This window comes from Rhinopithecus roxellana, chromosome 5, assembly GCF_007565055.1.
Source record: "Rhinopithecus roxellana isolate Shanxi Qingling chromosome 5, ASM756505v1, whole genome shotgun sequence".
Taxonomy (NCBI): domain Eukaryota; kingdom Metazoa; phylum Chordata; class Mammalia; order Primates; family Cercopithecidae; genus Rhinopithecus; species Rhinopithecus roxellana.
Window position 1 is genome coordinate 28,210,654 of NC_044553.1, and position 288,358 is coordinate 28,499,011.

General features: G+C 41.4%; 1 protein-coding gene and 1 pseudogene across 3 annotated transcripts; one reads left to right on the plus strand and one right to left on the minus strand.

Annotated features, from left to right (window-relative positions):
• Positions 1-52,319: 52,319 nt before the first annotated feature.
• Positions 52,320-237,429, minus strand: SV2B (synaptic vesicle glycoprotein 2B). Of its 2 annotated transcripts, XM_030931463.1 has the most exons (13): positions 237,169-237,429; positions 123,802-124,634; positions 98,501-98,681; positions 97,979-98,130; positions 92,041-92,174; positions 90,203-90,292; positions 81,171-81,281; positions 80,216-80,304; positions 79,483-79,647; positions 66,062-66,195; positions 63,673-63,873; positions 58,097-58,256; positions 52,459-55,379 (listed from the first exon to the last, which is right to left on the minus strand). In XM_030931463.1, the coding sequence occupies exons 2-13, from the start codon at positions 124,250-124,252 to the stop codon at positions 55,196-55,198; spliced, it is 2,052 nt and encodes a 683-aa protein (XP_030787323.1). In that variant the 5' UTR covers positions 124,253-124,634; positions 237,169-237,429; the 3' UTR covers positions 52,459-55,195. The 2 variants fall into 2 exon arrangements, with proteins under 2 accessions (XP_030787324.1, XP_030787323.1); XM_030931464.1 differs by lacking the exon at positions 237,169-237,429 and having other exon boundaries at positions 52,320-55,379; positions 123,802-124,417.
• Positions 81,491-82,841, plus strand: LOC104653773 (annotated as a pseudogene). Its single transcript, XR_746727.2, has one exon. The product of XR_746727.2 is annotated as a phosphatidylinositol transfer protein beta isoform pseudogene (transcript).
• Positions 237,430-288,358: the final 50,929 nt, after the last annotated feature.

Below are 288,358 nucleotides of genomic sequence, written 5' to 3' on the forward strand. Positions count from 1 at the left end.
GGAAACAACAGATGCTGGAGATGATGTGGAGAAATAGGAACACTTTTACACTGTTGGTGGGACTGTAAACTAGTTCAACCATTGTGGAAGACAGTGTGGTCATTCCTCAAGGATCTAGAACTAGAAATACCATTTGACCCAGCGATCCCATTACTGGGTATATACCCAAAGGATTATAAATCATGCTGCTATAAAGACACATGCACACGTATGTTTATTGCGGCACTATTCACAATAGCAAAGACTTGGAGCCAACCCAAATGTCCATCAATGACAGACTGGATTAAGAAAATGTGGCACATATATACCATGGAGTCATAAAAAAGGATGAGTTCATGTCCTTTGTAGGGACATGGATGAAGCTGGAAACCATCATTCTGAACAAACTATTGCAAGGACAGAAAAACAAACACTGCATGTTCTCACTCGTAGGTGGGAATTGAACAATGAGAACATTTGGACACAGGGTGGGGAACATCACACACCAGGGCCTGTTGCAGGGTGGGGGGAGTGGGAAGAGACAGCATTAGGAGATATACCTAATGTAAATGATGAGTTAATGGGTGCAGCACACCAACATGGCACATGTATACATATTTAACAAACCTGCATGTTGTGCACATGTATCCTAGAACTTAAAGTATAATAAAAAATAAAAATAAAAAAATAAATGTGCCCAGGGAACTTAGGGAAAGCAACTAACTTTTCTGATGCTGTATCCTCTTCTATAAAATGGGGCAAATGCTACTTACTTTATAGGACTCATAACCTTCAGTGATTATTATTAGTGTTAATATGTTAACGTGATCTCCCCAGCAAGAGCAGCAGAGCTGGTAAGTGGCAGAGTAAGGGTACAATTCAGGACTAACTCTCCCCCTCTTCATCCATCCCTATTTACTTCTCAAAAGCAGCCAGATATGCTTGGAACAGGGATAAGCAATCCCTTCATAGAGTCATATCTCCAGTTATCTACCAGCCCAGTGACCTCCTGTGTGACATTCCAACCCTGACATCTCAAAGTCTCCACAAAGCAATTCCAGCAGAGACGTGATTGATTCACTGCATCCTCCATCACATTATCTCATACTGAGGACTGTCAGGGTCGCCCAGAAAACTTCTGTCAGCAAAGACAGATTCGATCAAAAATGAAAACTGAGGCTTAATTCAGCCTGAGGATGAAAATAGACAAACAAAATAATACTTGTGAGATTTACTTTACCGTGCTGTGCAAATATTAGGTGTTGTCCTGAGAGGGAAATAACTCGTTATTCTTTCCCCCAGAGAAATTCCCAGCCTCAAGCAGGGTTTAGTTTTTAGTTCTTCTTCAAAAAAATTGCAATTAATACATGAATCATCAGAGCATTTGCTTTCTGCAGGGTCATTTTTTCTGTTTCTCCTCTTTCCACTGGCAATGAGGCCTTTTGAAGACTGGCAGTTTCCTGATCAGTTGGTTCACTCCTTCATGCCTAATCAGAAATTCTTTAGAAAGCAGTGAAATGTGTCTTCTTTCATTACCTTGAGAAAGGAAAGCTGACATGAGATAATTCAAAATCACAGGCAACTCGCTTAACACTTTTATGTCTGCCTTTTGATCATAGGCTCACCCTCAAAAATCTCAGAAGCAAACAAAACACATACTTCTGCACACATGCACACAAGATATGCACCCTCAGTGTGATGAGAAATTCCTGCCCTACCCCTTGCTTCCTGTTAAAGCAAGGTCTGTCACTAACAGCTGGAGAACAAATGTTACAACCAGAAGGCAAGGGGTTGGAGGGGACATTTACCTATGGTCACAGAACCAAAGCATCACCGACAAAGCAAAAGCAGGGTTAAGAATGGTCTGAAGTGCTATCAATGTAAGAGAAGGACTTTTTAAACACTGTGACTCCCCTCACCCTTCCATTGCTAACATGATCTTACCTCTGGGAGTATTGATCTCCACATTCTCAGGAAAAGGCTATAAAAGCCATTTGTAGGTAAGTTTTCAGAGAAGATGGGAATGTTCACTTCCAGGGTGAATTCTCTGGAACTTTTCCAACATTTGTCTTGTTCCCACAGAAGAAAACCAAGTAAGGCAAACATGAAACTTGCTTCTACACATGGCTTCTATTTTCTCCTAAGTTGGTAATGAATTTCTCCCTCTTGTTTTATTTCTACTTCCACTCCTTCTTTTTTCTTTATATTTTATTTTACTTTTATTTTTGTGAGTACATAGCAGGTGTACATATTTATGGGGTACATGAGATGTTTTGATACAGGCTTACTATGTGACATACTCTCCTTATTCTTGACTCTTTTCTTTCCATTCTTTACAATTCTTATTTTTTAGAGGAGAAAAATGGTGAAATAATTTAAGAAAGTAAAAACAAAGAATAATTTAAGAAAAGGAAGTCTACTATTTTGAAAAACACTAGAGGCACAGCGTTTTGAATCCAAAATCCTTATCCCAGGAGCTTCTTTGAAGAGTATATCCAACTTCTCATTTTCATCTTCTGCCATTAACTTTGATTTGAAGTTATTTTTAATCTATCATCCATTTCCTTGCCAAGGAATTGCAAGGGTGTATAGAATATATTAATATTAATCCTATATATTATAGTAGTTTCCTGTCATGGGGGCAACAGCCTCTAACTCCAGGACTTCCCATAGCAGAATGTTCAAAAGGAAATATGCAACTTGATGAGTCTCAAATTTTATGATTGTTCTGGAAAGTTCTCAGTTGCCCAGGCTATGTGGTTTACTCTCATGTTGAAAAACAAGGATCAGCCCCAGAGTTTAGAATATGTGAAGACAAGCAGGCATTCCTGAGAGAAAAGGGAAGTGAAGACTTAACTGAGATTTAGTAGATAAAAGATTAATTCTTCCTTCCAAATTATTGCAAGTAGAGATTTTCTCCTCCCCTTCAAGCTCCTCCCCTGATCTTACTCCTTAATGAGCCTGGGGTTTTCAGAGGGAGAAGGATGGCTCTTTTATTATCTCCAAAATTAGTGTTTTCTACATGGAATTGTGAATGCTGGTTAATGACAAGAAAGGTCCTAGGTTGTAAGGGCACACGAAGGGAGAACGCAAAGCACAGGGAAACAGAATGGATTTGCCAGTTTTGAGGTTATTCGTCCAGCATAACTTTTAAATTTTAAACCTAATAATACCTATCATGTTTTGCATGTGGCCAAGTGGTTAGCACCTTACATACTGCCTTATTTTGGATTTCCCCATAAACAGAGCCTGAGTGAGGAATTTGGGAGGTCGTGACTGTGCAGGAGTGAAGGAGCAGAGTGAGACAGGAAAGAGGAAAGGCCAGTAGAGGGCACATTTTCAAAGTTGCTGCAGAAAGCAAGGAGACTGGGCTCTGCAGACTGCCTGTGGACCTACAGAATACTCCCACAACTGAGCCCTAGGGCATTTGTCCACTGCCTCCTCTCTCCCCTCACAGGGCTGCCCTGAGGGATATCGCCAACCCCACTTAGCTGACCCCAACCCCACTTTGAGGATGCTACTGTATACAAGCTGAGCCAGCTCCAACATCCTCAAAAGAAGCTCTGCAGCAGAAACTCCGTCTCTCAGTGCATGAGAAATAGGAGGCAGCATCCACCACTCCAAGTGTTGGATAGTTGTGCTATACAGCACAGCTGCAGCTGAGGCCAGAGAAGGATCTCGAGGATGGGAAGAAGAGCAACAAAAGGGTCTGCTACACACAGGGGGTCCCCACCCCCTTTTCCTCCTTCCGCCTCATGACTTTAGTGCAACCTCCACAGAGAGTGATTTAGCACTACCTTTCAAAATTAAAAATGCCCTTGATCAAGACCTTTTAACTGTAAAGATTTGCCTAATGAATATTCTTGCACATGTGTGAAATTCTATATGTACAATGATATTTATTGATGTGTTACCCATAAGGGCACGTAACTGGGAAAATACTGTTAATGAATATAGAACAGATCAAATAAATAATGATATATTCATGGAACAATGGAATTTGGGTAACAATTAACTATACTTAACAACCTGCATGAAAGTGTCACAAACAAATCAGAGTGCACACAACTGATAAGAACAGAAGTCTGTTGTAGAACATCCATCATGCCTGTAACAGCATCTGTCAGTCATGAGTGGCAAACCACGTGGCAGTTATAAACAGTGAGACCTCTCCGTAGGCATACTGATGATCCTACTTCCTAAAGGTTTATTATAGATCATTGTTCCATCAAGAAGTTCAAGCTGAAAGTTCAAGCACCATGCCCTTAATTCCCTGGGCTAATATCCTCTGCCCCAAGAATAAGGCAGTCTTCCTGTAGCATAGAATGTCATGCTGATTTGAAGGATGTGTGGAAGGATATATTGAATATATTAGGCTTATTATGCAGTTATTAGTAGAGTTGGAGTTTTTCTCCTGTTCCAAACTCCATCTTATTCTAGATATTTAAGCAGTTGATTGAATTATAAAGCCAGAGTCCTGCATATGAATGGCCAGACCTCACAGAGTTAAACTAATTCCACAGCAGGATCACTTCATCAAGCAAACTGACAAATCACACTCAGCAGAGTTTGTCTTCCTCCTGATAGCTTTCCTTCAGCTTTAATATGCAATAGAAAAAAATTGTACCAGCCAGAAGAAAAAGCATCCAGAACCTGAAATCCTCCCCCATTAGAACCACGAGCCTGGAGATCTGTGTCCAGATCCATCTGAAACAAACTTCCTCATCTGGCCTTCTATATTCTCTGCCTGTGAAGACAGAAAACTCACCTGTCCAAACAAGACACACTATACTCACCCAGAATTCCATGCCTGAAACCATGGCTTCCATGCAAGGTTAAAAAACACTTCTGGACATGGATTGGACTCTACTCTCCTGGGGAGTTGATTAACCCTGCAAGTCTCTCCTGCACCCACTCATGCAACCTGCTCTCTTTTGGCCTCAACATGTGCTCAGTTGGGCAGGATGTCAACACAGTGGGATGCATCCAAATCAATCATCATAATTTAGACTGTCAAGGAAACAAAAAACAAGATCCTACCCAGCATCCTGTCTAGAATTCTGTATTTTCCCCAGTGGAGAGAAGTCCCTGCAGATAAAAGGAAAACCTCCCATATCAGGGTTCATTCCAGGAATGAGGAGGATTCATCACAGTGGAGGAGTGAGTCTCCGTTCATTAAAAACATCCTTCTTCATGGCCAAACACAGTGGCTCATGCCTGTAATCCCAGCACTTTGGGAGGCTGAGGTGGGTGGATTGCCTGAGATCAGGAGTTCGAGACTAATCTGGCCAACATGGCAAAACCCCATCTCTACTAAAAATACAAAAATTAGCCAGATGTGGTGGCAGGCACCTGTAATCCCAGCTGCACAGGAGGCTGAGGCAGGAGAATTGCTTGAAACTGGGAGGTGGATGTTGCAGTGAGCCGAGATTGTGCCACTACACTCCAGCCTGGATGACAGAGCAAGACTCTGTCTGAAAAAAAAAAAAAAAAATCCCTTTTCAACTGAATCTTTTATGGACTGTGAACAACCCCATAGAGTAAATATATTTGCCCCTGTCTTTTTCTGTCTGCGGAGACTAGCGTTTGGATCCGTTGTAGCTTAAAACAAAGCACATGATGAGAAGGTTCATTCGTCACAGCATCAAGGACTAAAAGGAAGTTTCAAAGAATTCTGTACCATTCAGCTTTGTTGACAGCGGGTGAATATCATGAGAACAACTTGTTGTTATCCTAGCCTTCACTAGTGATTGTAGAGATCACAGAGTCACGAGTAGTCCTGGGGCTGCCGAGGGAGGCGAAGGCGGAAATGAGAATCGAGTGACTGGAGCAGACAGGAGAGGTGTGTGTGCTGGCAGCTGTTTGGAGCATCAGTCTTCAGACCAGCTTGTCCTGTTTCCTTGGTTTGCCATTGAACTTTGCTCATGACTGAACAGGCACAGAGATACCGAGAAAAGTCCAAGGTAAAGAAACACCAGGTTTGACATTTCTTGCCTAGCTAATGGAAGAAAAAATATAAGAAAAGTTACTTTTTAAATGGTAATTTTATGTTATAAATAAAATGCTATCTAAATTGGAAGAGTCATATTTCTCTCACATTAGGACCCTTATTTTCCATTTCTCATTAAGAAATATTTCAGATAGGTAAAACGCTTCTGTCCTAACCCCATTATATTCCCTTCCCTTTCTACATTCTCTAAGACAAAGAGTCCATGTTGGTTTTACCCACCAATGTTTCTCCTTATCCTTTAGTTACATAGATAGATAGATATCATTAATATAAATACATATATATATGCTAAACAATACCTAGTATTATTTTACATCCTCTTTGTAAAAATGTACATATTTCTTTCTGTATTTGATACTTAACCATATGGATGTAACGGTCCTAATTTAATTCAGCTGCCATTTAATAATCCGTGTTATGAATCTGCCACAATTATGGATCAATTCTCCTGTTGGCAGATATTTAAGTTGTCTCCAGTTTTGCACAATTGTAATACGGGTGCAGTAAACATCCATGAACATCCTTGGACTTGTGTCCTTGTGTACACATGAAAATGTTGTGACATGCTTTTAATAAAACAGTACATCTTAGAGATTTTTTATGCTGGTACATGTTATAGCTCATCCTTTTAACATTTGAACAGTATTCTGGCTTGAAAAAGAACCAAAATTTATTGAACCGAGTTTCTTGCTGGACATTTAGATTGCCCCTCCCTTGATTGTGTGTTGCTAACAACAGGCTCACAGGTGTCCTTGGATGCATGTGAGTTTCTCCAGAGAATGTATCTAAAATCATGACTGCTCAATGAAATGGTGGGTGTGCCTCCAACTTTCCACACACTGCCTAACTGCTCTCCAGTTGTGCTGATTTGCACAACCACCAGCAGTGCAGGGGGAACTGCATTGCTCTACTGCCTCTGATCTCTCAATATGGTCAGTCTTATATAAGATTTTGCAAACTGATGGATCTCAAATGATATCTCCCAATATTTATTTTCACTAGCATCGTTCCTTATAAAATTGAGCATCTTTTCATATATTTATTGACCATTTGGCTTTTATCTTCCATCAGCTGTGTGTCCATAGCCTTTGTTTCCTTTTCTTCTGGGTGACCATTAGGAGGCTCTGTTTCTAATTATTTCCATATTCTTTTTTTTTTTTTTTTTTTTTTGAGACAGAGTCTCACTTTGTTGCCCAGGCTGGAGTGCGGTGGTGCAATCTCGGCTCACTGCAACCTCTGCCTCCTATGTTCATGTGATTCTCCTGCCTCAGCCTCCCGAGTAGCTGGGATTACAAGCATGCCCCATCATGCCTGGCTAATTTTTGTATTTTAATAGAGACAGGGTTTCACCACATTGGCCAGGCTGGCCTCGAACTCCTGACCTCAGGTGATTCACCCACATCGGCCTCCCAAAGTGCTGCGATTATAGGCATGAGCCACCATACCCAACCTCATATTTTACTTATTTTAGAAGAGGACAGTCCATTGAACATTTAACTAACAAAAGTCTAATATGTCAATAATAAATTGTCTAGCAGGTAAAATAACTTTTAAAACCCAGTAAATAAATAAAATGAATTTATGCCCCTTCTCAAAGCTTTGGAGACTCCACCATGATGACTATACTATAGGTGAGAGTTATCCCAAAGGATGTGCACTCAGCTTGCAAGGGGAATCCCGCACTGCTTCATGACCCCTTAGCTAAGGGAAGAAGGAAGGAACTGACATTAGTAAATATTTACCTTTCAACTGGAATTTAACAGATATCACCTCATTTAATCCTTGCAACGAAACAGTAAAACACGTATTATTTCCCTTTCCCTCTTTGAGGATGAGATTAAATGTCTAGCCTGAGGTCAAAGAGCTTCAAATTAACAGAGCCAGAATTTGGAGGTTTGCCTGTCACCAAAACACAGGCACTTTCTACCACACAAGAGAATCACAATTCTTATGGATAAAGTAGTTTGAAGAGAAGATTCCTATTTGGGGAAGTTTATAAACCTTAACAGGAATAGGCCAGAGGCAGTGGCTCTTGCCTGTAATCCCAGCACTTTGGGAGGCAGAAGCAGGCAGATCACCTGAGGCCAGGAGTTGAAGACCAGTCTGGCCAAAATGGCAAAACCCTATCTCTACTAAAAATACCAAAAAAAAAAAAAAAAAAAAAAATTGCTGGGTGTGGTGGCACATGCTTGTAATCCCAGCTATCAGGAGGCTGAGGCAGGAGCATCACTTGAACCCGGGAGGCAGAGGTTGCAGTGAACCAAGATCTCACCATTGCACACCAGCCTGGGCAACAGAGCGAGAGTCCATCTAAAAAAAATAAATGCTAACCGTTCTTTTGGAAATAACTATTTGTGGAACTGAGGATTTTGTTCAATCTCTTCTGACACCTAAGCAGGAGGGATCTTAGAGGCACACTTCCTTCCCTCCACATCTCCAGGAGGAAACTGTGGCCGTCAAATATTGTGCATGCTTCACATAATTTATATGCATTCTATCCCTCCTTTTCCCTTAGACTACTTGCTCTCCTGCTAAGAAGAGAGCGGTTATTTTTACAGGAAGCCATATCACTTGCTTCCTCAGGGGGCTGATAATTTGATAAGGCATGGTAAGAGGCAGAGACAAATCAGGCTTTGAGAGAATATGAAACACGTTTTAGTTTCAAAGTCCTAACATTTATTCTGAAAGATTTTAAATGAAACACATTCAATGAATATATTACACATTTATTTTACTGATGCTTTATTTCCCAATTATAATTGTTAGGTAATTACAGAAGGAAACCACACTGAGCCCTGACAATATGCAGTGGTGGGAACCTGCAGGAATTTCTAAGATGGTTTTCATAGCTCTTAAGATGTCTTGAATCCAAGAAGTCTGCCCATGAGTTTTAGGGGCAAGGCACTTTATTTTTTTTAACTTAATGGGGAGATGGCCAAGGCCCTCAGCATTGTACATGGTCAGCTTGAAGTGATTTCAGCCAAAGCTCCGCTGGACAGTTCCCACGGCATCCTCTTTCCTTTCACACATATTCCCCCCACTTTCTGCCCTAAATTGTTTCTGAAGCCAAGGCAGCTTGTTCAGCCTCTGTGCAGAGCCAGGAATGTAAGAGGGTTAATACCGCTGCAAGTAACTCTCCTCCAATAGAAGAGTCAGTCAATAGATAAATGCCCCTGTCTCTGGAGCTTCAGAGGGAAAATTTAAAGGGTGCTCTACTTTCCATTTGACAACAAAAGTACCCAGATCAACAATGCACTTTTTCCTGGCTTTTCTTCCTTTCCTCCCTACTCTCCTCACTCTCTTAATTCTGCCTCCTGGGAGCACCTCCTAAATAGATTACTTATACCCAAATCCTTTTCTCAAGTTCTGTTTTTGGAAAAACTTAAAGCAATACCCCCCAAGTTCTCATAGATACCCATGTAGAGTTTTAAATATTAGCTTTTCCTCCAGGAAGCCTTCTCTGACCTCTTCTAAGTATAAAAAAAGTAAGTAAACGTCTCTTTTATTACACTATATTTTTACTGGCTGTTTATCCATATCCATCACTAGACTGTGAGCTTCTTAAAGATAGGGTCTATACGCCATTGTATGCCTGGTTCTAGCACAATATCTGGTCATGGCAAGCACTCAGTAAATATCTCAGGAACAAGTAGAAACAATATGTGTACTTATTGGGCTAGGTACTTGTCAGTCACATACCAAGATGAACAATACTCACAATATTCCCTCTGGTCAAGAGAATTCTGGGTACTGAAAAATGACAGACAGGAAAACAGACAAATTGCAAAGCAACATGTTTTGAGCTCCAATGAAGACATGCAGTCGGCATTGCCTAAGCTCTGTCTTTACCACCAGGAAAAGGCTCTCTGAAAAGATATCTGAGCAAAAACCTGAAAAATCCTGGTATATCACAATTAAAAAAAAAAAAAATGGCCAGGCACAGTGGCTCATGCCTTTAATCTCAGCACTTTGGGGGCCAAGGAGGGTGGATCACCTGAGGTCAGGAGGTTGAGACCAGCCTGGCCAAAATGGCGAAACCCTGTCTCTACTAAAAATACAGAAAAAAAAAAAAAAAAAAAAGCCAGGCATGATGGCACATGCCTGTAGTCCCAGCTACTTGGGAGGCTGAGGGAGGAGAAATCGCTTGAACCTGGGAGGTAGAGGTTGCAGTGAGCCAAGGTTATGCCACTGCACTCCAGCCTGGGTGACAGAGCAAGACTCTGTCTCAAAAAAGAAAAAAATAATAAAGTAAAATAAAACAAATTAAATAAAGCTTTAAAAATTTTAAAGAATTTATAAAAATTATTAAAATAAAATAGACAACTCACATTTACTAAGCCCTTCTTTAGTGTCTAGTACTTGTACAAAGGAATTTGGGGGCATCATTTTATTTGCTCTCTATATGTAGATACTGAGCAGCCTCATTTCCCAGATGCAGAGACTGAGGCTTATAAGGTTAAGAACTCGCCTGGATTTGCACAGTTAGCAAGAGGTAAAACCAGGATTCCAGTTTCTCCAATGCCTGGACTCTTAACTCAGCATTTACCATAATAAAGTTTCCTACTCTAATGAAAAAAGAGTCAAGTCATGGCTTATTCCCCATGTGCCATGAATTATCATGTGAAACCAACAACAGCAAGAACAAAGAAAACCTCAAGAAAAAGGGATACAGTGTTATCACTTGAGGAGTGGCAAATACTTCCACATCTTTCCACTCCAGCCACATGCTTGCTCCACCCCAAAGCTCACATTCATTCTTCTGCAGCCGGTGGGGGGGTTATAGGGTCTGTCTCTCTCTCTCTAATTAGAATTGTGCTCCAGCCTCCTTCCTCACACTCTCAATTCTTTCGAACGTTCTTTAAAAAGAAAAATAAAGGCCGGGCGCGGTGGCTCAAGCCTGTAATCCCAGCACTTTGGGAGGCCGAGACGGGCGGATCACGAGGTCAGGAGATCAAGACCATCCTGGCTAACCCGGTGAAACCCCGTCTCTACTAAAAAATACAAAAAAACTAGCCGGGCGAGGTGGCGGGCGCCTGTAGTCCCAGCTACTCGGGAGGCTGAGGCAGGAGAATGGCGTAAACCCGGGAGGCGGAGCTTGCAGTGAGCTGAGATCCGGCCACTGCACTCAGCCGGGGAGACAGAGCGAGACTCCGTCTCAAAAAAAAAAAAAAAAAAAAAAAAAAAAAAGAAAAATAAATTACGGTTCTCCTTAAAGTCAGCTCTTGGTTCTTCAAGTGCTTCTCAGTCATTTTAAATCAGTCCTCAGAACCTCTCAGGAGTGCATGTGTGCACAACACACACGCACAGGGAAGCACCAAAGAAAGAACTCCCAGCATCGCCTGAGTTATACATGTAAAAGGTGATTTGGAAACACTATTCAGTAACTAGGTTATTTTAAGGCTCTACTTTCTTGTCAAGTTTCCTCTCAACATCTGATAAACTCTGCAGCAGAAACGGATTTTTAAAGTTGTTTTATTCTCGGTAGAATGAATGTTGCTTTGGCAATTTCCCCAAAATTAGTGAAGTTTGTCAGAGAGTGCCTTACCATGATCTATTATTTAAGTCATTTTATAAAGGCAAGAGAAAGAAAGAATGAAGGAAAGAAGGAGAGAAAGAGGAAAGAAAAAGAAGGAAAGGAAGAGAGGAAGGAAGGAAAAAAGGTAGGTAAGAGAAAAGGAAGGAGCAAAGAAAGAGAAGGAAGAGAGGAGTAGAGGGAAGAGAAGCAAGGAAAAAAGAGATGCTTCTCTTCTAACAGGAATAAATTAGTTGCTGAATAAATAAACATAAGCGGTAATGAAATAAAATTCATTTTCCGGGTTTCTTTTCCATGAAAGAAAAAGAGGCAGCTTCTTGCATTACCCCTGCTCTGCAGGATACCAAATAGAAGGGAAAATATCAGAAGAGAAAAAATATATTCGCTCATATTTGAAATGCAGCATGGACAGATTTTTTAAATTGAGATCTTCTAATGGCCTAGAAACAGCATAATTGATTAAGTAAAGAGATTGGGATGAAATCAGTAACTTTATTGTATATTCTTTAAAGGAACTGGCCCAGGCTCTAATAGTAGAGTATCGCTGGCATATCAAAGGTCTGTTAATAGGATCGTTGAATGAGAATTGGGCTTTGAGTTGGTTTAGCTGAAGACTATTAGAACGTTTTCCAGTAAGACTCTAATTCCCACAGGGTGGAAAAAAAACAGTGACTACCCTGCATAAAACATGACCCACAATTTATGGCAGAGCTGTGATTCCACATTAATTGATACAAAGGGTGCTGTTTTCCAGATGACCTCACACCTAATTGAACAAGGCAGACGCACATACCACATGTAATCATGTTTATTGTATGCATTATTATCATTTAGCATTGATCAACCTTTACCAGCAGCATGGATGGTTAAGAGGACTGACTTCGAAATCTGACAGACCCAAACCCTGTCAATAAATAGCTCTATGCATTTTATGCTCTTTGAAATGGTGACAAAGAATAGTGCCTACCTCAAAAAGTTGAAGGAAACCAATGCATGAAAAAGATAATATCTGGCATACAGTAAACATTCATAAATATTATGATTATTTGCATTTCCTGAAAGCATTATGGGTGGGTTTATTAACTATGCTTTGCTCCTTGGGCAAATTCAGCTAATATTCTTCAAGTGCTTATTTTGTGCACAATGCTCAATTTTTTAATGTATTTTTTTAAATTCCCACAGCATTTCAGTGAAGTAGGTATTATCATTTCTCTTTAAAAGCTAAGGCAACCAAAGCTAGGGTAAAATAAGATAATTTGCTCTTTATTGCTTGGTGAGAACATTGTGAAGTTTTTGATTTGAGCTCAGGTCTTCTGACTCCACAACATGGATGCTTGGAATACATCAATTTTATGTCCTTTAACCTAAATAAATTTTTATAGCCTGTGGATATTCTATTCATTGGTGTTCTGATAAACCAACTCTCCAAAAAACAAGTCCTGATTTGTCACATTTGCCAGTTTCTGTGGTGTAAATACCCCAACCAGGGCCAATTTCAAACTGCTGGTAAACAACTTATAAAATTGTTCTGTACTTAACAATAAGTTCTCTTCTCACTAGGTATTATATTTGAAATATGGTCACCTGCATTTCAAAGTGCCACAACTGAGGAAGTCAAGGCTTGGGCCTATGACCCTTTCTGCTTACTCTTGGCTATGTTCTTTTGCTCTCAGGCTTCTTGACCTTTTCATGACTTGTTATGGATGCAACCTTGGAGCCTACCATGAGAGACAGAAGCAAGTTGGAGGAGCCAGGCCCATACCTAGGAAGAGCTAGGCCTGCAAATGAGAACTAGGCAAACAGCAGAAAACAAGACAGGGTGACAAAAGCAATGACTGAGAAACATGACCAGCAACCACAGGCAAGGGGTAGTCTGATTCCAGACTCAAAGAGCAGGCCTAAGCAACTGAAGAGACACAAGCAGCTAAGTAAGGGATAATCAAATGGAATTGCCAAGACCCAGGCTGGGAAGCAGGCAGATTGGAGCTCAACCATCTGCCCAGCCACTTACTCACTATGCACCTGTGGGAAGTATATTTAAGTTATCTTTGCCTCAGTTTCCTCTCCTATAAATGGGAGCAATGGTATCTTCATGTAAAAGGTTAAAGGATATAAAAGACTCTATCATACAATAGTATTCAATAATATTAGGTTTTAAAAATTGATCTTATACTGGTAAGGAAACCAACTCTGCCTCAGCCAAAAGAAATTATTTTTATTTTACTTTATCCTGTTTTTAGAACTCAGGTACACAGATTTGAATTGGTCACCTTGCTCAGTACATGGTATACTCTTATCATCTGTCCATCCATGGCCCTCTTTTTAAATTATTTTCCACTTTATTTCTCACTCCAATCCCATTCTCTCCCTCTCATAAGCACCTTCATCCCCATGTTTACATGCTTCTTATATACACATATGTTTATTCAAGTACCTTTGTATCAATGGAAAATACATAGTATGGCTTGTGGTGGCACGATACCAGCTCACTGCAACCTCCACCTCCGGGGTTCAAGCAATTCTCCTGCCTCAGCCCCCCAAGTAGACGGGATTACAGGCACATGCCACCATGCCCAGCTAATTTTCGTATTTTTTTTAGTAGAGATGGGGTTTCACCATGTTGGTCAGACTGGTCTCGAACTCCTGACCTTGTAATCCACCTGCTTCGGTCTCCCAAAGTGCTGGGATTACAAGTGTGAGCCACGACGCCCAGCCTGAACTTTTTAAATTTACATAAATAGTATTACATTAGTTTGGTGGAGCTGCCATAACAAAATCCCACTTATTGAACGGCTTAAACAACAGAAATATATTTTGCCACAGTTCTGGAGGCTGGGAGTCCAAGATCAAGGTGTTGTCATGGTTGAGGTCTCCTGAGACCCCTCTCCTTGGTTCAGAAACAGCTGCCTTCTCACTCCGTCCTCACATAGTCTTTTTTCTACCCATGCACACCCCTGGTGTTTCTCTGTGTATTCAAATTTCCTTTCTCATAAGGACACCAGTGGTGCTAGATAAAAATTCAATGTTTAGTCCACCTTAAAGTCGTCATTTTAACTTAATTACTTTTTAAAAGACTTTGTCTCCAAATGTGGTTACATCCTAAGGTACTAAGGGTTAGGAATTTAACATGAGCTTGCAGGGAAGGGACAAAATGCAACTCATAAAAAGTATCATGCTATTCTAATAGATTGTTGCAACCAACGAACCACACACCACATTAGATGCTCACACACCTTTTGTTTCTGGCTCCAGGCTTGGCACAGAACTTGCTCTGGACAAAGGGACATTAGCAAACATAGTCCAAGAAAACACTTAATAATATCTTGTACATTGGAGCTTTCTCTCTTTCACTGCTGACAGCTTTTCCGCCACTGTGTGAGAAAGCCCAAGCTAGTCTGTTAGTTGCTGCAGGTATGAAGCCCTCCCAGACATGAATAACCAGGAGCAATAGCTAGTTGGGTGGGTGAGCCATATTAGAATGCCCAGGGACCATTGTTTTAAGTGCCAACCAAACGCAGGGGCACAAGTGATCCCAGGAGAGACCAGCAGAAGTGCTTTGCTTTGCCCAGCCCAAACTATTGTGCTAATAAACAATTACTCTGAACCAATATTTTTGGGATGGCTTGTTAGGAGCAACCAATGATGATAAAGCTATAGTTATGGATATTATTCTGTTTCTTACTTTTTGTCACTTAATATGATGTATTGAGATGTTGCTATTTGTAGATCTGTTTCACTCCTCCTGGCTGCTATAAGGCTTTCTGGTATACCCACATGTCATATTTTATTTATCCATTCTTCTAGGGATGAATAGTTGGGCTTCCTCCAGGTTTTGGCTCTACAAACATTCTCATATACATATATTTCTCTGCTGGTGTGAGAGTGTCTCTGGAAGCACTATTCAAAAGTAAAATTGCTGGGTTGCAGGGCATATGCACACTTAATTGCGCTAAATATTGTCAAATTGATCTTCAGAATAGCTGTAGCAGTTTACACTTCTTTTAGAAGTGAAGGAGGACTGGCCAGGGGAGTTCTATATGTTTCTCATTAGAGCAGGAATCATTCCCTGATGAGTGCTAGCTTTAGTCTTGCAAGAAAAAATAAGCAGAAGTTCCTAGCTAGAATACAAAGGGCAGTGCAGAAATCAGAACCCAGGTACTGACCCAGGCAGACCTTAACATCCTTTCTCTCTATTTCTCTTCTTCACTAGTCTTACCTGAAATTGACATACTATTGCAGGTTTTTTTGTTGTCGTTACTTGCCTATAATAGTTATGACATTTCATTTTCTAGTCTTCATTCCTAACTTGAAATTTTGTGATTTTTAATATTTTAATTTGTCTATCATATAAGAGCTAAAAAGATAATCAGGATTTACTGATAGTAGATAATTGTGTTGAAAACAATTTGTTCAAGTTATTATTGTGATTGAAAGCATGTGAAGATAAAAAAATAGTTTTGATAACACTGGAAAACAATAATCTAGTAATAACAGGAATATATCAGGATACAGAATATATGCAAAGCAATTATGTTATAGTGTTAACAGAAAAATATCAGAATACAAATATTATACAATGCATTCTCACAGCTGTGATGACTGCAGCATTTTCCCTGAGCCTATTCGCCAATACCAACTATTTGGACTCTGGGCCCAAGGCTTCACAGAGCAAGAAGAGTGCAGAAGGTCAGGCCCAAAACCTGCCCAAAGTGGGGATAATCACAGGAGTCCTTTCTCATTAAACATGACCCCTAAAAATAGGGGCAAACCACACTAAAACCCATCTCCTGTACCCCTGCATCACAGGCATGTATAGGCTGGAGTAGACCAGGAAGCCTCAAGCTTCTGAGGCACTCTGGAGGGAAGCCAGAAGGTACAATCATCCTTGACCTCAGGGAATCTGAACAAACTAACTTTCAAGGGCAATGACAAGCAAGTTGTCAAGCACACAAAGAAGCAAGACAACATCAAAGAAAACAAGCAGAAGAAATAGACAGGTGAATTACCCATTAATTGTAAAACAACCATAATTATTATGTCTACAGAGATAAAAGGCAAGCTTGAAAATATTCAATGATAGTAGGAAACAATAAAGAGTGATATGGTAGATTTGAAAAAAAAACAAACAGAAAGTTTGGATATAAAATATATAATAAAAGGATTTAAGGTTACATTGGACAGCAGATTTAACATAACTGAAGACAGATTAAAAAAGAAGATGACATTTTCCAGATACAATACAAAGACAGATAAGAGAGATACAAAGCCAAAAGTGATTAGAATCCCAGAAGGAGAAGAAAGAAAAAACTGGAATAAATAGCATCTGAGATTTTTTTCAGAACTGATCAATGAAATCGATACATATAAGCAGGCTCTGAAAATTCAGGTAGGATAAATAATAATAAATCCACATCTATATGCATATCAAATATGTGACCAGAAAATAACCAAAACCAAGAAATTTATAAAAAGAAATGAAGATAGAGTACTCTGAAAGTACAGCAGTGAATAGATAACTGACTTCGACAACAACAATGAAAGCCAGAAGACAGTAGAAAGCTATTTTCGATTAGTACAAACCTAAGATTCCATACTCAGTAAAATTATTTTTCAAAAATGACAGTGCAATAAAAATTCTTCAAACAAGCTAAAATTGAAATTCATGACCAAAAGACGGTCACTGAAGGAAATTCTAAAAGATAACATTCAAGCAAAAAGAAATGATCCATGATTGACAGCTGAGACTTGGAATGGAGAGAAAGGAAAGTTATACATATATAGGTAAATATAAACTTAATGCCTAGTGAAACACACACACACATGCATATACATGCATACACACAAACATGCATGCATGAAGAGTTATAGCACCATATAACAGTAATATGGGGAAGGGATAACTGATGTTGAAATATTCTAAGGTATATCACAGAGTAAAAAAAGTATTAAATTTTGATTTTTTTATAGGTTAGGTATGCATGTTGTCATTTCTATGTTCACTACCAACACAGTCAGGAAAAAACTCTAAAAGAAAAATCTATTTTCTAAGTTAACAATTCTGGTACTGCTATATACGTAAACAGAAATTGAACAATTAAGTAAACAGATGGCAGGTGGTAGGAGCCAGGCTCCTCATTGTTGGAGTGGGAATTTACAAATAGGCAAGGGTGGAGGCTAGAATGATTGATGTGGTGATGAATTAAGGTTGGGAATATTAATAAGAATTCATATTAAGCTTAACATAGATACCTGTGGTTACATAGTAATGATATTTATAGATATGTGTATACCAGTTAACATATACACATGTATTTCTTTGCTCTGTCAGCTAAGAGGGCCTAAATGAAACAATAAGCATACCTAGATCCAAAATCTTGATTTATAATACCATTCTCAAAAAAAAAGGAACCAGCACTCCTTGAGGTAATGGCTGATTCTAGGATTGAGACAGGAAATATGCAAGATGAGCTTGGAGTATTTTGCAGTGCCAGAAAGTAAGGAAGTGCCTTAAAAAAAAATCAGACAGAGGAAGTGGAGCAAGATGGCCAAATAGAAGCCTCCAGCAACTGTCCCTGCTGAAGGAACACCAAACTGAAAAATTATCCACACACAAAATAATTCTTCATAAGAACCAAAAATCAGGTGAGTAATGCCCGTACCTGGTTTCAACTTCATATTAAGGAAAATAATACCTGGTTTTAACATCATATCAACTTGATGTTAAAAAAATCATATTAACATCATATGAAGAGGGTAGGAAAAACAGCCACCTACACACCCCTCCCACAACCCCCCAGCAATGATCATATGGCATGGAGAGAGAATCTGTGTACTTTGGAGAGGGAAAGCACAGTGGCTGTGAGACTTTGTATTGGAACTCAGTGCTGTGCGGTAACAACAGAACTTCAGTCAGAACTCAGCCATTATCCACAGAGGGAGCATGCAGACCAGCCCCAGCCAGAGGCAAATCATCCATCCCAGCAGTTGAAACCCGAGTTCTGGCAACCCCTCCATCACAGGTTAAAGTGCTCTGGTGTCCTAAATGAATTTGAATAGCATTAGGTCACAAGGTCTGTAATTCCTGAACAAGTCCTGATGCTGTGCTGGGCTCAGAGCCAGTGAACTTGGAGGGTACCTGACCTAGTGAGACACCAGCTGGGGAAGCTGGAGAAGTGCTTGTGTCACCCCTCCCGCAATCCTAGGCAGCACAGCTCACTGCTCCAGGATAGACTCCTGCTTGAGGAGACCACAGGGGAGAATAAAGAGGAATTTGTCTTACAACTTGGATACCAACTCAGCCACAGTAGGACAGGGTACAACACAGAGTCCTGAGGCCCATATTCTAGGCCTTAGCTCCCAGACAACATTTTTAGACAAACCCTGGTCCAGAATGGAACCTGCTGCCTTGAAGGGAAGAAACCAGTCCCGGCAGGAATCATCACCTGCTGACTAAAGAGCCCTTGGGCCCTGGATAATCAGCTGTGATACCCAAGTAGTACTTGTTCTGGGCCTTGGGTGAGACTCAGAGCTGTGCTGGCCTCAGATATGACTCAGAACATTCCCAGTTTGGTGGTTATGGGGAGAGACCCCTTCTGCTAGAGGAAAGGAGTGGAAAGGATAAAGGGGACTGTGTCTTGCAGCTTGGGCACCAGCTTGACCACAGTGGGATAGAGCACCAAGTGGACTCCTGGGGTCCCCAGTTCCAGGCCTTGGTTCCTGGATGGCATCTCTGGACCTTCCCTTGGCCAGAGGGGATCCCACTGCCCTGAAGGGAGAGACTCAGCACTCGCAACATTACCTCAAGCTGACTGAAGTACCCTTGGCCTTGAGTCAACATCAGTGGTACCCAGGCAGTACTTGCCGTGGGCCTGGACAGTGGTGGCCATGAAGAGAGACTCTTCTGCTTGAGGAAAGGGGAGGGAAGAGTGGGAAAGAATCTTGTGGCTTTGGTGCCAAACTGAGCCACAATAGGATAAAACACCAGGTAGATTCCTAAGGTTCTTGACTCCAGGACCTGGCTCTCAGATGGCATCTCTGGACACAGTTGAGACTGAGGGAAACTTGTGGCCATGAAGGGAAGGACACAAGCCCAGCTGGATTTGCCACATAATGACTGTAGAACCCTTGGGCCTTGAGTGAGCATAAGCAGTAGCCAGGCACTGGTCACTGCAGGTCTTGGGTGTAACCCAGTGTTGTGTTGGCTTTGGGTCTGACCCAGCACAGTGGTGGTGGCCATAGGGGTGCATGCGTCACTCCTCCTCCACTTTCTGGCAGCTCATCACAAAGAAAGAGACCATTTGTTTCAAGGAAAGTAAGGGGAAAGAACAAGAGACTCTGTCTGGTAATCTGGGAAATTCTTTTGGGTCTTACCCAAGACCACCAAGGCAGTACATCTATGAGTCAGCAAAAGCCACAGTATTGCTGGGTAGCTTAGTGTGCCCCCTAAAATAAATACAGCTGTGGTAACCAAAGACTTAGACCACAACACTTAAGTACCTTCAAATACCTAGAAAGTCTTCCTGAGAAGGATGAGTACAAACAAGTCCAGACTGCAAAATCTATGATAAATACCCACCTCTTCAATGCCCAGACACCCGCAATCATCCGTAAGCACCAAGACAATCCAGGAGAACATGACTTCATCAAACAAAGAATCCCAAAAAGACAGAGAATTGTGACCTTTCAGACAGATAATTCAAAATAGCTGTTTAGAAAAGCTCAATGAAATCCAATTTTTTTGAAAAAACCCCTGAAATTCTATCAAATACCTTCTCTGACTGCAAGAAAACAAAATTAGAAATCAATAACCAGAGAAATTTGGAAACTATACTAACACATGGAAATTAAACAGTGTGCACTTGAATGAACAGTGATCAATGAATAAATTAAAAATAAAATTAACATATTTCTTGAAACAAATGATAATGGGAACACAACATACCAAAATTTATGGGATACAGTGAAAGCAGTACTGAGAGACAAGTTTATAGCAATAAGTGCCTACATCAAAAAAAATAGAAAAATTTTAAATAAACAACCTAATAATGCATCTTAAGAGACTAGAAAAGCAAGAGCAAACTTAGTAAAATGCAAAATATTGAAGATCAGAGCAAAACAAATGAAATTGGAACAAACAAAAGAAAACAATACAAAAGAACAATGAAATTAAAAGCTGTTTCTTATAAAAAAAAAAAAAAATGACAAGCCTTTAGCCAAACTAAGAGGAGAGACAACCCACATAGATAAAATCAGAGATGAAAAAGGAGACATTACAATCGATACTATGCAAATTCAAAGTATCATCAGAGGCTACTATGAGCAACTATTTGCCAATAAATTGGAAAACTTTGAAGAAATTAATAAATTTCTAGACACATACAACCTACTAGGATTGAACCATGGAGAAATTTAAAACCTGACAGACCAATAACAAGTTATGAGATCAACACTATATTGAAAAGTCTCCCAGCAAAGAAAAGCTTGGAAACCGATGGTTTCACTGCTGAATTTTACCGAACATTTAAAGAAGGACTAATACCAACCCTACTTAAACTATTTTGAAAAACAGAGGATGAGTGAATACTTTCAAACTAATCTTACTATTACTGTTACTCTGATACCAAGACCAGACAAAGACTCATAAAACAAAATTACACACTAATAACCCTGTTCAATAGTGAGGCAAAAATTCCTCAACAAAATACTAGCAAACTGAATTTGACAACACATTAAAAAGATCACTCATCATGATCAAGTGGGATTTATCCCAGGGATGCAAGGATGGTTCAACATATGCAAATTAATCAATGTGCTACATCATATCAACAGAATGAAGGACAAAAACTATATAATCATTTATATTGATGCTGAAAAGTATTTGATAAAATTCAATATCCCTTCATGATTTAAAAAACTTAAAATCTAGCTATAGAAGAAACATGTATCAGCATAATAAATGCCATAAATGACAGACATACAACTAGTGTCATACTGAATGGACAAAAATTGAATGCCTTTCTTCTAAGATCTGGAACAAGACAAAGATGCTCACTTTCACCACTGTCATTCAACATACTACTGGAAGTTCTAGCTAGAGCAATCAGACAAGAGAAACAAAGGGCATTCAAATTGGAAACGAAGAAGTGAAGTTATCCTTGTTTGAGAACTAAAGACAAAAAACACATGATCATCTCAATAGATGCAAAAGAGGCTTTCAATAAAATTCAGCATTCCTTTCTGTTTTAAAACTCTTAAGAAACTAGGCGGTGAAGGAACATACCTCAAAATAATAAGAGCCATCTATGACAAACCCAAACATTATACTGAATGGGCAAAAGCTGGAAGCATTTCCCTTGAAAACCAGCACAAGACAAGGATGCCCTCTCTCATCATTCCTATTCGACATAGTATTGGAAGTCCTGGCCAGAGCAATCAGGCAAGAGAAAGAAACAAAGGGCACCCAAATAAAAAGACAGGAAGTCAAACTAAACCAAACAGCACATGTTCTCATTTATAAGTGTGAACTAAATGATGAGAACACATGGACACAAAGAGGGGAACACCAGACACTAAGGCCTACCTGAGGGTGAAGGGTGACAGGAGGGACAGAAGCAGAAAGAATAACTATTGAGTACTAGGCTTAGTACTTGGGTCATAAAATAAACTTTACAACGAACCCCCATAACACAAGTTTACCTATATAACAAGCCTGCACATGTACCCCTGTACCTAAAATAAACGTTTAAAAGGACAGAGAGATTAACTCCTTGAGAGAGATTTTTCTGAGCTCCAAAGCAGAGTGCAAGTAATCCTAAGAAAAGGTAACACCTTTTTTAAAAAGAATAAAAAAGAGAATTTTTTTTAAAAGCCAAATATCCTTGTTTGCAGATGGTATAATCTTACATTTGGAAAAACCTAAGGACACCACCAAAAACCTATTAGAACTGACAAATTCAGTAATGTTGCAAGATATGAAATCAACACAAAAACATGTTGCATTACTCTATGCCAACAGCAAACATTCTGAAAAATAAATCAAGAAAGTGATCTAATTTACAAAAGCTACAAACAGCAACAAAAAAAAATTATGCATAAATTTAGCCAAAGAAGTAAGATCTCTACAATGAAAACTGTAAAACATTTATGAAAGAAATTGAAGAGGACACAAAAGAATGGAAAAATGTTCCATGTTCATGGATTAGAAGAATCAATATGGTTAAAATGTTCATGCTACCCAAAACAATCTACAGATTCAACTCAGTCCCTATCAAAATACCAATGACATTCTTCACAGAAACAGAATAACAATCCTATAATTTATATGGAACCACAAAAGACCCAGAAGAGCCAAAGCTATCCCAATCAAGAAGTACAACACTGGAAAAATCACATTACCTAACTTCAAATTACACTACAGTGCTATAGCAACCAAAACAGCTTGATACTGGCATTAAAAAACCAGACACATAGACCAATGGAATAGAAGAGAGAACCCAGAAACAAATCCATGCATCTACAGTGAACCCATTTTCAACAAAGGTGCCAAGAACATATATTACAGAAAAAAACAGTCTCTTCAAAAGTTGTGCTGTGAAAACTGGGTATTCATATGCAGAATAATGAAACTGGACTCTATGTTTTATCCCAGGGATGCAAGTCAAATGAATTAAAATCAAAATCAAAATGAATTAAAGACTTAAATCTAAGACCTCAAACCATGAAACTACCAGAAGAAAACACTGGGGAAACTCTCCCGGACATTAAACTGAACAAAGATTTCTTGAGTAATATCCCACAAGCATAGGCAACCAAAGCAAAAATAGACTGATGTGATCACATCAAAGTTAAAAAGCTTCTGCACAACAAACAAAAGAATCAACAAAGTCAAAAAACAACCCATGGAATGGGAGAATATATTTGCAAACTATCCATCGGCAAAGGATTAATAACCAGGATATATAAGAAGCTCAAACAACTTAATAGGAAAAAAAATTGAATAATCCAATTCCAAAATGGGCAAAAGATCTGAATAGACATTTCTCAAAAGAAGACATTCAATTGGCAAATTTGTATATGAAAAGGTGCACGACACCATTGATCATCAGAGAAATGCAAATCAAAACTGGGGTGAAAATATCATTTTATTGGCTTTTATCCAAAAGACAGGAAATAATAAATGCTGGTGAAGATGGAGAGAAAAGGGAGCCCTTGTACATTGTTGGTGGGAATGTAAACTAGTACAACCACTGTAGAGAACAGTTTAGAGGTTCCCAAAAAACTGAAACTAGAACTATCAAATGATCCAGCAATTCTAGTTCTAGGTATATACCCCAAAGAAAGGAAATTAGTGTATCAAAGGCTTATCTGCACTCACATGTTTATTGCAGCAACTATTCACAATAGCCAAGATCTGGAAGCAACCTGAGTGTCCACTGACAGATGAAAGGATAAAGAAAATGTAGTACATATACACAACGGAGTACTATTCAGCCATAAAAAATCAGATCCTGTCGTTTGCAACAGTATGGATGGAACTGGAGGTCGTTGTTAAGTGAAAGAAGGCAGGCATCGAAAGACAAACTTTGCATCTTCTCACTGATTTGTGGGAGCTAAAAATTAGAACAATTGAACTCATGGAGATAGAGAGTAAGATAGTTACCAGAGGCTGGGAAGAGTAGTAGTTGTGTAGGGGAATTGGGGATGGTTAATAGGTACAAAACTATAGTCAGATGAAATGAGTAAGACCTAGTATTTGCTAGCACAACAGGGTGACTACAGTCAACATTAATTTAGTGTACATTTTAAAATAACTAAAATAATACAATTGGATTGTTGTAACACAAAGAAAGGATAAATGCTTGAGGTGATGGATACCCCATTTACCCTGATGTGATGATTATACATTGTATGCCTTATTAAAATATCTCATGCACCTTGTAAATATATACTCCTACTATGTACCAGCAAAAAAATAAATGAAAATGCAAATAAATTTATTAAATCCCACCACATATACATTGAAATGAGTATATCAAAGGGGCACAGGAGGTAACTGAAAGAGCTCCCAGTGGCCAAATGGAACAATTTGAGCAATAAAATTAAGTAGTATTATATTAAAACCCAAAATAAACACACATAATATTCATGAGTCCATAAATACATAATTGATGTATCTATAAATACATAATTGAATAAATTAATTAAATGGGGAAGTAAAGGCAAATCTTCCATGCAGAAGAATTCTAAATAATTTATGTAGACAATCTTTCCTCAAGGAGGGGGAACATAATTCCTCATGTTTTAAGTGTGGTCTGTTTATAGTGCCTTTCTTCCAAAGAGTACAGCATGGAGGGAGGAAAACAGCAACTTTACAGCAGAAAAATCTGGCCAACACTACCTCAGCCTAGTGATCAAGGTCAGCGTCAACATCATAAATCATGCTGATGATGCATACCCTTTAGATGATCAAGTGAAAATGGCACTTTGCCTCTGTGATCTTCCTCCGAAAAAAACCTGTAAGGCCTGTTTAATCCTGAGGGAAACCATCGAATAAATTTCAATAAAAAGGCATCCTATGAATCATCTGACCAGTACTCCTCAAAACTGTCAAGGCCACCAAAAACAAAGAGAGTCTGAAAAACAATCATAGCCAAGAGGAGTCTAGAAAGACAATAATGGCTAAATGTAATGTAGAATCCTGAATGGGATCCTGGTGAGAAAAAGGACTTAGGTAAAAATTGCAATACATTTGAATAAACTGTAGATTTTTGTTAATAATAATGTACCAACATTAGTTTATTAATTGTAACAGATGTACCATACTAATATAAGATGCTACTAATAGGAGAAACTAGTGTGTGTGTGTGCGTGTGTGTGTGTGTGTGGTTTAAAGATACATGTAACAGTAGTAACACTATACAAAGAAACTAAAAAAATTAAAACTAAAAAATAATAATAATAATGATTACCTAAGGGGAAGGAAGGAGGGTGTGATCACTTAGGTGTTTTCTGAGGTGCCTATAATGTTGTATTTCCTGACCTGAATGAGTAAGAAATTGGTGTTAACACGGGCATTTGGTTTAGTAATATCCATTAAGTATTATTACCATATGTTAAGCCTACATATCTGTTTTATATATTTTTATCACCATAAAAATGTAAAAACTAAAAAGAGTAGAATGAAATGCATTGACATAATAAAGAAGATTGTCTTTGAGGTGAGATTATATATTTTTATTCTTTTTCCTACTTTTAAAACATTTTTTAAATTTTTCTACAATAAATATAAATTTTATTTATAATCTGATAAGAATAAGTTCTGCTTATTAAAGAAGGGAAGAAAAACAGACTCTCAATGACTATTTGCCCAGGAATAACCTTGTTCTTTGCATTTACAGCTTTATGTTGTGCTAAAAGCTGACAAGAAATGTACTAGTTACGGACATTTAATTGCATACCAAATGGAAATGTAAGGTAGAGCATAATCCCTGAAAAAATCTAGAAACCCTATATTATAGTTTTCCGTAAGTCATTCTAGTGCTTTAAAAATCATTTTCATAATTCCCAGTTTGGAAATAAGCTAACAAACAACAAAAATACAATGACTTTGGAGAAGACACAATGACCCACAGAAAAGATGGCAAAAACTTGCTTATCATTTAATAGCCTCCATTTAGAAGCAATTAAGCATCTGGCCTTGTGCTTTCATTTGTGATGTCAAATACCAGAGGAGACATTATATGTGAAATAGACAAAAGCCTCAGCCTGATTTTGTGCACACATTTCAAAGGAGCCACTCCATGAGATGTTTACCCTTAAAGAAGTCTGATATTGGAGAACTTTCTTCTTTTTTTGATTGTGTGTGACTTCTTATAAGTCACATAGCCCTCCCTGGGCCTCAGTGTGTTCATCTGTAAAATTAGCCTTTGGAATAAATGACCTCTAAGGACCCTCCTAGCATTAAAATCCTATGTCAGAAGACTATTCCAACATATGGGAGGGTAGAGCTTATGATAAAATCAATGGTGAAGATAATAGCATTGAACATTCCATAGCATTTTTTATCTATAAAAATGCTTTTTAATTTATATGCGTTTTATCCTCAACAGCTTCTATTTTCATTAGAAATAGAAATATATTTATACCTATCATGGAAATGAGAAAACTGAGATGACTTGAATATTGACATGAAGCAATACAAAATGCAAAATTTTAATGTATTCTGAAAACACAGGGCCTAGCATTATGTAGCTGCAGCATTCTGGCTCATAAGCATTCTGTTTCTCCAGGCTTTGTCTTTACTTTTTCTATCTATAAATTTAACAGGAAATATTCATTCCCTTATAGTGACTTCCAAGCAGGCTACCATAAAAAAGTTATCTGGTAAAATGTAAACTATTTTCTCTGGGATTGTAGCATAGTAGTGATCAACTGTGTTAAGAATACTAATTTTGTCAAAAAAAAATAAAGTAACTAACCGTGAAGTAATGAGACTAGTTCATGTGGCTCCTAAACATCTCCAAATTCTAGGACAGATTAAAATACAGCCATTGTACCACATTCTGCACTGTATTATTCTATTAGCTGTTCATTTGAATACACCTCCAATCCCCAGTTTCATTTTATAGATACAAATCCAAGCTCCACCACTAATTACCTCTTGTCCATGGGAAAATTTTCAAATTCCCTATGCCTCATTTTTCTCAGTTTTGAGGACCAAAATGAGTATACACACACATACATACACACATACACACATACACACACATATACACACAACATAGAACAGTGCCTACTATACACAGTAAGCCCTTTCCATGTTTGCTATTATTATAACGTGCTTAAGGGAAAGAACAATGTAAATAGATGTTTCTAAATCAATGCTTGATCAATAAAGGAATTGATTTCTTTAAGTAACTAAATCCAATTAATGATAGAGGTTAATAACTCATAGACTAAAAATCTACAACTAATCACTTCCTGGGAAAATGAATTGACTTAATTAGCAAAACTAATGAATTTGCTTAGTGAATGGTTTATGAATATATGGACAAGTTTCTTCTTTCCTTGCCTAATTTTCATCTTCTGAACACCCCTATCTGAGACCCACCTCCATCTATATTGACGCCATGTGAGCCCTGTGAGTCAGGCACTTGTCCCAAGGTAGGCCAACCAGAGTGCTGGCAGAGTAATCTTGGAACGAGAACAAAGAAAAAAAGTCACTCTTGAGTAGTTTACTGTAGGATGGGGAAACTCAGACTTCATTTTTGTCTTCTGTGATGTTGACTAGAGAGATGGAGGAAACCTTTATACTCAAAGAAGAGGAAGAAAGATGTTGCTATGCAGACAGAATCAGAGATAAAAGAAATAGAAAGTCAATTCTGAGAACTTCTGAGTTCCTGTTCCCAAGAGTCCTGAGAACTGATCATATTTGTGTTCTTAGGTTCTGTGAGACACCCTAGTATCTGTAAAATAAATCTCCCTTGTGCTTAACTTAACTAGCGTTATTTTCTTCCACTTGAACCTAAATAATTCTAAATAACAGTATGTCTACCCAAGGCAACTACTGCAAAGGTCATCATTCATTAAGGTATAATTGAGGCTACACTCACAACTCTCTAATGGACTTAGGTTTTAAAATGACAAGTAAAAAGTACGGACATAAAAGTATTCATCTTAGATATAATAACCAAGAATGTTAAGTTCTAAAAAAAAAAAAAAAAAACAAAGATTTGCGAAACTGTAGGAGATCAAAGTCTGAATCTTACATAGGATTCATATTAGTCGGAAGAGAAATTAATGAAAAAGATTTAGCCCAGGTATATAACAGGGCTCGTTCCCTAGTTCAGTGCTGAGATTCTGGCTTCAGGAGTTAAAAATAAAAAAATAAAATAAAAAAATAAAAATCTCAGTGTTCAAAGAGTTCTTCAAATTCAAGTCCTGCCCTATCACCAGAGGGCGTGCAGACTGTAATAAACAACCTTGATCTAAGAGAGAGTGAGGGCAGGGGGGCCTAAGACAAGGAAGAAAAAAGATGAATAAAAAAGACAAAGCTTCTTTTTAGATCTTCTTAAGAATTCTTAAGCCACATTTCCACTATCTTGATAAAGCAATCGGAAGGCAAGCCTCCAGGGTTAGACAGTGAAAGATGAGGAAGATCCATTGGGCCAATCTTGGAGCTGCTCTCAGGAATGGCAGTGTGTCATCCATTTACGTGCCCAAGGTTGGGCTATTTTCTTCATTGTCTAGAGCAGTATTAGACGTCCTAGAACTGGCAAACCATGATCTGAGTTTAACGGTTTCCTCCTTATCTCCAAGGAAAATTTACCAGAAATAATCAGGAAGTCTAGCCAGGCAGGTCACGGTTATAATTAATATTAAGCCTGGCACTAATATAGCTTCAGATTCCAACTTTCAAAGGGAAAACAGGGCAGGCCATCTGCTCTGGCTGATATGTGCTATCTCTCTGCCCTGACTGATTGAAGACCTGAACCTGAAGCCAGCCTGCAGAGGTAAACTCTCGAGAAAATGCGAGAGTGCTGAAGCTGTAGCCTCATCAAGGCCTCCTAAATCAGGAGCTGGCTGTCAGTCCCCTGGCCTGTAAATGAGTGTTTAGGCAATATTCGCCTTCCAGCTTCCATTATGATAAACATCCTTTGCTCATTTATTCCTCCTTGTTGGATCACTGCGTTCACCAGTCTGACTTTAATTGATTTATTTTAATTGGCCTCTTGGGTGTGAAAGTGCAAAATTTCCCACAGAATCATTACAGGGAGTGAGACTGTCCAAAGAAAGTATCCACATAGAGATGGGGAGAAGGAGCGGGAGAGGGTGAGATGTTTGTAGTGGGAGCATTCCTATCATTTAAAGATCCCCCGGAAAACATACTTGCTTATCTCAGTAAGTTAGAAAAAAGCATCTTATCACCAACTGACCTTCTTGACCTAACTAGGGAAGTGGGTAGAATAGAGTGTGGTTTGAAAACTAAGATGCATATAAACAGGAGATTATAGATGCTTTTTGCATTCATTCTATAAGAGTTTTCTTGTTAAGCTGATCAATCCTGGCTTAAAAGGTATGTTCCTTCAGGGAAGAGACTGGGAAATGAGTTTATGAGCATTTAAGTTTTATGACTATAATCCTGGGTTGGCATTCTTGGATCCCTGGTTCCTAAAATCAAGTCTGAAGGCCCAGATCTACCACTGACCACTTGTATGATCTTGGACAGGTCACTGAATCTAAGCTTTACTATTCTCATTTAAAAACAAAAACAAGAGAGGACTAATGCCTACCTGACCTAGCTGAAAGATGCTACTTTGTGCTCACCCATTCAATCTTCCAACATGCAATCGTTACTCAATGTGCAACAAATCAGTTTGAATAAAATTCCGCAGTGTAAAGAAGGAACAATTTATTCTGTCTAGAGGAGCTAGGATGAGCTGCTCAGGGAAGGAAAACTGGAACTTGGAAGACTCGTCAAGTTAACTATGAGAAGGGGTGAATGTGAGAAAAGGCAAGAAATCCTAAGAGTCAAGTGAGTTCAGAGGAGTAGACCATGCTCCTTGGAAAGAGCCTCCCACTAAGGGAACTGTGGAAGCAGAGACTGGAGGGAGGTGGGGCCCAGAGTGCACACTTTTGGAATCAAATGAGAAACTGCATTGGGAAGCACTTTCTAAATTGCAACGTGAATGTGAACGTCTGCTATTCTTATCACTGCTTTTCCCCTTCATTCCCTAATTTTCTTAAGTGCTGCTGAGAATGCCAAATTACCCCATCATGGTTTCACAAAGGGATGCTTTGAAGCCTCCAGACCTGAGCTTGAACCTGGTTCCAAATACTTGCCGTGTGACATATTACAGAACCTCGATTCCTCACCTTGAAGCTAGGAATAATAATACCTACTCTGCTAAAATGTTATGGATGTTAGAGATAAATTATACAAAATGCCTGGCACATTCCAGGTTGGTCAAAAAATGGTAGCCATTAACGTATTTTTATTAGAGATAATGCATTTGAAGCACCAAGATCAATGTCTGGCACAGGGGAGATATTAATAAATTCCCATTACTTCCCTTGGAGGTGAGAAGGGCAGTTTCTTGATTAGCATTATTTGAGAAGGGTTCAGAACTCTACGTCCTCCAATGATTCTCCTCATCTGAAATTCCCACTCCCATTCCACAGGTCATGGAAAAACTTTTCCAAAATGGGTTTTGAGGGAAAATATTTCAAAGATCTGGATATGTGTTAGAAACACACACATGCACATACGTACACACACACACACGCATATGCAAACAACCAAGCAACATTTTCCAAATTTATGTGACCATAAGACACTTTCCTCTATAGAGCCAAACTCAATTGGGAAAAGGCAAATTCAGGTTTTCTTTGCAATAAGTCCCTGTTAACGTTCAGACATCTTATCCAAGAAGAGATAAAACTTGAATATCTTATTATTGACTTTTTTGTTTTGTTTTTTGAGAGGAATTTCACTCTTGTTGCCCAGGCTGGAGTGCAATGGCATGATCTCCGCTCACTACAACCTCCACCTCCCAGGTTCAAGAGATTCTCCTGTGTCAGCCTGCCAAGTAGCTGGGATTACAGGCCTGCACCAACATGCCTGGCTAGTTTTGTAATTTTTTAGTAGAGATGAGGTTTCTCCATGTTGGTCAGGCTGTTCTCGAACTCCCGACCTCAGGCGATCCACCCGCCTCGGCCTTTCAGAGTGCTGTGATTACAGGTATGAGCCACCGTGCCTGGCCTATTAACATTATTAGTGGTGATAATGTTTACAATTCAGCGTCCTCTCTATGACAGAATGTCTCAAGCATCATCTCATTTAATTGATGTTCATTAAGATCTCAAGATAATAGTAGCCATCTTACATAACACCACTTGCCAGGAATTCCTCCAACCACTTTACATAATCCATTAATTATTGAAACAATACTATGAGGTAGGTGCCATTATTATCCCCATATTAAAGGTGAGGAAATGAATCACAAAGAGGTTAAACAACTTACCAAGGTGACAACATCTGAGTGGGTAAAGGTGTCAAGCCCAGGCAATCTGGCTCCTGAGTCCATGCTCTTCACTACTGCACCACCCATCCATCCCTGCAGGGACCCCTTGCTGGGTGTGCAGAGTGAGGCACAGAGATAGAAGAGAGAGACATTTCAAAGGAAAATAGAAAGATGTTCATGAAAAATGTGATGACTCCTCAGGCCATTCTCTGAGACTCTTCTGAACAAAAAATTTCTGGGCAAACCCAAAACATGATATAATCACTTCCAGAGGGTTGGATATTATGTGGCAGAGAATTTAAAGTGCACAGTGAGCCAGTCTCAAGGGCAGAGGGCCCTGGGAAACCCACGAGCAAATGTTTTATTAAACAATCCTAAGCAAAAGAAGTTTTGTGTTTTTTTCCTGGCTGAACTGAACTCCTAGTTTGACATGATGGATCCTTTTGAGTCTAGCCATGGAACTAGTCTCAGCAACAGTGGGTTGCCATCTGGGTCCCAAAGAGATCAACAGCTTGCTGACAAAGCTTTCCTTAATTGGACTAACCCTGCCCAGAAGCCCACCTGCTGCTCATTGCCCTTGTGAGCCACATCTTCATTAAAACAATTCTACGTCCGTTTCATTTGCTTTTTAAAAATTTAACAAATGAGCTTAGGTAGCTCCTTCAACAAATATACAAAGCCACAGATGCAGTCCTATATCTGGCCAAAATGTTTTAGACCACCAAATCAACTCATTGGGGTTGGAGCCTGGTGTCATGTATTATTGACACTGACAGCACCTGCAGATGGCTTTGTTTTTCCTCCCACGGGCAGCAGTCACACTAATAAAACATGGAGGACTTTACTGCTTTTCCAGTATGCTAGCTTTTCTTCTCAGGGAAAAGAGGATTTATGGAGCTCGAGAGCCCTGCACCCTAAGATCCTTGCCACAATCACTCAGCAGGTGCCAATGCTCTAAAACCAACAGGACACCAGCTCAGGTAATGGATGCCCAGCCCAGAGGCCTTGAAACCTCTCCATGAAATAGTTTGCCTCATTATGGTCCAACAAATGACAAACTATCATACAACCACAAGAAGGGATTCACAGAAAAGCAGTGTAGAAGCTTCAGATAATGTTTAGATGTAAGAAAATTTAAAATAGCAGTATTCAGAATAGCCATACACTCTGGATTCAACTATGCAAAAATATTTTTGCAAGTGGAACCTGGTAGGAACATAATAGGTGGAAATCCATTATTTTACCAGTGTGTTACAAAAATAATTTATTAATTATTTCATACTTTTAAATGTTATCAGTTTGGCCAACATCATATAAGATTTTGAACATAAAAGAATTATAATATCCATTATAGCTTTTGTATAGGAAGGAAATTCATAGCCACTGATTATGTATGACATGTCAAGGGAGGTACATAAAATATTGCAATTAACCCTCACAGCAAAATTATACGGTTAGATAGTATCATCTCCTTCTTTCAGATAACACAAAATAACTTGCTAATAGTTATCTACAGTAGACTGTGATATGGTTCCAAATCTTTACTTCCCCCCCAGTAATAGGATCATCTGTCTATACTCTTTGCTATGTAAACTTGCAGTGCCCCTTTGACTATGGGTTTAGCTATGTGTCTTGTTTTGGCTGATGGGATATTAGCAGATGGGATGCAAACAGAGGCTTAGAATGTGCTTTTACAGTTGGACCTGCTCTCTTGCCCCTCTGCCATCATCAGTCTAGCCTTCTGGTCCCAAAAAGACACATAAAACAGAGCCACCCCCACTGAGACATGCCTAGATCAATCTCTCCCACACCCAACAAACCCCCAGGTTGCCCCACCAACACATGAGCTAAACTAGTCCTTACTGTTGTATGCCACTGAAATTTTGTGATTGGTTACTACCTAGCACTAGGTTCTGGCCAAGGTAAACTGAAAAGTGACTAAGTTAGAAGTCAAACCCAGACCTCAAAATCCATAGTCTATTTTTCTGAGTAATACAATCAAAGTCTAAAGTGTGATTTTTCAAAATCACACTTGATACATGGGCAATCAGGCTGAACCAAATGACATACTGAACAAGTTAGTCTTTTTCATGCTTCTTGCTTTCCCACTATAACCTCCCACACCTAAATATTCAAATTAGGCTGGTCCATGCCCTACAAATGATGGTAAAGTCTATTAAACCTGTTCCAATACAAGTCTTGCTGTGGTCTTCACGTTTAAATGTTATCAATTTGGCCAACATCATATAAGATTTTGAACATAAAAGAATTATAACATATTTTCAAGTTTGTTAATTTTTTTTTACTACTTTAAATCCACTGTTGAGCCACTCTGGTAAATGTTTTATTTCAGTTATGTAATTTTCAACCCCAGAATTTGCATTTGGTTCTGTTTTATAATTTCTGTTTATTAACATTCTCTATTTGATGTCACATTGTCATCCTACCTTCCTTTACTTCTTTAATGACAGTTTCCTTTAGTTCTGTGAACGTATTTGTATAATGGCTATCTTAAAGTATTTTGTTACTAAATATGATGTCTGGTTATTCTCACAGGCAGTTTCTATTGCCTTCTTTGCTCCAGTGTTCCTCCAGTGTGTGGCTTGCAATATTTTTTTGAGACTGAACATTTTAGATAATATATTGTAGCAGTGCTGGGTACTGGAATTCCCCTCTAAGACTTGTGTTTGTTATTTCCTTGTTTATTTTTCAGTGATTAGATTTTAGTGAAGTCTATTTGTCCCACCCCCTACTCCCCACCCCTACTCCATAGTGTTAAACCTCTGATGTTGCTCCTTAGGGAGATACAGATTTGGGTATGACCACAGTCACCCTGAGATGACGGTAGGATGAATCATATTGGTTCAGTTCTCTTTCTTTCCCTGTTGACTCTCCTAGCTGTTTAACTCTGCTAATTGCCTGCTGATCATTCTGTTGTTTTCAGCAATTCCCTGGGGCATAAATTTCTTTATAAAGTAATCCAATCAAATTATGACTCCTTTGGAGACACAGTTCCCGAGGTTCATGTTTGAGATTTGTTCTGACCCCAACAGGATTTCTCCCAGCTGTTTTATTCTCCAGTTCTCTCCTGCAGACAAGCTGGCCTACCACGTAGACAGTATTGTCTTAAGACCTAGACCCATGAATCAATTGCCTCTCACCAGAGAGGGCCCTTAGGTTTGAACTTCTCCACTCTCTGTTGCAAATGAAGTCAGTTCCTTTGGGAAGAGATTAGGAGCTACTTGTTGTATGGCCTGCTTCTCCCCCAGGCAAAGTCTCTGAGACAGCTCTCAAGCTGGAGGTGAGGATGATGACAAGCTTCTTTCTGCTCTAGCTGAGTGCTCAGTGGAGTTGGGGGATCAAGGGTGTGACATCAGACTGGGGTCTTCTTGGTTTACCTCTTCTGAGATGGAACCATCAGCCCACAAGCTGCGGTGGCACAAGAGTGATCAGGGCCCTAGTATTTACAGCCTCCTCTGTTGCATAGCACAGGCTGAGCGGAAGAAGGGAGCCCTCACTTATCACCAGGACTTGCCTGGAACTAAGCCTCGGCAACAGGCAGCTGAGGGCAAGATGAGAAATGCTGATATCCTGCTCCTCCCAGGAAGAAAGCAGTGGGAGCTGGGGAAAGAGAGAACCCTGTGTTCTTGGCCGCAGCCATCTGGAGTGGAGTCTCTACACTCAGCTGAGCAGGAGGGATGAGGAAAAGAGCCTCACTGAGCTAGGAGGGGAGAGAAAGGAAGAGGTCTTGGGGCAGATACCAGAGACTCACTCCTTTCCTGCTGAATATTCATAGACTTGCTTGAAGATATTTTTCTTTTCATTTGCCATTAGGACCATTTGTAGAGGCTTTAGTTTGTTTGGCTTTTTTTTTTTTTTTTTAATGATTTTCACCCACTTCACTGGTGAGCAGGTCACTGGAGTTCGTTATGTTGTCATGCCAGAAGTGGAACTCCAATTACTAGTTTTATATATATAACTTTTGTAATTAATGAAAATGTAAAATGAGAAGCAAACAATCTGGAATTTTTTTTATACCAAACCTGCTAATTTATACATGTAGAAACTGAGGTCTAAATTCAGTGGCTCAAGCTGATTAGTAGCAGGGCTTAGACCTACATCTATTTCTATGTATACTCATGTTATTTTTCTTATATCAACCTTGACCTTCTTCTGCCTCAGCCAACTTCTTCTGGTATCTTTACCCTCTCCCCTGGCCCCAGGGCCCTTTCTAGTACTAGCCATACCTCTCTTGCTCTAGGATAGCATGCCCCAGGGGTTTCTGTTACTTCAGCTACTTCTTTTTTATTTTATTTTATTTTATTTTTTTCGAGATGGAGTCTCACTCTGTCACCCAGACTGGAGTGCAGTGACATGATCTTGGCTCACTGCAAGCTCCACCTCCCAGGTTCAAGCCACCTCCCAGGTTCTCCTGCCTCAGCCTCCCAAGTAGCTGGGACTACAGGCACCCGCCACCACGCCTGGCTAATTTTTTGTATTTTTAGTAGAGACAGGGTTTCACCATGTTAGCCAGGATGGTCTCGATCTGACCTCGTGATCCGCCTGCCTCAGCCTCCCAAAGTGTTGGGATCACAGGCGTGAACCACCGTGCCCAGCCTCTTCAGCTGCTTCTTACTACAGGGAGTTGCTGCAATTTAATAAGCCAACAATATTACCAGTCCACTATAAATCCATACCAGTCTTACCTGTACCCAGTAGGTAGAAAGGTATTAAAATTAATAAATATCTTGGGGGAATGAAGGGGAAAAAAGAATTTAAATGTATTTATTACCATGGAACTATATACTTATAATGACAATTATGGTAAATTATATTTATAGTTTTCCTAAATAAAAAAATAAAATTAATAAATATTTGTCCCTACAAATAACTCAAACAAATTTACAAGAAAAAAACAAACAACCCCATCAAAAAGTGGACAAAGGATATGAACAGACATTTCTCAAAAGAAGACATTCATACAGCCAACAGACACATGAAAAAATGCTCATCATCACTGGCCATCAGAGAAATACAAATCAAAACCACAATGAGATACCATCTCACACCAGTTAGAATGGCAATCATTAAAAAGTCAGGAAACAACAGGTGCTGGAGAGGATGTGGAGAAATAGGAACACTTTTACACTGTTGGTGGGATTGTAAACTAGTTCAACCATTATGGAAAACAGTATGGCGATTCCTCAAGGATCTAGAACTAGATGTACCATGTGACCCAGCCATCCCATTACTGGGTATATACCCAAAGGATCATAAATCATGCTGCTATAAAGACACATGCACACATATGTTTATTGCGGCACTATTCACAATAGCAAAGACTTGGAATCAACCCAAATGTCCATCAGTGACAGACTGGATTAAGAAAATGTGGCACATATACACCATGGAATATTATGCACCCATAAAAAAGGATGACTTCGTGTCCTTTGTAGGGACATGGATGCAGCTGGAAACCATCATTCTTAGCAAACTATCACAAGAACAGAAAACTAAACACTGCATGTTCTCACTCATAGGTGGGAACTGAACAATGAGATCACTTGGACTCGGGAAGGAGGACATCACACACCAGGGCCTATCATGGGGAGGGGGGAGGGGGGAGGGATTGCATTGGGAGTTATACCTGATGTAAATGACAAGTTGATGGGTGCTGACGAGTTGATGGGTGCAGCACACCAACATGGCACAAGTATACATATGTAACAAACCTGCACGTTATGCACATGTACCCTAGAACTTAAAGTATAATAATAATAATAAATAAAAATAGAAAAAATAAATAAATAAATAAATAAATAGATATTTGTCCCAATGGTGCACAAGAAAATGTATGCCTGTCTTGGATGAAGGGGGATGTGATCATTATAAAGAGTGTCTGCAGACCAAGGAGGATTTTCAGGACAGTGAAAATGCTCTGCATGCTATTATAATAATGGATACATGTCATTACACATCTGTCCAAACCCATAGAATGTACAACACCAAGAGAGAACGCTGATGTAAGCCATGGACTTTGGGTCATACTGATGTGTCGATGTGCCACTCTGTTGGGGGATGTTGATAATGGGGGGAGGCTATGCAGATGTAGGAGCAGGGGTTATATGGGAAATCTCTATACTTCCTGTCAATTTTGCTGTGGGCCTAAAGCTGCTCTTAAAAAATATTTAGTCTCAAAAAAGGAATATCTGCCCAATGGCTCAAGAGAGGTGCCTAAAAAGTATATAGGCTGCAATGCAAGTGCAAATTAAAACCACATTGAAGGCGGGGCACCGTGGCTCAAGCCTGTAATCCCAGCACGTTGAGAGGCCAAGGCAGGTGGATGGCTTGAGGTCAAGAGTTTGAGACCAGCCTGGCCAACATAGCTAAACCCCATCTCTACTAAAAATACAAAAATTAGGTGGGCATGATGGCATGCATGTGTAATCCCAACTACTAGGAAGGCTGAATCAGGAGAATCACTTGAATCTGGGAGGTGGTGGTTGCAGGGAGCCATGATCGCACCATTGCACTCGAGCCTGGGTGACGAGAGAGGCTCAATCTCAAAAAAAAAAAAAAAAAAAAAAAATCGCATTGATTGAAATATCATGACACCCCTGTTATACTAGCTAACATGTAAAAGAGAACTAAATGTTGGTGAGGATGTGAAACAACCAAGACTCCTGACAAGAAGGTAAATTGGTGCAACAACTTTACGTTACTTTGTTTGGCACTATCTATTAAAGCTAAGTGAGTGCTAATTCTAAAACCTAGCAGTTCCACTCTGAGATACATACCCCACTGAAATGCACACACATCTTCACCAGAACACCTGTAACAGAATGTTCATAGCAGCACCACTTCGTGAAAGAAAAAATTACAAATGATCCAAAGGCCACTGCCACCCAGAAAGCAATGCTCACATACAAGACATTAGTTAAAGAATCGTCACCCATGGCGGGAGAGGAGGGAGTAGAATTGGGCAGAGAGAAGCTGGGTGGGCTGCAATGCAGGTCTTCATGGCCTCAGCTGACCCCACGGGAGAGCTCTGAATCTGGGATAGCGCTTCCTAGTTGTCCCAAGTTAGGGTGATGGGGCTAGGCCTTCATACCCCACATGTCAATCAGCACTGGATATAGATTACCCAGCAAAGGAGTGTGACCTGGGCAAAGCAGCTCTCCTCCACTGAGACAGCAGGGGAATTTGTCCTGTACTCCTAAAGAGAGAAACTAGGCACCACGAAACAATAGAATGGATAAGTAAAGTGAAGTATATTCACCCAGTAAACAAATTAGAGTAAATTTGCCCAAGGAAATACAATACAGTAACGAAAATAAGCAAAACACAATCATACATACATATTGATGAAGATGTGAAGAGAATAAGCAAACCGTAACCATACAAACATACTGATGAAGATATGAAGCCAGATTCAAAGGAGAACATAAGGTTGGAGCCCATGTGATGAAAGCTCAAAAACACACACACGATCCATGATTAGGATAGTGGCTTCTCTGGTAGCTGGGCTAGAAGTGAGAGGGGCCACAGGAGGAGCTGCTAAGATTTCATCTTGATCTGAGCTCAGGGGACCCCGGGTGTGACCACCTGTTGAAAGTCATTGAGCTGCACACATATGACCTGCATATTTTTCTGCACGTATTTTATACTACAATTAAAAGTTTTAATTGGTTGGCAGGGGCAGAGGAGGGGGGAAGTGGGGAGTGATGGCTAAGAGGGTACCAGGCTTCCTTTTGAGGTGGTAAAAATGTTTTGGAATGAAATAGCGATGATTATTGTGAAACACAGAGAATATACTAAACGCAACTGAAAGCTATACAGGGTGAGCATCCCTAATAAATTCAAAATCTGAAATGCTCCGAAATCTGCAGCTTTTTGAGTGCTACCTTGACACCAGAGGTGGAAAATTCTGCACATAAAGTACTTACCACAAACTTTATTTTCTGTATAAAATTGTTAAAAATATTATAAAAATTACATTTAGGCTATGCATATAGGGTGTATATGAAATATAAATTAATCCCATGTTTAGACTTGGGTCCCATCCCCAAGATATCTCATTGTATACATACAAATGTTCTAAAATCCAAAAACATCCAAAATCTGAAACACTTCTGGTCTCAAGTATTTCAAATAAGGGAATATTCATCCTGTCCTTTCACATGGTTCATTTTATGTTATGTGAATTTTACCTCCACAAAACTTTTAAAAATTAAGATTTTAAAAAACAGAGACAAAAATAGAAGTCTCTGTTGAGTTGAGAAAAGGATGGAGCAATAGACAAAGAGGGGTAAGCAGTGAATTAACCACAAACTGTATGTCACACAAGCAAGAGATTATCTGGCTGTTGTGGCCTGAAGGAAGGAGGAAGTTTCACTTGCTTTCATCCTCTCCTCCATCCGATTACCCATGAGCTAGGCCTGTGTGGAAGGAGAGAGGAGAGTGGAAAACAGAATTAGAGTCATCAAGGTTACCCTTCATCCTCACATCCTTCCTTTTGTTATCTCCCCACAGAGTTTGGTGGGTTTCGGGGCCAAGGCAGACCTAGAAGAGATGTGGCAGGTGCAGCGTTGGAGGCAGATTAAAGGAGAATAATAAAGATAATCTTCCCACTGACCCACTCATCCATCCTAGTTCAACAAGGTAGCTCCCATTACAGGGGTTATTTTATTTATGTAGCACCGAGACCCAACAATGCCAGCTAAATCAGGCATCACTCTATGGCTGATCCCAAGGTTTCTTTAGAATTGTTACGCTCAGCCATTGCTCCCTTAATTTTATATTACTAAAGATAACTCTGCTTTGTTTGACAAAAATGCATCTGGAGTACAGAATCTTAAAAGAGAATGTGCCCAGATGGTAGAGGTATTTAAGGAAATACAGTCTTCTAGTTTGGAAATTTGTAACCCCCTTTGATTTCATTTGTATGCTTTTCCAACTCCCCCTGTTTGTTGCCCTTACACCCTGTTCAAGTTGCCAGGGGAGTTGTGTGGTGTAGCCATAGTAATCATGAAGCCTCCCTATGCTACCCCCCACCACACACACACACACACACATACACACACACACACTTCACATGCTTCACCCACCAACCATAACTCACTCAAACTCCAATAATCATTTATATCCTGAAAAGGAACTTAAAATAACAAATACCAAAGTTGTATGAACCTCCACACGTTGTGTTTTTGTCACTACATCTAATTGCTATTCACACCAAAGGTAAAAAATATAAATGGGATTCAGTGGCAGATTGCTTGCAGTTGAAGACTTCCTTTTTAATAGAGAGGATTTGCACCTTTCCCCCTCCACTAGAAGGTGAGTTGAAATTGAAAGTGGCTTTAAAGATGTGTTCCTTCCTGATTGTCTTCCTTTTCCTTGCAGTAAGAATTATTCTTGGCTAATAATGTTGGCTTTTAAGGTAGGTAATTAGTGCTTCCAACACAGTCATTGAATTTCCTGAAAGCAAAGACCTGCATTCTACAATCTGGGTCCCCATTAACTGACCAAGGACTGAATCTCAAACTACCAGAGGCAAGAATTCCCCTGTATTTGCATCAATCAGGCCACACCTGGGTTGGGGGGCAGCCAGTTCTCAGGAGACTGATTTCAGGGGAATAATAAAGAATAGATCCACATTCAGAGGCAGGAGACCAAGTCAGTGGGCAAATGTGCACTCTGGATCTTAAAATGAAGCCATGGAGAATTAGGGAGTCATTGGTCTAGAAAAGAGAGTAGGACTTTAAGTCCCAAAGTCCGAGTTTTATGTGAAATGATCTCTGAAAAGCAGAAAAATGTCTCCTATAAAAGGAGTATCATTAGCCAGAGAGGTACCTGCCCCAGGTATTCACCACCCTCCAAAGCAAAGGATGGGGAAAGTCTCACCATTTGTTCTGAGAAGCCCCTGCTCCCTGCAGCGACTTGCTGAATTCAAGAAGCCTCCAGGGAAGACATCCCCATCTCCTTCTCACTCTCTTGGTCTGTTGTTTTTCTAGCCTGGGTTATCCAGAGTAGAGCCTGAGATAAAGGCCTATGTGACAGTAGTTTCTTTGAAAGGGTGATTCTAGGCAGCAGGGCTGAGGACAGAGAGAGCAGGAAGGAAAGCAAGCCGATACCAGGATGCATTCTCATTCTCCAAGGGGCCCCCACTCTGGGGCCACTTACATCTCATGGAATCACCTGAGAAGTCACAACAAAGTCTCTGGAGTAAGAAAGGGAAGGAAGACATTTATTGATCACATCCTGCCCCACAATGGTCCAGGGGTCCCCCAAGAGACATAAGCTCCCCTCCATTTCACAGCTGAGCATTTGTGAGTATTGAGCAATTCTTTGGGCATGCCACGCTGTGTGACAAAAATCCCTGAGGCCCAGGCTGCAGGAAGCTTGTCAAAGCCTGCATAGATTGACTGCCACAGCAGCAGCCATTTAAGTAAGAGGCAAAGCCAAGAGCACGTGGGTTGGTGCACAGGAAGTATCTCACACCCTGCAAGAGAGTAAGTAATGGGTAGGGCAGAGGTAGGAAGATGCCGTTCTGGAATTCACAGTCATTTCTTGAGGGTATAGTAGTAAAGACCTGACTGCCCATTTCTGACCCAGGGATGCAATTTCCTATTGCCTTCTCTAGAATCTTCTTCAACTACTATCAACTGGGCTTGATTTACATCACCTGAAACTCTGCCTGGATCCTCAGACACACACCCTGTCTCCCTCTGACCTGATGGAATCCATGAGGCTGACCCAAGCCCATTATTTAAGATTCTGGACTTTTTCTGTTTCCCCCTGTTGGAGGAATCGGAATCTTTAAACACACCCTCCTTTTGCAGTCCTAGAATTTCTCATGATGACCTTCCTCTTGCTTCTATGTGTACCACCAGCTGTCCCCTTCTGACCTGGCCTTGATCCATGACCTGGCCTCCTCCCCTTCTGTGTTCTTCTGTCCTCCTCATCCAAGTCATTCTCTTCCTCTTCTCTTCAACTTCTTTCCTTTGTGCTAAGCTTCCCTGGGGGATACCCTATATGCAGTGTAAATTAGATCTGAGAAGTCGATGCAAATGCAATGTTGATTTTTTATGCAAGATAAGTGGATAGTCTATGTTTTCACTTGCTGAAGTTCCTTTAACAAAATGAAGCTGAAGTTCTTTAATATGAGGCAACCCCAAAAAGTAAACACACAAAGATGAAATCATAAAGACACGTAATTCTAAACCAGCCTATTGGTGTCTCACGTATTAACTCAGACTCAATGAGACCTGAAAAACAGAATTTTGAAAGAGGCATAATTTCTCCTAACTTCATTCAGTCTCCCTACATCTCTATTTCATGGAATAAATCCCAGTTTCCTTCATTCTTTACATAGCATGTGGTCACCTGTAAACCGGGTCTCATTTACAGTAATCACCTGTGATTCTTAGTGCTTTTCCCTGGCTATTAATAAAGGTTTTCTAATTCCATTAGGGGTTTCACCTGGTTATTTCTGAAAGTTCACAAGGAGTGACAAACATTTGCCTGTAAGTGTTTTTTCCATGTTCTTCTACCTGCTCTGGTTCACCACATTGATATTACTACCCCCTACAAAGCCACGTGGAGGTGATCCTTCCACATCGTCACCATTGCTATTTGGTGTCTGTTCCACTCCAGCGAAAAATAATTCTTTCATGCAAACTAATGCCAGGAAGGTCCATTTCAGGAAACATGCCAGGACTCACATGAAGATAATTTCCAGGTCCCTCATCCATCTGTCTTTTCTGGTCTCCTTCTCTGTGTGCTCATCTTTAGCTGTGGAACATTCTGGAAATGGTGAGGTCCCTTCAAGCCAGACTTAGAGTACCCTCATTCTTTCACTACACTTTCTGGTGCCTTTTCTACTTATTCAGCACCAGGGGGAAAAGCTTCTGTTGAATGCATGAAACATGAAACACTTTTTTTTCCTTAGAACTATAGATTCGAGGAAAAAGAAGGAGAGGAGAGGCAACGCACGTTTATGAACAACAGGTGAGAAAAAGGAGGCTCAGGGAGCTCCCTCACCTGCCCACGCTTACCCATGTGGAGCCAAGATTTAAACCCAGGACTTTCCAATCACAAATCAATTCCTCTCCCTCTCCCTCTCCCTCTCCCTCTCCCTCGCCCTCTCCCTCTCCCTCTCCCTCTTCCTCTCCCTCTCTGCCACCTCCCCTCCCCCCTTCCCACTCCCCCCTCCTTCTTTTCCCTCCGTCTTTTTCTCTCTCCCTCCCTCCCTCCTTCTCCCTGTTTTCTCTCTCTCCCTTTTTCTCTTTCTCTGTCTCTTTCTCTCCCTCTCCCTTCCTCTCCCTCTCTCTCTCCTTCTTTCTCTCTCTCACTTTTTCTCTCTCTCCATATCTCTCTCTCTCCTTTCCTTTCTCTCCCTCTCTCTCTCCTTTCTCTGTCTCTTTTTTCTCTGTATCTCTCTTTTTTCTCTCCCTCCCTCTCTCTCTCTCCTTCTCTCTCTCTTCCTCTCTCTCTCTCTCTCTCTCTCTCTCTCTTCCTCTCTCTTCTCTCTCTCCCTCCCTCTCTCTCTCCTGCTGCAGTAGGTTGCTTCCTGGTGTCTCTGATTATCTTCTTTTAGCCTCCACTGATATAGCTAAATGCAGTTTTCTGTCATTACTTTGTTGGCATCTCAGGTAAGATTTGAATATAAAACTAACTCCATTTTCCCTGTGGATACCTCCTTTCCTTTTTCCTTTAAGCTAGCCCTGAACCTAGATTGCCTTTCATATTACACTGGCAGATCACCTGCTCCTCGCTCCCTCTGTGGAAACCACTGGTGAGGAGTAATCAAAGCACAGTGCACCCTGTCAAGTGTCTCCAAACAAAACAGAGCTCACATGGCATGCACTTCCTTTCTTGTGACCTACCAAGACTCACATACAGGAAATTATATTTCTGCATCTTGCTTTATATGCATGTCCAAGTGATATTGTTCTTACTGTAGAAATCAAAACTTGGAGAGACCCTACAGCCATTGTGTCTGCCTCTTCTGTTTTAAAGATAAGGAAAATGAGGTTAAGCAACCAGTACAGGCTCTCACAGCCTTTCCTCAGATCACAGAAATTAAGGCTGGAGCCAAGAACTTCAGGGCTTCCAAGCTGAGCTTCTGCTAGTATATTTTACTGCCTTTGTATGGGTCCGTTGTGCTGAAAACATCTGCTCCCCTGAGCTCAGCTAGGACAGTGACTAGTTAATATAGTTAACGCCAGGAACTTTCACCCAATGTATGGAAGAGTTCAATCTTTGAGTAGACACCTTATGAATATACAAACCACCACTCCCTTCTGAATTCTCATTCATAGCACATTGTCCTTACAGAATCCCAGGGGACATCAAGAAATTTTTTACCTATATAAAATTAACTAACAACAGTAAATGGTGAAGTCCCAATTAAATAAGCATGGGTTAAAAGCTAGTCATCCGCTAAGATGGTGCAGGGTGTTCCCATCCCCATGTTTAATAAATGATTGCTGAATCTACAATTCCTCTAAAGTTGATGGGGAAGTTTCCATCTTTCAGACAAGATCATATTATCAGTGGTTAAAGGACATCCCAGGCCCTCCAGCAAATGCCTTCTGGAATCATCTCCACATTCAGACCCACTGTAAACAACAGAGGGGCAATACTCAGGCTTTACAAAAGCCTTTCGTTCCCCTTGGCAGAGGCGGAGAGAGAGGGCTGGCCAACCTTGGTGAAACCTTGTTTACATCCTCAAGGTATCTACTGCCCTCTAGTGTTGGTATGGGAATAAAGCAAAAAAGTATACCTGGTTGAAACAAAACCCAACTTCACAAAATTTTTTAATTAGTAATGTGTCTCAGCAGCCTCGGTAGGAGCTTGGAAACATCATCAAGTGAGGATATTGCACTGGGACTGACTTGTTGTGGCTCCCAAGGTTTCTTTTCTTTTACTTTCTTTTTTTTTTTTTTTTTTTTTTTTTTTTTTTTTTTTTTTTTTTTGAGACGGAATCTCACTGTGTCACCCAGGCAGAAGTGCATTCTCTTTCTTGGGTCCAACCAAGACTCACATACCATCTCAGCTCACTGCAACCTCCACCTCCCAGGTTCAAGAGATTCTCCTGCCTTAGCCTCCTTAGCTGGGATCACAGGCATGTGCCACCACGCCCAGCTAATTTTTGTATTTTTAGAAGAGATGGGGTTTCACGATGTTGGCCAGACTGGTCTCGAACTCCTGACCTCAAGTGATCCACCTGCCTTGGCCTCCCAAAATGCTGGGATTACAGGTGTGAGCCACTGCACCTGGCCTCCAAGGTTTCTATTTGGAAAATTCATATTGTTACTTCCATACTTGTTAAAATACTGAAATGCTTCCATACCAGTTAGCAAAAGGCCACCACCCTCAGCCCTCTGACAACCAGCATCCCACTCCAGAACCAGTTTTCTCCTCTGGACCCCCCCAGATCTCGCCATCATCCAGTTACTAAAGTTTTAAAGCTCAGCAAAGCAGGAGCCACCAAGAGCCGGACCCAGAGTTACAGCTGCAGTGTTAGGTCCGCATTTGAATCAATCTGGGAATTAACTCTTTTAAATATGACACTTCACTTGCTCCTCACCATTCAACTCATGTGCTCATTCATCTGTCTATTCATCATCGACTGAGACCTACAATGTATCACATACTGTGTTAGTCACAATGCATAGGGAAAATGAGGGTTTTATTAGGTCACAGTCTTGTGGGATCCTCTAGTTAAAATGGCATCTATAATAATTTGGTTAATATTGGCCTAGTGGCCCAGAAGCATCTGCAGCAGATGACCCAGGCTTCTTTTGGAAGAAGTTTGGTGGGATGATTATACCACACTATATGCCAGGTGGTGAGCATTCAGACCTTGGCTCTGACTCTGAAAACAGGTTGAGCATTCCAAATCCAAATCCAAAAGTCAAAAATCCGAAATGCTCCCGCATTCAAAACTTTTTGAGCGCCAACATGTACTCCAAGGAAATGTTCATTGGAGCATTTTAGATATCAAATATTCAGACTTGGGATGCTCGACTGGTAGGTATAACGCCAATATTCCAAAATCTTTAAAAACTGGAAATCCAAAACACTTGTTTTGGAATCCCAAGCATTTGGGATAAGGTATACTCGGTCTGTAGCTACTGGTCTTTGGCAAGTAACTTTTTTGTGCTCCAGTTTCCCCATTTCTAAAAGGGAGAAAATAACACTTACTCATTAGGTTATTATGAAGGTAAAAGGGGATAGGCTTTAAAAGTCTTTATCGCAGTGCTGGTCATTTAGTAAATTTCATGTGTGTTTGCTAAGTATCTGGATCACAAGGTATTAAAGATTAAATCGTATTCACCAGTCACCAGATCAACTGTTACTACTATTTTAATATACCAAAGAACAAAAAAGACATCGGTAATCAGAGCAATTCCACTATCCAGTGACAGTCAGATGGAAAAATATCTGAAGGAGAGAGAAATGAGAGGGTGAAAAATATGAAGAGAGACCAAAAGTGGGTTTTGTCAGTTCACATTTATAGCCTCAGTTTAATAATTCAGTAGCTGCATTCACTATGCATAGAATTATTTACAGACTAATATGAGCAACTCTACATGGACATATGGTCAAGCTGTATCTGGTCAGTTAACAAGTCATTATAAACTGGCTAATGGATTCCTTTGCCTATAACCTGCACCCCCTTTTCATGACTCACAGCCTGTGAATGTGTCCTCCACTTAGCCATAGGACCACAGAACTGATCAATATGACTTGGGACTGGGAAATATAATGACTCTTAATCATCTCAGGTTGAAGGTGCATTACAGAAAGATGGCAGGCTTCCAAAGAAACATCTTCCTCCACTGGCTACATGTCAGCACATTTGAACCAACAGTATTACAAATGCCTTCTATACCTATGAAGTCTTGTTTACAGTTCTTAGAGTGCTTCATGGGACCACACACCTGGAGACAGCTAGATACCTGGAGAAATTGTATTAATTGACTTTGCTCTTAGGAACCACCATTCCGGGAGTGTATTGTTGTAGCAGACATTACTACTCAACAGCTCACCTCTGAAAAGCTAGAAGAAGTATCCCATCTAGTCAAAGCATTAAGATAGTCACTTCTGTAGCAGTTGCTGTGGTAATGATTCAAGACCACTAGACTGACATTCAGGGAAGAACAGGAACAGTCACCCACATCTGGGTACTCTTACCTCTCCCCAAAACGGACACCTGTCTAGGCCACCTCCCACTAGAGAGAATGAAACCTGTTAATCCTTCAGAACTGCTCTTTGGAGCCCAAAGATTAATTTGAACTTTCCAAGTTTTGGCTACCTTGAAATAGAAGAGGAAGAAGATTCACAAGCATGAATCACTACGGAAAGTTGAACCATTAAACTTTTAAGAGCCCTTCCCTGCCCCTTAATCTCTTTCATCTACTTAACTCATTACATCAAGAACAGAGAAGTAACAACAAAAAATAGAGACACCCTTTTGGTCTGGTAGAGTTGGGGACCTCCAGGATTCAGATGGACCAAAAAACTGAGACCAAATCTCACACACAAAAAATAGCCTTAGATGTGCCTCCTTCCTTGAAACCTGAAATTCATGGATAAGTTATTTTAATGTTTGGCCCATTTGAAATGTGGCAAAACTGCCAAATCTCCCTCTGACTACTTAGCACATATTTCAAACTTTAAAACATCTTTTTATATTTTATCCCTTATGTAACCTGAATCAAAACTGACTAATGCATGGCAAGTATATTAAACCGAAAGTTGTGTGTATATATGCACACACTATGGAAGGGTTTTAAAATTATTTTTATATGTCAAAAATATCTCCATGAACTTCCCCAAAATTTAATTTTAAAAAGTTGGGACCGGGCACAGTGGCTCACATCTATAATCTCAGCACTTTGGGAGACTGAGGTGGGCAGATCACTTGAGGTCAGGAGTTCGAGACCAGCCTGGCCAACATGGCAAAACCCTGTCTCTACTAAAAATGCAAAAATTAGCCAGGTATGGTGGTGCATGCCTGTAATCCCAGCTACTCGGGAGACTGAGGTGGGAGAATTGCTTGAACCCAGGAAGGGGAAGTTGCAGCAAGCCAAGATCGCGTCACTGCACTCCAGCCTGGATGACAGAGTGAGACTCTGTCTCAAAAAAAAAAATAAAAATAAAAAAATGAAATAAAAAGTTGGGCTACGTTTCAGAAATCATCTATTAAACCTACTGGTAAGCATCTATATATTTAAGGATACCTACCAAATATCCTTGTCCTGTGACACTTGTCATAACTTAGCAATGCACTACCAACATTCTGATTGCAAATCTTTAGCTCATGATAAGGTTGATATTTCCATTGTAAAATATGTAGCACTTAGGTTTTGGAAAATTACCCTACTTAAAACCATTCGAATATCAATCAATATATCATAAAATACATTTTAAAGAAGTATTGTTTTGTCACTTTCAGTATTTTGGGTGTCTATGGAATTTGCTTTCCCTTTCTTTTGGAGGAATGCTTTAATAAAAACAGTCATTTGTAATTTGCTCATCAACTGCTTATAGTTATGTTTGTAAGTATTTTCATGTAATTCCTTTGTAATAGAGTCCAATATCTAATTTTTCTGGAAAGCCACTTTATTTGTAGTTTTAATTGACTAGTAAAATTTCTATATATTTATGGTGTACAACATAATGTGTATATATACATACGTCTGTATATATACACACCCACATTGTAGGGTGACTAAATCAAGCCATTTAACACATGCATTACCTCACATACTTACCATTTTTTGCATTTTTGGTGGCGAGCTGGAAAGCTATTTTTATAGGCCTTTTGTTCATGCCCTATTGAAATGATCACTAACGCTGATTTAGAGAAATCTGAATTACTGAGATTATATGTGGTAGGTAAGAAGCAGAGGACAGGGCCATCATTTTTGAATGGCTCATCCTCCTGAGTGACAGTAGCTGTGATTAAATAAACCTCCCTACCTAGCAAAATCATCAAATGTGGTGACCACATTAACTTTGGTAGAGGACAGCTTCTGAAAGACCTTTGCTTTCTAAAGGAATACATATTAATGGTTTCTGAAATTTTAAAGTATTTTAAGCCAGTAGGACTAAAGGTAAATGGACAGCTAAATGTGTGTTTTCAGGTGAAATGACAGTAAATCCTTGTGCTCCAGCTCAGAAACTGAACCTTCCAGGGGGCAGAGTATGATCCTGCTAAATAAATCTCTTGCTCATTCTGTAATTAGCAATGACTATAACAACTTTTATTTCTCCATTTAACATTTGTGAGATAGCTTCAGTCTGTTTCATTTCATCATTCATCTTTTCGGAAATCTCACTGCTGCCACAACAGCCATGCATATAAATTCCTCACCATGCCTCTGCAAATCAAACAAAATGTACTTTAAGCTTGCCTCACAATCAAAGGCTGTATGTGATTTATTTTCAAACTGTTCTTAGGGCTGGGCCTAAATGTGACACAACTACGCACAAAAGCACAATGCTTTGGACAGGGTCAAAGTCCACGTAGAGAGAGAGACCTAGCATAGCACAAGACACACAGTAGCCATTCTGCATTCTGTAAATTTGTTTTCAAATGAGATCTATGTAGAGAAATTGACCCTACTCTGTCTTCCTTGTCTAAAGGAGGAGGCTTTTCATCCTTTTCAAGAGACATTTCTAAGCAAGTTCAGGCGGACTGTCAGCAAGTCAGGTTCACATCCAGTCACGTCTTGATCACCCCCGTGGATCCCTAGCTAGGGGGAAGCTTATAGAATCAGAGGCCCATCTTAAGGCACAATGAATTACAAGATGCCACAAGCATATTTGTCTATGAAAATCTACACCAGGTGGAAATAGCCAAAACAAAGATCACCAACCCCCAGGGGAAAGGGCTCACCCTTTGCTAAGCTTCCGAAATACTTCAAGCCCTGCAACCAGACGCAGACCCATAAGGACAGGACCTGAGTGAAACTAAGCAGTCTCTGCTGAAGGAAATATTTTCATTGACATTTTTGGGTTACTGTTGCACTACCACTAGTTGTCTCAGAGCTCTAGGGAAATGGTGATCATTTTTCATGGGTTGCTAGTTTTTGTGAGCTTCTGGTTGGGTTGGTTTTAAGTTATCAGAGCAATAGAACTTCCCTGACAAATGAAAGTACTACCTATTGGAAGAGTGTCAGTGCTACTCAAAATATGGCTTGAGAATTGACACCATCTATGTCACCTGGGAGTTTGTTAAAAAATGCAGATTCTTCAGACCCCACCCCAGATTTACTGAATCCAAATCTCTGGGGGTGGGGCCCTGTAGAGTGAGTTTTAACATCTTTCTGGGTGATTCTGATGCATGCAAAAGTTTAAGAAGCACTGATCCACCTATCCTTTCCGGCTTTCATCCTTGGAGCCAAGACCCTCAATTTGGAGGAGGGGCGGCAATGTTCCCAGTAAGTACCACATTCCCCTGCCTCCTCTGCAGCAACGGGAGGCTGGCTCGGCTGCAAGGCACAGCCCCTTTGCCCATTGCCCTTCCTTCTGCTTCCTGCCTGAAATGTGGATGCGAGGATCAGTGCTTCAACAGCCATCTTAGCCCATGAGGCAGCCTCAGTGATGGAAACTGTACACTAAAGATCAAGAAGTCTGAAGGCAGGAGTGTGCTCCCAGGGATCAAAAGGCAGCCACACCAGCCCTGGCTTTCCTTCCTCCAGATTCCCTTCATATGAGAGTAAAATAATTTCCATGATAATTAGGTGATACTGGGCTCTTTCTTTTCTTTATTGCAGGGGGATGAGGGGTGAAAGGGAATTCTTTTTCCTAAATTGTAAACTTCTTACAAATTGGTTTCTTTGAACTTTCAGTCGTATGCCATTCAACACAATCCCAGGTCATTTAGCACAGATGCCTCCTAGAAAAGCCAGATGTGGAAGTGGAGACACCTTTCCCAGGGCTACTGGGATTCTTACCCCACTCACCAATGTCCCTCTTGCATTCCTAGCCCCTATCTCTTCCTCAATGTAACAGTTTCTGTAAAACTGATTAGATAAAAATCAATTAGGTCTGTAGAAAACGGGCAAGTGCATTTCCCTTACCTAATTTATAGAGATAAAAAAATGGTACACTCCTCAAAGAAAAAAAAAAAAAAAAAAGAGGAGGGAGCCACCACATTTGGAAATCCACAGCTGACAAGTAAAGTAGTAGCAATCTTTTTACAAACGAAAGGTGCATTTTGCGGATTGTAAGGTCATTGTCCTCAGTGTTTATGGCCAATTTAATATCCATCTTGCCTACTCCCTGTAAGTGGAATTAGGTAGGAGGCAGAAACTGTGACCAGTTGTTTCATCAGTGTGTCCCCAGGACTTGGCACAGGGACTGGCCCACAGTCAGGGCTCAATAAGGATTTGCTGAATGAATGAATGAATGAATGCTAATCTTTTTATGTTTAAACTGATGCTTCCTCTCATTCTAGTAAAGCCACCAAGGGAATAGTCAATGAATGGTCTCAGGGAACAGAGAATATGTGTCACGTTGTCCCATTCCTCAAACTGCAGGCTTCCCCAGAATTGTCACGAGAGCATCACCTTAGGCCTTTTCACCCTCTCCTCACATTACATGTAACCTTGGCCACATCATTTAACCTCTTGAGGTCCCCATGTTGCAAAACAAAAAGTTGAAGGAACCGATTCTCGATGTTTCTCCCTGCTGATTCAATCAATTTAGGAATACAGAAGAGACCCTAGTGCCTGAAAATAATCTCTAACCCCAGTTCTTAAGGTTTTCTTACAGTTATTTTTATTATTTAGTTTTAATGAACACAAGGTAGCAGGGAACGCTGGGGTTGGGGGTTATTTGTTACATAACTTCAGGATAATGTACTACAAACTTCACAGATAGGCACACCTCTTTCACTAATTATTTTTAATAAAACAAAAGATCAAAAATCAGTATCAGGAGATGACACAATACAGTTGGGACTACGGAAAGCAACTATCTCCAAGCTTGGCATCATAAAATACATCATCATGAACTGTGAACGGATTTGCTAAACAAAGGAGAGCCTCATCCTTTTAACCCTCCACAGCCGACATTGGGAGTCTCTTGGGGTAGAACATGAAATGAAAAAGAAGTGGATGGCCAGATGCTGTACATTGTCCCCCCAGTGACCTGCCGCAGAGACTATTTTTAAAGACGCATTTATCTCAGCAGGAGTGACAGCATTTAAGTAGCCAGGTACTCGTGCTAGACAATCCTTCATGAGAAAAGTCTGCAGAGCTTGGCTGCACTCTTTACAAAGGCCTGAGTGATAGATCAGATGGGAATTGCCCTTGATTGGTTAGGTGGCTGGTTTAAAGACCCGTAAAGATAATGCAGAAGTGACAGCTTGGAAACCAAATGGAGTTAGCCCCCAAATTATTGCAGCCACCCCAGCACTCAAAAGTTAATCTGATTTTAAATTTACAAGATCCATCTTAACTAGAAATGCAGGCTCTAACTGTCCTGCAAATTCTTTAAGTGGTAGCTGTTCAATGAACAGTATTATCCCATTAAAGAATAATGTTTTAGATGTGGTAATCCCAGACTCACACAATTCTCTTTTATGAACCTAACCACTGCATTCATATGGAAGGTAAATTACAGCTATATTACATCAAGCCTTTCATTGTTGACACAGCATTATGTTAGGTACCCCTATAAAACACTGACAGAAAGATTAATACACAGTGGTATATATATTTGGAGGAATCAGGGTGTCCAGTCAGAGTCGATATGTCTTCTCTCCCTGTACAGAAAAAAAGGGAGGGGTGTAAATAAAAAGGTGAGGGTTGACAGAAGGAGAGTAAACATTTTAACCACTAAAACTGATCACAAATCGACAGTGGAAAGGTGTCATAAGATTTACCTCTACCAACCCATTAATTGAGGAAAATTACAGAAAGATGTCCCGAAGCTATCATAGGACCTAAGCATTTCTCCAAAACTGAGAAAACACTCGATGCGCCATTATTATTCTGTTTGAAATTTTTGGAGATCTCTGACAGGGAAAATGTGGCACTTTGTAGCCATTGAGAGCATTGCAAATCAATTCAAAGAACTAGTTCTTGCAGGCTGATGTTCATTCGGCCTGGGCAGGTTCAAGTTCACCTCCACTGGCGGTTGTGCATAGCTCACTGTCCCCTCCATTGTCAGACACTTCTGATGTTGTTCCTCTTTCATGCAGTCAAGACTTCAGTCTATTGCTGAACTTCATCAGACAGGTTTGTCCTAGGCTCCTCCCCCAACTCACACCCCTGTTTATGTTCAAAGCTGGATTTCAGGAAAGAGTTATCTTAAGCACTGAAGAAAGACATATTTGGCATCCACTACACTCCCTAACTCCCACTCCAATGGACTCTGTTTCAAAAGCCCTGGACACATAGCATAGATTTCTCATGAGACCCGACCGTTCTAACAAATATGGATTGCATTTGCATTTTACCGCTAGAACAAACAAAAAGTATTTACACTTGGAAGAACTGTGGCTACACTTCCCCATCCCTCCCTCAGTCCCCATGTTGTTTGATTCTTGCCAGAAAGAGTACCAGAGGCCACTGAACACATCTCATGTTGTTTTGGGGTGAGTGGCAAAGTAAAATGCCAGCACTGAAGATGGTAAGCTTGAGTTTCACAAGTCATCTGTGTAAGAGAGAGAAGTAACTACTCACTCCAACTGCACAAAGAAAGTGCCTGGATTAAGTGGACTGGACAACATGAGTTTGTTAAGTACATCCTCCCAGCAGAAAGTTAAATGGCTGTAAGAAATTGTGCTTGCATTTCATTTGATCAGACCTCATTTCCTGGGACCTCAAACACCAAGTTCTCCCAAAATATGGCTAAAATGCTGGCAATATTTGCAGATACCAGTTGTGGAAATTAAACCCAAATAAAGTTATATACAAACTTAGTTTACAGAATACCTAACCCATTCAATTTCTTTGAATAGAGCAAAACAGAAATAAATATCCTTCTTAAATGTATCACCTAATTATCATGGAAAGCCTAGGAGACTTAGGAGAAAAGTAGATCGCTATAGATGTTGCTCAAATATTTGGCTTTCCAGATCAGAGTATTCTCAATGCTACCATGCCAGTATTCGAGTGGAAAATATGATAGGTGATACTTTTAAATGCAAAAATATATGTATCCTGTACTTCAAGCCCAATCTTCATATAATGACTCTAACTTCCAGCCAAGTTGATTTGTTAAGTTGTTGGGCTCCAAGGAGCTTTATGGAGGAGCTTGGGTATTTCTTACCCTCTAATTCCTTTTGAAATGCAAATAAGTCCTTGCACTTGACTTAGAGAAATGCTTATTCCTCGCATAGTGTGTGCACTCACTGGAGAATCCTCTCCCTGCCTTGGACTGGGAAGACCTGAAGTTAAACACGCAGCTCTGTGATTCTAAGGGTGGCTCAGGGCACCCCCAAAACAGTCACCTGAGTTACAAACATATTGACAGCTGAAGTGGGTCCTAAACTAGGGGTCACAAAGTCAACTTCTCCTCGCGTGTTATCCGAGGTGCCCTCTGGACCGTGATAGGCAGGAAGTGTGGATGCATTTTAGTGTCCTGGACAAGATTCTCTTGACCTTTCCTTTTCCCATACGTGGTTCACATCAGGACCTGTTCTCGAGTCTCTGGCAGTCGAAGGGCAATCAGGCCACCCCCAACCAGAGAAGCAGCAGCCAGAAGGATGGGGACCACTTTGGTTATCCCAACAAAAGAAGCAAATATGGTGTTTCCCAGGATGGCGCCAAATTTGCATAACCCATTGAGAATGCCGAAGGCTGTTGCTCTGTAAAAGAAGAGGAATGGAAATAATTCTGACATTTTGAACCTCATCAGATGAACAGGACTGTAATCTTTCTTTTCCTTATTGCAGGGGGAAGAGGGGTACAAGGGAATTTTTTTCCCTAAATATAAAAATAACACATTCTCATTGTAGTCAAATTTGGAAATATAGAATAATATAAATATGCATGGATATCTAACCTCTTCACTGAGAGACAATCACCTCTGTTAACATTTTGAAGCATTTTCTTCAAGTGTTTTTCTTTTTTGGTTTTTTTTTTTTTTCAGATATCTATTTAAAAAATTTTTACAGGTACTACATGCTTACTATGGAAATCCTGAAAGGATAAAGAAGTATGCAAAGCAGAAAATGTAAGTGTTCCCTCTTTTAACATTCTCAACCCTCCTGAAGCAGAGACTGCCAGTTGCCCCCAAATAGCATTTCCCCAAATGTAGGACTACATTTCCCAGACTCATTTGCTGCTGAGAATGGCCATGTGACTCAGTTTTGGCCAATGGGATGTAAGTGAAAGTGGCAGCAGTTTCCAAGAAGCTTCCTTAAGGGACGTTGTGGGTGGGCCTTTTGCTCTGTTCCCCTTCATTCTTTTCCTTCTACCCTGCTTCATGATGGAACACAGATGGTTTCATTTTGGACCATGGTGAGTCCATGCAATGAAAAACAATGAGATGGAAAGAGCCTGCATCACCCACTCTAGACTTTTTCAGGAAAGAAAAAATGCAATGCTTAACCTTCTCAAGACCACAGCAATGTATTTGAGGTTTCTGTCAGCCACAGCAAAACCTAATCCTAATTATGATCTTTCAATCCCACTTTCCAGTGAGAACTATTGCTAATCATTTATTCTTTCATGACCCCATCTGTATGCAGAGGCAATATCCCCAATACTACCTCTCCCCAAGTGAAATAAAACGTTTCTTTCTCATAACACAAGTTTATTAAGAAAGTGGGTATATTTTTGTACTTAAAACTCTTTCATTTTTGTCTATAACTGTACCACACTGTAGCTTTATAATCACCAACCCAGTCTTTTTCGTTTGTTTGTCTTAGTATTTTTGTTTTTGTATTTTCTTGGATCTTCTAACACACGTACTGTTTTAAAATAAACTTTTTTCAAGTTCCCGGGGGGGAAGAAAAACTTGCTGAATTTTGAATGAACTCTTTTATATTAGAAAAAAACTAAATACAATTTGACATTTTTGTAAGATTGAATCTTCTTATCCAAAATTAGGTATATCTTGTCTCTTAAATATATATACATTTATTTATCTATAATAAAAATATACTAATTATGTGCTATTAATTATATATATCATAATCGTATATAAATATATAATCCATAAATATATACATTTTCTGAGACAGGGTCTGTCTCTGTCACCCAGGCTGGTGTGCAGTGTTGTGATCCTAGCTCACTAGAACCTTGAACCCCCGGGGCTCTAGCAGCTCTCCCCCTCAGCCTCCTGAGTAGTTAGGACTACAGGCACATGCCACTATGCCTGGCTAATTTTCCAATATATTTTGTAGAGATGGGATCTCACTATATTGCCCAGGCTGATCTCAAACTCCTGCCTTCAAGCAATCCTTTTGCCTCGGCCTCCCAAGTCACTGAGCTGGCATATATTTATCTTCTCTTATGTGTCTTTTTAAAATATCTCTTAGTAAAGCTTTATGGTTTTCTTCATTTAAGTGTTTCACTTGTCAAGTTGATCCCTAATTATTTTATGATGTCTGCTGTTATTAAATGGATTTGAATTGCATCTTTAACTTTTTCAATATATTTTAAAACCTACACATAATTTAGTTTTATTACTGACCACCTGACCAAATTGTCTTTTTCTCTCTAGTAGTCTCATTAGTTAATTCTCTTAGGTTTCCTAGATGTAAAATCACATCATATTCAAATAATAATCATTTGTCCTCCTGTTATTTTGTGTAAAACTTAGCAGTTCTTTGACTCAAATGAGAGGGGCTCCAAATGTGACACATTGTGCTCTTCCTTAGTTATCTATATCCCAGTATATCCTTAGTTATCTCTGTCGCCAATTTTGGAAATATCACTAAGATTTTTGCAGAATTTCATTTACCCACCTTCCTTACCATTTCACATTCCTTTTTGAACACGGGGCCTCTTATCTTCTCTCCTTAAAATTCACAATTTCCCCTCCACGAAGAAAAACAATTACTAAGTAATGACTTTCACCCTATGCCTTTACACCAGGCCTCTTCCCATATATGACCTGTGCAAAATAAAAGTAACCCCTGAGCCTCCCTGCCACATTCTCTGCAGATTCCCTGGACTACATGCTGCCTCCTGAGTTTTATTTATCTCCCTGCCCCTGTGCTATTCCAGTTCTTCACTTTTTTGCCTTATCTCCCATTGGCAGGTCTGTTCTCTCTTGTGAATTACATGACACGTATGGTTTTGCCAACTTTTCACTCTAATATTTCCTTCTCCTGGACATAGTCTGCTCCCATCCTTTGCTTCTTGCTATCCTTCCAACCTTATCAAGCCCTAGCCTGCCAACTTTCAGGTCTATGCCATCCCCCATGCAGGAGAAGCTCAATGTAAGAGACGTTTGTTTCATGGAACAGCAGAAAGACCATGATGGCCATGCGCAGCATGAGATTCAGGGAGCAGGTAGACTTCTGACCAAAGAAACCCAAACAAGTCCCTGAGGAAAGCCCATGGAAGAACTGACCTCTGGTTGGTGGGATACAGCTCCACTGTGATCACATCCAGAGCATTCCAGGCTGCAATGCTTGTCCCACAGAACAGGCACTGCCAGCCGATCATCGCAGACTCGCTGTTGCCAAAAAACAGGAAGAAGCAGCAGACTGCAGAGATTAACATGGAGCCACCTGCAGAGGGAGTTCAAGGTCAAAAAGAAACACGAGGCCTGTGTCTTGCACACGGCTATCACTCACAGTTCTCGTCCCATCTCCCACCCTCACTGGTACACCTGAAGCCAAGGCTGCCTGAAGTATTAGGTTCATCCTCCACACAGAGAGAGCACAGCTGGAACCCTCCCATGGCACCCCAGCCATAGCATTAGAGCCCTCTGCGTGGGTCGGATCACCAGACTTAGGAAGGCTTCTGAAGTCACCACACTAAGGTGCTGCCCAGCTCAGAATGACGGGACAGGGCAGATGGGGCATTTATTGAGAATCTATTATGTACCAGACATTGTTCTAGGTGCTTGAGCTACATCAGTATCAGCCAAAAAGCAAAAACAAAACCTCAGTCTTGATTTGAAACCAGGATGTCAAAGAGATCTATGCCTCTTGTTCAATGCAGCAATATTCACAATAGTCAAAATATGGAGTCAACCTAAGTGGCCATCAACAGGTGAGTGGATAAAGAAAATGTGGTTTACGTACACAATGGGATACTATTCAGACATTAAAAAGAAAGGAATTCTGGCAGTCACAGTGGCTCACGCCTGTAATCCCAGTACTTCAGGAGGCCAAGGTGGGTGGATCACTTGAGGTCAGGAGTTCAAGACCAGCCTGACCAACATGGTAAAACCCTGTCTCTACGAAAAATACAAAAAGTAGCCAGACTCAGTGGTGCACACCTGTAATCCCAGCTACTTGGGAGGCTGAGGCACGAGAATTATTTGAAGCAGGGAGGCAGAGGTTGCAGTGAGCCGAGATGGCACCACTGCACTCCAACCTGGTGACAGAGCAAGATGCTGTCAAAAAAAGAGGAGAAAAAGAAGGAAAGAAGGAGGGAGGGAAAGAAGGAAGGAAAGAAGGAAGGAAGGAATGAAGGAAGGGAGAGAGAGGAAGGTAGGAAAAGAAAAGAAAAAGAAAAGAAAAGAGAAAGGAATTCTGCCATTTATGACAACATGGATGAACCTGGAAGGCAGGATGCCTGATACAGTCCATGGGGTAAGCCAGGCACAGAAACATCTGCATCATCTCACTTTTCAAGATCTACTACATAGCATGGTGACTACAGTTACTAACAATGTATTGTATATTTCAAAATTGCTGAGAGTAAATATCAAATAGTCTCACCACAAAACATATATATGTGTGGTGATGGATATGTTAATTAGCTTGACTTAATCATTCCACATCATATATATGCATCAAAATATCACATCGTACTCCATAAAAATACACAATTGTAATTTATAAATTGAAAATAAAAACATAATTTAAAAAAATCCATTCTCATGGAGCTTATAACCTGGTGAGAACACACCTATACATGGGCTACTGAAGGGAAACCTGAAGAAAGGCGGTGCCATTCTGCATTTACCCGAATTCCCACCCCAGAGATCTGACCTGCCCTTTTCAGCCCTACTCTATACTCTGTACTCTATACATGTGCTCTGTGAACAATACCCTCTACCCACTAACCCCATGGACTTTCTTATCAGTTGGGAGGGGAAAGTGGCTGGAGTACCTCTTCCCAACTCCTCCCCTGGGGTAGAAGGCCTTTTCTGGCAATGGCCGCATCCCTCCAAGACCCCAGTTCCTCCCAGGTAGCTCTTGTTCCATGGTTCCAGCCCCCACGGAGCTCTGTGAGTGCAAATGCCCCCATCCCTCCAAGACCCCAGTTCCTCCCAGGTAGCTCTTGTTCCATGGTTCCAGCCCCCACGGAGCTCTGTGAGTGCAACTGCCCCCGCTTGTCCTCATAGCCATAGAGGTGGTAACTGCTTCTCACTTTTGCTAGTGTCTGGGGGCCTCACCTGCCTTATTTGTTTCCACAACCCTGCCCACACCTCTAAAAGCACTATGAGTAAGGTTTCCTTACTAGAACTATCTGGGGTGAATCCCTTTTCCTCTCCAGGAATCTAAGTATGCAGTCCATGAAGTTAGCCTCGCAGGGCTCCCAGCAGGGTGGAGAAGTGCAGCTCAGATCTCTGGGGTGGGGATGGGAGTGAACAGAAAATGAGCGGCACAGCCCTTATAGAGCTAATAGGAGATCCCATCCAAAGAAGACTGTCAAATGCTGCCCAAATCCAGTAAGTTCAGCCCGGAGGAACTTGGTATGCAAGCTCCAAGTCCAAGGTGGATGCAGAGCATGGCAAAACAGGTTGCAGCCCAGGAAAGTGACTGGCGACGAGGTGGAAATAGGGTGAACAGAAAGGTGGGAAGGAAGCAGGTCTCAAACAACCAATCGGGACACAGGGCACGAGTGCCCCACCAGGCACCAGCACCCTGTGGGAAGAAGGTATTCCAGTTGGCAAGAAGCCAGAGACCGACCTGGCCTCAATAAGAAACGCCTCCCCAGGGATGGGCCTCAGCCTGGAGTGTCACCCTCAGACTGGGGCTGCAAGACTAGTGCCAATCTTTGCTGATGAACTAGGAAATGATAACTGCCCAACTGGATCCTGCCCAGTCTGGGAAGCGGTAGGGCTGTGAGCAGGTGCCTGGTAACCTTTTTCCAAAAGCTAGGAGAGAACTAGAACAAGGGAAACTGGCATACCTAGGACCCCAAGTGCTCTGTGGACAATACCCTCTACATCCATACATCCCTCAGAGGGGCCAGCCACGGGGCTTGGCTTACAGTAAATGCTGGCAAACACTTGATAACCACAAAACATGATCATCTGACAAATCAGCTAATACTCAGGGAGGCCTTCCCCGATCCTTCAACTCTGTTAGGTGTTCCTGCTATAAGTTCCCAGGGCCCAGTGTACTTCCATTTCTATAATTCTTATTCCTCTTGTAATTGGGAGGCCCGGGTGCAAATGTCGGCTTACGTACTACCTGTGTGACCATGAGTGAGTTGCTTCACCTTTCTGTGAGCTGTTTCACTGTCCCCATCTCTAAAATGTTGATTAAATTAGTGCCTACCTCATAGGGTTATCGTGAGAGTTCAATGCATTAATATTGAACACATGTTCAACATTAATAATATTCAATAATAATAAGCATGTCATAGTGTTGAAGTAAATGAAATTTCTAGTTGAAGTCTGCCTCTCCCAACAGATCATTTGCACCATAAGCATGGGGATATTGTCTGTTTCAATTACTGTTGCATTCCCATTGCCTCCCACCCAGCCTTGAGAGAATAAGTACTGTATAAATAAATGTTACTGAATGAATAAATGAGTGGGTAACAGCCTAGTCAGGAAAACTTCTACTCCACTGATAACAAGAAATGACTTGCACACTACAAAGAGCCCAGCAGATTGAGCAGAACAAAAATGTGCTTGCAGATTTTCTAGCGGGGTTGGTCTGAGAGCTCGGGATAGGACTATTTCAAAGTGGTTCCCCCACATCCCATATCCTAGTGAAATAGGTATTAATTGAGCACCTCATCTTTACCATGCACTGCCAATATCACAGTCGACCCACTGCACGTCAGGCCTTTTACTAAAGACTGAAGGGTAGAGAGACAAAGAAGGCCCTGTCTGAGCTCTTAACAAGCTTGCCTCTAGCTCAGAAACAAAACAGAGACATTCACAAGAGAGTAGGCTATAAGGAATGATTAAATGTTAGTTCTAGATCTCTCATTGGAGAGCATGCCTTTATTTAGCATTATAGGAATTGTTTTGACCTGTGATGTATTCACTATAAGAAGGGCTTCAGCGGTGAGGGAAAGGATGTCTGCTGTCTCACCATTCCGCCTGCCCCTGTGCCCAGCCACACCACCCCCCCTCCACTTCCACGAGGGAGCATGTGGCAGGTCGTTAGGTGGTGGGATGTTCTTGTCGACTTGGGCACCCACCCCATCCTTATAACCCTGCCTCCCGCAAAACTTCCTCAGCTGCTTCATGAACAGACCAGAGACTCCACTGGTAAACTCTGGGACTCATAAGGCTGGTGACAAATGGCAGAAGTGTCACATGTCTGCTCTCATACCCCTATCTCATTGAGGCAAACAGAGGTATTATTTTAACAATGGAAACGGAAGCTCAAAGAAGTTGACTTGGGTCAACACATAAAGCTAATCTTGGCAGAGATGGAGCCACCTGACTCCCAGCCAAAATTTTTTTTAAGATGACAACCTGTAGTGTCTTCTGCTGAAAGCTTGATGTTTGGAGCTAACCTAGGAAAGAGGCCATCTTCATCTGTTCTGGTCAGTTCAGCGGCATTGCTGAGTGTCAGCTCTACTGCAGGCACTGCGCTGGACACAGGGGTCACGGAAATGAGTAAGCCATTGTCCCTTCCTCCATAGGGCCTCAGGACTAACCAGGCACTCACTCCCTCTAAGAGAGGAGAGCATGAAGTCTGCCGTACCTAAGAGATGACTCCACCCTCACCACGAGATTAAAAAGCTGAAGTCACAGGCACTTCTCATGCTCACCACGCTGAATATGCATGCTACTATTTATAATAGTGATATTCACGTACGAGCCAAATGCCAGGAAAAGAGTTCCTTTCCATGAAGACTTGATCAATTTCCTCTTTTCCAATAAAATGACTTTATGATTTATTTTGTTTCCTTTTGCACGTTGCTGCTAGGAATCTTCGTATTAACTTTCCTAATCAACGACCTCCCTAAGGCAGGTCCCTAATGGCATGTTTATTAATAACATATTGTCCACTTCCCCACCCCTGGCCTTGACTCATATTCTAATGTACATTTTCTCTGGTCCTCAATGTGTACATTTTGCTTCTTGTTTACCATTCATAGCATGTGTTTCTGTAATGAATTGCTGCAAGTCCCGATGGAATGAGGCAAGGCATACATGAATATAGCTACCATTTTTGAGAACCTACAATGTGCCAAGTATTACAGGTACCTTATGTTCAATTCTCACAAAACCCTACCAGCTAGATGTGGAAATCATTCTCTTATAAATAAAGAAACTAAGGTCCAGAGAAGCAAAGGAACACATTCAAGGTCAAACAGCCTTTCGGTGATGTCTTCAACATGGCTCTGTCCAACTCCAAAGCCTAAAGTGGTATTGCTATTAAATAATAAAAGTAATACAGTTTACCTTCAACCATCAAACCATCATCCAGGACCATTTTATGTATTTTTCTGACAATAATCTGATGAAGAGGCAGGGTGGATATTATTACTACCCTTATTGAAGTGCTAAAGATTAAATGACTGTCACAGAATTTCTCTGTCAGGAAATGAACAAAAATCCCTCGCCTAGACCAAAGATTCTTGACTATTTCCAAGGAGCTCTGGAGTTTTCTATAGGCACGCATCCTTGGCTCTATAGCTCCATGTGTGATCTTACTTGTTGGGTTTATTGTGCAATAATTACTTAATAAAAGGGAAAATTTCCCTGTTTTAATACACTTGAAAGTCACTACCCCAGCATGTTGAAGCCCAAAAGTGACCCTGCTGACAACTCACCAATCATCTTGAGCCTTCCGATTCTATCCATGAGCAGGGCAGAAATGATGTTTCCGGGTAAGACAGACAGGCTGCCCAGGAAGCTGACGAGGTAAATCAGGAAGTCATTATCTTGCTCCAAGTCCATGTGGCAGCCCTCCTTCTGCTCCAGAAAGGTGGAGTTGATAAATCGACAGTTGATGAACTTATGCTCGTAGAGGTCTAGAGAGAGAAGGAAACCTTCGGTTCATGTAAGTGCAAGGGAGCTGGAGAGAGAAAGGCAGAGGCAGGGATGAAGTCTGCCCCCTCCTGTAGGCAGGCTGTGGTAGCCTTTGCCAGTCAGACAGCCTCAAAGTCAAGGTAATATGTGGTCATGTCATCAAGGTATGGATGAATAGAGAAACTTTAAAAAATGTAATGACCTGTTCAAGTTTCTAAAAGCAAGGGGGAATTAAACTAACACTGAGATACTTAAAAATGCATCCTCTCAACCAGGTGTAGTGGTTCACATCTGTAATACAAGCACTTTAGGAGGCAGAGGTAGGAGGATCACTTGAGCTCAGGAGTTCAGGACCAGCCTGGGCAACATAGTGAGATCTTATCTCTACAAATAAATAAATAAATAAATAAATAAATAAATAAATTTTTCTTTTAAATTAGCTAGGTGAGGTGGTATGTGCCTGTAGTCCCAGATACTCTGGCACCTGAGGCAGGAGGATCACTTGAGCCCAGGAGGTCAAGTCTACATTGAGCCATGGTCATGCCACTGCACTCCAGCCTGGGCAAAAGAGGGAGACCTTGTCTTTAAAAAAAACAAAAAAACAAAAAAACAAAAAAAAACCTCTCCAGCTGGATAGCAGTCCTGTTTGTACTAATCAGGTGACACTGAGACGCTGAGGACCATGATAGCTAGGCCTCTCCTTGGAGGCTGCCTGGCATAGGGAAGCAGAACACAAGAGAGTTGGTTCCAGATGGAGCCAATCACTCCAGAGCCCCTGCTGTAGTCTGTGCCAAAACCTGAACATTCTTAAAAAATAAAGCCATTTGCATTGGAACCAGTTTGCAAGTCTTCTGACACCTTCTAAGATCAGCTGTTCTGACAGAAGAAGTCCTAAACAGGCTCCCCAGAAACCTGCGTTTGGGGAACTGGCCCTGCTGTTGACCCTCTTTAACCTCCCTGAGGCTCTACCTAAAATATCTACAGAATTGGAAGAGTACACCTGATCATCTCCACTGCTTCTCCCAGCTCTGACATTTCCTGACTACATGTGTTTGCAAGAATCTCCATGATCAGAGTATTCAAATGAGGAGGCATCATTCAAACTTGAAATCATAAAACGATATGCCAGTTTTTAATGACACTTAGTAAACTTCTGGAACTCATCATTGTTTCAAGATCAGTCTAAAACGAAATTCAGGAAGGTAAGTGCCAGAATGAATTATTAAGAGAGTCCAGAATATTTAGAGACCAGATATTGAAGCTCTTGAGGCTGATATCATAGAGGAAAAAGATGTTCTTATATAAACTATCCCTTGCTGCTGATGCCAAAAATAAAGCATAGATCTGGACATAATGCAAGTAGTTCTGTGGAAAGATAGCAGGTTTTAGAGCCAAACCATTGAGGAATGAATCCAAACTCCCTCCACTTGCTAACCATGGCCTTGAGCAAGTCGCTTAAGTCTTGATTTCCTTAACTTGGTTTCCTTAGCTATAAAAGAAGGATAAAAAATAGTACATTTCTCCATTGAGACAATGTAGGTAAAGCCCCCTAATGAAGCTCAGTTGGTTTCCTTATACCCCAACTTCACTTGGTATGTTATTAATTTACGATGAGGGTAGTAAAAGTAACAAGTGGTGAAGTGGTAGAATTTTGTGACTTTTTAAATCACAGAAATCTAGAATAGTATGATTTTAAAACAGTCTTCGTATTTCACTTTATGCACAAAGTGTGAACAGATGTAATTTTCCCTTTCCATTTACTATTGTGAGAACATGAGTCTTGCATTTTGCAAGTTTCAAATTATGCAAGGTCTTCAAGAATGCATGCATTCCCTGCATAAAATGCAGCCCTCCTGGAATGCTAGTTGTTATTTGTGTCATCCTTCGTTCGTACCAAAGACCCTCGTGTATAGCATCAGCCTCACTGAGATGAGGATATTTGGCTAGAACTTTTGTTTCCATTTCATTTGTGATAAAACTGAGACACAGATACATTAAATGCCTTAGCAAAGGCTGTGCACCTAATTTGTGCCATGCCTGGGGCTAAAATCCATTTCCCCACCAAGGCTTGGCTTTTCTATCTATGAATACTTTCCTACTCCTGCAGTTGATGCCTCAGCATTTTGATTCTTGGACAACACTAGTTGTCTCTTGTTACAGTCTGTTCAGTCTGTTAATCTTCTTACCTACCTGTGTTATAAAAGATGGTTGATTCAATGGTACAATTTTTGAAGTAGGTATCTGTTGACGTTACATCTTCAAAATAGCACTCGTCAAAGAATGTGTCCTCAAAGAGTACATGTTTAAAGTACATTCTTGTGAACCTGTGGGAAGAGGTTGACCTCTGAGTGATTCATCTGAGAAGAAAAGAGACTTAAGACCAAAATGGAAAACACAGCAAGGCAGAAAAAGGAGATCTGCAAGCAAAAGGTGCCAGAGCATTATTTTCAACCCGGACTACTTCCCCACTTCTTAGCTGTTTGTTTATTAGTGGGGAAGGGCTTCAGGACCTGGAAGCCAGTGTCTAGTGTAGGTGCATACAGAGTGCTATGCACCAACCTGGTGGTTTTCAAAGGCAGGTCCACGGACCTTCTGAGTCAGAATCACAGAAATGTGAAATAGTGTGAAATTTAAATATTGATAACATCTCACTTTCTGAGATACTTTTAAAACAAGCAGGTCCCTGGACTGGTCCTAGAAGTTTTGGAAGCCATAGAATTGTGACGGTCTGAGAATCTTTATTTTTTTTAAATTGTCCCAACAGAAATGTGGGGAAATAGGTACTTTCATTCATACTATTGGTAGAATATGATCCATGCAGCCTCTTTGGGGAGCAATTTTGCAAAATTTGAAATGCACATTCTCTTTGACCTAGGAATACCACCTCTAGGAATTCATCCTACACATACTTGTCCATGTATTCAAAGAGATACATTCACTGATCTTCATTGCAACACTGCTTGTAACAACAATGGATTACTACCTACATACATATGTAACAGATGCCATATAACGGAATACCATGTAGCCATCGTAGTAAATGAGGTAGATCTATATGTGTTAATATGGAATAATCTTTAAGATATATTGTTAAGTTAAAAAATCAAGATGCAACATAGAGTTTGTAACACAGGCTCATTCAGGTAAGAAAGGGTATGGATACACATGCTTTCAAATATATCTGGAGAGCTACACAAGAAACTGATAGAAATGGTTGTTTCCAGGGAGGTACAATGGAAGTGAGGAATAATACACTTAATTTTCACTTTATGCCAAGTGTATGTATTATTTGTTCACTTCTTTTTAAACTCAGTTAATAAGACAGTAAGGCACCTAGACGATTATGAGGTGCAGCCACATGTGGGAGTCACTGCGCCTCTCCAACTCCTGCATATTTAATAGGAAAGAACAATGCAACATTTAAAAATATATTTCACATACATTACCATCTTCCTCTGTTGGCTATATTTAACAAGCTTGGTCAAACTTTTAGGCTGGAAACCTTTAAATATGTCTTCATGTGTAAGTAATTACAACACATTCTTTCATTTTTCTATTCATTCACTTACATACTTAGTCTTCTGCAAACACTGAGCATGGTCCTAGGTGCTATGAGTATAGAGAGGAAAGACAAGTCCCTGCTCTCCAGCCTAATTGGAAAAAAAGTGCAAGCAAATAGGCAACTACAATACAGTGGAAATCGCCATGACAGAGACAGCACAGGGTGCTGGTGGCCACTGTTCCTTTTCAAAAGGGCCACCAAATAATTCACTCCATGACTACCTACAATGGCCAGTGACCCTTATCCTTCATGCTCTATCGTGTCCTGCTCAGAACCCTAACCTAGAGCTGCCCATCATTAGCTTCTGCTAAAAGACTGCACACAACAAGACGTCCTGGGCAAGTGTTCACCAAAAGCAGGACCCCAGACCACTTGCATCAGAATAAACTTGAGGTTATTATTAAAGATGTCATTTCCTAAATTCCAGCCTATGCCTCTTGCACCAGAGTCACCAATGGTTGAGACCAGATTATTATACTTAAAGAAATTTGAGAATCATTGGTCTAGAAAACCAAACTATTTTGAGAAATTTTTCTTAGGGCCAAATTTGCTACAGACTTAAATAGGGGCCTCCAAAAGCTATCACTAAATTATTCAGGTTGCCATAGGAAAACTAACTGGTAAGTCTTTGTTACAAGAAGATGCCTCTGATGTCAAAATGTATAAGCTAGACGTGTTTACTTAAGAGAGCTATTCCTGGAGACTGTTGTAGGCCTTTGCATTTCTTAATATATCCTTCTCTTTAATATAGTAATAGACTGCTGATGTAGCCTTGGGTGATATTTTAATATTCTTCCCAGGGTGGCTGAGAAGGCAGAGCCATAAATCATAAATGGGTCTGACGCAGGCAGCCCTTAAAATGTCTCTCCAAGTGAGTTAGAAAAAGCCAGAGCTATAAGGGAAGAGATAAAAGGAGAAAGGGCCAACACATATTTTATGACTCTTTACATAAATCATCTCCCCCAATCTCCAGTCTATACACTGAACTAGCCCACCCAAGATTCTTCGTTCAGAAGAGTTCAAAAGATGAAAGAAATGCTAGCAACAGTACTTTGTAAGCTTTTCCTTTAAGGCAACAGAAGCCATTGGCAATCCTAAGGTCTATGACAAAAGTGTCATTACATATGCTTTGTTTCAGTTGCTTCAGGCCCAGTGATTAGTCCAGCAAGTGATTTAAGCTACACCAAAGTCACATTCAACATGTGTTAGGCTTGAGGGCATCACCCTAAAGAAATTCAGTCTAATTAAAGAGATAAACAAGATAAACAAGAAAACCAGCCCTGAAAATTTAGTGTGATGATTATCAAGATAGAGGTATGCTATAAAACCACTTCTAAGGGGACACTTGTGATCCAGTTGGGTAAAGTATGAGGTGACTTACCCTGAAGGAAGAGTGAAAGCTCTCTAAGCAAAGATAAGGACATGTATTCCAGACACAGGGAAAAGCACGTGCAGACACAGATGCATGTCATATATACCCTTCAATTGCCTTTTTTGAAAGCAGAGAATTCTCTGTCACATAAATTACATCATCATTTAAGGAGAAAATAAATAAAGGCTATGGCTCCCCAAAGTTCACGCACATAAATATTTTAATAAGCTCTCTAGCCACCATGAAATGAAATAGAGTTCTTAAGAATAGGAATCCCAGGTCTCTCACATATTATCTTAGATCAGGTCCTAATCTGAGGTAAATCAAAAGACAAATAAGATGATCACTTCAGAAAATATGTACTTGGGCCTAATTTGCTTAAAGAGAAGAGGAAACAAATTCTTTCCTGAATACTCTGTGTAACTTCTCACATTCTCCAGGTGTAGAGGTCAGGCCTTCACCTAACCTGTGATGCCACTCTCCAAAACAATGAAGAGTCTAATTTTCAGAACTTAACCACCAGGAGCCCTCAAACAATTTTCTTCTCCTCTCTAAGCCTGCATTTAAAAAAAAAAAAAATCTATAAAATAGGGATGTTGAGAAGATGGCTCTTTTTGCAGCTCTAGCATGGTTCCCTAAATGAGTACTTTTATGTGTGTAGCACCAAGAAAGAAATAAAAGAGTGAACTTAGGAGATGGCCATCTTACTTCCTCAAATATTGAAATATTATTGCATGAAGAATCAGAAAATGTTCATGATGGAAAATCCTGGTGCCAATGTCAATCAAATAGTGTAAGGACATACATTCTTGTGCCTCAGTGAGTCTGGCAGTAAAATCCAACTTCCTCTCTCTTTTTTTCATACACTCAAAGATACCTGAGTGGTGAAATCACTGTACCTCATTCTGTCTCCTTTACAAAGATCCTAGCACATTTACTGCCTCTAGGAACAATAACTGAAGCATAAAACATAGAACAAAAAGGGAAATAATAAAGATAAAAACATTAAATTAGCAAGAGAAAAACAGTAGAACAAATTCATATATAAATATAGTTAGAAACATCCTAAGTCAAACAGTAATTTAACCATGCCAAAATCGGGAAACAATTCAAAGATCCCTTCAACTGATAAATGGATAAACAAAATACAGTAATACTTTCAAATCATGGAATACTACTCCACAATAAAAATAAACTACTAAAAATGCAATAACATGGATAAATCCCAAATGCATTATGCTAAGTAAAAGAAGCAAATTCAAAAGGCTTCCTATTGTATAATTCCATGTAAGGAACATAAGGAAGATCATTGGCTGCCAAGGACTGGGGATGGTGAAAGGGCTGACCACAAAATGGCATGGGGAAATCCAGGAGGTAATGGAATTGTCCTGTATCTTGCTTGTGGTGGTGGTTACATGACTGCACGCATTTGTCAAAACTCACAGGGCTATATATATAATAAAAGGGGTAAATTTACTGTACATAAATTATTCCTCAATAAAAAAGGAAGTTTCAAAAAGTTTCTAAGGTAACCATAACTAAAACAAAATCCAAACCAAGCTCAACTACTGCCTAGATTTTCTTAACCTCCCCACATACTGTTATGGCCTAGCAAAAGAGGTGTACACAATTTTTAGTCCCTACTGTCATACAAAACATCTGAATTGCAACCCAACATTACAGGACACACAAAGAAGCGAGAATAAAACAACATCATATCAAGACATAATCATTTAAAAAATAATACTCAGTTGGGAGGCCAAGGCGGGTGGATCACCTGAGGTCGGGAGTTCGAGACTAGTCTGATCAACATGGAGAAATCCCATCTCTACTAAAAATACAAAAAATTAGGTGGGCATGGTAGCACATGCCTTGTAATCCCAGTTACTCAGGAGGCTGAGGCAGGAGAATTGCTTCAACCTGGGAGGTAGAGGTTGCGGTGAGCTGAGATCGTGCCATGGCACTCCAGCCTGGACAACAAGAGCAAAATGCCACCTCAACAAATCATAATAATAATAATACTCAGATATAATATAAATACTGGAACTATCAGGCAGGGAATTTAATATAATGAACATATTAAAGCCTTAAAGGAAAAAATAGATAGCATGCAAGAGCAGTTGAGGAATTCCAGCAAAAAGATGCAAGCTATAAGATTCAGACAGAAATGCTAGAATTGTTTTATATAACGTAACACATATTAAGAAGGTCTTTAGTGAACTCATTATTAGGCTCATCGTGGCAAAAACAAAGGATTACTGGAATTATAGATAACTCAAAAAATATTACCAAAATTGAAACATAAACAGAAAAATAAGGGAAGAAACAGAGAAAATCATCTAAGAGCTATGGGAAAATATTAAACAATCTAACATAGGTGCAATTGGAATTCAAGAAAGATAAGAGAAAGAAGAAGTATTTGAAAAGACAAAGGCAAAGGATTTTCCTAAAGTAGTGAAACGAATCAAATCATAAGTTCATAAAACCTATAGAACCTCAGTAGAGTAAATCCCAAGAAGAAGGAGGAGAAGAAAGATGAGGAGGTGGTGGTACACCTAAGCACATGATGTTCAAATAGCTGAATATCAAATATAAAGGGAAAATCTTGAAGCAAAAGAAAAAAAAAAATCATGTTACATACAAAAAATAAATAAATAAAGGTAAGAATACAGCAGACTTTTCATCAGAAAGTATTCAAGCCAAAAGACAACAGGGTGAAAGCTTTAAATTTCTGAATGGAAAAAAAAAAACAAAAACAAAAAAACTGTCGACCCAGATTTTATACCCCGCAAAAATATTTTCAAAATTGCAGAAGAAGCAGATCTTTCAGACAAACAAATACTGAGAAAATGTATTGCCATCATAATTTCACTACAAGGAATAATAAAGGGAAGTTTCTCAGGCGTAAGAAATACAATACCTATCTACATTTGAAACTTGGATGTTCACAAAAAATGAAGATCTCTAGAACTGGTTAAATACATTTTTCTTTCTTTTTTTTTTTTTTTTTTTTTTTTTTTTTTTGGACACGGAGTCTCACTCTGTCACCCAGGCTGGAGTAAAGTGGTGGTATCTCAGCTCACTGCACCTTCACCTCCCAGGTTCAAGCAATTCTCCTGCCTCAGCCTCCCACACAGCTGGGACCACAAGTGTGCAACAGCATACCTGGCTAATTTTTTGTATTTTTAGTAGAGACAAGGTTTTACCATGTTGCCTCGGCTGGTCTCAAACTCCTGAGTTCAGGCATTCCACCCACCTTAGCCTCCCAAAGTGCTAGGATTACAGGTGTGAGTCACTGTGTCCAGCCTATTTTTCTCTTATTCTTAATCATTCTAAAAGAAAGTTCACTGGGTAAAGCAAAAACAGTAGCAACATATCATGTGTTTATAGCATATGTAAAAGAAGTGCGTATGACAACAATCACATAAAACAGGAGAGAAGAAATGAGTGTTCTGTTGTAAGGCTGTTCCACTAAAAGTGAAGTAATAGAATAATACTTGAAGGCACATTATGATTAATTAAAGATGTGTATTCTAAGTTCTAAGGCACCACTAAATTTTTACAAAGAGGAATAAGTAATAAACCAATAGTGAAGGTAAAATGGAATTGCGAAAATTATCTAAAAGAGGGTAGGAAAAAAGAAAAAAAAAACATGCAAAACAAATAGAAAATAGGCAGCAAGCACTATTTACAACAGAAAAGACTTGGAACCAACCCAAATGTCCATCAATGACAGACTGGATCAAGAAAATGTGGCACATATATACCATGGAATACTATGCAGCCATAAAAAGGATGAGTTCATGTCCTTTGTAGGGACATGGATGCAGCTGGAAACCATCATTCTCAGCAAATTATCACAAGAACAGAAAACCAAACACCACATGTTCTAACTCATAGGTGGGAATTGAGTAATGAGAACACTTGGACACAGGAAGGGGAACATCACACACCGGGGCCTGTTGTGGGGCGGGAGGAGCGGGGAGAGATAGCATTAGGAGATATACCTAATGTAAATGACGAGTAAATGGGTGCAGCACACCAACATGGCACATGTATACATATGTAACAAATCTGCACGTTCTGCACATGTACCCTAGAACATAAAGTATAACACACACACACACATATATATATATATGGCTTAATTAAAAAAAAAGTAGCCAGCAAGATAGCAAGATGATAGGCTGTAATTCAACCATATAAGTAATTACAATAAGTATAAATGTTCTATACACATGAATTTAAAATAAAGAGAGTCCGTTTAGGTGGAGAAAGGAAGACCTAACTGTATATTAATTATAAGAAATTCACTTAATTACAAAAATATACATAGATTGAAAGCAAAAAATTGGAAAAAGTTACACAAACACTGATCAGAAAGATGCTGGAGATTTAGATAATATCAGATAGTAAATTTACAACAAAGATTACTATCAGGGATTAAGGGTACATTACATAATGGCAAAGGTTTCAATTCACCAGTAACATATAATGGTTATAAATATATATACACCTAACAACAACAAAAACAAAATCCTAACACATTTTGATTTCTAAGAATAAATATCATACAGACTGCATCATCTGGTAATAGCACAAGTATATATAAATTATCAATATTTAACAGTGTTTTGACACTTAAAATGCACTTCTAAATAACAGGTGAGCTGAAGAGTGAATATTAATGGAAATTGTATTCATACAAAAAAGGAGGACTTATAATTACAGATCCAACAGATTTTAAATATCTTAAGAAAATACAGTGAATACTTTTATGCTGATAAATTGTAAAACTTTTAAAATATAATTTTTCAAAAGAAGAACTACCACACCTGAATATACAAATACCATTACAAAATGAATTGGTCATCTAAATGTATTGTCTCCATAGATGGCAGGCTCACTTGGTTATAGAGGCTGGTTTACCAAACCTTCAAAAAATTAACAATCCCTATCTTATATAATTTCCTTTAAGGAAAAGAAAAAGAGGACACAACAATGATACCAAAGTTGAACAAGAACAGTATAAGCTAAATATACACCGTATACTACTGGTGAGAGTTCAAATTAATGTAATCCCTTTGGAGAACAATGTTTCTAGCCTTTCACCCAGCAATTCCTCTTCTAGGTACATAGCCTGGAAAATTCTTTCCTGACAACACTTTTTGCAACTTTATTTGTAATAGCAAGAAAAGTTTATTAACTACTTAAATATCCTTCAAAAGGAGAACAGATAAATACATTATGAAATATGCATAGAAAAATTTGAATTAAATGAAATTGAGTTATGTAGCTATCTCCCCCAACACAGAGTATTCTCAAAATTGCAATTCTACACAAAAAAGCAAGTTGCATAATTTATAATTATATATCTACACATGTAATATAGTATGGTTTTGTCCAAATTTTGAAACATTCAAAAGACTGCTGTACAATGCTTATGATACATAAGTATATGCAAAAAGTATAAAAACATGCATGAATGTAAAGCATCAAACTTATGACAATGGTGATCATGACCTCTGGGGAGGGAGAAGAATATTATCAAAAAGAGTAATACAGTGAGTAATGCTTAATCAATTTTGACATCTGAAGTAAACGTAGTTTATGATTTTATAAAGCTAGGTGCTCTGAATGGGGCTGCTTATATTCTCTATTCTTTGCATATTTGAAATGTTTTATAACGAAAAAAAGAGAAAAAAGGAGTCAAAGAACTAGTCATTTGCAGATGATAGGATTATATAACAAGAGAAAAACAGAACTATCAGGGAGGTCAAAGACAAAATAAACATCCAAAACTCAATAGGAGTCTTATTTATTTGCTACAACACGTGCACATGTTTGACAGGGGAAAAGCAATCCAATTTTCAGCAGCCAAAGTACAAACTACCCAGGAAGATGCCCCATAAAATTATGCAGGACCTGGTGTAAGCTACAAAACTTGGCTGATAAATTTTATTAACTCTGAAATATGATATACATTCTACATCAATATTATCACATTCTGATGTGGAATCCTAGGCTTAGACAGATCACAGATTTGCCTAGGATGGCTCAGCTTGTTACTAAACAATCAAAGCCAGAACCCAGCCTTGGCAACTTTCTGGGATCAAGAAACCAGAAGCTGCATTGACCTGGCCCACCACTGGCATCTTCAAGGAGCTTTACTGTACTGAAATTTAGTCCCACTGCAGTTGAAGAATATTCTTATTTAGAGCCAGGCATGGTGGCTCATGACTGTAATTCCAACACTTTGGGAGGCCAAGGGGGGCAGCTCATTTGAGGTCAGGAGTTTGAGACCAGCCTGGCAAACATGGCGAAACCCCATCTCTACTAAAAGTACAAGTATCAGTCAGGTGTGGTGGCAGGCGCCTGTAATCCCAGCTACTTGGAAGGCTGAGGCAGCAGAATCGCTTGAACCTGGGAGGCGGAGGTTGTAGTGAGCTTAGATCATGCCAGTGCACTCCAGACTGGGAGACACAGTGAGACTTCATCAAAAAAAAAAAAAAAAAAAAAAAAAAAAAAAGATGAATATGCTTATTTATTCCCCCTCCCCAAAGGAGACTTGGCGTATAACATTTCAGTGTGATGCGTGACAGCAACCTCTGTTCTGATGTGTGTGTGTATGTGCTTTCTTCCTCTCTCTGCTCTTCCTGCCCCCTGCTATCCTACTGGCCTCATTTTAGAGCTAAATCTTGTGAACTTCATTTTCATTCTGAGCTATTCACCTCTGACCTTTACTAAGAACTCAAGAGAGCTTTTCTCTCATCCTTCATTGGCAAATCATCTGAGTGAGCAGTTACACATTCCTACATGAGTAAGAACACAGCATCAGCTTTGAGGAACCGCCAGGAGAAAGACATTCCTTCCTGGATCACGACCTATCACAGACAGAAATCAGGCACCTCTCCCTGATGTGCAGAAAAGTTTAAATAAAATAATGCCCTCCCGCTCCTAACCCTCACACAAGAAAGCCCTACCAAGCAGAAATGTCTCCCCAGGAAGAGAAGGTAAGTTAGTTAGTTAATTAATTAGTTAGTTAACACATATTCTGGGTAGAAAATCTATCCTGTTTTTAGCTAACAATAAAGGAAGCCTGGCCTGACATTTCAGCTCAGGGTTTAAAACATGAACTTATTCTTCTGCCTTTCTTGCACTTTCCAAAAACTCACGGGTTTTGAAGTCAAAGCTTCATGGGTACTCAGAGCCCCCAGATCCCAAAAAAAGGCACTAGAAGGCTGCAGATGATGCTTCGGGAGCAGACCAAAACTAACCTTGGCACTTTTGTTTCTTCCTGGGAGCAAAGGGATTGGTTTTACTGCAGGATGAAACTGAAGTTTCAATAGAATTTCCTTTGTCAACAATGTCCGCGGGTGACGTCTTTTTAAAGCCCTTAACACAAAATAATTTTCCACCATGTGTGATACTCAATAAAATAATTTCCATCAAAATCTTAAATCAGCCAAGTATGAATAAAGTCAAAGGAGGAGTACTGGTAAGGATGGGAGAAATGCCCCCAAGGAAGCTAAAGAACACGTGTGTATCCCTGGAGGCCTCAGAAGAGGGTTGGGGTTTTCAAAAATGAGGTGTTTTCCAGTTTACGACCAGCAGATGGCAGAATAACTCAAGAAAAGAAGCCAGGCTCCTTTCGTTCCTTAGATCACTTTCAAAGGTTCCCAATCAGTCAAGGGGAAAAATACCCTTTTCATTCAAACAAGTTGCTGGGGCAGGAGTAGGGAAATTATGGGCTTCAAATAATAGTGGGTACAGGTTTAGTGTCGGTTAGTTAAAAAACATACCATATGACGAAAGTTACAATGAACTCATTACAACTTTTGAAGAAATTTATATTTTCATAATCATGCAAAAGCATCTGTGTACATTTGAAGCATAGAAACATCGTAGAAAATGTGTGAAGACAATCCACTCCGAGACAATCCTTGGCACACCTATACATTTCCAGACCTTGGCAATAACATTGGCTGCTACAGTTACCATTATTAGCATTATCATTGTCACTACTATCAACATTATTACTCATATCACAATGATGTATCTGCTAAACATTGGGAACTTCAGAAATGAGGTCTCCTTAAAATAATTCATCTCTGCAGGGAATGGTGTCACCCCGTTGGGTTGGGGGGGCATCTAGTCATCCATAATGTCCCTCGGGGGTCCTGAATCCACAAGATTCATTACCCATCATCCACAGGATTCACCATCCACACATCATCCGCAGGATTCACCGGCCACCCATCATCCGCAAGATTCACCATCCACACATCATTCGCAAGATTCCCCGCCCACCCATCACCCGCAAGACTCACCATCCACACATCATCCACAGGATTCACCGTCCACCCATCATCCACAGGATTCACCGTTCACCTGTCATCCACAGGATTCACTGTCCATCCGTCATCCACAGGATTCACCGTCCACCCATCATCCATGGGATTCAACACTGCTTTCTTCAGCCCCTGTTTCCTCCTCACTCCCACCCAGCAGTTTGCTGAAAGCCTGGAGAAGCTGAGCAAAGTTAAAAGGACAGAGTGGATCAAAAGTCTCCACTTTCTGCCTAGCTAAGTGTCAGAACTGCAAAACTTGCTTGTTACAAATCACAAGGACTCCGCGTTGTGTTGACTTTCATGCAGAAAGTATCATGTAAAACAGCGCCTCTGTAGGAATGAAGAGTTTCCTAATGAGAAAATATTTGTAGTTGTCAAGAGTACAAGATCTGGAGTCCCAATATGTGGGTTGGGAGAGAGATATTTCTGTGAATATCAGCTGTGTGATTTTGAGCAAGATACTTAACCTCTCTAAGCTTCTGTTCCCCACTCGCAAAAGGGAAAGCATATTTCTTGTTCCCTGGAGTTTTGTGAGATAATCTACATAAAGCACTTAAGGCAGCACCTGGTACACAGCAATGCTCATTAACGCTGGCTGCTATAGTGACTATCGCTGGCATTATTACATTATTATCACTGTCACTGCTACCATTAGTATGACCTGTATCAAAATAATGTATCACTAAACATTGGGAACTTCAGAAATGAGGTCTCCTTTAGGGAATTCATCTCTGCAGGGAATGGTGTGACTCCATGGGTGACATCTAGTCATCCATAATGTTCCTTGGTTTTCAATATTTCCAAAGTATCCTAATAAAGCAAGGGTGACATTTCTTCCTTGGCAATGTCAACACAAGACCTTCTGACATACTAAAGAGCTCAGACAATGAAACATCTTGGGGGAACTGCCTTCCACCACCACGAGCATTGGAGCCGCCATCCCTGAAGTGGTCACTCTGGGCAGAGGATAATGACTCTGAACTGTCTCTGCAGAGAACGTATGGATATATGAGTATGGAGATGTCTGTGACTGGGCTTCAACATTTTAAAAAATCTGAAAATCTGAACCCACGTCAATGATACTCGGTCCTAAAACTTCCTTCCCAAAGGTCTGATATTGGTAGAAATAACATTCTCCTTTTTATTGCACACTTTCTCACCTTAAATAACAGGGAGGCCTTTGCTACAGTCTAGCCTGTGAGAACAATACAGAATAAACTTAAAGAGGTATCCTTCCTGGGCTTCACCCAGCCATTCCTTTCCTAAAGTGGCCAGGAGTCACTACAGGTAGAGACTGTACTGAGACACTAGATGCATATGTGGGTGCAGACGGGGGAGACAGAACATTCACCAGAGGTGAGAATTCGTGGCGCTAATTAATTTTGTATTGAAGTGGTAAATATGGGGCAGTCAATGTGACTGACATTGAACTATATCTGTGCCATGGTATTTCAGGTGCCACTGCAGAGCCCATGGCCACCCACTTACTTACCATTCACAACCTGATGAGCTTGCTAAGTACAATTCAAGAAGGGAAACAGCAGAGGGGTAAATGCTCAGTTTAGTGAATAATGTGGCCTTGGGTAAGCATGGTTAAAGTCCTGCCCTGATTCGTCTTGAAGGCTGCAGAGGAAAGTTTCAAAGAGGCATTCCTAAAGCACAACAGGGTGGATTGCCCATCTCATTTGTCCCAGGACCGGGAGGAGGAGGAGTAACATGAATTGAGGAAGTAGCCCCACAAAGATGTGAATAGGAATTTTCTAATCCTCCACTGATTTTTTTTCCTCTAAAAAACACTCCTGGCTGACCATGGACCATACTGATCGACCCTCCAAAGTAATATTAGGTGAAAGAATTACAACAGGGCTCTATTAGTTCTGGCATGGAAAAGCTTCTAGGGTCAAATTAAAAGCTCAACACCCGGGCTTTGAACTAGTTCAGGAATCTTAACACTAAGAGCCTTAGGCCCTTTCTCTGCGCAGCCACTCTTAATGAGTTAGCCACTCTTAACTTTCTGCTAATTTCCATTAAAGGTTCAAGTTCTTAGAAAAATGGCCCAACTGACCGTCCTCAGTCAAATGTCTCCATCCTTGCATGAAACAGCTCTGGCCAGGAGATCAGGGTATCGAGGAGCCAGCACAATACAGACACAGCCACCAGGGGAGCTATGGAGTCTCTGGCAGCCATGACAAGTTGTGATGCTGACACCAGCCTTGGCACTCATTCCCGGCCATATATCATTCTTATCTTCCCTCTGGCTGCCTCCCAAAAACAGTCCCCACAACTGTCACCCTGATGTGAGGGAAGCCTGTGCTCACTCACTTACTTATCATTCACAAGTTTCCCATGTTGGTGGATCTGATTTTCCATCGTGAAGTTGATTGTGGCGCCATACACATGCTCACCAAAGAATACCTTCATTTTAGACTTGTATTCTTCATCTTGAAAATAGCGGATCATATCAGGAAACCAAACTATCAGTCCATAGTAACTGGAGTGGAGAAGGGAGAAGGTTGGAGCAACAACAAGATTAATTCTTTCATGATCAGGGTCTACATTCTTGACTTGATGTAGATCAAATTCATTGAAAATACATTAATTTGGTTCATTATTAGGAAATCTGATGATATAAATCCTCATATTAATAGATACAAGGGGAAAAAATATGACCACCTCCATAAATGCTGAAAAGGCATTTGATTTAAAAGAAAATTTTTCCTGATAAAAACACTAATAGATTAGGGATTGATGGACACCTCCTTAACACATAAAATATACATGTCTCAGACAGAATCTTAGTGAATAGGGAAACACTAAAGACATCCCCACTGGCCGATGCGGTGGCTCATGCCTGTAATCCCAGCACTTTGGGATGGTGAGGAAGGCAGTTCACTTGAGGTCAGGAGTTCGAGACCATCCTGGCCAACATGGCAAGACCGCATCTCTACTAAAAATACAAAAATTATCCAGGTGTGGTGGTGCATGCCTGTAGTCCCAAATGTGTAAAGGAGGCCACTGAGACACACGGAATTACGAAATTTAAGCAAGACAGAACTTACCTTAATGCCATGGCAAACCAAACCACGGCCAGAATCAGTGTATTCATTCTGTAGGGCCCCATGACACAGTACAAGGCATTATCCCAGACCTACAACCCATATCAGAGAAGGATTGTTAAAGAAAGCAATGTGTGACTTTGTTTCTCCCACAATCAAAGAGCTCATTACTCAGATTTTCTAATAAGTTGCCTAGGAATCCGTGAAGAAAATGGGCACCCCACTGTCTCCTAAAAGCAGCAAATCTCTCCAAATAACAAGGAAAGCTTCTTCTCTTCTTACTGGCTGGCCTCATACTCTAACAGTCCAATAGGATTTTCCCTGGGAACACAATATTCTGTGAATATGATTGAAAGCACACTGAGTTAGGACTTCAAGGCACAGAGTAACCTTGACTACTGAGTTCTATGCCCTGCCTGTGGGCAAGGGGGATATTGCAAACATTTATTGACCATACACTGCGAAGACCATTCAGTCCCAATAGACTCTGGCTGGCTGGCTGCCTCAGTGCTCAATAGCTGACTGAATCCCTACTTGGAGGAGCCAGTGCTCCAGAGAAATGGCATTGCCCATTTAGAAAAGTATTTCTTGGAAATCAAGAACAAGCCTCAAGGGGTCGTTTATTTCACTCACTTCTTCCTCCCTGTGGATTATTTTAAAATTTGCTAGAGAGAAGATGTTTACTCAGACTAGACATTTTACCTACATTCAAAATCCCTGCCTTGGGAAGGAAGAACAAAGAAAAGAAACTAAGATTTAGAGAGTTTTCAGCTCCAGGGCACACAGCAAGCTAGAGGCAGACGTGCGCTGGAGCCCAAACGCCCCCTTCCAGGGTTGATTCCTCTCCAACACGCTGCCCCAGGTTGGTGGGGATGTTCAGGATCTGCATTTTTCATCCACTAAGATTAGAGACTCCCATAGAGCCACCTTCTCACCCAAAGTAAGTTCCCAATCACACCTGCTTGAAAATGGTCTTGAATCTGACCAGCCAGCGCTGGTACCAGGTTCCTGTTGAACTTTGGATCTCAATGAATTCATCCATTTGCTTAGGAGTTTTGATGTTGGAAACCTGAAAAGTAAAAATAGGATATAGAGAATCTGTACCCCACTTTGTGTCAGAGTTTTCAATGTGTAGTTTAATGTAACTATTTAAACTGATTTAGGAATAGAGGAGTCTTTGATTTCTCAAAGGGAGCACTCGAAAAAAATTCAAAAACAGTTTCCATCACCTCCTCCAATAAACTTTTCATCTAGGGATAAAGACAAGTTATAGGTATCGGCGGCAGCTGTGAGGGGGTTCCGGGAAGATGGTGCTGATCAAGGAATTCCGTGTGGTTTTGCTATGTTCTGTTCGGGAGTATCGGGTTGGGCAGCTTTACTCTGTTGCAGAAGCTAGTAAGAATGAGACTGGTGGTGGAAAAGGAATTGAAGTCTTAAAGAATGAACCTTATGAGAAGGATGGAGAAAAGGGACAATATACACACAAAATTTATCACCTAAAGAGCAAAGTTCCTGCATTCGTGAGGATGATTGCTCCTGAAGGCTCCTTGGTGTTTCATGAGAAAGCCTGGAATGCGTACCCCTACTGCAGAACAATTGCAACGAATGAATATATGAAAGATGATTTCTTCATTAAAATCGAAACATGGCACAAACCAGACTTGGGAACATTAGAAAATGTACATGGTTTAGATCCAAACACATGGAAAACTGTTGAAATTGTCCATATAGATATTGCAGATAGAAGTCAAGTTGAACCAGCAGACTACAAAGCTGATGAAGACCCAGCATTATTCCAGTCAGTCAAGACCAAGAGAGGCCCTTTGGGACCCAACTGGAAGAAGGAGCTGGCAAACAGCCCTGACTGTCCCCAGATGTGTGCCTATAAGCTGGTGACCATCAAATTCAAGTGGTGGGGACTGCAAAGCAAAGTAGAAAACTTCATTCAGAAGCTTTTTTGTTGGATTGACAAGTGGATCGATCTCACAATGGAAGACATTAGGAGAATGGAAGACGAGACTCAGAAAGAACTAGAAACAATGCGTAAGAGGGGTTCTGTTCGAGGCACGTCGGCTGCTGATGTCTAGATGAGTCCCCTGTAGGGTCAGAGACAATATCAAACTGTTTACGTAATCAAGGTCAAGTGAGGGGAACAAGCGCAGCCAGTGATGAGTGAAGAAGAATCTGACCAGTATCTTGCAGTGTTGATGTTTCCCAGATGTGTGCTTGTGACGATACACACACAAGCACAGGTTCTCCACCACGTGTGTATATATGTATGTGTGCATATGTCTGTAGCTGTATATAAAGCGCATGTAGAGCTACAGATCCAAATACACACATTTGTGTATATATGTACATACAGACATACTGAAGGGATTAGTACAATTTCTCCAAAGTACTGTACCTATCTTCAGCAAGAATGCAAAAGAAAATATTTTCAATATATATACCTGGAACAGATTTTAATAATTATCAGAGTAATACCGTTAATGGACAAATTGACTGCAATGTAATACTAGCTGGTATGTTTCATAAATGTCAAGTTGTGGACCAACATATATAGCCTTTTATTATTTTTCTCTTCTTTTAAGTCAGTTTCTTATAAATTTTTATTTTAGTCCCATAAGCAGTAGACTCCCACAGAAAATTTCTTCAAAATTTTTTGGTATTCCAGGGAATCTGGGGTGTAAACTCTGAATATATTTATAACTATTTATTTCTGGATGGTCATTATCTTGTAGCCAAATTTGACAGTATAAGGTAAGGAGCAAATTTACATGCCAGTTTTTACTTGTTTGCCCTGAGGGAAAAATCCTTAGAAAAAAATTCTGGTTTTTATTGGATTTTTATATTTTAAATTTCAAATATTTTTCTACATCAAACCTAGCAAAAATGGAGATGACGGTTTCTGATTTATAATAAACACTAGACAATTTTCAGGCTCCTGTTAGGCAAACATATTGATGGAGAAATTAGTCTTAATAGGATTGTAGGCTGTGTAGAAAAGCTGAAAGTATAGCACTTCGCGGAGTCTTGTTTTGAAGATGACAGTCTGTAACTACAGCTTGGAAACTGCAAATGGTCTAGATTCCTCAGCTCACATGATAGGATATAGTTAGTGATGACATTTTGCTCTTCTTGTGGAAACACACACTTCAAGGGGGAGATGGTGACTTTGAGATAGGAACAATTTAAGGTGCGGTGTGAGTCTGGCCTGTGCGCAGTGAGAAGGCCCCGCCAAGAGGCTGGTGGACCTCCGACTGTGGGATGTGCTCTCAAGTAGGACGTCATCAGAACAGATCCTGAATAGGCATCATGAGAATGCTGGTCAGAACGGGCTGCCACTTTTTTTTTTTTTTTTTTAAAGGAAGGAACAATAGCTAGGTAAGATTTTTATCAGCTTTCTCTGTCTGAATCCAGTTTTTCCCCTGTCGGTCCTGGAAGCTTGAATAGAATTATATTGTTGAAGCCTTCAGGTCACAAACTGTCTTTTTTAACCTCCTGTCCCTCCTAAAACACGCCAACCCCTGCAGTCAAATCACATTAGTAATCTGATTTGCTGACAGTCCTGTCCTGCCTGCTCCTTGTTTTCCCACATGTCCTGCATCCCTCCCCCACTGGAGTGATTTCAGTGAATCAGACAAGGAAGGATGTTTAGGATCACTACTGCGTTGCAATACCCTGTTATCCTCAGCAACAAAACCCACATTTCATACATCCTTTGTGTACTCAGGATAAAGACCGATGTTTATTCTCTGGGCACTGTTGTAAGATAGGTTTTGTCAGAGCGTAATCATTGTCTGCAAAGTGTTTGGTGCGAGGAAGATTATTGCTAATTTTGTGAAATAAAGAGTCTAGCCCTCTCCTTTTAATGAACTTAACTCTCGCTGGCATCTGTAGTATCATTGGGAGCTTAGGCACACATGGAAATGAGAGCCCGGCGCATGGATTTTAATGTTTTTCTAACAACTGTGGAGATTTGAGGGGATGTGTGGTGAATGTAAAATACCTAGTTTACTTGGCAGTCTCTTGTGTAAATTACAGTAAAACAGAGTAAATGAAATTTAAACGAAAAATAAATTTGATCACAAAATGCAAAAAAAAAAAAAAAAAAAGACAAGTTATAGAATGTCTCCATCTCTTTCTTCAGCCGAAGGACTGAGGATATGAGGAGATAACAGAAGAAAAATACAGATGGGACTGGACAATCCGTGGGGAGAAAGCAGTCCCTGGAAAGTGGACAACCGACTCATCATTTCCAGAGCACTAGGTCTAAGACAGCTTGGCTATTCTTTTTTAAACCGAAAAAACAGTGTTTTGTTTTGTTTTTTGAGACAGAGTCTCACTCTGTCACCAGGCTGGAGTGCAGTGGCACCATCTTGGCTCACTGCAACCTCCACCTCCTGGGTTCAAACAATTCTCCTGCCTCAGCCTCCCGAGTAGCCGGGACTACAGGCACGCACCACCACACCCAGGTACTTTTTTTGTATTTTTTATTAGAGACAGGATTTCACCATGTTGGCCAGGATGGTCTCGATCTCCTGGCCTCGTGATCTGCCCGCCTTGGCCTCCCACAGTGCTGGGAGTACAGACATGAGCCACTGCACCCAGTCAAAACAGTGGTTCTTAAGCTTTTGGGAGGGCTAGACGCCCATTTGAGAATCTGCTAAAGGCATAGGCTCTCTTCCCAGAAATGTCAAGGACATGACCACACTGTGAACCTCCTGGACTCATCTTGCCACTCCCAGCTATGCAGACTTTGCAAATGATCTTCCGCCTGAGGTCAGACAGGGGAGCTTCAGAACTAACACAGCAGACTCTGCAGCAGAACTCTTGGCTGGAGCTGAGTTTCAAGCTATTCAATATCTTCATGGATGTTATGAACCCCAGCGACAGTCAAAGGAGGCTAGAGGGGAAGTTAACACCAACTCAGGAAGCACCTCAAAAACCACACCCCAAAGCCTTAAGTTATCCTCTCAAATGTCGATTTTTCCTTTCTTTGCTCCTTGGGGAAAATATCACTGTCTTCCTTTGGGATTAGGGAGTAGGTGTGTTGACAACTTGAAGCACAGTTACTCACTCTAATTTACGATTCATTAGAACAATTGTCTATGATTCAGTCTAAATTAGAATATGGCCTGTGTTACCCCAGACCTGCAGATCGTGGGTTCTCAACTGAATGCTTCAACTCCTTCTCCTTCCAAAGGTTTCACTGCGAGTTTGTGAGGCAGCCAACAGGGCTGATAAAATCTAGAGCTCACAGCATGGGCACCAACTAAGAGTCTGACTGCGCTAAGCTCTCCCTCCAGGCCACTGAATACATCTATGAGCATGTCTGCTGATGGGGCACACACAGGAGTAAAACAGGCAAGGCCATCAAGCTGGGCTGAGGACCCGCCCCTGATCGCCAACCACAGGCCAGCTCTCTGAGGTCAGTTACCACTTTCTGGTTATCTCTCTTTTTTCATTTCTTTTTCTGGCCCATCTAGTCATTTACTTCCACAGCATTAATATAATCATCAGGTCAGTATAAAATACTGAGCCCATAACCTTTTTTAAGTCCCTCTTCCTGTTGGGTTAAAACTAAAAGCAGAAGTTATGCCTCAGAACCTAGTAACTGGCATGCATGCTGGGATAAGACCAACTCCAAAATTTCATAACTCTCCACACATTGATTTCTGCCTGAACTTCCTTCCTCCAGGTGCACTCCCACCCCAAAAATGAGGAACTCTGATCCTGTTGTAAGAGGCATTTGTGTCTGTAAATTGGCATTTTTATCGATTTCCTAGCTAAGATCTCATTCTTCAGCATTCGGCGGCTACATTTGTTAAAATAACTAAATGGGAGGCCACTCAACGGAGGTGGCTCTAATGCCCTGGGTCGCCACATTATCAAGCAGAAACCTAACTCAGAATTTTAAAGAAAATGAAACAAGCTCAGCCAATCCCAGTTGGCTGAGTGGGCACTGGCTATATTATCTTGAACTTCCCACTGGAATAATCCAAATGAGGCAATGGCTCAAATTCTAGCCCAGCAAATACTTTCTCTTCTCTGCCTCCATGTTCGACTTATAAAAGCCTCTCCCTCTGCTCCTTCGATAAAGCCCTGACCCACTTCCAGTGTGAGCTACCTGACTGATGAATCACTGTCTCCGTAAATAAACTCTCTAAAATTTTAATGTGCCAAAGTTTCTCTTTAACACAGTAGAATGCATTGTCAGGAGAGAATGTGGGATCACTTCTCCAAAAAAGGGGCTCCCAGTGGGGCAAGCCCGTTTGGTTGGTATAGAAGGGGTCCTTCCAGAAGCAACAGTTAGGAAATGCCTGGCTGAGCACCACTGCGTGGAACCTTCTGTACAAGACACCCTAGGGCAAGATGCGAGTGGGGAAGAGCTGATAGTGTGCGTGGGCAGGCAAAGGCAGACAGGCAGAACAGGGTGGGGTGGACTCCTCCTGGGACAGTCTGTGCGTTTGAAATAAATCTGTTAATAACTGCTGGAGGCATGGGGAAATCCCAGAAAGACACTCTCAGATTTAAAACACTAGTAACCTACTATGCATAAGCAAGGAGAAACTGTTTTATTCCAACGGGAGAAGAATAGAGAGAAGGCAGAGGAAAAGAGGTGGAGAGACTGAAAGGGAGGAGGGGCAGGGAGAAAGGAAGGAGAAGGCTGCATTCTGCGATGTATTTCCTCTGTTCACAAATGTTCAGGAAGCCCATTCAACCCCGAACGCTTGGTATGAGTGATGTCTGTGTCTGTGTGTCTGTCTTAATGTGTCTGTGTGTGTGTGTGTCTGTGTGTGTGTCTTAATGTGTGTGTGTTTCTGTGTTTGTGTTCCTGTGTCTGTGTATCTCTGTGTCTGTCTTAATGTGTGTCTGTGTGTCTCTGCATCTGCATGTCTGTTTTAATGTGTTTGTGTGTGTGTCCCTGTGTGTCCGTGTGTACCCGTGTCTGTATCTGTGTGTTTCTATGTTTGTGTTCCTGTGTCTGTGTGCTGTGTCTGTGTGTCTGTCTTAATGTGTCTGTGTCTGTGTGTCTCTGTGTCTGTCTGTCTTCTTGTGTGTCCCTGTATGTCCATGTGTTCCTGTGTCTGTGTCTGTGTGTCTTAATGTGTGTCTGTATCTGTGTGTTTCTGTGTTTGTGTTCCCGTGTCTGTGTGTCTGTGTCTGTGTGTCTGTCTTAATGTGTCTGTGTCTGTGTGTCTCTGTGTCTGTCTTCTTGTGTGTCTGTGTGTGTCTCTGTGTGTCCGCGTGTTCCTGTGTCTACGTGTCTCTGTATGGGTGCCTATGTCTGTGTGTGTCTCCATGTCTTTGTGTATGTGCTTGTGTGTGCCTGTGTTTCAGGCCAGGTTGATGTAGTGCAAAAACCAATCCAACCAATGTGGAGTCAGAGACTGGAGGCACAGACAGAAGACCATGGAAACATCTTCCAGAAATAAGCAGGAGCTCGGAGAGAAACTTGGACTTCCTCTGGCCACGGAACGATGCAGGAGGGGCAGAGTGGCAGGACTGAGCCAAGTACACCCAGAAGCCTCACCAATGTGTGGCTTCCACACCTGCAGCACAGCGGGAGCACTACAGGTCATCAGAGAGACGGCGGGGATGGAAGATCGGGAGAATCATTGTGACCCTTAACATCTTCCATTTGGAGCATTTCTGTTCATTATGCTTCTTAATAAATGTTTGCAGTACATCTACTCACTTATAAGTGGGAGCTAAATGATAAGAACTTATGAACACAAAGAAGGGGACAACCAACACTGGGGTCTATCTACTTGGTGGTGGAGGGTGGGAGGAGGGAGAGGGGCAGAAAAGATAACTATTGGGTGCTGGGCTTAGTACCTGGATGACAAAATAATCTGTACAACAAACCCCCGTGACACAAGTTCACCTATATAACAAACCTTCACATGTACTCCTGAACCTAAAATAGAAGTTTTTTTAAAAAAAGGAAAAACATTGGTCGCATATTTCAGATATTTTAGAAGCAGTAGAATTGAGAAAATAACCCACTGATGAATTTTCCATAAAATTTGTAACTTGAGTTAATTTATGAAAAAATGTCATAATTTAAATAATGATTAACATCTGTCTAGCACTTACTCCAAGCCAGGCACTGGTTTTTGCTGTTGTTGTTGTTTTTGGTGTTTTATTTAATCCTTACAATAGCCACATTTATAGATATGATTATCCCTCTTTTCTCCATGAGAAAAATGAGGCACGGAGAGTACCTTGTCTAAGGCCACACAGCTAGAAAGTGTCAAAACTGGGATTTGATATTTTGGGTGCAGATGCTTGGCCACCGTGTGATCCTGCCTGAAAAGCAGAGGTTTTAAGTAACAGGTTAACAAGGGTAAATGGTTTACTCGAAACTGAAATTATGGAAGCTAAAAAATCAAAAGCAGTGAATCAAAATTAGGTAGGAGTTACTCCAGGAAGGTTTCCTTGAGAAAATGGATTTGAAGTGGGGGAAGTTACAGAAACAGGTGCACAAAGATGCCTATAGCCTCCTGGTTTGTCAGAGCACGGCAGGCAAGAAGACAGCATCTCTGTAACTATCAGGCCATCTTCATAGAAATTACCATTTACCATTCTGTTTTGTTTATTTTTGTTTTGTTTTGTTTGCTTTTAAAACTGGCAAGAAACAAAATTCAGACTAATAGCCAATGATGGTAAGGGTGTAAGGAAATGGGTCCCCTATTGCCTGTGGCATTGTAGATTGGTACAACCCAGTTGAAATGTATTATGATTTGGCAATATATCTCAAGAGCTATAAAAATATCCAAGCTCTCTAAGCCAGCACTTTTGTTTCTAGGAGTCTACTCCTGGAAATAAAACACTCCTAGAACATGAAGGGGAAGGAACTATGTGCACAAGAAGGTTCATTGCACTGACATTTACAGGAACAAGGTAGTACAACTGGATAAATAAGCTTCTAACATTAGAGACATGTTAGGAAAACTGTGTTAATGTTCGTAACATTACTGTTTATTAAAATGATGATTATGAATACTAGGAGACAACATATAAAATGATAATGAGTGCTACAGTGTTAAATAATACATACACATAAATATACATACATATGCTGATCCCCAGAGAAATCTATTTATTTCTGTTACCATTTTTTTTCTCAGACACAGTCATGCTCTGTTGTCTAGGCTGGAGTGCAGAGGCACCATCTCAGCTCACTGCAACCTCCACATCCTGGGTTTAAGCAATTCTCATGCCTCAGCCTCCTGAGTAGCTGGGATTATAGGCACATGCCACCATGCCCAGCTAATTTTTTTGTATTTTTAGTAGAGACGGGGTTTTGCCATGTTGGCCAGGCTGGTCTTGAACGCCTGACTTCAAGTGATCTACCAGCCTTAGCCTCTGATGTGGTTTGGCTCTGCGTTCCCACACAAATCTCATCTTGAATTGTACTCCCATAATTCCCACATGTTGTGGGAGGGACATGATGGGAGATAATTTTAATCATGGGGACGGTTTCCCCCATACTCTTCTCATGGTAGTGAATAAGTCTCATGAGACCTGATAGGTTTATCAGAGGTTTCTGCTTTGGCAAATTCCTCATTTTCTCTTGCCACCACCATGTAAGAAGTGCCTTTCGCCACCTGCCATGATTCTGAGGCCTCCCCAGCCACGTGGAACTGTAAGTCCAATTAAACCTCTTTTTCCTCCCAGTCTCGGGTATGTCTTTATCAGCAGCATGAAAATGGACTAATACAGCCTTCCAAAGTGCTGGGATTACAGGCATGAGCCACCGCGCCTGGCACCATTTTTAAAAACAACTAGCAACCTAAGGAAAAACCTCGAAGGATATCCATCAAAATGCGAAGAATAATTATTATAAACTAACAGCAATATCAGAGTCTGTATTCTCCTTTTGACAAATTTTCTGTCATATGCTTAAATTACTTTTTAGCAAACCAAAGCAGTGAAGAGGAGAACCCCCTTCTTATTGGCAGGCAACCCCACACTCACCGTGAACACTTTCTCTGGGGTCCCCTTAGCTCTCATGTTGGTGTCATGGACCTGCTTGAGAATCATCCAGGCTTCATCATGTTTTCCCATCTGGTGAAACCAAGGAAAGACACAGGAAAAATTCATTGCTGACTATGCCTTCTGTTCATTAGGGGTGGAAAATCCGACGAACTCAATGGGAATGTTGATACGAGCATTCGTACCAGGTCTGAGGCAATTGCATGTGGACTCATTACCATCTAGGACCTGTGAGAGACCAGGACAAGCTTCCATTCCCAGCCAATCTTACAAGGATAATAAGGTCATGCTTTCAAGGTGTAAATGCTAGGTAGTATTATCATTATACACTCTGAGTAACTAATCGCAGTTATTAGGTTCCTCACTGATGAGATAAGGCAAAGAAATGATGTGTTACAGGTTGAACTGTGTCTCCCCAAAAAAGATACGGTGAAGTCCTAATCCCCAGTACCACAGAGAGTGACTTTATTTGGAAATAGGGTTGTGGCAAGTGCAATTAGCTAAATTAAGATGAGGACATTCTGGAGTGGGTGGAGCCCTGATTCAACAGAACAGCTGCCCTTATAGGAAGACACCCATATGGAGACACAGAGGCATGCAGGGAGGACGCCATGTGATGATGAAGGCCACGACTGGAGTGATGCAGCTGCGAGCCACGGAACGGTCAAAATTCCCGCAAACCACCAGAATCGGGAAGAGGCAAGGAAGGAGTCTCCCCTACAGTTTTCTGAAGGAGCATGACCTTGCTGCTGCTTTGATTTGGGACTTCAAGCCTCTGAAACTATGAGACAAATCTGTCTTTTAAAGTCACTCAGTTTGTGGCATTTTGCTACAGCAGCCCTAGGACACTCATATCCGACCAAGGGTGCAAAACTCCCTGTTGCCTCCCTGTCTGCCTCCTGATCAAAGGGGTGAACAGGGACATTCAACATGGAGGATCACTCTGCAGATGGCTTAGGAAGGAGGCAGATAAGTGGACTCTGCAAATTGGGGATGGAAGAGCCTCAAGGTCCTGTTGCCCCTCTGCCTGCTCCGGTACTGTCTGACTTCTGCAAGCAGGAGGCTCCCCCACTGTTGGAAGGCTCATGGGACTCATCTCTCAGGACACAGATGCAGCTGTCTGGTGGCTGGGGACCCTGTGTAGCTAAGAGACCTGAAGGGCTTGGGAGCAGCAACAAGCTGTACCATAGCTCTCACTGCCAAACACAGAAAAACAGCAGCTCTAAAGAGCTTCCTTCCTTCCTTCCTTTCTTCCTTATTTATTTATTCATTCATTCATTCATTTATTTATTGAGACAGGGTCTCTCTTTATTACCCAGAGTGGAGTGCAGTGACACAACCATAGCTCTCTGCAGGCTTGATCTCTGGGGCCCAAGCAGTCCTCCCGCCTCCAAGTAGCTGGGACCACCGGCATGCATGCACCAAATCGCTCAGCTAATTTTTTTTATTTTTGAAGAGATGAGGTTGCCCTATGTAGCCCAGGCTAAAAAACTTCCTAATCAGGACCTCGGGGGACAGTGGGTGCCATGAGACAGCTCAGGAGCTGCCTTCCACCACTGCACAGTCTTGGGTAGGAGCTCCTGCTCTGGGCTCCACAAGCTCTTGAACCTTCCAGCATTTACAGTCCATGAATCCATGACCTGCCACCATCACAGCAGGCAGGGTGCCAGATTTAATGATGAGTGAGGTCAGCCAACCAGGGGGAGTTTGCAATGCGTAAGCAGCAGAGGATGTGGGACTAGGGGCTGAGAGAAGGAAGTGAGGCTGGATTCTGGTGGCTGTTTTGTCGCTCTCTCCCTGGTGGAAAAGCACTGACTCACCTCTAGCAGAAACCGTGGGCTCTCTGGCATGAACTTCAGGGCCACCATGGACACAGTGCAGGGCAGAGCACAGACGATGACAAACACTCTCCAGCTGTGAAAGTGGTAATTGGTCCCCATGCTGAAGCCCCAGCCTGCAAAGGAGCAGTCAGTCAAAGGATTTCTGGGACATGATCTTTTCCTCTACAGAAGAGTGACTCTGAAGCCCTGGCTCATAAACTTCAGGGCACAAGATAATCACCTAGGGAGGTGGTTAAAATGCAGACTCCTCAGCTGTGCCTCCAAAGCTTCTGAGTGGTAAGTCTGGGATAGGAGCTGCATCTTGACAAATCTGCAAAATGATATTTCTCACATTGCAAATTTGTCAAAATCTGCATTCTGACAAATCCCTAGGTCCAGGCCTGGCCTGACATTTACAGAGCCTTGGATAAGAGTACAAACAGAAGCAATAGGCCATATCTCTATAGAATCATTGTATTTTTAAGATGGCAAATTGTTAAATGAAATATATTCTATCTGCCTGCCTTGACAAGCAAAAAGCTAGAAGTCTAGGCCCAGAATTTATACCCACACGTGCCACATCCCCTTTTCAATCCCCCAACCCCTCCGTCCAAGTAAGGGATCTCATGCAGACATGCGTGGACACACCATGCATGTCTGCATGAGAATGGGCACTCCTGCCTTGATTTCTTGAGTCTACGGGAATTCCTGGGTCCTGAGCACCCACAGCATAATCTGGATGGAGATGGGGATGGGGGTCATGGCCTCAGAGATCCTTTGCCTCACGGGAAGGGGTGCAGCCAGCGGAAGGCCAGAGCAGTGCCTCATACAGCCCAGGGCTTCTACTGGAGATCCCTCTTTCCAACGTCAAAGGGCAGTGCCAGCTCCAGGTGATTCCAGTGCAAAGGGTTCAGGACCCCATTTTGAAAAACACTGCAAGTTGTTATAGTCTACACAATTTTTTTAAATGAGAGACTAAACTTCTACATTCAAAGGCATCCTATCATCATTGAAATGGGAAGATAACTAGCTCCTATTCAATCATTATTGAAAGCATTGCTAAAACTCAGCTTCAGAAATTACATTGAAGCATTGTTTTGAATATCCTCATGGGTAGCAAACTTCCTCCATAGATTTCTCATGTGTGAACACACCTAGCAACCCATCATACTTCACCTGCTTTGAGAGTACATTTGAATTTTTTAGAAATAGCTCCATGACATTTAGTGCCAAGGATGTTGAATAAAATAGATAAATATCAGCAAAGATCAGCAGAAGAATTAAAAAAAAAATAGAGCCAGGATTATAAAATAGATTGGTTTTCTCATGCCATGAAGTATTTTTGAAGACAATTCAAATGGTATTTGTGAAAGACAAGACTTATGTAAATAAATATATCAATTTATAAAGTTTAGAGGGCAATAGTTATTTTGATATAAAACTTCTATTTCATTTACTTAGAAATATAACATATGGCCAACTCCAGTGGCAAACAGCTTGCCTTGAATTTTTATTACTCCGTTGTGGTTCAACTTGTTCTACTCGCAGCAGACTCCTAACCAATTATCTGCTGTTCCTGCAGACATTTTCTACTCTATTTGTACAATTAAAAGACTAGGTAGAGGGAATCCCAGTTTGGAAATGTGGGACTGTGGTCCCTCGGACACCTTTGGCCACAGCAACTGAACACACACCTCATCCAATACACTCAATCAGAATCAAATCTCTTTTTGCACAGCTTGGTCTCTTATCATCTCACTGAGGCTTGCTCACTCATTTTAATTTTAATTTAAAAACCTTTTCTTTCTCCTGGGAGTAACACTAGAAAGAGGGAGATAAAACCATAGCAATATTTACACATTCTCAGCTCATGTGCAAAAACTATTCTGGCATCATTAGAAGTAAAGGTGATCAAAACCACACAGCAGTCAAACTCAGATGGATAACCAAGGAAGAGGGGCAGAAGCAGTTATGTTTATAAAGTATTCTGCTTCAAAAAGATCTTTTTCTTTATTAGAATATGCACAAATTATACAAAATCCATTATTCCCTCACGCCTTTATGACTTTTATGGTGATTTCAGTAATCTGCATTTATCACATTCATTAGGCACATCTTCGGGGCCCTAAATTAAATAAAATTAAATGGCAAACTGCTTCCAAATATTTGGAACAATATTAATTTGGAGGAAGGGATTGTTCTGTTTGCTGATCTTCTAGCTTGCCCTACTTTTCTCTGTCAGGATTTCACAAACAGCTGGTAATGCTGACTACAATGGGAATTAATCTTCCATAATATATCCATTTTTTTCTGAGCTTTGTTACCCATGAGTTCACAGGAAAACATTCTGAGCTTTGTAATTTTCTTTCTCAATGAGCCAGTCACTCAAATTCCTGGTGCCAAGACTTTCCCTTACTTCAGTTTTGCAAAATCAATTAAACTGATTACACAAGCTGTACACACAAACATCAGTCTCTTCTCTAAAGTTACACTTGCATTTGTTAGAGGATTAATGCATTAGGCACATTGGAAAATACCATCAAATGTCTGGTTCACTGTGGACAAAACATCCGAGGCTTAAGGTAAATAATGACTCTTGTTACGCTGTGATTCTAGCCTACCATATTTCTAGGATGGATTTCCCCCAAGTGAACGCCTGTTTCAATTAAGCCTGATCATCCAGGAGGCTTCTATTTTAAAATGGAGCATAAAAGTAACAGATATCATACAGGCATACACACAGGGAAATGTCCCGTCCATTTGGGGTAAAATAATTTTTTAAATTTTTTCTTTCCACAGGTTATTTTGGGGAAGAGGTGGTGTTTGGTTACATGAGTAAGTTCTTTAGTGGTGATTTGTGAGATTTTGGTGCACCCATCACCCAAGCAGTATACGCTGCACACAATTTGTAGTCTTTTATACCTTACCCCCTTCCCACCCTTTCCCCAAGTCCCCAAAGTCCATTGTGTCATTCTTATGCCTTTGCATCCTCATAGCTTAGCTCCTACGTATAAGTGAGAACTTACGATGTTTGGTTTTCCGTTCCTGAGTTACTTCACTTAGAATAATAATCTCATTGGGGTAAAGTATTTAACCACAAGCACTGCTGTCAGCCTGCAGTGGTCAGTTACCACGGGGCCCCTCTGCCGTGGACATCCCATCTATGTTGGTCAACATGTCCCGAACCTGAATTCTTTTATTGCTTTCCTAGAAATCAGACACTTACACAGTAGTGTGTGCGTTTGCGTAAGTGTGTGTGTTTGTGAAGTGAAAAAAAGATGCAGTTTGTAGTGACTATTGTGGGTTGCTAGCTTCCCTTACAACATCCTCCTACCTTTTCTTTACCACTGTGTTGCACACCTGTGGTTTTGGTGGAACTGACCCTATCCCTAGCTCCAGGGATGGGGAAGGAAGTGGATCTAAACCCTTCTGGACCTGCATCCCCTGGTGTATAGTGCTTGGCTGAGGTGGACACATGACCAAGGCTGATCCAATCAGAGGGAAATCAAAGACCCTTTCTCATTGGTCGAGTGTGAGGGTGGGCTTTCCCCATGAAACAAGTACTCTGCAAATAGCCTCGTATTGCTAATGCTTCCAGGAGGGAAGTTAGCCTGAGTACTAGAATTATCTTGGAATTTTTCTCAACATTCATTCCTCTGTGCACCCCAAGAATTGCCAAAGGTTTGGGCTGGCAGGTATATCTAGAGCTGCTTCTTTCTGTGTCCTTTCTCCCCTCCATTTTACAGGTGAGGGAACCCAGGCTGAAAAGATGGATTGACTGGTCCCATATCACACAGCACCACTACTTGGATTCAGCTTTTATTCAGATTTCAGTTGCTTCCCTCCATAAAAGGGTTTTCAATCACTTCATTTAAATGTGAAAATAGGCCAGGCACTGTGGGTCACATCTGTAATCCCAGCACTTTGGGAGGCTGAGGCGGGTGGATCACTTGAGGTCGGGCGTTGGAGACCAGCCTGGCCAACATGGTGAAACCCCGACTCTACTAAAAATACAAAAATTAGCTGGGTGTGGTGGCTCACACCTGTAATCCCAGCTACTTGCGTGACTGAGACATGAGTATTGCTTGAACCTGGGAGGCAGAGGTTGCAGTGAACTGAGATCATGCCACTGCACTCCAGGCTGGGTGATAGAGCGACACTCCGTCTCAGGAAAAAAAAAAAAAAGTGACAATAATCCCTTAGTATTCAAACATTTGGATCAGCTAACAGGGAAAATGATATTATATCAAGAATTGTGAGGAAAAAAAGGAAAAAAAAGCAATGCCTCAAAACCATATAATCAACAGCATAGTACATGGGCAATTGAAGTGTGCATTTGAGTGAGGGATAAATTGCGGAACCTGATAGCAGCAGTAATACAATTTTGTATCTAAAATTATGGAGAACTAGAGTGACAGAATTGACTGGACCTGCATCCCCTGGTGTATAGTGGTTTATTTTACTATTCCTTTATTTTACTATTCTTTATTTCACTATTCCTGTTCATATTTATCCTGTTTCTGACATAAAATCCAGTGGATTTTCAAGTGCTAGATATGGCAAAGAAAACATGGTCTTCCCAAAACCACTTCCTCTACTTTGTGGGCACACAGCTAGATTGTTACCCAGTGTCCCTTGCAGGAGGGTGTGGGCATGTTACAGATCAGGGGCCACTGGAATGTGAGCAGAGATGGTGAGTGTGCTCCACTTCCTGGCCTTTAGCCAATCTACAACTGCCCAGTCTCTTTCCCCAAACCAGAGACCTTGTAAACTGTGTGTTGAAGATGACAGAATGACACAATGGAAGGAGTCTAAACTCCAGAATTATTGATGGAGTGGAGCTACCTGCAGATCAGAAATGCCAGCCGGACCTCGCATAAGGGAGAAGCTTTCACTATGTTAAAACACTGAGATTTCAGGGTTTATCAGTTTGTCAGGGTAATGTACCCAGTAACACCTTAACTGATATAGTAGGTACTGTCTAAACGAAAGCTTGTTCTTAAAAAGGTATACATGGAGCCTCCAAGAGCCTCCATTAGCTCAGAAAGCACAGCAGAGAGGGTCATATTTAAAACAAGGCAATAAATAGGTGGTAAAGTGTCGGTCAGCTTCAGGGGCAACTGTCTGCTACCCCCTCGGGGTCTGAGGATTCTAAATCACTGCTAAACCTATACTCATAATCAGTGATTTACCAAAAATGATTTTGAATGATGATGAGAGTATTACTCAGTATACTCCAAAAGCAGAATCAAAGTCAAAATTGCTGCCTTCTCCCTACTTTGCTCTTGACGAAACCAGTAGTAAAAGTTGATGTTGCCAGGTCTCTGTCCAGAGAATACAGTGTTTACAATTATCCAGGAAAATAAAATTGTCCCGGCTGAAACCACGACCTTGTCTATAAGGGCTGCTGCACTTCCACAGTCAAACAAGAGTGACAGCAGGCACTAGGGTAGACAGAGTACAAGCCTACCGCACCTGAGGGGACATCAGGACTCCAGCCCCCACTCCACCACATGTCAGGGACATGGTCTTGAGTGAGTCACCAACTTCTCTTGGCTTTTGTCACGTATCTGTCATCTATAAAATGAGGTTACCAAAGCCTAACTTGCTCAGGGGGAAAAGGACTGGAGGAGATGAAAGTTGAAATTATTTCAAATAAAAGTAAGGAAACAAAAAAAGGAGAGAGAGAAGGAGACAGGGAAGAATGAAGGAAGGGAAGGAAGGAGGAAGAGAGGAAGGACAGGATATATTTTTCAAAAAAGACATGTGAATTGAAATTAACAATGTGTCTGCAGTGTTAGAAGTTGTTAAGAAAGATGAAGGTCACATATGGGAACTGTGCGTGAGTACATGAAATAAGGCTGAGGACAGGAACTATTGTTTGGGTGCAGGAGCCATAGAAACAGGGACCCCTAGGCTGTTTTGAGCCATGGCTCACCATAGTGTGGAATGATGCTCCAGGCCATGGCAGATGCGTAGAGGCCCCCAGTCATCCAGAAGATGCCCAGCCAACTGAGGTGTTCTCCTCGCTTCTCCCGAGACAAGAATTCAGAAAAATAGGCAAAAACAATTGGCAGAGCACCCCCAATACTGCAGAGGGAAAAGTCCAGAGAGAAAGAATCAAGTCATACACTAAAAATGGTCACAGCAGAAACCAAGTTGCCTATATCCCACCTTAGACTCTGTCGTTGAAATGACCCAGTTAATTTGAGGGACCAGCCAGGTAGTTCCTCTCTACATGTGGGAAGCAGTCTTGCATTATTTTGACATTGCATGCTGACTTCAGAGGCTAATCCTAACCCTAACTCTTTCTAAGGTTCAACTTTAATATAGTATCCTGAAAGTCAAACAAAAACTCAATCAGTCCAAGGGTTTCTAGAGTTATCTCTCAGAGCTAGAGTACCAGAATGGATGAGCCATTGGTCTGGCAGGGTCCAGCTCCAGCTCCCTAAGAACATACCCGATGCCTGAGATGAGTCGGCAAAAGAGGAAGGCTCCATATCCCTGCACGAAGGAAGAGAGGGAGGCGAAGGAGGCATTGACAGCCAGAGACATGCTGAGGACTCGCTTCCTTCCCAGCTTATCAGCCAGGCCTCCCAGGATGAAGGCCCCCGCCATCATTCCCAAGTAGACTATGATCCCTGCAATGAGGGGAAGGAGGGGTGAGAACAGAGAGAAAAGACAAAAGATTAGATTCTATATAATGTTTATAAAATACAGTGTTCATTTTTACTTATCCTAGAATTTCTGTGTCATAGACACAAAATGGTGGAATGTGATATTTGTGGCAAATTGGAAGTACTATACAAATACGACTTTTTACAAACGTTATCTTAAAAATGGCCTTACCAGGTTTATACACATGTACACAGACTAACGCAGATCAATCAAAACTGAGATAGCTGTAAGACCACCCATTTAGGTGCATCATCTGCAGACAAGGGAAATGCTATAATTTTTTAAGCAAGGAAAATGTTTGTGTTGCAAAAGCCCTCAACTGGTGGATTATGTTTAAGGAGAGAATTTCCAGGGTAAAGTGTGGCAAAGTGGATATGGGAAATGTTAGGAAGGAAGAACATGACAGAAGTGAAAAACAGCAATTGAAAGCAAGGCCAGCTATGTTATTACCACCCAAGAAGGACCTTTCTTCAAGCTACAACCAATGTCTAGGCTTAAGGAAATGTAGCATATTTATATATGGTGTGAGATAAGGGTCCAGTTTCACTCTTCTGCATGTAAAATCCAGTTTTCCCAAAGCAACTTATTGAAGAGACTGCTTTTCCCCTATTGTGTGTTCTTGTTACTTTTGTTGTAAATCAATTGACCATAAATGTGTGAATTTATTTCTAAGCTCTCTATGCTGTTCCATTGGTCTATATGTCTGTGTTTATGCCAGTACCATTTTTTAAAAAATTACTATAATTTTATAGTATTTTTGAAAGCAAGTAGTGTGATGCCATCAACTTTGCTCCTTTAGCTAAAGACTGCTTTCCCTATCCAAATCTTTTGTGGTTCTATATGAATTTTAGGATTTTTTTTTTCTATTTCTATGAAAAATGCCATTGGAAGTTTGATAGGGACTGCATTGAATCCATAGATTACTTTGGGCAGTGTAGATACTTTAACAATATTAATTCTTTCTATTCATAAACATGGGGTATCTTTCCATCTATTTGTGTCTTCTTCTACTTCTTCGTCCATGTCTTACAGTTTTCAGTATAAAGACCTTTCATTTCTTTGGTTAAATTCATTCCTAAGTACTTTTTAATGTTATTGTAAATGAGATTGTTTCTTAGATTTTGTTTTCAGATACTTCATTGTTAGTATATAGAAACACTACTATTTTTTATGTTGGTTTCTTATTTTGCAACTTTACTGAATTTGTTTATTAGTTCTAACAATTTTTTGGTGGCATCTTTAGGGTTTTCTATGTATAAGATGCCATCTGCAGAAACCATTTTACTTCTTCATTTCTGATTTGGATGCCTTTTATTTCTTTTTCTTGCCTAATTGCTCTGTGTTGAATAGAAGTGGCAAGAGTGAGCATTCTTGTCTTGTTGCTGATATTAGGGGTAAAGCTTTCAGCTTTTCATTATTGATTATGATTGTCAGTTGTGAGCCTGTCATACACGGCCTTCTATACCTAATTTGTTGAGAATTTTTATCATGAAAAGATGCTGAATTTTTGTCAAATGCTTTTTCTGCATCTATTAAGATGATCATATGATTTTTATCCATTATTATGTTAATATGGTATATCACTTTTATTGATTTGCATATATTTAAACATCTGTTCACGCCAGGCACAAATCTCACTTGATCGTGGTGTATGATCCTTTTAATGTGCTGCTGAATTTAATTTGCTAGTATTTTGTAGAAGATTATTGCATCTGGGTCCATCAGGAATATTGACCTGTAATTTTCTTTCCTTGTAGTGTTCTTCTCTGGCTTTGGTATCAGAGTCATGCTGGACTTGTAAAATGAGTTTGTAATATTCCTTCCCCTTCAATGTTCTGGAAGAGTTTGAGAAAGGTTGGCATTAATTATTCTTTAAATGTTTGGTAGAATTCAACAGTAAAGCCAGCAGGTCCTAGGCTTTTCTTTGTTGAGAGGTTTTTGGTTACTAATTCAATCTCTTTAGTCATTACTGGTTTGTTAAGATTTTCTATTTCTTCACAATTGAGTCTTGGTGGGTTGCATGTTTCTAGGTATGTATGCATTTCTTCCAGATTACACAACTTGTTGTGTGTAACTTTTCATAATAGTATCCTGTGTTCCTTCATATTTCTGTGGTATCAGTTGTAATGTCTTCTCTTTCATTTCTAATTTTATTTGAGCCTTCTTTTTCCTTAGTCTAGCTAAAAGTTTGTCAGTTTTGCTTATCTTTTCAAAAAACCAACTCGATGCTTTAACTATTACACTTTGCTGCTCTTTATAGATAGCGTTGGTTAGATTCCTTCGCTCTGTTAGTTCATTCTTTCTTCATCTGCTCACCCCCAGCATTGCTTGCCAAGTGAGGAATGGTTCCATCCTTTCAAGGAGATAAACAATAAAATGTAAGATTATCTCTGAGTGAGAAAAAAGGTGCTCAATAAAGATATCTGTCAGGTATTATTAAAACCCAGAAGAAGAGCAAACCTTGGATATAATTCACTCAATGTGGGAAGGCTTCCAAGAGAAAGACGTTGAGCTGTTCTTGAAAGACAAACAGAATTTAGTCTGATTTCCATTTGGTGACTGAGGCAAAAAGAAAGTCTGATATGTTTGGGCAACTTCTTGTAAGTGGCCTAGCATGAGTACAGCATAGTTCATGTAGGGGAACCTGATGAGAGTTCAGGCTAGAAGGTAGGACAGAAGCCAGATTATAAACGTGTGTGTGTGTGTGTGTGTGTGTGTGTGTGTGTGTGTGTGTGTGTGTGTGTGAAAATGTAGATGTATGGATGCATGCATGTGTGACTGTGTGTGTGCACATGGGTGTTTGCATGTATGTGTATGGGCCCAAAATTGCAAGCAGGGAGAGCGAAAAGAAACTTAGAGCAGTGGTCCAGAGATTTGCTGAGAGCTGGTCTCTATACCCCATACCCTGATTCCACCCTGGAGAAAAACACTAGTATCCAATAAAAGTCTGTTTTTCCTTTTACTTCAATAAAGCTATCTTCAGCACTTCTCAAACTTTACTGTGCACATAAATCACCTGGGGATCTTGTCAAAATCATATTCTGATACAGCAGGCCCGAGAATGGGCCCTGAGATTCTGCATCTCTAACAAGCTGCCAGCTGAGGCCAGTGCTGCTGGTCTGGGGACCACATTATGTGTAGCAAGAGGCTAGACCACATCTGTCCTCCTATAAACAGTAAACAGTGATGAGAATCCAGGCTTTAGAACCCAAAGATCTCATTCACTAGTTGTACAATTCGGGAGCAAAACCTCTCACTTTCTGAGGGTATTAATCACCTCATTTATAAACTGATTACTGAACTAGAGATGATCTCCAAGTTGCCTTCCCATTCATTAATTTTACATTAATTTTTTAAAAATGTGAATAATGAAAGATGAAGTACTGTGGATTTCCCAGGAAGAAGAGATTCAGATTAAAAACATAAACTCAGACACAAATGCTTGATTAGACTACTTAAGGCCATACAAGGCATCTTTATGACATTGTACACATGGATCAAAATATCACAGGTGCTCCAAAATATGTACAACTATGATAAATCAATTTAAAAAGAATCAAATAACAATAATAAAGATCTCATGGCCGGGCGCGGTGGCTCAAGCCTGTAATCCCAGCACTTTGGGAGGCCGAGACGGGCGGATCACGAGGTCAGGAGATCGAGACCATCCTGGCTAACATGGTGAAACCCCGTCTCTACTAAAAATACAAAAAACTAGCCGGGCGACGTGGCGGGCGCCTGTAGTCCCAGCTACTTGGGAGGCTGAGGCAGGAGAATGGCGTGAACCCGGGAGGCGGAGCTTGCAGTGAGCTGAGATCCGGCCACTGCACTCCAGCCTGGGCGGCAGAGCGAGACTCCGTCTCCAAAAAAAAAAAAAAAAAAAAAAAAAAAAAAAAGATCTCATTAACAAAAAAGTGGCTTCTAGCCTACCAGTTTGCAATCTTAGCAATGAACACTGTGCAGCTATGAAGTTATTGTCTCTTAGCTCCAAAGCCACCCTTCTAGACCTTACTTGGTCCGCAAATCCCAGCCACTCTCTGCTAGGCTCTGCCAATAGAGGGCGCCAGAGGGACGCTTCAAGGCTGGGGAAGGAAGAAAGCACCTGTCCTTTCTGTTCCTGTAGTTTCACCCTGACTGCCGCAATTCCTTTCCAGACAGCAGCTGCATCCAATTAGCAGAAGCCACATTGCACTTCATTCTCCTCTCCAAGACCAGCAACTGCCAGCCAGGGCCTCTCTTCAGAGAGCTGAGTTGCAGCTTCATGGAACCCCTTTTCAAGATTCTAAGTTATAATCATTCCAATCCCTTTCCTTTATTCTCCAAGCCCTAGGGGAGGCAGCTTCTCCCTGCATGTACTACCTCAGTGATACTTTTCAAAAGCATTTCAACCCACCCTGTTAATAATTTTTACATTAAAATCTCTCTTTTCAAATAACTGGTATGATTTCTGTCTCCTGACTATCCCATGACTGATCTAGACACCTAGAGAAATGGAAAAACTTTAGAACTCGGATGTTGAATTCAACCCTTTAGTTTTACCGGACGAGGAGGCTGAGCCCCAGAAAGGGTCAATAACTTGCCCAGAAGCTCAATGCTGGCCGAAGACCTGCTGGCACTGCATTTCTGGTCTCCTGGTTCCAGGCCTGGTGCTTTCACTACTAAACCTCACTGTCCAAGGCCATGGAGGTACCAGAGAGAATAAGAAGAGCTTTTCAAATGCTGTCTTTGAAGTCTAGGAAAAGGAATAATGAAGGATAAATGAGCCTATCACCATAGGGAAGGGAAATACCAAATTAACAGTGTCTCTGGAATGGTTATGTTATTAGATTCATTCAAAATCTGTCTTTAGCAAAAGAAATTTTAAAAATACATTTGGGAAATTAGAGTGCAGTGGAGTTATCAAAAATTACTTTAGTGTGAAGCAGATAAGGAACTAGTTAGAAAGCTAGAAATTCAATCATCCTTCAATTTCACTCAACAAGCTCAGTGGCGTATTAGGGAAATGACCCTAATATACTGAGATTTTTGAGGAAATTGAAAACCAGGATTGCTACTTGCAGAGTAGAGGAGGAGGAGGAGATTGAAAGGAGGAGGGATATGGTAGAGTGGAAGACTTTTAGTTGGTGGTAACACAACAAAGGAAACAGAATACCCCTCCTTTGAAGAGGGAGGAGCCTGCAGTGACAGGCACCAGGCAAGAAAGATCCCAATTCTGAGACTGAGACACCTGGGCGGTGGTCCTGGCTCCATGATTACCACAGCATGACTGTGGGCTGCCCATTCAGCCTCTCTGACCATTATCACATCTTTGTAAAATGTAGTGCTCATCTTCACAGTTGTTAGGATTATATAGGTGAGTGGATTTAAAGTATCTAGCAAAATGCCTGGCACCAAAGTAAATGCACAATTAATAAAAGCTGCTATTGATGTTATTAGCAGTACAACTTAAAATCGGGACTCTGGAAGGCCACAGGATTAGAAAAATAAAAATAAGATGGTGATATTTTAAAAACAAGTCAATCATATACTAAAGGAATATGAGGAAAGAGGATACAGAATACCAGAGGAAACTTATTTTTAGTAGTATGCCCTTTAAATGTACCTCCCTCTCTCCTTACCTGGAGAAGGAGCCAGGTTCCAATAAAAAGCTTTTTTGAAAAATATTTTTGAAGTTTCCTCTAACAAGACTTTGAAGGATTTTTTTTTTTTTTTTTTTTTTTTTTTTTTTTTTTTTTTTTTTTTTTGCTAACTCATCTTTCTTCAGTTCCCACATTAAATGTTATCTCCTTAGAAAGGCATCCCTGATGTTCCAAACTAAGGCTCCACCAACTTTTTCTATAAAGGGATAGAGCATAGATGCTTTACTTGTAAAATGTACTTTGCCAATCTTCTATGGTCTCTGTCACATCATATTATTATTCCTAAGTTTACAACCCTTTAAGAATGTAAAAAAAATAAAAATAAAAATAAAATAGGTCACAGGTTTGTAGGCCATAGTTTGTTGGTTCCTGTTCCAAATTTCAGTTGCCCCTCATAGTCTTTTGGCAGTGTACCATTGCTTTTCCTTTGTATCGCATGTCTCTATTTGATATTGTATATTTATTTGTTTGATATTTGCCAAACTCCTGTGACTGTAAACTCCTGGAGAAAGGGACCATGTTGATTTTGCTCGAGCAGCGTTCGCCACTGTTTCTCTAGCACAGAGGTGTACACGTAGTAGGTACTCCATTAATATTTGTTCGACAAATAAAATAATATAAAACTAATTCCTATTCACTGTAAGAAAATCTGAAGAATATCCCCCAAAATGTATAAAAGGTAAAGCAAAAATCTATTCATCATACCACCACTCAGAGACAGCTGTTGTTAGCAGCCTTTATTTTTGTATTTGTATTTGTATGTGTATAACTACATACTGTATTTACATGATAGAAACCTTTTTCTATTGAAAGCTTCATAGTCTAGCTTTTCACTTAATAAACAACTCAGCAAAGAATGTTTTTTGCATATGTCTTTGTTGGTGTTTCTAGTTATTTGTTCAGAATAGATTCCAAGAAATTGAATCATGAGATCGAAGGAGATCAACAAGTTTGTGGCTCTTGAGACACAACGCCAAATATCCTTCCAGAGAGCTGGCAGATATCAGAAACCTCTTTCCAGCTTTAGAGATGCTTTTCACACCGACAGAATATTTCCTCTCCACACCAGAGGCAGCAGGATAAGATATACTATCAGACCGCACTGGCTTACCATGGTGACATGAAAGCAGAGGTCCTGCGTGGGTGAGCTTCTTTATTTAGCAATTAACCAAAGAAAAAGAAGCCACTTCTAACCTTTTTCTTGCTTGAATATGTAGAAATTAAATGCATTCATTATCCTGAGAGGATTATGAGCTTCTTTTTCCTGCAGCGACTCAAATATTTATTTGACTGTATGCATATGCTTCACAGGGATAAAAATCAGCATCTTCCAACTAAACCATCTCCATTCCATCTATAATAACATCTCTAAAAAGTAATTCATGTCATTTCCATTCCATTTATTTATTACTCAACCAAATATACCCCCCTTGGAGGGTAATATTCTCTTGGACTAGCGCGTGGGATTCACAGTCCCTCAAAGTGGTAAATGTGATAAATGTTTTAACATATATGGGAATCCCACAAAGAACTCTCACTTTGGTATTAAATCATGGAGGAACATCAGAGTATCCATTTGCACACCCTATAAAATAAGATGCATTGCGTAAGTCAGTCAGGTGCTTTGTTTTTGTGGCATCTGGATGCTTGGAAACTTCTGGATGAGTAAACACTTTATTTTGGGTCAAAAAGGTTTGGCTTGAACACGTCATCTAGTGGAAACCAATCTAGAATCACCATGTTCAACTTTTCTAGTCTTTTATGGGTCCAGTAAACTCAAGTGAATGAGTCTTCAGAAGTGGGTTAACTTGTCCATTCTCTTGGTAGTTGGAACTGTTTCCTAAACGTCACATAAGATATTTGGATACAAATGTGTAGAGGAGAAATGAAGGGACAAAAGAATTAGCATTTGTTGATCTCCTGCCATATGTAAGACAGTATGATAGGTCACATGTATAATAATTTCAATTTGTCATTCCAACCTTGTGAGGGAGGTATTAATGGCTTCATTTAACAGATGAAGAAACTGAGGTTAAGAGATTTCCTCTCTGACCACAATTATTAAAGTGTAAGTAAACTTTCCCAATATCTGATGAAAGAACCTAGGATTATAGGTGAGTGAGTCACCAATGCCCCAAATTATGACATAGCCCATGAGGAAAGATACACCAATGCTCTTCAAGGACAGCAGGGTTGGGGTGAGGCATTTGTCACTCTGTCTGAGGATGCAACGTTCTCACTCGCCCTGGCCCCTCAGCTCAGGGCAAGCCACAGCACAGCAGAAGAGCAAAACCACCCCTCCTGGAAGTTCTAGATTCTGAATGTGTCTAATAGGCCCAGAGGTGAGAGTCTATAGGCAGATCGGAGAGTCTGAGAGGCAGAAGCCTTGCTTCAGCAACACTGTGTAAGGACAGAGCCTTAAATCAGGAAGAGGTTCTCTCTCCAACTATATATAGGAGAAACTGAAGACTTTGCCTGGCAGCCTAGAGACTTTATCATCACAGGAGATGGATAGCCAAGATGAAACCATGAGACAACATTCTGGGCCAAGCAGTGAGCAATGAGGAGACCCAGACCTCAGGGTCCTGGCTGTGTCTTTGGTGAATAGAGACGTATCCACAGCCACAGTGGAAGCAGCTGCAACAGAAAGGATTTAAGACATCAGGGAGGTTTCTGACTGGGGCTCACCCTAGCCTTGGGGCAAAGGAGTATCTGTCACTTTCCTTAATCTTCTCTCAAGCTAAAAAGAAGAGGCATTAAGAAAGATTCCCTGAGGATACTGCAAGAACACTGATATTGCCTTGTTTGCATACCACTATACTAGAGATGTTTCAGAAAAGCTGCTTCCCTTTTGGTACCTCCTATCCAGAATGACTCCAGGTAAGAAGGGTGAGAGGAGGTATCATCTGGGCCAGTGGAGGTATGACACCTCTGATAGCTCTCCTGGGCACTGTGGGCATCTCAAATAGGATCGTAACCCAATGAGGCTCAGTGATGCCTCTGCCTTTTCACTTAAGACCAAGTTGTGGTCATTTCTAGAGGGTGGAATATTCTGTCTGATGAGATATAGGAGTAGTCCAGGGATCTCATAAGAGGGCAAAAGCAGAAGCCAACAGGGCCCAGGCAGGTTATACAAATGGGTGATACTTCCAGGCATCCCTAATAGGGAGCGTGGTGACTGAGGAATACATGTCCATCTAAAGGGAGCAGCCACTACCTAACTTCAGCCAACTGCTATGTTACAGAAGATAGACCCTATTCCTATGGTTTCAAAAAGAACCAGAAATCTAGATTGCTAAATAAAATCTCTGAGTTTTAAAACACTACTAGCCAAACAGTAGTCTCACCTACTATTTGAGAACCCTGTGTGACAGAGATTTGTGCAGGCTTGAATAGTATGTTTAGAAAATGAGTATTCATATTAAAAAAAAAAAAAAAAAAAAAAAAAAAAAAAAAACAGGCAACTCCGGGGTCAAATCTCTTAATCCTATGACAGTTACTGTTAATCGGCTATTGGCCCTTTTATCAAGTATTGAGCAACCCCTGGATACTAATGTCCTATGCTCTCTCCCACTTCAGAGTCTTCACACTGCTCTTTCCTCTATCTAGAATGTTCTTTGTTCACATCTTTGCATGGCTGGCTCCTTCTCATATTTCAGGCAAAATCTTAAAGAGGCCTTCACTGACCATCCATCCTCAACAACCTCTCCCTCCAACAGGTGGAATCGTAAAGACTAGTTAGCAGGCCACCACATGTGTTTCAAGTGAATGACACTGATGACTTGGACCAGGTGGGTAGGTAGAGGAAAGTGGTAAGAAGTGGCTGGATTCTGGGTGCATTTTAAAGGTAGTGTCCAGAGGAAGGGTGGTAATGAAAGCAGACAATGAACATGATCCCTGAAGAAGTGAGTGGCAATACACAAGAAATTCAAGGACTGAGCACTGAGACATTCCAACATTTAAAGGCCAGGAAGATGAAGAGAGACCAGTGACGGAGAACAAGAAGGAGCAGCCAATGGGCAGCTGAAAAACGATGAGACAGAGGTAGCTTAAATGTCCAATAAAGAAAGTGCATCAAGAAGGAGAGAGTGGTCAATAGTTGCAGTTGCTGTGAATAGGTGAATAAGCTGAGGATGAGAGCTGACTGCTGAACTGAGCAAGTGAGGCTAGGAGTGATCCAGACAAGAACAGGTTTCTGAAGAGGGGAGGATTAACTCCTGCTTAAAGATGCAACGTCCTCACTCATTCATTCTACTGAAAGAGGGTTCAAGTGAGAAGGGGAAGTGAGGAACTGGGTTCAGTGAATTTTACCAGAAAGGGAATAGAAAAGACATATGTGGGATCAAGAGTGAAGAAATGTGTGGTGTGCTGGTGGGAATGATTCCATAGAGAGAAAAATATTAATGAAGAGGAGTTGCAAAATGATGAGGAAAAGGACTGCAAAAGTGATGTTCTGGGGAGTGAGAGGGGATGGGATACAGGGAGACCAGTGAGCCTTACAGCTCCTCCACGGTTCCAAGAATACGGGGTCAGCACAGTGGCAGCGAGGAAGGTAGGTGTGATAGCAGGAGCTGTGGAAGTTCTTCTCTGGTTGCTTCTGTTGTTCTAAGTTCAGGAGGAACTGAGTTTATTAATCTGAGAGTGAAGATGAGGAAGAGATGTTGGAAATTGGAAAATAGTAGATAAGACACAAAATAACTATCGATGAGAGAGTGAAGGGATGAGGGAAATGAAGGATGATGACTGGCAGCACAGAGGATCCTCTGGAGGCTCTGGATCATGAATTTAGTGAGGCCAGTGGGCAACATTGTATGTTCTGTGTTCCTGACCACCCATATGCAGCAACAGGGTTTAGGGACAGACGGAAGAAAAGTTGGATGCAACCGGGGTGGGGAACACAGCAGAGTAAGAGAGGTGCAAGGAAGCTGGTGATGTGCACAGGAAGTGACTGTGATTATGGACATGGACATTAAGCTCAGTGAGGAATGTGGTGAGAACAAGGGGATAATAAGAGATTAAAAGGCTAAAGATTGGAGAGGACTTTAAGGAAATGATAGACCAGGATAATGGAAATCACTTATTAAAATTTCCAAGGACAATAGTAGAAATATGGTTGGAATGTGACAGTGATGAACCTGGAACTAAAATTCTCCAGGAATGAGAACACATGGCCCAGGGGTCAGTGGATGACTGCAACCAGAATGTGTAGTAAGTGATAGTCTCTGATGATAAGAGATTCGAATATGAGATCTTTTAGTGAGGAGAGAGGGAGAATGGCCTGGAAATGTCCAGGGGGAGCAAGAAAGAGCAATGGTACAAGAGTGGAGGCTGTAATGGGGCAAAGAGCACCCATCTAAGGCTGCAGGGCTAATTAACATCCTCAGAGGAGAAGGGGGAAACATAGGGGAATGGAGGCATGTACAGTGTCATAGGGGAATGCAAATGTGGGTGGTAAGGGGTGTCCTGGCAGACATGAACCTCTCACGGTGATTGACATACAGGGATAAAGAGCATAATGAAATTAGTCCTGATCTTGGTGGCAAGGCTGGTAGTACTGGGGAGAAAAAATGCTGGGAAGCCTGCCAAGAATACATTGAATTCTAGAATCTTCTTACTCCTGGCTGTGCAAAAATGGAGGTCAGAGAGAGCCATCTAGTTTTTTGTTTTGTTTTGTTTTGTTTTTTGGCTTTTTCTTTACTAAAATGTTGGCTCCATGATGGGACAGGAGGGACTTACACCTCTTGTTCATCAGTAAACAAGCCCGTGAGTAAGTTGACTCTTTAAGGAGCTACTGAATACAGTGAAAAATTAAAAATATACAAATACAAGCTCATATTTACTGGATCCTTACTGTGTGCCAGGACTGTGATGAGTCCTTTATGTGCTTTATCTTATTTAATCCTCACAATGCTTCTGAAGGCAGGTACTAATATATTTTAATCTCAGATTAAGAAACCAAGGTTAAGGAGGTTAAGTGACTTGTGTAAGATGATAGGGTTAGTGATGTAGCCAAGATATGAAGTCAAACAGCCTACCTTTAAAAACTTTATGCCTGTGATAGACTCTGTTGGTCACATTCCCAATAGCCTTTTTCCCTCTTCTTCCTTGCTAAGGGAACCCTGGCTTTTGTTCACGTATTAAATGTGTTCAGAGAGATCGCCTCCCAAGACACACTCAACCCTAGGGGATCAATGATAGTTAATTTAAGATGGTCATCTTCATCCACTTCTTCTTGCCAGTGATTAATCCAGGCAATCCAATAAGACTTGGTGGACACCTGTCAGATGATTGGAAAGTCATTATTGGGGGACATAGAGCTTAGAGCTATGGTGGCCATCTTGTGACCTCAAGGGAACGTAAAGAGAATCGCAGACATGCCAACCTCATGCCCTGACATCAGTGAGTCATCGAACCAACTCTGGTACCACCTACTTTGAAAATTCTTGGTCAATAAATAATGAGTATCTTCATGATTCAAAACTATTGTTACCAGAAGCCAAATGCACCCTATATACATGCTGCCTCCTAAAAAAGAAACCATACTAATGAAAGATTATCTGATTGGTTTAAATAATCATCACTTACGAGCAAACAGCAAGACAACTTGGCAGAGGGGAAAGAATTCTGTGCCAATAGTCAGGAGTCCCAGATTCTGATCTGAGAGTATGTGACCTTGACCAAGACACTGTCTCCTTGGGGCTCAGTTTCTTCAAGTCAGAAACGGAGGGCATGCTAGGAGGTCTCCTTCCTCTCTTTCACTTCTAATATTAAATGGTACTATGATTTTGTAACTCATGCCTTATACCTTATAATCTGTTATCATGTCTCCTTTCAAGGACAAGACTCCCCTTTCTAGGACCCACAGAGAGAACAAGGCAAGAACAAAACTTCTTTGGACTATTTTCTGCACATCCCCAGCAGAGATTGATGAATGCCTCTGAGTCAGCAAAATCTCCAGTGGTGAAATAGAAAGTGTACACTCCGCACATTCAGGCAGCCCAGGCCAGCCCACACGGAGAAGAGGATGTTCACATCCAGCCTGTTCAGTGGACCCCATGGGGCATGTCAAACAAAGACTACTACATTTCCAGGACCTTCTATCACACCCCCTTTCTTCCATCCCTGCTAAAATTTGTGACTTTCCAGCTTTCTTCTCTGAAATTAAAACAAATCCTTTGCAAAGTGAAATCAGTTCATCTGAGCAAGTGCTGGTTAAGATTTACAAAATAAAGAGGAAGTTTACACCCACCAGCCTCAAAGAGTCATTTTAGCCGGCAGTCACTAGCTCCACCGAGGACTCTAGTGTTCTCTGTCTGATAGTGTTGCTGGTGGAAGGGATGCGGGAAATTCTTTGTGCTCTGTTGCTCTGCTCCATACTTCATGACGGATCATCTCTTGGGCCCCTGACACAAAGGATGGCAATGTCACCACTCAGCTCTCTGGCAGCCTATTCTAGGCTGACAGTCTAGCCTCAGGGATCACTGCAGACCCCTGCAGTTTCCCCTTCCAATGAAATCAGCACCCAGCCTTTTATACCTGCTAGCTAGGACACTAACAACATCCCTCTCTCACCTACGGAGATGGGCTGGTACTGACTCCAGCACCCTGATAGAGGCCAATGCCTACTTCACACTTGCATCTTATTGAAGTCATGCATTTTGCATAAAAGTTGTTTAAGGTTTTATGTGTAATGCACACCTGGAAAAGTCTTCCAGGGATGGGACAGCAAGGTAAAGGAGAAGCAACAGACTTTGAAGTCAGATATAACTGGACTTTTCAAATCCTAGATCTGTCACTAACTAGTTTCTACAAGTTACTTTACCCTCTTAGAGCCTAGGTTTTCTCATCTGTTAAACAGTGAAAATGATGTTTGCCTTGCAGGTCATTATAAAGGTTAGAAATGGTATAAGATAAGATACCTAGTACAAAATGGATGCAAAGAAAGAACTTATCAAATTGTAACTCTTGGTAGTGGTGGTAGTGGTATAATTATTATAATTTGCTTTTAAATTAGAGAAAAAGTAACACGTTATACAAGACAGTGGGAAATAATTGATTTATTCATATCAGTTTATTTTGCTTTCTATGAAGAAGTCTGTATGGGAGACAATAAGCCTTTCAACTTCATTAATATAAAGGAACCCATAGTGACAATGAGTGGCAACACGGGATAGGAAAATCACATTAGGAACTGGAGTCCAGCACTCATCCCTTAAGGTCTCTGAGCAACACTTCCTTCATTGCATAAATAGGGACCATCACTCTGCTCATCTCACAGAGTCATTTAAAGACCAAATAAGAGTGATTAGGAAAACCACTGAAAATCTATAAAGCACTGTACAAGATTTTTAACGCAGTTCCATTTTTCCATGCTACCCAAGATATGTGCAAATATTCCAAACATCATCACAAATACATGAAGGAAGCCACGTGGGGATAGTTCCTACTTTTTATATAGCACAATAAGCAAAAACCCTGACATCTCAGCAGCTCCTACTGATACATAGTCTTTGCATAAACTACCTGGTTCCCTACTCTGGCTGAACAATAGTATCACGAGGGAGCTATTAAAAAATGTATATGCCCATGACTCATCCATAAACATTCTGGCTTAATTATTCTAGAGCAAAGCCTGTGGATTTTGTCAGCAGCTCCTCAGGTGATTCTATTGGGCAGTCAGGATTAAGGATATTAATCTAGTGCAGTGGTTGTCATCTGGAAGTGATTTTGCCCCCCAGGGGACATTTAGCAATATCTGGAGTCATTTTTGGTTGTCACAACTAGGAGCAGGGTGCTACAGGCATCTAGTGAGTAGAGGCCAGGGATGCTGCTAAGCATCCTACAACGCAAAGGATAGCCCCTCAGAACATGGAATTGACCGGCCCAACATGTCAATAGAGCATGACTTTGAGAGGGGCCACACAGAGGACTCATTCTAAAGAAAATCAGTAACTGACCATACTGCGCAAAAACAGCTCAGCAAAATTTCTGGTCTCACATGCTCTCCAGAACCCTGTCATTTCCTCCATTAGAAGATGGAGTCTATTTCTTCTCTTCTTGAAATTGAATTGGTCTTTATTACTATCTCAACAAATAGAATTCAAGGAAATAACATGCTTGACTTCTGAGGCAAAGTCATGAAAGGCTTCTGCTTGTCTTTCTCTCTCAAGATCTCTTTCCAAGATCTGCCCCTTTGGAAGCCCTAAGCCAACAGGTTAAAAAAAAATCCAGCTACCCTGGAGCTGCCATGTTGGAAAGATCACATTTAGAGATCATATGGAGATGGAGAGAGATGTTCAAAAGAAGCCCCAGCCATCTGTGTCTTCCAGTCTGGGTACCAGATATTTGTGTGGGTGAGCCCTCCAATGATTCTAGCTCCCACCTTCCAGCTGCCCCAGGCAGTGTCAAGTTGGACAGGGGCCAGGTATCTGCCCAGACTGCAGATTTATAAGCAAAGTAAATGGCATGGTGGTTTTGGTTCTATGGGGAGTATATGTTTGTTTGCTTGTTTGATATGCAATAATAGATAACCAGAATAAAGTACCTCATGATTCTATAAAAGATCCATCTCTAAACCCTCTTCATTGGACCACCAAGGTCAAAAGCTTACATATACTTGTACAGGGAATGAGCTTTATATATTTCCAGCCCACACCCAACTCTGCAACTTCCACCTCCATTCTCCGTAAATATGCCAGTTTGCTTAAGAATTCCTCCCATTCATTTCTGTTGTGCTTTCTGTGGTCTGGAAGATCATATTTTCCAACATGTGGGTCAAGGGTCTTATGAGTCTTTTTTATTCTTGGTGAAGTTTTCCATTGTGGGAGCAAATATAAGTATAAATATAGGTGAATCAATATAAATAAATAAATAACATTTTTATTCTGATAATTAGCAAATTGGTAGTTACTAAACATCTTTCATTTACCAGGTCTTCCAGAAGGGTGCACTTAACTGTGGAGGAAAAACAACTCATTAAAGTCTTTGAAGGTGACATTGCCAAGGGAGATATTCTGCAGGCAAAGTGAACAGAATGTCCTGAGACATCCTTGCTCCAATCAATATTGAAACAACTGAGAAGCTAAAACATCAGGTTTTGCCATTGGATCAGGGGAGCAAGATGAGTACTGACTAAGTATCTACTGTGTGCAGATCCTGAGCAGAGTAGTTAGGGCAGAGACCAGGGGTAATTTCATTTAATTTTCCCAGCATCCTTGGGAGCTAAGAACCATCCTCTACTGCCCTGTCTTTTCTCTCTCTTTCTGTCTCTCTCTCCCCCTCTCTTTCTCTGCTTCTCCCTCTCTTTCCAGACATTGCTCTTTATTCCCAATAAAACTAAAATCTACACAAGCTCCACATATGTTTGATTCAATCTTGATCAAAATCCAAGCAATAACTCAGAAACCATAAGTTTTAACAAGGAGTTAATAATTTAAAGTTGTTGACACAGGTGCTTTCGTAATGGGTGGTAGGCTCTCTCCTTTGATGTTGGAATAAGCTGAAAGGCACAAAAAAAATAGCAGTAGACAAGTGGGGAAAGCGTCACCTTCAAAGCTAAATCCACACTGAATCTGTATCTCACATGATAAAATGAGTACTTTGTGTGCAAGATGTTCTCTTCGAGAAATTTTTTTTTAACTCCAGTGGTTTAATTGTGAAATTGCTCTTAATCTTGAGAGTACGGAGCTTGCTTTTCAGTTGGCTGGCTAGTTGGTTGGTTGGTTGATTGTAGAAAAATTTATTTCTATTCATTGTGTGTTAGTTACAGAAAAGTGAATTTACTCATAAGCTTTGTAATAGTCAACCCTTAGACTATGAATTCACTGACTGTATTATAATAAACACAACCCGCTGTGTAAAAATGTAAATCTCTTGACGTTAAGAAGGGTTTTCTTCCTTGCATAAATTGTACAAGAAAATAATGGTGCTTATAGCAGAAATGTTTTTAAGGCCTACATAAAAACCTCAATTTTTCAAAACACTCAAATGGCTTCTACTATTACCTCTAAAGATTAGTTTAGGAATTGCATATTTCTTACTCCAATAACATTCTATGGGTTCTCCCACCTCCAGTCTCTCTTCTCGATGATCCTTTCTTCACCATTGTGGCGATTCTGCCAGTTGCTGAGGATGTCTGTTCTAATTATGCGTTCCTGAACTGGGGAAATAACCACAGAACAAGTTTGGGGACCCACTGTGAGATGGACCTGAGCTAAAACTCCATTGATACCTGACCACCACAAGCTCCTACTCTGACTGATGGGCCACAGTGACAATTTTCAGTCTCTTGGAATTAGTGTCAGTTCAGAGTAAGCATCTTCAAAAAGTCTGACTATTTTCCTTTCCCTAATGCACAGTCACCTAGTAAAAGCTCACAGGTCTCTTTGGGGAACACTGGGAGAAAGATTAATGGTATAAATTTTTGGCAGTGTACTGGGGTCCCTCCTCAAGGAGATTCAGCCTCCCTTTCATTAAAGGGGTTCTGGGTCTGTAAACTAGCTCAAGTCTGGGAATTGACCAAGAAGCCATGATGCTCTGTTTCTATATTTCATTAGACTTCTGTTCACTTGACCTGGAACTTTACTCTTATACAGATCAAGTAAGAGTTTAGTAGGCTTTCTTTTTATTTCATTTCTAAAAATGCCACAACTTGTACCATAGGTCTACACAGGTCAGACTGTTCTGATTTCTGCTTTGCTTCCGCTGTCCACTACAGTAACCACACTCCCCTTGCCTTTGGTGACTGAGTGCCACCACTTGGCCCTTGCACCCTGGGATCCAATTATTCCCACTGCATTTAGGTGTTCCAACTCAGTGACTACAGTTCACACTAGAAGGTCTGTCCCAGAGAGCACAGTAATCACAGACCTCTTTAAGGACACTAAGGATCCCCTCAAGAAACCCTCACCGTCATGGTAAAACATGTGTTCTCTGAACCATCCCAGTGTGGGTGAGTAGGTCTGAAATGAAAAATCTATCTAAGATGCAAATATTCCTAGGCCTTTCAATCCCTTCCTCTACCATAAACCAACATAGGTCTGGCATTTCAAGTTCATTTACTATGGGCCACATTTTGATCTACATTTCAGCCAACCAATGAAACAAACTGGTAAAGCTGCAACATTAAATGCAGAACTTCTGCTTAGTGGGCCCAAATCAATAAATTTAGCCTGACCCAACTCTATGTTTCTTCCACCAGTATCCCACACCCTTAATATCCATTCCTACATATATTCTCCAGATTTCTGTGTGTGTAAATTAGAAAAATCAAGTCATTCTTTTGGAGTGTAGCCACCTGTTCATGGTCCACATTGCCTCACCTTTAGAGGCCTGATGGGACTTGAGTCTAGTTATAGGTATAGAAGCAAAGAGGGGTGGAGGGGGTGGGTCCTGACGAGAATCAGCAAGTCTTGCAAGGCAACTGCCTCAGGAGAGGCACTTACAGCCTCCTCAGTCACTGCAGAGTTCATCTTCTCTGAACGGGTGCAGAGAGGTTGCTTATATTGGCAAAAAAGACTCCTCAGAATTTAGGGGCTCAGTGTTCCCGGTCTCCTCAGTCTTCCCGCACATCCCCATGCTGACTTTCAGGATCTCATTCCTTCCCAGTCAATGTTCTCACTTTAACAGAAGACACCCTGCAAGGCTGGGAATTCAATTTTCACTGTAATTCAGCCACTCACAGAATGAGATTCTGGGTTTGGTTTTCAGCAATCTTAGGAGATAAGGATCTCTTTCAAGGGAAACACAGAAGATTTTATGTCCTTTATGCAGCATTTGAGCTGGGAATTTGAATCCTTGGGCTCATCCATTTCTTTCCCTACTTTGTCCCGTAACATTAGTGCTACCAGCCAAAGTCATTATACTCATTAGTTTGACAAAAACGTTTGAAGGTATCATGTACTTGGTCACCCAGATTCTTGCCTATTATAAGTATTTGATTAGATGTTTCTAGTGATATTTTACGTATCTTCATTGCCACATCACAACATGGACTATCAGTGCTCTCTTTACTCCTAGAAATAGAGTCAAAAGGTTCTTTAACATGGAATCAACATAAGTGCCCATCAACATGGAGCTTGGATAAAGAAAAGGTGGTGCATATACACCATGGAATACCACACAGCCACAGAAAAGAACAAAATCATGTTCCTTGCAGCAACATGGATGCAACTGGAGGCCACAATCCTAAGTGAATTAATGCAGGAGTAGAAAACCAAATACCGCATGTTCTCACTTATAAGTGAGAACTAAATGTTGGGTATTCGTGGACATACAGATGGGAATAATAGGCACTGGGGACTACTGGAGAGGAGAAAGGACTGAAAAACAGTTAGGTTCTTTGCTCAATACCTGGGCGATGGGATCCTTTATATCACAAACCTCAGCATCATACAATATATCTATGTAACAAACCTGCACATGTACCCACGGAATCTAAAATAAAAGTTGAAATTAAATTTTAAATGTGAAAAATTCGAAAGGAACTACTGCTATAACAATACATCATGCTCAGAAATAAGCTATCTTTAAATCTAATCAGATTAGAAAGACAATTCCAGAAACTCCAGAACCAATGCAGAAAACTCATCCTCAAAATTCTGCTCCTCTAGAAGCACTCTCAGTACTAAAATCACTTGGGCAGAGTGATCATCCTAAACCACAGGCCTCATCTTATCACCTCTTCCTCAAAGGCATATTTCATAGCTCCCCATTAAACAGTTCTCCATTGCCAGTGAAATCAACTCCACATTCCCAAACATGGCAATCGCGTATGCCTGCTAAGGGAGCCCTTCATTTTAAGTTTATTCTATTTCTTCTGAGCTTTTTTTTTTCACAAGAGCATCAGGTAATCAGTCTATCCTGAAGAATTACATGATCTAAACAGTATAAATAAGAAAACTGATATAAATCAAACACAGAAAGAAATATATGGACATTCCCAGTGGTGGATTTCACCATCATGAGTAAGTAGGTATTTACTGAGGGCATATTTTGTGCCAGACAAGTGACCCACCCTCCTCCATACCACCTCCTTCTGAGACACAGAGTGGCTCCTCTTTTCAAGAACTGACAATGAATTTAGGCCTAAACAAAACATGGCTCATAAATCAAATATTCTGCCCTGATGCTTGGCTAGAATTACATATAAAACAATCACGGGATAATCTTTCATGACAGCAGAGTAATATATCTATCTCTGAGCTGCCACAAAAATTCAGCTCACAATTTATTCTAATGAATCTGCCCCATCTGACATTGCTCTGTGTCCTCCGTGTGGCTAGCACAGACACCATGCCCCAGGGGTCAACTGTTAGGTTCCAAATCACTTTCTGAAAGGTGTAACTCCCAAAGTCTTTTCACTGCAGATGGCAAGAAACTAACAGCCAATAAAATACACAAGTCACTGGATCCTTCCAAGAAATCAAAACTCTGCAGGCAAAACATAGAACTCTTGCCTGAAAGGGAAGCTCACATTCATAGGCATGAAGGTAAGGAATAGCCCACAATTCCAGGTTGAGGTGCTTATTTGCAATTATGAAAAATTGGTGTCGATTTATCAAATGCAGGCAGAAAAGCATGGAGTTGGTTTGTCTTATGTATCGCCAATATTGTCATGCTATAGGTTGGTGCAAAAATAATTGTGGTTTTTGCCATTTAAAAGTAACTCCAGGGAGACAAGGCTCTCACACTCAAAAAAATGAATTATCTTTAAATCTAATCAGATTAAAAAGATAATTCCAGAAACTCCAGAGCCAATTCAGAAAACTCATCCCCAAAATTCTGCTCCTCTAGAAGCACTCTCAGTACCAAAATCACTGGGGTAGAGTGATCATCCTAAACCACAGGCCCCATCTTATCACCTCCTTCCTCAAAGGCATATTTCGTAGCTCCCCATTAAACAGCTCTCCATTGCTGGTGGGATCAACTCCACACTCCTAAACATGATAATCCGTTGCCAGTTATGTCATTTATAAGAACCAAATGGCTTACCCTGCCACATAGCCTTGAGCTTCCTAAGTTTTGTCATTTCTTTGGGTGATTTTTCTTTTACATACCCAGAAAATGCATAATTATCACATAAAAGGTTAAAATACATGTGGATTCACCCATCAACCACCTAAAATTGTGGAATCTCAGAAGGAAGACTTCAGATTGGCCCAAGGTCACACAATCATTAATAGAGCAATTGCAAAAACAAATCTCCTAATTCTAGAACGACTCCCCCAAGCTCAAGCTCTATCCCTTTACACTGTCTTTGTTTCCTTCCTATCTGAATAAAAGTGATAAGACTGAATGCTGCATTGCACGATTATATTGTGGTGTTTGTATTTAACATCTCTGTGTGACCTCCATTTCTGCCATTAGAATAAAACTCATTGAGTGCCAGGACTTTGTCTCCTTGTATTGCTATAAACCAGAGGAGTACCAGGCGTGTGGTAATGTTCAATCATTTTTTCAAAGAATGGATGAAGACTTTAATTAACAAATGAATGCCTTCTCCTTCATTGAGAGTTGAAGGAGACCAACTGCTGGACACTAGGCAGGGTTGAGCCTTCAATGTCAACAACATACTCACAGACCTTTTTCTTCCCCAAGTGAGACAGTTCTAGATGAGGATCCAACAAAACATAATGCTCAAGAGAAGTAAACTTTAATCTTTCTAAAAGCTCAGAAAAATAGGACAGCAGCACCCAGATATTTTTGTCACCTGGCCAAGGTACATTTATTTATTTTCTGAACTGATTCATTCATTTCCAGGAAAAAATAACAAAATATCCTATGATTTGACACTTGAATTTGGGAATGGAGATTTCTCTTACTGAATTCCTTTCCTGGGTCATCAAGTAGAAGTCTAGTGTAAAGACATCACTTTTAGAGAGTTTCTTTTTCTTTTCTTTCCTTTTTTTTTTTTTTTTTTTAATGAGACAGGTTGTCACTCTCTCACCCAGGCTGGAGTACAGTGGCACAATGATAGCTCACTGCAACCTCCGCCTCCTGGGCGCAAGCAATCCTCCCACCTCAGCCTCTCGAGTAGCTGGAACTACAGGCATGTACCACCATATCTGGCTAATTTCTTTTGTATTTTGTAGACACGGGTTTCACCATGTTTCCCAGGCTGATCTCAAACTCCTGGGATCAAGTGATCCTCCCACCTCGGCCTCCCAAAGCACTGGGATTACAGGCATGAGCCACCACACCCAACCAGAGAGTTTCTTTTTTTAAAACAGCGAGAGGATGGGGAAAGAGAGATCTGAGTTAGCAGCACTCAAACATAAACAGCCTTTTTACCAGCTGAGGTAGGATAGCTTGACCTTAGAAGTCTACCATAAAAAACACTGGCTGAAAGAAATTTGCAGTCTCACCGGAGAAAATCTGTTCCTGAATCATTATCAAGCAATGAGTTTAGTAATAATAACAACCACAATCAACGATGTTAACTAAGATATCTTGAGCACTGATTAGGTCCAGGTACTGTTTTAGCCATGTTAAATGGATTAACCTCATTTAATTCCCCCCCCAAAAATCCTATGAAGTAGACACCATTATTATCTCCATTTTGCAAATAAGGAAACCAAGGCACAGAGAAGCCAAGCAACTTTCCCAAAATCACGCTACTAAGAAATGGCACAGCAAAGACTCAAACCCAAGCAACTGGCTCCAGGGCCACATTGCTTCATCATCTCACTGCAGGTATAGATCACTGCAAATGCCAGAAGGCAGAATGGCAGAATATAAAGTAACAAGAACTAATCGTTGTTGAGGGGGCACCAAGTGCTGGTTGCTTTACACCTACATTATCTCATTTAGTCCTCACAGCACTGTATTACTGCTCTTATTCTACAGATGGAAACACCAAGAATTAGAGTAGTCATCACTTGCCCAAGGTCTCTAGCAAATCGATGACATATAGGACACACCCAGTTGCCCAGAGGTCGGACTCCAGTGCCCACATCATTATCAGCACAACATGCTCCCTTTCTGCTGGAAGCAGTCTGGTGTTCCAAGCAATCTATAAGGTGCTTGATGACCCAGACAGTGGCCTGTGTATGGCATGACCTCTTTCCCACAAACCAGGCATGAGAGAAGGGCAGTAAGATGTGGCAGAATGGGCCCAGACTTTTAAGTCAAATAGACCTGGGGTCAAACCCCTGCTTGACACCTATGAGCTATGTGACCTTAGATAAAACTCTCTGAATCTGGGTCTGCGTGTTTACACTGAAGGACAAAGATCATCTAACTGACATGGTGACTCTGAAGGTTCCATGTGACTGTGTGGAAATTCTGGCCTCATGAAATCCTCAAATCATCCAGCCCCCTGGATCCATTTAGACACTCATTTTCTTGACCACAAAGAGGGTCCCACAAGTGCACAGGAAGTCCACCTATGTTCAGAGGGTCTGCCTTATCCTCTTGGGCTGAGTCACAGCATCTTCTGGGCGGACACTAGGAGCAAAATTACAAAAACCTGGACTCCCCAGATTAAGACCATGTTCCCACAACTCCCAGCATTTGCCCTAGGAGCCAGCAAGGGCTGCAACCATACTGCAGCTCTGTTAATGAGGCTGCTAGGCACCACGGTGCCAGAGAGACCAGCAGGGCATGAAATCATTACCGACGTTGCCAATTTGGACTCACAGGGACCCAGGGTTTCAGCTGGGAATACTGCAAAACAAATTAATGTCTTGGAAATGTTTACATCAGTTGGAGATGGTTTTGTTTTGTTTGGGGTTTTTGGTTTTTATTGGTTGGTTGTTGGTTGGTTGGTTGGTTTTGTCCTTTTAAAAAAATCTATTATTTATACTTAAAAGCAGGTAGCAGAATTTTTTTAATATGAAAAAGAACTACACTAAAATTATGTTGGTGTTTAAAAACTCTAGGTAATATCCTTGCTTCTCAAGCCCTTCCTTCTGTTTGCATATACTCTGTCTCTTTTGGTGCCCTCATGGTTATATCTGACATAGTTCTAATCATTTTAAATGGCCCTTTAGTTAAACACAAATGTGTAAAACCGTTTTAAAAAGCCCCTAGGAACAATTCTTTATGCAGATGTTCTTTATTTGATATCTCAGTTTTATTTACAGTGGCCCTAATTCAGGGGATTGCAAACTGCAGCCCACAGGCTAAATCTGGCCCACTGACCATTTTTTCGTAAATAAAGTCTAATTGGAACACAGTCACGCCCATTTGTTTACATGTTGTTCAAAGCTGCTATTGTGCTACTGTGCCAGAGTTGAGTGTTTGTGACAGAGACCATCTGGGTCTGCAAAGTCTATGATATCTACTATCTGGGTCTTTACAGAACTGTTTGCTAGCTCTTGCTCTATAGCAAATATTGGGGATCTGAATTACACCAGGTATTTCATAGAGACTGTTCCTACAGTAACTAAATAATTCTCTGTGTTTGTTAATGTCTGTTTGTTCAACTACATGCAAATTATCTGAGAGACAAAAGCTTTTTTCTTCCCAGGTCCTGAGCACAGTCTAGCATAAGGTAAATCAATAAAAAATATTTGTTGAATGAAGGAACTGAATTGCTAGATAGATTTTGAGCTCTTCAGGGTCACAAGCATGTCCTGGTCTTGAATGAGAACTTGACTCACAGTTAGTTCTCAATAACTGCATGTTTGCTGCACAATTAATTTCATGGACTCTAAATTTAGAGGCTAGATATGTTTTGCAGGACATTTGGTGACTAAAGACAAATGCTTGTCCATATGATGATGAATCTTTTCTACATCACACCATTTGTGCATATCCTCTCTCTAATTTCACAAATCCTCTCTGCCTCAGCCTGATGCTGGCTCTGATGATGCTGATCTCTTAATTGATTTGCAAAGCTGTTCCTCTATCCTGCAGAATCCATCTGTGCCTCACAGCATGGTTCCCAACAGCCTGCAGGGACTCCACTGGTGTGCTCAAGCCCATCATTCATCCCCAGGATATGTGGGCATTCAGCCTACTAACATTTATGTACATGAGAAACCAGGAACAGACACCATCAGATTCTGGAAAGACACAGAGAGAAGGACCAAGTGGAAGAGACCAGCCAGAGGTCTCTTCCCATTTGTATTTGTCATTTGGACATCGAAGAAGGTTTAATTTGCCACTCCCACATTTGCCACTCCCAAAATATATTTGTCATTTGGACATCGAAGAAGGTTTAATATGAAGAAGAAAGAAATCTGACTCTCAAGGAGGCAACAAGATCTGGAAAGCAAACTAAGAGCTCAGAAGTCAGATAGACCTCAATAGAAATCTAAGCTCCAAGACTTATTAGCTGTGCAAACTTAAGCCAATCAATTGATTTCTTTAAGATAAAAATCCCTTAACAGCAAAATGGGTACATTGTGATATATTTAAAGTGCCTAATAGTGACAGATACTATATAAATTTTACTTCTCCTTCCCTTTCATTGGAGGGATCATTGGAAATTTCCACTTACCTAGCATTCCTTTTTTGGAACTGGACAGACACATGTCCTTCTCTGCACTGGGCAAGGCAAAACTCACCACGAACACTTCCACTCCATCGGCCATCAGGGCCAAACCTAAGACGAAAAAGAGGATCCACTGGAAGCGGCCATGGCCACACTCATCCATGATGGTCTCGTACTGGTGGGCCAACTGCTCCTCATCTTCCAGCCTCTCAGCCATCAGGTCTGTCTGGCCCCGAAGGCTGTCCATTCTGGAGGGCGCCATCTTGGCCTGCTTGGCCTTGACATCATCTGGGTGAGGGATACCCTGGTACTCGCCCTCATAGATCTCGTCTTCCTCATCATGACCTTCGGTGACATCACTCTGTGCATCTTCTTCTGGGTTGGACTCATTGCCACGGTAATAGCCATCATTGGGGGCATAGCCCCCATAGCTGTCCTGATACTTGTAGTCATCCATTCCTTGGTTCTGCAACTGCTTGGTTGCCACTTGAGCTATATCCCTCGCTCTGTGGTAGAGGTTTGGGCTACTTCAATAACCATCATTCATTATGTAATTCAAATGTGAAATATGTTCATGTGACTTCTTAGGTGAAAGTCACACTCGTTTTCTCCCCCCTTTATCTCTCAAATCAACCAGATTTGTGTGAAGACAACCTAAATATCCTTTTGCACTCAATATCTATTGGAAGTCTGGAAAGTTTCAAGCTCTGGTCTCCTTTAGAGACTCAGAAGTGTTGTGTTGGGAAGTGTTGATTAGAAATGGATCCAGCTGTTTTTCTTGACAGGGACTTGGCAGACTGCGTGCTGGCCTGATTTGTCCTGCCACCGAAGGTTATGCCCTGAGAACAGAGAGAAGGGATAGAGAAGAATGTTACAAAAGGTTGAAATTCTAACAAAATCCTCTCAGAATTAAGCCAATATATTCGGTAATGCCTCATGTGTAAGGTGGGGAAAATCTTGATCAGAGATTCAAATTTCTATCAACTGAATGAGGATTGAGTCAGTGAGGCTGGAGGCTAAGGGAGAAGGAACCGTGGTCAGAGAGGCCCTTTGAATCTCTAATTGACCCATGAAAGAGGTCAGATCTTATGCAAGTTAGGAGAAATACCTAATGTAAATGTCAAGTTAATGGGTGCAGCGAACCAACATGGCACATGTATACATATGTAACAAACCTGCACATTGTGCACATGTACCCTAGAACTTAAAGAACAATAATAATAAAAATAAAAACAAAATAAAAATCTTATGCAAGAATGGAATATAAAGTGGTCAAGGGATTTTCACTCTAAGATAATTTTGTGTTATGGATTTTCTAATAGAACTTATCAAGCCTTTGGCAATAGTGGAGGTTATTACAGCTCAGTTTCTGCTATGAAAATGCCAGCTTTTCTAACTTTGTCATGAAGTGGCTGTACAATTTAACATCTAGAAATGTATGGCAAAAAAAAAAATAGCTGGAAACATTTTTCTTGAGTCCCAGCTTACTTTTGAGACTCAGCATTGTGCTTCAAAGACCACTCTGTCCTCATATGAGGCTTAAACAGGCAGCAACAGGGCGCTGAGGATACAGCCAGATGACCTGGGTCTGAAACTCAATTCTGCTGCACAATGGACCATGCAACCATGCGCGCATCTTTCTGAGCCTCAATTTTCTCATGTATAAAATGGGATAACAATAGTACTTATTCAAAAGGTTGTGCATAAAGTGCTTAGAATAATGCCTGCTCTGCACAGGTAAATACTATTTAAGCCTTGACATGAGTGCTGCTTTTTTCTTTTTTTTTTTTTTCTTTTTTCCTAGTTCCATTTCTGGACACCAGGAGGCAATGTTGTCTAGAGTCAAGATCTCATCCTCTATCCCAATTCCAATCAGAGTTCCTCTGTTGACTCCTTTGCCCAGTAGATTCTCATTGTGCCTAGAATCTCAGGTTTCACAAGGCTTGGGGCCACCATTTATTGTGGCCTACTGTGTGCCAGAGAGTGTGCTAAGTGTATCACATCTCTTATCTGTAATTCTCACAACAGCAAAGAAAGAAAGAAAAAAATCTGTATCTTCATTTGAGAGATAATCAAACTGTCTCAGAGTGGGTTAGTAACACGATCAAGGTCACAGCATTAGGACCAGGTCACTGATCCCAAAGCCAGCTCTTTCCTCATGCTTCCCAAATGCTATCCCGAGGGATTGTCACATTAAATCACCTGGGGAGCTTTAAAAATACAGATTCCCACAGTGTAATGAAGAAGGGCTGGTTCAAGCTCAGAAATCCAAATTTGCACACAGCTGTCTCCAAGTGGCTCTGAGGTCCCACCTCACTGAGTCAGGTGAGTGGAGTCAGGTGAGTGGAGTTAGCTCCCCTCAGGACTAGGCGTCAGCCCCTCCTACACCCCCTACCCCACCCCAGTGCTCCCAGCTGTTAGACCCTTGATAAGGATGATGCTCAGACCTCCATACATTGAGGCTACCAGAGACTCACGCCCCAGGTCAAACCACCTGCCGACAGTACAGACCCCATCAATCTTTACAGGCCTCCCTGTCACACCTGAAATCCACTGTCCTTTTAGCATGCTCAGCAGATGTGACCTTACAAAGGATTGGACACACTTGTCCTCACCATGGCTACTTGACTCCTCCGTCTGCCCACAGACCATCCCTGGGCCGTCTGCCCCACACCTGCTTCCTGGCCCTCCTGGTCTTCGGCCCTGGACAGACTCCAGCATTGAAACCCATCTGACTCAGACAACACAACACATTTCCTTCTGAGAGGATGGAAACCAGTGGTTCTCAAACATTGCAGGGGGAAGCACCACTCGGAACATGGGCAGATCAACAGAAATGCCAATTGCAGGACCCCTCCCTGAAAGACACCGAATATGCAGGATGGGGGCAGGGCCTTGCAATCTGCATTTTCCACAGACAACACCGGGAATCCAGGACTGCACTTTGAGAAACAGTGCCAAAGAAGCCAGCAACAAATACTTACTAAGAAATGATTTACACTCTACTCTTTCTGATTTTTCACCATCTCCAGTAAATAAATTTCTATTAGACCATGTTGGCTTGAACCATGTCAGATTAATATTCTAAATCTGTTTTTATTACATCTATTTAGGGACCACCAGAGGAATATAAGTCACATGTAAACAGCAGGAGAGTTTGCAGAGTGCTATAAAAACAGGGAAAGGAACACCAATTGACTGAGACCTGGTGTGTTATTTCCATCCCGGGGGCCCTATAACAACGTCGTGAACTAGAAATGATAGACTTGCAATTCCAAAAGTACTTGTGGGACTCACCACCCAGGACAAAGGTTCTGGGAGTTGCTTTGCAGAAAGAAGCAGATCTTCGTCAAAACTAACTCCACTCACCCGATCCAGTTAAAAGAACTGCTGTGAATGTCAAGTGCAGTGGAGGGAAGGGGAATCACTGTCCAGTGATTTTTCATTTCTATTTCATTTAAGAAATACAACTATTAATCATTTTCAATGGTACTGGCTGAATTGTGTCTCCATAGCATGAAGGTATGTTGAAATTCTGACTGCTGGTACCTCAAAATGTGATCTTATTTGGAAATAGAGTCTTTACAGAGGTGATCAAGTTAAGATGAGATCATTCGGATGGGTCCTAATCCAATATGACTGGTGTCTTTACAAAAGGACACAGAAACAGACATGCTCAAAAGGCAGACAATGTGAAGACCCAAAACAAATGCCATCTACAAGCCTAAGGCTTCCCAACCTGCAACAGATTCTCTCTCACAGCTCTCAGAAGGAATCAACCGTGTTGACACCCTGATTCTGAACATCTAAGCTCCAGAGCTATGAAACAAATAAATTTCGGTGGTTCAAACCATCCAATCGGTAGTATTTTTTATGACAGACCCAGGAAACTAATACATTCAACAAGTCTAGTGTTTATCAAATAACAAAATCAAACAGCTATGATAAAACAACCACAAGTGCAACTGAATTGAGTACTGAGGTGAGCATTTTATAAGCAATACCTCATTTATTCTTACAGCCAATAGTAAAACAAGATTATTCTCTCCATTTCACAGATTAAGAAACTGAGGACTAAGAAGATTGAAGAATGTGCCCAAATTAACACAGAGAATCAATATCGGGCTTGGATTTGAAATCCATGTTCAAACAGAATGTTAGGGATGATGATACAAAGTGAAAGAAACTAAGATGCTAAGAATATAAGTCAAGGTCACACGCTGAGTCGCTGGCAGAGCTCACATGGACATTGAGCTTCCAACTCTTTGGTTAGGGTTTGCTCACCCATCCTCAACAAACATGTCCTGGGATCTTGATGCCGAAGACATTACAGGAACTGTGACATGACTTGATCCCCATTCTCAGAAGATCTACCCCTCATGAGTTAGATTAAAACAACACAAAGCATCATGCAGTAATAAAAATTACAATCTTGATTATTAATAATAGTATCTTCCATTTATTGAATAAGCCTTGAGGCTTTGTGCCAGCTACTGTTCTAAGTTTACCGTGTGCTTTACATCTTTTAACCTGCACAAGAACTGTGTGAGGTGAGACTATTATTGTGCCCATTTTACAGAAAATAAGACTGAGACTGAAGAACTTAGATAGATGACACAGGGTCACAGACATTTGTTCTCCAAGGGGTTCCAAAGGAGGGAGGGGTCCTATGGGTCAGGATCTGCTGAAATAGTATCCTAGAGGTAGTGGGGATGTCCAAGGGCAGGAAAGGGCTCAGAGAAACAAACAATAGAGAGGAAGGCATGGCAGGCTGGAGGACAAAGCTACACAGAGGCATGCAGGCAGGATGGCTTTGCTTGTCTTGGCAGCAATGAAGAGGCCAGGTGGCCTATAGCAGTTGATCCAAGAGTGGGAAGTTATGGGAGATATGATGCGGAAGGAAATAGAAGTCAGTGTGAATACGCTGCTCAGGGTTTGAAATTTTCTTTGAGAAAAGAGACCCAGTGAAGGTTGTTAAACTGGACACAGCAGTGCAGTGCAGCAGGGCAGGGCTCTGGAAAGATCCTTCTCGTGGGGGGGGATGTGCTCCTGGTTTTCAATAAAAATTCTAACAACAATGAAACCAGGTAGAAGCTTTCATGTATGCACGTGTGTGTGTGTGTGTGTGTGTGTGTGTGTGTGTGCGCGTGCGCGCGCGTGCATGTGTTTGTACATGCTTGGTAATAGTCCAGAGGAGAGGTGAGGTCAGGACCAAGGGGGTGGCCATGGGGCTGGAAGGACACACAAAGAGACTCCCACAGGAGAACACATGGTGCATTTCCTATCAGGTGAGGAGGAAAGGCCGAGAGTAACTAGAACAATGATGACCCTAAGGAGCCAAATTCTGGACTGGAAACCTTTCCAGCATCCTATATAATTCCTGTGTAATTAAGATTTTAAAAAATATTTTTTCAGGCTGATCCACCTTTTCGGTATGATTGCGGGACGTACAACAGAGACTCTGGTCTCAGAGGGTCCAGGTTCCAATCCTGACTCTGCCACATCTACTACCTGCATGCAAGCTACTAACTGCTCTGTGCCCCAGTTTCCTCATCTGTAAAATGGCTATAGTAGGGTCATTGTGAGAATTCAGTTGAGATCATCCATGAATAGTGCTCAGCATGGTGCCTGGCACAGATGTGATCAATTTAAATCTGATCTAATAACTATTATTGTTGTTGTCACCATAATTATTGTCTGGACATGGGGGCTCACACCTGTAATCCCAGTACTTTAGGAGGCAGAGGTGGGAGGATTGCTTGATTCCAGGAGTTTGAGACCAGCCTGAGCAACATGGTAAAACTCTGTCTCTACAAAAAATGCAAAAAGTCAGCCAGGTGTGGTTGTGCACACCTGTAATCCCAGTTCCTCAGGAGACAGAGGACGGAAGATCAATTGATCCCAGGAGGTGGAGGTTGCAGTGAGCCAAGATCATGTCACTGCACTCCAACCTGGGTGAAAGAGAGAGACCCCATCTCAAAAAATAAAATAAATAAAAATGAAAAATAAAATAAAAGTTATGATTATTATCTAAGTATTGGCAATTAAAATGTAGCCAAGTTCTAAGCTTGAGCTCAGCCTCATGCCCCATGAGATTTGGGGCCCATCAGGACTGGGCGAGGAAACCAAGTACAGAGAAAAACAAACTAACATTGAGTTACTCATAAAAACAACTACTTCCGCCGGCCAGGCTGGGTGGCTCAAGCCTGTAATCCCAGCACTTTGGGAGGCCAAGACGGGCGGATCACGAGATCGAGACCATCCTGGCTAATACGGTGAAACCCCGTCTCTACTAAAAAATACAAAAAACTAGCCGGGCGAGGTGGCGGGCGCCCGTAGTCCCAGCTACTCGGGAGGTTGAGGCAGGAGAATGGCGTAAACCTGGGGGGCGGAGCTTGCAGTGAGCTGAGATCTGGCCACTGCACTCCAGCCTGGGCGACAGAGCGAGACTCCGTCTCAAAAAAAAAAAAAAAAAAAAAAAAAAACAACTACTTCCCATGCTGCTAACCTCTTAAGCATCCTCCTTTAACTTTTACATTCTATTAGCCTCCACATCTATGCTATATGACTGAAAATCATTGTGCAGCAAACTCTTGCTTATTACTAAATATCACAGAGAACAAAGTTAAATATAATATTATAATCAAGTGATGTAATGCTTCCCAAAATCTGTTCTGTAGAACATTAGGCCTTTAATATTCTCTTTCCAGTGAAAAATAGAATTCCAAGAGCAAGTAAGTTTGGGAAACACAGCATCTTCTATTCACTATTCTCTTTTGGAAATTCACAATGCACATTGCTGTATTAAAGGCCATGAGAAGGCCTGAATAAAAACCTGCTTAACAGCACAGTAAGATACCACTACACATCCATTAGAATAGCCCTAATCAACAGACAGACAACAGCAAATGTTGGCTAGGATGTGATGAACTGGAACCCTCAGAAACTGACAGTGGGCATGTAAAATAACCTTTGGAAAATAGTTTGTCAGTTTCTTAAAATGTCAAATATACACTTAGCAAATAATCCAGGAGTTCCATTCTGAGAATCTACCCAAGATAAATAAAAATATACACCCACACAAAGACTTGGACACAAATGTTAATAGCAATATTATTTATAATTGCCCCAAACTGGAAACAGTACAAATGTCCACCAGCTCATGAATGGATAAACCAAATGCAGTGCAATGGAATACTGATTAGCAATAGAAAAATAAACAAATTACTAATACAAACTACAACCTGGGTGAACATTATCTCAAATGAAAGAAGCTAAACACAAAAGACCACGTGTTGTACGATTCCATTTATATGAAATATCCAGAATAGGCAAATCCATAGACAGAAAGTAGACTGGTGGTTGCCCAGTGCTGTGGGTGACAGTGGGGAATGAGTGTAAGTAAACTTGAGGGAATTCAGGGGTGTGGGGAGGGTGTTGATGGGAATGTTCTAAAACTGGATTATAGTGATGATTGTACAATTCTATGAATTTACTAAAAATCATCGAATTGAACACTTACAATGAGTGGATTTTATGCTATATAAAATATACCTCAATAAAGCTGCCGTCCCCACCACCCCCTCCAAAAAAAAACTATTTAACCTATTAAAATCAGTATTTCCCACTATCATGGGCTTCTTTCTCATTGGAATCCTCATTGACATCCATGGAATACAGACTGTTCTAAATAAAGATTTTTTTTTCACTAGAATCTAAGCTCCATTCATCCCAGGATTTTGTTATGTCTTGAGAACCCATTTGGCAAGCATCCTGGAGTCTATCTGCATGAGGGACCAAGAGTTTCCTATTGGAAGAGAGAATTACAGCACGTCTTGGTCATAAGCCCAGTGGATTACTGCTGAAAGGAAGGATAATTCTGAACCTTTTCACCAGGCTCCATCCAATCTTGATGGTGTATCAAGAGCCCAGAATGTGCCCAGGTGCAGTGGCTCATGCCTGTACTCCCAGCACTTCGGGAGGCCAAGTTGGGTGGATCACCAGAGACCAGAAGTTTGAGACAAGCCCGGGCAACATGAAGAAAAGTCCATCTCTAAAAAACGTACAAAAATAAGCTGGATGTGATGGTGCACACCTGTAGTGTCAGCTACTAGGGAGGCTGAGGTGGGGAGGATGGCTTGAGTGGCTTAAACCCGGGAGGCGGAGGTTGCAGTGAGCATACCACTGCACTCCAGCCTGGGCAACAGAGAAAGACCATGTCTCAAAAAGAAAGAAAGAAAGGAGAGAGAGAGAGAGAGAAAGAGAGAGAGAAAGAGAGAGAGAGAGAAAAGAAAGAAAAGGAAGGAAGGAAAGAAGGAAGGAAGGAAGGAAGGAAGGAAGGAAGGAAGGAAGGAAGGAAGGAAGGAAGGAAAGAAGGAAGGAAGGAAGGAAGGAAGGGAGGGAGGAAGGCAGGCCCAAAATGTAGCAACTCTGCTGTGAACAATAACAAAAGATGGTCCCCTTAGCCAAGATACCAGTATCCTCAGGGCCCACCCATGGAGAGCTGAGCACATCTGGTAGTCCTTTTAGCAGGAGTCAGTACCATCTGTGACTTGAGTTGCAGTCGGCTTTGACAAGAGATTTCACCCCAATGAGTCAGGGCAGAAGACGAAAACAGCAGACATCCCATGCTTAGGACTGGATACCCTTGGGTACTCCCGGAACTATTTGGCAGGAGTTTGGTGGACACTGAGGCACTATAGGGATAAAGCCTGAGAAAATGTTATTTGAGAACCTTATTGTAATTCTATTTTATATAAAGAAAGAGAGGAGTCAACACACTCAGATGGGTACTAATGAGATGTTCACATGTGTCAGCTTTGTGAAAAGGGGTGAGGCTCCAGACACACTCCCCCAAAATTTGGCACCTTGGCATTTGAGAAAACAGCAGAAGCGGGAGGGGCTTTTTTTTTGTTTGTTTTTTTGACACAGAGTTTCGCTCTTGTTGCCTAGGCTGTAGTGCAATGGCGTGATCTTGGGTCACAGCAACCTCCGCCTCCCGGGTTCAAGCCATTCTACTGCCTCAGCCTGCGGGATTGGCTTTCTATCTTTCCCCTTGCCCTTCTCCCCTGAAGCAGATTGTAAAAATGTGTTCTGACTTTCCTCTAAAGTAGGTCATAAAATCTTCATTCCAGCGGTGCCCACCCTATACCTAAAAGAAAAGAATATCCTTATCTCTGAAGACACAGGGACACAGTGATGAAACTGAGCAGACAGGCCTTGGTAAACTCCCCGGGCTCATTCTCATGAGACCATGCCCTTTTGTCCTCCAATCATACTGCTGCACAACTGTCCAGAACAATAAACAGTTCTCCTGGTTTTTGGGGGAGTCTTCATTTCTGAAGGCTCCTGTGTCACATAAAACTCATATTAAATAAATTTGTATGTTTTTCTCTTGTTAATCTGTCTTTTGTTATAGGGGTCTCAGCCATGATCCTGGCAACAATAAGAACAAATACCTTTTACTTTAGTTCCCATCCTAATTGAGATGGTCATAGCAATAGTGAGTGCTACGTGAGGGCACGTGACTCCATACAAAATAGAGTCTGTTGTGTTAGAGAAAATCCACTGGACAACTGGAGAGAGGACCTGAATCATAGTCCCATTCCTGCCATAAAGGCATTGAGGGAGCCTGAATGAAGTCACTCACCTTCTGGGGTTCTCAGCTCCTCGCCTCTCAAGCAAGGGATTGTTTTGGACGATTTCTAAGACCCTGTCTAGCCATTTGACTCAATATTTTCTCATATATCTGTGAAAATGCTTTGAAGTATCTAAGTAATATATAATAACATAATTATTATTATGTTAGAATATGACAGGATAATGTTTCTTTTGAGTTAAGAGCAACATTTACAAACTGATTAGCCATTTGTTTTGGCAATTTGGTGGCTGTTTATTCTTTTTTTATTATTATTATACTTTAAGTTCTAGGGTACATGTGCACAACGTGCAGGTTTGGAACATATGTATAAATGTGCCATGTTGGTGTGCTGTACCCATTAACTCATCATTTACATTAGGTATTTCTCCTAATGCTATCCCTCCCCCCTCCCCCTAAACATTTAGAATTACTCCAAGAGGTCCCATGACATTGCACATGTATTTCTATTATCATATTATACTGGAATTATTGGTGTCTCTTTGTTTATGTGTCTCTCTCTGCCAGGAGATTGTGGGCAGGTCCAAGACAGATAAAGCACTGAATTTTACTTATCTTTGAGTCGCCAGAACCAAACAGAGTCTTGAACATAGAAGATTCTTGAAAAATGTTTGCTCAATGAACACAGTTAATTGTTATTCAGGGTCGGGCGCGGTGGCTCACACCTGGAATCCCAGCACTTTGGGATGCTGAGGTGGGTGGATCATTTGAGGTCAGGAGTTCAAGGCCAGCCTGGACAACATGGTGAAACCCCGTCCTCACTAAAAACACAATACTTAGCTGAGCGTGGTGGCACATGCCTGTAATCCCAGCTATTCAGGATGCTGAGGCAGAAGAATCACTTGAACCCAGGAGGCAGAGGTTGCAGTGAACTGAGATTGTGCCACTGCATTCCAGCCTGGGCAACAAAGTGAGGATCCATCTCAAAAAAAAAAATATATATATATATACATATATATATATATAGAGAGAGAGAGAGAGAGAGAGAGTTACTCAGTGCCTCGCTGAAGTTGAAAATGCCCCATGAGACAGAATGTCCCTGCCTTGAGTAAATAGACAAACTGGTTTAATGTTATGCTTTACTTTTGTTAAAAAAAATAAAAATAAAAATACAAGTTAAATTGCCAGGTGCAGTGGCTAGCACTTTGGGAGGCCAAGGCTGGGCAGATCACCTGAGGTTGGAAGTTCGAGACCAGCCTGACCAACAAGGAGAAACCCTATTGCTACCAAAATTACAAAATTAGCCGGGCATGGTAGCACATGCCTGTAATCTCAGCTACTCAGAAGGCTGAGGCAGGATAATCACTTGAACTCGGGAGGTGGAGGTTGCCATGAGTGGAGATTGCACCATTGCACTCCAGCCTGGACAATACAGCAAGACTCTGTCTCAAAAAACAAAAAAAAAAAGAAAGAAAAAAAGAAAAAATTTACAAGTTAAATTAAAAGTTCAGTTCTTTGGACACACACAGAGCCATTTACTCTCACTTGCCTATAGTCCTTCTATTTACATCCACAAGTTCCCAGCTAAGATTGTGGGGGTGCAGTGGTTCTACCGACTGACTGCTTGAGTTACTTGTTATCAACTTTCTGACCATAAAAAACGTTTTTAACCACCTGTGATGCTTCCTGAAATACCCTGCTTGATGTTTCTGGGGTAGATGACATCAACCTGTGGGCTGAAAATACCAGGGCTTATTTGGCTGGTATGGGAGACAGTGTTCTTTGAGGCTTCCAACAATTACTGCACTTGCCCCACTTACAACAGTGTTGGTTCATGAGTATTACGTCAAGAATACTTCTTTCTTCTAAGCAGAATCATCCATCTATTTTCTATTTTGTTAAAACAAAAAGCTAGTTTTCAAGGTGGGAGAAACAATTGATTATGAAATAAGAACCAAACCCTGCAAATTGTTTTGCTGGAGAAAAACACAAATACTTTAAAGTAATACCAAATACTTCAAAGTAATGTCAGACTTAGTTTGAATTTTCATAATGGTTTTTAGTTTAAATACAAATGCAGAACAATAATTTATGGAGAAGTATGTTCATCAAACCATTATTTATTACAACAACCCCTGAAAACAAGCCATATGTCACATAACAAGGGTTAGGTAAATAAATATTAAGATATTTATACAGCTAAATCTTATGGGAATATAAGAAATATATTTTTGAAGGACTTTTTAAGAAAAACAGAGAAAATGATGACACTACAATGCCAGGTAAAATGGTAGGTAGATCATGTATTTATTGTTATACTAATAGTATCCATAATGTTGTATGAATATGTATTTATACTGTGCAAATATTTCTAGCAGGATGATCTGTTAAGACGTTAATGTTTGCCTGTTACCCCCTGAAAAGTGTATTTTCTCTCTCTCTGTTCCTCTGTGTTCCAAAGCCAAGCCCATATTTGTTTTCCAGTGTGCTCCTCAAACCACCTGCAGAAGAGAATCACCTGGTGCTAGTTAAATGCAGGCGCCTGGCCCCCATTCCAAAACTGCTAAAACAGAAGGAGGACAGAAATCTGCTTTATCTCCAAGCTCCCAAGGTAACTTTTGTGCTCACTCAAAGTCAAGAACCTCTGGCCTAAGCTCTTCTTACCCCAGGAAACAGTTTCATTGTGATTCAAGTACAAGGCCAAAGAAGACCTCACCCAAGCCTTCAGATAGTTAATTAGCTCTTTGCAGGAGCTAAGCTGTTAGGGAAGGGGATGAGGGGCTGGTGACTGGACCTGTGGAGATGCCCAACCACGAGGACAAAGACTCCTGGATGAAGGAATGTGAGCTCTCCAGAGGAGATAGAACCTGTGCCTCCTGCAGGCAGTGCTCCGGATGTGGGATAGCTATGGGATGCCTGCGGGGCCGTTTACCCTGCAGCCCTGGGGTCAGCAATAATGGTCCCAGCCTACAGCATGACTAGTAAACAGAATCAAGAATCACTGAGCAGTGTCTCTTGTAGTTAATCCAAAACAGAACTGCTCGGCAGATGGCAGAAGGCTTGCTCCTGAAGGCAGCATTGAGGAGCAGAAAGAACGAGGAGAACCACTGTGGCTATAGCCACGGACTAAGGAGTCAAGCACACCCCCACAACTGTTTGGGGACCACTTAAATAAGTGATCCAGTAGAATGGGGAAGGAAGTCCTAACAAAGACCATTATGGGCAGCTTGCCAATCCTACTTTGATTTGATTAAACAATTGTTAATGATATTTCTTGCTGTACAGTGGCTGTTGTAAAGCGAATTCTTGCCCATTGCATTTCTTTACAGATACCAGCTCTGCCACTCGCAAGCTCTATGAACCAGAGCAGGTTTCTGAACCTTAAGCTTCAGTTTCTTCGTGTGTGAAATGAGGAGAATAAGGATTCCTATTCATTGCGTTGTTATGATAATTAAATGAGTTAACATTTTTGAAGTGCTTGGCCCAGTGCCTATCACCAAGAAAGAGCTCAATAAAAATAGCTGTCATTATATAAACACACACACAGACATGCCTTTCTATGTATTCCCTATTCCTGCAGAGATGCACACCACACTCTAAAGGACAACAAGACCCTTAACCTCACTCCACAAGCAGCAAATCTGAGGCCTTCTTGGATGAGACCCTCTGGTTTTTTAGCACCTCCACTCTGCTGGAACACTGCCCTGAATCCCCATCCCCAGGTTAGGGTCACCACTACCCCACTCCACCAGTCCATGCCAGCTCCCTCCTCTAGAGATCCGGACCCGGTCCACTTCCTAGTAGTCACGAGCTGGTATTTTGTTCCCATATGACTGATTTCCAAGTTAAGTGTTTTCCAAAGTAGAAGATGCTACCTTTCATGGTGTCTGACATGACTTCAAAAGGTGTTTGAACATACCATTCAATGACATTGAATCACATAGAGAAACGGTGATTCCATTTTCAGGGTTCTTACAATCCCTTTCGATTGTCAAGGAAAACATCTCCTTTTGGGGGCCAGCACAGCTCTACCAATTCCTTGCTAACTTGTTAATTGTCCTTTTTAATGAAATGAAAACAGACTCAGGTTCAGAGCCTTTAAAGGGAACAGTATCTGACTACCATCAATAACATAACCCTGTATTATTTTTACTGTCTTTTTTTAATAGTAACCCTATATTTATAGGAGTGGTATAGTATCTTCACTAAATGAATGCAGTCAGTTAATAAAAATGATCTGAATTTTTAAAATTAAGTAATTAAGTAAGAGGAGTACAGGAGGTAGTATATGATCTTTGCCAGGCACATGATAAAAATTTTTGAGGATTACAGATGAATGATGGAAATTTGGCAAAGACCACCAAGATAGGAAATGCTGCGAAGTGGAGAGAAAGTAGCACTTTCTGAGTTGAGCAGAAATTTATCATCTCATTTCAACTTCACAACACTAGGAGATACATACCTTTACCTTTGTATTCCATAGATAACTACGGCTCAGAGAAGTTAAGTCACTTGCTAAGGTCACACAGCTAGTAAGCACAAGCGTCAGGATTCAATCTCACCTCCTATACCAAACTGCCTCCACTACACCCGTTATTGCATCTCCCACTGCCAGATACGTATCTCACTGGAAAGTAACACTGGCTTGAGGAAAAGTTAAATGTGCCCATGAGTCTATTGGTCCCATTGGGAAGCCAACTTAGAGCCCCTCCCTTCGTATCCTGACTTCCTCTATTCTCTCTCTTTTTATTTTTTATTTTTATTATTTATTTTTCTGAGACAGGGTCTCACTCCATCACCCAGGCTAGAGAGCAGTGGCGCGATCTCGGCTCACTGCAACCTCCACCTCCCAGGTTCAAGCAATTCTCTTGCCTCAGCCTCCATACCCAACTAATTTTTTTTTTTTTTTTTTTTTTTAAGTACAGACAGGGTTTCATCATGTTGGCCAGGCTGGTCTCGAACTCCTGGCCTTAAGTGATCCACCTGCCTCGGCCTCCCCTACTGCTGGGATTACAGGCATGAGCCATATCCTCAGCCTCTCTTTAAAATCACTTTCTTTTCTAAAACATTTTTTCTTTTTCTTATTTTTAAAAATATTTTTTATAGAGACGGGATCTTACCACGTTGCCCAGGCTGGTCTCAATCTCCTGGGCTCAAGCGATTCTCCTACCTTGGCCTCCCAAAGTGCTGGGACTACAGGCATGAGCCACCGTGCCCAGCCAGCTTCCTTTACTCTCTACCAGAACATCCCTCTACAATTCCACTCTACCTTACCATTAAATACACCCAACAAAGAGCACTTACTGTAAGCAACAACTGAACACATCCCTGTATGAACACGTGTGCCCTAAGTAAATGCTAAGACTGGCAGAATGAAGCAGTGAATGTTAGCAAACTTGAGTCACATCAACTCATCTAATGATGGGACCCACATGGGGGCCAGTGAATCCAGCAGGAGCACAGAGGAATTTCAGTAGGAAGGCAGCAGACAAATGTAGGAAGGAAGGTAGGGCCAGATTGAAAAGGAGATTCAGTGACAACAGAGAGTTGACTAATTAACACCTAAAACTTGAAAAGTGAAACCAACACAGATAGATTTGGGGTTAAGCCCAAGGAAGAAAGAGTGCAAGTTTTCTGGAGGGCTTTCATTCTTGCTTTTGTTTTTCCTGAGAAGCAATACTTCTTTGGAAAGAAAAGTCAGAGCTATTGAAATGGAAACCTCCGCTGCTGCACAAATCTACCTAGAGGCTCACGGCACACAACATGGGTTTTTCTAAGAGAGCATCTATAAACAGGTCATATTTCTGATGCACTTCAATCTCCCAGAGCAAAGAAGAGACGTTATAACCTGGTGGGCATTTCACATGCATTTTTTTTTTTCCACAATAGAGTTGATTCAAAAATAATTTTTCTGGTTGAAAGCCTAGTTTAAAAATACTGAACAGTTGGGTGCAGTGGCACACGTCTATAATACCTGCACTTTGGGAGGCTGATGTGGGAGGATCACTAGAGGCCAGGAGTTTGAGACCAGCCTGGGCAACATAGTGAGACTGCTGAGTCAAAAAAAAAAAGAGAAGAAAAGAAAAAAAAAGAAGGGAAGGGAAGGGAGGGGAGGGAAAGGGAGGGAAAGGAAGGGAAGGGAAGGGAAGGGAAGGGAAGGGAAGGGAAGGGAAGGGAAGGGAAGGGAAGGGAAGGGAAGGGAAAGGAAGGGAAGGAAAGGGGAGAGAAAAACAAATAGTTTAAGCCACTAAGCCAATGGCAGAATTGAGTGTGATCCTGAAGACTGCCATAGCTATCATCAAATGAATCATCAAAGAGAAGGCCACACACCCATGATCCCCTTCTCATGAGGTTGACAGACTGCCTGCTGACACTTCTAGCTTTTAAATTCTGAAACTACCAAGGAAGGAAGTCCTGGGAACGAGCCCTTCACTCCATTCCACTGGCACTGCCTTAGCATAGCTCTCACCTCAGTTCTCTGACACCACCAGCCCCCTCCTCATGGCCTAAACTCTCTTAGTGGCTTCAAGATCTTCAAACTACTGTCATTGATTTGGCCATACAGGACCCTTGCTGAATGACACCCAGCCCGCCTCTCTAACATCATTTTCTCCTTCTCTGGTCGTCCCTCCCTTGGGGCGTGGCCCTACTTCATTGTCTTCATCAGTCAGGCATTTATTCCTCCAACACTTCTGGGACATCTACTGCCTGGAGGGCCTATGCCAGGCACTGGGAATACCCAGGAGAATAAAACAAGCTCCTGCCCTCAGTGTCCTGTACAGTCCAGTGAACAGATATTTTAATAAGCCTAAGAACAATAGACTTTCTATAAAGAAAGGGCCCTCTCTTCACACAGAAGATATTCTCTAGCTTCTGGCTCGTTTGAACCTTTGGAGGTATATCAAAAACAGTAAAAACTCAAATCTGGCATCAAACTGGGCGGATGTATTGCTCCAATAGGGGACACTGGCTGGAAATTTGATCTCTTCCTAAAAGACTCAAGAAACTTTGTGAATACGGATCTAGGAGTTACTGAGGTTAAGGAAGACTGGGAGATGGGCAGGCTAGAAGAGATGATATCAAGGGGGATCCAGGATCATTCCCCAACACACCCCAGATGCAAATCTAAGAGCAGCTGGCAGGCTAGAAAAACTACCTCTTTACGTCTCAATTTGCCTCTGCTCTGACTTTAGCCTTTCTTGAAACTACCCTGTCCTTTGCTGCAGTCTAGCCTAGCAATAACCCAGCCATGGAAATTCCCTGTCCTCTAGGATTGCCAGCCGTCTGTACTCTCCACAGCTTAGACCTAACTACTTACTACCTACTGCTTGGTCCGGGTCCCCAGTCCCTGCTGCCCAGTTATGGCTCCACCCCCATAGACTATCAGTCTGCAGCTCTCCTGGCCTCTGGAAACCTCCCCATCATTTCTCATTGGGGAAATTATCAGTAGTGGCCTCATAGATTATCTTGCAGTCCCATCTAGTTCCCCAAAATAATAATTTTTGTTTAAATTCACCTCAGTGTGTTCCAATTCCTATCTCCATCTCCTAATTATCCTGCCATAGACTCAGCCCCCGGGTGTCATTAGCCCTGTGGTTCTCTCCTGCCTGGACACACAAGCCCCACTCCAGCAGATCCCTGCTCTATAATAGTCCCCTCCGTCTCCCCATCCTCTTCCCCAATTCAGCTTCAGCAAATTATAAACTTTGTAATTAGAAAAGGGTAACGTGTTGCCAAGAATGCAAACCTATTTAGTGCTAAAGCCTAGTGTTTTGTGCAGTTCTGGGCTCTGCTCCAAATTCTGGAGTAACGAGGAAAGACAAGGGGAAAGGAAGAAAACCTTTAATGACCTTTTAGTTTATGTCAGGAGTGTCTCGCTCATGATCTCATTTAATCCTCCCAAAGACCTGAGAATTTGGGTTTAGGTAACAGGAGCTCAGAGAGGCCAAGAGATTTGTCCAAGGTCATAGCCGTGGAGAGAGAGGCAGAGTCAGATTCAAACCCAGGTCTCTACTTGGCTGTCTCTGCAGTCATATCTGGGCTTCCCCATATTATTACAGAATATCACATATTATCTCAGTCTGGCACCTGACAGGCTCAGCTAATAGTGTGATGAAATTCCTCACCATGCCTTTTCAACTGTTTGGCTTTCCTATTCAAATTACTCTTACATGTTTGGCAAGGAAAGATTTCAAATAATGTCAACATTCGAAAAACTCTGCTTAAGTCATCAAAACTAGTACTGCCGGCCAGGCACAGTGGTTCACACCTGTAATCCCAGCACTTCGGAAGCCGAGGCAGGGGTATCACCTGAGGTCAGGAGTTCAAGATCAGCCTGGCCAGCATGGTGAAATCCTATTTCTACTAAAAATACAACAGTTAGCTGGGTGTGGTGGTGCACACCTCTAATCTCAGCTAGTTGGGAGGCTGAGACAAGAAGATCACTTGAACCTGGGAGGCAGAGGTTGCAGTGAACTGAGATTGTGCCACTGCACCCCAGCCTGGGCAACAGAGCAAGACTCTGTCTCAAAAAAAAAAAAAAAAAAAAAAAGTACTGCCACAGTCACTCATTGTAATTGATGGCTAGATGGTAAGCAACTTGAGGACAGAGTCTATCTCTGACTCCTCTGTCGCCTGTGTAGCAAGAAGCAGGACTTGGCACTGATAGGCACATAATAAATAGATTATTACCAAAGAAAAAGAAGAAGATTGCATTCCTCGAAGCCACGAATAGTGGAAACCCACACAGTCCATTGTGGCTGTGGATACTGAAATGAACTCCAACACTGCTATGTTTTGGAGTCCTGAATGGAGTAGAAGAAGTTGATGAGTGTAAGGGAGCCACCCAGCCGGGTGACAGGGAGAAGATCATTTTTTTAAAAGATGCATCTTCATTGCCCTCCTATTGCTAAATTGCCTTCTTACATAGAGGGTTGTCAGATACAAGGAAGGGAAAGATGAATTTTTGAGAAGACCTGGCAGGAATATTTTTGTAGGCTCCTCAACAGCTACTGGACTCATCCTAGAAGCAGATGGCACATCACTGCAACATGCTGCATGAAGGACAATTCCTGCATCGGGTATCATCCGGGGTCCACCCCCAGAGCTGCCTGCTGCTGTCATCCGGAGCCTTGAAACCAAATACACAATGTTTTCTGTGTTCCATAAACTGTCATTAGCAAAATGATCTTTAGCAACTTTCACCTCTGAAATCAACTAACATCATGTTGTTTTATTTTCAAGGGTGGGGGGAAACACTTTTCTCTTCATCGTAAATCACAAAGCAATGATTCCCCCTAGAGATATAAGAAAAAAGCAGTTATTTGCAAGCTGTTGTGCATACAAATAGAGGTATAGACACACGAGTTTTTGCAAACTGCAGAGGGCTTAGTGGTATCTGCTGGGGAATTTGAAACCAGCTGCTCAGACACCACTAGGTTTCTACTATATCGGGAAAGCTCCAGCTGTTTCCACTGGGATCACAGACGCGGGTGAGATTGTCGATATTGATGGGGTGCAGAAAACGTTACCCAAAAATACGGCATCTTGGAAATTGAGACAACAGCAGAAGTAGGAAGGTCTCTGTGCCTTCTCTGACCCCCTTCTCCCCTGAAGTGGGCCACAGACACTAGAATTCCACTTGCCTCTTCTTCCTTGATGCAGGTGATAAAACCTGGGAAAGTCACTCTCTGACCTCCCTCGCTTCGCCCCGGAAGGCCCTCATGTGACAGGTGTCCTGCCCTATACCTCAGAGGAAGAACTGTCACACAGGATGTCAAGAAGAAACTGAACAGGGCTTGTTAAGTCCTCGCAGTTTATTACCAATAGAGCATGCTCTTTTGCCCTCCAATCATACTTCTGCATGACTGTCCATAAAAATACACAGATTCCCTTGTTTCTCTGGATCATGATTTCTGGAGGTTCCTGTTTTAATACAAGTTTTATATAAAACTTATATTAAATAACTTGGTATGCTTTTATTTTGTTATTCTGTCTTTGGTTATGGGATGTCAGCTATGAACCTTCTGGTAGGTGAGGAAGGGAAATTATTTTTCTTCCCTACAACATCAAGCTGACCAAACAGACTTAGTAGATATTCCCCCCAATAAATTGACCCTTGGTTTGCAGGCGAACAAATTGTTTCCTTGATGGGCACCACACAGACCACACACACAGGCCTTTTTCAGGTACAGGAACTAGAAAGAGTCCTTCCTAAGCCAGTTTTTTGCTCTTAACACATGATGCCTGCCACAAAGGAGTTCTTCAGTCCCACCTTTTTAGATATCTGACAGAAAAAAAAAAAAATTGTTTTAAGACCAGGCACAGTGACTCACACCTGTAATCCCAGCACTTTGGGAGGCCAAGGTAAGAGGATCGCTTGAACTCAGGAGTTCAAGATCAACCTGGGCAACATGGTAAGACCCCGTCTCTCAAAAAAAAACAAAAACAAAAACAAAAAAGCCAGGCATGATGGCATGTGCCTGTAGTCCCAGCTACTTGGGAGGCTGAGGTGGGAGGATCACTGGAACCCGGGAAGACTGTAGTGAGCTAGGCTTCTGCACTCCAGCCTGGGTGACTCAAAAAAAAAAAAAAAAAATTAAAGAAAATGGCTCACAGTCCCATTTCACATCTTTCATGGAGGTATCATCTTGCCCTCAGTCTTAACCAAAACTCTCCCTTCTCACTCTCTCAAGACTCTCTGGAAAATACATATCCTTTGGGTTGGATCAATCTGCTTTTCTATTTGGGATGATGTGTCCAAATAAAATATCCTAACCTCGGACATCAGCCTTCAAACTTCTCTGCTGATCAGGGGACCCATTTCCCCTCCTAAACACCTGCGATTTAAATGTGCTCTTTTATGTCATGTATATAATCAAGTCAAGAGAAAACATAACAGGCACTGGGGCTAACATTTATATCCTATGAGTATATCAGTTAACAAACCAGAAGATAACTCCATTATCCTTTTAATGGACACCCACCCCAAACCCCACTCATTCAAAACATTTTTATGACTATTAGCTTCCAAGTAGGCATTGCCCACAACGTCCTCAGATGGATGAGCTTCCTCAAGTCCCAAGCAAACTGCAAGTTTTTAATCTGATTCTAATCCAAAGAAATTCCTGAAGAGGTTTCTGACTTTCACTGAACTGAAATTCAAAATAGAAACCATAGTCAGGCCTTTGAAGAACAGCCCCATGTGGATGAGCACATCACCCATATATGACACTGCCATACATGAAGGCTATATACATGAAGAACCTGCTGGAAGGGGGAGCTTCCTTAACTAAATACAGTAGTCATTGGCTGGGCACGGTAGCTCACGCCTGTAATCCCAGCACTTTGGGAGGCCAAGGCAGGGGGATCACTTGAGCCCAGGAGTTCAAGAACAGCCTTGGATACACAAGAAGAACCTGTATCTTAAAAAAGAAAATAGCCAGGCATGGTGGCATATGCCTGTAGTCCCAGCTACTCAGAAGGCTGAGGCAGGAGGATTGCTTGAACCCAGGAGTTCAAGGCCACAATGAGCTAGGATTGCACCACTGTACTCCAGCCAGGGCAATAGAGGAAGACCCTGTCTCAAAAACAAACAACCACCCACAACCACAACAACAATAACAACAAAAATAGTAGTTGTTTCTGGTGTAAAAAGATAATAAAATTTCAGGACCTCTCATATGTATCATGCCAAGGGGAAAAGTTAAGCCCTGGAAACTGACTCACATAACACAGCTGTTTTTCTCCTCCAGTGTGTGACTGTTGCTTTCTGATCTTTGGGTTGAGATTTTATACATTAACTGAACTCTCTATTCTTTATTCAAACCTAGACTAAATGATATTGGAGATAGACACCCTTGTGATTGTTGACTCTTTGCAATAAAATGTTAACCAACCCCTTTAGAGTATAACCAATAGTATAGCCAATCAAATCTTATATCTATGTTAGACTTTGTATGAAAATGTTGTTATCCTGGGCAGGGTGTGGTGGCTCACACCTGTAATCCAAGCACTTTGGGAGGTCGAGGTGGGTGGACCACTTGATGTCAAGAGTTCGACACCAGTCTAGCCAACATGGTGAAACCCCATCTCTACTAAAAACATAAAAATTAGCTGGGCATGGTGGTGCGCACCTGTAATCCCAGCTACTCAGGTGGCTGAGGCAGGAAAATCACTTGAACACTGGAGGCAAAGGCTGCAGTGCACCGAGATCACCTCTGTACTTCAGCCTGGGCAACAGAGTGAGACCCTGTCTCAAAAAAAAAAAAAAAAAAAAAAAAAAGAAATGTTGTTATCCTATTCAGCACCTCCATTTTTGCCTAGATAAATGGTCCTCCTTTTTCCCCACACTGGGAGCACTGATCACCATTCTTTGGTGTAGCTCTGCTTTCCTGATGTCAGACCTCACACTTTATGCTTAAATAAACTCTTTTAACTGGATCATGAACTTTTTGGTTATTTTAGGTTGACACTAGAGAAAGGAATCACACGCATTGTACCAAGTCAACAAAGCTTTCTAGAAGAAAATGAGAAAAAAGAGGAAAAAGAGCAGCAGAAATAAGGATGGATAAACTTCTTTCTAAACAACAGTGAGTCTGTAATCTTTTAGCACATGCTTATTTCAGAAAACAAAAACAGCAGCTCAGACTTCAGTATCAGACCAACCTGTATTTGAATGCAAGCAAAGACCTCATGCAAGTTAGGTCTTTCAACCTGTTTTCTACCCTCTCTCAGCCTCAGTTTTCCCATCTGTAAAAATTAGCTCACAAGGTGGTGGTAAGAAATAGAAGAAAGTATATGGGCCAGGTGCATTGGCTCACACCTGTAATCCCAGCACTTTGGGAGGCCGAGGTGAGCAGATTGCTTGGCCCAGGAGGTTGAGACCAGTCTGGGCAGCATAGCAAGACCTCATCTCTACAAAAAATTTAAAGATTAGCCAGGCATGGTGACTCATGTCTGTAGTCTCAGCTACTCAGGTGGCTGAGGTGGGAGGATCACTTGAGCCCAGGAGGTTCAAGGCTACAGTGAGCTGTGATCGAGCCACTATGCTCTAGTACAGATGACAGAATGAGACTCCGTCTCAAAAAAAGAAAAAAAGAAGAAGAAGAAAAGATAGTATAGATGACAGAATGAGACTCTGTCTCAAAAAAAAAAAAAAAAAAAAAAAAAGAAGAAGAAGAAAAAGAGAAGAAATAACTGGCCAGATAAGCACTGGTGGGTGTGTGTAAATTTTTCAAAAACAACAACAACAAAAAACTACCTATTATCATCAACTCTCAACTCATTACAAATGTGGGTTAAATTTTCTTCTAAACAAAGAAATAAAGGTATCATCTTCATGCGCCATCTAGTAGAATTTGCTACAATGCCTATTACAGTAGCACTTGCCCCAGTTGGCTATTGACAACTCAAAATGTGACTGGTACAACCAAGGAACTGAGTTAAATTTTAATTAATTTGGATTTGTAAAATAAAACTGTAAATTAAGACCCTGAGCTCTCCAGACCAGATGGACTCCCTGTGGCTAATAGAGATGCTCTAAATTTAAAAGCAGAACCAGGTGGACATAGCGGGGTGAGAGGGATTAGTCCTGTGTGTCCTACCAGAGCCAGGGTAAACTGCAGTTGGAAGCCTCCCATCCCAGCCCACTTAGTAGTTTGAAATAAATATCTGACAGAGACTTCTCTTTTGGGGCTTGGAAACCACCCAACCAAAGCTCAATTATTTCAACTGATCAGAGCTGAACAAGTTTGAATCTTTCATTTGCATAAATGGACCTGATTGAGAACCTAGGCAAGAAGGTTTCCTATTTAAGCAAGATTTTCTCCCTTTGGTCTTCTGAGAGCACTTTAACTTGTATCAAAGGCTGTGCTGAGAGAGAGAGGGGGAGAGAGAGAGAGGGAGAGAGAGAGGGAGAGAGAAAGGCGGGGGAGAGAGAGAGAGACAGAGAGAGGGACAGCACTCTCCCTTCTTCCACAGATCTCATAGTCTTTTGTTTACAGATTTAACATATAGGAACTTGGCAAAAGTCCCCAGTTCGTTAGGACAGACCTCACACTAGACTCTAGGTCTCCATATTCCAGCGCTTTTTCTACTGTACCCTCCATTTTTCTCAAAGAAAATGCCCAGATGAAGGAATCCAGATTATTTTTATTTTCACTAAAAGCAGAGGAAACCCAAGCTAAACGGTAACAAGATTGCCACATTTAGAATACTTTAAAATAGAAACTTAATAGTGTTTTTGAATAAAGATATAAAGGTATTTCATCACAAAGGCTTAAGCTGTTAACTTTTACAGTTATTTGCATTTAAATAGAACACTCTTGATGCTTTTTAAAATGCTTCAATACATAACAGGAATCCAGGTGGAGGGGGACTCCCTACCTTTGCATTTCAGTGGTACCAGGCTCATGCCTGCTGACCTCAGCTATTCCAAAGGCTCGCCCTATTTGGTTCGGAATCACCTCAACCACAGGGGATGGCATAGAACCTGTGGACACCTCAAGGGTGACTACACAGTTGGACAGCCAGGCCAGGCCCCTACTTGGGGAAGTCTGTAAGGAGAAAGGCTTATAGCTCAAGTTCAATCCTAAATCTTTACAGGAAAGCAAAGACTCTCAAAGGATGGCACTTGTTCTGTACTCAATGGGCACTAGACTCACTAGAGGTTCTTAGGCAGGGAATTAACTGCTGGATTAAATAATGCAGTAATAAGACTGTCATCCCAAGAATTTACAAAAAGTTTACTCTGGCGGCTACTGTGATACCTACCCAGCCCCACAAACACACCCTTAGGGCTGGAGCCCTCACTCCCCAGCTGCTGGGAGTGTGGGTGGTCGTCAGTCCTTCCTAGGGGTTGTCTGAGAGTGAAGAGAGGGGCTTACCCAAGATCACACCTCTTCCCAGAGCAGCCTGAAGCCAATGACTAATTACTGTGGGGATAAAAAGGCCAGGCCCATTGGCCCAACTCAGGCCAACTCTACAACCTTTCCAGCTTCAGCACTCCCTAGAGTGATGAGACTGCAGCCCCACTTCTCTCTCTGGCCAATCCTGTTTCTTTCATCACCACCCCACCCCCACACACAGGTGTTGATCTCCAGAGCATTAATCCAGTGTGCTAATCTCCTTCTGCTTCCCAGGGAACCCAGGTAGCACAGATACTATGTGCCAGCCACTCTTCTCAGCTTTTTATAGGTACTTACTCTTAGAGGTAAGTACTATTATTTTCATTTTACAGATAAAGAAACTGAGGCTAAACCGAGATCAATCATTTTTCCAAAGATACCCAGGTGACCTTAGGAGATCTTGGAAAAAAAAGAAGACATGATATTGGTAAATAAACATAATAATAACTAATACAAAGTGAGTGTATTCAACTCATTCATTAATGTTTTTCATTCATTCTTCAAATATTTACTGAGCATCTACTATGTGCTAAGCACTATTCTTAGCACTGCAGATACAGTAGTGGACAGAGAACACAAAGTCCCTGACCCCACAGAGCTAACCTTCTAGTGCAGAAAAGGCAAGAAATATACAAGTAAACAAGTAAATGCAAATCTCATACGAGTGCTAGGCAGGAAAATAAAACAGGTCAGGGGAGGCCAGAGGTGATGGGGGCAGGGATAGGGCTATTTTATGTGGGGAAGTGAGGAAAGATCTCATGATCGGTGACATTTGAGTAAAGAAGAGAAAGAAGTAGGGAGTGAGCCATGTAGATATTTGAAGAAATAGGATGTTGAGTAAAGGGGGCAAGCACAAAGTCAGAAACAGTGAAAGATACTGAACAGAGGTGACATGCTCTGGCAAATTTTAAAAGGATCACCTGGCTGCTGTGTTGAGAATAGATCTGACGGGGTTGGGGAGTGGGAGGCTACAGGGAGGCCAAATAGGAGTCTCTTGTTATAACCCAGGCCATACATGGCAGTGGCTTAGACCAAGATGGTTAGTGATGGGAGTGGTGGAAATTGTCAGATCTATGCTGCAGGTAGATCTTCTGGATTTGCAGATGGATCCGATAAAAGGTGTGACATCAACAAAGGAAAAGTCAAGGGTGACTCCCAGATTTGGGGCCTGAGCAGTTGGAAGGATGGATTTGCCAAGAACTGAGATGAAAAGACCTGTGGGAGGAGCAGCTTTGGCTGAAGACAGGGCCGGATCATGAGATAGGGAGTCATGGAAGTTAACTATTATAGACAACAGAGTTCAGGGAGAAATGTCTGCACACTGCTTATGAAAAGAGAGTCTATAGCCAGGCTACCCAGAGTTGAGTCTCAGCTCTCATGCTATTAACTGTGTGACCTTGGGAAAAACACTGTACTTCTCTGGGCTTCATCATTCTCATCTGTGATGTAGGGAGAACATCTGCATTAACCTTATCAGGTCATTATGAAGCTTAAATGAGTAAATACATGTAAAAGTATCTAGAACAGTGGCTTCCATGCAATCAACACCATATTAGTATTTTAAAATTCCAGTGAGGTTCCCAATGGATGTAACACTTGAGGATTTGTACATAGTACAAAGAGGTACCCAAAAAGGGTGTGATTCACTGGACTGGACGCTTGCTTCCCAGAGAAGATGAAACCTGAGCTTGAATTTGAAAGATGAATAGGAGGGAGTCAGGTGGCTAAGGAAGTGGAGAGTGTGGGGGAGCATTCAAGACAAAGGGAATAGCATGTCCATTTTACTGAAAATATAGCCAATAATGCAGCAAAAGCCAAACATAAAATGGTTATTTTATGACACATGTATTAATCCTTTCAGATACTGTGAAATCCAGGATGTGTCCAAAGAGATGGAGAATAGCTTTCAGTTTTGTTTTGTTTTGTTTTGTTTTCAGAGACAAGTTCTCCATCACCCAGGCTGCAGTGCAGAGGCACAATCATGGCTCACTGCAGTCTTGAACTCTTGGGCTCAAGCCTTCCTCCCACCTCAGGCTCCTGAGTAACTGGAACTACAGGCATGCACCACCATGCCTGGCTAATTTTTTTGAATTTTTGGTAGAGATGAGGTCTCACTATGCTTCCCCGTCTGGTCTCAAACTCTTGGACTGAAGCGGACCTCTTGTCTTGGCCTCCCAAAGCTGGAATTATAGCTGTGAGCCACCATGCCGAGCCGGCTTTCAGTTTATTTATTCAAAATGAGTAAACCCTAGTAGTACCATCTGATCTTCTCATGCACCTGTCTTCATTGAGTTGGGCCGGGTCTGCTACCACTGACCACAACCATGTGAGACCCATACTGACATATTAGGACTCTTTATAGCTACCACTCAGTGGCCCCAGTGGACACCCCTATAGTTTCCTCTCTGATCCCCCAGGTAAATGCATTCAAAAAGTAATCAACAGGGAAATAGCATTTGTCTCCCTTCTAGTTATATTTGAACATGTTTCAAGGCCATATGGCCCAATCAATATCCCTAGACTCTCTGTACCTTACTGTTCCTAGCAATTCTGCTGGAGAAATAACATTTCAAAGGTCAAAAGCCTTATTCTGGCAGAACAAACCTGCTTGATCTCAGTGAAATGGTCCACAAAGACCACAATCAGAAGCAAAGCATCAGATTCCCTCAGTGGAAACCTTACCTTTTGGTAAATTATCAAATACCAGAACAATAGGAATAGAAAAGGCTTGAATGCAATAGAAGAAGCTTGAATAGATGTGAGATCAAAGCATTTCCTGGACCATTTAATGCACCTTAGCTATATAAATATGGAAGGTATTAAGCAGTGGTAACAGATAGTTCAGAAGAAAGCCAGACCCTGAACTGTAGGAGCTTGACTCTCTGCGGGGCAGTCCATATGAAGACCCTCAGCCTGCAGGCCCAGCCTCACACAGCCCCCGGGCTGTGGGACGTGCACTTAACTAGCCAGGGTGCCATGCTGCCCCCACAGCGGTATGTTTGCTGCCTCCTCATCATCACACAGGCCTGAGATTAATAGCCTTCAGCCCAGAATAACCCTCCAAGTCCTCATCTCCACTGTGTACATCCAGAAATTTCCATTAAGCCTCTGTTCCATTTCCTGGTTTCCCAACCCCCTGGGCACTGAAACCTCAGTCCCCTGATGGTCTCTCTCAGCTCCTACTACCTGTGATTCTGTTTCAACAGCGACAGGCTTGGGAACAAACACAAAGGAGCACCACTGCCTACAACTGGGATCTCAAAGCATTTGCCCTGTCCCAAGACACCTGAGGGCCTAACATCCGCCCAAAAGCACTGTGTTTTAGAAAAGCAGCATTTAACAAACAGAAACCCATGACCCACTCTCTCCCACTCCAGGCAGGTGGCCCTCAGGGAGAAAGAAGACCTCATGTTGTTTGCCACCTGTCCCCCCATTATCACCACCAAGATTCTGGTCCCTGGAGCACACTGGCCTGGAGGATTGTTACTCTACCTGTTAAACCTGGGTCCTGCCCCCTTGGACAAACCTCACTGCCAGTCACTCCCTAATTTTCATCCTTCCCCCAGGGAGTGATGGGTACAGCTAAGGGTCAAACAGTATTTTCCAAAAATTCTTCCCCTAAGATTTATTGAGGTTTACTCTCTATAGTTTACATGATTTTTTTACATGTTTATAGAGCTGGGCATAGTGGCACACATCTATAATCCCAGCTACTCAGGAGGCTGTGGCGGGAGGATTCCTTGAGTCCCGGAGTTCGAGCCCAGGAGTTCCAGTACAGCCTGGGCAACATAAGGAGACCCCATCTCTAAAAAATAAATAAGTAGACTTTTTAAATTTTAAGTATTTATATTCACAGTAAAATTGTATAATATTTGATAATACTGAATATGCTGTTTCCAACTTTAAATACGCATGCAAAACCATACACAGGAGATTCTGCCAGTCCTACAGAGGCATCTCCTAGAAGCCCAGAGTTGCTGTTGTTTATGGCCCTGCCCCCAGATCAGCTGCACACATACAGCAACAGGACTCTGGGTCGAGGCCAAGTTCACCACATAGCTTTAACAATTATCATTAAGGTCTCCAGCCATTCTCCCTGGGCAACAGCACCACGACCAGATTATTGCTTTCTCCATATTGTCTAGGCTTACCCCTCCCATTCCCCTTCTCATTTGTTGTGGCCTGGGCCCAGTTATCCAAAGCAGAAACCCTTTTACTCATTAAGGTAACATATTCTGCACAAACATAATACTCCATTTTAACAAATGTACTCACTTCCCTCCAGGAGACCTCCAAACACACACCTACACACACACACATACACACACACATACACACACACACACACACACACACACACACTCACACACACACACATACACACACACACACATACACACACACACACACACACACACACACACGCTTCTTGGTTGAAAACCAAAAGCTGTCATTGAGAAGAAAAAGCAATGGGAAAAATACATTCAGTGCCAAAGGTAATGACTTTGTTTTAATAGGCCTTGGTGCCTTGATGAAAGCATTTTCTTTTAAAATGTTAGTAGATTGTGAATTATTTCAAATACAGAAATTTGAAGAGAAAATGATTGACATAATGAACCACCGTGAGCTCACTGCCCAGCTTTGTCTAATCTTAGCATTGACTTCCTTGGCTTTTTGCTGTCAAAACAAAGGAAGCACTACAGATAAAAACTGAAGCGCTGGTACAGACCTTTTTCATCTGGCTCCTTTCTTTTCCTTGCCAGAGATTCACCAGTTTTTAATTTTCCTACATATTAATGTGTTCATCAAATAGGTTTTGTGTATTTTGTTTGTTTGTTTTGAGACAGATTCTCGCTCTGTTGCCCAGGCTGGAGTGCAATGGCATGATCTGGGTTCACTGTAACCTCCAGCCTCCCAGGTTCAAGAGATTCTCCCGCTTCAGTCTCCCAAGTAGCTGGGATTACAGGGGTCACCCAACATGCCTGGCTAATTTTTATATTTTTTGTAGAAATGGGTTTTCACCATGTTGACCAAGCTGATCTCGAACTCCTGACCTTAGGTGATCCACCCACCTTGGCCTCCCAAAGTGCTGGGATTACAGGTGTGGGCCACCGCGCCTGGCTGCATATTTTTTAAAGTTTACATAGCAAGTATCCTTGCTTTTTAGCATAACATTATATTTTAGAGATTTTGCTGTAACATATATGTAGTTGTAATTAATTTATCTGAACTGCTATATAGTATTCCTGTGGATAACGCTCCTTACTTATCCATTCTTGTCTTTACAGTGATTTAGTGTTTTTGTTTTGTTTTGTTTTGTTTTTTCCTATTAAAAACAATGATGGCCAGGTGCGGTGGCTCACGCCTGTAATCCCAGCACTTTGGGAGGCTGAGGTGGGTGGATCACCTGAGGCCAGGAGTTTGAGACCAGCCTGACCAACATGGAGAAACCCCATCTCTACAAAAAATACAAAAACAGGCGTGGTGGCGGACCCCTGTAATCCCAGCTACTCAGGAGGCTGAGGCAGGAGGATCGCTTGAACCCGTGAAGCAGAGGTTGTGGTGAGCCGAGATCATGCCATTGCACTCCAGCCTGGGCAACAAGAGTGAAACTCCGTCTCAAAAAAAAAAAAATAACAACAACAACAACAGAAACAATAATCACAGCATTTCTTTTTGTTAATGGGTGTTGATTCTCTGAGAAGTACGGTAATTTGATTTGATAAGGCCAGCCTCACATCTGAAACGGGGCAGACGGGTCTTTCTGACCTCGAAGATCAGCATCTATGGGCTAAAGGCTGCCACAGCCGACAGGCTGAGCAACAGAGGAGCAAAATCTCCATGGCCCTGGAAGTGGGTATAAACTTTCCCCTGCAGCAGTGCTGTTTGTGAAGTCCCTGTCACAGGGCCCAGCATGTTGCTGGCACCATGTGAACAGCAGCCATCATGATTATCACCTGCCTGATCTCCCTGCTTGGCTAGAATCCCAGCCCTCCCCTTTAAGCTCACCTCACAGTGGCGCTTTTACTCATTAACAGGTCGAAAGGGCTATCACTCATTTTAGTGCAATTTCACCCCAACAAACCTATGTAGGCACATCCTGTTGAGCAAGCAAAAACTTTGCTTCACATATAAATAGAGGATAATTCATAACTTTGTTGAGTTTTCTTCCTCTCCGTCTTTGGTGTTTATCCAGGGCATATGTGCTGAATCCACCTGCCTTTAATTGTGCCCGAAGAATCAAGGTCGGATTTCCTAACATGGCGTCAAGGGCCCTTCCAACCAGCTCAGCCACTCCTTCCATCTTATATCCAGCCATATCCCATAACTGGCCTCCCAGTCTGTGCCTTTCTTCATAGTGCTAGGCCCTGCATATCCAAGGGCTGTCCAATTAGCCTATAAAACCTAATTCAGATGTCACTTCCTCTCCAAGGCCTTGGCCAGGACCCACGTAGACATAATACATCACTCCTACATTTATGTTCCTGTCACCTTTTCCACGTAACTCTGCAATGCAGTAGCACTTAACAGCATCTTATTTTAATTGTGTGGACATGAGCCCCTCTCGCACTCTAGACTCTGAGCACCTGGTTGTTTTCATAAATTATTTTATCCCCGTGCCTTGCCTTGAGTATAGTGGAGTGAATAAATCTTCCACAAACACATCAAATGTGATTTTCTTCCATGACTAATTTCTAGCAAGAAGAAGAGGATTTCAGCATCTTGGCCTGTGTGTGCTATTGATTTATTTTCGAAAGAAGACTCTTGTAGCAGCCAATCTTTAATAAATTATTATAAACACAAAGCCTTAAGCACTTAAACACTTTACCTTGTATGGACATTTTTCCTGCCTGCAGAATTTTTTTTAAAGAAATAGAAATATTTTGTTCTAGTTGTAGTAGAACAGAATTGCAGAACCCCAGCCTTTCCCTAGGTTCTCTGATCCTGATGCTGATGAAAAATGTACATAGATAGCAATAACAACACAATGATGGCAATTACACCAGGTAAGCTTCACGTAGGACTTGCTATGTGTCAGGCTCTGTGCTATGTTAGCTATACTTTTGCATATCTAACTGGCTCACCAACCTATAAGGTGGATACCACCACTATTTACATTTTGGCATTGAGAGAACTTAGAGGGTTTAAGTAATGTACCCAAAGTCACACCCTGAGAAAATGGCTCAGCTGCTTAATCCTAGAGCCTGAACCTTTAGCCATTCATTAATTAGGTTATACCACGTTGCCATGAGAGAAACCAAGCTTCATTTTCAAAGCAATTTCACAATGTGTTGCTTATTCCTCACAACAACCCTAGGAAGTTGCATTAACCCAGGTAAAATGCCTATCTCCCCATTTTATAAGTTATGTAGCTATGGGTCAAATAATTTATGTAGCTAGACACAGTGGCTTACACCTGTAATCCCAGCACTTTGGAAGGCTGAGGTGTGCTGATCACTTGAGGCCAGAATTTCGAGACCAGCGTGGGAAACACAGTGATACCTTGTCTCTACAAAAGTTACGAAAAATTAGCTGGGCATGGTGGTGCATGCCTGTTGTCCCATATAATCAGGAGGCTGAGGTGGGAGAATCGCTTGAGCCTGGGAGGTCAAGGCTGCAGTGAGCCAAGATCGCACCACTGCACTGCAGCCTGGGTAACAGAGGGGAACCCCACCTCAAAAAAAAAAAAAAGAGTTTACATGACATGCTGAAAGATCCATGGCTAGTCATTGCTGAATCAGCCAGGGCAGGCTAGGCTATGCTGTGGTAACAAGGAGCCCCAATATCAGTGACTTAAATAAGTAAGAGTTAATTTCTCCTTCGGGCTATATATCCACTGTGAGCCTCCCAGGCCCTGCTCCATGCCTTCATCTTCATTCTGATCCTGAATATTGCCAGTCATCATGGCCGAGGAAATGAGAATGTGACAAACTACGTGCTGATTCTTAGACACAACCACATAGACACAGACCATTTCACATTCACTTCATTGGTCAACCCTAGCCATATTGCCACACTTGAATTCAGCTGGGGAAGAAGAATCCTCCATGATCCTTCCACAGAGAGGGACACCAAGTAGTGCAGCCCACCACAAGGAGTAACAGCATCAGGACCGAAACCCAAAGATGCAACCTCCCTTGAAGTCAGTGAGTTGTCCCAAAGTAATGCATTTCTCTCCTTCATGCCTGCATTCCTGATGGGTTTCCTGAATGAATGAATCCTCGTCTAACATATTCTCCAGAGCCCCAAGGCGCTTCATTGGAATTTATCAGAAATTCATTTCTACAATTTTCCAGAAAGTTTCAGAGCGAGGACAAGGTAATCGAAACATATGTATACCTAAGACTCTGCAAATCCACTCCTGGGTATTTACCCAAGAGAAAAGAGTACATATGGCCACCAAAAGACATGTACAAGAATGTTCACAGTAGCTTGATACATCATTGCTCCAAACTGGAAGCAACCCAACTATGCCCAGAGGAATAATTCTGACATTATCCAAAAGGAAATAAAGCTCCTGAGGTCCAGATACATGAGCAGGCTGACCCAAGGTCACACCTTTACGGGGCAGAGCCGAGGGAGAAGCTACATGTTCTCAAGCTATGCCCATTACTCTGCCCATCACCCCTCAAGACATTGAGCCACTTCTCTGCCTGTCCTACTCTTTCTGCTCAGCTGAAATACTGTCTTCTGCTCTCTAAGTCATCTAGGACACTAATCACAGCTGCCCTTGACTGATCCCAGCTGATGCTGCATAAATTCAATTCCCTCCTCCCTGGCCCCATCGAATCCAGCATCCCAGTTCCCTGGCCAGGTTCCTATTTAAAAAAAAAAAAAAAAAAAAAAAAAACCTCTATACCCTGGTGATTACCTATCAAACAGAAACAGGCTTGCAATTTCCACATTAACCCAAAAAAATACGATAAAAACGTTGAGTCTTTACGGTTACAGCTTAGATTTGGCATACTTAAACATGATGGACTATGTAGGAAAAAATAATATAATCTTTTTCTGGACTGCTGTCCCTGAGACAATAAACATATTTATATCATTTAAGTCTATTCCAGTTATCTCTTTTGTGCTTACTTTACAAGCACTTCACTTGAAAATTAGTCCTCATGTTAATATAAATGGACAGATATGAAAGCTGAGTGCTTTCTAGAATGAGAATGTGAGACAACTTTGAGAAGATGAAAGCTGCTTTCAGAATGGCAAAATGTCCTTGTGGTTCTCTCACATATTTGGATGTCTTCAGAGGCCTTCAGATTTTAAAAAATGCATGGTGTGGGCCTGCTCTGAGATCTGCCTCTCGATTAGGTCTGGCAAGTTAAGTCACCATCTGTTCTGCTCCAAGAAAGAGAAGGAAGCACAGACGGTCTGGATCATCCAAAGGGGGTTCCCTGGCTCTGATTTTGTTTTTGTTTTTGTTTTTTTTAAATATCCAACTTGGGCAATGTCAGGCCAAAGCAAAGTTAACACTGCTTCATTGGAAATAAGAGGCTAACCACACAGGGCAACATCGGCCAACAGGTACATTTTTCAACAACTGTTTGTTGAGGTACTACTATGCGCTGGAGCAAAAGGCAGGTGTGGTAAACATCCCCTAAGCAGGTCGTCTCCTTCTCCTCCTGAAATGCTTGCAGGGGCTCCCTCACATCTTGCTGCCATCTCAGGCTCACCTCTCCTGAATCCCTGACTCATTGACTTCCAAGAGCTGAAGCAGGCACAATACTGAGCAAACAAAGATAGATGCTCAAGAGACAAATGTCGAACTGAGTCAAAGGGACCACTGTGGATTAACAGACAGAAAACAAATGAGTAGACAGATTTGTGTCTCCTTTTTTCACTTCAGAGAGGACACATTGGAAAAATAATCCATGGTATGAGGGCAGCCACAGCCTGCAAATGACTGGTTTGAATTGCCCAAGCCAATGTACTGCATCCATCCAGGCCAGCCTCAGGAGCCTGCACAGCAGGTGCCTGGGAAAATAGCGCAGCTTGGTTTCAAGCTATGAGTCACACGTCAGTCCCTAAGGTCTGCATCGTAAAAAGAAGCTACTGAAAGTCATTCATCTGTCCACTGCGAGCAAAACTCTGTGATTTTTTAAAATGGGAAAAAGTGGAGTGAATTCCCTTTACCTTGGGAAATAAAAGAAAATGTCACCTGCCTTCTCCTTTTTTTCTCCATCCTTTTTTAAAGGGACGAATTATGTCAGCCATTTTAAAGCCACATTAGGAGCAACTCAGTGACTGTTGTTCATAAACACATCAAGAATATCACATTTTTTCATACACTACTTCATTCATTTCTCATCACATCCCTTGTGAAACCCATATTGATATTATCTCATTTTACAGATGAGGAACTTGAAGTCTAAAGAGGCCAAAGTGACTTCCAAGACTGACCTCAGACCTCATGACAGAAACACTAGACTCAAGAAGTCCTACTGACGAAGAGTTAGAGAAAGGAACAGAAATCCTAGAGAGGAATTGAATTCAAGAAAGCATAGAATTGTATGTCAGCCAAATTTATAATCAAATGCAAGAGTGAAATGAAAATTCTTTTAGTCATTCAAGGCCTGGGCTTATTAAACAAAGACATACTTGGAAAATAATTTTTAGGAGAAACAGTGCCACAAAAAGAGAAAATCAATTCCTTCCTACTAGGCATGGAAGGAAAAGTGAGTAAATATGTTAACAAGGTTTATTTTGTAAATAAGCAATGACTTTTAAAAATGTGTAAAATCCTAGAGCTAAAGAGATGATAGTGGGCAGGAGAGAGAGAAACCAGCATGAGGTAAGAACACGCTAATATATTCACTTTGTTTGGTGGAAGATCTGGTATCTAAGGGTAACCACCAGAAAAGGAAAACTCAAACTTTGAAACTTATAAAACAAAATTAATGTATCCAGTGGAAAATAGGAAGAAAGAGAAAAATCTTTATAAAAGATGTGCAAAATTTTTTTCAAAAAGAAAATGAGATAGAGTAATAAATACTAATGTAATAACTAGTTAATATAAAAGATGATATTCTCAGATTGTATTTTGAAAAATATCCAGCAAAATGTTGCCTATAAGAGATGTATTTAAAACAAAAGTAGTACATGGAGAGGTTATGCAGGAGAAAAATTTTGCACCAGACATTTGTTTCAAATGGCAAGATAAATTGTATTTGAGCTACCACAGTAGAGGAGAGAGACTTTGATACAGAGCTGAGTTCAACTCCAAACAGAGCTGAGTTCAACTCCAAAAGCAGCAGAGACAACCTGGGATTCATAGCCAAGGAACAGACAAGGGGGTCAGTGGGTAGAAAATTACTGAGAGGAACTTGGTTAGACATCAAGAGTAGAGAGATTTTTGCCAAACTGGCTTAACAAGATCCTTGTTAAAGGTTAGGCAAGTATTTCGATATCAAGGTGGGGGGATTAATAACCTGATGATATATCAGGGGTGGAAGGGTTCTCTCTAAACTATCTTAATAGGATTCTTCGCTAGAACTGGGCTCAGCAGGCCAAAGGCAAGACCTAATTGAGAAGATTACTAGGAGCCGGAACAAAGTTTGATTAAAGAGGGAGTGTTTTCAATTGAAACTAAAAATACAAAAATCAGCTGGTTGTGGTGGCGAGCGCCTGTAATCCCAGCTACTCAGGAGACTGAGGCAGAAGAATCGCTTGAACACGGGAGGCGGAGGTTGCAGTGAGCCAAAATTGCACCATTACACTCCAGCCCAGGCAACAACAGCAAGACTCTGTCAAACAAAACAGAACAAAAATAACAAAACACCCCAAAAAACATCAGGGTAACCATCTTAATATCAGACTAAACAGAATTTAAGGCAAAAATTACCATAAGGACAGAGGTATGATAAATAATGGTAGACAAAACACTAGATCAAGAAACTATAATGATCATGAACAAAATCCTCTAAATAATATAATATCCAAATACACAAAGCAGCATTGATAAAACTACAGAGAGAAGTAGATAAATCAACCATTGTAGCTGGAGATTGTAATATTTCCTTCTCTAAAAAACATAAACAAGACTAAAAGAAAAGTCATGTTATATAAGAACTATAAAAAAGTTTGTGTGCATAGGTGTATTGACAACATATTGAACATTTGCAAAATTCTACAATGTACCAGAAGCTTCATAGAGATTATGTCTCTGACCATAAAACGGGAACATTAGAAATCTACAACATATGTCTGAAAACTAAGAAATGTTCTGTCTTTGGCAGAAAGAAGAAACAAAAATGAAAATTTAAAGATCCTTAGAACAGAATGAAATAGAAGGCACTCCAAGTAAGTATTTATGACTACAGATAAATACTAATTACCAAAATCCTACCACAAACATCATACTGAATGGGGGAATTTTACATGCATTCACTTTATGATCATGAACAAAAAAATAACGCGCACTTTTACCACAACTATACAACATAGTACTGGAGGCCCTCAAGAAGACAATCATGCAAGAAAAAGAAATAAAGGAAAAAAAAGAAAACACTGAAAAGGAAAAGGTATAATGATCACTATTGATGAATGATATGACCACTTACACAGATCATTCATATAGATGTAATAATCCAAGTTAGATAGACAAAAGATAAACATAAATCAATAGCATTTCTCTTTATCAGCAATAACAAGAAAATATAATGTGAAATAAGATAAAACAAAATAGCAATAAAATCTTTAAAATATCAAGGAATTTTTCTTCTTTGGAGACGGAGTCTTGCTCTGTGACTCAGGCTGGAGTGCAGATGGCTCACTGCCAGCTCCGCCTCCCGGGTTCACGCCATTCTCCTGCCTCAGCCTCCAGAGTAGCTGGGACTATAGGCGCCCACCACCACGCCTGGCTAATTTTTTGTATTTTTAGTAGAGACAGGGTTTTACCGTGTTAGCCAGGATGGTCTCGATCTCCTGACCTCATGATCCAACCGCCTTGGCCTCCCAAAGTGCTGGGATTACAGATGTGAGCCGCCGCGCCCAGGTGGAATTTTTCTAAAAGGAGTGAACAAGCCCTTTCCAGAGAAAATCTAAAACTCCTTCAAAGAATGCTTTTAAAAGACTTGAACATATAAAAAGATTTACCAAATTTATGTATGAGATGACAACATGACAAAGAAGGGATTTTCTTATAATTAGATTGTATTGGTAAGGTACTTTGGAGAAAACTGACTTTTTAATAACGTCAGAAGTATCGAAGTACACATATACATATATATATAAACATGGGTAGATCTTTCAAAATAGCACTGTGTGAAAAAGGAAGAAAGAAAACAAAACCATGGTGCAATGCCGTCTATGTATATAAAATACATAAAAATAAAACAATACATATATTTTATGAATATACATAAGTGGACTTACTAAACATGTTGGAATGGATGCCTATGAAAGGACGTAAATGGGGACGGAAGTGAGAGGAAAAAGTGACTAGAATAACACAAAATACAGGGCATTTTTCCAAGGACCAATTATGACAGTGTGCCATGAACAAAATGTGATCTATAAAAAAGTAAGAGGTGGAAAAAAAATGACATTTGGAGAAAAAAAAAAAACTGAGGTAGATAAAAAATAGGATATGTGGCCGAGCTCATTCCTGTAATTCCAGCACTTTTGAGAGGCCAAGGTGGGTGAATCACCTGAGGTCAGGAGTTTGTGACCAGCCTGACCAACATGGCAAAACCTGTCTCTACTAAAAATACAAAAAGTAGCTGGGCATGGTGGTACACACCTGTAATCCCAGCTATTTGGGAGGCCGAGGCTAGAGAATCACCTGAACCCAGGAGGCGGAGGTTGCAGTGAGCTGAGATTGCAGCATTGCACTCCTGCCCAGGTGACAAGAGCAAAACTCCATCTCAAAAATAAATAAATAAATAAAAATAAGGGAGAAAATAGGATGTGCATACATCCTCAAGAACTTAGTATTAGAAGCTACTAGGCCATGAGAACAATAATAAAGAAAACCTGTAATAGTTGATGGGGCATAAAAATAAGTGCATTCAGATTAATCTTTTTCAAAAAAGCAGGCCCTAAGTAACCTACACTATTCAAATGACATATTCATGTTCAAAATAAGGAACATTCAGGCCGGGTGCGGTGGCTCATGCCTGTAATCCCAGCACTTTGGGAGGCCGAGGTGGGTGGATCACAAGGTCAGGAGATGGAGACGATCCTGGCTAACATGGTGAAACCCTGTCTCTACCAAAAATACAAAAACAAAATTAGCCAGGAGTGGTGGCATGTGCCTGTAGTCCCAGCTACTCGGAAGGCTGAGGCAGGAGAATGGCATGAACCTGGGAGGCATAGCTTGCAGTGAGCTGAGATCTTGCCACTGCACTCCAGCCTGGGCAACAGAGTGAGGCTCTATCTCAAAAAAAAAAAGGAATATTCTTTTGTCTTCCAAGTTCTCTGGACTGGAGAGGGTAAGCACATATTCTACAGACAGACCCCTTCCTGGGTTCTTTTTTGGCCTTGGTAGAAGGCAGGTTGTATTGTAGATCTCCAATTATACCTCTTGGTATATTTTCCTATAATTATTCATTTTAAAATAAGGTGACTATAGGAAAACTTACTAATAAAATAAAAGAAAAACAATTAAATGAAAAAATAATATATAGTCAATACAATATGTTTGGCTTTTAGTACCAAATTTCTTAGTAATACATATTGGATATTTTGAGTACAAGATAGTTTCATTATAATTCTTATTTTGTTTATTGTGGCATTGTACTTGAAATTAAACCCAAATAAAGTGAATCAAAGCTAGTCTATTTCAATTATGTGGTTCAGTTCTTTCTTCAAAAGGACCAAAACACCATGCTTAAAAGAAATATAGTCAGCATCTGAAAAACCACAAATCCCAAGTGCTGCTTCCTAGTAAACGAATATAGAAAAATATTCAATTAATTATGATTTAACTCAATAAAAATTATACAAATCTACTTATTGCAACAAGGAAAACAATGGTATATGTTGCCACAATTAAAAAAAACCATAAAATCGAATGAAATGAAGATTGTCACTATTTTTCTAAGGCATCAAGTAGCACTTGACAGATGTTATCCTACAAGCCACAAGAAGCTTTACTGTGCTGAAGTATTTTAAAATGTTGCATTATATATTAGAATGGGGTGACTTCCAGAAAACTAACCCAGAGCCACTGATTTCATAAGCAGGAGCAGCTTTCAGCACATTGGACAGTGACCTTTACCTGCTGTTTTCACATGCTGGTGAGCAAGCTGGTTGGAATGTTCTCTTATTCTACTGCCACATAAAAAATTATCGATTAAATATGAGACTCTGAAAATCGTCTCTTACTGAGAAACATTTAAGAGCATTATAGAATTCATTTTACTCATGCAATAAATCTACTTAGTAATGAGAAAGAAGAATCCACTTGCGAATATGGAGGAATATTTCTTCAGGCAGTCACATCAGATAAATTATTCACCTCCAACAATATGTCACAAAATGTAATGCCAATAAACTTTTTTAAAATGCAGTGTTCACACATCCAGGAATGAACACCCGTGAAATGTTAATGCCTGCCAGTTTTTCTTAAAAGTATGCCTTGTGCATGACTCAGGACTTCTCCCGCATTGATGATAAGAATGGAGCATGTTCAATCGTCTCCTTATAGTGAAAACAAAAAGTGTACTTTTAAAAGATAAATAGGCTCTGAAAATAAATTTATTTCGTGTATTTGCTTGATACACGCCTCTAAAGAAATTGCTTAAGAAAAATGTAAGCATTCTCTTAGTTGTTTAATTTATTAATTTATTTTATTTGTATACACTTAGGGGTACAAGTGCAGTTTTGATACATGGATATATTGCACAGTGGTGAAGTCTGAGTTTTTAGCATAACCATTACCCAAATAGTGTATATTGTGCTCATTACATAATTTCACACCCCTCAACCTCCCCAACCCCCACAGCCTTCTGAGTCTCCAGTGTCTCTCATTCCATGCTGTGTCCATGCACACACATTATTTAGCTTCCATTTATAAGTGTGTTTTTTAAAGTTCATTAAGTACCTAGGATCTTTTCACCTTTCCAAAACTTGCTTAATAACTCTTGTTCATGTAACCCTACAACTTGTTGATAACTGCCTTGTTGGTAGGTATAATGATCTCCTCTTAAAAATTAGAAAACCAAATCTCAGAGAGGTCAAGTGACTTGCTAAAGGACACATAGCTGGTAAATTGTGGACTAGGATTCAAAACTAGTTCTGTCCCACTCCATGCATAACGCTTTTTCTATTTATCATGATGTCAATTCACTGTAATATGTTTTATATGTAATTTTTGCTCAGTGGTTTATCTCATGTATAGCAAAATAAAATTTTAAACTGTATAGTTCATTTTATTAACATAAAATAAAATGTTTATGACACTGAACTACCAAATAGTTCTCCAGAGGCCCTGAAGTTACCAGCTTTGGGTGTAAAATAAATCCATCTTAGCCTTCTTTCATTCTGTATCTCACTGATAAATATCCAGATGGGCCAGGACTTTTTTTGTTAGGAGAAAGTAAGTAGGTAATTCCTTGCCAAAATTCATACCCCTATTCAGAGAATAATAATACCATTGTGTAATAGTCCATAAAGAATCCTCCTGTATGTTGCGATGAAGACAGAAGATAGAAGAAGCAGGGGTCTGGGGGACAGCCTGGGACAGATGGGAGCCCATCTTAGAAGAGGATCTGGTCACACCTCACTGCAATGTCAGGACACATGGGCGATAAAACCAGTGTTAGCCTCATGGAGTGTCATAGTGATGTAGAGCTTGGGGCCCGGAGTTAGTCCACAACAACATGACCTTAAGCAAGTTACTGGACTCTCCTGTGCTTTAAGTTCCTTGATTTGGACAAAGGAGATCACACAATCTACCTTGCAAAGTATCGCAAGAGTTCAAAGAGTTTGTAAGATGGTGGTTGAACAAATGCCAGCCATTATAACCATCCTAATCCCCATCATATCACTTTTTCAGTTCCAGTAATGTGACCTTTAAAAATGTTCAGTACTATTTTCTCCAGGAAACTCCCAAAGGACGCTGATATATGTGTGTGAGAGGCCAGAAACATCTCCCTTCCATTCCTCCCCATGTGCTTTATTGAAGAAAACACACAATCGTTTAATATAGCCATGAGCTCTGGACAACAAGACCAGGACCCTTCTCATCAATGTGATGGAGACAGTGGGATACCTTACAAATTAAGTAGATAACAGTGCTCACTTATCATTTAAACGAAAGGAAGGAAAATATCATCCATATCATGTCAAAATAACTACATGCAAAAATCCAAATAGATACAAAAAGAAAGAAACACAAAAATGTGCTGCACATCTTTGTGAATTAAATATCAAAACAAATTTGATTTTGAAGGGGTTCATTTTTTTTCTTAAATATCCTTTCATTGAATTAGCCGAGTGTGGTGGCATGTGCCTATAGTCCCAGCTACTTGAGAGGCTGAGGTGGGGGTATCCACTGAGCCCAGGAGGTCGAGGCTGCAGTGAGCCATGATTGCACCACTGCACTCCAGCCTGAGCAACAGAACAAGACTTTGTCTGAAAAAAGAAAAAATCCTTTAATTGATATTCAACTGGATGGACAGAACATCTGGTTCAGAAGAAAGTTCCAGTGACAGAATGGAGTAGTTTTCAGTAGCGTGCCTCTTTAAAAATGAAAGAAACTTTTATGAATAATTACCTCACTTGGAGTAGATTCATAATAATTTCATTATACTATCATTAGTACACTAGGTATACATATATATCTGCCTGTGTACATTTATGCAAAATAGTCCGAGAAATCTTAACACAACCATGGTGACATTTGAACTTCGAGTTTTTAAACCAGCATTTGAAAAGATGAAGGTCAATTGCATCTGATGGCTTGAATTCTGAATAAAGTGGTGAAGGTCAGATAGATAAGTTGGATGCCAATGATAAAATGAAACATATGGCTTTGAAGTAACAGAGAAGTCATGAGTAAGCAGTTTTTCAAGATCACAAAGGAAGAAGCGGCTGACAAGCAATGGAAAAAAACAAGCTAAAGAAGAAAGAAATTGGGGAATAGAAAGGTACCACAGTGATGAATCGAAAGGCAGCAGAGGCTCCAATGGCAGGGCCTTGGAGAAGATTCTTTAAAGAGGGGATATTTTAGAGTGCATTAACCAAAGTCCATTTTTTCCCCAAGAAATAACTGACAATTATTCATCAAATCTCACAAAATCTGCCATCCAATTTATGATGCCCAGGTAAGGTACTGATAGATAACATTGAGAAGTTACTATATGCCTAAAGAGATCAGAATTCAAAATCTGGTAAATAGAGGTCAAAATTCAAAATCTCATCGGTCTGACTCCAGAGCCCATGAACTTCCACTCAGTGAATTACCTTTCTAACTGAGAATGGGCACTTTGGCAAGTTGCTTTTATTCTGCGAGGGTTTTAGGGGACTCTATTTAATGGGACTTTGTGCCAGGTTCTGTGCTAGGTACTGGGGCAGCAGAGATGAATAAGAAACGTAGTCTTCAAGTCTCTCTCATGCACTGAATTCACAATATTGTGACTGTTAAGTGTTCTAGGCACTTCATAGAAGATGAAGGTGGATACAATGTTTTCTTAACAATACTAGCGATTAAATAGCTCCTGACGATATTGCAGGGTTTTTTTTTTTTGTCCTCAGGCGATTATTTGGGGTGTCAAGCAAGTTGTGAAAATAAGACGTGTAGAAACGATGAGCAGATGATAATAACAACATTTTCAAAGGCCAGGAGGAAAATTCAATTTATGTTCCATCCTGTCCTTGGCAAATAGTCAGTTTCCTCCCCCTCTGTCTTCCTGCTAATCACAAGTGAATGTGGATCTGGCTTGTTTACTTCTTTGATCTGTTTGCTCATTGAAATTCACACAGCTTTGAGACTAGGGTTTTTATTTCCTTTGTCATCTTGATGAATGCCTGGGCAAATACATAGCAAAATGACTGTGAAGCTCAATAAAACCAATTCAACAGGGGAACTTAGGCTATAGGGAAGGCAAGATGACATCTTATAAACAAGAAAATAACCTATGATGGCATCTACTGTGTTGTGTGGAGTTCTGGAGAAATAGGTCTCAAAGTTTGGATTCATAAAAAGTTGTGCAGCTTGAGCTGGATATTAAAACCGGATGTAAATGCAACTGAAGCAGAGAACCAGTTATCTAGACAGTTCCTATCTGAACTATTTCTTTAGGAAGTGTCTATGTAATTAAGGAAAAATATTTTCTGGTCAATTGGTCAATCATTTTAATTCTCTACTTGATATTTCAACGGTATACAATAGAAAGTCAAAGGGAAGTATCTGGGTAATCCAAGTGAAGACCAACTTTCCCCATATTTATGTGGATAATTTAATCCTAATTTGTATGTAATCTAGATTCCATGGTAATCATAGCTATTTTTCGTTTTTCATCCTTCAGCTCTCAACTCAAAGTAAGTCTTTCTAGACCCCAGACAAGGTTAAATTCCCATGTTAATCACTCCAAATGATGCCTTCTCCTTTGATTGTATAGGACTACATATTTGTAATGTCTGTCTTCCTTAGAACATGCACTCCACGAGGACAGGATCTGAACTGAGTCTCTCCAGCCCTGTCTCGGCTCCTGGCACATAACAGGTACTCAAAAGAAGCTGTGGGCCGGGCGCGGTGGCTCAAGCCTGTAATCCCAGCACTTTGGGAGGCTGAGACGGACGGATCACGAGGTCAGGAGATCGAGACCATCCTGGCTAACACGGTGAAACCCCGTCTCTACTAAAAAAAGACAAAAAACTAGCCGGGCGAGGTGGCAGGCATAGTCCCAGCTACTCGGGAGGCTGAGGCAGGAGAATGGCATAAACCCGGGAGGCGGAGCTTGCGGTGAGCTGAGATCCGGCCACTGCGCTCTGGGCCACAGAGCGAGACTCCGTCTCAAAAAAAAAAAAAAAAAAAAAGAAGCTGTGAACGTGAAGAGGGAGTGCAAATCTTAAAGCCCATGGGTATACAGATGAATGACAGCTCTCTAGTACTTTTCAAACTTGGCAGTTGTGTGTACATCTACATGCATTTGAGTTTGGTTTACGATTAATTAACATCCAGCAGAATGGTGAATTTCTTTCCTATAATGAATGATATTTTTTTAAATGGCAAGGAAAAGAAAATTTCGATGAGGTTCCTACAATGTAGTACTCAAAGAGGTGCTCCTGACTTCTGCCATAAGAACAGACTCTTGGAATAATTTCTTCCAGCTATGACTTCATGCTGATCCATCTTAGATGCCCTTGTGGTCAGTGGCACGTGTTTGAGAGATGGCTGTGTGGGCTCCTGGACTCACTTAATGGAGTGAGTCATTATTTACAGATAATAAGCTAAAAACAAAAATGTTTATCAAAAAATTTTAGGATAGTAAGAAATAGTGTTCTTATATGACTCACTCAATTGGCCAATTAGATAAACAGTGGCCAAATGGAATAATCAGCTTGACAACCATCATGAGGCTGTCAATTTTCTGAGTAAGGAGGTCATCACATGTCACTTCTTTCATGTAGGAGTCATGGTTGAATCTGTATTGGGGTATTTGCAAAGTAATGTAAGAAAATTCATGGCATCTCATCTCTTCAAACCAGAAAGATTTTAGTTCAAACTGAATTGTATGTCTCTGTATATATCAAGATTAGATTAGATCGATAATAGACACATATATGTTTATGTGTATTTACATGATAGTTATTTTTAAGAGAGTAAGTCTAAAGGACAAGGAGAAATTTTGCACTGTCTTCTTTTAAAATACTTACAGATTTCTAGGTATAAGATTGTATGGAACCAAGTTATTTCACTGGGAAATAAGAAAGTCTTCTCAGGCCAGGTGCCGTGGCTCACACCTATAATCCCAGCACTTTGGGAGGCCGAGGCCGGTGGATCACAAGGTCAGGCGATTGAGACCATCCTAACTAACACGGTGAAACCCTATCTCTACTAAAAATACAAAAAATTAGCTGGGCATGATGGTGCATGCCTGTAATCCCAGCTACTCGGGAAGCTGAGGCAGGAGAATCACTTGAACCCAGGAGGCGGAGGTTGCAGTGAGCCGAGATCGCACCCTTACACTCCAGCCTGGGCTACACAGCGAGGCTCCATCTCAAAAAAAAAAAAGAAAGTCTTGTTTTTACTTTCCCTTAAAACAATAGATCAGCTTGTGACACATCAATGAGACAAAACTTTGATTTTTTTTTTATTAGTGGGGAAAAGGTGACATAGGCAGGCAGATCACCTTACATTTGCTCTGACAAATACTTTGTTGGGAAGTTACTCCTTCCCAGACTGCTTCATTTACACCAGAACAGGACACTATATATTTGTGTGTCTGAGATGTGCTCCCATATACCGACATAGCTGCAGGGCTGATAGAAAGGCCTCCACGCATCCATGCTCTTGGAGAACTTCACGGGGATGCATCTCCCCTTGGCATCTCTTCTATGACCCTCAGAATAGAAGTCTCCCCAATCCCAGATCACGACAGCTGGGTCTGAGCTCACCTTCTCTCTGTGCAGGGTCTGTCCCTCCAACTGAATCCCACTGGGGATGCCACCAGGCTCAGAAGGCTCAATGCTGAGAAACTGGCCCATCCAGGAATGGCCTGAACCATCTTTTGATGAGCTTCATAGAAATGTCACAAATTTGGAGGGCTATTGTAGAAAAAGCTTTTCTTTGACTATCACTACACTAGATTTCATTTGTTCCTGAATTAAAATTCCCTCCATGGGCACTTCTCCAAAGTGTAAACTGCCTGAGCTAGCCAGGAGCTTCCTGCATGCTGGATCCCATCTAATGACGAATATTATTTAATCACGAAGATAATGGAAGGTAGGATGGGACAGTGCAGGAACTTAAAGAAGTAATGCTTGTTTTAAATTAAGCCTTTTTTTCTCCCTAAACAAAGGATAACACAGCATTCAACATTCAATTTCCAACCAGGAATGGAACTAAAATGAATAGAGTACCTACTAAGCACTCTCAAACAGTTTACATAACTATTGCACGCAGGACTATCACAATGGTAATGGCAAAGTCTAATTACCAACCCCAACGACGCACAAAGAACTTAAGTAATTTTATCTAAATCCACAAAGAGAGTGAAGCTGAGAATCAAAGCCAGGTTTCTCTATTTGTCAAGTCAAACTTTCTTAACCAGAGAACCTTCTATTTTTCATGTTCTATTGCACGTCATCAGTCATTTGCTCATTTCAGAATTGGAGTTGCTAAAGGCTGTATCTCTACAGTGTTCCACTGGCTCTTCAGAAACTTGTTTGGTATTAGACTTTTCAAACAAGTGGTCAGAAGGCTCATGCAATCAGTTGCAAAATGAATGCAGAAAATGATGAATGAGTATATTTTCTCACAGACACTGGCTGGCTTGATTTGAGGACTGTTACAGTCGTCCTCAACATGCATTGACACCCAGAACCCCAAGGATGAAATGGAAACCCTCAGATAGATAAGAAAAAGGCATCGAAGTACTGAAAAGATAATCAGAGGAAGAGACTGGCACGTCAGAGGCATGGCAAGATCTGAGAGCACCAAAAGGAATGGTCCTTTTGCCCAACATTTTCTCCAGCTGGTTTACAAGGTGACTTTGACTCTGATGTTGAAATATTCACCTATTCTTTCCTGCGTTTCTTCTGTGGAGCTTCCTGTTGAAGAACTTCCAGTCATTTGGAACAGATTGGGAACATTTCTCCCAGGTTGGAAATGGACAACCATTTGGGAAAGTCATGAGGTATGGACACAGGATGGGTAAGTTTGGATGGATTGAAGACAAAGAGGCAGGCTGGGAGGACCGAGGAAAGGGCAGGATAGTAGCACTGGGTGGGCCACTCTACTGGGGGAAGTAGTATCATGATACAATCTGTGGGAGAGCCTTTGCAGAGAAAAACCCAGAAGGCAGTGCTCCTGGTTTGGCTTTAACTAGAACTGAGAGCATTAAATGACCTGGTAAGATCAGACACTGCCTAAGGCTCTCCAGAGGCTTCCAACGCAGCGAGAATCAAATCCCAGCTCCTTGACACAGCTTGTACCATGCAATGGTGGTCAAGCCCCTGCAATCCCACAACTCCTTCTCCTGCACTCTCCTTACCCTCCTCTACTCCAGCTTTATCGGCTTCTTTCTGTTCACACACAGCACGCTCCTGCCTCCTTAGGGCATGTCGCGATGCTTTTTCTCCCTGGAATCCTCTTCCAATGGTCTCTACATGCCTGCCTCCTTCTCAGCACTTGGCCTTTTGTCTCCTCCTCATAGAGGCCCACTACTCAAAAGGCCAACCAAAAAGTGCCTCCTTTCCTCCGAAATAATTTCTCCCTAGCATGGTCTCCTCTTTGTGTCTTTCAAAGCAGTTATCACAGTGTGGTATCCCCTTGCTATTGATTTATTCACCTGTGTATTGTCTGGACTTTTCCACTAGAAAAAAAATGCCCCTGAAAGCCAGGCTTTTACTCATCTGGGTGTACTTGGCAAGCAAGAACAATAATAGCAATACTTATATAACCTTTATGATGAGCCAGACACTGTTTTTAGTACTTTACGTATATTAATTCACTGAATCCTTTGGGGCAGAATTATTGTTCTCACCATCTTCCAGATATGAAGCCAAAGTGCAGAGAGGTTTGGTAACTTTCCCAAAGTCACACAGCCATCAGGACAAGAGCTGGGAACCTAAAGAAGCTGTGTCCAGAGTGGAAACTTGAACTGCTCTGCTCTCCTGCTTCTATGTGTTGGGGAAGGACAGGAGACTTCCCGGAAGGAGACACAGAGAGGCTGTGGGGGTCTCACATCAGCCTGCCTGTACCCAGTCCTCACTCTGTGCCCTCTGTTCTGAGGATTCCATATGCCAGAAGAAGAAGAAGACACGGTGGGACCAAAATGCTGTGTTCGGGGAGGGAATGGGTTTGCTTAGTGTGATCCTCAGAGGCTGAGCTGTGTCTTCTGTATCTTAGTGGGCCCCCCATGCCTAGCACAGAGCCTGACACATAGGAGACCTTGAAGGGAAGAGAGAGAGAAGTTTCCACACTGCGAAGGGTGAGGAGGGCTTTCCTGGCAGAGAGAAAAGCACATGCAAATGTGTCAGCTTATAAGCAGAGATGGCACAGGCAGGGAAAGCTGTGGGCTACAGTGCAGGGGACAGGGATGCAGAGGGGGAGAAGAGGCTGCAAAGAAAGGCTGTGGCCAGGTCGAGAAGGGCTCTGAATGCCCAGCGAGGGAGTTCAGGCTTTTCCCCTCTCCTGATTGTTTTTATTTTACTGAGGTGTAACTTACATATACCAATTTTAAGTGCACAGTTGATGTGTTTTGACAAAATGTGCACATACACTTAACCCCCACCACAATTAGGATAATCAACATTTCTATCTCCCCAAAAAAATCTGCTTATCGCTTAAGGTTTTTATCCAACAGGGTGATAAGGATTGCTGTTTCAGAAGGATGATTCTGCAGATGGTGTGAAGAGGGGGTGGATAAAGGAGGGGTGGGAGATGATGTCTTCAATCATGGAACAAGATAGATCCACTGACAGCCAACCACTTTAAAACACTCCATGGAACACTGTTAATTCACAGACTTTGTCAAAATGCCAAAAGAAAAACAGCACAAAACAGCAAAACTGGTCTGCGTGGGCTAGGCATAGGGGTTTTTGTGAGAACAAGAGATTGTTGCCGATCAATAAAGCTATAGCAATCCATACTAATCACGAGGAGAGATGATGACCATTTTCGCTGGGTCTGTATGTTTTATGACTCTAGGCACAGTCTCTGAGACCCATTCCAACAAATTGCTCTGAGAAAATTAGCTGCCAACATGACACACGACCCAAACCAACAGACCAGGGGAGCAAAAAGTGTTTGACGTCCACTACAGTCTATTGCACTGAGTGCGGCTGTCACCAGAGCCACCGCAGCAGCAGAGAGGCAGCCTGGCCCAGTCAGTCAAGACACATGTGTCACCAACTCACAATATCAAACAGCCAAATGTTTTGTGCTCAGAAATAGTTAACTACCTTGTGAAGTACTTAATGTATGCTTTACATAAATTAACTGATTTAATAATCTTAATAACTCTGTTAGTACGTAGTATTCATAGCTTCATTTTAGAGATGATAAAGTTGAGGTACAGAGAGGTCTAGTCACTTGCCTAAGATCACACAGCAGAGCTATGTTTCAGAACCCAGTTCCAGGGACCCTGACACCATGACCCCCATGCTTCCCTGCCTTTTCCATAGCATAATAGTTAAGAGCACAGGTTTCAGAGACAGACTGATTGAGATCCACGTTCTGCTTTGTCACTAACTAGCTGTGTGACATCAAACTTCATCTTTCTAAGCCATAATTTCCTCATCTGCAAAATGGAAAGAGCTCCTGTGGAGACTTGCATGTGTAATGGCACCTGGCATAGAGTGAGTCCACAATGAAGAGGGGCGTAATAATTATTTGGAAGCTCACAAACCCTGTTTATTCCAAGATACATGTTATTCAAACTTCACAGTCAGTCACCTAAAAAAACCCAAATACAAATCAACTTTTATTGATTTTAATTAAAGTTTTATTATTCCATTAGATCAGGAAAAATTTCCATTGAAGCATTTATTCATTTGAAAAATATTAAGTACTTGCCTGATACCAAACACTGTTCTAGTTTCTGAAATTACAATGGTGAATCTAAGAGGAAAATCACTGACCTCAGGGCAGGGACAGTCAGATATTTTTAATGTATTTTTAAACCAAGTTTGTATAATATTCTTTTTAATTTTAAAAATCTAACAAATCAGGCCAGGCACAGTGGCTCATGCCTGTAATCCCAGCACTTTGGGAGGCCGAGGCGGCAGATCACTGGATGTCAGGTGTTCAAACCAGCCTGGCCAACATGGTAAAACCCTGTCTTTACTAAAAATATAAAAATTAGCTGGGTGTGGTGGCACATGCCTATAGTTCCAGCTACATGGGAGGCTGAGGCAGGAGAATCACTTGAACCTGGGAGGTGGAGTTTGCAGTGAGCGGAGATTGTGTCACTGCACTCCAGCTTGGTTGATAGAGCGAGACTCCGTATCCAAAAAAAAAAAAAAAAAAATTACAACAAATCAGCATATATCTCTCTAATAAGGCTGCAGAGGTAATCTAAAAAAATTCAAGTGTCTTTGTCTTTTGACTGGAATTATACCAACCCATGCACTGACACTGTAGTCTCATAAGAAATCTACCTAATTAAAAAATTTTGGTGGTCAAAGTCTTAAAAAAATGTCGACCTACAAAGACAAATTAAATAACAGTAATTTTTAAAATTGTTTTAAACCTCTGATGATTAAAAACAGGCAAAAAATAAAAACCCCGGGCTAAAATAAATCACTGGATGGTGTCTAAGGCACCTTCAACCATCGGAAAGTAATTGAATCTCTTCAGTCAATTTTAAACATTGCTTTTGCAGTCTTACTTGCGCCGCTGATTTTCTCAGTGAAAGCAACAGGGATGTTAAGTAAGAAAAAATTTCCAGGCTGCTAAATGAATGTCTGACTGGTTCTTTCTCCTATGTCAGCTCAACTGGGACCTCTTTCAAGAATCCCGCATAACCATAACCTTCCTAGCTAAAGTAGCCCCACACCGTTCTGCCTCTACCCATTACCCTATTTCATTTCTCCATGTCACTTATCACCACCTGAAATTATTTCATTCATTGATCAGTTACCTGTTTCTTGTCTGACTCACACATTAGAATGTAAGCTCCATGGAATAGGGTCTCTCCTGCTTTTCCCCCACAGCATCCCTAGCAGCCAGAATGCTGTCTGGTGCACATACTTGTCAAGTGAGTAGATGAATAGCAAAACTGGTGTATTCCTGTGAAAGGGTCTCCTAGCTCAGCTGCAGTTAGGAAGGAGCAGCAGGTACATATTACTTAGTTCTCCTTAAATAGCCTATAAAACAAGGTGGGGGTGAGGGATGGGAGAGGTGTCTTTCATTCATTCGTTCATTGGACAGATGTTTACTCAGCATCTACCGCAGACCAAGTGCTGGACCATGCTGGCTACATGCAGGAAAGTGAAATAGACCTTGCCCAGGTTCTTAAAGAAGACATTATTGCACAAGTCCAAGCCTGGAACTTTTGCAAAGCATACACTGATGAGGCTACTTCAGAGATATATAATGTACCTAAAACCCTTAGCATGATCCCTGGAGCATAATAACCACCCAGTAACTGATGATGAGGAGGAGGAGGAGGAGGAGGAGGACGAGTAAGAGGAGAAACACAATGAGATGACAGTGATTATTACTACTTCATATTCAGAAAAACAAAGTAATCTCCTAATCATCAAATGTAACCTCAGATTACTCAAATGAGTAATCAATATCTACAGGGGTCATTAAAAATATATAAATCATCTGCCCCTGGACTAACTAGGGGAATTCACTATAGGTTCTCTCTGCAGATAAGAAGGCTCACCATGGACAAGACTGATGATGTGTTTCACTGTAATATCAAAAGCTGCATTCTTGCCATCATTTGTATTATTAATAATGTACCTGGGGCTTCTCATTCTGGAAAAGATAGAATGAGTACACTCTATTCTTTCTCTCCCACTGATTATAACTAAAATCTCTGGATAACTTAGATGAAGCAACTGTATGAGAGGATTCTAAAAAATAAATAATAGCAGAGGTGCTGGGGTGGAAAATTACAACTCAAAGAACAACCAATACAGCAGTGAGTTTCCTGGTTTAATTTTTTTTTTCAATTATCCCAGCTTAGACTCTAGGGTGGCTCACATCCCAGAACTGCACAGCAGACACAGATGGAAAAATCTCAAAGAGAAACTTTCTTTTTCTAGGCAGAAGACTGGAAAGGGGGACCCCTGTGGAACATAGGATGTGGGAGGTATCTCCCTTTTCCCCATTTTTCCTCTGCTGGCCCTGTCTCAAGGCAAGCCCCAGGCATGAACCAGCACTCCCACAGCAGCTGCAGGAATACCAGCCATAAGGGCACCCATAACTCAGAGAAAATTCTACTCATTGACCAGAGAAATTGGCCTCTTTGGTCTGAAGAGTGTCTGAGAAATTTCTTTATTCATTCTCTCTCTCTCTCTCTCTCTCTCTCTCTCTCTCTCTCTCTCTCTCTCTCTGTCTCTGTCTCTCTCTCTCTCTCTTACATCTCACCATTTTGCCCAAAGGCAGACCCATTCACAAAAAGTGTGGAACTGTGCAGGGAGGTTAAACCAGATTTCTGCCAGAAAACCAAGAAAAAGGGACTCTGGGAGCCAGAGACTCTGAGGGCAATCACAAATTGAAAGGGGTGTCAAAAACTACCTTCTAAACCTAAGTATGAAATCCTAGTTCATGCCCAAGCTGTGCACATACAGAATCAACTCAAAGCAGTATAGCAAAGGCTCTGAGAACTGAATTATAGTAGAGACCATCCCCCAGATTCTAGACTGACCCCGAGTGGCACATCTGGGGATGAAATCAAATAACACCACAAAGCCTGTGAAAATTAAATTGACATTGGATCCAGAGCCTACAGGAGGTAGGTCAGCCCTTGCCATCTGAACCTTACTTACTGAGTTGATTACCCACTTTCAAAAAAGAACATTCTTCACAGGATTTTAACAGAACTTAAGATTCTTGTAACATAATATTCAAAATCTATAGAATGTAATTTGTGGTAGGATAAATAATAACCCCTGCAAAGATGTCTAATTAGTAACCCCCAGAACCCATGAATATGTTACATTGCATGGTAAAAAGGATTTTGCAAATGTGATGAAGTTTAAAATGTTGAGATGGGGAGATTTCCTGTATAGTCTAAGTGAGCCCAGTGTAATCACAGGGCCTTTCTATAAGAGCAGCAGGAGGATCAGAATCAGACAAAAAGGAGATGTGAAGACAAAAGCAGAAGTTGAAGTGATGTGTTTTGCAGATGGAGAAAGGGGCCACAAAAAAGGAATTGCAAGCACCTCTAAATATGGAAAAGACAAGAAATGTATTATCTCTTAAAGTCTCCAGAAGAAATGCAGGCCTGCCAACATCTTAATTTTAGACTTCTGATCACCAAAACTACAAGAATAAATTTGTCTTAAACCAAGAGATTGTGGTAATTTGTTACATCAGTAATAAGAAACTAATACACAATTTAAAATTACCCAAACAAAAAAACTGGGAAAATATAATTAACTCTCAAGGGAAAAGATAGCAGATATCAATCCCAAGATGACCAGATGTTGGGATTGTCAGACAAAGACCTTAAAAAAACTACTGTAACCACATTCCATGAAATAATGGTAAACACTCTTTAAATTAATTAAAAGAAATTCTCAGTACAGAAATAAAAACTACAAAAAAACACTAAAAACTACAATAACTGAAATTATAAACTCTGTATGGATTCAACAGAGGAATAAAGATGACTCAGGAAAGAGCTGATGAACTTGAAAATAGGTCAATTAAAAGTATCTAATCTTAATAATAAAGGATATAAAAATTGAGGAAAAAAGTCATATAGATTCAGGACCTGTGGAACTATATCAAAAGTTCTGAAATTCATGCTATTGGGGTCTCTAAAGAAGAGGAGAAAAAGATTGGTGCTGAAATTTTTTTCTAACAATTTTAACAAATGAGTAAATACTCTTCAAATTTATTATAGGTCGTAAATTTACATATTCAAGAAGTTTAGTGAAACTCAAATAGGATAAACTCAAAGAAAACTATGACTATAATAAAACTGTTGAAAACCTAAGATATATATAATTATATTTAAAATATTTTTAAATTAACCATTATATGCAGTGTAACTACATATTGCATGGCAGTGTTTCTCAACCAGGTTGGTTTTGCCTCCCAGGAGACATCTGGCAAGGTCAGATGTTTCCAACTGTTTAATTTTTGTCACATTGGGAGTCAACGGCTATTGGTACCTAATATGCTAAGGATACTGCTATACATCCTACAGGACAGAAGCCTCACAACAAAGAATATCTAACCCAAAATGTCAATAATGCTGAAGTTAAGAACCACTGATATTAAGGGAACAACAATTCAAATGACTGCAGATTTCTCACAAGAAATCATGGAAGCCAGAAAACAATGGAACAGTTTTAAGTGCCGAAAGAAAAGGATTGTCCACCTAGAATTCTATATTCAGTGAAAACATCCTTCAAGAATGAAGGCAAAATAAATATATTTACAGATGAAGAAAAACAAAGAGAATTTGTTTTCAGCAGTTCTCATCTAAAAGAGACACCAAATGAAGTTATTCAAGTGGAAAGGAAATAACATTAGAAAAAAAACCTGGAAATGGCAATATCTGGATAAACATAATTGACTATTTTTCTCCTCAAATTCTTTAAAATATGTATAACTGTTGAAATTTGGAAGAAGTGGTGCTGTGACTTGGGCTATAAGCAGAAGAAAATGGAAGACGATGTAAATCTATGAAGATAGATCACTTTCCTCCCTCAGGTCTGTCTCCTATGGTGATGTCAGAGACCTTAAAGGCTCAAATATAGTCATTCCTCAGAATCCATGGAGGATTAGTTCCATGACCCCCTCCATGGATACCAAAATCCACAGATGCTCAAGTTCCTTATATTAAATGGTGTAACATTTGTATATAACCTATGCACAGCCTGTGATATACTTTAAATCATCTGCATTACTTATAATACCTAATACAATGTAAACACTATGTAAATTGCTGTTATACTGTATTGTTTAGGGAGTAATGACAAGAAAAAAGCCTGTACATGTTCAATACTGATATCCTTTAAAAAAAATTTTTTTTTTGAGACAGAGTCTTGCTCTTATTGCCCAGGCTAGAGTGCAATGATGTGATCTCAGCTCACTGTAACCTCTGCCTCCTGGGTTCAAGTGATTCTCTAGCCTCCCAAGTAGCTGGAATTACAGGGGCCTCCCACGATGCCTAGCTAATTTTCATATTTTTAGTAGAGATGGGGTTTCACCATATTGGCCAGGCTGGTCTCAAACTCCTGACCTTAGGTGATCCACCCACCTCTCCCTCCCAAAGTGCTGGGATTACAGGTGTTAGTCACTGCATCCAGCCTAAACAATTTTTTTGATCCATGGTTGCTTGAATCCACAGATGCAGATGCCAAAGATATGAGGGGCTGATGTACTAAAAAACACAAATGGATAAATGCCTGTAATTTTGTAATTTTTTAAAAAGTAAAAACATAAGGGAAAAGTACAAGTCCCCTCTGTCCTATTCAATCCCAATCACAGAAATAACCACTTTTAACAGCACACCCTCTAATGGTCTTGCATGACTCTCCACTGTCCAGCCCCATATATATTAATATCAAAATATCTATATGTGTGTAAACATACTTATCTATATTGCTATCCATATATAAATATAAAATGGTTTTTGTTTTGTTTTGTTTTGTTTTGTTTTGTTTTGTTTTTGAGGCGGAGTCTCGCTCTGTTGCCTGGACTGGAGTGCGGTGGCCGGATCTCAGCTCACTGCAAGCTCCGCCTCCCGGGTTTACGCCATTCTCCTGCCTCAGCCTCCCGAGTAGCTGGGACTACAGGCACCCGACACCTTGCCCAGCTAGTTTTTGTATTTTTAGTAGAGACGGGGTTTCACCGTGTTAGCCAGGATGGTCTCGATCTCCTGACCTCGTGATCCGCCCGTCTCGGCCTCCCAAAGTGCTGGGATTACAGGCTTGAGCCACCGCGCCCGGCCAATATAAAATGTTTTAATGGATTCATGCTCAATCTTTTGATCTATGAATAGCTTTTTCATTTGTGGTATATCATTACAGTAGGCAGAATTCTCATATAGTCTTCAATATTCCTAGACCCTAGTGTACATATACTTTCTCCCACTTATTCAATCAAACATGAATCCAGATGTTAATGTAAAGAAATTCTGCAAATATAGTTAAGGTGCCAAATAAGTTCCATTAAAAATAGGGAGACAATTACATAAACTCTTTAAATTTGGGTCTAGAGGTCAGAGACAGAGGAAGTCACAGATTCAAAGCATAAGAAGGATTTGACACACTATTCTGGCTTAAAGATAGAGGTAGACATGTGACTAGGAATACAGGTAGCCTCGAGGAGCTGAAAGCAGTCCCTAGTTGACAACCAGCAATGAAACAGGAACTTCAGCCTCCAACCACAAGGAGCTGAATTCTGCCAACAAGAAGAATGAGACTGGAACCTGATTTTTCCCTCAGAGCTTCCAGATAAGAACTCAGTCCAGCTGATGCTTTGGTTTTAGCTTGGTGATGGATGCCCTGAGCAGAGAATCCAGTCCACGCCATGCCACATGTCTGAGCTACAGAGACATGGGCTAATGATTAGGTGTTATTTTACGTTTCTAAATTTGTGGTAATTTGTTACACAAGCATAAAAAACTAATACAATAATACACAGCTTTCCAAGCCAATGAAAATAAGTGTTCCTATTTCTTTTGCATAATATTATATTTTTTGCTATTATTTTGATGTAGCAAAATATATTCAAACATATTCCTCTTTATAGAAATTCATCTGGCTCCTATTTCTTGTTATTGTCAAACAACCCATCAATGAACATCCTTATGCATTTGCCTTACTGTATCTGTGGTATTATTTTCTGGAAGAAAGATTGCTAGAAGAGGGATTGTTTTACTAAAGACATACACATTTTTCTTTTTAATAGCCATTATTATCCAGTCAATCTCCAAAAATACTGAATTAATTTATACTCCTCTAAACAGACTGCTCATTTCCTCACACCTTCACCGCATTTATTACCAAACGCTAGAAATTGTGCCCAAAAAAGGTAATTCATTGTTTAAGTCTTCATTTCTGTGGCTATCTAAGAAAATGTTTGCATTTTACTGTTCACTTGTATTGTCATCCATGGATACCCTGGCTAATTTGAGATTAGATTGTTTGCCTCCTGTCATTTTTATGAGGTTTTGCATAATAAAAAGATTCACTCTTTGTCTTTTATAAACGATGCAAATACTTTTGTGGGAGGCACACAGAGTACTTTGAAGTATACACAGGGGACACAGTAGACAGAGCCCAGGTGGTGGAAGACACTGAATGCCAGATTAACACACTTGTTCTTCGTCCTATAGGCAGAGTGGAGAAAAAAGCATGGATCTTGATCTAGATTCTAGGTTCAAATCCTGGCTCTGCCATTTAGCGCTATGACCTGGTACAAGTTAATTAACCCCCCTATGCCTCAGTTCTCCCCTCACTCTCTAAAATGGGGATGATAATGGTATCTGCATCACAGCATTGTTGTGAGAAATAAATGACTTAGAATGTGCAAAGAGCTCAGAACAGTGCCTAACATATTGTAAGGCAGCAAAAGCATTTGTTTTATTATTTTTTTATCAAGAGAGCATCACAAAGAAGGCTATGTTTTAAGATTGCTACTCTGGCCAAAATTATCCTACAGCCAGGAAGAAATGAGGGAAATGTTAACATTTCCTCTTGTGGGGGATGTGCAGGTAGAGAAGAGAAGGAAAAAGAGGAACAAAGCAGCTGGGTCCCCTATGGGTTTTTGGACCCATCCTTCTGTTGATCTAGGACACCTCCCTTGATTTCATGCCTTTTTCTTGGAGCTTCACAGAGATTATCTAAGACAGAAATTATTTCTTCCCTGTGCATCCCAAGTGATTTGACTCCCAATCACTCCAGGACATGCTTCCTGGAAGGTTCTGCAGACTTTGACTGGTAGAAATGGGAAAAAGGTAAAAATCCTTCCCAAATCCTACTTTGCATTTCCCAGCTCAGCTTCCCCTTCTTTAACCTGCTCCCATGATTTCAGTGTTTGATATGCACAGGGCCTTATCCATTTCCTAACTGACTTAGTCTACAGCTGGGAGTTAAATGCAGCTATACAGAGCCCTGGGCAGCAAGTGATGAGCTTGTGCCTACACACTTGTTTATCTGAGGCTTTACTTTCTGAATAAAGCATCTGTCCCAACGCTTTACATAAAAACAAAAATTGCAATTAGCAGTCCACATAAAGGAGGTAGGTTGTTCTCCATGTGGTTTATAAGCCAGAGAAGTTTATGGCTGAGAACAATGGGTTGCAAAGACATTGCACCCTGGAGGTTTTCCAGGAAGTGCTTGAGGCAGGTGATATTGAGTCCTCTGGGGATTTTGGTTTTCACTCTGAATTGACAAAATGATTTGTCTGAGTTTGTTTTCAACTAGAGATTTCCAGAAAGGGATGAATGCTTGACCCTGTATGTTTAAGCCAGGCCAATGGCCATTAAGGCTGACGGCCTAGAGCTATTAGCACGGGTCTCTCCTGTGCAGCTTCCCATCACTAACCTGCTCCCAGGCTGCTGGACTTTCTCCCATTACCATACCCTTGGCTTCAGCTCCTGATTCCTACCTGCCATTTTGTTTAAGGCTAGAGCTGGATTTTTCTGAGCTTTCACGAATCTGATGCTTAAAATGTTTTCAGCTGGCTGAGTCACACCCCTCTGACACTGGAATCCCCCAAATCTCTTATTAGCCTTTTTGAGGTACACATGTTCATCAAGTGGCCCTGCACAAGAGAACTCATCTCTAAGAAGTCCGTAAAGTCACACTGGGCCTCTTGTCCCACTCTAGGGAAGGAAGGAAAGAAGGCTATCTATATCCTTTCCTTACAATTAGGCAGAGAGAATGCAAGCTTACTGAGGCATTTCTTTTCCTAAATGTCTACTCTTAAGTGCCTGGGCCTTGAAGTCAAGTCCCTCTGAGACATTTCTCCTCAAGCTCCAGCCTGGAGTGACCTGGAAGGCCCTCTGACATGAACATAAAATGCTTTTCCATTCCTTGTTTTCTGCTTGACCTTCTTGCTTCTCTCCAACCAAACCCCTCTGCCTGAAATTTATTTCTATATCAGCTCATCAAAATATCAATGTCTGGGCCCGTGATTTCTTGGAAAGAGAGAATGTAGTGTTGAGAGTTATGGTAAATGTGAGTCTACAGAGTGGCCACATGGGTTTCAGGGACTCTTAAAATGCATGAGGTTCCACCGAGTCCAGACAACTATCTATCTTAATGTTCTGGAACAATGACCACCCACATAAGATCAAAAACCTGAGATCTGATCCTTCTAGTTTTGTCAAATGGCTCAGATTATTTTAAGCTTCCTCTTTAGATAAAATGCAATTTGACTGACCAGGTTTTTTTCTTTTCATAAAGGCTATTGTGAGGGAGTAAGACATCCCCTGCAACAAACAGTGGAGGGAGAAATCAGTCCCCAGCCCTGACCCTCAGGTCTCTGATAAAACAGTCACGAGACATGAGACCTCTGGCCACATGCCCTGATCCATGGACTGAGGCAGAAAGTCCTCTCCTGCATCTTGGGGTCCAGAAGAGGCCAGGGAGCAAAATCTATACAATGAATGCCGGTTTCTTGCCCCAGGATCTAGGTAAACATTGAATAAAATTATTTAATCTGCCCTTTAAGCAAGAAATGCTTCTAAAGCTACCTGCTGGTGACCAGGCAGAGAAGATGGCTAAACTGGGAAAGAACTGGTGTGTCAGTACCATGTCCATCTGCAGTTAATACTCACTGGCATAGGATACTGAGACACAAGTGGTCTGCTCTTGACTCTGCAGAAAAGGATTCTATTCTTTACACCTTCTTCCTCCCCTGCAGGTTATCCCTCCTACCTTAACCATGCCCTTCCCTTTACCCATTTTGCTCCAAGGCTCCTACCTTCCACTTTCTATGGCTTCTCTTGGATAGTGAAAGGTGGAGCTGGAGGGAGAGCTGTCCATGAGTCGGAAGAATCACAGTCCCAGGGATGGGGCCAGAAGCAGTACTTTCAGATACTCAGGAATTTGAGGAAAGGCACTCATCAATAACAAAAGATCAGAAATGGACACAGAAAGGCAGAGACCCCACTCCACTTGTTTACCCCCATCGTGCTCACAGGCACCTCCCCAAGGACCCATGCTCTTGGGTATTGCAAACCTGGGTGGCTTAAAACAACAGAAATTTACATTTCTGGAGCCTGGAAGTCAAAATCAAGATGTCAGCAGGGCCATCTCCCTCCAAAGGAACTATCTTGCCTTGCCTCTTCCTAGCTTCTGCTGGTTGTGGACAGCCCATACCTTGCAGCTTCATTGCTCTAATCTCTACTTCTGTCATCACGTGGCCATCTTCCCTCTATGTGTGTTGCTGTATTCAAATTTTCCTTTTCTTATAAGGACACCAGTCATTGGAATAGGGCCCACTGTAATCCACTATGACCTCAAATTAAACGGATTACGTCTGCAAAAACCCCAAATCTAAATAAGGTCATATTCATCCCACAGCAGGAGGACATGGACAGATGCTGACACCAACACCTGAAGCTACACAGCCAAGTGGGGTCCGGGCTTCTGCCCATCCTGTGTGCCTCCCTGCTCCTTCCACAATCTGCCTGTCTAAGACTCAATTTCTGTCACTTAATCTTAGTATCTCCTGGACCCCTGACCCTAAGCCTGACCCTGGCCAACCATGTTTCTATGCTACCATGTCTAGTGCCTGGCACTGTATCCAGCACATAGTAGGCCTACAAAAAGATGAATGCATGACACCCAAATAGTTTCTTTCCAGAGATGAGACCAGTGGCCCTAAACTGGTCTGTAAGAGAGTATCTTTATATTATTTTATATTATAAATTAATATTTATAATATAAAATAAATTAATATTTATAATATAAAATAATATAAAGAGACCCTTACAAAACAGTCTCTTTATATTATTTTATAACCTCTTTCCAGAGATGAGACCGGGGGCCCTATAACTGTCTCTTGGGAGCTAGGATTAGAGAAGCTGTGTCTCCCTTAATTGGGATCTCCCCCCACCCAAGCCACAGAAGACTAAGGGAAACCTCAGACCCACCTCAGCATGGCGTGCCTACATTTGCGGAGAGGCTGTGTCTTGACTCTCGGCAGATGTTCCGTTATTGTCTCCAGTCCCTGTCCCTGCCCTGACATAGTTCTTTGACCCTTGTCTCCAGCCTGACTCTTACCACTTGACATAATAGGAATTGACCCTCAACAGTCGGCTTGACTTCCCCTTCCTGGTCAATACAGATGGACATCCTTTGTGACCAAGATGTGACCTCTAAAACGTACCCAGGCACTGGCCCTTGGCAGATGCATGACACAAGCTTATGTCAGCATCCTAGCTCAGAGCTGTAGAAAACTATATACAACAGATACAGTGCTAACAGTTTTCCATGAATCAGCTCATTAAATCCTCAAAGCAATCATAAGAAGTAATAACAATTACTATCCCCATGAGGGATGAGGAAATTAAGCTTTGGGGAAGCTAAATGCCTGCTCCAAGGTCACAGACTTAAAACATGGTGGGACCTGATTCCATCCTGAGCCTGTGAATGTGCAGCCAAAGCTCCCAAAATGCAATGCTAGTTTCCCAAGGGTAGGACATACAGTCACGCTGGCACCAGAGATGATGTGAGGTGGTCCAATAGCGAATCCTGGTGCTGCGGTTCGAATGTATGTGTCCCCCCAAAAGTCATATGTTGGAACTTAACCTCTAAGGTGATAGTATTAAGAGACGGAGGTGAACAGATTAAGTCACGAGGGCTCCACCTTGTGAATGGGATTAATGCTCTTTAAAAGAGGCTTCAGGGAGCTGCTGGATCCCTCCATCTCTTCTACCCTAAAAGGACACAGCATTCATCCCTTTAGCCCTTCTGCATGTGAGGACAGAGCTCACCATTTCCATCACGTGAGAACCCAGCATCATCTTTGAAGGCACCAACTAGGAAGCAGAGATTCCCCCTCCAGACACGAATCTGCTGGCACCATGATCATGGACTTCTCAGCCTCCAGAACTGTGAGAAATAGATTTCCATTGTTTGTAAATTATCCAGTCTCAGGTATTTTATTATGGAAGTAAAAATTGGACTAAGATACATGGTATGAGTCTCCTCTTTTAACTCTTTTATCTTTCTAATCATGGAGAAAGCCTTTCCTTTCTGTTTCCTTTCTGACCTTTGCTTATATCTTCCTCACCCCACATTCCCTTTTTTAAAGGTAAGACAAACCTCAGTCTCACACAATTTGACAAGCAATAGATGATAAAAGAAGTGATATCAGGCATCATTTAATTTCTTTCCTATGGTTACTTTGAATATATGAAAGCAATACTGTTTTTCCTGTTATGGTAATGATTAAAGGCTTTACTTTGTAATGTATCCATTTAAGCACAAGATGTAAATTCACTTCTTAAAAATTAAGTAAATAATAGTACATGTTCCCTCATATGGAAAAAGATCAGGAAAGTAAAGCCCAAGAGACTCAAAGGTGGGAATAGTGCCCTGTGTTATGCCACCTCTCAAGACTGGGAAATCCCAGCTGTGATATCAGCAAAGCTGGCAGGTCCCACCTAGCTCCTCCAAACACCATTAGCCATGTGTGTTCATATAGAATAGCTGCGAGTTCTCACAAGTTTTACAAAAATCTATTCACAAGTTCTGGAAAAAACAAAGAGCATTGACTCATTCTCCCACAAAGAGCCTCCAAGTTTTTTTAAAGAGTAAAAATTAACTCAGATTGACAAAATAAACATTTGTCCTGACATTCACCAGGCAGGGATAACAGACACAGGTACAGCTACTTGCAAAGTATACCAGGAAATGATATTTCTCCCAAGGACACACAGCACATAATAACCTTCTTTGAGTAACTACTGCTTTCTTGCATCCTGAAAAGCCTTGATCTCTAAAATCAGTGACTATCAGAAACTTCACTGTTGGAAATTGTATGAGTAAGAATGAACCATCTCACTCTTGCCTGGAAGATCTAAGTCACTTTGACACAGAGAAGCAGCTCTGATTTCTAGCCCAGATATAAAGCTTCATATAAGGGGTTTCTGATGAAAACACTCACATTTATCTTAACTTTTGTCACTTCCAAGGAAATGGGAACCTGGGTTCAATTTACAGTCCAGACCCCTCTACATCCAGCACTGCTTTGCTTTTAAGCTTTATTTTCATTTTACCTAAATTTTAGCCTTCTTGAAAACTGCAGAATAATTCTATCTTTCCCTGTGTTTGGTGAGATGCCCAATGGTCCTTCAGGCATGCAGCCTCCATCATGAAAATGGATCAATAAATCTGACTTTCTTGGGCTGTAGATTTGTCCTTAGTGGTCTCAGGCTGATTAGGTTAAAGTGGTTCATATTTAACTTTTGTTATTCAGGCTTTTGGAGGTACTGTTTATCTTTTAAAATAAACAAGCAAATAAATCACAACTTGCTCCCTAGGGATATTATGGCCAAATTATAAAGCTGCAGTTTAACTTTTCTATGGAAACCACCTGGTAATTTGACTCAATTTTTCGGCATAAGCATTAATGACATGGTTTTTCTCTTCAGATGGTTGTGCTTTTGTTTTGTTTCAATTAGGAGTTCTGGCCCTGATCAGCTTTGTGAATAGACACACAGGCTTGAATGTGCACACATGTGCTTAACTGTTAGTCTTCCGTCTCAGCACAGGGCAGAGCTCCACGCTCGTGGTGAGGCAGCTCCATGGTTGAAGCCCACAGGCTCTCACCTAAATTGTCTTGACTGAGGACCATCTGGATGAAAAGGAACCCATGCCCCCTCCCAGGCTACATGTGTAAGGGGGTTTCTTTCATCATAACCACGTGAGTCTCCTAGGCAAGGGGAGGAAAGTCTAGCCCAGGAGCAGAGTGGTGGGGGTGCAGAATTCAAAACTCCTTCTCCACGGAGCCATCTGTTCTCTTGTCTCTGCTTCCCCACAAACATCTGCCTGCTCTCTGCTCACTACAAGCTCCTCTGCACCCATATCTAAGACTCAGACATGATTTCGTGGCACGATTTGCCACAGTATGACTATTTCAGTCTCTCAGAGCCTCAGAACTAAATTCCCAGGACAGAAAACATGATGGGATTGGTTTCCTTACAATTTGTGCCCACCCCTCTGCTTATGGAAGCAGACACTGGGGCAGAAACATGGACAGCTGGTCCTCCTCCCAGCAGGAGCTAGGGATCAGGAGCAAGTCCAAAGAAGAAGAGGGGCATTCACAGACAAATCCATGTGTGTATTAATTTTAACAACAGAAGGACAAAAGTGAGCCAAGTTTTATTTGCAACTTATGTTTCTCCAACACAGGTATTAGCAGATATCTGAAAGTTAATAATTCAGGAGGAAATATCAATACCTCAAGGATATGGTTCAGCCCAGCATGAGCTGACTTGATTGACTCAGGAACATGACACCAAACCCTACCAACAGCTGTAGACACCTGACCAAAGAGTGACAGAGAGACAGACAGAAGCCAGGAGTGGTGGCTCACGCCTGTAATCCCAGCACTTTGGGAGGCCGAGGCAGGTGGATCACCTGAGGTCAGGAGTTCGAGACCAGTCTGGCCAACATGACGAAACACCATCTCTACTAAAATAAATACAAAAAATTGGCTGGGCGTGGTGGTGGGCACCTGTGATCCCAGCTGCTTGGGAGGCTGAGGCAGGAGAATCACTTGAATCTGGAAGGTGGAGGTTGCAGTGAGCCAAGATCACGCCACTGCACTCCAGCCTGGGTGACAGAGTGAGACTCTGTCAAAAAATAAATAAATAAAGAGAGAGAGATAGAAAGACAGACACAGAGAGAGAGGATATCAGAGGGTCAGCACTACATACTCCCATCAGAAGAACTTTCTGCCACTGGCCTGGAAGTGAGTCAGCACAAGAAATAGCATATAATTATACCATTATTGGCCGGGCGCGGTGGCTCAAGCCTGTAATCCCAGCACTTTCGGAGGCCGAGACGGGCGGATCACGAGGTCAGGAGATCGAGACCATCCTGGCTAACATGGTGAAACCCCGTCTCTACTAAAAAAATACAAAAAACTAGCCGGGTGAGGTGGCAGGCGCCTGTAGTCCCAGCTACTCGGGAGGCTGAGGCAGGAGAATGGCATAAACCCGGGAGGCGGAGCTTGCAGTCAGCTGAGATCTGGCCACTGCACTCCAGCCTGGGCGACAGAGCGAGACTTCGTCTCAAAAATAATAATAATAATAATAATAATAATAATAATAATTATACCATTATTAATTTCTATGGCACATTTGAAAGGTCATCTTCTTGGGAGGGAACCACCAAGTATCATGGAACAGCTACGTTTTATTGTCAGGATTCCCTGGGTTCTACGCTGATGTTTGCAGCTGGATAACTCGGGCAAATCCTTCCCTGAGCCTCAGTTTTCCCACATTAGGACAGCAGATAGCACCACCTTGGCCAAGGTTGAATTTGAAAGGTACATAAGACAGTGGGATCTGCCCTCCCTTTAAGTGCCAAACCATGTCCAAGATGGAGAGACTAAGAGCTCGGCTCCCAGTGGTTCAGGTTGTAAGGTCTACAGTTCAATCACTTCAGATTCTCCTCACAAGATCCTCATTCTTTCTTTGGTAGGTTGCCCCCACAGAAAATGTCCTAAGAGCACAAGTTTCTCTTCTGAGATAAAGAAAGTCCTACAGGTCAAAACATCTGAGACTTAGAATCAATCAACAGCTTTTAATTTTTTAAAAGATCAAAAAGCTTATACTGATCATTCAAGTGCTTTACTACACCCTGTATGGTTGGACCCTGTCAGCTGGGGCCACTGATACCATCAGTGCCCACTCATATCCTCTCATCTTACTACTAAAGAGCAACCTCCGGACTTCCGATGGCCAGCACCTGCATTGCTTTGCCGGAAGGCATCCTCAGGCCAAAGCCCATCTCTCAGGTCATGAGCAGGACAGAGTACTAGGGATTTCAATCCCCAGCAGCCCTCAACCAATGACTGGTAAAAGTGAGATAGCACCAGTCTATATATTTTACACTAGATCTTGAAGTCACCCCACCAGGATTAAGAGCTGGCTGCCCACAGTGGTAGCTAAATTGACAAATGCCCTCTGTCCTGGTCAATGTGATTAGTCCATGGGGTGCCCAGACATTTGGTTAAATATTATTCTGGATGTGTCTGTGTGGTGTTTCTGGATGAGATTAACATTTGAATTAGTGGACTGAGTAAAGCAGAAGGCTCCCTTCCAATGTGGGTAGGATTTATCCAGTTCATTGAAGGCCTGAATACAACAAAGGCTAGGTAAGAAAAAATTCTCTCTGCCTGATTGTTTTTGAGCTGGGACATCAGCCTTCTTCTGCCTTCAGATGTGGACTCGGACTGTACCTTACACCATCAGCTCTCCTGGGTCTCCAGCTTGCCAACTGCAGATCTTGGGGATTTCTCAGCCTCCAAAATCATGTGAGTCAATTCGTTATATATATATTACATATGTGTATATTTTACATAAATATTCCCTATTGACTGTGTTTCTTCAGGGAACCGAGGCTATATACATAGCTTCTCCTTTTCATCTCACTTTCTCATGACCTTACTAGGCTTTACTTCACCGTCAAACAAACCACTTGCTTTTGAAGCCCTGTTTCAGGATCTGCTTCTGGGGAAACCCAGACTGAGATGGGCTAACCCAACAGCTTGCCTCATCGCTTCTCACTTGCTGTCTCCCCACACTGAGGCTGGAAACCCAATGTTGACTTTTCCTGCTTCCTGTGTTATGTGACCCTATCTTGGTCAATGATACATTTTTTAAAGTCTCAGAGAGGCAGAGGGGCTCCAAAATGCTATTTCATTTCTTGTTAAAAGGGAACAAGCCAGGCACGCTGGCTTACGCCTGTAATCCCAGCACTTTGGAAGGCCAAGACAGGCGGATCATGAGGTCAGGAGTTCGAGACCAGCCTGATCAACATGGTGAAACCCCATCTCTAACAAAAATACAAAAATTAGCCAGGCGTGGTGGCGCATGCTTGTAATCCCAGGTACTTGGAAGGCTGAGACAGGAGAGTTGCTTGAACCTGGGAGGCAGAAGTCACAGTGAGCCAAGATCACGCCACTGCACTCCAGCCTGGGTGACAGAGCAAGACTCTGTCTCAAAAATAACAACAACAACAACAAAACGGAAGGGGTGTGGTGTGGTGGGGAACAGAAAGCTGTTGTTTCTTCCATCCTTTTTCCTGTCTTAAATGCTGCAATGATACCTGGAGTTTCACCATCTCACAATCATAAGGAATTAATATCCCCTAAAGTCCTATAACATTTGCCATCCCTGGTAAGACCAGTCCCCAATATCTAATTGTTTCCTCCTAGGCATTCGACTTGTAATATTTTAAGATATTAACTTTCCCTTCCCGGATTCAGGCAAGTAATGAGTCTTGCATGTTTGATATCCAGCAGAGGTTTAGGCAGAGCAGAAAATAAATTACCCGAAACTGTTTCTGGTTTGTGTGTTCCAAAAGCCTATGGCCTTCGGGAAAGAGAGATTCTAGGGATGGACTGAGTGCCTTAAAGAGCAGAAAGGCGAAGTTGATCTCACTCAGACTAAAAAGAGATTCCCCTGGGCCGGGGAAGGAGCACAGAAGCAGAGGATGGATAGAGGTCTCTGAAAGCAGGAAAAAAACCTGTTGCCCCTCGTGCCCTGCTTGTCTATAGCACTGGCACTGACATGACACAGCCCAAGAGGGGAGTGGCTGCATGGCACGTCTGGGCAAGCTGGACCACCAGCATCTCTGCAAAGATTTGCATCCACCCCACATCTCAGGGAGCTCCAGAGGACTCCCAGGCCAGAAGGACCATGCAGGAAGGGATAGTATAATTCTAGGTGGTAGGCTTTGTGAACTGGCAAGCCCACACTCTGCCAACAGGGTTCAGAAAGTCTGGCTGATATGTCCACATATCTTTAGGGACACAGACATGTGAAGAGTTTAGGGCTAAAAACGTATCTATACCCCAGCAAGAGTCACTGCACAGTTGTAAAGATTACTAATCAAATAAGACAAATTCATTTTTTGGTCTTTCAATAAATGTGAGTTCCTATTGTTACTAGGCACTGGAGACATAAATAAGACATCATTTCTGCTCTCAAGGATCTTAGTCTAATGGGATAAACGCTTACAGCCAATGTGTAGGCTCATGAATTGAGTTATATGGCTCAGAAGCTTCATAAACATTGCATGAGTCACTCTTGATCAAAGGAGGCATTCTGTGCACCATTTATGAATGAGCAAACAAGACACAGAGAGGTTAAGTGACTTAAAAAAAATCACACAGTCACTATAGTGTGGTGTTCAGATTCAGACCGTGGTCTGACTAATGTCATTGGACAGGATCCTTCCACTTTGTTCACTGTTTTCCAATGCCCATAGAGAGCCCAGACGGAGTCTGTATGACTTTTTATACTGTAGTCCCTGGTAGAATTTACCCAGTAGAATTAGTTGTGTCAAAAAAATAAAATACCTAGGAATATAGCTAACTAGAGAGGTGAAAGATCTCTACAAGGAAAACTACAAACACTGCTCAAAGAAATCAGAGATGACACAAACCTAAATGAAAAAACATTTTATCTTTATGGATAGGAAAAATCAATATCATTAAAATGGCCATACTGCCCAAAACAATTTATAAATTCAATGCTATTCATATTAAACTACTATTGACATTCTTCACAAAACTAGAACTTTTTTTAAATTTACATAGAATAAAAAAAGAGCCCAAATAGCCAAGTCAATCCTAAGCAAAAAGAATAAAGTCATAGGCATCATGCTACCTAACTTCAAACTATACTACAGGGCTACAGTAACCAAAACAGCATGGCACTGGCTCAAAAAGAGAGCCCAGAAATAAGACCACACACCTACAAGTATCTGATCTTCAACAAAAGAAGACAATGCAATGCGGAATGGATTCAATAAATGGTGCTGGGATAACTGGTTAGCCATATGCAGAAGATTGAAACTGTATCCCTTTCTTACACCACATACAAAAATTAACTCAAGGTATATTAAAGATGTAAATGTAAACCCCAAAATTATAAAAACCCTGGAAGACAACCTAGGCAATATTATTCTGGACAAAGGAATGGGCAAAGATTCTATGATGAAGATACCAAAAGCAATGGCAACAAAAGCAAAAGTTGACAAATGGGACCTATTAAACTAAAGAGCTTCTGTACAGCAAAGGAAACTATCAACAGAGTGAACAGACAACCTACAGAATGGGAGAAAATTTTTGCAAACTATGCATCTGACTAAGGTCTAATATCCAGCATCTATAAGGAACTTAAATTCATAAGAAAAAAACAACTTCATTAAAAAGTGGGCAAAGGACATCAATAGACACTTTTCAAAAGAAGACATAAATGCAGCCAACAATCATATGAAAAAAATCTCAACATCATTGATCATTAGAGAAATGCAAATCAAAACCACAATAAGACATCATCTCATACCAATCAGAATGGCTATTACTAAAAAGTCAAAAAATAACAGATGCTGCTGAGATTGTTGAGAAAAAGGAATGCTTATACACTGTTGATGGGAATGTAAATTAGTTAAACCATTGTGAAAGACAGTGTGACAATTCCTCGAAGACCTAAACACAGGCATACCATTCAACCCAGCAATCTTATTACTGCATATATACCCAAAGGAATATAAAGCATTCTATTATAAAAACACATGCACATATATGTTCATTGCAGCATTATTCACAATAGCAAAGACATGGAATCAACCTAAATGCCCATCAATGGTAGACTTAATAAAGAAAATGTGGTACATATATACCATGGAATACTATGCAGCCATAAAAAAGAATGAGGTCATATCCTTTTCAGGAACATGGAGAGAGCTGGAAACCATCATCCTTAGCAAACGAATTCAGGAATAGAAAACCAAATATTGCATGTTCTCACTTATAAGTGAGAGCTAATTGATGAGAACACATGGACACATGGGTGGGGAGAACAGCACACACTGGAGTCTATTGGAGGATGGAAGGTGGAAGGAGGCAAAGGATCAGGAACAATAACTAATGAGTACTAGGCTCAATAACCTGGGTGATGAAATAATCTGTACAACAAATCCTCATGATACAGGTTTACCTATATAACAGATCTGCACATGTACCCCTGAACTTAAAATAAAAATTAAATTTAAAAAAAAGAATTTGTTGGACGGGTACAGTGGTTCTCGCCTATAATCCCAGCACTCTGGGAGGCCAACATGGGTGGATCATGAGATCAAGAGATCGAGACCATCCTGGCTAACACGGTGAAACCCTGTCTCTACTAAAAATACAAAAAATTAGCTGGGCTTGGTGGCGGGTGCCTGTAGTCCCAGCTACTTGGGAGGCTGAGGCAGGAGAATGGCATGAACCTGGGAGGCGGAGCTTGCAGTGAGCCAAGATTGCGCCACTGCACTCCAGCCTGGGTGACAGAGCAAGACTTCGTCTCAAAAAAAAGAAAAAGAGAAAAAAGAATTTGTTGTGTCTTGCTATTCAAAGTGAATTGCTACATCTGCTAAAGCTCTAAGTGACTTCCATTAAAAAAAAAACAAAAAACAAAAAACAAAAACAACAGTCCTCTTCATCACACCTTAAGGGAAAACAGCAACCTTCTATATGCACACATTAATTAACACAGCAGAAATAGGTTGGAGTTAATTATAGAGTCCTCCTACTTAAAAATGAGGAATAGGCTGGCTGCCAAAGAAGGCTGAGTGCCATGGAACAAGGTAAGAGAAGTAGAGAAAGCATGGCATCTCTATCCTGTGTCCTCTTCTGAGAGCTGTCCTGCTGTTGAAATGCAAATGGTTTGATGGTCAACGCCTCTGAGCTGGCCACAAACTCAGCAAGTCTCTCAGCTTTGTCCGTGTGCTATCTCTCTTTAAGTAAAGGTCGTAAACCGCTAGAAAAGATGCACACATCAATTATTAAGAAAGTATTATAGCAGGAAGAAAGAAAAATTGCACGTCATTTTCCTGGCATTCAATATTTTTTCATTGTTTATTACCAGTATCCATCTATTTGGGGAAGAATAAGCAAACACTTTTTTTTAAAAAAAATCATGAATGTTTCAACCTAAGAGCTGAAGAGATATTGGGCAGCATGTTACCAAAGGCCCAGAAAATATATGTTTGTTACTAAATCCCTTGAGTTTTCTTTTTCTACTTCGAGCGCACCAAGGAGAAGTATATTTGAGCATGCTACATTCCTCAAACCACTCCAGTCCTGTGTTTACCCTTCTGTTTTTTGTAAGTATATATATTAGCTAGGAATCTCATCTCGATTCCTCTAGCTAGTTTCTGCAGGTGTATAAACACTATCTGGCTTCTTCAAAGTAAAATATGTGTGGCATCACCAACAAGTACTACTAGAGTAAATAACATTTTCCATTACAAAGAGAATGTGTAACCCAAATATTTTAAAGGAGCTCAGTATTCTACCTTCTCCAAGAATGAAACAGAAATCACGTTTGACCAGTTATCACTGCCTACATGAATAGAGCATTGTGTCTTAAAGGCTGTAAGACTCTCCTTGCCCATAATAGAAGACAGACTCTAGAGAATCCAGTGATGAAGGGAACTTTACCCATTTAGAAAAAAATAGTGCAGCTCACTGCCAGTGCTCATTTAATTTTGCATTAACATGCTCTTTGAGGCTGAAGCAAATCTGACCAATTATCAATGTGAAAATAAAATATAAAAACTGTTCTTGGAGTTATTTCTAAACAGAACAAACATCAGAATTATCTGTCATCAGAATCATCTATTTCAGAACAATCGGATTCATCAAATGGGTCTTCACCCAACAACTGTTCGAGAATGATGTTAACATCACACATAGGAATGCTGCGTTTTCTGGGATTTGACACTTTCAGCGATCGAGAATTACTATATTTTGTAAATGGAAATAACACTACTAAAAACAGAATGCTATTGATAGAATGATGCCTTTTGTTACCAAAGTCAATACACTAGAGCAATGTGAAAATAATAATAATAAAAGCGAGATATTTTGTGGCAAAGTTATCTCAGGGTAAATGCTGCCACTGCAAGCGCCACCAGCGAGTATTCTCGAGGCAAACAGGAAAAGGGTTAATGGCAACCTGTTTCAATAGTCCCCAGACCTGGGTGTGCATGAAAATCAACAGGGGAACATATTTGAAAGGCTTCTGAGACATTCTAGACATACTGAATTGTCTCTAATAGGACCCAGGCATCTGTATTTTGAACATGCCTTCCCCCAAGTGGTTCTTATGGCAGCCCTATGTGGGAACCTCCCATTCAAATCCAAATTCCCACAGCAACACCCCAACCAAGCCGTCCTCCAGTCTTTGCTTAAATATTCATACCTCCCATGAGAGTGGACCCACCCAGTCTATCCCTGGACAGCACCAACCATTGGGAAACAGCCTCCCTGGAACTCCCAGCCACTGGCTGTGCTGTCACAAGTGAGTAAGAGGAGCCTCATTCACACAGAAGCAGCAGCAGATTCTGCTACTTGCACCTAAGAAACCACTGAAAGAAAGATGCATGCAAAAATTCAAATTGCAAGCTATAATAAAAAGAGTATATGCTAAACTTTATTTTTATAAAAGTATTTGACCCCTCTGATTTCCATTTATTGGAAAGTTAGTGATAAATCTAATAGAATAGGGCTGTTGTTAACATACGGGCATTCAATAAATGTTGGTTCCCTTCCTTCCCCTTCTTTTTGTTTTTCTTCTACAGTCAATTTGTCATGGGATCTTATCGTCTCTTAAATATCTCCTGATCCAGTCTTTCTCTCCATTGCTAACACACCACCTACATGAGCATTCCTATATTTCCTCAGCATCTCATTACTTAAATATTTAGGTTTGGAGGGAGATAGGAAATAAAATATTACTTAAGAGCAAGCATTGTAATTTTTTTCAGGAAGTTATTCTCTTTGTTCAGGAAAATATCTTGAAATGCCACTTGGGGCAGCAGACACCCAGACAGTATGAGTTGGTAAGAGAAGAGGTAGCAAAAGAGGTAATTAAATTGTTCTTCATCTGAAGTGAAACTGGATGGAGTAAGTACAGAAGAGAGGAGACAGGGGAGGGAAGACAGAACAGCAAGGCTGTGGGCACGCAATAGGAACAGGGGTTGAGAATCAGCAGAAGTCAGAGTCAAGGGGGACTTTTGAGGATGCCTGTGAAATGCAAGAAATCTTGGACCTTTCCAGAGTGTAGAGTGGAGTGTGATCCCATTATATCCAGCTCCTACGATTCAGGGCCTCCAGCTAACATCTAGGCTGAAATGAGTTCCTGCAAAGCCGTGTATCTTACCTCTCTGCCTTCCTGCTCTCTTTGTGCCATTCCTCTGCTCAGGAGCTCTGAGGATCCTTGCTCTGAGGATCCACTGTGGGACCCTGTGTTCTTTACTGCCAATTCCTATCAGACAGTGTCAGTCTTTTAAACATATACCCTTTCAGGTACAGCATCTATCTCTCTGAATGTAACTTTCTATAATATCCATTAGCAGAAAAAAATGTTGCCAAAATGTGACCTCTGTCCAAAAACAAACAAATAAAAAAACAAAACAAAACAAAATCCAAACTATTTGGCAACTCTATTGGCTTGAACCCTTAGGAAAAAAATAATAATATGAATGATTTATTAAGCATTCACTATGTGCCAGGCAATAGGCTAAGGATTTTACTTATATTCTCTCATTTAATCTTCACAAGAGCCCTCTCAAGTAGATATTACCCTTACCACTCTTTAGACATTCAAAGCAAAGCTCACAGGAATTTGGAAATTTGCTCAAAGTCTCACAGATGGCAAGTGGCAGAGCTGGCCCTCAAAGGGGAACCTCTCTGCATTCTTGACCAGGATACCTCAATGAAGTCACTTATCGCCTGGATTAGGAATAGGTTAGAAAGCTAAACTACAAAGATGCTCCTGAAAACTTCAGGATACCTCAATGAAGTCACTTATCGCCTGGATTAGGAATAGGTTAGAAAGCTAAACTACAAAGATGCTCCTGAAAACTTCAAGTCTTCCTGAAGAAGAGCAAGGCCCTGCTCTGCAAGACACTCTAGATGATGCCAGCAAAAAATCTGGAAACACTCCAAGCCCTTGCTAGAACAGCTCTAACTCAGCATCAGCAGTTCCCAACTCAAGCTGTACATCAGAAATCCCCTAAGAACCCTTCCAAATTTGAAGTTTCTCAGGCCTCAGTGCAGACCTACTGAAGAAAATCCTGTGGGAATGGGGTGGAAGAAAGGGCTATTTTTTTTAAAAAAAATGGTCTCCAAAGAATGTAGCCAGTTCCAGAAGTGGGGTTTAGGAAACAGTGCGATCCTCTGCCACTCTTAGCTATAAGTCCTGCCACCTGAGTGCTTGTAGCACTTCTGGCTTCCACCATGAAAACAGTTCTATTTTAAGAGAAGTTGGAGGAAGTGTGGAGAATCTTGGTGTTAACATATGTTCATCTGAGGCTGTGTGGTTTCTGTTTGGTGCCTGTGGCCATAAGAAAACAGAGTCTTCTATCTCTGTGTGTGTTTATCAACCCCCAGCAAGGCTCTCATCAACAAGGGGCTCATCCTATTATCCTTAATACAGAGGTGATAAACAGCCACAGAGCCATGCCAGAAACTTCTTCAAGACAAACAGAAGCATGCCTTTGGTAGAAGGTGGTGTTTTAAGCCACAAAAATATCTAATACATGCCCCACACCCAGTCCTGGTTAGTCCAGGAAGCCTAGTGTGGAAATAAAAACTGACCATCAGACATGTTCTCCACTCTGTTGGAGGAGATCATAGAGGACAGCGATAGGCTCCTCCTCAGGCCCCAGGTTAAATGGAAGCCGACCTAATGAATGAGCTAGTGCTAACTAGGGGCCAGTTTCAGCCAGAAGCATGTAGGAGCTTAATTTGGAGGAACTCCATGAATTGGCACACAGGAGAGATATACACCTAATTAAAGCTTCCTTTGAGAAGGTGATATTTTTGTTCTCCTCTGAGAGGACCACTAGACTTTTGAGACAGAAAATGCTGAAAGGCATTTGTATTATTTTAAAATCCTTCTTAATGGATAATTGATGAATGACTTTCGCTAGACTTTATTTATAGAATTACCTGGTACCGTTAAAATGTTAAGGATTGAGTAAATGTAACTTTGTTCCCAGCTGCTATTACTTTGAAGAAAACATAATGAGCATTGTGATACTGGTGGAATGTTTATTAACAGCTGGATGGACAGCAGCTCAGAAATGTTTGCCTGCACCAGTAGTTCTCAAACTTGGGGCATCAGAATCACCTACTGGGCCCATCCCCTGAGTTTCTGATTTATTATGTCTGGGGCAGGACCCAAGAGCCTGCATTTCCAGCCAGCTCCCAGGTGATGCTGATGCTGCTGGTACAAGGATCACACTTTGCGAATCACTGACCCAGAGCATGAGCCCAACTTCCAAATGATCTGGGCTGAGATGCAGGCTCTCACTCTCACCAAACTCTAGGAACAAAGTGGCCGGCTCTCCCTCCCTTCCTTAGCTACCAGAGGGACCATATGGCTTGGTTTCTCCAGGACAATCTTAGTTTGTGTCTTTTACAACCAATTGACGCCTGTTAATTATCTTAGTACTTCTTTGCATCCTCAAAAGTGTCTCAGTTTAGATGATAATTGTTACAGTCACCCTAATGTTTGCTACTATTTGCTTAACCCTAATCCGTAGGAATCCCACATACCTAAATGGAGGGTGTTCTCTTTCGGACAGAATTTGCGTTTGCCTTCTCTGAGAGCCAGGGACACTGTAGACCTGGGATCACCTTAGCTGGAGTTGCAGCTTAACGTGCCCTTGGCCCAAGGCTTACTCTCCTTACTACAACGTTGATAGCGGTGTTTGCCCTCACCCTGCTTTTCTGTCCTGGGTGCTACCTGTACACATTTCCCTGCCCCCAATTCCCAGCTCTGGTTTTAGCTCAAGGGTGGTATTTTTTGCTGCTGTTGCTATTATGGCTGTCGTTATCTGGGGTTAGAGAGAGGTTCCTTGGAAGTTTCCATTACTTCTTTTTTTTAACATTTTGTTGTGGAAATTTTCAAGCACATTCAAAAGTAGAGAGAATAACTTAATGAACTACCATGTACCCACCGGCTAGCTTGAACAATTATCAACTCATTCCAATCTCATATCATCTATACCCCTACCCAGTTCTCTAACCTCCTTCCCCTTCACACAACCATTGGATGATTTTGAAGCACATCCCAACATCATATGATTTTAGCCATATGCACATCAGTAATAATTTTTTGTTTGTTTGTTTTTTGAGACAGAGTTTCGCTCTTGTTGCCCAGGCTAGAGAACAATGGCATGATCTCGGCTCACCGCAACCTCCGCCTCCCAGGTTCAAGCAATTCTCCTGCCTCAGCCTCCCGAGTAGCTGGGATTACAGGCATGCACCACCACACCTGGCTAATTTTGTATTTTTAGTGGAGATGGGGTTTCTCCATGTTGAGGCTGGTCTCGAACTCCTGACCTCAGGTGATCCACCCGCCTCGGCCTCCCAAAGTGCTGGGATTACAGGTGTAAGCCACCACACCCGGCCATCAGTAATAATTTTTAAAGAATAGGACTCTATTTTTAAATAATCAGTATGCCATTATCACACCTAAAAAGTGATAATTTTGTAACATAATTAAATATACATTCAGGGTTCACATTTCTCTAATCGTCTCATAATTGCACTGGTTTAATTGTCCAAAACAGAATCCATATATATTCTATACCTTGTATTAATAATTGGCTGATATCACTTGTCTTTAATAATTTATGTTTCCCAGGCTATGTCTTTTTTATTCATTGTCCCTTATTTGTTGATGAAACCAGATAGTTTGTCCTATACAGTCATCGCTCAGTAACCATGGGAGATTGGTTCTAGGACTCCCTGCAGATACCAAAACCCATGGATGCTCACCACTCCCTCCTCCCTGAGGGAAGGAAGCCACCATTCCTGCTCCCGAGAGACAAATCTGCAGACAACTAAAAAGGCAGTTTGCCTTACAGGAACCTAGAGCTTCCTTGCTCCAGGGTGTGGACGGAATGGTTGGCCCCACCTTGCTGTCAGGTCAGGGCTCAGCAAATTAGGCCAGTGATGAAATGAAGATGTAAAGGGCTTGCAGACAGCTGAACCAAGAGCCCTTATTCCACTGCACAATTCTCTCCCTGGGACAAAGCACCCAAGGTGGATGGGCCTTCCCACTGGTTCACCACTAGCTGGACTGGCACATGTAAATAAAGGTTCTCTCTCTAAGAATATACCTAAGGCCCCTTGAGAGTGAGTCACCCACAAACTGACCCCTTACATTCTGGCTGTAGTATGCATCAACTCTACATCAAACCTTCCAGCAACTTGCTGAGGTCGGCCACTCTCTCCCGACTGATCTGAGGTTTATACCCATGCTACATTGCATTTGAGTATGCCCACCTGAATGGCATCCTGCTAAGTTCTCTCCAGCAGGCCCCTCTTTGGCTTATCAGAGACCAGTGGCATTTAATCTGGGATTCCCAGATTCCTAGGAGTTTGTGAAGGCAGTACTTTGTGAAGGTGGTAAAGTGCACAAAGTTTTCAAAATGTTATGGTTTATATTATCTTCATATCTAACTTTATATTATTTTCATATCTACATGTGCCAAAAAAGAAATCAAGAGTGTATGCTGGGGAAGAGGCAGTGGGAGAAAGCTGCAATTGTGTGGTTCTTTTACCCTCCTGCAAGGTGAAGGCTAAGAGCACCTTCCTCCTAGGAGCTGTGTTTTGTAATGAACAGAGGAGTTTTAGGAGAGGCAGACCTAGGTTACAACTCAGCCTTCATGAACTGCTGGCCATGTGAAATTTGAAAAAATAATCACTGCAAACCCATCTTCTGTCTCTAAAACTAGGCACATACCCCCAACTTCACAGAACAGAGATGTGAATTAAATAAGTAGGTAAAGCACCAAACAGAGTTTCAGAAACACAGTAACGGCTCAGTAAATGCTGGTTCCTTCTATTCTTACCTTTCCCTAGCCTTTATGAATGAGCAGGCAGTATGGCTTCGTGGTTTTGATTTTCATTATCAGACAGACGCTGTTTTATATTCAACCCCACAGTTGTGGGTGACTTATCCCTCCAAGCCTGAGTTTTCTCATCCGTGAAAGAAAATTTTCTCGCAAGATTTCTGTGATGATCAGAGATAATGTACCATGAAGCACTTGCTCAACAAAAAGTACCTCTTACTGTTTTTCATGGTTTTCCCCTCCCCATTATGTAGGTAGGTTCCAACTGAGAAGTACGACACCTCCGACACGGGAGAATCTGAGATGAAGTGGGAAGAGTGAAAGATTCGCGCTGAATGCCATGCGTTCTCAAAGGGGTGGATATTGCCTCCAACTAGATGAAAATTGGTTTTTGAAAAGGGCAATAATCTGCTTTTTGAGGGGAAGGAGGAAAACAATCTTAGATATCACAATGGTTTGTGGCCTCTCAAGGGCCATAGTACATAAAAATATATACAGTATATCTGTAGTATTATAATTTCATGATGGGGGAGAGGGGTCCCAGCTACTTGGGAGGCTGAAGTGGGAGGATCACTTGAGCTAGGGAGGTCTAGGCTGTGGTGAGCAATGATCACACCACTGTGCTTCAGCCTGGGTAAGAGAGTGAGACCCTGTCTCAAAAAAAAGGTTGAGAAACACTGTTATACAGAGACCAGAATCATCTGAGCATGAGCAGAAAAGGAAATGGTTGACTGGGAGAGCAATATTCCACCTCTGCATTAGAACGAATGGCTGGGGGAAGAGGCAGGCAGTGAAAATAGGTGGAATTCAATCCTACCTGCTGGAAGCCTAGAAATGATGTTTTGGTACAGGGCAGTTTTTGTTGTCGCTGTTGTTTTTATTGGGGTTGTTTGTTTTTTAAAGTAAAGGAGCTAATAAATATTGAACACTTAAGTGTTAGGAATTGCGCCTGGCATCTTATACATGTTACTGCAACAGGACCATGAAAAGTAGATGTCAGTTTAACTGAAGCAAAAACTGAGGTTCCTAAATGTTAAGCAAAACACTTCATTCCCGAGCCTGTGTTCTTTCCAGAGTGGCCATCCTCCCAATTTGCTCCAGACAGTGCCTGATCATAAAAGCACCCCCTTTTCACTCTCTTGCATGTCCTGGTTTGGATCCTAAATTAAATAATCATCCTAGTTGCAGCTACCTTGTGGCTCTGTCCATCCCTCAAGGTATTTCCACAGGGAAGGCCTAGAATCCCAGCAATCTTGAATGGATTCTGAATTGTAGCAACATCCTTATCAGAAGATGCAAAGAGGTCCCTGGGAAAGAAGGGGATGAGTGATGACAAGAAAGTGGTGGAGAAGGCCGGCCCCATGGCTCACGCCTGTAATCCCAGCACTTTGGGAGGCAGAGGTGGGTGGATCACCTGAGGTCAGGAGTTTGAGATCATCCTGGCCAACATGGTGAAACCCATCTCTACTAAAAATACAAAAATTAGCCAGGTGTGGTGGTGTGTACCTGTAATCCCAGTTACTCGGGAGGCTGAGTCAGGAGAATTGCTGGAACCCAGGAGGCAGAGGTTGCAGTGAGCCGAGATCATGTCACTGCACTCCAGACTGGGAGACAGCAAGAAAGAGATAGAAAGAAAGAGAGAGAGAGAGAGAGAGAGGGAGGGAGGGAGGGAAAGAAAAAAAAAAGGAAAGAAGGAAAGAAAGGAAGGAAGGAAGGAGAGGGAAAGAAGGGGAAGGAACGGGAAGGAAGGGGAAGGAAAAGGAAATAAAAGGAAAGAAAGAATGAAAGAAAGAAAGAAAGTGGTGGTGAAGAGGCATGGGAGAACCTTATTTTTAAGACATCTCAACATACCTCACTTTTTAAGCATCCTGCAAAAAGCCCTCATGTGCATGTGGACGTTTCCAAGCTCAGAGTACTCAAAACCCCAAATGCGATCACCATGGAAGTGCACTGCAGAAGTTCCAGCTTCTCATGGATTGCATACCTGGAAGGCTCACTGACACCCATGCAAGGGAGAACAAGAGAAACCAGAACAAGCCCCAGTCAAGGACTTTGTTGCCATGGCGCCAAGCTGTGTCCAGCGACCCTGCTGCCTAGGGACAGAAAGCGTGGAGAGTTTGGAGTTGCAGACTCCAGATAGCAGCCAGCAAGCACCTGCCTCCAGGGCAGTGGATGGAAGCCCTGCCGCCTGCCCCCACCCTGGTCTGGGTATTTCTGCAGACCCTCACAGGGCTCAATAAATTGACATCTGCAGGTTCAAGCAGGAAGTCGAAGCTGGAGATGTGATATTTGTGCCTATCTCTGAATAATTTAACACTCCCTCCAAAATAGACTATCATTAGAATTTGTCAATTCCTGTGCATTTGTGCAGACAGCCTCAACCAAAAAAAAAAAAAAAAAAAAGGAAAAGGAAGAAAAAGTTGCCACACATATTGCCTCAGAGTAGTGAAACAGGAGGGTGGCAGTTCTATTTTGTTTTTTTGTTTTTTTGTATCAAAACCCTTTTGCTCATTAGTGCATCAGCCCCAACAGGAAATGCTGTTTTTTCTTGTCTAATTAACCCTGAGACCCAGTCCCTGCTGTGGGCAGGAGATGCAGGAGAAAATGCTTAATTCCTACAAATGCACTGGTGTCAATTTCCACCTGTGAGCTTATTCTTTGCTGTGATCATATTGAAGTCTCTTACTCTCTAGGATCCTCAGTTTCTCCGCCTGCAAAATGTGAATAAAGATGTGGCCTCCGTCACAGGGATGTTACAGAATTAAATAAACTAACGGAGGTAACATACATCTCTCAAGGCCTGGCATGCAACAGATGCCCAGTAGTCTTTAGTCTTTTAGCCCTTATTATGCACTGGCCTTAAGTGAAATGGCACCAGTTCCCACGAGGAACCAGAGACATGCACAATTTTCAGCACTACATTAACCCACTGTTTTTTGTTTTTGTTTTTAAGAGACAGGATCTCACTGTGTTGCCCAGGCTGGAGTGTAGTGGTGCGACTACAGCTCACTGCAGCCTCAAACTCCTTGGCTCAATGGATCCTCCCACCTCAGCCTCTCCAGTAGCTGGAACTACAGGTATGTGCCATTGAGGCAGGAGAAATAGGGTCTGGAGGCAAAAAGCCTAAACTGTTTCACACCGACTTTCTAGAACTAAATCAAAAGGAAAACCCTAACTTTCCATGTCTAAGTAACAAAAGGACCAGAGGCTACTCCTCCCTTTGACCTTTTCTGCAGAGCAGATGGGAAATTGGCTATCTGCAACAAATCAGACTGATTGAGGGTCCCTCTTTGTTTGCAACTTTGTAGCTTCACTCCAGCCCCTGAATGGTTGCTGTCCACAACCAGTCAGACTGATTGCAGGCCAAGTCTTCATTTGCATAGAAGAATAACTTTACTTCACCCTAGCCCCTGATTGGTTGCTTTTGCATCCAATGTTAGCACAGGAGTGTGACCTTTGTAACTTCACTTCAGCCTCTGGTTGGCTGCTTTCTGCAACCAGTCAGACTGATTGTGGGCTACTACTTCATTTACATGAGGTGAGCGTGAAGCAGCCGACGGGAAATTTCTAGAGGGTGTTTGGACCCGAGAAGGTTCTGTATCTGGGCCCTTAAGCCGCTGCTGCGGTCTGTTCCCACACTGTGGAGTGTATTTCGTTTTCAATAAATCCCTGCTTTCATTCTTTTGTTGCTTTATTCTTTCTCTGCTTTGCTGGGCGTTTTTGCCCAATTCTTTGTTCAAAACAGCAAGAACCTCAATAATCTGCAGTCACATCCCTCTACCGGTGACACCACCACACTTGGCTATGTTTTTTGTTTGTTTGTTTTGAGACAGAGTCTCGCTCTGTGACCCAGGCTGGAGTACAGTGGCACAATCTTGGCTCACTGCAACCTCTGCCTCCCAGGTTCAAGCAATTCTTGTGTCTCAGCCTCCCAAGTAGCTGGGATTACAGGCACCTGCCACCACATCCAGTTAATTTTTGTATTTTTAGTAGAGACGGGGTTTCACCATACTGGCCAGACTGGTCTCAAACTCCTGACCTCAAATGATCCGCCCGCCTCGGCCTCCCAAAGTGCTGGCATTACAGGCATGAGCCACCGCACCCAGTCACTTTTTTGTTTCTTTTCAAATTTTTTGTAGAAATGGAGTCTCACTATGTTGCTCAGGCTGATGCCAAATTCCTGGACTCAAGATCCTGCCTTTACCTCCCAAAGTGTTGAGATTACAGGCATAAGCCACTGCACTCAATCTGCAAACCCACTTTCTTTTGCCGATTACTTAGGCTGCCAAACACTCACAGTAAAATATATACATATACACATACACACACAAACATGTATGTGTGTTATATGTATACATATATGTGTGCTTATCTGCTCAACTCTGTATCTCCCAATACAGATGTTCAAATCGATTGACTCCCAGTCCTGCTTGTCAATGCCCCTAGTTGTGCTTAGTTTTATTCCCTGTGAGGGCTGTTTCAAACCTTTTCCCTGGATTGGATGCAGTGGCTCATGCCTCCCAACACTTCGGGAGGCCAGGGCAGGAGAACTGCATGAGCCCAGGAGTTCAAGACTGGTCTGGGCAACAAAGTGAGACCTTGTCTCTATTAAAAAAAAAAAAACAAGAAAACATCTTTTCCCTGAATCTCACCCCGTCTCCAAAACCCTTCCTGACCTCACTCGCTAGTTCATTGAAAGCCTTCTCTCAGAACATCTCCCACCTTCACCCACTCCTTTCTCCTCTCCCTCCACAGCGCAGCTACCCCTTTCTAAGGCTAACCCCCAACTGCTCTCAGCTCCACACCCTCCCATGTGTTCCTGAACTTGACTCCATCAATCATCTCCTCCTTTTGCATCTTCAAGTTCCTTCTCCTCACACTCGCACTTTTTATCCTGTAAAAATACTAAAATATCACATCCTAAAGACATTCCCTTCAATCCTCTTTCCTACAAGCTCAGCCAACATTCTCCCTTCACTTTCACCTCTGAACATCTTGAAGGACTCACTGACCCTTGTGCTGCCACACGCTCCCCTCTTTGCCCCCAGGACTGCAGCTGTTCTTGCAGTATGTCTGCAAGACTCACAAGCCACGTCCTGACTGACACGCAGGAGCTTCCTCTTGGTCCCTGTCCTCCATTAACACCTACTTGGTCAGATCCCTCCTACTCTGGAATCTCTGACACCAGTTTTCTCCTGATTCTCCTCCTTCCTCCCCAAATGCAGTTGCTTCTCTCTCTCTCATTCCCCGTTCCTTACCCTTCACTTCCATTTTCAATGCAAATGTTCTCTATGGTTCTAGCATGGGACTTTTCTGCTTCTATTCTGTCTCCCTGGATGATTTCAGCCACTTCTGCCACATGATGCTTCAGCCCTAGCCAAGCACATAGCACGTAACTCCAACTCTGATCTTGTCCCTGAGTTTGCAATTGGTTCCTGAACCTGTTCCCTCAAGAGAGCCCAATATGGAATTCAGTATCCCTCCAACACTCCTCCCATCCTCCCTCCCAGTTGCCCTAACCTAGGAACCTCATCTGTGTCACTCCTCTGACTCTCCTCAGCCCCACTTCCTAGACTTGCCAAGTCCTAGCCGTTTCATCTCAGCATTATGAATCATCTTGTCCATCCCTCCTTTCCTTTCTCCCACTACTGTTCAGGTTCAGGCCTTGGCATGCCTGACCTGCATGCTGGCCACAACTGCCCACGTGGCTCCAGGTCTACTGTGCTTCTCTTCCCAGTTCATCCACCCCCGGCATTGATAGCCATCTCCTTAGAATGGTTGTTAATACCAGTTCCCTTTGCTGAACCTTTGCCAAGGACCAGGCACTGAGCTAAGCACGTTACATGCGTTAGCTCACTTAACCCTCCCGAGATCCCCGCATGAGTACTCTTCTTGTCTCTCTTTTACAAATGAGGAAACAGAGACTGAGGAAAACCATACTCATGGTCACACAGTAAGTGACAGGGCTGGGATTTTAATCCAGGCTCTCCAACTCCAGGGCACAGGCCAGAAGCCATGAAGTCATACTGCCTCCATCCACAGATTGTATGACATCAAACAGATCGCCTCCGAAGAAGCCTCCACTGGCTCTCTTATGCCTACCACTGTCCTCTGCATGGCCCCTAAAGCCATCTGGAGGCAGCCAGATGCAGTCCTAGTCTGTGCCCGGTGTGCTGTGCTGGGCACATGTGGCCTTCTGTTTTCGTTCTGTCCACCCTTGCAGCCTCATCCATGCACTTGGGCCATGCTCCGGTTCTGGGCTTTTCCAAGACGTATTGCACCTTTGCTAATCCCGACCATCGCACTTGGCTCAGCCTCGATGCTCCCTCCTCCTCCAATGCCATCTCCAGACAATTGATTTCTCCCCCTTCATCACAACCCAGCACTTTACGTATACCTTTGCCACAGCCTTCATTTCACTTTACCTTATGAAATGGTCATTTGCACATGTATTCAACCCACTTGACTCTAACTTTCTTAAGGTCAGATACCTTTGACCTACTCATTCCTGTAATGTGTCATGTACCTACCCCAGGGCATGTTAAATATTTGTTGAAGTGACTTGATCCCAAGGATCTCACACATTCGCTGTCACTGGGATTATTTCACTCCTGTTTGAAAGGCAGCAGGACACAAGACTTACACGTGGCCATGTAGGGGCCAAGGGCTCCCTGGCCCTCTGAAGTTTCACCAAAAACTCAGCTCACAAAAGCAGATTAATTGGAAGGCAGGCATACAACTTTATTTGATGTGTATCCATGGGAGCCTTCAGAATGAAGACCCAAAGACACAAGGGAAATTGGCCGTTGTTATGCATGGGTTCAACAAAGTATAGACAGCCATGGAGAAATATGACTGGATGAAAAGGATAGAATCTAGTGCTCATGACTGACTCAGGAAACCCAGCAAGGCCTACCTGTCTAGATTCCTCTGGTCATCTCTGGGCAGCATTCCTTCTTTCTGGGTATGGGGCAGGGCCCTCTCTGGACTGAGAGTCTTATGACCTACACAGTCAAAGAAGGTAGGTCAGATAATTTCTTTACGGCCAGGTTTTACGCAGAAAGGCAGAGGGAAGTGAGAGTAGTATTTTTAGGTTTTAAGGCTGGCTTTGGGGAAAAAGCATTCTGGTTTCTATGATCTGCCCCGGGAAAGAAGGATTCTAGTTTCTATGACTAGCCTTGAGAGAGACTGGGACTGAGAGACAGAAGGGCAGGAGAAAAACTTTCACTTCTGAGGCTTTCATTTTTGGATATTGTTTTCTGAGCAAAAACAGCAAGGTAGGGATCTCATAGTCAACCAGGTGAGGGCTTGCAGGATGGAATCAGACCCTGGACGAGTACCTGGTCCATTCACTTGTTCTGACTCTGCAGAAAAATCTTACTAACAAGCTGCAAAGATAACTGTCAAGGAAAGAACAGAACAGCTTTTACATTTTGACACCTCCTCCTGCTCTCCCATCCCACCTTCTTGGAGAACGGCCTCTGAGGATGACTCACTGGTGGGAGAGGGTGAAAACAGCTCCCAGGAGGGGCTGAAAATCTCTGCTACACACAGAGCAGAGTTGGTGATGGGATTTGTCCCCAGAGGGTGGAAACGCAGTTTCTGCACAATCCCAGATTTAATTTGAGCCCTTGGGATGAACCTGACAATGATAATAAGCGCCTTCACAGATATATTTTTCTCTTTTTCTACAGTGCAATAGGTTCAAATACCTGAGGGATGTTTTTCTCTGCAGAGCACCAAATGGCATTCTTGATGACCTTATCCCAAGTTTCCTCACAGTTCATCAAATGCATGCCACTTCAATGCTTATAATGAGAAAAAGAAAAGAAAAGCTCAAAGAACTACTCCTGATTCCGCATAGCTTTGCAAAGTTAGCGTAGAAATTCTCATGAACTCCTGGGACTATTACTATGCCCCAATATGCACAAGTTAAAACCTTAACTCCTCTATCGAGGCAGCCTGCTAAAGCCCAGCAGAACACTGAGACCACATGTCTCACTCCTCCTTCCTTCCACCCACCACACTTCCCCCTGCATCTCAGCTCCCTGCACACACAAACACCTTCTGGGCTGTCCCTGGGCCCATTCTGTAACTGTCATGCCTCTGGAGTATTTCTTTTCTTTCTCATCCAAAAGGTTATTTGTTCAATAGAAAGAGTTTTGCTTTCCCGAAATCAGGACGGTGTGGACAATCTGCTTTCTAAACTCCTACTGAGCCTTCCTGCTGAGGGACAGAAGAGCAGCTGGACAGTGCTGTCAGTGCGGGGGCTTGGAGAACAGGATGCCTTCCTGGCAGTCCCAAGCAGAGGGCATGGCATAATGAGCTTGTTCTGGAACAGCTGCACAAAGGGCACAGTTTATCTGTTTCCAGCCTGGCCTTTGCCCATTCATTAGAGTATCTCAGAAATGCTTAAATGTGCCTCCCATTCTCCCCACCTTGTCTTGTCCACACCCTTTTCTTTTCTCTAAGATGAAGCTAAGCATCCCAGGGTGAAGAAAGCAAAAAGAATATTCTGTGAACATCCACCCTGTGCCCAGCTCAGAGCTGGAAGTTTGACATTCATTCAGTCCTCAAAAAAAGATCTGCAATGTAGATATAATTATCATCCCATTGTATACAGGGAAAAACTAAGGCAAGCTCAGAGAGATTAAGCAATTTGCCCAAAATTACACAGCTAGTGATTGACGGACCTATCATTTGAGTCCAAGTTCTTTCATTCCAAAGCCCATGCTATGTGTCCTATAATGTTGAATAGAAGTGGTGAGAGTGAACACCCTTGTCTTTTTCCTAAATTTGAAGGGAAAGCATTCAGTCTTTCACCATTAACTATGATGTTGTTCACTGCGGGGTTTTTATAAATGTCCTTTATCAGGTTGAGGAAGTTCCCTTCTATTTCTAGTTTAAGTTTTTTTATTATGAAAAGGTGTTGGGTTTTGTCAAATGTTTTTCTGTCTATTAAAATGACTGTGTAAGTTTTTTCTTTTATTCCATTAAGGTGGTATATTACATTGATTGGCTTTTGAACATTAAACCAGACTTGCATGCTTGGGATAAATGCCATTTGGTCATGATTTATAATCATTTTCTTACATTGCTAGATTTTGTTTGCTAGTATTTTTCTTGAGGATTTTTGTCTCTATATATCAGAGGTATTGGTCTATAGCTTTCTTTTCTGTAGAGTAGCAATAGGAAACAAATACAATATCCCAGTCCAGGGTCTGACTCTTACCCTAAATCAAGCCAAAGACCTGGCTCATCAGTCTTACAACCATAAGTCTCTCTCCCACCATTATCTCCAGATGGAGATATCAACCAGAATGTCACTTTACTTATTTGCAAGGAGAGATCTATCTGTCAGACAGAATCCTCATCTTGGCATGATCAGCACTTCCTATCAGACCAACACAGGAAGTCAACTCCTATTTGGATGGAGGCTCAGGAGCACAGAGTTGGAAGAGGCAGAAGCAGATAAGTCACTGCTCTGGGTCTCCATCTTAGAGCCTGCTGTCCTCAGGCTCACAGTAGGCACAGCCTTGCCAAGGGAACCCTCACACCTGAATTTGTTAGCTAGATGCTGTCTTTCTTAGGTGGTAGTTGGAATTCACTCCCAACATCATCTTCTGAGAAGCTCCTTTTTCTATGCATAGTTAGCTGACCAATTCCTCTTAAGTGTGCTAGATGTGTTCTTCCTTTAGAGTTGTGACTATTAAGTAATCCATTTAAAGCACTCAGAACACACCCCCAACCAAAAGTAGGCACTTAACACACATCAGCTATCATCATCATCATCATTATTGTTACCAATATATTTACTTCAGTTAGGTTCAAGTACAGTAGGGTTGGGGACCCTTTTCTCTCTTTAAGGTGACTTCATTTTCTCACTCTGCTCTTTATGCCATAATTTTAAATGCCTGAGTTCTTTTTTGTGTGTGTGTGTGTGTGCCCTTGAGACAGGATCTCACTTTGTCACCCAGGCTAGAGGGCAGTGGCATGAACACAGCTCACTGCAGCCTCAAACTTCCAGGCTCAAGCATTCCTCCCACCTCAGCCTCCCAAGTAGCTGGGACTACAGGCGTGCGCCACCATGCCTGGCTAATTTTTTTTGTATTTTGTGTAGCGACAGGGTTTTGCCATGTTGCCAAAGCTGGTCTCGAACTCCTGGGCTCAAATGATCCTCCTGCCTCAGCCTCCCAAAGTGCTGGGATCACAGGCGTGAGCCACTGTGCCCGGCCAAATGTCTAAGTTCTTAAGGGAAGCCTCACTCCTTGCACTGACCGCACAATCATGATCATACAAAGGCCAACTGGGATCACCATTGGATGATTTATAAAGTATTTTCAGTAAATGAGAAAACATGTGACATCATGAGTGCGGTACCTGGCACAGAATAGAAACTCAACGAGTGTTTATTCCCTTAAGCATTGCTAGGCACTGAATTCTGTCTCCTCAAAATTCGTGTGCTGAAGTCCTAACCCCCAGAACTTCAGAATGTGACTGTATTTGGATAAAGCCTTTCAAAAGAGCTAATTATGTTAAATTGAGACCTTTAGGGTAGATCCTAATCCAATCTGACTGGTGCCCCTACAAGAAGATAAAATCTGAATACACACAGAGACCCCAGGATGCTTGCACCAAGGGAAGGCTATGTGAACAGGCAGCAAGAAGGCAGCCGTCTGCAAGCCAAGGAAAGGGGCCTGAGTAGAAACCAACCCTGACCACACTTTGATCTTGGACTTCCAGCCTTCAAAACCATCAGAAATAAATTTCTGGGCTGGGCGCAGTGACTCACTTCTGTAATCCCAGCACTTTTGGGAGGCCAAGGCGGGTGGATCACTTGAGGTCAGGAGTTTGAGACCAGCCTGGCCAACATGGTGAAACTCCGTCTCTACTAAAAATATAAAAATTAGCCAGATGTGGTGGCTTATGCCTGTAATCCCAGTTACTTGGAAGGCTGAGGCTCGAGAATCGCTTGAATCCAGGAGGTGGAAGTTGCAGTGAGCCAAGATAGTGCCACTGCACTATCCAACCTGGGTGACAGAGTGAGACTCTGTCTCAAAAAAAAAAAAAAAAAAAAAAAAATTATTTGAAAGAAAGAAATCTCTGTTGTTTAGATCACCCGCTCCATGGGGTTTTGTTATGGCAGCAAATTAATAGTCTTCTTTTGAGAAGTATTTTTGGCATTTGGGGATGGTGGAAAGTTTTAGGATGACTTAAAGGAAGTCCCCAATCCCTCTGCAGGCCTGAAATTCTATCTCGTGAAATAAGGAATGCACATTTTCCCCACCAGGCTCCCTTCCTCACTGGCTCTTGGCTGCTGCACCTCACAGTCGGTTGCAGGTGTCTCACTTCCTGAGGAAGGAGGTGCCATTAGCTTCACAATCCTCCCAAGAGTCCTGCCTGGGGAGTCGTGCCTCGCAGAAGGAAACACCACTGGCACTGCAGACACAAAAACTAAACTCGCAAATGACAGATTCGTGACTTCCCCAAGGGAATAAATAGCGTGAACAGATGGGCCCTGAGGCTGGAACATTTCATTTAAATCCTCATAGAATTTTGATAATTTAATGAATGTGGTGAGAAAAGAATGGCAAACCAGTACCAGCAAGCCAAAACACAGTTTGCCCACCTTGGTGTTTACCCAGGATGATTTTCCCATAATGAGGAGTGCAATGAGGTGACATGGACAAAGTATTTCCTGAGGGATTTCAAGCCTGTCTCTGGACTAGCAGCTTGCAAGCTGAATATTTTCTCTAGGTACCTCCTCAAGGCACCTCCCTGGGCAACAGTGCCAGGTGATTTCCAGGTAAGGGAGTAATTTATAGATATGCCTGGGACACAGACTAAGTGTGCTCAGAGCCCAGGGGAGTCTCCTGGAGTTCACTTGTCTGGTTTTTCCACACTATCAAAACCTGCCTGTTCCCAGTTAGCCTCTCCTTGCTCCTCTCTGGAGACCTTCAGTGAAGACGTGCCCAGAATAGAGAAAGGAGCACTGCATAAGGAGTCCAAAGACCTGGATCACAACTCTACCACTCCTCATCTCCACTCTTCAGAAAGTGCTAGACAAATAACTGGTCTTCAGCAAATGCAAAACCTCATGCACACCTCCCCATTTGTGTGCCATAAGTCACACAGTATGCACAGGGACCACTTTTGGAGTTTTTACTGCATGAATGGAACCAGATCTCGTCTCCCTAGGTTCTCCCTGGGTACACAAGTGCAGGCTCTGTGGTTTTACGGCCCACCTACACTGTATCTTCCTCAAGCTCTTGTTTCTTTTTTTAATTGACAAATAAAAATTATGTATATTTGTTATGTACAAAATGTTGTTTTCAAATATGAATACATCATGGAATAGCTAAACCAAGCTAAACCTCACAGACTTATCTTTTTGGTGTGTGTATGTGTGTATGATAAGAACACAAAATCTACTCCCTTTGCAATTTTGTTTTGTTTTGTTTTTTGTTTTTTGAGACAAGGTCTTTTGTTTTGTTTTTTGTTTTTTTGAGACAAGGTCTTGCTCTGTCACCAGGCTGGAATGCAGTGGTATGAACACGGCTCACTGCAGCTTCAACGAACTCCCAGGCTCAAATGATCCTCCCACCTCAGCCTCCCAAGTAGCTGAGACTACAGGTGCACACCACCAAGCCTAACTAATTTTTGTACTTTTTTTTTTGTAGAAACGGTGTTTTGCCATGTTGCCCAGGCTGCTCTCAAACTACTGAGCTCAAGTGATCCTCCCACCTCGGCCTCCCAAAACGTTGGGATTACAGGCGTGAGCCACCACACCTGCAATTTTCAAGAATACAATACATTGTTGTTACCTATAGCTACCAGGTTGTGGAATAGCCCTCTTGAATTTATTAATCCTGTCAAACTGAAATTTAGTATCCTTTGACCAACAAGGATCTCCCCAACACACTCACTCCAGCCCCTGGTAACTACCATTCCACTCTCTACTTCGATGAGCTCAACTTTTTAAGATTCCATTTATCAGTGAGATCAGGCAGTGTTTATCTCTTTGCCCAGCATATTTCATTTAATGTAATATCCTCCAGGATCAAGCTCTTATTTCAATAGATGTCTTGGAAAATACAAGACTAAGAAGAGACAAATGGTTGGGAAAGATGAGCCCCAGGTGCAAAGTATCTTAACGAGATGTCCAGTTTTGTGAAATCACTCAGACAAACCAGGCACTCGAAGCAGCAGAAAGGAAGGAGAAGAAACCAGGACGGGGGAGTCTCCTCTTGTAGCATGCATGCTGGCAGAGAAGGAGAAGCAGGGTGTGGTGTCCAAATGGCTTACAAGGCGTAGAGATCAGACAGTCAACCCAGCAGGACAAATCTGAGCCATTAAAAATTATTCAGACAGGGAAATCAACCCCAGCCATTCCTGCTTTCTAGACTGTGTCCCCAGGGAGGATGTTTGGAGACTCCATTTGTGTACAGTATGACTTAATTCTTGATGGAGGAGGGAGAGGGCATCGTTGATCAACTCCTTCTCTGAATATGACTCTGTACTCATTGTACCTGCATCCACGACACCCCTGGCTTTAATGGAACATACATCAATGAGACAATACATTTCTAGTAGCTGATATAGTGGGAGTCCAAAGGGGAGATGGCTTAGCACATATTGGGAGTTCAGTCTTTGGGGTCAGACTGCTGGAGTCAACAGGCAAGCATTACTTTTAAAACACAATTAATATATAAATAGATGCTTTCTTGAGATGACTGGAAAGGGGAAAGGAGTGGTGTAAAAGAATTAATTCCCTGGGCAAGATAAGCATCCATGTGGTTCAAGAGAGCTGGTGTTCAGATCTTATTTGCTTTCATCTCTAAGCCAACTCTGCTTTCTTCCCTTCCAGCAAATGGGTGCCCCGCTCAGTTTGCCCAAATGTCAAGTATACCTTCAGAAGGAAAAGAAAAAAAATAAATAAAAAAGTAAAAAAATAATGGCATAATAGACATGAAAGAAAAAGAAAAAGAAGCAAGATTCTACCCAAGAATTATGGGGAAATAAAACAATAGAAACCGTAATAATAATCAAAGGTTTACTCTGTCATTGGGTGTTGGCTGCACATTAGGATAATTGGGCAGCTTATTTTTTAAAAATTCTATTTATACTCCCATCCTCCCATCCCTAGAGGTTCTGGCTTAAGTACTCTCAGGAGGGTTAGGGGAAAAAATTTAATAAATTTCTCACCTGATTCTAAAGTACAGCCAGGATTGAGAACCGCAGCACTAGATAAAAACTTGCCTGAGGTGAAGAAAACTTTGGCTTGAAATCAGAAGTGCTCACTAAACTTCAGGCAAAGTTAGCCTTACCTTAACACTTTTTTATCTCAAAGAGAATAAAAAATTAAACAAGTTACTAACGTAAGAACAAAAATTAGTGTGTTAAAAGACTACCACCTTAAACCATGGGAAACAATTTGCAAAAATCTTAAGCGAGGGGATGACTGTATAGACTGTAGAGGCTAACAGTTCAGGCTTCAGAATCAGAAAGTCTTGAGTGGGTGCTGCAGCTCTGCCATCTACTACCTGAATCATGTTGAAAAAACTGGAAGGATTAAATGAGATACTGAATTTAAAGAACTCAAAGCCTAGACTGTATTAAGTTCTCTATAAGTGAAATGTTTCTTTTACTTTTTCCTTCCTTTTCCTTTTTATTTTTTATTTATTTATTTATTTATTTTTTAAGACAGGGTCTCACTCTGTCACACAGGCTGGAGTGCAGTGGCATGATCATAGCTCACTGCAACCTCAGTCTCCCAGCCTCAAGCGATCCTCCCACCTCAGCCTCCCAAGTAGCTGTGACTACAGGCGCATGCTACCACACCTGGCTAATTTTTGTATTTTTTGTAGAGATGGGGTTTCACCCTGTTTCCCAGGCTGGTTTCCAACTTTCGGGCTCAAGGGATCTGCCTTCCTCAGCCTCCCAAAATGCTGAGATTACAGGCACATGAGCCACTGTGCCCGGCCGGCCTCTATCATTATTTTAAAATACAAATAGCTCTTAAAAGCATTTTTAAGAGACAAAGTAATATGGTTTGGCTCCATGTCCCCACCCAATCTCATGATGAATTGTAATTCCCAAATGTTGCGGGAGAGACCTGGTGGCAAGTGATTAGATTATGGGGGCAGATTTCCCCATGCTGTTTTCATGATAGTGAGTGAGTCCTCACAAGATCTGATGGTTTAAAAGTGTGTGGCACTTCCCCCCTCACTCTCTCGCTCTCTCTCCTGCCACCACGGGAAGAAGGTGCTTGCTTCCCCTTCGCCTTCTGCCATGATTTTAAGTTTCCGGAGGCTTCCCAGTCATGCTTCTTGTTAAGCCTGTGGAACTGTGAGTCAATTAAATCTCTTTTCTTCATAAATCTCCCAGTCTCAGGTAGTCCTTTATAGCAGTGTGAAAACAGACTAATACACAAAGCCTTGCTCTGGTGCCCAGGCTGGAGACCATACAAGTACAAAATTAAAGAAAAATCTATTTGGAAAATGTTTGCAACACTTAGGAGAATATTTCTTATATGTATTTCTTATGAGAGTAACAAGGAGAATAATATCTTCAGTATATGCAGAGCTTTTACAAATATGGAAAACACTAATGCTCAATTTAAAATGGACATACAGCATAGAAAAACAATGTTAAGAAGGAGACATACAGTCAATAAATAAAAATGCTCAATCTCATAAGCAATCAAATAAATGAAAAATAAAATATTTTCTCACCTAACAAATTGACAATGTTTGATTTTCCTTTTAAGGATAATACTCATTGCAAACAAAGATGCATTGAGGGGGATGTGCATAGTGCTAGCTGTCAGGTTAACTAGAATAAGCTTTCTAGAACGCAACTTGGCAGCATGAATGAAGAGCTTTATCATTTATAAGTTTGCCTATTTTCCAAATTGTATTCAATCATAAATACCACTTTTCTAATCAGAAAGAAAAAGTTAGTAGGCATAAGGAAACCAACTACCTGGTTGGAAACTTGAATATTCACTAATTTCAGCAATAGATTTGGGTAAATTCCAAATCCCTGGCAAACGCAAAGCTTGAAACGAGTCGCAGTCTGGGTATTGTATCGGTTTACACAATCAGAGCCAGGAGTGGGGTTTGTCACTTGCTAAATTCAGGCAGGTCACCAAATGGCCCAGATCTAACCATTAGAACAAATGAATTGCTTGCCATACTCTGTACTCACGTCTCAAATGATAAAGTATCTTAGGAAATCTTAACTTCTTTATTTATCCATTGGTGCTATTTAATATCTCCCTGAGAGCTAAAAGATTGTCATATTAGAAGAGGATTTATCCTTAAAAAGATAGCTCCTACCATTGGGGAAAGCTTATTCTCTTAGAAATGCCAACCCTTTGCTCCTTGCAAAGATATGCTCCCTGCCAGCATTTTATTTATACATTTTGGACCCCGCCTTGTTTTAAAAAGTGGAGCAACTGGCTGAGCATCCTGCAGAGGATTCCATCTGCTATAGGCCAGATAGAAGCTGAGGATTAGGAGTAAAAGCTGGGAGCCCCAAGCGGATCAGTCAGCATGCCCACACCCCCAGGCCCTGCCTCCAAGCACAGACAGCTCATTAACCGGTATATAAAGTATTGTACACAGAGCTGATGAGAGGAGGCAAGAAGCTATGAAGAGGAACCAGAAATCGAGTAAGGAGGCAGATTAATTTTGTTCATTCAAACAAGAATGAGTGAAGCATAATCACAGCAAGAACTATGATGATGATGATGATAGGGAGATGTCCCTCCCTGGCATGGCTCTGGTTTGGACTGGGCTGTCTGATGTGGTGGCTTCTGCGTACACAGTTTTCTTGAGACAGTGTTCAGCCTCACCTTGGCCCTCTTGGGCACTAAGTAGCCTCTCAGAAAGGGGCAACTGCATCCCGCTTCAGACCCTGCAGCTGTCCATTCACCCAGCCTCTTCTCCAGGCAGATTTCCCCTTTTGTGATTCAGCTTGGACGGCCCTGGAGCTCCTACTCCTCCCGTAAACATCAAGCTTCTTCCTCTGGAGCTTTCTGCACCTTCCCAAGCCCTCAATGAATGCAAAGGAAACAAAATGTTCTATTCTTCCCTTAGCACTATACTACCACCCATCTTTCTTGCTGGCATGGGCTACTCGATTAAATCACCTGCCTGCCAACATTTCCAGACTAGAAGAGGCACCTTGCTCTATGTCTTCTATGCCCCAAACTCCAGGGCACACATCAAACCCTCTAAAGTGCTCCCTTGCATAGTAGACTCCATTCCACCAGTACCATGGATCAGCAAACACCCAGCTAGGGTGCAAGGTACCCTGTCTCCCTTTTTGCAAGCATCTCCACTCCCCATAAAGGAGTCTCTTGGAGGCCCTTTTCTTAGTTTTATGGGGAGCAAAAAGTGTTTCATCTCAAGCTAGTATTTGTTATAGGTCAAGATTTCAAAAATTCTACCCATTTTTTTTATCCCTCTACTTATATAGACCCAGAGGCTTAGAGCTGTGGGCCCCAAAACCAGTTTTGATACCTCTTGAAAGTCATGAGGAATTCCAGTTATTTAACAAATAGAGTGTCTAAGACTTTATTTTCAGATTTGCAATCTGAATGCCCATTCTGGGGCAATAAAAATGTCCCATTCAACATCTTGTTACATAGGGAACTTGCTTTGGTAGATCCAATTTTTATTCCCAATTCTTTTCCCCTATGTAATATGATTATAATCCACATTCTTGCCATGTCACTTTGCCATGCCTTCTACTGTGAGAAGAGTATACTTTCCCAGTTTACTGATATGGGTTTGCATTTGGCCATGTCATTTGCCTTGGCCAATGAAATGTTAGCAAACATGATGAGTGCAGAGGCTTTAAATGTACTAGGACAGTTAGCACTCCTCATGTCCTCCTGCCATTTGGCATGAGAAGAATATGTCCCTGGTAGCTGCTGGTAACATCTGGTGGAGAGATGAGAGATGCATGAAACAGACCTGAACTTGACCTACAGCATGAAGGACAGCCAATCACAGTTGACTGGCCACCTCATAAGTAAGATAAATAAAGTTTGTTGTATGAGCCACTGCAATAATTAGGGCTATTTGTTAGGCAGCATTATTGCTATACAGTAGCAGCTAATTAATACCCTCGTTATATGTCCAACATTGTGCTGAGCACTGTATTGTCTCCTTTAATTCATTCCTCTTAACAAATGTATAAGATAGAATTCTAGTTAATATTATCCTTGTTTTACAGGTTAGTAAACTGAAGTGCAGAGAATTTTAGCACAATTAGTAAGTGAAAGAGACAAGCTTCAATCCCAGCAATCTAACTCCAGACGCATAATCTTGCCACTATGGAACAAAAAGCAGGAGACAAAGATGTGGCTCTATGCTCTTCTAAGTCTGCATACTGGTACAGACCTCAAGCTCGAAACCATTGTGACTATTGATAACGTTTGCCTGTGTCCCCACCCAAATCTCATCTTGAATGGCAGCTTTCATAATCCCCACATGTCATGGGAAGGACCTGGTGGGAGGTAACTGAATCATGGGGGCAGGTTTTTCCCATGCTGCTCTCATGATAGTGAGTAAGTCTCACAACATCTGATGGTTTTATAAAGAGCAGTTCCCCCATACACGGTCTCTTGCCTGCTGCCATGTAAGACATGACTTCGCTCTTCCTTTGCCTTCCTCTATGATTGTGAGTCCCCCCTCAGCCACATGGAACTATGAATCCATTAAACCTCTTTTTCGTTATAAGTTATCCAGCCTTGAGTATTTCTTCATAGCAGTATGAGAACAGACCAATACAGCCGTTTATGAGTTCCCTATCAGTACAAGCCTGACTGGATCGTAAGGGCTGAGACAATTATTCTAGCTCTGTCAGTGCATGCAAAGAGGATAAGACAGGCTTCCCTTCCAGAATGCATGACCCTTCTCTGAACTTTGAGGAGGGAAAGTCCCACGGGGAATTCTAACCAAGGAACAATCCTGTCATTGTGAAGTGCAGTCATACAACGTTCTGCACGGGATGCAGAGCACACCTCATTCTCTGCCTATTTTTATTCTCTCTAAGCAAATATCTGGGTCTCTCAAAAATTATTACACAATTGCCAGCTGCTGGGATTATACGAATAACGTGACAACAGCAAAGCAATATGCTGACCGGTGTTCAAACACCACCACACAACAACAAAATAGCCAGGGGTGCCAGCCCTCATTCACAGCCTGCAAACTGAAGCAGCACATATGAAGGCCACCCACTCCCTCCTGATTTTAGGAGAACAGAGTAGCAGGCAGTCTGATACCAAGATGGATTTTTTACTCTTCAACTTCCAAGATGTTCTATGCACAGGGAGAATGCAAAGTCATGTTCTTTAGCAAGATATTCTTCATCATTGTGATTCAACAACGTACCCCTTTCTTTAACCAAGTTAGGACTGCTGATGAGCAGCAGTTGGGCTTAAAGGTCTTCAAGTTATAAGCAAGCTAGAAATCCTAAAGTATATAATAATGTATTATATATGTATATTTATGTGTGTGTATGTGTGTGTGCATGTACTCTGTTAAGGTATATGTGAAACAAAACTTCTTTACAAATTTCTACACTATACACCCTGAGGGCAGAGATCACATTTTCCTTACCTATCATTAACTCTAATGCCTAGCACAATGAGAAGTCAATAAACATTTGCTGAATAAATAAATAAATGTAAAAGGGATTTCAAGGAGAATTATATCTTTGAATTTTGCATAGTTTAATTCTTAAAATGCAAGACTAGGTCAAGCAAGGAGATGGTTATAAAAATGTGGACCCCTTAGAAACCTCTTAGAAAAAAATAAGGAAGGCCAGGCGCAGTGGCTCACACCTGTAATCCCAGAACATTGAGAGGCTAAGGCAGGTGGATCACTTGAGTTCAGGAGTTCAAGACCAGCCTGGGCAACATGGCGAGAGCCTGTCTCTACTAAACATACAAAAAAAAGTAGTCAGGCATGATGACGGGTGCCTGTGGTCCCAGCTACTCAGGAGACTGAGGTGGGAGGATTGCTTGAACCTGAGAGGCAGAGGTTACAGTGAGCCAAGATCACACCACTGTACTCCAACCTGAGTAAGAAAGCAAGACTTTATTTAAAAAAAAAAAAAAAAAGGAAGGGGAGATGGAGAAATAGCTCACTTTCAAAGTCGTCGACACTCACCAACAAAGGTAGCACTTTGTAATTTTTATTTCAGCGAGAGAAGCCAGCTCAGCGTGTGTGGCGGACATCTGTGGGCTTTGCCTGCTCAGGACCCATGTATGCTTCTTTCAGCAACAACTCTCCAGTGTTCCTTTAAGGAACTCCCCTTTCCTCACTACATGCCATCTTGGGAGTCATAGTTATGGTGCCCTCAGGAATGGGCATGTGACCCCAGCTGGGCTAGGCTCTCTCATCTTAGATTGTGAATCATGAACTGAGCACACAAAGTTAGAAAATGGCTGGAGAACCCAGACCCTGGGACATGTTTCCAAATAGCCCATTGATTAACAAGGGAGCAGGCTTTTGACAGACAGAGTGGGAACTTCCCCAGAACACAATATGGAATTTCCATCAATACACAAGCACTCCCAGAGACTCGTTCTTCTGCTCTTTCAGCTAGGGTCCTTTTCCTGAAGCCTTCCCTGGAGCCTAGCACAGAGCACAGAAGACAACTGTAAGCTCGAAACAGAGGTTCTCATCACAAAGCTGCTACAAGAAAACAGTTACCTCCCCTCTTAGGCCTCAGTCTCCTCCTCCATAGGATTAAGAGGCTGGGATTAAATAACCACAGAGGAACCTTGTGTGTTGAGACAACAAAAACTGACCCCTTGGGTCCCTGGGCGCCAGCAACACCAAGCTCACATTGTCAGGGCCAGCAAGGCCTGGAGTTTAAAGCAGTTAGTTAATCCCTTGCCTGGATGACTCGAACAAAGAGGATTAACCTCAGATGAGAGAGTTATCATCCAAATATAGAGCAATCCCAAGCACACACATTAGAGATACGTTTCCCCATCTTGTGTAAATTCTTGTTCTCTCACCCTTCTGGTGAACTCATAGATTAACCCTCCTAGCACCTCAAGGTTAAGGTGTTAGACTGTCCAGATCCTCTCCAAGTTCCTCCAACACCTTTCTCAGTTCTCCAATCCAGGGTACATTGTTTCTCCCTTTTAATACACAGGTTTCTTTAAGGCACTTTAAGTTTGGAAAATAACTAACCATTGAGCACCTACTATGTGCCAGGGACTGTGTTAGACACTGGAGCTACAGTAGTAGACAAGGTGGCATAGTCCTTCTCTCAGGGAATCTGTAGTCCAGTGGGAAAGCACCTATTGTGCACAAGGTACCCTACTACGCACTGAAAAATATGATCTCCTTCAATGCCTCAACAACCCCAGAAAATAGACCTTACTGTGACTATTTTAAAGATCAGGAAATTGAGGCTCTGTGAAGTTAACCTTGTCTGAGGCTATGTAAGCTGTATCAGAAAGAACCTATTGGTTTAAAAATGATATGAGATTCTACAATATATTCCTATTATTTTGTAGGAGTCAGAAACAATGAAAGAAGAAAAGGGAAAATATTGAACCTCAGCCTTTTCAGATGTGTCACAGGAAAAAAACTGGATGTTTATTCCAGTTGTTTTCTCTATTAAAGAGCACCCAGGCTACAGGCAACCCAACAGTCCAGCTATAACCTTTTAATCTTTATGTTATCAAGAAACATGCCTCTGGATCCTCCTCAACATGTTCCCATAAGTGTATGAGAAATAGCTCATTGAAATTTCAGCTTCTGTGTGGGTGAAATTCAGTTAAACTACTGCAACAAACAAACTCTAAGATGTCAGTCGTTTAGCATAAGCAGAGTTTATTTCTCGCACTTGAGATAGCCTCCTGCAGGGGCAGCCAATAGATGAAAAGGAGCCTGGAAGAACACACCTTTCTCACTGCATCAATGAAACTGTTACGTGGCCATGCCCACTTGCAAGGGAAGCCTGGAGATGTAGTCTATGTGGCCAGGAGGAGGAGGAAATGAAGCCAGCTGGTCTTTGCCGAAGGCTTCTAAACTGCATACTTAATATGATTACATCTGGGCCAGGCATAGTGGCTCACGCTGTAATCCCACTGCTTTAGGAGGCCGAGGTGAGAGGACTGCTTCAGGCCAGGAATTCAGGACTAGTCTGGGCAAAATAGTGAGACCCCATCTCTCCAAAAAAAAAAAAATTAATTAATTTAATAAAAATTAACCAGGCATGGTGGTGTTTGCCTTTTCATCCCAGCTACTCAGGAGGCTGGGGTGGGAGGATCTCCTGAGCCCAGGAGTTTGAGGCTACAGTGAGCCATGACGGCACCACTGCAATTCAGCCTGGGTGGCAGAGCAAGACCCTGTCTCTAAAAGAGAAAGAATAGAATTCAAAATGCTATATAAATGGTGGGGATTATAAGAAGGTTTTCCTTTGCTTTGCCCTACTTTCTGGATGGTCTGTAATATGTCTTTAACGCCTCCAAAATGATGAGGAAAAAGAGAAAGGGGGAAAATCCCCTAATCAGTGAATCTTTGAGGAGTTATGGGTAGACCCATGTACCAGGAAACTACCCAAGAAGTACAGGCAAATCCTGTTTCCCTGATTCCCTTGCTTCTCTCATCTTTTTCAAACAGAACTTTCCACTCCATTTGTTTTGGGTAACAACAACTTAAAAGCTTTTTATTTCTTAAATGCTTTCCATGCTCTCTGGGATCTTTCTGTGCCTCAGAGCATCTCCAAGACACCAATCACAGTTTCCAAGACTCCTTCTCTATTTGGATGGAGATCTGTGACCAAGACCGAACCAAACTTGTGATCCACTTAATTCACACCCGGCCACACATCGTGGCTGAAGCACAGGACAGAGGCGATCTCACCGCTTACAGGAGCATTTCAGGAGCAAAGACAACCAGCTCCTCTGTATCACCGTGGTTCCTGAGCTTCTTCCTTCTTGGCACATCTGGTGACAACTTTAAACCCACAAGAGATTCTAATGGGCATCCTGCTACTTCTCACCAAACTTCTCCCCATCCCCCTTCTCCCTATCCCCACCCGACTCAACCCTCACCCCAACCCCACCTCAGACCCTGTGTTTTGGCCATAGCAGATGACATAGTTTGGATATGTGTCTCCACCCAAATCTCATGTCGAAATCTAATCCTCAGTGTTGGAGGTGGGGCCTGGTGGAAAGTGATAGGATCATGGGGGTAGATTTCTCATGAATGGTTTGGCACCATCCCCTTGGTACTGTCCTGGCAATAGTGAGTGAGTTTTCATGAGATCTAATCACTTAAAAGTGTGTGGCACCTCCCCTCTCTCTTGCTTCTGCTTCTGCCATGTGACAGGCCTGCTGTCTCTTTGCCTTCTTCCATGATTAGAAGTTTCCTGAGGCCTCTCCAGATGCCACCATGCTTCCTGTACAGCCTGCAGAACCATGAACCAACTAAAGCTCTTTTCTTATAAATTACCCAATCTCAGGTATTTCTTTATAGCAATGAAAGAACAGACTAATACACCAAACCCCTTATTGTTCCAAAACTCAACCATGCATTTCCAGGTCTATATGCTTCTGCTGAAACCATTCCCTGTCCTCCCCACAACACAGCCCATCCTTCAAGGCTTACCAGACAACAGCCCCTCCCCTGTCTGATAGCTTTGCCTGGCCCTCGGTCTTCTCTCCTCATGCAGCAATAGCAACTGCTTCCAGTCTCACGCTCCCCCATTCTCTCAGTGTGTACCTCCCCACCTTGTATTCTAATTATTAATTAATGAGCTCTCCTACAGCAGAGCCCTAAGCAGACAGGCTCTGGGGCTCTTTGCCCTGCACCATCTCAAAGAACCACAAGAAGGCTCTGCGAAGTTAAACTTGTCTGAGGCTATGTAAGCTGTATCAGAAAGAACCTATTAGTTCTTAATGGGACCACAGGCTCAAGAATCTAGGAACTGATTGGCAGGCCAAGCCAGCCAGTAGGGGCCTTGCTTGTCTAGAGGAAATGGGCTGAAAGTAACAAGGCATAAACCTGGGAATGACACAGGTGAAACTAAGAAATCTGATAGGACTAGCCTGGCCTGACAGCCCTCTGTAGTGCCCCAAGATGCTGCATGCTGGGCCACTGAGGAAGCAGGCAGCCACCACCTCTGTGATATGAGGGTGGGAGCCCAGCACAGCTTTTCTGCCACAGACGTGGGCAGCGCCACTAAACAAATAAACAAACAAACAAACAAAACCCTTATCCATCATGAGAAGTAGGAGGAGAGGTTGGCTCAGCACCCCATCCCATTTTCATATACCCTTTCTCATCCACTTGTTCATTGTCCCGTTTGAGTTTCTTTTCTTTGCTTTAAGTTTTAAACTACTGCCTTTATATTGCTACCCTATAGCTTTCCTTTCCTTAACACTTCATGTTTATGCTTTGCTTTAAAAAATGAAAATTAAAGTGGCTGTATTTAATTTACAGACCATTAAGCCAGCACGTGTGGGATGTGTTCGTCACTCGTCATAGTGCTAGGGGTAGAACTAAATTCCTTGAGCCCTCCAGGGTCAAGGGCAGAGGCTCCTGACATTCCCATGACCTTTCCAGCCCCATCTCCCAGGCCCAGCACTTTGCCTAGGGCAGGCCACCCCACAGTGCTGCTTCTTCTCCTGCAGAGCCTCCCACGTGCCAGCTGGGTTCCATTCCTCGGTGCCATCTGCCGCACCCCAGATCAGGCGAGAGGCCACGGGCAGATTCTATGCACAACAGAGCAGGGACGGCAGGCAACACAGGAGCCACCCTCACTGGGCCTGGGCTCTGGGAGCCAGGCAGGGAAAATCCCAAAGGACTGAGCAATCAGAGGAGGCTGTTGAGGGGCCTAACCGGGCTCTCACCTGCTTGGGAGAACTAGTTGTGCCGTTTCAGAGGGTTTCTAAGCATGACAATGTAGGGGATCCACGCTACATTTTTCTGTTTTCCTGTTCTCTCTTGGCCTCTCATACGAACTTAACATCGCTACAGCCCTGACCTGAGCTTTGATACTCTCTCCATCATTAACTTACTGTATGAATCCATGAGCCAATTAAACCTCTTTTCTTATAAATTACAATTCTGTTTCATGGTCATTTCATGAGAGAAACCTGCAAATGAACACGCTAAGAAGAAGGAACAGAACACATTAATGGATAAATCAGCTGTCCATCATTATTCCTGAGTGAGCATGATTTGTAATGTGAATAATGATGGACAGCTCTTTTATCCATCCAAATAAGTTATTCCTGAGGTGGATGCGGTGGTTCATGCCTGTAATCCCAGCACTTTGGGAGGCCAAGGCTGGAGGACTGCTTGGGCAATCCAGCCTGAGCAATATAGTGAGACCTCGTTTCTACAAAAAATTAAAAACTTAGCCAGGTCTGGTGGGACATGCCTATAGTCCCAGCTACTCGGGAGGCTGAGGTGAGAGGATTGCTGGGCCCAGGAGGCAGAGGTTGCAGTGAGCCAAGATTGTGCCACTACACTCCAACCTGAGCAACAGAGCAAGAACATGTATCAAAAAAATTTTTTAAATTATTTCCTTCTTTGAATAATAAGAAGTTTTGATTCCCTGCTTTCTAGGGCCCCTTCAAGCTCTGAAACTGTAAAATCCTACAGTTCAATTAAGGTCTTCATTGCCTGGAGCGTATTCTGGACCTGAAAAGGAACCTGCCCATGAAATATTCATTAAAACAAATCATGCTCACTCAGGAGTAATGATGGACAGCTCATTTATCCATTAATGTGTTCTGTTCCTTCTCTTTAGCAGTGTTCATTTGCAGGTTTCTCTCATGAAATGATCATGAAAACAGAATTGTAAATCACACCTATCACACCTAGGTGAGTTTTGGGAGCCTAGAGCTCCTGCCCACACACATATCACCTGGGGTTGACATAAGAAGTACTTAATAGCACCAAGCTCCCAGTTTGAACAGTCAACTTTCAAATCCAGACACCCGTGATTCAACAATCAACTTCTGGATGCAGACATCCATGACTCAAGAAGGCCCCAGCGGCCTGGAAAAATTACCTTCTCTTGCATCTATGCAGAGCTGGCAGGAAACAAACGAGATTGTGCATCCACTTTTCCAAGGGTACTTTTGTCTGTGATTTCTTTTCTCTGAGTTTCAGGTATCTCATCTGTAAAATGGGCACAGGAGGAAGGATGTGGCCTATCTGCCTCCTGAAGAAGTTCAGTTCTGAGGGGCTAGACAGTCATCCGTTAGGAAAGAATTTTCAATTGCCTTTTGTGAAAAGAAAATTAATGCTACTCTCTCCCCTGCCAACCAATACAGAATCAAGCTCTAACAACTGAAGGGAACAGGAGATGGGTGGAGGAGAAGTGTGTACAGAAAACAGGAAGACTTAATGGGACCACAGGCTTCTGTGTGGGAGCTGAAGCAGGGAACCCATGGTGTGGGTCTTTGTTGCTAAGTCAGGAGACACTGTTGCATTACCTATAATCAACGGTCAGGACAGTGAGGGAGCTTTAGATTTGCTGATGATGTAACTGGGGACTTAGAGGGAAAGCTGACTATATGATACTTGATCTAGAGGATGTCAGAATGGTAGCCAAGGCATGAGGGTGGTGGAGAGAGGGCAACATTAGCTGCTGAGTACCTGCCAAATACTTAGCTCATCACTGTCACTTACCTGCTGATCTCCTGCCCAGGCTGGGAGGAGCAACCAGAAGAGCCACAGCCAACAGAGAAACCACAGCAGCATTTATTCACCATGCATCTAATAAATACGTATTGCATGCCTACTATGCGCCTGGAACAGGAAGAACAGCAGACTTTTCCAGAAGAAGACCATGCAGTGGATTTTGTGGGAACCACAAACGCATCAGATAGGAAAGTTTCTGCATAGGAAAGCTACACATGACTCCAAAATTTTCATCACAGAATTCCAACAAACTATGCAACATTGCAAAACTGAACTAAGGAGATTGGCTTATTGCAGAGAAAGGGAGGTTAGTTTTCCTCTGAGGCACCTTGAAATGTCTAGCCTTCATGAAGGCTATATTGTCCCTTTGTCTAATTTTGAACATTATGGGCCCCATGCAAATAATCTTCTAAATGGCACTGTGAACATCAAATGATAGGTTCTCAATTCTCCCTTCACATAAAATCTCTAAGTTCCTCAGCTGGTATGGTAATCCTTTAATCAATATTTACACCAACATAGTTCCAAGTCCAGGAGCATAGAGGGGACTGCAGAACACTTGGGTATTATTACTATCATCATCATCATCACCACCACCATCACCTTACAACTGAGGGAACCAAGGCTCAGGGAAATTAAATAAGGTGCTCAAGTTTACACAGCTAGAAAGTAAGGAAGCATGGGTTGGGCATGGTGACTCATGCCTGTAATCCCACCACTTTGGGGGCTAAGGTGGAAGAATCACTTGAGCTCAGGAGTTCAAGACCAGCCTGGGCAGCAGAGTAAGGTCCCATCTCTACAAAAAAATTTAAAAATTAGCTGGGCATGGTGGTGTATGCCTGTAGTCCCAGCTACTTTGGAGGCTGAGATGGGAAGATTGCTTGAGCCCAGGAGGTCAAGGCTGCAGTGAGCTGTGTTCACGCCACTGCACTCCAGCCTGGTTGACAGAGTGAGACCCTATCTCAAAAAAAAATAGAAAGTTAGCGGGTGTGGTGGCTCACGTTTGTAATCCCAGCACTTTGGGAGGCCAAGCCACATGGATCACGAGGTCAAGAGATCGAGACTATCCTGGCCAACATGGTGAAACCCCGTCTCTACTGAAAATTCAAAAGTTAGTTGGGTATGGTGGCATGTGCCTGTAGTCCCAGCTACTCAGGAGGCTGAGGCAGAAGAATCGCTTGAACCCAAAAGGCAGAGGTTACAGTGAGCTGAAACTGCCACTGCACTCCAACCTGGTGACAAAATGATACTCCATCTTAAATAAATAAATAAATAAATAAATAAATAAATAAATAAACAAAGTAATGAAGGCTGAGTGCAAACCCAGTTCTGTCTGATGCTAAAGCCCACTGTTCTGTCCTATGCCCCATGTAGTCAGGCCTAGTACCCATACGTAAAAATGAAGGGCAGCTTGCGTCTCTTTCTCACACTTCCTTCTGGGATTTGGTTCTTTTTCTCCACCACTGGCACATTCTCCACCTCTCTCTCTCTCTCTCTCTCTCTCTCTCTCTCTCACACACACACACACACACACACACAACCACTTTCAATGGCAGTGCCTGCTTTTTCTTGTTTCACTCCCTTCACCAACATCATTGCAAACAAAACTTATATAGAATCAGCCACACCACGAAGAGAAAATGGACAGCACCCACAGCCCGAGGCTGAAGTCATTCCAGCCCTCCCTTTTCCTATGAAGGCTATTCCCTATTTCTTCCTTTTATAAACAGGAACACATTATGCAAGCTACTGTAGATGTGAGGTTTCTCAAGCAAGCTGGTGACACTCAGCATAAATTGATTTAAATAAAATTCTCCCCTTTCAAGATTCTTCCTTGCTTCTGCCTCATCTTAAATTAAGAGCAGTACAATAATAACCCAAGAACATCACACCCCTGAATTTCAGCCACCTCCCTCTAAAGGATCTTTTCTCATTTTTTGAAAATATGAGCTATTTTTTGGTTTCCACTTGTTCCTCTTTCTTACTTGTCACCACACACTGCTTTCTGTATGATATAAGCAATTGGAGCCTTCACATTTAAAGCCTCTTTTTAGTGCATGAGATCCACAATAAGGCTCCCATGAGACCTTGTAAAGAAAGGAAATAACTTCAAGGAGTTACACTTCAAGATCCACCAAAGCAAAGATCTGCAGTCAACTCTAGTAATTAAGTGGTTCCTTTCATTTATTCAGTGCATATCCATTGAGTATATACAATGTGCCGGACAAAACTCTGGGCACTAGTGATACAGCAGTGACATGGCTCATGGAAAAATAAATAACATGCTAATGATACTCAAACCTATGTCTCCTTCCTGAAACTCTTCCTTGAACTCCAGACTCTCATATGCAATGAATTACTTAACATCTCCCATTGGATATCCAGTTAAAACCCATCACTGTTTCCTCTCCATCTCACTAAAGTGCTACTCTATCCAGCTGCTTAGGTCAAAATTCATTAAGTTATCTTTTTCTCATACTCTAAGTATCTAACTCATCCATACATCCTGCCTACTTTATGAATTTAGCCACTTCTCACCATCTTTTTTTATTTTTATTTTTATTTTTATTTTTGACATGATCGCAATCCATTGTCCAGGCTGGAGTACAATGGCCTTATCATGACTCCCTGCAGTCTCGACCTCCCCAGGCTCAGGAGACCTTCCCACCTCAGACTCCTGAGTAGCTGAGACTACAGGCATGTGCCACCACACCTGGCTAATTTTTAAATTTTTTGTAGAGTTGGAGTTTTGCCATATTGCCCAGGCTAGTCTCAAACACCTGAGCTCAAATGACCCGCCAAAGTGCTGGGATTACAACTTCTCACCATTTTAACTACTATCCAGCCTGGTCCAAACCACCACCCTCTCTCACCTGAGTCACTGCAGTACCATCCTGACTAATCTCTCTGTCTCCACCCTTGTCCTCTGAGAGTCTGCACTAAGCTCTAAAGCTCAAGGGATCCTTGGAAAACATAAATCAGCTAATAGTACCCTGTGCTCAAAATTCTCCAGCGGTGTCCCATCTTTCTCAAAGTAAAGGCTAAAGTCTACGCAAGGCCCTATAGGACCTTGTATTAGCTGGCTCCCTGCTACTTCTCTGATCTCTTCTCCCACGCTCACCCTGTCTCATTCAGTTCCTTCTGCATAAGTCACCTTGCTGTTCCTGGAACATGCCAGTTATCTGTTGCCTCGGGGCCTTTGCACTTGTTCTCCCTACCTGGAAATGTCTTTCCCCAGATAACTATCTGGCTCACTCCTTCACTTCCTTCATGTTACCCTGACCATCTTATATAAAATACTCACTCCTCGCTTTATCCTACCCTCCCACTCCAACGCAACCAGGCACCTCCCATCTTCCTTTCCCTGCTCAACATTCCTTAATCACCTGATATAAAACATATGTTATTTACTTACATATTATTTGTCTCCCTCAACTAGAATGAATGCTTCATGAGATGGGTCTGCTTCCTATAACTTGCCTGGCACATAGAGACCACTCAATAAATATTTATTTAGTGAATGAATGATTATCTAAATATATATACATCCCTAGATGGTCAACCACAGAAACACAGAAAAAGAGACAGTCAAAAGAGCAAGTACAGACTCTGCCCAATCAAGCAGAGTCCAGAAGAAAAGGAAATCTAGCCAAGAGCACTTTAAATGTTCAGGTCCCGGTCAGGCGCAGTGGCTCACGCCTGTAATCCCGGCACTTCGGGAGGCTGAGGTGGGTGGATCACCTGAGGTTAGGAGTTTGAGACCAGCCTGATCGACATGGAGAAACCCCATCTCTACTAAAAATACAAAATTAGCCAGGCATGGTGGAGCAGGCCTGTTGTCCCAGGTACTCAGGAGGCTGAGGCAGAAGAATCACTTGAATCCCAGAGGCAGAGGTTGCAGTGAGCCAAGATCATACCACTGCACTCCAGTCTGGGCAACAAGAGTGAAACTCCATCTCAAAAATAATTAAATAAATATTCAGGTCCCTATGGTAGACTGATTGATTGATTGACTGCAAAATGTCCCAATTCTTCCCCTCCCTGTATCTGTGCATTTTGCAATGTGACTATGTAGCTCCTTCTATCAAGAAGTAGAGTCTATTTTCCTAACTTTCCACTCTGGGCTATCTTGTGTCTTAATTTTGTCATTAGGCAAGGATAAAGTGATGGAGTGCCAGTTACAAGCTTAGGCCTCAAGAGGCCATACAAGTTTTCACTTTCTCTTGGCCTCCTGCCACTACCATGTGAACATGCTGAGTTGGCCTGCTGGAGGATGAGTGACCACATGGAGCAGAGCCAAGTCATCCAGCTGAGGCCATCCTAAAGCAGCCAGTCCTCAGATACTCCATCGGCAGACCAAAATCACATGAGCAAGCACAGCTGAAATCAAGCAAGCACAACTCAGATCAGCGGAACTACCCAGCCAACCAAGAGACATGAGACAAAATAACAATGGCTGTTGTTTTAGGCCACGAAGTTTAGGGGTGGTTTGGTCTGTAGTCCCTTTGGCAAGATTGGCCCTAAAGCATGTAATCAGTTCCTAGGGTAGGCATCTAAGCTGCTTTGCTCTGAATAATGTGCTTTAGGAGATCTTCTCCTTGTGATTTGGCTGTTACAGACAGGGGTCTGTAGGAAGAAGACCCACTAACCAAGCCATATAGTGTCTCAACCACTGCAAATCAGTATGCTGGCATGCAGGTGAACAAGGTCACTGTGATGTGGCCTGGAAAGACAGATCAGGTTTCTGAGGCAGCAATACTAAAAGCCGGATCTTGGATGGGGGAAATTCACAGAAGTAAATTTTGCCTTCTGAGGTGGACTTGGGGACACCCAGTCAGACTCTCTGACCTTGACCCAGCCTCACCTCATTCTATTTCACAGAAACTTTGACTAGGTTCTCAGGCATCTAGCCTCATTTCTGGCCATGGAACACACTGCAGTAGCCCTTCTGCACCAAGGACAGCTGAGTGATGAGGCTCTCAAATCCCCAAACCATGTTTTCTCTAGAGTAATAAAGTTTCCAAAGGGCAGAGCAGCAAACTGATCTTTATGTTAAGCCCACAAGACAGAGGCTTTAAATAAATTTGCCATATGATATTATGTAAATGCATTCCATGGTACACTGAAGGTCAGCATATTTCCAGATGATCCCAACAGTTTTCCATGATCATAGAAACTCTTCTCATTCTGAAAGAAAAAAGAATATCTGGCAAGGACTGCTGGCCTGTTTGCTAAAGATGACCTTTTCTTTTAGTGTAGGGGAAAAGAAACAAAAAATCATAATGCTAAGATTCAAAAGAAGCACAAACATGGTCCTCCATCCGGATGGGAGAAACCTGAATGCTGCATTGCACAGTCTCCTTAATTCCTGTGCTTCCTGTTGCCTTGCAAAGACCTATGCTTTCTGCTTGTTGCATTCATTTATGCTCTGAATGACCACAGGTACTTATGTCTACCAACCAACCTTCTTCCAAACACAGAGTTTAGGATTTCATCCAATTCCTTAAACAATAACTCAGCACATACATCATAGTGACAAATAGGAACCCTAAGAGGCTATATCTCAAAGACCTGCTGTGTTGCCCTTATGACCTCAGCTCCTACTGCTGTCCCGGTGTCTGACTCATAGCAGTTTCTTGACCTCCTTTCTGGGTCTCTTGGGAACACACCTCTCTCCTGTCTCAGGGTTTTGCAGGTGCTGCCTACAACCCCTGGTTTTCTCCCTCACTTCCCCAGATGTCCGGTCAAATGTCATTTACCAGAATCCCTGGCTTCCTCCCTCACTTCCCCAGATGTCTGGTCAAATGTCATTTACAAAAAAGCCTTCCCTGGCCAAGCTGCGTAAAAGTAAATAACAAGCCCCACCCTGCCCTCTGGCAGCACTCCCCAGTCCTCTTAGGCAGCTTTATTTTTCTCCAATACAATGTCTCATCAGCTGATACACTCTATATTTATTTATTTGTCCATCATCTTACACACACACACACATACACACACTCATTAATTTAAGCTCCTTGAGAGAGGGCTTTTTTGGTTGTTTTGTCTGTATTTTCCATACATAGAGCAGTGACTAATACATAGTAGGAACTTAATGAATGAACTGCCATTGCTTGAGCACCTACTTTGTGCCAAGCAAGTTATATATGATGATAGGGTAACAATGAGCAAGTATTTTAAAGTATCTTTTCTTTAACTATTATAAGAATCCTATTACTGTCTCCATTTTACAGATCAGGAAACTAATGCTCAAAGAGGGGCTAAGTAACTTGCCCAAGACACTCACCTAGGTCTGTTTGAGCATCCACGCTCATGCTTCTTATAGTGCAGGCTGCTTTTCAAACACCTTAGTGATGATGTAGGTGCATGTAATGCACATCTCTGGCAACTACACAATACAAGAGCTTTTCATTCTATCATTTTTCTTCGCCCATCACAGTTTTGGTCCAGGAAGAAACATCCTTGAGACTGGATTTTCATCTCCCAGAGACGACTGGTAGTAACAGCTTTAGCTTTCCTTTATTCCACCTATTTAGGGATAATCAAGGGAGAGTTTTCCTTTCGAACTGGACTGGTACAAGAACAGATAGGTCAGGGATCCAGGGAGAAGCAGACAGAAGTTCATCTGCTCTGAAACTCCCTCAGAATTTTCCAGAGTCCCTACCTTTGTGAAGTGCTGCTTCAAAACCTTTATAGTCCTGGAATTCAGGAAAGCCATTCATTAAAAAAGGAAAAAATTAAAAGTCTGACTTGTATTGCATGTGCTCCTCTCTGGGTGTCCGCCTGTGTCTACTGGGTTCTAGTCACATACTGCAAATACCAGCCCAGCCCAGACTTGTAAAGCTCTGCTTACCCACTAGCAGTGATGGCAGTGGTGTGGTAGAGTCATGTGGGTCACTCCCAGACCGAAGGACCAAGAAGCGACCCAGTCCCTGCTGAAATCCATGTCATGCCTAATCCATGAGGGCTTCATTTTTATACCAATCACTGCCACTATCAATTTCCTCCTCCTCTCTGCTCTCACTGCTCTTTTCCAACACCATCATGAACTTATCCACCTCCTGATTACAAGTGCTTCTCCCCCTACCAGGTGTGAGTTTCAGGGAACCAGGACTTTGTTATCATCATCTCTGCATCCCCAAGGACTAATCCCATCTCTGACAAATACTAAGTGCTCAGTAAGTATTTGCTGACTCAAGAAAGATGCAGCACGAGACTGTACCTACTGCACTGACTGGAACAAGCAGAACAAGTCACCTCTTCTGGAAAGGGCAGGAAGCAGAAACACAGAGGAGATCAACATAGACCAGAACCCCCGCTGAGCCGACTACAGTGCCCAATCCTCCCCCGTGCACCCTCCTCACCCCTCACCTGCCACTCTCTGAGCCCCAAAGCCACCCATATTCACCTCCCCAAGGGCTAGAAAGGAGCAAGCATCCCCCAGCGTCCCACCCCACCCCACTGGGGCTGCTCTTATCAGAGCCCAAGACACCGACGTTAAGTTACCCTTAAACGGAGTAATTTGTATCTGTAATTTCCGGATAAAGAATGTATTTCATCAGCCCTGCTAAACCCTGGACAGCAGAGATTTCTACCACCCGTCTGCCGAAGACACAGCAGTGCCTTGCTCCTCCTCGGCTAAACGCATTTGCTAGCCCATCCCTGCAAAACAAGTCATGTTCTTTCCCTTGCGCTAAAACCCGTCCATAAACAAATCCTCTCTGTGTCCCTAAGAAACGGCCCCCACGCCCACGGAGGGCGCCCTGCACATGCAGAAATACACACTCACAAACCCCAAGAGCCACCAGGTGTAAGCACGTTTGAATTCTGTTCTTTAAGAACAAACGAACAACAATAACAAAATCCATCTACTAGAATGTTAACTGAAACTAAAAGCAGCAGCTAGGGAGCTTATGGAAACGGAACTATAAATGCCAGCAGCCTGACATTTATAAGTTGAAAAACTACTTATGGCGCTAATAGTTCAAACAGGGTTTAAAAACAGCCCTTGGGGAGGCCGCTTTCAGAGAAGCGCACAGCTCCAGGCAGCGGGCAAGCCCTTGCTTTCCTGCGCCGGCTTCCCAAGACTCTTCGGTCTTTTGTGCCGTTTACTATGAACAGCACTCAGCGGTGCGAGCGTGTATATTTCAGCCCAGGCAGAAGCGCCTGGGAGCCCTGGCGCACGCGGGCTCCGCGCCCCGGCTGGGTCGGTTGCACCGCAGCGAGCAACGCCGTCCCCTACCTGGGTGGGAAATCCGCTGGCGGACGCCTCCAGATGCAGGCAGAGCAGCTTCCACCCCGGCAGCCCCGCGTGCAGCTCCGGCTAACGCGGCGCTGGGCGATCCGGGCGGAGGCAGTCGCCGGCCAGTGTCACACCTGCATCAACGCCCCCACGCCGCGGCCGCCAGCCGCCCAGGCGCAGCGCGCAGCGCGCAGCGCGCCCCCGCACTACAGAGCACCCGGGGCGGGAGGCTCCTGGGTCCTCTATTCAGCGGGATCAGATCCTAACCCGCTTTCTTCCCCGCCCGGGCATTAAAAGTATTCGCTGCGGACAGCTCTGCTTCTAAATCCCCTTCTGACCAAGGCTGGGTGTGGAGATAGCTCAGAGGGAAGGCGGACCAGTGAGGCCGCAAGGTCTCCGGATTTGCAGACCAATAGATATTAAACTTCTTATTCCTCGAGTTTTGTAACCAGCTGATCATGGACGTCGTCTCGCTGTCTCCACCCCGCCTAGGGCGAGGGGGCGCTGTGGACTCCGCATGCCCTTCCACCCACTCCGAACTAGGATGCGTCAGAGGACTAGAGGCAAGTTCCCGGGAAAGGGAATCCTCTGATCACGGCGCCCCCAAAGTATCGTCGATACTTTGGTGCTGTTCAACTGCTTTGTTTTCGTTTGCCTCATCAGGAACTGAAAAGAACCTACCTGACCAGCGCGGGAAGGAGGAAAGCCTACGAGGCTTGGTGCATTCAAACAAGCCCTCCACCTCTTTCTCCCTACTTCCAAACCACCACCCACTAACTCCTCTGACGAGAATTCAGCAAACTAAACTGCCAAGGCTCAGCACCGAAAGACTCTTTAGGAGAATAGGGTTCCTTCTAGGAGGAAGTGAGGAGCAAGGAAAGGACACTGGAAATTCGGACGCGGGCTCAAATAGCACAACACCGCAGATGCCTGGCCCCCTCTAGGATCCAAAGCTACGTTCCTTTCCTAACACCGCTAAAATGAAGGCGAGTTCTGGAAGAGGCTTCCCTTTTCTCCATCGGGCACATCCTCCATCACCAGGTCTTCAGTCGGACTCCTCACTCTCTCGCTGCGGTCAATGCCCTGTGCTCCAGCTCCCTGCTCTTCCCTGGCTGGGGCCCCCGCCAACTTGCACCTGGACCACCTGCAAGGACTTCAACTTCTCAGGCTCCCGGAGTCATTTCTCAACATGCAAGTCTGATCTTAACTCTTTTCTACCTAAAACCATGTCATGGCTTCCCAGTGTCCTTGCAAAACCCGAAACCTTTTTTTTTTTTTTTTTTTTTTTGAGACAGGGTCTGGCTCTGTCGCCCAGGGTGCAGTGCAGTGGCTGGATCACAGCCTCAACCTCCCCAGCTCAAGCAATCCTCCTGCCTCAGCCTCTCAAGTAGCTGGGACTACAGGCATGGGCCACTACTGGCCAATTGTTAAACGTTTTGTAGAGTAGAAGTCTCACTCTGTTGTCCAGGCTGGTCTGGAACTCCTGGGCTCAAGTGATCCACCTGCCTCAGCCTCCCAAGCTGGGGATGCAGGCACGTGCTACAGCGCCAGCCTAACACATCACATTTAGTGATGGAAAGCAAACCCTTGCTGACCCTCACAGCCTCACCCCTCCACCCTCATCTTTTCCCCTGTACTCTGGCTGTACGGAACTTTTAATTCCTTGGACGTGCCTCACTCTTTCACCTCTAGGTCTTTGCACATGCTGTTCCCTCTGCTTCGAATGTTCTCTTCCTCCCATTCCTCTTACCTCTGCCTAATGCCTTGTCATTCTCAGCTGAGCCATCTCTTCCTCAAAGAAGTCTTCCCTCATCCCTGAAATACCTGAGTGCTCCCTGCTCCATATAGCACCCAACACCTTACTAAAGTTGTTGTCTGGCTTCCTTAAGAGAATGTAAGCTGTAGGAACGCATGCCTCTGTTGTCTGCCTCATATGGACAGGGACCCAGAATATCGTGTATGCTTAATATCTATTGCGATAGCCACCATCCAGATTAAGGTGGCAAACAGTCCTGGCATCAAGGGGTCTCTTTATGCTCTTTCCCAGGCAATGTCACTCACCCTCCACCCAGGTGTAACCACCACTCTGACCCTTTTCAGCACCAATTAGTATCACCTGCTCTTGAACTACACACGAATGGAGTCATACAGTATATATATAGTATGTACTCTTTTGGGTGTGGCTTCTTTTACTCAAAATAATGTCTGTTAAATTCTTCCATATTATTACACGTATCAGTAGGTCATCTTTTTCTCATTGCTGAATAGTATTCTATTGCCTGAATATAACACAATTTATTTATCCCTTCTCCTATGAGTGGACATTTGAGTTGCTTCCAGATTTTAGCTGTGATGAATAAGGCTGCTATGAACATTTTTTTTTTTTTTTTTTTTTTTTTTTTTTTTTTGAGATGGAGTCTCACTCTGTCACCCAGGCTGGAGTGCAGTGGCATGATCTCGGCTCACTGCAACCTCTGTCTCCCGCGTTCAAACAATTCTCCTGCCTCAGCCTCCCAAGTAGCTGGGATTACAGGCATGCGCCAACAAGCCTGGATCATTTTTGTATTTTTAGTAGAGACAGGGTTTTGACATGTTGGCCAGGCTGGTGTCAAACTCCTGACCTCAGATGATCCACCCTCCTCAGCCTTCCAAAGTGGTGGTTCCCCTTCAGGTGTGAGCCACGGCGCACAGCCTGTTATGAACATTTGATAGACATATGTACTCTTTTCTTTTGAATATGTAACTAGGAATAGAGTTGCTGGGTCACAAGATAAATGCCCGTTTTTGCCTAAATAGATACAGTACTTTGCCTTAGTAGATACAGTACTACCAAACAGTTTTCCAAAGTGGTTGTGGCAATTTACAGTCCTAGTCCCATTGGCAATGTTTGAGAATTCCAGATGTTCTATTTCTTTGCCATAACTTGGCATTATCAGTGCTTTTAATTTTAGCCATTCTTGTGTGTAGTGTAAATTACATTGAAATTAAAACTTTGATATAGTTTTAATTTGTATTTATTGATGATTACTAATGTTGAGCAATTTCTTATGCTTATTGGCCATTTGGATATTCTTTTGTAAAGTTTCAAGTCTTTTGACCAATTTGTTGGGTTTTTTGTCTTTTTCTTATTGATCTGTAGGCATGCTCTCTGTTTTAGGTATAAATCCTTGGTTGGGATATAATAGTTTTAATATCTTCTCCCTGTCTGGGGCTTATATTTTTATTCTCTTAATTTTAATGAAACACAACATTAATTTTTTCTTTTGTGATTAAAAGATGACTGCTTTTGTGTGTTTTGTTTAACAAATCTTTCTTTGTCTCAGAGTTGGGCATCTATTGTCTGATGTTTCTTTCCTTCTACAAGCCTTTGTTTTACCCTTTACATTTTAGTTTATTTTCTGTTTGTGTATGGGATAAGGTAGGCTGAAATTTTACTTTTATTTCAAGATAGCAGTTGCTCCAAAACCATTGTGGAAAATACCATTCTTTATGAATTAGCTTGCAATAGCATCTTTGTTATAAGTCAAATGACCATCTATATGTCCATCTATTTCTAGACTGGTCTGTGTCCCTATCGTTACACCAGCGCTACACTATCTTAGTTACCTTTATTATAAGTCTGGAAATCTGATCATATTTGCCCACCTTTTTTTCTTCTTCCAAATTGTCTTGGTTCTTTCAGGTCCTTAGCTTTTCCACAAGAATTTTAGAATCAATTTGTCAAATTATGCACACAATCCCTGGTGGGATTTTGATTGGAATTGCCTTATAGCTATAGATCAATTTGGTGAGAATCAACACCTTAACAATACTGTCCTCCAATAATTTTACATTTTATATCTCTCTGTTTATTTTGGTCTTCTTTAATGTCACTCAGAAATACTTTATAGTTTTCAGTGAATAGATCTTGCTTATGTTTTGTTGTATTACGCTTAAATCTTTGATGTTTTCATTCTATTGTAAATAGCACTTTAACTTCATTTTTAATCTTATTGCTAGTATACAAAAATATAATTAATTTTAGATTAACCTTATATCAGCATCAAAATAAAACTTATTTCAATATATTGTTCTTATATTCCATATTCTTTTAATTGCTAAATTCACTTATTAATTTTTATAGCTTGTATAGGCCAGGCACAGGGGCTCATGCCTGTAATCCTAGCACTTTGGGGAGGCTGAGGCAGGCAGATCACGAGGTCAAGAGATTGAGACCATCCTGACCAACATGGTGAAACCCTGTCTCTACTAAAAATACAAAAATTAGCTGGATGTGGCGGCACATGCCTGTAGTCCCAGCTACTCAGGAGGCTGAGGCAGGAGAATCGCTTGAACCCAGGAGGGGGAGGTTGCAGTGAGCCAAGATGGTGCCACTACATTCCAGCCTGGCAGCAGAGCAAGGCTCCATCTCAAAAACAAAGCAACAAAAAAAAGCTTGTATGTTCTTTGATATTTTTAAGGTACAGAATATATGCGATTAAAGACAATTTTACTTTTTCTTTTCTAATGTTTAACATCTACATAAACTTTTTATGCCCTATTGCTCTAGCTAGGACCTTTCATAAAAGTGATGACACTGGACATCATTGTCTTACTCTCAAATTTGGGGGATGGGGCATTTTCATACTGTTATGTATGATGTTAACTGTAAACATGGTAATAATGAACACCATGTCTTAGTCGTAACTTCAGAGGGAAAGCACTCTTACTAATAAGTATGATGCTAACCATGGGTGTATGGGGAGGAAAAATAAGTTCCCTTCTACCCTTCTAAAATGTTTGGCTGGGGCTTCTGAAACAAAATACAGACTAACAAGAGAAAACCAAACAAGTTTATTAACATGTATATCTTACATATGCCTGGAGGATACCCAGAAAATAAGTAATTCTCACAGAGAAGCTTCAAACTCCAGCTTATACAACATCTTCAACAAAAAATAATAAACTTTTAGAGAAGTAACAAGACAAAAGAAAAGGACTTTGAGTCTCCTACAATTTAGGAAATTGGAGGAAGGCAAATATACAAGAAACTAATGGTACATAAATGCTAGTTAAGTGTGTTATGTAGATGTTCTGCTGCTGTCTCCAGGCTGATAAGGGTCTAAAGTCATTTCTATCGGTGATTTACTTTTGGTGTTCTTGGTTGAGAGGGGAGGGGAGACTTTCATGTATATTTATGCCCTGCTTTTAGGAAAATAGGGAAAGGACAGGGAGTTTGTCTTGTATCTGCTTTTCCCCAATTGTCTTTAGCTCAAAATAAGCCTTATGCCAAAGTGGCATATTTTGGGGAGCTATTTCTAATCTTTATATTTAAAAGCTTCCCTCTTCTGTTAGATTACTAAGAAACATATAACAAATGGGTGCTAAATTTTGTCATTTTTTTTTTTTTGCATCTACTGAAATGACTGTATTTTTTTTCTTTCATTTGATTAATATAGCCAATTACCTTGATTGACTTTTGAATGTTAAACCAACCTTACATTTCTCAAATAAACCCCGTTTGGTCATGGTGTAATATTTTTATTATCATTGCATTTGATTTGATGATATTTCGTTTAGTATTTTTGTGTCTGTGTTCATGAGAGAGATTAGCGTGTAATATTTCTTTCTTCTAGTGTCCCTGTCAAGTTTTTGCATCAGGATTTACTGGTGTCATAAAATGGGCTGAGAAGTATTCTCTCACTTATCTTTTCTGGAATAGTTTGTGTAGATTAGTATTCTTTCTTCCTTTCTTAAAGATTTAAAACTTAAATCAGTATATCTCCTCTATTTGCTTTTTACATTTCTCTTTTTCTATTTTTATAATATTTGGATACTCTAGAGATTTTACCGTGCAACTCTAACAACTTTAAGTTAATCTTATTACTCTTATTACTTCCCAAACAATGCAAAAACCTTGCAAAAATTTAACTACATTTGACTCTTCCTGACTTCTGTGCTACTGTTTTCATATATTTTACTTAATTTATAACACTATAAACCCTTAAAAGTCAGTATCCTCCCATATTGAATTGCATATGTCCCATTTCTGGTGGTCTTCATTCCTTCCTGAAGTTCTGTGCTTCTGAGATCCTTTTATTTCAGCTAGTACAACTCCTTTTAGTATTTCTTGTAGTGCAGCTTACTAGGGACTAATATGCTCAGCTTTTGTTTGACTTAAAATGTCTTTATTTTACCATTATTTTTGAAGGATATTTTTCACTGTGTATGAATTCATAGATAGAAGTCTCTTTTTTTCATCATTCTGAAGATGTCATTCTATTGTCTCCTTGCTTCCATAGTTTCAGTTGAAAAATCTGCAATTGATTTGTTAGCAATTCTTTGAAAATAATGTTTTTTTCTTTTGCTGCTTTTAGTATTTTTCTCTTTACCTTTTCAGAGTGTAATTATAATGTTTCTGAAGGAGTTTAGAACATGTCACTGCAAAATATGCTATTTGGGCATATTGATTATATGAGCTAAAAGAAATTGACAAACAGCCAATGCTTAAAAAAATCTTTACCTCCCTTTCAGTGGCTTAAGACAAAGTATAAATTTACCCTTTTGTAAGAAAAATTTGATTTTTAAAGATAATTTTATTGGCAAAAATATCTATACTAGGAAGAGAGTTACTCTGAGACAACTTTTATCACCTAAGAGATGTTTATCTGCATAACAAGTTAATTTTTATTTACCATATATTTCCTCCCTTCACTTTCCCATAATTTGTCTCCACCAGTCTCCAGAAACTTTAATCCTCTATTCCTTTCTCTAGCTCAGAATGATAGATAAGTCTCAGTCATCTGACCACCTTCTTTAGTCTCATATTTTTGTGGGTCTCCTGTGTATACATAATTAAAGTTACTTTTCTCCTATTAATCTATCTCATGTCAATTTAATGTGAAGACCGGCCAAAGAACCTAGAAGGATAGAAGAAAGCATTTTTTTCTACCCTGTATTCTTTCTTTCTTTGTTTTTTTGTTTGTTTTTTTGTTATTTTTTTGAGATGTAGTCTCACTGTGTCACCCAGGCTGGAGGGCAGTGGCACAATCTCAGCTCACTACAACCTCCACCTCCCAGATTCAAGTGATTCTCCTACCTCAGCCTCCCAGTAGCTGGGATTACAGGTGTCCACCACCATGCCAAGATAATTTTTTTGAGTTTTTAGTAGAGATGGGATTTCACCATATTGGCCAGGCTGGTCTCAAACCCCTGATCTTAAATGATTCACCAGTCTCAGCATCCCAAAGTGCTGGCATTACAAGTGTGAGCCACTGTGCCCAGACTTCTCCCCTATATTCTTATGTATAGTTTTCTTTTTGTATTTATCCTGATTGTGGTTTTCTGAGCATCTAGAATTTGTGGGTTGATACCTTTTATATAAGTTTTAGAAAATTATCACTCTTTATCTTTTCAGAGGTTGTTTGTGCCCTATTTTCTCTCTCCTATGCTTTTGTATTGAAAGAACAAATACATTATGCATAATTAAGCCATTCTGATATTGTCCCACGTTTCTCTCACATTCTGTTCCTTCTTTTCCTTTTCCCCCTCTTTGTGCTTTAGCTTGAATATTTTCTATTGAACTTTCTTTGAAGTTACTAAATTTGTTTTCTGCTATGGCCAGTTTTCTGTTAAACCTATCCAATGTGTTTCAGTCTAGATACTACATTTTCAAATGTCCATTTAATTATTTTACATTGGCTTTGTTCAAACTTTTAATATTTGATTTATCTTTTTCTTCATCTACTCATCATTTTCTCTATTTTCTGTAACATATTTATAATAAAATTTACTAACTTTAACATGTGGATAATTTTATCTATTTTGTTGTCTTTTCTTTTCTCTTGATTATTTGTAAAGAAAAAAATTTTTCTGTCTCTTCAAATGTGTCTTGGTTTTGTTATTGTATGCCAGACACTGTGTGGAAAGGAACCATAGAAAACTGAAGTTGATACTGTTTTCCTTCAAAGACGGTTCACCTTGTCCTCTGTTAGGCAGATACGATGAGGGATGGATTACCTCAATTCATTCAAGCAGTAAGCTTCCAAGAAGCTTCATAATTGCTTCACATAGATGGCTTCACCTCTGCTTTTCACATGTTTCAAGAATGAAATCTGTCTTGTGTTTATTATAGGACGTTTCTCCAGGAAGGATTTTTCTCATAAACCCTGTGAAATTACATAATATTTTATTCTGCCTTTCCAGTCTAATACCAGCTTCTCATACCCCTCAATTCAGCTTCAGCAAATATTCTATCAGGCAAACTATCTATACATTTGGGCCTTCTCTAGACTTTAAACCAGTATATCAAGCTATATGTTATTCTAAAGCTCTACTGGTTCCTCTTCCCCTAGTATAAAATTTCTGTCTATAACACATAGTAAACACATAGTCAGACCCAGCCCATCTTCATAAGAAAAAAGAGAATAATCTTAGCCCACCCAAGAAGAGTCCTTCTCTCTTTGAAATGTTAGTTCACCTAGTCCTTTTTGTTTCCACTGTCCTCTGATATTTTTTAAAACATGATTTATGTAATTTACCCATTTTTTTCTAGTTGCTACATAAGATTAATGGCTTGCCATTACCTGTTAAATCTTACTGGAAATCAGAAATCAACTTGCTGACTCTTTTAATCCTCACATTTTTATGAAGTAGGTATCATTTTCAGACAAATTATGTAACTTGCCAAAGATCACATAGTAGTAAGTAATGAAGCCAGGAGATCAACCTAAGCTATCTCATTTTAAAACCAGGTGTGGTAATGACCATTCTAATATATTGCCTCCAATGGATGAGAGTATCCTTTATATAATAGGTGAAGAAATGCTAATTCTGATTTCTAGTTGAAAATCGGGAAAGAAGATCATTTTTAAAACATTCTTTTGAGATTTATGTTAGTCAGATATGTAAATAAATTACTTTAAATTCAAGGCACATTTCTCACCAAAATTCTTCTGTAGAAATTAAATTACCTTCTCCTACTCCTCAAGAATCAAAGGACAAACCTCACTTCCTCAAAGGCCATTTTTGTTCCGATTTTCTTCAATAAACATGAAGGACAACTGTCAAATTTTCTGTGTCTTCCTCCCTTAGTATATTACTGTTAATTTTAACAATTTGCTTCACCAATACAAATGAATCTAGGAAAACATCCTCATTTTATGTTTTCATTCTTGGAATGTAAGTGCAGTAGCCTTCTAAACACCTTACTTAGAACGGCAAAAGTTAAGACAATTAGAGCAGAAATGGGGAAATCCACAATCAATTTGTGATTTCACAAGAACCAAAGAATATCAGGTGAGAACCTACGGGCCTTCAGGGAGCTGTTGGCTTGTGACTGCAAAGGGTAAGTCACAACTGAAGCTAATATGTAAACCTGAAAATCTCTGGTGTTCACTCTTTGTGGGCTTTTGGCTAATAATGATGTGATCATGATAAAGTCTCTCCTGCAGTTTTACCAGAAGGAAAAGTTAATATGTAAAGAATCAGCATCTCTTCCACTCCCTGTAATGGCAGAGACAAAATTCAGATTGGACGATGGCAATATCCAATTTATGAACTTACTAAGAAAGACTTCTGGTTGGTTTTTAGGAAGTAAAGTGTCACTCAACAGTGCAGATAAATCAAACAATCCTATAAAGAAAGTGGTGGTCTACTTGAAAGCAGAATTATAAAACTAAATCTGAAAGAGGAAAAAAGGAATCTGTGAAGTCCCATCACTTGAAATATTTCCATTACCTTCTGCTGCCTCCCAGTCGACCAAAGAAGGCAGTGATTTCCATGCATTGGCAATGTCTGGCAGACTTGCTGGTTCAGTTCCTGGGTTTTATCACTCTATAAATTTTGATGGTTCAATTATACTACCATCAAAGAATGTTAAAATGCCACTCTCCTGTATAAAACAAAGGTTTTAACACTACCTGCCGTTATAACAATCAACTTAACAAATGCCTTTATCATGTGCTTACCATTTGAAAGGCATTCTATGTGGATTTTTGCTGATCTTCAAAAAATCGCTACAAATTATGCAAATATTTTTTGAGGCAGGGTCTCACTATGTCATCCAGGCTGGAGTGTAGTGGCGTGATCTCAGCTCCCTGCAGCCTCGACCCCCTGAGTTTAAGCAATTTTCCCACCTCGGCCTCCCAAGTAGCTGGGACTACAGGCACGTGCCACCATGCCTGGCTAATTTTTGCATTTTTTGAAGAAACGGTTTCACCATATTGCCCAGGCTGGTCTCAAACTCCTGGGCTCAAGTGATCTGCTCACCTCGGCCTCCCAAAGTGCTGGGATTATAGACATAAGCCACCTTGCCTGGCCTATTTTTATGTTATAGATTTAAAAAATAAGCTTAGAGTGGTCAAGTGATTTTAAGGCCAGACAACCAGTAAGTGATGGGGACAAGAGTCCAAACCATGGTATAATTCTGAAGCCTGACCTCTTTCCACAAAATTATCCTTCTCCTATTCATATAGGCTTGGTTCCTCTTCAGTTTGGTTCCAACCTAACTGTCCTGTCTTATCCCTCCTCATTTCCATTCCCACTCCTTCCATTCTGGCCACATTGCTCTATTCTCTCAAATGCTCTGTGCTTATTTTCTCTTCTGTGTCTTTACACACACTTCCTCATACTAGTACTGTTTTTGATCCTTGACCCTGGAAAAGGCCAATTTATCCTTCAAGTTTCTACTCAGATACCACGTCCTCCAATAAACATGCTCAAACCACTCTCCTCCATCCCCCAGTTCCTCATAGCAATCTCTCTCTTCCAGATATTTGTGTATTCTCTGTACTATTTGTTCATTCATTTATTCATTTAACAGATCTTTATTCACTTCAGGCACTGGAAACACAAAAATGACTAGAAGTGAAATCCTATAGACACAATGAGCACTTATTATGCACCAGGCACTGTTCTGAACCACTTATACATTCTACTTATTTAATCTTCACAGCAACACTCTAAAGTAAGTACCTTTTTCCCAATCTGAAAACAAAAAAGAAAAATAAAGAAAATAAAGTCAATACCTTTTATACTTATGAAACTACTGATGTACAGTGAGGTTAAACAAGTTTCCCAACGTCACACAGCTAGGAAGTTGGGCAAATGGGCTCCAGCACCCACACTTTCAAAACCACTACCTCACATAGGTTCAGATGTAGCACAGAGAAGATAAGCCTGCCTCACAGAAGTCTTCACAGAACAGGTGATGTTTTAACGGTGTCTTGAAGAAAGATGAGCGGTTCATCAAGAAATCAGGAATAGAAGAGTGCAATGGACATTGTGGTTGATTCCCCAGCATGCAATTCAGTCTCTCTCAGCAACTGTGAACTTTAAAAAAGTTGGGAAAAGATACGAACCTCATGAATGGTTCGCGACTCACCTAACGTTAACCACCTCAGTAATTGCAGTAATTCCAGTAAGTAATTTCAGTGCCCCTTGGCCATGATTCATTCAGAAACCTAAGCCTAATAGCATTTCATTGCAACAAAAATTGATCCAAAAAAGTCCATGAGATCATATTGAAGGAAGAACTACTCTTGGAGGCACTCTTCCTCTTCTCCTGGATGTGAAAGAGGAAGCAAATAGCCCCATAATATGGTTTGGCTGTGTCTCCACCCAAATCTCATCTTGAATTGTAGCTCCCATAATTCCCACCTGTCATGGGAGGAACTCAGTGGGAAGTAATTGAATCTTGGGGGCAGGTCTTTTCCATGCTGTTCTCATGATAGTGAATAAATCTCACAAGATCTGATGGTTTTATCAAGGGGAGTTTTCCTACACAAGTTCTTGCCTACTGCCACGTAAGATGTGCCTTTGCTTCTCCTTTGCCTTCTGCCATGATTGTGAATCCTCCCCAGCCATGCAGAACTGTGAATCCATTAAATTTCTTTCCTTTATAAATTACCCAGTCTCACGTATGTCTTTATTAGCAGTGTGAGAACAGACTAATACACTCCGCTTGCTACTCACAGCCATTTTATGAGCATGAGGAGGACCAGCATTTACACAAAGGCTACCGTCTTAGCCTAGGTTCCCCAACTTATGCCAGTGTCTCACCTTCCAGCTGCTCCCCATCCCAATTCTCTACCATACAGTCTTAGTAATTGTAGTAATACTGTATGTCAAGGGTTAGCAACACCCTGCTTTCCACCAACAATGAAGTCCTTGTTGCCGTCTACCAATGAGTAATCAAGTCACAGAATCCATCCTGAGGGACTGCTTTCAGGGAACTTTCTGGTTCCAACTCTCATAGCCTAGGTTTTCCCCTGAAAACAGAGCCTGGGGCAAGAATATCCCCGTGAGTAGCTTATTTGAGAGAATTTAAGGGTAGAAGAGTGGAAAGACTCTGAACAGTGAGGGGAGAAAGGAAAGTAAATTCAATGGCACACTATCAAATTAGTCACTACTGTTGGCAACTGGACATTGATCCTGCTAAGAGATTCTAAAAGAACTGTATAGAATATGACTCAGAAATGTGTCATATTCTATGACAAAGGTTGAAAGACTGCAACATTTATCTACTTGTTCTCATCTCCCATTGGTCAACAGTTGACCCATGGCACGTTAACGTCTTCCTGTTTGTAAGTTTGCTGTGCACAAGGGTCCAGCTGGTCCCTCAGTTGGTTCCTAGAAGACACATCTGCTAGTAGAAGAGCCCTGGAACAGAAAGTGAAAACTATGCTGTGCAGCTGAAGCAAGGTGCTGATGCACCTGGGCAGAGCTGATTCCTGCACCAGTTGCTAGATTAAAGGTAGACTGAGAGGCTACGAGACAGGGCACAGAAGGTGCCCTGTAGTACTGGATGTCAAACAAAGAAAAAGCACCTGCAAGCTCAAGGCCATCATTCAGTTGCTAGAATCAGGCTACCTCTGTACTTCCAGTAACGTGAGCAGTAATTCCTCATTGTTTAAGCCACCTCTTTCTTTTTAATTCCCCCTTTAATAAAAGGAGACTGCAAGACCAAAAAAATTATGAATTGTAGCATGGCAAGTAACAGCAGAAAGGCAGTCACAGATATAGCGTTTGTTTTCCTCATTGGTTTTGAAGCCTTAATGGTAACACATCATTCATGTTCAGAAATGGTTTCTTATTTACATAAAATAAAGCATGCTGTCTTTTTTGTAACCTGAAGCCAAAATCATGTCAATTCTTATAGTAGTTATTTCATACAGAAGAAAGAACCTGTAAAATCAAGTAAGAAATTCATTCATCAACTCAGCCTTTCATTCAACAAATTTGAGGTACCCTCATGTACCAGTCAGTGTTGTTTTCACCAGAGATACAGCAGGGAACCAGAGAAAACTGCCCACAGTCAAGGAGCTTACAGTCTAGTGGGGAGAAACAGACAGTAAGCAAATAAATACTCAGGGGAGGGAGAAAGCTAATGCTAACTTTATATTTTAATGGATTGTTTTGGCTTCTGTATCTGGAATAGACTCTAAGGGGCAGGGGTGGAAGTGAGGAGACCAACTGAGAGACTCACATAGCGATTCAGGCTAGAAATGATGGTGGCCTGGACCAGGTGGAAAGAGTGAAGGTGGGCCAGGCACGGTGGCTCATGCCTGTAATCCCAACAATTTGGGAGGCCAAGGCAGGCGGATTACTTGAGGTCAGGAGTTCAAGACCAGCCTAACCAACATGGTGAAACCCCATCTCTACTAAAAATACAAAAATTAGCCAGGCATGGTGGTGGGTGCCTGTAATCCCAGCTACTCAGGAGGCTGAGGTAGAGGCATCGCTTGAATCCAGGAGGCAGAGGTTGCAGTGAGCCAAGACATGCCACTGCACTCCAGCCTGGGTGACAGAGCGAGACTTAGTCTCAAAAAAAAAAAAAAAGAAGGTGGTAAGAAGTGTTCATCGCCATCCCCTTTATTATGCATATGAGTAAAATTTTGAGGAGGAAAATGTCCGAGAGAAAAGGGGGATCCAGAAGGAGACGGAGAAGACAACGAAATAGAAAAGGTCATTGGATAGGTGTTGAGAGGGGCATTTGATTGGGGAGCAGTTGCAAAGTGTGAAAGAGACAGGCAGAAATTGAAAGAAATATAAGTTATGAATTGAATCCACTTTAATGTTAATCAATAGCCAAGTAAAGATTGGAATTACTTTTAATGACCTTCAGTTGTGTTTCTGAGGCATGTTTCTTGAAATACATGACCATGCAAAGATATGACCATGTAGGACCCAGTATATATGTGTTACACAGGTTTACACTGCATGAAATTTATAATGTTTAACACATTTGCAGGTGATTTTAAAATATTTTTGCTCATTGATTTTTTTTTAGTATTTTCCTCTGACACATACTAACCACCAACTCCTGCAAAGAAAATTAAATAGATGTTAGTTTAGCTATGAATTGAAAAAGGATCATGATCAGAGTCTCAGCAGATAGAATGTATTTTAGAAATTAATTTCGCTAAGTTTGGACTTCTCACATTCATCATTTCATAATTCATATTTTTTAATTTGTACAGTTCATTGCACAAGCCCATTTTCTTTTCCTGAAAGAAGAGGTTTGGTTCTTAAAGAGCCCTGTGGTTTATTAAGGAAAAGCATGTGAAGTAAAGTATAAACAACATGTGATTCTGAAGGCAAGTTTTTGTGACTGGGTTTGCCTCCTTTCCAGCCTTAATGAAATGATGAAGTAGAAGCAAAACTGGATGACCAGTTGGGCAGGGAGCACTGGATGACCTCCTTGTTCAAAAATATTGGGGACAACAAATTCTGCCTTTCAAATGCAGGTGCACTCAGAGTGTGAACTCCATCACACCTCTGTGTGAACACTGGTGCCTCAGTTATAGAAGACAGTGGGCAATGGGGCACTAACCAACAATAGTAGGGGAAGTCCTAAAGACCTAGAATCAGGGAACCTAGGTTCTGGCCACATCTCTGCTACTGTCTATGTGGCTCTAAGAAAGTCACATTAATCAATAAATGTTATTGAGAAAACTGAATGTCCGCATGCAAAAGAATAAAGTTCAACCCTTACCGTACTATATACAGAAAGGAACTCAGAATAGATCAAATATTTAAACATAAGAGCTAAAACTATAAAACTCTTAGAGAAAACCATGGAAAAATCTTCATGATATTAAATATCACAATGATTCCTTGTATATAACACCAAAAGCACAAGCAACAAAAGAAAATAAAGATAAATTGCTCTGCATCAAAATTAAAAGCTTCTGTGCATCAAAATACACAATTAACAGAGTGAACAAGCATCTCACTAAACGAGAGAAAATGTTTTCAAACTATATATCTCATAAGGGATCAATATAAGAACTATATAAAGAACTCCTGCAACAACAACAACAACAAAAAAAACCAGGCAAAGGATTTAAATAGACATTTTTCCAAAGAAGATATGCAAATGCCAATAAGCACATGAAAAGATGCTCCTCATCACTAATGATTAGAGAAATGAAAATCAAAACTACAGTGAGATAGCATTCACATCTATTAGGAGAGCTGTTTATTCAAAAAAAAAAAAAAGCACAAATATGCACAGAAAATAACAAGTGCTGGAAAGGATTTGGAGAAATTGGAGCTTGTATGCACACTGGTAAGAAACTTTGTATACTGTTGTTTGGTAAAATGGTGCAGTCACTGCGGAAAACAGTGTGGTGGATCCTCAAAAAATTACAATTAGAATTATCATATGATCCATTATCTATATGACATGCTAATAGGTATGTAAAAAAATTGGAAGAAGGGACTTGAGATATTTTTAGATTCATGTTTACAGCAGCATTATTCTCAACAACAAATGGTTAAAAGTATCCAAGTTTTCATCAACAGAGGAAGGGATAAACAAAATGTGGTATATACATACGGTGGAATATTACTCAGCTTTAGAAAGAAAGAAAATTCTCACAGAGGCTACAACATGAAAGAACATTGAAGACATTAAGCAAAATGAAATGTCAGTCACAAAAGGGCAAATACTATGTGATTCCACCTATATAAGGTACCTAGTGTAGTTGAATTCATACAGACAGAAAGGAGAATGGTGGTAGCCAGGGGCTAATGGGAGGGAGAAAGAGGTTATTGTTTAATGGCTACAGAGTTTCAGTTTTGCAAAATCAAAAGAACTCTGGAAATAGATGGTGGTAGTCGCACAACAATGTGAGCGTACTTAATGCCACTGAACTGTGTACCTGAGAATAATTAGTATAGTAAATCTTATGTCATATGTAGTTTACAATTAATTTTTTTTTTTTTTTTTTTTTTTTTTTTTTTTTTTTTTTTTTGAGACAGAGTCTTGCTCTGTCTCCCAGGCTGGAGTGCAATGGTACAATCTCGGCTCACTGCAACCTCCACTCCCTGGGTTCAAGCCATTCTCCTGCCTCAGCCTCCTAAGTAGCTGAGATTGCAGGCATCTGCCACCACGCCCAGCTAATTTTTGTATTTTTTAGTAGAGATGGGGTTTCACCATGTTGGCCGAGCTGGTCTCAAACTCCTGGCCTCAGGTGATCCACCCGCCTTGGCCTCCCAAAGTGCTGGGATTACAGGTGTGAGCCACCATGTCCAGCCTACAATTTTTTTTTCTTTTTTTGAGACAAAGTCTCGCTCTTGCCCCCCAGGGCTGGAGTGCAATGGCACCATCTTGGCCCATTGCAACCTCTGCTTCCCGGGTTCAAGCGATTCTCCTGCTTCAGCCTCCGAGTAGCTGGGATTACAGGCACCTGCCACCACGCCCAGCTAATTTTTGTATTTTAAGTAGAGACAGGGTTTCACCATGTTGGCCAGGCTGGTCTCAAACTCCTGACCTCAGGTGATTCGCCCGCCTCGGCCTCCCAAAGTGCTGGGATTAAAGGCGTGAGCCACCGCACCAGGCCAATTAAAATTTTTTAAGATAATGAATAGAAAATGCATTCACAGTGTAGGATACACAAAAAGTGTTCCAAAAATAATAAACTTTGTATTTGTTATTATTTTACTACGTGTTCTTGAATGGAGGCCCAAGATGTTCCTATTATGTTGAGTTCCTCTCTAGGCAAAAGCATGTCATGGGATAAAATCATCAGAATTTTTAGAAATGCCTGAGAAATTATTCAGTCCCACTATCCTGGGAAAGTCACAATCCCTTGCCAACTCTTTGAGGGTCATATCTAAAATCCAAGGTTTGGATGTTTCAATTAAATCTGTCAGTCCTTTCACCCCTCATAGTCCTCCAGTCTACTTCAGTAGTTTGTAAATTATATTCTGCAATTCTAAGTTCTTCAGGCAAGGGGCATGCTGAGTGGTTTGAGCTCTGGATGCTTCTGTATGCACACACACACACACACACACACACCTTGCTTCAAGCAGAGATGCTACACTTATTTCTGTTTTATATACTTGATTGTGTTCAATATTTACTTTTTTTAAAGTCCTTCTAATAGAAAAATTGAAAGCTATATTTCTTTTTTATAAAGCCAAGTAAGTGAATTTTTCAGGTAAATAATGTTTACCCCCTCTAAGTCACAAAACTTATTTTAAATTTTCACTGTGTTTGATACAAATCCTACACAAGCTGACTCTTGTCTCATTTTTTTCTAAAATAGGATTTCTCGAGCATAGTCCAATTGGTAAGGCTTCGCTTTGCCAGAGATTGGCATATGGTGGACTCTACACTACATGTATAAGTTTCTGTTTGCTATTCAAGAAAAATACAATACTTTGAGACCAAAATGAAACTAATAACTAAGAAGTAGCTTGGTCCCTCCTATCAAACAACTTTTGGGTTTTCCTATATCAGTGCACCTGAATCTTCATTTGTCACCCAGTATCAATTCAGGTTCCACACCTCCGGCTCCACACAGGTTGTTACCTCTATTTAGGACATCTGCTCTTCCTTTCCTACACTGAGTCTTCATCTGGCCAAATTCTTGTCATTGCTAAAAATTCAGCCCAGCTGTTGCCACCTAAAAAGCCACCAAAGCTGGGTGAAATGCTTCTCTTACTCATCTCCCAAACACTGTCCATATATATACCATGTATATGCATGTACCCCACAGCACTTCCCAACTCTTATTATCATTGTCTATTTGTTAGTCTTTTTCTCATGTAGGTATATGCCCCTCCAGCCAAAGTCTACATTCTATTTATCTCTGTAACCACAATGCAGGTGACAGGGTTGGAGTACTTAATATGCATTATTTAACCAAACTAAAATAATTTTATGTCAACTTAAAGGTTCACAGATGATCAACACTTTTTTAATTGCCAACTTCTCTTGACTTCACAGGTAGTTTTCTGCTATGCTTCATCTCTTAGTTATATCAGATAATTTGAATGTCAACTGCTGTTAACAAGATTATTTAATGACACAGAAAAATACAAATGGAAATTAAGAAAAAATCTAAATACAAAGCTGTGCAAACTTAATCAAAATTTTACGAAAGCAACTACATATATTGTATTAATATATGTATATAGAAAATATTTGCATACACAGTATACAATACATATACTGTATATTATTGTGTATGCAAACAATTCCTACATATATAAAAAACAATAATATGTGGCTGCTTTTATATATACATGCACATGGAAATGCATTGAAATAGTTAATAGCATCTAAATCTTTTAGGGATGTCTACAGGCATTTTTTAAAATATCTTTTAAAAAATTCCAGTCTGACATATAAGATGTTTGGAAGTTGCCACTCCATCCTAACAATAAGAAAAAATCCTGAACAAACTGAAAAATTAACAACTCTTTTTAGACGAATCAGAGAAGTGAGGTCACAGAGCAAACCATTGACCCCAAAATTGGAGAGATAAACAGGCAGATATGGGGAATCATAACATACTGGAGCAGAAAACCCCATGGGAGCCAGTACTGGGGTAGAAAAACCTGAGCTGACCGGGCACAGTGGCTCATGCCTATAATCCCAGCACTTTGGGAGGCTGAGGTGAGAGGATCACTTGAGGTCAGGAGTTCAAGACCAGCCTGGCCAACATGGTGAAACCCGTTTCTACTAAAAATATAAAAATTAGCCAGGCATGGTGGTGTGCACCTGTAATCCCAGCTACTCAGGAGGCTGAGGCAGAAGAACAGCTTGAATCCAGGAGGTGGAGGTTGCCGAGATTGCACCACTGCACTCCAGCTTGGGCAACAGAGTGAGACCCTGTCAAGATAGAAAGAAAGAGAGAAGGAAAGAGAAAGAGAGGGAGGGAGGGAGGGAGGGAGGGAGGGAGGAAGGAAGGAAGGAAGGAAGGAAGGAAGGAAGGAAGGAAGGAAGGAAGGAAGGAAGGAAGGAAGAGAAAGGGACCTAACCTGTAACTGACAAATTGCTGGAGGCTCAGTATGAACAAGTCTGTCATACCAAAACTCCAGGAGGGCCTAGTTATTAAGGGGTCCCCATAGTTTCATTAGTTTTAAGTCCAGGAGCTCAACCAGGTTCCCACAATGAAGACTGAAGAAAAATCTTCTTATGTTTCCAGTAGGGGAAAGAGAAGAGAGGAAAAGTGGTTACTTTGAAGTACACCGAAGCATTCTTTTCTTCTGAACAAGGTGTGCCTTCAAAAGAAACTATTAATATTTTGGGGTCACACCTGTAACCCCACACTTTGGGAGGCTGAGACAGGAGGAATCCTTGAGCCCAGGAGTTCAAGACCAGCCTGGGCAAGAAAACAAGACCCTCATTTCTATTTTTAAAAAAATTTTTTAATTCATCAGGTTTGGCTGGGTACAGTGGCTCATGCCTGTAATCCAAATAATTTCAGAGGCCAAGGAGGGAAGTTTGCTTGAAACCAGGAGTTCAAGACCAACCTGGCCAATATAGTGAGACTCTGTCTCTTAAAGAGAGAACGAGCAAGATAGAGAGAAATATTATTTTACCAGAGCATAATTAATTGGGGGTTTGTCAGAGCCTAACCAACCTAGGGGAAGTGATATATCCAACTCCAATCCCTTCCACCCACCCTGTCCTACCTAAAGCAGGGTGGGGGGGACCTTAAAGGCACTTGTGAAGTGCATAGTCAAGGGACACAGGCTCACTAAAACCCCTAATCATATGACTATAGAATGTTTCCCCTCCCCCACACCTTACCACCACATCACTAAAGGTCTATTTACTAGAGTTCCTTTCTAGCAGTACATAATGTCCAGCTTTTAACAAAAAGTAAAAGGCATACTGAAAGAAAAATAACAGTTTGAAGAAATAGACTCAGAGCTGAGATGCTGGAATTATCAGATCATGATACTATAATTAATATGGTAAGGACTCTAATGGAATAAAAGTAAACATGCAAGAACAGATGGGCAATGTAAGTAGAGAGATGAAAATTCTCATGTCAAAAAGAAATGCAATATATCAAAAACACTGTAAGAGAAATGAAGAATGCCTTTGGATGGACTCATTAGTAGATTAGACATGGCTGGGGAAATTATCTCCAAGCTTGAGGATATGTCAATAGAACATCTAAAACTAAAAAGCAAAGAGAAAAAAATACTGAAAAATAGAATAGGATATCCAAGAACTATGGGACAAACACAAAAGGTGCAACATAAATATTGTGAATATTAGGAAAAGTAGAAATAGAGATAAAAAAAAAAAAAGAAGAAATATTTAAAGCAATAATAACAGAATTTCCCAAAAACTAAATGTGAGACACCAAATCGCAGATCCATGAGGCTTAGGGAACATCAGGAAGAATAAATACAAAAAATTTACACTGAAGCATATTATTTTCAAACTACAGAAAATCAAAAATAAAGAAAAAACTATGGAAGACAATAGAGGACAAAAATACATTACCTGTAGAGGAGCAAAGATAAGAATTACATCTCAATTCTCGGAAACAATGTAAGCAAGAGGAGAATGGATTGAAATATTTAAAGTGTTTAGAGAAAAATGCCCCACTAGAATGAATTCTTTATCCTGTGAAAGTTTATTTCAAAAGTGGAGAAATAATTTCTCAGACAAACAAACATTGAAGGAATTTGTTGCCAGTAGACCTTCCTTTCAAGGAATATTTTTAAAAACTTCAGAGAGAAGAAAATTGATAAAGTCCAGAAATTCAAATCTACATAAAGGAAGATCATTTGAAAAGGAATAAGTAAAAGTAAATAAAAACGTTTATGTTTCTTATTCCTGATTGGCATAACAGAGAATGGTTTGTTCAAAATAACAATAGCAATAACATATTTGATTATGTATGTTCATGTGTATGTAAATATATACGGAATAGTCCATGACGTCTGATTGTTCAACTTATGACTTTTTTGACTTTACAATGGTATGAAAGGAATGCACATTCAGTAGAAACTATACCTCTATCATTGTTTTTCACTTTCAGTACAGTTTTAAACAAATTGTATGAGACAGTCAACACTTTATTATAAAACAGACTTTCTGTTGGATGATTTTGCCTATATGTAGGCTAACTTAAGTGTTCTGAGCACATAGGCTAGGCTAAGTGATGATGTTTGATAGGCTAGGTGTATTAAATCCATCTTTCACTTGTGATATTTTCAATTATTAGGCTGTAACCCCAAAGTAAGTTGAAGAGCATCCGTATACAATTACATGTGCTTACGTATATGTGAAATGAATAATAGCAATGACATAAGGGGTGAGAAGAAGGAATTAGGCTTATTTTGTATTATAAGGTATTTGCACTACTTGTGAAGTGGTATGGTATTATTTGAAGATGGATTGAATTAGTTGTATATTGCAAATTCCATCTAGAACAACCACTAAAACGTTTTAAAAGTATAATTGATATGCTAAGAAAGAAGATAAAATGAAGAAAAATTATATAATGGTCTATTAAAACCACAAATGGCCTAAAAACAGTGGAAGGCAAAAATGAAATAAAGAAAAAGGCAACAATAGAAAACAGTAATAAGTATGATAGATATCAACACAACTAAATTAATAATCACTTTAAACATTAATGGCCTAAACCTACCACTGAAAAGACAAATTGTCAGAGTGGACCAAAAAAGAAGACCCAACTATATATTGACCGCAAGAAACTCACTTTAAACGTAAACATATATATTAAAAGTAAAGGGATGAAGCTGGGCGCAGTGGCTAACGCCTGTAATTCCAGCACTTTGGGAGGCCAAAGCAGGCAGATCACCTGAGGTCAGGAGTTCGAGACCAGCCTGGCCAACATGGTGAAACCCCGTCTCTACTAAAAATACAAAAAGTAGCCAGGCGTGGTGGAAGGCGCCTGTAATCCCAGCCATTCGGGAAGCTGAGGCTGTAATCCCAGCCATTCGCTTGAACCCAGGAGGCGGAGGTTGCGGTGAGCCCAGATAGTGCCATTGCACTCCAGGCTGGGTGACAAGAGTGAGACTCCATCTCAAAAAAAAAGTAAAGGGATGAATAGGCAAAGCATAGAGTTTTTAGGGTAACAAAACTATTCTGTATGATATTATAGTGGTAGACACATGTCATTATACATTTTCAAAAACCTTACAAAGCACAATACCAAAAGTGAACTCTAATGAAAACCATGGAGTTGGTAGACAATGAGGTATCAACGTAGTATTAAATAACTTTTCTTTTTTTCTTTTCTTTTTTTGTTTTGACACGGAGTCTTGGTCTGTCGCCAGGGCTGGAGTGCTATGGCACAATCTCCAGCTCACTACAATTCCTCCGCCTCCCAGGTTCAAGCGATTCTCCTGCCTCAGCCTCCAGAATAGCTGGAACTACAGGCATGCGCCACCACAGCCGGCTAATTTTTGTATTTTTAGTTGAAACGGGGTTTCACCATGTTAGCCAGGCTTGTCTGAAACTCCCGATCTCAGACAGTCCGCCCGCCTTGGCCTTCCAAAGTGCTGGGATTACAGGCATGAGCCACTGCGCCCAGCCGTGTTAAATAAAATTTCTAAGAGACCACTGACGGAGATCCTGCACAGGCCCCGGCAGAACAACCTGAAAGGGAGTCACTCATGCTAAGTTTTCATATTACCAAACTGAAACACAAGCTGTTTACTTTTAAGATCTGACCTTCTGAGAAATCAGGAGAGAGGTGATAGCCAAATCCTCAAACAGGCAAGTTTTGGCCGGCATAAGTAATCTTCCTCTGCCTTAAATCATACAAGAAAAGTAGCCTGAAGTAACCTGATATTAACCAATCTGCTTTTTTGCACTGTGCTACTTCCTTGTTCCTGCTCAAGCTACCTTGCAAAAATCATGCCATGTCCAGCCTAGTGCCCTTCTATTTCATAAATGAGTTGCTATCCAATTCATGAATCACAAATAAAAGCCAATTCAATCATTAAACTCAATTTGTTGAAATTTTGTTTTTTAACGGTAACTTCATTGATTGTAACAAATGTACCATGCTCATGTGAAATATTGATAGTGGAGGAGGTTGTGCACGTGTAGGGGGAGGGGGCATGTGGGAACTTTTCACTCAATTTTTCTTTGAACCTAAACCTATTCTTTGAAATAATGTCTATTTGGGCCAGGCACAGTGGTTCACACCTGTAATCTCAGGTGTTTCCGAAGGCTGAGGCAGGAAGATTGCCAATAGTTGAAGACCAGCCTGGACAACATAGCAAGACCTCATCTCTGCAAAAACAAAATAAAAATTAGCTGGCCGTGATGACACACACCTAAATACCCAGCTACTCAAGAGGCTAAGGTGGGAGGATCAGTTGAGCCCAGGAGTTCAAGGCTGCAGTGAGCCAAGATTGTAATACTGCACTCCAGCCTGGGTAACAGAGCAAGACCCTGTCTCAAAAAAATATATAAAAACAGAAATAAAATAAAAATAACAGTGGCTATTTAAACAGGAAATTTTAAATTTAATCTTTCTACATTCTCCAAATTTTTTAGAATAGATATGTATTCCTTCTAAGTAAGCAGAGATAAAATATGTTAAAATTTTACCATTTCCCTCTCCCTACTGCCAAAGAGGGAGATAAATCAAAGTGATCTACTGGGCTACTTCAAGCATTATACTTCCAAATCTTGACTTGTTGGATGAATAAGACACTCTCTTTCTCTAGAACCAGTTGAATTTGTTCTACAGAAAATATATAGAGAAGAGATTGTGACCCTCTCTGATTAGCATCTTCTTCAGGTATCTGCTCCTAGTCCTCCCACCACTGTAACCCAAAGGATAGTAAGCGTGACTTTGTGGCACTGCTATGCATAATTTAGAGCATATTGATTAGGAAGGGACTGATGCTTTCTAAATGTTTGCAGCAGAGTCACTAACAAGGCATTAATATTTCATGGTTTTTCTGTTCATGTGTGAGGACAACTCAGACTGGACTTCCTGTCTGAGGCAGAAGAGAGGACGGAGGCTCCTGGGAACTACAGTCTTCTCTGAAATGCTGAGCTCAAAGCAGGACCTCATTTCATATATGCAAGTCATCACAGACTCTGAGACATGGGTTAGATACCAAGATATGTATTTAGCCAGGAAGCATGTTTCCATGGCAATTTTATATTCCTATGTTTGCCTTTCTTCCTCCAACCAGTATGTTAAGTCGATTCCCAGCCTCTGCAGGCCTTGTCCATCTGCAAAGCAGGTGGGACCTGAGCTGCTTCAACAGCTGCCAATAATCCTAGAAAATTAAGCCAAAACCCAGACAATCATGTTCACAGTAGTTATCTTGTGATCACCTGCCATATTTTAAGATTTTTTAAAATTCAGAAACATTCACAAAGATTTAGGACAATGAAGGTCATTGTTGCATTATTAGTAGCAGCAAAATACTGGAAATCATTTTAATGTCCAACAATAGGGGATTTTTAAAGTAAACCCTGGTACCTTTCATGTGATGGGATATCCTGAAGCCATTAAAATCACCTTAGACTATTTAATCATGAAGGTAAAGTACATGATAGAATATAAAGTGGAAATACAGGGTCTCCAAATAGGCCATACAGTATGATCCCAATTTGGGATGTCTAAAAGGTGAGGTGTGTGCCCTGGAGAACTGATTTCACACAGTTCCACCAAAGTACCAAAGCTGGCTCTTTCCTTGTGACCTCACCACTGCCCATCCAGGTAATATATGGGCTCACAAGTGTACTTGACCTTTCAAGAGAGGCACTGGCCACACAAAGTAATTTGCAGCAGCATCTCAAGGAACAGATGGTCAACACTTGTGTCAGTTGGTCCCTGTGCCAGAGACCCACTGGCTACTGTCCATGGACACTCCTAGCACAATAGCAGGGAGGAAACTGCAGACTTAGTTCCCCAGCACTGGTAATACAAACGCTTACCTACACTGGGCAAGCGGGCAATGGGGCCTGTGGCAGCTCCTCTGGGGCTCTCATTGCCAGCAACAGATGGTGCTCACTCAAGTCAGAGGCAACTCAATACTGGTCCCCTCGGGTGGGTCTACACAGTTCGCCTTAAACCCATCAATTTCTTTCTCTAGGCAAGTGTTCTGTGCCTTCCGTTCCCCCAACATGCCTTTCCCCATAAGGAGATTCTTTATCTCCCCTAGGACAGGGGGACCTGGCTCCACTTTCCTTCTTGTTTTGTTTTGGTTTCGTTTTTTTTGTTTTTGTTTCTGTTTTGTTGTTGCTGTTGTCATTGTTTTTGAGACAGTCTTGCTCTTGTTGCCCAGGCTGTAGGTGCAGTGGCATGATCTCAGCTCTCTGCAACCTCCATCTCCAAGGTTCAAGCCATTCTCTCACCTCAGCCTTACGAGTAGCTGGGACTACAGGCATGTGCCACCATACTCAGCTAAGTTTTCTTGTATTTTAAGTAGAGACAGAGTTTCACCATGTTGTCCAGGCTGGTCTCAAACTCCTGACCTCAAGCGATCCACCCACCTCGGCCTCCCAAAGTGCTGGGATTACAGGCGTGAGTCACTGCACCTGGCCTTCCCTTCTTGTTTACCTTATTCAATTTTATGCACTTAATTATTTGGGACACGGACTTTCAGAATATTCACATCCCAGAGCTTGACTTTCAATGCTTTTAACTCTGATATAAGCATCAAAAGGCAATGTTGAACCTTTAAGAAGAGGGATGGTGGGTGTAGGGGTGGGGCGGTTAGAAATGCCACAGGATAGAGCACAAGGGAATGAGGTAGGGGCAAGGACCTGGGATAGGATCTCTAAGTTGTATCCTACCATGTAAATATTTGCATAGAATTAAGTATTGAAGAGACATATGCCCTTAATAATCATTACAATTATCTCCATATAGAGGGATGAGGGATGACTTTTATCTTCTGCTATATTTTTTTAAATTTTCTGCAATGAACATGTATTATAATAGAAATGCATTTTATGCCAGGATTCATTTCCAATGACAGTTTGTAATGTGAAAAATTATATATAGTCAATGTTGAATTCATTTAATTGTCTACCGTAGATGGTACTCAGACACATATTTAATCAACCCAACCAGTAATTTCTATTGCACTGGAACAGATAACCATTTCTTTAGCTAAGCACTAGATGAGGTAGTCAGTTTGCATTTAAAGTTCATGCTGTATGAAAAATAAGCATCTTTAAACACTAGAATCACGTACATTTAGCTGAATTTGCTTACGTTGAGTACATTTATAATGCAATTGCACTGTACCCATAAAATCAGAAAAAGAAGCTATATTAAAAATGTATTACTCAAAAAAAAAAAAAAACTATTGAAGGAAATAACTTCAATACCCTCAACAAAAAAGACCCTGGGTCTTTCAGAGTGGCTCATACGCCTATAATCCTACACTTTGGGAGGCCAAGGTGGGAGAATCACTTGAGTCCAGGAGTTCGAGGCTGCAGTAAGCCCTGATCATGATCATGACACAACACTCCAGCTTGAATGCAGAGCAAAACCTGTACGAAAACAAAAAACAAACAACAAAAAATACACAACAAAAAAAACCCTGATTACTCAAGAAGCTATGTAATCCTTTTTAATTCCCAAAAAATAATGCCCTGCTATTTGTCAACTATGACACTTACTAAATATAAATCAAATAAATCATTCTCCTGATCTGCAGGGCACAATCGGACAGAGTAAATACTTAATGAAAACTATTCACAGTTAGTCTGGATTTACAGGGACTTACTGGAATTGGCCAGCCTGGCTAGGATGGAATTGGTCAGATAACCATGCAGAGCATATGTAAATATTATCAGATCACAGAATTTCAGAGATGGACAAGACAAGACAGAGAGGATCTGAGCCAAGCCCTTGTTTAACAGATGCAGACTCAGAGGGTTAGAGAAGCAATGCATTTGGGCTAACAAGTTCACAGAACTGCTTAGGAAAGTGGAAACCAGAACTCAGGTCTCCTGATTGTCCATCCTGAGGGCATCCTGCAGCTCCCTTTTTTTCAGAAAGGAGAAAACAGAAACAGAGAAAGCGGGAGATTTGAAAATATGTGATGGGGAAACATCCTTAGACACAGAGCATACAAGCAAACTGGTATACAGTGGAACTCACCGAACACTGACTGAAAAACGTTCAGGATATGCTAATGACCTTTTTTAAATTTGAATTTTTAAGTGAAACATGATACATGCACATAATATAAATAAATAAATACTAAATTTTACAAAGAAAAAATTAAAACTCTACTCCCTCATTCCCCACCGTCCGAGGTAACCACCATTAACCATTATTGACAATTTGAAGAATGACTTCACAAATATTTTTTGTACAGATATAAATAATTATTATACGAAAGTTGATTCATAATATATACTATTCTGCACCTTCTTTTACTTCATATAAGAGACATTTTTCTATGTCAGTACATGTGGACTGCCTTATATGTTATAACGTCTGAATATTATTCATCCAGTACTCTCATAATAACATCTCCCTTGAAGAACAGAGTATGAAAAATGTTTAAAGCACTGTGGGGAAAAAATGAGTATTTTATAAATGGTGTTGGGAATTTGGATAGTTATCTGGGAAAATGCAAAATTAGATCTATTCTTCATGCCATACACTAGAATAAATTTCAAATATAAATATGAAATCATACAGAAGAAAACATGAGTGAAGTTATGCAACCTGGGAATGGGGAACTCTTACTTCTAACCATTACACCAAATCCAGAAGCAGTAAAGCAAAAATGGATAAGCTTGACTACATAAATCTTTTTCCTATTGATCAGGCAAGAAAAGGAAGAAGAGAGGGTAAGAGAACCTATAGATTTAAAAGACACTTAAGAGATAAATCAATCTAATTCAGTGTATAAACCTTGTTTGCATCCTTACTCCAACAAGCCAAGTATAAACATACACACACACACACACACACACACACACACACATGTGTGTATAAGACAGTTGGGGAAATTTTCACACTGATCAAATATTTGAGATTAGAAAGTGTAATTTCTTAAGTAGTTTAATGATATTATAGGTTTTTTTTAAAGAGCACATATCTTTTAGAGATCCATACTGATAATATTTATGGATAGAATAGTAACTCTTGGATTTGCTTTAAAATAATGCAGGGAGTGGGGCGGGAAGAAGTAATTGTCACATAGATGAAATAAGAATGGCCACAGGTGTAATAATTGATGATGCTATGTAAAAGTAAATGGTAGCTCATCATGCTATTTTCTTCTTTTTTGTATTTGCTTAAAATTTTCATGTTAAACACTAGAATTGTAAAATATCACTGATACAGTGCCACAGTCAAGGAAACCTGCCCTGACTTTAGTTCTTCCACTTAATTTGTTGAGCAATCATGGGCAAATACAAATTTCTTTGTATAATTACAATTTATACACCGCCTTATCATTCTGCTAATTTAGGTATATGTTCATCTCCCAGTTAAACTCCAAACCTTGACTATCAGAAATAACATGTTTTGTTCATCTTTTTTTCCCCAGTGCCTATCTTGGTGTAGGATTAGATGGGGGTATGTTTCTCAAATTTTTGCATGTGTGGAGAGCTGAGTGTTTCTCAACACAAATGTGGTCTGCTGGCTTTAAATAAATTAGATAAAAATTAGTATTAATTTTTAAGTATGTTGATTAAAAATATCATTAATGTTAATGAATCACATTTTATCACATTTTATCAATGACAGTAAAATTGACAGAGAATAAGTGGTTATCAGAAGTGGGAAGCAGTGTAGGGGGTGTGGAAGACATAGGTCAAAGGGTACAAGGTTGCAGTTAGGTGGGATGAATAAATCTGGAGATCTAAAATATAGTATGAGGATTATAGTTTTGTTTTGTTTTGTTTTTTGAAGACAGGGTCTCACTCTGTCCCCCAGGCTGGAGTACAGTGGCACAAACTTGACTCACTGCAACCTCTGTCTCCCTGGCACAAGACATCCTTCCACTTCAGCCACCAGAGTAGCTGGGACTACAGGCATGCACCAGCATGCCCAGCTAACTTTTGCGTGTTTTCTAAAGACGGGGTTTTGCCGTGTTACCCAGGCTGACCTTGAACTCCTGAGCTCAGCTTCCCAAAGTGCTGGGATTATAGGCATGAGCCACCATGCCTGGCTGAAGACTGTAGTTAATAATATTGTATTGTATACTGGAAATTCACTAAAAGAGTAGATTTTGGGTGCTCTTACCACACACAAAAAAAAGGTAACTATGTGAGATGTGAAATAACGGATATCTTAAGTTGCTTAACTGTAGAAATCATTTACTATGTATATCGAAACATCATGTTGTAGCCCTTAAGTTTATAAAATGTAATCACAAATGAAAATAAAAATTTAAAAATAGAATTGCTGGACAAGAATAAGTGATAAAATATTTAAAATTGTTTTAAAATTATAAAAATAATTAATATTAATATTAACCGACATTTTATCAGCTATAGAACTATCCTTTGTAATCTTCCACCAATGTCTCTGTATCTGGCTTAGTGTTCTATAGCTTGAGCTATAGATTAGGTTCTATACCCTTCTTCCTGTTAAAGTTTATTTTCCTCCTGTATATTTTTACTAAATTAGAAAATTTCATCTCAGAGTTCAGGTCATCAGGAATGTCAGTGAATGTTTGGTGTCTCTTTTACACAAATTTGGGAAAATCGAATGGAAAATAAAGGATTTCTTACTGAATACAACTTTCTCCACCCTGTCGGATGCTACATTGACAGAAATTGTATCTAAAAGACAATGGGCAAATGTTTCTATTCTGGGACGACTTTGAAAACAGACTTTTTCACTCTTTCATTGACTGTGGCTCTGAAAGTATTGTTTCATGTTCTGTTGCAGTACTTGGATGAAGAAGTGGATTTTTAAATATGCAGCACCGTTAGACAAGGTAGCGAGCCAGGCATGAGCAGGGCAGGAGAGCCCCCTGACCTCCCTGCACCAGGCGACCACCAGGTGATAGTCTGTCAGTTGTTAAGCTGTCTCTCCAAAACAATAATTGGATGCAGCCGGGACCAGGGAAAGGCATTCTCCCAATAGGCAGAAACACCTAAAACTAAGATTTCGGGATTTGGGCAAGTGGGCTCACGCATGCGCACTAAGAGGCAAACTGGCAGAGTTTCACAGGTATATGACCTTTTGGGAATACTCTACTGGTAAGGGAAGAATGCTTCAAGGGAGCATGTGTACAACTCCAGGAAACACACGGTGCATGCGGATAGCCCACCCTAAGGGAAGAATGGGGGCGGGCAAGTGAGGGACGCAACAGCCTGGAAGCGTGCCAGTGTATAAAACCCCAAGTCAAAGGTCAGACAGCACACTTGATCTCTCAAGGCACCCGCTTGGTCCTCTTCCGGGTGTACTTCCTTTCGCTCTTGCTCTAAAGACTTTTTTTTTTTTTTTTGAGACGGAGTCTCGCTCTGTGGCCCAGGTTGGAGTGTAGTGGCGCGATCTCAGCTCACTAAAAGCTCCGCCTCCCGGGTTCCCGCCATTCTCCCGCCTCAGCCTCCGAGTAGCTGGCACTACAGGCGCCGCCGCCAGGCCCGGCTAGTTTTTTGTATTTTTAGTAGAGACGGGGTTTCACCGTGTTAGCCAGGATGGTCTTGATCTCCTGACCTCGTGATCCACCCGCCTCGGCCTCCCAAAGTGCTGGGATTACAGGCTTGAGCCACCGCGCCCGGCCGCTCTAAAGATTTTTAATCAACTTTCACTCCTGCTCTAAAACTTGCCTCAGTGTCTCCTTCTGCCTTATGTCCCTCAGTCAAATTCTTTCTTCTGAGGAGGCAATAACTGAGTTTTCTGCAGATCCATACGAATTCGCCACGGCTAACAGCGTTACATCTTGGTTTTCTTAATTTCCTTCTCTAGCAAATTAAAAAAAAAATTCTAATATCGTCTCCTGAGCATATGGGGTATTTTGTCCCTAATGTGAGAGCTGAGGCCCCTAGATTACACCATTCAAGATACTAAGATTTATGAATTAAGGTTAAAAACAGCATTATGAAAAACATTTAATTTCGTTTCTTATTTAAAGACAGAAGTGTACCATTCCCACCCTCAACAATGCCCTCCACTGGGAAAAAGCAGGGTGTTGTGCTAACTGCCTGTTTCTCCAGTCAGCATGCCAAAAAAATGTGCACAATTTGTTCTTACAATTTGCAGTATTTCTGTCAATGCTAAATCAAGATTAGGAGGCATATAGTTAAGTGCCAATTATTCTTTGTGAGAAAGCATTTTGTAATTTGACACTCAAGAGCCCAGGAGTTTGAGAGCAGCCTGGGCAACATAGGGAGGCCCCATCTCTACAAAAAAAAATAAAAAACTTAAAAAGTAGCCAGGTGTGGTGGCCCACACCTGTTGTCCCAACTACTAGGGAGGCTGAGGTCAGAGGCTCATTTGAGTCCAGTAGGTCAAGGCTGCAATGAGCTGTGATCACACCACTGCACTCCAGCCTGGGTGATAAAGCAAGACCCTGTCTCAGAAAAAAAGAAGAAGAAAATTTTTTCATCTACACATGCACTATCAGACATGAACAACAATGTTCAAGCAGCATGATCTGTAAAAGTAAACCAACTGGAAACAAGCCAATCAGAATGACCACTGACAACATATGAGTTAATTGTAGTCTAGTCATAAGTTCATTCTATTGTATGAACATATTCAGCAGTGAAAATAAATGAATCAGAGCTAAGTACAGCAACATGGATGAATCTCAAAAACATATTGAACAAAAGAAGCAAGTCACAGGAAAACATGTGATTTCATTTATAGAAAGTAAAAGAAATAGGTAAATTAAACAATAAGTTATTAAGTGATACATACACAGGTGGTAGAGGTAGAATGAAAAGAAAGGGAATTAAAGATAGAAAAGTCAGCAACACGGTAAGGGAGGGAGATAAGGAAGAGAGAGGGGCGCTGCTGGGGAAGGTGGACATGGGGGCCTGTAAAGTACTGGCAATGTTCTAGTTCTCCCAGGTGTTCGTTATACAACTACTCATTTTACTGAGTTTCGTTTTGTTTTTTTGGGGACAGAGCCTCACTCTGTCGCCCAGGCTGGAGTACAGTGGCTCGACCTCAGCTCACAGCAACCTCCACCTCCCAAGTTCAAGTGATTCTCATGTCTCAGCCTCCCAAGTAGCTGGGATTACAGGAATATATCACCACGCTTGGCTAATTTTTGTATTTTCAGTAGAGATGGTGTTTCGTCATGTTGGCCAGGCTGGTCTCAAACTCCTGGCTCAAGTAATCTAAGTGCCTTAGCCTCCCAAAGTGCTGAGATTACAGGTGTGAACCACGGTGCCTGGTCATTTTACTGTTTTTCTTAAAGGTGTAAATATAAATTTATACCTTATATTTAAGATAATAATACCACCTCTCTGAATATATTATACAACACAGCCACACACAAAACTCTCTGAGCCATTGATGCATTAATGTGACTTATGTAAACAAAATAATACAGTAACTATAGATTAACAAAAAGCATATGCAAATGATACAGAAATATTCATTGAAACAATATTAGTTACAACTTGGCCAGGCACAGTAGTTCATGCCTGTAATCCAAGCACTTTGGGAGGCTGAGACAGGCAGATCACTTGAGGTCAGAAGTTCAAGACTAGCCTGGTCAACAAGGTGAAACCTTGTCTCTCAAAAAATACAAAAATTAGCCAGGCATAGTGGCATGCACCTGTAGCCCCAGCTACTCAGGAGTCTGAGGCATGAGAATTGAACCCAGGAGGTAGAGGTTGCAGTGAGCCAAGATCGTGCCACTGCACTCCAACCTGGGCAACAGAGTAAGACCCTGTCTCAAAATGAAATAAAATAAAATAAAATAAAATAAAATAAAATAAAATAAAATAAAACAATACTAGTTATAACTGAATGTTAGCTGAGACTAACTGACCAACACAGTCCTTTGATTGCAGAAAGTAGCTTCCAGCTGTGCCTCTACATCTTCAGCAGGATGAATCCCTTTCCTCTGCCCTGCTCTCTAAATTCATCACTTCCCTTGTCTTCATAAGTCTTTCTTAATACAATGAACCAAGACTTGATTGGATTTGTATGTTGGGAGGAAGCTGACATAGTCAGTGAGTCAGGGCACAAGCTCTGGGGAGAGATCTGGTGCATTGACATCTCACCACTGTTAGCTATGTGACTTTGCTTCTGTGCTTCTTCTTACTTTCCTATTCTATAAAATAGGCATAAGAATAGTACTTCACAGTGTTGTTGAGTTAATACACATATACCAGCATTTACTCCGAAGCCTACTGTATGGTAAGTGCTCTTACAAATGTTGACAGTTCTTTTTCAAAATTGCAGTCACATCTAGTGGTCCCACCTCCTTGAAACTGTACCCTAATAACCCTAGTAATGAAGATGGTGTTATTGGTAACAACCTTTTACTCAATACCTGTGATGGACCAGCATTGTCCAAGGTGCTTTGGATATAACACCTCATTTACTTGTTTCAATAAATTCTCTACTGTCCACTTGATTGGAGTTTGGGGTGTCCTCTCTTTGCTCAAATATTTACACACAAATAATCTTATGATTTATTCCACAGATAGCTAATCCCATCTAGCATGTACTTTCTTATTCAGTTTTCTAACTACAACCTCATTCCCTTTATTTCCTAATTTACAGGTTGGGTGGCTACCTTAGTGCAAGCCCCCTTGAAACTGCTTAAGGAATAGAGAAGAAAATAAGCAAGAGAAAGAGAGTGTGTGCATCAGAATGAGCTTTCAGAATCAAATTAATTTTCTTGAAAAAGTTCCATTTTCCTAGAAGAGAGTGAAACTGCCTGTGCTTGGAGCCCCCAAGTTGTAAGCAAGCTAAGAATTTCGAAGATTAAAAAAAGAAATCCTTGGCAAAACCTTCATCAATCAAGCAATGAAGCCTCTCCGGCAAGTGCCATGACACTGAGAATCAGATGGAAATTTGTACATTGAAGATGCCTTTGTCAGCTCCCCAGATTTAAGATCCAGACTCACAACTTCCCTCTGCACATTGTAGTTAAATGATCAGGGAAGAAAAGTAGCCTAAAGGCCCTTCGTGTTTTCTGCTTACTTGTCACAGATGCTGACTCATTCTCTAGATTTCCAGAGTTACCGACCCATAGGAGAGCTTGACTTTCACAGAATCTGCACTGCTTCAGAGCCCTACTTACAGATCAAGACACCTGGGAATATGCTACCGAGTGAAAGAGCCACAGAGGGGCGAGCAGAGAATAGGCAGAGCAGTGTCCCGTGACAAGTCCTCATGGGCTAAATTGGAAGGCCTGGTCCCTGCTTTGAAGACATATTGGGGAAGCCAATAAAATTAAAATAAAATGTAATTAACATAGCCTTTAAAAGCATTTTCCAGTACAGTCTTCATCTGTCCTTCCCCAGGACTCTTGGAAGCAGATACTATTTTTCCTATTTTACAAAAGAGGCCCCCCAGGCTCTGTCCAGGGTGACAGGACAGCTACTGTGGCAGCTTGGGTTTGAGCCAGACTGAATGTCTCTGAAACCTCCCCTGTTACTGCCCTGTGCTCCAGTGCATTCTGTACACAGAGTGCGTTCCAGCTATATGTCAGGTATTGTGCTAGGTGCTGGGAGAAAGTAGAGACAGGACAGAGTCCCCGAGAGCACAGTCCTCTGATAGGTACTGACAAATACACAAGCACATCAAGTCCTGGGCAGTGACTGCCACATCATGGCACAGAGGAGAGGCACCTCCACCATGGGGCCTGAGAGATAACCAGGAATTGTCAAAGGACAATGTTCCACGAAGCCTTTGCTCCTGGGACCCACCTTGAGCAATCTCCAATTTGTCAGCCAAAACGGCTATTGAGGGCTCATGGAATTCACGTACTTCACATTTTTACACTGTCAGGCAAAAATTTTTAAAAGAACCATCCACTCTAGGGAAAAAAAATGGATATATAACACACACATATTATGTATACGTATTTATGTATCCATGTATGTACGTATGTATTACATTGGCACAAACATAATTGCAGTTCTTGCCATTAAAAGTAATGGCAAAAAACACAATTACTTTTGCATCAGTCTAATAGGTATATTATATATACACACAAACACACACATAGAGATAGATTTAGGTAATTACATACAGGACAAAAATTCATTAAATTCATTGAGTATCATTTTTCCTTGTATAATGTTACCTAATCAGCCAGCTTTTTTCAGTTATTCATTTATTCACTTATTTGTTTAAGAGACACTTTAAAAGTACTTACTGGGTGTAGCTATGCCTCACATAGTGTTAGGCACTGACACAAGGCCCCCTACCCTCATGGCACTCACATTCTACTGGGGGAGGCAGACACAAGTAAACCTAAATAAACAAGATACTTGCAGACTGAAGTAAGTCTTACAAAGTAAATACAGTAATGAAAAAGAGGGAGACAGGAGGGGGTCACTTTAGATAGGAACATCAGAGCAGTCTGTTCTGAGGAAAGGATATCTGAGCTGAGGCCTGGCAATTCCAAGAGCTGGGAATAACATTCCAAGTGAGCGGACATAAAAGACAAAGGCCTAGAGGCGGTAAGAGCTTGTTGTGTCTGACCTGGTTCTCAACCTTGGCTGTCTGTTGCATTAACCTGCCACCCTCCTAGCACATCAATATGCATCACCAACCAGGGAAGTTCACCTGAGCCCTGGTGTCCAGAGTTTTTACTGCAGTTTCATTGTGTAGGCATGGTTGACTGAATCATTGACCACAAAATTGAACTCAACTTCCAGTTCCCTTCCCCTCTCCATCGTTCAGGTTGATATCACCCAGCTCAAAGCCCCAATCCTCTAATCACATAGTTGGCCATTCTATTATGATAGGCCTCTGTCCTGAGTCATCTCATTAGCAGAAACTCAGATGTGATCTGAGGGGCCCACCATGAATGATAAAGACACTCCTATCACTTGGGAAATCCCAACGGTGTAGTGATTCCCTCACAAGAACTAGAGACAAAGACAATTCTTTGAGGCTAGTTACTGAGCTCGGGGAGGGCGGGCATGATGAAGGTTGAGGCTATAATCAGGAGTGTGGTTTTGGATGTGTGAAGTTTGGATCACTTCTTAGACAAGTGGAGATGTCAAGTAGACAGTTGGGTGGACCTGACTGGCCTCCCAGGGGAGGTCTGGGCTGCTGATACAAATCTGAGAACCATCAGTAAGTTAATGGCATTCAAAACCAGCAGACAGGATGAGATCCCTTAGCAAGATGACAGTAAAAGAGAAAATAAATGATCCAGGCCTAAGCCCCAAAGCAAACCATCATTTGGAACTATTATGACCTACAACTCTGATTTTCCTGCTCTTTCATCTTTATCTGCTCAGGCAGCAAAAAATGAAAGGTTGTCCCAGTTGAGGTAAGTCCCATCTTTTAATATGCATAAACCTCCTCAAAAATCATGTTTTTGAACATAAAGCAAAGCCAGGAGCTTCCCACGGTGGATAACAGATTCAAGCTGGGGAGGACACATACTGTTTATTATCTTCTAACACAGACAGTAATATAGAACAAGAAAAAGGCAGGAAGCCAGAACATTTGAAATAACACTCGGGTTATACAAAGACATATTCTTTTCACCAATGTAAAACTATAAAAGGATAAAATGATGTATTTTTCACTTCAACAGCAGTTTCCCCTTATTTATAATGTTTGCTTTCCCTAGAGTAAATGTAACACAAATGATATTGTTTGAAATATTAAAAAAGAAAAGCTTCAGACATGGTAGCCCCAGCTACTCATGGGGCTGAGATGGGAATACCACTTGAGGCCAGGAATTCAAGTCCATCCTGGGCAACATAGGGAGACCTCATCTCTAAAATAACAAAGAACTTGTTCATCCCTTATTGCAAACAAAATTTACTTTATTCAGCTTCTCTTTTTTTTCTTTTTCGAGATGGAGTCTTGCTCTGTCACCCAGGCTGGAGTATAGTGGCACCACCTTGGCTCACTGCAACCTACACCTCCGGGGCTCAAGCGACTCTCCTGCCTCCACCTTCTGACTAGCTGGTATTATAGGCATGCACCACCACACCCGGCTAATTTTTGTATTTTTAGTAGAGACGGGGTTTCGCCATGTTGGCCAAGCTGATCTCGAACTCCTGACCTCAAGTGATCCACTCACCTCAGCCTCCCAAAGTGCTGGAACTATAGGCGTGAGCCACTGTGCCCAGCCTACTTGTTCAGTTTCTAAGAGTTAGTGTAAAACTACTGTAAGTCCAATACAGGAACTATCCTTAAGAGCACTGCCACTTCAGACCAAGATTATTAGGGAGATATTCAATAAGATCTTCATCTACAGCCATCCCAAGGGTAGTGATAATATTTTATAATAAAAAGAGCATTTAACATTCATGGAGCTCTTAGGATATGCTAGCCCTCAGCTAAGTGCCTCAGAGACATTATTGTTATACAGTAATATATTTAATATTTATTTAATAGATGCATTTAATTTTTATTTAATAATATGCTTGATATGTACTAAGCAATAACGTTGAAAAATAGATATTATTTCTATCCCTAATATGCAGGTGAGAAAACTAAGGCTTACAGAGATCAAGTAAGTTGCTTCTCAACAAGCCACAAGGCATTTAACCTAGATAACAGGGCCACCCAGTTAGGAAGCAACAAAGCCATGATACTAACCCAGTTCTGTCTGAAGCTGAAGCAGTAGGAGTCCCAGGAGTTAAAGGAGAGATCGTCACTAGTGCCCTTAAAATATGTCTGGGACGCACAAATGCTTCACTGATGGAGTTTTTTCTGCTAGAAGTAATTTAGTTCAATGTGCAGGTCCTGTGAGGTTCCTGTGCTTTCTCGGCCAGCAGCAGTGAGAAGAGGCAAGACAGTCTTTCTACAGCACTGAAGTAGCTGCTGGGTGAAGGGAGTTCAACAATGGAGTCAGGCATTCCGTTGTTCAGCTTCAGGTTAATTAACTTTCAGGCTTTTCTTATTTCTCCCCTTTCAATCATTGAGACTGTCTGGATTAGAGGCAGTCTCCCTCCTCTATTCTGGGCCAGAAACTCACCGCAGCTGTCTGAATGGGTGAGGGAACTTGCCACCCCAGGTCAGGCCACTGGGATTGTGCCAATTACCTTTTATCTGCCAAGTGGCAAGGTATCAGAATGTCTAGGCCTCAGGACATCAGATTATCGATAACAACGATTATTTATTAATCATTTGCTGGTTATTACATATATTATAAACATAATATAGTTCATATTTTTATTATTATGAATATGAAGTTGTTTGTATTTTTATTATAAAGTTGTTTATATTTTTATCATTATATAATATAAAGTTGTTTTTATTAATAAAGTTATTTATATTATTATGTTTATAAATTATTTATCACTTACTATAGTAATAAGAGCCATTATTTATTAAGTGCCTTCTATGCATCAGGCATTTAACAAATATTTTTATTTTGTCTTCATAGCACTGAGCATGGCAGATAATATAATCCCCTGTAGAGATTCAGAAGATTTCAAACTTGCCCAAAGTCACACAGTGGCAGAGCCGGGACTGGACCCAGCTGTCTAGGACTCCTAAATGCACGTACTTTGCCACATAAATTCTGCCTCTAATACACTGGATTGCAGTCCCTTAGCTCCAGGCAGAAGTCAGAGGTATCTGTTCATCACGGATGTTAGTGTCTGCTAGACTCAGCCCTGTGGAGCTGCAGGTAATAAAAATCTCCCGTCTATTTTATGAAACTGAATATATTAACATTATTTGGACAACCATTACTACTCAGTGCCCTGATATAGCAATAGTCTCAGGGGTTATTGACACACATGAAGTTCTTTCCCTCTATGCCAGTGGTGCCACACTGACGTGCTTTTGTAAATTTAATTTTTTAAATTTATATGTTTGTTGTTATAATTTTTTCTGCCTCCTACCTCACTTTTAGGTTGTAAGCTACCACAAATATTTCACTGATGTCCTTGTGCCTGCTAGGGTGTCTTACTAGGGTGGCACTGTTGACCTTTGGCCTGGATAGTTTCAGGGGCATCCTGTGCAGCAGCCCCGGCCTCTGTTTTCCAGATGTGAGTTGTAACTCTCCCTTCCTCCCCAGCCTTGCCTATTGAAGATGTCTCTGGACATTTCCAAATGTCCCCTTTTGGGGCGGAGCAAAATCACCCCCACTTAAGAACAATTGTTCTTCGGTGAGTACACACCCACACAAATACACATAGACACATTTCTTTTTTTTTTTTTTTTTACTTTAAGTTCTAGGGTACGTGTGCACAACGTGCAGGTTTGTTACATATGTATACATGTACCATGTTGGTGTGCTGCACCAGTTAACTTGTCATTTACATTAGGTATGTCTTCTAATGCTATCCCTCCCCTCTCCCCCAACTCCACGACAGGCCCTGGTGTGTGATGTTCCCCACGCTGTGTCCAAGTGTTCTCATTGTTCAATTCCCACCTATGAGTGAGAACATGCAGTGTTTGGTTTTCTGTCCTTGCAATAGTTTGCTGAGAATGATGGTTTCCAGCTGCATCCATGTCCCTACAAAGGACACGAACTCATCCTTTTTATGGCTGCATAGTATTCCATGGTGTATATGTGCCACATTTTCTTAATCCAGTCTATCATTGATGGGCTTTTGAGTTGGTTCCAAGTCTTTGCTATTGTGAGTAGTGCTGCAATCAACATACATGTGCATGTGTCTTTATAGCAGCATGATTTATAATCCTTTGGGTATATACCCAGTAATGGGATGGCTGGGTCAAATGGCATTTCTAGTTCTGGATCCTTGAGGAATCACCACACTGTCTTCCACAATGGTTGAACTAGTTTACAGTCCTGCCAACAGAGTAAAAGTGTTCCTATTTCTCCACATCCTCTCCAGCACCTGTTGTTTCCTGACTTTTTAATGATCGCTATTCTAACTGGTGTGAGATGGTATCTCATTGTGGTTTTGATTTGCATTTCTCTGATGGCCAGTGATGATGAGCATTTTTTCATGCACACAGACACATTTCTAATATGCTACATCTTATAGTGTTGCTCAAAGAAGGAAAGAGCTAGCCAGGCTTATCAGACAAAAACATAAGAAAATAAATAGAAAACAAGCTTGGCATGATATTTTATGGAAATCTCACAGGAGCTTTCATAAGTTTCAGCTCATAATGTCTGTGACATATTTCTGTTCCTCAGTAGCCTATTTTATTTTCCATACATTTATACTTCTGAAGAGGGAAAGTCCTCAGATAAGTGACAATATAAAACAAAATTTACTACATCTGCCACAATGGTGACCCCCTGTGTTCTTATCATGTCATTCAAATAGCCAGTCTGTGAAGCAAAATATTACCTACAAATCTCCACTTTTCCTACAACAGATACATTCTACAACGTTTTCATTCTACTTGAATCAATACTCCTGTTGATAAAAATATATAGATACTGGCTAAAATGTTACTGTAAAGCTGATTCCTTATCATGTTTTCCATCCCATGAGACTACGTGAGATAGTACTGCATTGATTCTCCTTTGCACAGATACCTTTACCTGTTCAAATTCTGACTTTCCAGTAGACTTGCCCTGAGAATGTCTGTGAGGCAAACAGCGTGATGGTCTCCATCATTTAGAACTTGCTGCCAATGTGCGTGTTCAGCTACTGACAGGAGCATGCTGGAAGAATTTATTTCTCTCTCATAAGAACTTGGTCGATTTTTTCCTGCTCTTAAGACATCATCTTGTCAAAAAAATGAAACCACTGGGAATCATTCATACACGCGGTTGTTTGCATTATTTAGTTGTCCAGTGTTGCTGATTGGGAAAAAAAAAAAATCCTTATCAATGGTACAGATGGAGTTGCTGGGTCATAGGATGCCTGCATTTTCAACTCTGAGATATTATGCCAATGTGTTGTCTCAATGGCTAAACCAATTAAAAATTCCACCAGTGGCATATTAAAAGTACAGCTACTTCTCACACAAACCAGTGTCCAATTACACTAACAGTATTTGGAAATATATATTACATTTGCATTACTACAATCCATTGAGGAATTTTACCTTTTTAAAGAATTTGTTGACAGATAGATATGCTTCTGCCTGCGCGGTGGCTCAAGCCTGTAATCCCAGCACTTTGGGAGGCCGAGACGGGCGGATCACGAGGTCAGGAGATCGAGACCATCCTGGCTAACACGGTGAAACCCCATCTCTACTAAAAATAAATACAAAAAACTAGCCGGGCGAGGTGGCGGGCGCCTGTAGTCCCAGCTACTCAGGAGGCTGAGGCAGGAGAATGGCGTGAACCCAGGAGGCGGAGCTTGCAGTGAGCTGAGATCCGGCCACGGCGCTCCAGCCTGGGCGACAGAGCGAGACTCCGTCTCAAAAAATAAAAAAAAAAAAAAAAAGATATGCTTCTGCCTGCTCTCTGACCAACCTGCTGAGGAGATAACGGGTCTGGAGATAGATTGCTTGTGCAAATACAAACAGGAAGCTCCAGGATGCCTGATCTGAAGCTCGACCTTCTCTCTGAGTGGACTCCAAACGACCTCTCTTTCTTGCCATTTTCACTGCTGAAGTTGGAAAGTGACTTTGAGGACATTAAATATGACATTTTTCCAGAGTCGTTGATTTGAGTCCTGAGTATACCCATGGTAGAAAGGATCAGCTGACCATCAAAGACAAGTGATCCCTTCCTCAGCACACAGTCGTTGTGGGAAGGGACTGCCCAGCCCCAGTTCTAGGCAGGACTAGTTCTCACCAAGGAAATGATGCTGTGCTGTTGTCTCCTGTAGGTCAAAGTGACTAAGAAACATGTGTGTCTTCCACACAATTGCTCTGCCTGACCCATCTGCTGAATGAAAAGAACTCTGCGGACAGAGCAGAGGGCAGAGCCACAGGATGGAGGCACCTGGGCTCTGAGTAGCCATACTGAACACTTCCCAACCAGTATGAACCCGGAAACTAAGGAAATACGTGTGTTCATGTTAATCCACTGAGAAGTGGTGTTAATCTGCTACAGCAGCTAACATCACCCAATTAATACAGAAAACACATGCCCCTAAAATAGACATGAATATATATTTGGAAAAATTTGAATTCTTCCCTTCCATAAAGAAGTATACATATTTACAATTCCCATATTCGTAGATGCAGGATCCAAGGATCAAGTGTCTTCAAAAGCCAGCAACTTTGAATTTGCTCTTGACTTGGACATAGGCTTCTGAGCCATGAAGACAGGAAAGTCACTGGCCCAGTGCTCAGTACCAGTTGGTATTCATTAAATGTCAATTTCCCTCATCTCCTCAGTTTTTAATCCCTAACTGAATAGAGAGACGCTACTCAGACACTCTACATTATGGAGGCATAATCAAATATAAACCACTTGATCAAAAGTAAAAACAGAAAAAGGAAGCCTACGTGAAAAGAAGGCACAGAAATCTTTCTTGGCCACAAGTAGACAGAAACACCATCTGCTCTTGCCTGATTCTGCTGTTGTCCTTAGTGTATGGTTACTATTAGACCTTGATACTGGTGTTTTGTTTGGTTTGGTTTGGTTTGGTTTGGTTTGGTTTGGTTTGGTTTGGTTTCATACAGGGTCTTGCTCTGTCACTCAGGCTAGAGTGCAGTGGCACAATCTCAGCTCACTGCAGCCTCGACATCCCAGGCTTCAAGTGATCCTCCTGTCTCAGCCTCCTGAGTAGCTGAGTTTACAGGCACACACTACCATGCCAAGCTAGTTTTTAAAAATTATTTGTAGAGAAGGGGTCCCACCATGTTGCCCAGGCTGGTCTCAAACTTCTAGGCTCAAGCAATCCTCCCACCTCAACCTCCCAAAGTTCTGGGATTACAGACGTGAGCCACTGTGCCTGTTCCTTGAAATTGTTTTGATCTCTTTAGAAATTATTTTAAGGAAGCAAAGGCCAGCTCACAATATGCTTTTATATTATCTTGTCAATTTTATTTTGTGCTCATTTAAAAGATAATTTTGTCCCAGCTACTCTGGAGGCTGAGGTAGGAGAATTGCTTGAACCTAGGAGGTGGAGTTTGCAGGGAGCCAAGGTCACACCACTGCACTTCATCTAGCCTGGGCAACAGAGTGAGACTGCAGAAAGAAGGAAAAGAAAGGATAAGGAAGTGAAGGGAAGGATAGGGATGGGAAGGGAAAGATAGGGAAGGGAAGGGAAGGGGAAGGGAGGGAAGGGAAAGAGGGAAGGGAAAGATAGGGAGGGAGGGAAGGGAGGGAGGGAAGGGAAGGGAAGAGAAAGATAGGGAAGGGGAGGGGAGGGATGGGAGGGAGGAGAAAGGAGGGGAAGGGAGGGGAGAAGAGAAAGGAGAGAGAGAAAAGAGAGAAAGAAGAAAAAGGAAAGGAAAGAAAAAGAAAGAAAGAAAGAAGAAAGAATGAAAGAGGAAGGAAGGAAGGAAGGAAGGAAGGAAGGAAGGAAGGAAGGAAGGAAGGAAGGAAGGAAGGAAAAGAGAAAGAAAGAAAGAAATTTTAAATATTTGATTTGGGATCATGTATCACTAGAAAAAATAATTTTGATGATTTTTTGATTTTTTCAGAAGCAATCCTGATAAAGACACCACATTATCCCTCTACTTTTTTCTTTCAGTTGAAGCCTCTATTTCCAACCAACTTGCTGGCAGAATACGGTGTTTTTTTAATCTTTATCATTTTTTTACTAATATAAAACTAATTCATGTGCTTTGTAAAAAGTACGTTAAATTCAGACAATGGAGAAGTGCAAAAGAAAAGAAAAAATAGGGAAATTGGATCATCTTATACATCTAGTTTGCCAATTTGTTTTCTCAACTAAACTGTTTATCTTGGGTATCTCTTCATGCCCCTCCTTCTGTAGCAAACACCCTCAATGCATTTAAAGTCCTGAGATTTGGTTAAGAGGTGAAAGTGGATGAGTGATGTTCATGCCAACATTCCTTCAGCACTGACAGCTAATTCCACCCCAGGTCTCATGAGTGTGGGCAGAAACACGCAGGTCCAAGGAACTCATCTGGGCAGGATGTGCCCAAAGAGGTATGAGTTTTCCAAGCTTTATTCAGAGCTGGTTCCCTACAAGGGCACTTTTGTGGCAGGAACCTGCAAGTGAATACTGCCAGGGAGAAGAATGCTAATTACTTGAGTATGACGGTAGTTGTCTGCATGGAGAGAAATCACTTATCATGGAGCTTCTGGATATGTCAACTCAAAGCTCAGAGCGGTTAAACAAGGAAGTGGGACTGAGTCTCAGACACAGGCGGGTACACCAGGGTGAGGATCCCTCCTGCACACACAATAGGCTTGCAGGTCTGTTTCCATCACAAGCTGTACTTAAATAAAAGTGATCTGTCTACGAGGCTGAGATGGGTTATAGCAGCTGCTGCCAGATCTCTATATTCCACGGAGATGCCTGCCTGGTTCCCTAAGATCCCTGGGCATTGGACCAGGAGGACGGCACCCAGTGGCAAGATTGTCTGTTTCAACAGTGCCATCGTGTGTTAGGACAAGCAAAAACAGCCAAAAATCCTAGACACCCTTGTCTTCTGGTTTTCTCTGCTGGCAGAGACAGCATCCAAGAATCAAGGAATATCCCTCAGGGAGGAGAGATGTTGGAGTTATCACAGAAGAAAGGATAGCAGGGGGAAAAATACATTCTCACTATAAATGGTATGGGATAATAAAGTGAGCTAAGTTAAATATTAAGATAAATATGCGTCTCAAGGTGATGAATAATAAGAATAAAAGGACCTATCTTTTGTGATGTTCTATCTATCACTCAGGCATATAAGATGCTTTACTCATTGACTTTTCACAGCAGAACCTATTAGGCGTTTATTTATTTTCCTTATTTGAGGAAACTGAAGATCAGAAACATTAAGGAACTTGCCCAAGTTCCACTTGCCAAGCCATGGTAAAGCAGCTGCTCAAATGTAAAACTGTCTACTCCCAAATCCATGTTCTTTTCATGATTCCAGAGAATATGGGGGAAGTAAAACGTCCTCAGAACCAATGTCCTCAGAAGGGAAAGTCCCTCATTATACTCTCTGACCCATGTAGGTGTGGAGGGGTCAGGAAAGATCTGAGATTCCTCAAACCCAAAGATAACATTCTTACCAATTGAGAATTCCAGGTTCTAACATCAGCATCTCCAGCCTAAACCTTACATAATATCTACTCATTTTCATCTCCAATTTTTTATCGTATCTGGTAAAAAAAAAAAAAAAAGTTATGGCAAAGCGTGTCCATCGAGAATATCCTTCTTGTTAAATGTCACACTGATTTCCTGGGCATAATGCCCATCTTGGTTTAATTGATCTTTACTAATTAAGACAGCGCCTTGTAAAGTACAGTTGTTACATTAAATTGATGTGATCTATCCATCTGCTACTAGCACAAATGTTTGTGACAGTAGAAAGAGTTGTCAGAGAGGAAACATCCCAGGGTTTTATTACCGCTGCTAACAACCCAACATAATTCAATGCAAAGAAGTCTCATCCTGACATTCTGTCTTCCTGCTGCTTACATTTTGGTCCCCAGGAGCTTTGATGGGACTAAGGGTATACTAATCTGGGATCATTTGGTTGCAAGGAAGAAAAACACACTAAACTAGTTCATGGGAAATTGTGGGTTTGCTCTAAAAGAATCTTTTGTCAATTTTCTTCCATGGAAACCTTATGGACTTAGAAAGCACCAGGTGTCCAAACATTCTGTTACAAAACAAAATGTTAATTAAATCAGACATTTCTGTGTAAAAGCTAAGATGTAGCTGACAAAATCAGCTGTTGGAATTTCCTGATGAAATTAGGAAAGTGGTGAGTGGAGGTGGAAGGAAGAGGAGTGAAAATAAACTCATGATACAAAATGGGGAGAGAAGAGATACCATCAAGAATTAATGGAATGAGAAAGGTCAAACTGGTAACAATTGAGGAACAGAAATGATGATACAACTGGAGAAGGAAGAGGGAGACTGGGAAGGTAGATCATGGTATGTATTGGTAGCTACTGCTGCATAACAAACTATCCCAAAACTCACTGGCTTGATACAATAATAATTTATGATTGTTCACCCATCTGTGGGCATACTATAATTCAGCTGATCTAAGCTGGGTCTGGCCAGATTGCTTTGCTTCTGTCCACAAGTCTGTAAGTCACTGGGATGGTGTTGCCCTATATTTTCTATCCTTCTCCCAAGACCAGAAGGCTAGCCAGATGATGACAGAGGTAAAACAGGAGACCCTACTGCACAAGCACTTTTCTTTTTTCTTTTCTTTTTTTTTTTTTTTTTTTTTTTGAGATAGGGTCTCACTCTGTCACCCAGTCGCTCAGTCTGGAGTGCAGTGGTGCGATCATGGCTCACTGCAACCTCCACCTTTAGGGTCCAGGTGATTCTCCTGCCTCAGCCTCCCGAGTAGCTGGGATTACAGGCATGTGCCACCATGCCCGGCTAATTTTTACATGTTTAGTAGAGACAGGGTTTCACCATGTTGGCCAGGCTGGTCTTGAAGTCCTTGCCTCAAGTGATCCACCTGCCTTGGCCTTCCAAAGTGTTGGGATTACAGGCATGAGCCACTACACCTGGCCCACAAGCATTTTTCTGACCCCTACTTACATTGTACCTGAGAATACCACATTATCCAAAACACATCACATGGCTGAGCCCAAAGTCAAAATCTGGGGTTCTGCAAGTGGGCAGGACTGCAAAGTCACATGGCAGTGGGCCTGATAGGGAGGGGTGAAGGCTTGGAACCAATTGGGGCAGGAAAGGTGGGTGGTGGTACAGGTGAACTAAATTCTCATCAACCACGGCAGAAACCAGTAGATAAAGCCCTACAGGGTTGGTGGTGTAGTGGTACAACTTTACTACTTAGAGAAGCTGATCTACACTCAGAGTCAGAGGACTAGAAATTGAAACAGAGGTGTTTCCTTCTGAAGAGCAGTACTACACTAGGAGGGGGAAGTTAAGGTTTATAAACCTTTTATCTGTTTGAATTTTTTAACTATATAATTATTAAAATTTGGTGATTTTGTTTTATTTTGGTTTTTTGTTTTTGTGTGTGTGATTTTTTTTTAGACAGTCTCACTCTGTCGCCCAGGCTGAAGTGCAGTGACACGGTCTCGGCTCACTGCAACCTCCACCTCCTGGGTTCAAGCGATTCTCCTTTCCTTAGCGTCCCGATTAGCTGGGATTACAGGCATGCACCACTATACCCAGCTACTTTTTGTATTTTTAGTAGAGACAGGGTTTTACCATGTCGGCCAGTCGGGTCTTAAACTCCTGGCCTCAAGTGATCTGCCTGCCTCAGCCTCCCAAAGTGCTGGGATTATAGGGGTGAACCACCCCACTCGACCATTAAAGATGTTGTATAATTTAAAATTTTAAAACAGGCACTGTTCACTATGTACAATACAGCAGATCAAAGACACACAAAAAAGCACAATCTTCTCCCTCAAGGGGTTCACAGTCTCATGAGGAAGATGAACTCTAAACAAAGAGCAGCAACACTGCACCGGAAGGAACACAGTGGACCTGCAGTGAAAAGGAGACGGGCACTCAGTCCCTAGGGATTGGTCAGGGAAGACAACTGAGGCAGGGACATTTGAACTCAGTCTTACAGTCCAGGAGTCCTGAGAACAGACTCTTTATCCTGCCCAAAATCTTTAGAAATGGAGAACCATTTGTTTAAGCCTATAGCTATCCTAGAAAGGAAAAAGGAGTGTCCTTGGTGGGTGAGTGTATTAGTCAGTTCTCACACTGTGATAAAGAAATACCTGAGACTGGGTAATCTATAAAGAAAAGAGGTTTAATTGGCTCATTGTTCTGCAGGCTGTACAGGAAGCATAGTGGCTTCTGCCTCTGGGAAGCCTTCAGGAAGTTTCCAATCATGGTGAAAGGTCAAGCAGAGGGAAAGGCACTTCAAACAGCCAGAGCAGGAAGAACAGAGATGGGGCGGTGGGGGCGGGGGCAGGTGCTACATACTTTTAAACCACCAGATCTTGTGAGAACTCTATCACTAATACAGCACCAAAAGGATGGTGCTAAATCATTTATGGTACAAAATGGGAAGAGAAGTGATATCATCAATAATTAATGGAATGAGAAAGGTTAAACTGGTAACAACTGAGGAACAAAAATGGTAATATAACTGGAGAAGGAGTGATATAACCAGATATAACCCACCCCCATGATCCAATCACCTCCCACCAGATCCCACCTCCAACACTGGGGATTACAATTTGGCATAAGATTTGAGCAGGAACGTTAAGTCCAAACCAGATCAGTAGGTAACTATGGTAAGTAGCCAAAATGCAATGGGCATTCAAATGAAGAAGACACCCACAGCCTGAAATGTGCTCAGAAAGCTGCTGCAACTTATGGGCATATACCCCAAAGAATGGAAAGCTGGAATTCAAAGAGATACTTGTACACCTATGTTCATGGCAGTCTTACAATAGCCCGCAGGGTGGAAGAAAACTAAGTGTCCACCAACAGAAGAATGGATAAACCAAATGTGGTACATGCATACAATGGAATATCATTCAACTTAAAAAAGAAGGAAATTCTGGCACAGGCTACCACATGGATGAGCCTTCAAGACATGATGCTAAGTGAAATAAGCCAGTCACAAAAGGACAAATACTGTGTGATTTCACTTACTTGAAGTACCTAGAGTAGTCAAATTCATAAGACAGAAAGTAGAAGGTGGTTTCCAGAGGCCTGAAGAGGGGAACTGGGAGTTATCTTTTAATGGGAATGGAGTTTCAGTTGAGTAAGATGAAGAAGTTCCAGAGATGAACGATGGTAATGGTAGCACAACAATGTCAACGTACTTAATACTACTGAACCGTATACTTTAAAACGGTTAAAATGGCAAATTTTATATTTATCCTGCCACAATATTTAAAAAGAGGGGGGTGGGTAGAAACAAGCTATGAGGAAGCTGGGCGAGAGCTGTGGGGAGCCGGCAGCTGGGCGGCATGGCATGGGAGCAGGAGGGCACTGAGGACGTTTGTTCTCAGGGGTTAAAGTGGAACTTCCCAGGAGTAGCCCTGGACAAGTCAAAGCGCACCTCCCACTGAGTCAGGGAAGTGTGGGCCGCTCAACGGGAGAGGCAGGACAGTACAGCAAGATCTCATTCATGTAAGGGAGATAAAACACTAAACAAGACTCTATGCTCCCATAGGAACACTTATATTTCCTAGAAGAAGATCTGGAAGCATACTCCTGACTGTGGTTGTCATTGGGAAAAGGCTTGGAACTTGTAGTAAAGGAAAAGTTTAGCATTACCTGAATGTTTGGATTGTTTTACACCAAGACTATATTTGGGTATTCACATAAGAATAACTTAAGTTTAAATGAGAAAAGTTGGCTAGGTGCGGTGGCTCACACCTGTAATCCCAGTGCTTTGGGAGGCCAAGGCAGGAGGATTCCTTGGGCAACATAGCGAGACCTCATCTCTACAAAAATAAAAAATAATCAGCCAGAGCTGTGATCCTGTGATCTCACCACTACACTCCAGCCTGGGTGACAGAGTGAGAGGCTGTCAAAAAAAAAAAAAAAAAAAAAAAAAAAAAAAAAAAAAAAAACAGAGAGAGAGAGAGAGGTAGAAAGAGAAAAGGATGGTGCAATAGTTTCTTAGTCTTAACCAGACTCATTAACAAAAATAGTAGGGTCTATTTTGAACCAAAGGTTCAAGTTCTACTAGTTTTCATATACTTAAAAAAAAATCCCTCAGAAACATCCCCTTGACACATCTTTGGGGAACATGGAATGTGAAGAATTGTTTCTGTTGCTCTCCCCCACTCCACCCCACCCCATGCCAACATTCTGCATCTCTGCACATCAGGGAGCCACCGGCCTTGTCAGCCTTCACCCTAGGCCCACACTGTCCCTGCTGCAGATCAGCAGCCAGTCTCCACCTGTGGGAACTCTCTCTTGTTGTGTTTGAGATGTTAAGATGTTGTGAGAAAAGTGTGGAACTAGGAGTCAAGGAAGCTTCAGTCCTGGCTCGGCCACTTACTTATTGTTCAAAGTTGGCTTTTTATTTAAATCTCTGTGTTTCTGTTTTCTTGCTTAGAAATTGTTACAATCTATGGCTATCATAAGGTTGATAGGAGAATACAGATATTTAAGACAGTCTGCATAGGCCAGGCGTAGTGGCTCATGCCTGTAATCTCAGCACTTTGGGGAGCTGAGGTGGGAGGATCTCTTGAGCCCGGGAGGCCAAGGCTACACTGAGCTGTGTTGGTGCTACCACACTCCAGCCTGGAGCCTGGGTGACAGAGCCAGACCTTATCTCAAAAAAAAAAAAAAAAAGACCTTTTGTCTTTGGGAAATAAATACTGAAGATTAGCTTCAAATGGACAGTGGTGTGGATGTGACACTTGCTTCTCCGACTAAGTTGTAAACTTATCCAAGGCATTGTCCACTGTGGCTCCCACCAAGTTTTTAGGCTTATCTTCATAGGTGATCTTGCTTTGATGTGCTATGAAAGGCTGTCCCAGCAGATGGCAGAAGAGAACTGAGTCAGGAAAAAACAACCCAAATATTTCAGTGTGCACTGTAAACTGGGTAAAGCTTCTGCACCTTAATGTTCCTGCCGCAGTAGCTCTACACATCAACTTCACAATCGCTACTGAACTTCCTGAATAAAGGTGGGTCAGCAAAGGCATGAGGGTTACCACTCTATCCAGACACCATGTCACTGAGACTCACTTAGGAAGAACATTCATTTCCTGAGCACTTCCGTAGTACTGGAAACAGGAATGAATACAGAAAGTCCCCTGTTCCCCCGGGGTTCACAGTCCGGCTGAGATCAAATAAGGACAGAACAATTTTCATTTTGCCGGGCCATCTTATAACAACAATAATTTCCTGAATGTTTTCAGGTTGCCTGCTTTAGCCGTATGTTCTTCTCTGGCTGCTTCTCTCCAGCCCCAGCCT

Bases quoted from the DNA above. Each gene is read 5' to 3' on its own strand.
- SV2B (XM_030931464.1), bottom strand. From the start codon at position 124,252: ATGGATGACTACAAGTATCAGGACAGCTATGGGGGCTATGCCCCCAAT. The intron at 90,293-92,040 runs GTGAGTCAGTGC...TGGTTTCACCAG, and splicing joins GCCCACGGTTTCTGCTAGAG to ATGGGAAAACATGATGAAGC. The intron at 55,380-58,096 runs GTCAGTTCTTCC...CTTCTTTTACAG, and splicing joins CTGTATCCCACCAACCAGAG to AGCAACAGCCTTCGGCATTC.